Consider the following 208,614-nt stretch of genomic DNA (forward strand, 5'->3'; position numbering starts at 1 on the left):
AGCATCAGCAGAACAGAATGCCTTCCTCAGACACCTGAGCCCCAGCACCTGGGGGCTCCCCCTCCATGCTTCTAGGTTCTGGCAACTCCAACATCTTTCCTTTGTTACCACATACATGGTAGCTGCTTCCTTCAGTTATCAACACTGGATTACCTAAGTGTTCTCTGCTTACTATTTCAGCCCACCAACATCTGTGTGCCCAACTCCCTGTATTAAACTCCCTCTGTTGAAATACCTAGTATGGTTTCTGTTCCCTGACTAGATCTTGACTGATACAGCCTAAGTTAGACATATAGGAATCAGATGAATAAGAATGGGATCTAAAACTATAGGATATTCAAATACAGAAGGGCCTTGGAGATCACCTAGTTCAACTCTAACATATTATCAGTGGGGAAACTGAAATGCAAGAGAGGCTGACTCACTCAAGGTCACAGCTGATAGTGCCTGGCCCAGCACTAGAATCTGAGCTTCTTGACTCCCAGTCCAGCACTCTTTCTGATACATCTATTGTACAAAGTGCCACATGCTTGCTCCTGAATTCAGAGGCAACAAAAGATGATATTCTGAACAAATTCTCAGTTTCATACCATTGAGTTGTTCTGTCCAACACGTCTTTCTTATCAAGCTATTTGTCTGTCTTCAAAGAAAGAATGCTTAGGTAATAAGAAACGCAAAGTGCTATCCTTTGTCATCCTTACTGGAGGATTCAAGAGAGCTAGCCAAATAAAGCAAAAGTTGGCAAAGGGAGAATCTATTAGTTCTAGGAGCCTGTCCTTGAGAAGATGAATCTATCTAGCATTTACTCCTAATACCTTTTATCCTCCATTGGGAAAGTGATCTAGCCCTGAGAATGGAGAGGGAGGGAAACAGAGATCAGGAAAGAAAGCAGAAAGATACATTCTCCCTGTCATTTCAGAATATATTATTTGCCTTGAGTCATTTTATTCACTCATCTACTATGTGTTTAACACCATGCTAGGTACTGCGGCAAATTCTAAAGAAACAGAAGATGCTTTATACTCAATAACTCAACTTATCTGTAGACTGAAAAAAAAATGCACAACCTAAAAGCTAAGAATTATGTTTTTTTTTTTTTTTTTAAGAATTATGTTTTATTTGGCGGACAAAACTGAGGACTTAAGCCCCGGACACAGACTCTCAGATAACTCTGAAGAGACAAGGGGGAGAGCCAGGATATATAGGAGTTTTTGCAACAAAGACCAGGTGGTCAGAACATCAAAAGATTACAGTTAATTAAAGAAAACAGGATATCTCAAGTTATGGAATTTAGCGCGTTACTATGTAAGGGAAGATGCAAGAGTCTGGGCTCTTTGAAATCACTCCTTTGACATGCACCTCAGCTATCCAGGGCCAGTATCCCGTGCCTTCTCATCCTGAGTTTCCTCAAGGTGCAGCACAGGGGGTGGCTGCAGCAGTTGACTGCTAGATGACGGGCATCCTGTTTCCATCCTGAGTTCTCTCAGGGCTCACCACTGGAGAGGCTGTAATGTTGAGGGCTTGATGGCTGCAACGTCCTTTGTTTACTGATAAGGCAGGCCATATTTTTCATTCACAATCTATTTGTAGAGACATTATTATATATAAATATAATCAGAAGTACTAAAAGATGGCATGTAAGCACATTAGGAAATTGGGTGGCACCAACACAGGTACTTTAGAGGAGCAAGAAGGGAAAGAGCAAAGTGCACAGAGTGGAGCTTGAGCTCAGAGTGAAGGAGGTCTCGAATGTGCCTGGGTTAAAAGCCTCCTGAACCAGGAGAGCAAAGGCCTGAAGGAGCCTTTGGGAGACGAGAAGAGGAGGGTGAGTCTATAAAGAACTCGATCTTCCGAATGAAAAATCGATCTTTGATACACAAATCAACAGAGGGAATGTTATAGGGAGTGCTGTCATGAAAGCAGTTTTAGGAAGTGTAACCTTTCATTGGGTACTAATTTCTTGGCACTGCCATAAATTTGGTGGCAGTGAACAATAGAAATGCATTCTCTCACAGTGTGGAGAACAGAAGTCCTAAATCAAGGTGTCAGCAGGGCCACACTTCCTTGGAAGGCTCTAGGGGAGAATCTTTCCTTGTCTCATCTAGCTTCTGGAGGCTCCAGGCTTTCCTTCGTTTAAGGCTGAATAACTCCAATCTCTGCCTCCATCTTCACGTGGCTTTCCCCTCTGTACGTCTAATCTCCTTCTGCTTTTCTCTTATAAGGACACCTGACATTAGATTTTGGACCCAACAGGATTGTCCAAGATGATCTCATCTCAAGAACCTTAACTTAATTACATATGCAAAACACGTTTTTCCAAAGAAGGTCACATTCACAGGTTGGTGGTGGCGGGATAGGACATGGACATATCTTTTAGGGACCACTATTCAATCTACTACAACTAGTATTACCTGAAGCTTTTGGACACATTTTCACTTCCCCAGGCCAGAATTAAATAGTAGAAAAACAAACATCCAAGGATTCTTTCCCACTCTCCTCCACTGTTAGAGAAAATTCTCCCCCTGTAACAAGTATATGACAGTAGCTAACATTTATTGCCTTTTTTCCATGTGTAGGGCACACTGTAAGCATTTTGATATATTCTATGTGAGGATTAAATTAAATCTTCATAAAAACCCCATGAGGCGGGTACCATCTTATCCTCATTTTACAGATGAGGAAATAAGGAGAGAAATGCTAAGAAAATTTGCCCCAGGTCCCACAGCTGAGAAGCAAACTGAACCAGAATTTGAACCCAGTCAGCCTAAACTTTTTCTTGACAGATTTATTGAAATATAATTCATCTAACACACAATTCACCCATCTAAAATATAGAAGCCTATGCTTTTAGTATATTCAGAGTCATGCAACCATCATCACAATCAATTTTAGGATGTTTTCATCACTCCAACAAGAAACTTCACATGCCATTAGCTGTCACCTCCCAATCCCCCCATCCTCCAGCCCCAGGCAACCATTAATCTACTTTCTGTCTCGATAGATTTACCTATTCTGGACATTTCTTTTACATAAATAGAATCACACACTGTGGTCTTTTGTGACTGGCTTCTTTCACTTAACCCAATGTTTTCTAGGTTTATCCATGCTGTAGCATGTATCAGTACTTCACTCCTTTTTATAGCCAAATAATAATCCATTGTATTAGTATTTCACATTTTATATACCTATTCATCAGTTGATGGACATTTGGGTTATGTTCACTTTTTGCCTGCCTGCACTTTTAGCTTCCATGCTATAACTACTTCTGTAATCATAAATAATTCTCTCCCCAGAAGGACCCATCATCATGAACCAAGAAGATAAAACTACTCCAAAGAGAAGTCTTCTGGAAGATAGTCTCTCAGAGATTTTTATCTATTAGAATAAATGAAAATTAGTAGTGAAGGATAATTCTCTTGTTTTGCAATCCTTCTTCAATATGATTCCACAATCTCATCTGTACTAACTTGTACCCACCTGTACTAACTCATCCTTGCACTCAGCTGTAGTCATGAGTGCTACAAACATTTATTATGTCCTAACTATGTTTTAGGAATGATGAGACACAGAGGCCCTAACTGACTTCCTCAAGTCCCTCAGCTCATCAGGAGCAGAGCTGGCCAAGGAATTCTCATCCTTGTGACCATTGCCTCTTTCCTTTGCACCATGGGGTATCCATTACCTGCCTGATTCCTCAGTCCTGCAACCTTCATATCTACAAGGAAATGCTTGAATTGGCTCATTTCTTTAAACTTTTCAGTATAGACAATTTTAACATACATAAGAGTAGAGAGATGTAATGAGCCCACAATTCCTTTCTCTCCACTTCAAGGCAATCATCAACTCATGAGGGATCTTGTTTCATTCAAACCCCTCCCACTTCTCCAGTGGTGTGGTGGTGGATGCATAACAACCGTCTCTCCCCTGATTTGTAGTGTTTGGGGATTTTTCTGGCTGATTTCAATTCACCAGCCTAATGGTACTGAATGTGGGTGGGGAAGAGATGTTCAGGAGCACAAGGTGATATAGTATTCCCACCATACAGATACAATAAATGCGATAATTTCAAGAGCATAGCTAATAGTAACTGTAATAAAATATAACTAGGAAGTGGTAAGCTTTGAGGACTCACTAGCTCTATAACAATATATTTTATTTAGTTGTAGGTTTATAGAATTCAATTTTTAATAACGGCTGTTAACCAATTAGCTCACAAAATTCCTAAAAATTTAACAGCCAGCTCTTGCCGATGAGCTAGATCTAGCCCACCACTGCACTCTTCCCTTCCCAGATTACTTTTTTGTTTTTGGCCCGGTCGTGAGTCACGTGTAATCTTAGTTCCCCAACCAGGGATCAAACCCACGTCCCCTGCAATGGAAGCGTGGAGTCTTAACCACTGGACCTCAAGGGAAGCCCCAGATTTTTTTTTTTTAAATCCCAGACATTATATCATCTTATCCATAAACATTTCAACACGCATCTCTAAAAGATTAAAACTCTTAAAAAAAACAGAACCACAATATTATCACACATAGCAATTTTAATAATTCCTTAATAGTCCCTAGTAATTCTTATATTTAATTGATTGATATGGCTCAGAAGATTCATCTATAATTTTCCTCTCTCTCTCTCTCTCTCCCTCCCCCCACCTCCATGCAACTTATTTGATTATTTGTTGAAGAAATGGAAGAGTGGGTTGCCCTTTCAGTTTCCTTCACTGGAAAAAGATCTCACCTGGTAAGAGCACAGGACATCTATAAAGTACAAAACATCTGCTCTGCGAACTCTTTTCCTATGGGTCCTTTTGGCTTAGCTCCTCGGAATGGGCTTCTACTGTTTGTGACCGATAAAGTCCTGGCCATGAAAATCCTAGTCCTATAATATCAAGATGGGGAGTTTTTTCAATACTGAAATAAAATGAAAACGAAAAACATGTGTTTGGATGGTTAAAATAAAGATAGAAGCATTCCAGTCCCCACCACTTGATGGGGAATACCTACCCACCACTACCAATCCCACCACCACCAAGCCCGTCACCTTTGTCACATTCCAAGAACAGGCAGCGGAAGCAGGGTTGTGAAGCAAAAGAGGGGGCTGACTAGTTTGAGGAACAGTTGGCAGGTGATGACAGAAAGCTCAGTCTCTGAGATCTCGTTAGAAAACATCTACCTTGAAACTTCAGCTTTCTCCTTTCCCAAGGAGTTCTGTGTGGGCTGCTGGGGTTTTAGCTCCAGTTGTCACTGCAAATGCTGCTTGGCAGGAGCAAGAAGCCCAGGAAGCCCTGATGTGTTTCTGAAGATTTTCAAAAATGAACCAGCTCCTCTGCATTTTTCTTCCTTTTTTTCTTCCCAAATATAGTGCCAGGAATGAAAACCTTGCTCAACCTATTTCCCAGACTTGACAGTTATGACAGTTTTATTGCAGTGCCTTATTAAAGCGTAGCCATGGATTTACATAACTAAACCCAGGTCTGCTTTTCTCTCCCCTGCATCTACAGCTGTCACTCACTGCAGTGTGGCAAGGTAATTCCACCTCTCTGTGTAAGTGAGAACCTGGAGGCTCAGGTGGCATCATCCCCTGGTACCAATGAATATTCTCTAATGGAAACAGGCGATGAGTTTCAATGATGAGTGGAGATAAATGGCTTCCCACCTTTCCACAGGAAGCCACTGCCGTTTTCATTGCATCCTAGAGCTGGAAGGGACCTTGAAAATCCTCTGATATAGGGGTGACAAACTGGCAGCTTGGGCCAGATTTGGCCCACATACTTTTTAATTTGATCCTTGTAATTCGTTTGTTTGCTTTTAATTTGAATTAGTTATCAATACTTAAAATTGGGATATCCACATAAAAAGCCACACTGGGGGCTTTTCTTAAAAAAGAAAAATCACAAGCATTGGCCGCTTTGGGTCCCTATCTCCCGCCTGCCAATCATCCGCTAGAGCTGGTTAGCAGCTGCCCCCTGCGTGGGGGGGGAGCGTGGATCTGCGGATACTCACAATCCTCCCCACTCTCCTTTCTCCACTCAGCCTGCTGCACACATGCATGTGACCTTCTCAGACCCTGCAAAAATTTTAGTTTGTAACACCCTTCACATTACAGGTGAAAGAGAGAAATTCCATGTAAGTTAATAGTCAGTTAACCACCGATCTCAGGTTTCCTAATGCCATAGCAGTATGAAAAGCAATTTCTTTGCTGGAGGTGGCCAAAGACCTGAATTCTTTTTTCTTTTTAATTTATTTTATTGAAGTATAGTTGATTTACAATGTTGTGTTAGTTTCAGGTGTACAGCAAAGTGAATCAGTCATAGATATACATATATCCACTCTTTTTTTAGATTCTTTCCCCATATAGGCCATTACACAGTACTGAGTAGAGTTGCCTGTGCTATACAGTCGGTTCTCATTAGTTATCTATTTTATACAGAGTAGTGTATATATGTCAATCCCAATCCCCCACTTTTAAAAAGTTCCCTTTATACCACTTGGCTTTTACAAGACACCTACGTTAGTATCTGTTTTCACTAACCAAAAGAAAGCCAGATGATTTTAACTTTAATAATGTAAAAAGGTGAAAGCAAAAACAGTGTTCACTGTTTGTTTTGCAAACAAAGCAGTGCGCCCAACAGAGAGAGTGGTACCACTGAGCTCCTTCCCTGGGAACTACACTCAGCATCTCAGCATCAAGCCACCATAGCTTTGAACTGTGTCTGTGAGCATCTATGCTTTATCTGTGCATCCGTTAGCAAGCTGTGCCCTAAGGTCACTGCTTCTTCACATTACGCCATTTCTGATTATGAAAGGTTTCGTACGAATGCTCTACTTTCAGAGAGTGGAGGAAATCTGTATTAACTCTAGAAGGACAAAATGATAGAGTGGAAGGAACCTAGACTCTGATAGCCCTACAACCTTGGCTAAGGATATATCCTCTGGGTGATCTTGGATAAATTAGCCTTAGGCCTCAGTTTACTTATAATACCTACCTTACAAAATAATGGTGAAGATTAAATGAGATTGTGCATGAAAATGTTAGCAAAATGCCTAACTTAGAGTACCCAATAAGGTTATTTTAGGTTCTCAGTACATGGTAGGTAGGAACGGTTTCTCTTTGTCTAAGCCCAGGGACTGCTGAGCCAAGCTTTTTCTTAAAAAGCTCAGAGAAAGGACCCTGGACGCTCCCTGCAGGGCTTATCCTGTGAGTCTAATCAGGCCCAGGACTGCCAGATGTCCACTGAGAGCTGAGGGTAAAATTATGAGGAAGGTGGTAAGATGTGTGAAAGTGAGTCTTGAATGTACTTGCACTGTCCTGTTTGGAATTTATTCAGGGTCTTAAACTTTGAAAAGGCTTTGCACCCTGGATTTGCATCTCAGAAATTATAAAAAGTTTTATTTTGAAGTTGACAAACCCCCCTCGTCCATTCCAGGATCAACGACCTAGAAATCAGGGGTCTATACCCAAGAATCTATTGTTCTTGGCTTCCCGAGAGAAGTTAGACTTGAAGGGACTTTATTTCTTGACTGTCCAATCCTGTTAGTGGTGTCGGCCTGCTCCACCTCACACCCCATCACCTACCTGTTTCCCACATTCACTTTTACTACATAATAATCATTACAGGGACTTCCCTTGGTGGCGCAGTGGATAAGACTCCGTGTTCCCAATCCAGGCGGCCCAGGTTCGATCCCTGGGTCAGGGAACTCGGTCCCACATGCATGCCGCAACTAAGAGTTCACAGGCCACAACTAAGGAGCCCGCATGCTGCAACTAAGGAGCCCGCCTGCCGCAACTAAGGAGCCCACCTGCCACAACAAAGGAGCCCACGTGCCGCAGCTAAGACCCGGTGCAACCAAAATAAATATTTTTAAAATGAATAAATAATCATTACAAACATAGCTTCACTGCCCATTTTAAGCTACTTAAGAGCAGGGAGGACCACAGCTTGTCCTTCTATGACATCATACACCTTGATGCAGTAAATAGAAGGCCGTGAATGCCCAGCTAAAGAGTGTGAATATTATCCTAGAAAGAAGAGAAAAGCCATGGACAGTTTTGTAGTCGAAAGTAATAGCATGATAGAAGCAGTAAATTTTAGGAAATTTTCTCTGGCAGCACATACTTGAAACATTGGAAAGAGGGAAAATAAAAGAATAAAGAAATTGAAACTTAGAAGACCAGTTAAGAGGTAATTATAATTAATCAGGCCTGGGATAGAAAGGGTCCAAACTACAGTTATGGCAACAGACAGAAAGAGGAAAGGATATTCCTAAAACATATTCTGAAGACAGTGAACACCAGTGTTCTCTGGGATACGAACCATGGCTGAGTCATCTTTGTGTCCACATATACCCAGGGATAATGTGCGTCAGCATCCACCAGGGCAGCTGCATCAGCTGTGAGTATACTGAAGCACTGCTATACTTATGAGTAAAAAGTAGTCCCTTACTTGAAACCACCACCCATTCATCCCCATGCCTACCCCACCATCCCAGCACCACCCCCCCGGAACTTTCCAAAACTACACCCCTCCCCAATTAGCAACCAAATAGTTTATGCCTGACACAGGATAAGGCTTTGAGAACCTTGTTCCTATGTCAAAGCTGATATTCTTTCTGATTGGTCAGTCCTCTTGCCAATTGTTACATGTATGTAATATCATGCCTTCATATGCACGGTCAGCCTCTGGTACATAGTAAGTGATGAAGGAAAGAAGGGAGCAGGGAGGAAGGAGAGAAGAAAAGAAGAAAGATAACTGGTTGGATATGGGAAGAAACAAAGGAGTTTTATACAACTATAGTCATACAGACTGATGTGGCTATACAATTATAGCTTTCTTTCAAAAAGAGAGAAGCAGAAGGAAGAGTTAGTTTGGGAGCAAGATGACTATGTTCTCTTAAAAATAAACTGCATTTGAACAAAAGCTCAGCTGAGAGAAATAAAATTTACAAAGGACTGGTTGAAAGCTGTTCAGTCTATTCATTCCACTCTGTTTGAAAATCTACCCCTTGGAGAGTCCAGGCCAGCAGAGAGCTGTGAACTTCATGAACAGCCTTCAAGAAACTCCTTTAGACTCTTAGGGGCCAGTGGCTGTGCTCCTCCTGAGAAGCTGGCTTGCTTTTATCGTACGGACAATGAACTGTGTAACCAGCAGGGTTTCCTATTTAGTCTTGTAAAACCAAATCTGTGGTCTAAAAATAGCACGTGTGCCTCATGGGGGCTCCACTTTATGGCCCTATCCTTGTTTTTTTTTTATTTTGTCCTACCTTTCTCTCATCTGTTTTCCTGCCATATGACATCCACATAAGCAGATTTAAATCCTTTTTAGAACAAAGAGGGGACTAAGTTAACTCATACTGAGCTTGAAACTGAAGGTGGAATATTCCAGTGGAAATACCCAATTGATATAAATGTTTAAAATCAGCTGTTCTTTGGGCTCCAGTCCACGAGAGGCACTGTGAGAGTTGTACAGACATAGAAGACATGACTTCATGAGGCTTATAGTCTTTGGGAGCAGAAAGATAGGCAAACCTCAGAAGAGATGCACAACTCCTCCTCGACTGGATTTGATTAATTGCAGGGTGAATGGTATCAGTAGTGATTACTTAAAGGAGAGGGGAAAATCCACATTAGTCATTCCTAGTGTTCCATGCATTTAAAATGCCCCTTGGTGCTGCTACGGAATAGAAGGATGGGCCTTCTGAGCCTTGGAATTCAATGTCATTCAGTATGTTAGCACTCTGCGGTGGGACTCTCTCAAAACCTGCAGATGAACATCACCCTTATTTATTTGGGGTTTTTGTTTTGTTTTATACAATGCCTCACTGATTTGATTACCTGGCTATTCATTCTCAAATGGCATACAGTAGAATGGGAAGGCAAAGGAAATCCAAAGAGTGAGCCCAAAGAAAAGACAAGAATGGATTTATTTCCAGAATATACCAACTATTTGAAGCAGTCAAGTGTCATCAACACAAATTATCAGCAAGGTGATTAGAGATGGATGATATGGTGAAAAAAGATAAAGAAAACCTATATTTGTCTCTAAATAGCTATCACCTCTCTAGTCCTCATTGCTTTATTTGTGAAAAAGAAAAGAAAATCCTTGCCACATACTCACTGAAGTTAGACCTAATGAGTATCTTCCAGGTAGGGAGCGTCATGTCAGCAGTCAGGATTATGGAAGGATAAGACATGGTCTCAGCCCCATGGGGCTGTGTGTGTCCCATGAAAGAATTCTTTAAAAGCACTTGGAAAAAGTACCAAATGCAACACATGCCCAAAGATCTACTATTCGGACGGAAACAAACAGGTTCTTTAAGGTACCTTCAACAAGCTGAGGCAATTTCAGATCAGGAGAGGAAAATAATTTTGAAGCCCATGACTTTTCTAAAAGTTCAGAGCTAGAAATCTTCTTAGAAGCCATATGCAAATGTCTAGCTCCCCAAGAATAGATGGAGAGATACCATCCAACTAAAAGACCATTCAAGCTCACCAGAACAAGTTTGAATTCCAGGATTGCCCCTCTCTAAGCAAAAATGTGCCAAGGTCTCTAGTCTCATTCTACACTCATACATACTTTGCTTCCACACCCAGAGAGCCCTTCCCACTTGTACCTATGTCCTCAGCAAGCCCTAAAGGGATGCCAGGAAGTGGCCCAGTCAAAAACAGTCACCTACACAGTGTCCAGCCCTGTGCCTGGCACTGTGAACACAGAGCTGAAACAAACTCTTTATGGTCCAGGACCATGGACACCACTGAAGCCACAACCAGCAAACAAGCAGACTCAAAACAGGTGGTAGGCACTCTGAGAGGGTATGTAAGGGTGACAACTATTGTCCTAACAAGACATTTATTTATCCTCCCTTTCTCGGGGAAAGCCTCACAGTCATCCTTAACTCTTTTCATTCATAACCTGCATCCAATCCATGATTAAAATCTGCCACCTCTGCCTTCAAAATAGCCCCAAAATCCAACCATTTCTCACGACCTCCACTGAGACAACCCTAGTCCAAGCCACCATCATCTCTCCCCAGATTACCACAAAATTACAAACTGGTCACCCTCACTCTACCCTTGCCCCCCTCAGAGCTTTCTATACACAGCAGCCAAAAGAGCCTTTCAAATGAAAGTCTGATCATGTCGCTCCTCTACTGCAAACCCTCCAGGTTCTCCCATCATTGTAGGGACTCAGGAGCACTGAGGGGGACAGTGACCTAACAGTGGGGAGTGGCAGCCTTGGCCATGACAGTCCAGAAGCCAACCTGTCAGAGGATTCAGTTCTGTCGTTGTGACCTTTGTCACTTGGCCATGAGGGACTGCACCACCTTCAAAAGCCACATTGAAAAGGTCATATATGACAAACCCACAACCAACATCGTCTTCAATGGTGAAAAACTGAAACCATTTCCACTAAGATCACGAACAAGACAAGGTTGCCCACTCACCACTATTATTCAACATAGTTTTGGAAGTTTTAGCCACAACAATCAGAGAAGAAAAAGAAATAAAAGGAATCCAAATCGGAAAAGAAGAAGTTAAGCTCTCACTGTTTGCAGATGACATGATACTATACATAGAGAATCCTAAAGATGCTACCAGAAAACTACTAGAGCTAATCAATGAATCTGGTAAAGTAGCAGGATGCAAAATTAATGCACAGTAATCTCTTGCATTCCTATACACTAATGATGAAAAATCTGAAAGTGAAATTAAGAAAACACTCCCATTTACCACTGCAACAAAAAGAATAAAATACCTAAGAATAAACCTACCTAAGGAGACAAAAGACCTGTATGCAGAAAATTATAAGACACTGATGAAAGAAATTAAAGATGATACAAATACATGGAGAGATATACCATGTTCTTGGATTGGAAGACTCAACATTGCGAAAATGACTCTACTACCCAAAGCAATCTACAGATTCAATGCAATCCCTATCAAACTACCAATGGCATTTTTCACAGAACTAGAACAAAAAATTTCACAATTTGTAGAGAAACACAAAAGACCCCGAAGAGCTAAAGCAATCTTGAGAAAGAAAAACGGAGCTGGAGGAATCAGGCTCCCTGACTTCAGACTATACTACAAAGCTACAGTAATCAAGACAGTATGGTACTGGCACAAAAGCAGAAATATAGATCAATGGAACAGGATAGAAAGCCCAGAGATAAACCCATGCACCTATGGTCACCTTATCTTTGATAAAGGAGGCAAGAATATATACAATGGAGAAAAGGCAGCCTCTTCAATAAGTGGTGCTGGGAAAACTGGACAGCTACATGTAAAAGAATGAAATTAGAACACTCCCCAACACCATACATAAAAATAAACTCAAAATGCATTAAAGACCTAAATGTAAGGCCAGACATTATAAAACTCTTAGAGGAAAACATAGGCAGAACACTCTATGACATAAATCACAGAAAAATCCTTTTTGACCCACCTCCTAGAGAAATGGAAATAAAAACAAAAATAAACAAATGGGACCAAATGAAACTTCAAAGCTTTTGCACAGCAAAGGAAACCATAGACAAGACCAAAAGACAACCCTCAGAATGGGAGAAAATATTTGCAAATGAAGCAACTGACAAAGGATTAATCTCCAGAATTTACAAGCAGCTCATGTAGCTCAATATCAAAAAAAAAACAACCCAATCCAAAACTGAGCAGAAGACCTAAATAGACATTTCTCCAAAGAAGATACACAGATTGCCAACAGACACATGAAAGAATGCTCAACATCATTAATCATTAGAGAAATGCAAATCAAAACTACAATGAGATATCATCTCACACCAGTCAGAATGGCCATCATCAAAAAATCTACAAACAATAAATGCTGGAGAGGGTGTGGAGAAAAGGGAACCCTCTTGCACTGTTGGTGGGAATGTCAATTGATACAGCCACTATGGAGAACAGTATGGAGGTTCCTTAAAAAACTAAAAATAGAACTACCCTACGACCCAGCAATCCCACTACTGGGCGTATACCCTGAGAAAACCATAATTCAAAAAGAGTCACGTACCACAATGTTCATTGCAGCTCTATTTACAATAGCCAGGACATGGAAGCAACCTAAGTATCCATCGACAGATGAATGGATAAAGAAGATGTGAGACATACATGCAATGGAATATTACTCAGCCATAAAAAGAAACGAAATTGAGTTATTTGTAGTGAGGTGGATGGACCTACAGTCTGTCCTACAGAGTGAAGTAAGTCAGAAAGAGAAAAACAAATACCGTATTCTAACACATATATATGGAATCTAAAAAAAAAGGTCATGAAGAACCTCGGGGCAAGACGGGAATAAAGATGTAGACTTACTAGAGAATGGACTTGAGGACACAGGGAGGGGGAAGGGTAAGCTGGGACAAAGTGAGAGAGTGGCATGGACATATATACACTACCAAATGTAAAATAGATAGCTAGCGGGAAGCAGCGCATTGCACAGGGAGATCAGCTCAGTGCTTTGTGACCACCTAGAGGGGTAGGATAGGGAGGGTGGGAGGGAGGGAGACGCAAGTGGGAAGAGATATGGGGATATATGTATATGTATAACTGATTCACTTTGTTATAAAGCAGAAAGTAACACACCATTGTAAAGCAATTATACTCCAACAAAGATGTTAAAAAAAAAAAAAAGCCACATTGAGCACACAGAGCCCTGAGGTCCTAAAGGGAGAGCTGATCATTTCCTATAAAAAATACAAAAGATGGCAGCTCCAGCTGAGCAGATGCTCAACTGTGTCACTGACAGCAAAACTGTCCTCGGCAAGGTCCAAGAAGCCTCCCCTTTGACTGCAGCCCACACTGTAGGATGGTTATTATTCACCTACCCCAATGCGTCAATGAATCAACATCCCCATTAGATGCTCCCCCTGCCTTCAGAGCTCAAAAAGAAAAAATAAATGGAGAGACACAAAAAGATAGTTTATCATTATAAAAATAAGCAAAAATAAAAAAAATCTGATCTTCCAAATCCTCTTGGTGCCTCCCTCTGATTCACCAGGACAGACAGATTCAAGCCACCTTTGGTCAAAAAGAACCTGTGGAGACTAGAGAAAAAGATGTGGAATTTTAGGTCAAATTGAAACTGTTAAATTCCTTTTAAGAGTCCAATATAAAAACTCATTGTTTTTAAAGGCCATATCTGGAAATCCAGCAGTTAGTTAAGAAGTAGAACTAGTTGTAAACTTAATATTACTAGGCGCTGGGGATAGAAAGATGAATAAGACATGGCCCTTGCTTTCACAGAGATGACAGGTGAGATAATAAGAAAATCATCACTCTAGAGTATGACAAGTACTAATAATGGAAAAACATACAAGATGCTATGAGAACAGAGAGAGTAATTAACTGGGGCAGAGATAAAGGGCAAAGAGGGAAGCAGGCAAATCATAGCAGACGTCTAGAGCAGTTGTCTTTTTGAGTTGATAAACTAATTAGTGCTGCTACAGTGCAAATGGCCTATACGTGAATGCTTATGGCAGTATTACTCATACCCCAAAAACTGGAAACAACCCAAATGTCCATCAACTGATGAATGGATAAATAAAATGTGATACGTCCATACAATGGAATATTATTCAGCCGTAAGGAAGAATGAAGTGCTGATACATGTTATGGCAGGAATGAACCTTGAAAATGTTATACTAATGAAACAAAGCTAGATACAAAATACTACATATTGCATGACACCATTTATATGAAATCTTCCAAACGGGCAAATCTACAGAGAATGTAGATTAATGGTTGCCTAGGGCTAAAGTTTGGGGGGAAAGGAGCATGTTTTGGTTTTGGGGGGTTTTTTTGAGAGTAATGAAAATGCTCTAAAATCAATTGTGGTGGTGGATGCATAACTCTGTGAATATATTAAAAACCACTGAATTGTACCCTTTAAGAGGGTGAATTATAATGTATGTAAATTACATTTCAATAAAAAAATTTTACGTGCAAATGGCCTTTTATGCCTGACTTATTAGATGTTATATGCCCTGGTACAGGGACTTTCAAAGCCTTACCTCAAAGGTCTCAGAAATGTGGGTACTTTCAATGAGCTGGAGGAGAAAAGGAGACATTTAGGTCACCAGGGCCTCCTGCTTTGCCCATGCCAGGAGTCTGCCAGCACAGCCCTGGGCCTGATCAGGCTATCTTTCTCCTCATCCTTCTGTTCCTATGACAGTTTTTATTAGCATTATTTTGAGGCCCTCAGAGACATCCCTCTGTGAGAAGTGCATTAGTCATGTGGAACAGCCGGCTGGAAATATTAAAATGCTCATTACTGCATGGAAAAATGATCTCAGACTAATTCTTAACTGAACATTTGATTCAGTACGAGTCTGATATAATCTCTCCTCTTTTTGACAATGATTCCAATATGCTGCCATCTGCAGAATACCTCTTTCTCTCTAAAAACAAGTTCTTGCCTGGATAATATAGTCAATGAAAAACCAGGAGAGCCGTATGTCACAATAAATGCATACTGCATTCCATGCTCTCTCCCCACTATTATTTTTCATGTCAGTCACTAGCTGTGAGTGTTTGTTGCTCCAGATGATTTCCTCTGAAGATATGCTGGATTCAAATTCAATCAGAAAGGGAAAGGAAAAACACAGCAAACAGCTAGATTCCGAACATGGCCCAGGAGGTCTTTAACCACGGTTCCCCTCTCCTGCTACTTGAAAGGAATGGGTTAAAATTGTAGAAGCCTGGACAATTCTGTGGGCTAAGCAGGGCCCCCAGGAGTCAAAGCTTTAGACAGAATCCTCCAAGTTCAAACAATAGACACTCCAGTTACTTTTCTTATCTAACCCACACTCTTTCCCAGAATATCTTTCCTGCAGTCTTTCTTAAGCGGACAGGGACCCACGTGAGGCCACCTTTTAACATGCCTGATTGGAACAGAGGAAATGCCTGGGCCGATGAAATTTTCTCTCCTGATAATGTGAAATTGGGACAAAGAGATGATGTATAGTGAGTTGACTTTGGATGTGGGAGTTTAAAGGCCACATTTGGTAGGAGGGAGGGGGAAGAGCTGGGCCAATCGTTTCCTAACTTGTCCAAGAAGCAGCAAAGAAACCCATCTGCAGGGGAGAGAAGCCAAGAGAAGAAAGAGGCTGAGAAAACAGAGAAGCAGTGATCTCCCTAACTCTGGGTTTCTCAGCACTACTGACACTGGGGCCAGATAATACTTTGCTGGGGGCGGGGACGTCCTATGCATTGTAGGAGGCTTAGCAGCATCGCTGGCTTCTGCCCACTAGATTTCTGTAATACATACTCTTCACCCCAGTTGTGACAAAACTATGTCCACACATTGCCCAGTGTCCTGTGGGGAGTAAAACTGCCTGGGTTGAGAACTACTGCCCTAACTAGACAGACATTGATTTACACTTCAACCACCACCAATCAGGGCAAAGCACAGAGTCAGGCTTCACTCCTTTCTTTCATACCCTGCGTCCAATCCATGATTAAAATCTGCCACCTCTGCCTTCAAAATATCCCCAGAATCCAACCATTTCTCATGACCTCCACTGCAACAACTCTAGTCCAAACCACTATCATCTCTACCTGAATTACCCCAGAAGTCTCCTAACTGGTCACCCTCACTCCACCCTTGCCCCCCCTTCAGAGCTTTTTCTATGCAGCAGCCAAAGACAGCCTTTTAAATGAAAGTCTGAAATGAACTTATTTACATAACAGAAGCAGAGTGACAGATGTAGAAAACAAACTTATGGTTACCAGAGGGTAAGGGTGGGGAGAGAAAAATTGGGAGACTGGGACTGATATATACACACTACTATATACTTATAAAATAGATAACTAATAAGGACCTACTGTATAGCACAGGGAACTCTACTCAACACTCTGTAATGGCCTATATGGGGAAAGAATCTAAAAACAGTGGATATATGTATATGTATAACTGATTCACTTTGCTGTGCACCTGAAACTAACACAACATTGTAAATCAACTCCAATAAAAATTTTGAAATGAATAAACAACTAAATAAAATTCTGATCACATCACTCTTCCACTCCAAACCCTCCAAGGTCTCCCGTCATTGTAAGGATCAGTCAGAGCCCTTCCAATGGCCTATAGGACCCTTCAAGATCTTTCCCCCAGTTCTCCCTGTGACTTCAGCTCTTACTGTCATCCCTCACTCTTCCTCTCCAGTCTCATGAACCTCCTTGCTGTTCCTCAAGCACAGTCCTGCCTCCAGGCTTTTGCACTTGCTGTTCCCTCTGCCAGGAATGCCCTTCCCCCAGACATGTGCCTGGCTCACTTCCTCGTGTCATTCAGATCTCTGCTCAAATGTCACCGTATCAGAAAGTCTTTCTGTGATTGCCCTAGTTAAACAGGCAATCCGTTCTCTATCTGCCTTAGCTTACTTTACCCTTAGGCTTTCAAGGTTTCTTAGGTTAAAATGAAATCTTGCCAGTAATCCCTAATATATCTTCTAACTTTCAAAGAAATACCTTTGGAACCCAGACAGAAATGAAAACTTAAGGAAACTCTGAAAACTAGGGCTATATACCAACCTGTTACCAGACACTGGACATTTTTCCCACTAATAACAAAGACAATAAAACTAGATACTACTGTATCTCCCAGAAACATAGTCTGTGTAGTTGAAAATAAGTAGATGGTCTTACCATCTTTCCCCACATTCTGCTCCCTGATTTAACCAAGAATTTACTGTGTAAATATCAAACATTAAAAACTGTCCAGGGGGCTTCCCTGGTGGCGCAGTGGTTGAGAATCTGCCTGCCAATGCAGGGGACATGGGTTTGAGCCCTGGTCTGGGAAGATCCCACATGCCGCGGAGCAGCTAGGCCTGTGAGCCACAATTATTGAGCCTGCGCGTCTGGAGCCTGTGCTCCGCAACAAGAGAGGCCGCGACAGTGAGAGGCCCGTGCACCGCGATGAAGAGTGGCCCCCGCTAGCCACAACTAGAGAAAGCCCTCGCACAGAAACGAAGACTCAACACAGCCATAAATAAATAAAATTTAAAAAAAAAACTGTCCAGGGACTTCCCTGGTGGTCCAGTGGTTAAGAATCTGCTTTCCAATGCAGGGGAGGGGTTCCATCCCTGGTCAGGGAACTAAGATCCCACATGCCACGGGGCAGCTAAGCCCACATGCCACAACTACAGAGCCCACACGCTCTGGAGCCCACACGCCACAACTAGAGAGAAGCCCATGTGCCACAACTAGAGAGAAGCCCGCACACCACAACTAAGACCTGATGCAGCCAAAAAAACAAATAAATAAATTAAATAAATAATTTTTTTTTATTAATTTATTTTTATTTTTGGCTGTGTTGGGTCTTCGTTTCTGTGCGAGGGCTTTCTCTTGTTGCGGCAAGAGGGGGCCCCTCTTCATCGCGGTGCGCGGGCCTCTCACTACCGCGGCCTCTCATTGCGGAGCACAGGCTCCAGACGCGCAGGCTCAGTAGTTGTGGCTCACGGGCCTAGCTGCTCCGCGGCATGTGGGATCTTCCCAGACCAGGGCTCGAACCCGTGTCCCCTGCATTGGCAGGCAGATTCTCAACCACTGCACCACCAAGGAAGCTCCTGTAATATTCTCTGAATTGTCACTCGTGGCTGCCAAAATGCATCAACTGACTGGTATCTCTAAAGACTTGAAAATCCATAAAGATTCATTCAGGCTATATGCTTGTTTCCTCCCTGATACCACAGATCCTGAGCCCCCTCAGTTTTCCCCTGAATGAGGCAAACCTAAGAAACATACCTCATGAGGTATTCCTGCCACCAAGGGAAAAGCTGACAGGGTTTTAAAGGCCTCTGGGAGGAGGAAGAAGGAAATGGGAAAGCAAAGCCTTCTACAACCACCGACATTTGTACCACGGCCCTCCCTCTCCTCATTTGGATATTTATTGCCTGGCACTATGCCCGTCCTTCTGCCACAGTGATCACTGCTAAGGCTCACAATGAAAGGAAAACGTTAAGATAAAGCTCATCTCCTGCTGTGCAAAACTGGATTTATCACTACCATGACCACAGTGACCCAAATGATCTCCCCTTCAGTTCCAGCCCTGAAGAGGCCCCAGTGGACCCTGAGCCCAGAAAAATAATTCTTTACAAGGTGCTCTCCCTACTTACCGGGTGGTGCTACTACATTTTAATTGGGACTGACAACACCATCCAAAAAGTACAGAAACTCCTGAGAAAACTTACATTTTCTTTCTCTGCCGCATAAAAATGTAAATCTTACCATGTCTTTGAAATGTAAACACGCCAGGAGGTAACTAAAACTCGCTTGAGACTAAAGGAAAAAAAAAAAAGTGGAAAGAGTCCTTTTTAAATGCAAACTGCTGAAAGGACTCTCTTGCCCAAACTCTAAACAACAGCCTCCTTAAGACTGCTTGTCAAGAACAAATACAAATCTTAAAAGTCTTCCTCATAAACAGTAAAAACTTTAGCCATCTAGGCAGGAAAACTTAACTCATTCCAACTGTTATTTATAAACTAGTGAATTTTACATTGTAATAACTGATTCAAAACTAAAATTTTTAACAATATATGAAGGAAAAAAATCTCACTGGCAAATAAATAATAAAAGCAATGGATCAACCACTTAAAAGCTAGTATGAAGGTTAAACAACAAAAGTCATAAAATCAATTATAACTACAATAAAGAGTTAAAGGATACACATACAGGTATAAAATATGACAACATAAAACATAGGGGAAGGAGTAAAAAATGTAGAGATTTTAGAATGTGTTTGGATTAAATGACTATCAGTTTAAAAACAAATAGATATATATACAGGTTAATATATATGAACCTCATGGTAACCAAAAACCAAAAACCAAAAACCTACAATAGGTATACAAAAAACAAAGAAAAAGGAACTCTTTAGTGTTTCATAACACTAAAGAAAATCATCAAACTACAAGGAAAGAGACTAAACGAAGACGAAAAGATCGGAGAAGACCTACAAAACAACCAGAAAACAAGAAACAAAATGGCAATAAATACATACCTATCAATAATCATTTTAAATATACATGGACTAAATGTTCCAAATAAAAGACACAGATTGGCTGAAGGGATTTTTTAAAAAGACTGATCTATATGGTGCCTACAATAGACTCACTTCAGAGTAAAAGACATACAGAGACTGAAAGAGAGACGATGGAAAAAGATATTCCATGCAAATGGAAATGAAAAGGAAGCTGTAGTCATATCAGACAAAATAGATTTTAAAACAAAATCTTTAACAAAAGACAAAGAAGGGCATTAAAAATGATAAAGGGATAAATCCAAAAAGAGGATGTAACATTTGTAAACCCATAAGCACCTAACACAGGAGCACCTAAATACATAAGCAAATATTAATAGACATAAAGGGAGAAACTGACAGCAATACAATAATAGTAGGAGACGTTAACACCCCAACTTACATCAATGGACAGGTCATCAGACAGATAATCAATAAAGAAGCAGTGGCTGTAAACGAAAAGAAAGAAAGAAAAAGAGGAAATCTTGTGTGGTCAACTTGGCTAAAAACTGAATTGTCATTATAAGAGTGTTTTTAATTGAGCTTTAATACCAATAGTCTACTTATGTAAAACTAAAAATTTTCTTCATCTGCTAAAGGGACAAAGTATAATTGGATTACTGGTCTGCTCTTGATAAATGATTATGAAAAGTTTTTTCCCCCTTTCTTTCTCTTGGGTAATCTATTTGGAAAGCATAGATTTTTGTGTCTGACAAAAATAACTTACTGTGCTTTGTGTTATCTTTATCATCAGGTCTTTATTTACTTAAGTAAGCCTAGCCTTCTCAATATTAAGAGCTAAGGTTTGCCCAGAACTATGTGACTTTCTGTAGTTGCCTTTAAAATCTTTGTCACTATGGTTAAATGGATAACTAAATATTGTTTCAGAGTGACCTACGATCCTATTTGACCAGGTATTTTAAAACCTCTTTGAGGGGCTTCCCTGGTGGCGCAGTGGCTGAGAATCTGCCTGCTAATGCAGGGGACATGGGTTCGAGCCCTGGTCTGGGAAGATCCCACATGCCGCGGAGCAACTAGGCCCGTGAGCCACAACTGCTGAGCCTGAGCGTCTGGAGCCTGTGCTCCGCAACAAGAGAGGCCACGATAGTGAGAGGCCCGCACACCACGATGAAGAGTGGCCCCCGCCTGCCACAACTGGAGAAAGCCCTCGCACAGAAACGAAGACCCAACACAGCCAAAAATAAATAAATTAATTAAAAGAAAAAAACAGAAAACCTCTTTAATATTTTTGACAAACTTCCCAATATCAAAATCTAAATAAAGTCTTTTTTTTTTTTTTAACCTCAAACTAACTTTGAAATTTTCCAGGGCACCCCTGGAAAACTTCAAAAGATTTATTCTCTCTCCTTATAAGAAAGGGAGATATCATACTAATTAGGCTTATTTGATATGCTAAATCACATGGGAAGCACTGTCAGATAAGAAGTAATACAAAGCCTTCTTAATGTTGTGTTTTATAGATATATGTTATAAATGTTTCAGAGATTATGTGAAATTCCTGGAAATCAGTATGTCCTGGTATAATGTTATCGGTCATAATTCCAGTTATTATCTTAAAATGTCATCAAAATAACCAAATTTCCTTGCCAATTCCAGTATAATTAATCAGATATCTAACAATAGTCACTTTTAAGTCTTTTGTCATTTACAGACAGTTGTGCTTTTACAAACGTGTTCCTGCAAAACTGCTTCACCTTCAAGAAGATTCTCAGCAAAGACTCTAGGATACAGGTTTCTGATGACTTTAAGATTATAAACCGGAAAGGGGTAAAAATTTCCAAAACTAACAGGGGAAAAAGCTAGATTCAAGCAGAACAAGTATTAATTACATGGGACTGAATGAACTGAAGAGGACGACTGTGATTTTCTATGACTCTTTATTGCTGATTCTTTAATCTTTCATTTTCCAGATTATAAGGAAACCTTCTTCTTAAGCCATGACTTAAGAAACTTTCTTCTTAAACTATGACTTAGAGCAACTTGGTAAATTATGCCTTTGTAAGCAGAACCATTTGAACCATTTATCTTTTTCTCCCTACCTAATCCCTCTAGAATTCAAAAACTCTGAGTACTCTTATTTTCATGGCCATATAGTTATTTGCCTAAGTTCAATAAGAATCTGTTTTCCTTGTAACAAGACACAATTGAAAACATTGGTTGCATTGCCAAGGTTTTGCTTGAAATGTCATATTTGAGAAGAGACATACATAGACTCAGATATGACCAGACAGCTTTAAGGAACTAAGACTGACCTTATGGAGCCAATAAAGTTTCTTGGAAAAAAAGCATAGCACCTCAATTACAGGGATCCCAGCTGCCTTACCAGGTGAAGAAGGAAGGTTACTTCCTGGCATGTGCAGGCATCTCAGGATATTTAGCAGACCTTGAGAAGGAATTCACCTAAATCTATAGGTATTGCAGGCGAGACTGATGGCATATAGTTGGCTTGGCTTGGTTTCCTGACCTCGAGAGGCATTTAAAAGTTTAATCTGAGACTCCTTATGAAAAGTTCCAGAAAAGCCAATTTAAAAGAGCCTATATGGTCAATCACTATTCTTGCTGCACTCATGTAAATAACCAGGCCAAGTTTAATGAGATAAGACTTACTTTACAAACAAATTAGTCTCGTTTTTTATTATCCCTGACAGAGATTAGGGTGACTGTAGAGAGAAAATTTTCATTTCATTAGAAACCATAATATACCTTTGTGGATATCAAATTCCAGTGCTGTTAATTTTCTCTGAGTTTCTAACAGCAAACCAGACCAGATCCTCCTTAATTATTCTACTTTCCTCCAATATTTGACTTCAAGTCTCCAAACTAACATTTCTAATTTTTCTCCCAACCTTCTGACTTGGAATCACTGAGAACTAAAATAGCTCTTTTACTGAAGCCATGCAAGCGAAAAGTTGGAAACTTGATAATAAACTTCAGAGAAATCAGTATAACAGCACATGTATGGACAATCTTTGTGCCTATTGCTGTGTGGGCCACTCAGAAAGATCACCAGAGACATTCAAACTACAAACCAGGAAAATCTATCAAACTGTCACTGCCTGACCTTGCTTCATGTGAAAATGCTTCAAGCCAGACATCTAAAAATCTTCTCAACTGGCCGCCTTCAGAACTCAGAAACTGGGATTATGGTCTGCTCCAATCATTAACCACTGTTTTTCCTTTGTTTCCATAGAAACGCCTCTTATTAAATACTGGCATACTTACACCACATAGGCCTAACTTTGGGAGCCCACCTGCATCACTGCCTCCTGAAATGAGACACAACCTTTAACTGAACTGACCTATTCTCGGGACTAAGAAACTGGTTCGATGAGATATGAAGCAATCCACCAACACAGGACAGGTTCAAACCTACTTAAAATAGTTGACTCAAGATGTTAAAATATTCCACAATGTTACCCTAACAGATTCCTAGGTACCCAGACTTCATTGACTTAAGTTTCATGGCTGGACACTTTCAAGTTTGGGACAATGGCTATAGACGGAATTTCAAACTATTGCCTGTATAATTATTATAGAATTTGCTACCATACTCCTACTTAGATGTGTACTCTCAGGGTTACAACATGCCCTCTCCCTAACTTTTAGCATATCAGCTACCCAGGCATTTAGCCTCCTCATCATTGACTCTGATGCCTCAGCACCACAGGGTAGACTGTAGTGTAAGTCCTGACAGTTGAATTTTCTTTCTTTCTGTAATTTAAGCACCTGACAAGTTTTGATGGCCAAGCCACCCATTTCAAAGACGGCTACCTGAAATAAACACAGTGCCAGCCACAGGACTAGATAAAGAGCCAGGCTGCCCCCTGCACTGAGCTTTCTTAGAGATCTTGGCTGATTTCAATAACGGACCATTTGGACTACTTGGCTTTTTTTTCTCTTCCCATAAATTCCCACTCCTTATATTTTAAATTCACAAATAAAGAGTGAGCCTGAGAAACCCTAGGTCCCCACCCTTAACGCCAATAAAATCAGAACCCAGGCCCGTGCACTCTCTCTCTCTGCCCATGACCTCACTGTGTGGCCCCAGGTGCGCTGTGTCATTTCCAGGTCTTGTAAGTAATAAACCTTTATTTTTTTCAAAGCTCCCTGATGGTTATTGCTGAAGGGCATCTTGCAATCATAATAAGAACCACAAGCGCTGATCCAAACACAACACTGGATATCGATAGGCTGAGACCAGCATAGAACAAGGCTCATACTTAAAAGGATTCTTATGTCTAAGAAGTTTGCCTTCACATTCGAAATCTAGAAAAACAACAACCCAGGTGTGATGATCTCCCATTTCCGAACTCTCATCCTTAATGCCAAATAAAACACTTCTTTTCGCAAGATAGAGATCCCAGCTAGTCATGCTGTGTTTTGCTCTGATTAACCTTTGAAATAAGCTTTTTTCTTTTTTTTTTTTTTTTTTTTTGGTTGGTTGTTGGAAGCCAACCCCTTCCTTAAAGGTCAGTGAGCATCAAACCTAATCTGATTTCTAATTACTTTTGTAAACATTTCAGAATGAATAAATGCCAGTGTAATTAACCACCTAGCATATTATCTGCTCACTCCCTTTACTAATAGGGCAGATAGCCAGCAAAGCAGCTCTCCAGGCTCCTCTAACACTTGTATTTGAGATGTGGGAATTATTTAATTGGATTCTATTTAAATTAGAGTTTCCCAAGCTTGATTGTCTAGCCACTACCAGGCATAAGAATCACCTGCGTATCATAATTAAAATACAGATTCTGAAACCCTGGTCCTAGCAGTCTAATTTCTTTTTCTGGAGCAAAGCCTAGAATCTGCATTGTTTTCTTTTTTTAACTTTTCCAAGTTATTCTGATGTAAAACTCAGTTAGGAAACCACTGATTTTGATCATTTTCCCCTTGGCGAGTTCATCACAGTCAGCCATCTCTCCTCTCTGAGTCCCTGATACCCCTTACCAGCAGGCTTTTTTCAACATTTCTTCCCGCATCAAACTGATGCATATCGTCATCCCTCAGTATACACAGGGACTGGTTCCAAGACCCCCCCTCCCCAGATATAAAATTCACAGATGCTTAAGTCCCTTATATAAAATGGCGTATTATTTGCATACAACCTACACACATCCTCCCATATACTTTAAATCATCTCTAGATTACTTATAATATCTAATACAATGTAAATGCTATGTAAATAGTTGCCAATGCATGGCAAATTGAAGTTTTGCTTTTTGGAACTTTGTGGAATTTTTTTTCCCCAAAGATTTTCAATCTGGAATGGGTCAAGTATGAAGATGTGGAAACCAAGGATATGGACAGAGGGCTAGATGATTCTTTTTTTTTAAGTCCCTTCCAGCTTTGACTTCCTCAAAGTTTATGATTCACTGACAGAAACAGCAGTGTGGAAATTCAAGCACTGAGTAAATTTGTCCTCAGCCTGGCTGGCGGTCCCATCTAGCTGTGCCGATGCTGTTCCGTGTTCCGTGTTCCACTGGCGAACAATCACCAGGCCAGCACCGCCACTCCTGCGACTGAAGGCTTCTGTAGACCTGGGGCCAATGTGCAAGGCTGGAGGCAGAAGCTGAAGCAAGGACCTAGGAGTGCTTCCAGGACCCACACTAGGGGCTAAGGACTACATGGCAGGCCAAGCAGCTTAAAGACACTGCACTATCTCTCTGGGAGTAAGCAAGTAGGTGCGAAGAGAGAAGGGAACCCACAATGAGGTGACTCTGCCTCTGATGTTTCTCAGGTTGTTCCCAAAGCCTGGGCCAGTCCTCAAAGTCCTGCTCTGACGCCCCTTCCTCTCCTCCTTCCTTAGGCTTCCAACTCATAACTCCCTTCATTTGCTGGAGTTTCCCACTCTAAGCAATGGCATCCCCCAGGAGGCATTTAGAAATGGGGAGGGAGGGGCAGGCATTTTTGGTTGTTGCAGCGGAAGCACACTCGAACTTGGGTGGAGGAAGGGGGAGGGAGCGGAAATGCCAAAAATCACACAGTGGGCAAGACAGTTATGCAGGACAAAAAACCGTCCCACCCAAAATGCCATTAGCACATACACTGTGAAATGAGAATCACTTACAGTCTGAACCACACAATTTGGCCCTTAATTATGGCTCTTTGTCAGGAGAATTTATTGCAGCATTGTTCTGGTAGGAAAAGCCTGGAAACAACCTAAAAGACCATTGATAAGGGGCCATTAAATAAAATGTGGTACGTTCATACAAAGGAATTCCATTAGAGAGAATGAGGGAGATCAATATGTACTGATACAGCACAGTATCTGAGATCTATTATGAATTTTAAAAAGCAAAGTACAGAACAGCATTATAGTAGGTCTCACTTGTTATTTTGATAAAAGAGAAGGTGCTATATGTACCTATATGTTTGCACATAGAAAAAAAATCTCTCCGGAAAATACAAAAAAACTGATCGGAGGGAAAGAGAACAGGGTGAGAAAGGCAGGAGTGGAAGGGGGACTGACTTTTTAACCATACATCCTTTAGCACTTTAAAATTTTCACTATGTGACTATGTTATTTTTTTCAATGAATACCATCTAGTTTGGTACCATTATGCACATACGTCTGCTTTGCCCTCTGCAACTACATGTTAAATTCCTTAAAGACAGAGGGACTTTCCTGATGGTCCAGTGGTTAAGATTCCACGCTTCCAATGGAATTGGGAAATAAGATCCCACATGCCCGGCATTGTGGCAAAAAAAAAAAAAAAAGAGTAAAAAATAAATAAATAAATTCCTTGAAGACAGAGATATTCCCCAGAGCACCTAGCACAGAGCAGATGCTCAATATATTCCTCTTGGTTTATAGACTAATGGGTTTCTGAAAGAACTCAAGGAAGGAAATAATTCCTTTGAAAACAAAAATAGCTGCCCAGACAGAACCCACTGGGAGCCTTTTCCAACCTGGGCTTTCATGCCTGACCTTGGTGCAAATGGTTTTCAAAGACGGCGAATAGAGTAAGGCTGGGGGTTTTACCACAGTGGGTCACCTCTTCCACACAAGCTACTCCACAACTTAGAAACTCGAAGTCTCTGGATTGACAACTGAAATGACCCACCTACGCTGTGCCAAGCAAGATGCTCAGCATTTGAGTACATTAACTCATTTGCCTCTTAACAATTCCACAAGACAAATGCTCTCACCCTTGATTTTAGCTCAGGAAACTGAGACACAAGGGTTGTGACTTGCCCAAGACCACACAGAATTTGAAATTGGGTCTTGTAATGTTCAGTGCTCTCCTACGCAAAGCTGTCAAATAGAAACAATCTGGCCTTTCTCCAGAATGACAGGCTGGCAGAGTTACATGTAGCTGGGTCAGGACTTCCACTTACAAGCTCAGGGCCTGGAGCAAAATAGGTGGCCCCCTGGCCTCATTTCCTTACCTGCAGAGAAAAAAGACAATACTTACCTGGAAAGATGACTGGGGACAGAATGAAATGATATACTATATATAAGGCATAAAGGTTGGCGTCAGACTCATAGTAGCTCAAGAAATGTTATTTTCTTTTATCTCTTCTTCCTTCCATGCTACTAGAATTGCCCTTCCAAAATCTAATTTAATAGAATGATATGTTCTATTCTAATGTATTTATTTTGAAAGTTTCCAATACTATTTCTTGCACTGCAAAATTCAAGATATCAATGGAACCTCTCCATTCTTTAAAAGGTTATTACAATTCAAACAGGTTCTGGTCAGCTCTCATAAGGATTTTGACAGGGACATTCATTTATTACAGTGGTTGGCCTAACAAGACATGTCTGACTTCCCCCTCCAGGGTAGAGAGTAAACAGACAATTAACTGCTTTTGATCATGATACTGATAGTGATGACAACAGTAATGAAACAAAAGTTTCTTCCTAAACCTTAATCATTTTAATTTGTCTAAGTGGGAAGTACAATTTTGGCATGAAAATGTTCGTGTTATTACCCGTGTCATTACCTCTGTTTACTAAGTTTAAATGAACAGACTGTTTCTAGTTGTACTAAAGCTCCAGACATTACTAGAACAAATGCTTGTCTCTTTTTATCACATTTGCAGCAGATGAATTTAATCACAAAATCCTAAAATGGGAAAGGTTCTAGTAAGGCCATGTAGTTCAGCCATTCTTTTGCTTTCAAGCAAAACTAAACAGAAATTGCCTCAGCCCCACAGATTTGTAAAAAAACAACAACAAAATTGAGTACTTTGCCTATAGTAGGTCCTTTAGAAGTAGAAAAATAAAAATCTACTCCCTCAATCATGCAGTCCAGAAGCTCTCAATTCGGGCTTCACAAATGCCCAGGACCATGTCCCACCTCACAGATACCCTGATTTAATTGGTTGCACGTAGGACCCTCCCCGAGAATCTGTATATTTTTAGCCTCTTCAAGTGATTGGAAAAGGCAGCCAGAGTTGAGAACCGCTGATCTATCCCTAATATTTTTAATATCTTTATTGAGATATAATCCACACACCATACAATTCACCCGTTTAAAGAGTACACTTCGGGCTTCCCTGGTGGCTCAGTGGTTGACATAGATTCGAGCCCTGCTCCAGGAAGATCCCACATGCCGCGGAGCAACTAAGCCCGTGCGCCACAACTACTGAGCCTGCGCTCTAGAGCCCACGAGCCACAACTACTGAGCCTGTATGCCGCAACTACTGAAGCCCGCACGCCTGGAGCCTGTGCTCCGCAACAAGAGAAGCCACCGCAATGAGAAGCCCGTGCACCGCAACAAAGAGTAGCCCCTGCTCGCTGCAACTAGAGAAAGCCCACACACAGGAACAAAGACCCAACACAGACAAAAATAAAAACAAATAATTAAAAAATAATAATAATAATAAAGTGGACACTTCAATGGTTTTTAGTATATTCATAGAGTTGTAAAACCATCTACACAATGTAATTGTAGAAGATGTGCATCACCCCCAAGAGACCCCACATCCAGCAGCAGTCATTCCCCATCCCCATGCCCAGCCACAGGCAGCCATTATCCCACTTTATGTCTCTATGAATTTGACTATCCTGGGTACCTCATATAAGTGGAACCATACAGTATTTGTCCTTTTGTGTCTGGCTTCTCTCACTTAGCATAATGTTTTCAAGCTTCATTCATGTTATAGCATGTGTCAGTACTTCATTCCTTTTTATGCCAGAATAATATCCCATTTTATGGCTATACCAGATTTGGTTGATCCATTCATTAGTTGATGGCCATTTGGATTATTTCTACTCCTTAGCTATTATGAGTATCCCTAATATTTAAAAGCACTTATAAAAGACCTGCTTTTAAAGTAATATAAAGCATGTATGCAACGGTTTGAAAGCATTTCTTGGGAAAAGGACACCAAGCCTTCTCATCTGGGGTTTCCTTTAACCACACCACTCTGCTATGGCGGAGAGAAGCACCAAACACTTGTTGGACTTGCTGGAACTTAAATTTCTAATTATTTTGCTCAGCCTTACTTTCCTGACACTTATATCAATGATCCAAACACGTTCCCTTTTTAAACCAGGGTATGGCTTCACCTAGTCAGCTGACCATTTATTCTGACTCCGAGCAGAATTTCTCCATTCAACACCCTAGCACACGGCATCTTCACAGTTTTAGGACTTCCAAGTCGTTCACTTCAGCAGCGGTACCACCACCTCCAATGACTCTCCCATCGCCTCGTGAATTCAGATCCACGTGGTCTCCCCCAGCAAACTGCACACGAAGACTCCTCCATAAAAATGAAAGGAACTATCACACTTGAGGGCTTAGTTTCAAGCCCTGTGCTCAGCACTTTACATAGATTTTACTCACTGTAATACTCATGACCCCCTTGTAAAATAGGCATTATTTTCCCTGCTTTACAGATGAGAAAACTGAAATTCGGAGAGCTTAAGCAATGTATCCAAGCACACACAGTAGGTAAGTGACAGACACAAGATTTCCACCCAAATCAGTCTCCACCTTTTTATGATACTTCCTCTTCTGTTTATATAATCATGGAATTAATAAATAATTTGCCACAGTTGTGCTAGGAGCTATACTAGGTCTGTAGAAAAAAAAGAATTAGGCAAAACAAGACCACCCTTGCCTTCATAGGATTTGCCATCTAGCAGAGGATAGAGATGCTAAATACATTATCACACAGTTATATAATTACACACTGTGAAAAGTACCAGGAGAGAAGGTTGCTCTGTGAGGAGAGGGAGACTGTCAGGGGAATAACCTCCCTGAGGAAGGAACAGTTGAATTCTGGGAAAAGCTTTGTCCTCCATGACAGAACTCTGGGGCAGCGGGGGAGGCGTATTCTCTGAGGAAGAGGCTTCCCGGGCTGAGGCGTGCCTCAGCAAGAATGCTGGGCAGGTGGGCACCCACTTCACCACCCTGCCTTCTCTGCCTCTTGTTTGCCCTTACTTGCCTGCCTACGGGGTGTCTCCTGCCTTTGTCCTTATTTCACTTCATGCCACGCGCTTGACTGTTTCTTCAGCTTACCAGAGCAAGCCGGGACCGTCTCCTTAATGATCCACAGCGGCAGAAAACATTCCCGCTGAAACCAACGCCCATGCCGAAGGGAGAATGTGGGCCAAATGCTTAAGTAACATGCTACACTCTATTTGGTAGGTTTGGTTCCAAAAGACTTAGAGAATATTATTTCTGGCGGGGGTGGGGGAATGTGAAAAACGAGCCTGCTATTAGGCAGACACCAAATTACTGCAATATTAGAGCGGCTCTGAATTGAAGGTGAAGAACTGGGTGGCTTCCACTCAACGAGCCTTGGTTTTGCTGCCACCTGCAGGTCTGTTGCAAGAGGTGCACCGCGACTCACTTAAGCCTCATTACAGACCCCGAGGCAAGAGGGAAGTATGGTGAGAGCAAGTTTCAACTCATACAAGTACCTATAAATAGGATAGTGTCAGTCCTGGGCTGAGCGGACTGTTCCATCTGGGCGGTGATTGCGCAGCTGGAACTTGGGTCTGCTGCTTTTGAGAAGCCAGATTCCCTGTTTTAGAGATAGGGAAGATGCACTGACTGAATGACAAAAGAGAACTTCTGGAGTGGGTGTTTTTAATCATCTTGGAGACCTATTGCCCTCTTCTGAATTGAACACATCCACCCTACCCTGGGGTCAAATCCACACCTACCTTGACCTGACCTTGGCTCTCTAACCCATCCCCAGCACTCAATTCCAACCACACTGTGAACTGTACAACTGCCACACCCACTTCTCTCTTGCCCTCCAGTCTGTGCACAGGATGTTCCCAAGGCCTGAAATGACTTACAATACCTGCCCATCCTCTTCTCCTGACTCACTCTTAGCTGATATGGATTTCAGCTTAAAGGTTATGTGCTCTGGAAAGCCTCCAACCCTTCCTGCCCATTCTATGTAACAGAAGAGAAACTCAGAAATAGACCCATATAAACATGGCCAGTTGATTTTTAACAAAAAGGCAAAGGCAATTTAATGAAGAGAGGATAGTCTTTTCAGCAAATGGTGCTGAAACAACTGGACATCCATATGGCCAAAAAAAAAAGAGCTTCAATACATACCTTGAACTATAGACAAAAATTAACTCAAAATGGATAATAGACCTAAATATAAAACCTAAAACTATAAAACTTATAGAAGAAAATATAGGGAAAAAATCTTTATGATCTTAAGTTAGACAAAGAGTTCTTAGATATGACAATTAATAAAAGTGCAATCAATAAAAGAAAAAAATGATAAATTGGAGTTTATCAAAATTTTAAATATTTACTCTGAGAAAGAAAAGATAAGCCATAGACTGGGAGAAAATAACTGTGAATTATGACAGACAAATGGTACGCAGAATATGTAAAGAACCGTCAAAATTCAACAGTAAACAAGCAACCTCATTTTTTAAATGGACAAGATTTCAACAGACATCTCACCAAGCAGATACATAGATGGCAAACAAGCCGATGAAAAGGTGTTCATATAATTAGTCATTAGGGAAATGCAAATTAAAACCACAATGTGATACCACTACACAACTATTAGAACAGCTCGACTTTTTTTAAAAAAAGCCAACAATGCCACGTGCTGACAAGGATGCAGAGCAACTGGCACTCTCACACATTGCTGGTAGGAATGCAAACTGGTACAGTCATTATAAAACTTTTCTCTTAGTTTTATTTTATCTTCAGTTTCTTATGAAGCTAAATATATACTTACCATACAACCCAGCAATCCTACTTTTAACTAATTAGCCAAATGAAAACCTACGTTCACACAAAAAACAATATCCAAGTGTTTACAGCAGCTTTATGCATAACAGCCAAAAATAGAATGTCCCTCAACATGGGAGTGGATAAACAAACTGTGTTATACCCGTTCACTGGAATACTACTCAGCAGTAAAAGGGAACGAACAATCAATACGTGAAACAACATGGATGAATCTCAAATGCATTATGCTGAGTGAAAGAAGCCAGGTTGAAAAGGCTACATTCTGTATGATTTCCACTCCGGAAAAGACAAACTATAGGGTCAGAGAACACTTCAGTGGTTTCCAGGGGCTGGGGGTGAGATGGCGCTTGACTGTTGTCCCCAGCCCCTGGAAACCACTGATCTGTTGAGGGAGTCATGGTGGTTACATGACTCTATGACTCTATGAATTTTCTAAAACTCATTAAACGATATGCCAAAAGGAATGGATTTTATTGTATGTGAATTTAAAAATAAATTTTAAAGTAGAAAAAAAAAAAATCAATTACACTCAAGGCAGCAGCCACTGGCCACATGGCACCTTAGCAGGATTTGCAAAAAGCCATCCCCTGTGGTTGCAAAACTCCCTGTTTTATTCACATTTCCAGGTACCCCTTGAGGAGAGAGTAGAGGCTGGATTTTAGCCCCACTTGCCTCCATTTTCTCCCCAAAGTTAGCACTGCACAAACTGCTCAGCCTTTCCCCGTCACCTAGGCTTGGATTATAATCGGCTATTTATTTATCTGTTTCCCCCCTACTGTGAGTTTCTCAAAGAGCTTTTCTAATCCATCACCTTAGCCCCGGCAAGCTGCTCAAAAACTGGCACAACAAATATTTGTTGAATGGATAAATTCCCCCCCTCCTAGTACCCATCTCTGAACAGCCGATTCATGGAGCTCTTTCCTTCCTGTGAAGTTCTAAAGGAATGATCTGTGCCTCTCATTTGTCACAGCTAACAACAGAAGCAATGACTACTGACACAGCGATGGACAGGCAGGTTTCTTCCCAGCTAGACTGTAAGCTCTTTTATGGAGGAAAAATATACACAAACCTGTATCTCCCACAGAGCCTTCAGTAGTGCCATACACGTAAAAAGAGCTTAATAAATTCGATTCAAAGAAACACAATTTTTTCTTAAAAAATATAAGGAGAGGAAAAATCAGGCTACGATGCAGATAAAGGCATTTAGATAAAAAAAAAACATTTAGACAATCAACTCATTTTTATGACTGACAAGGTTTTAATTTTCTTTCTTTGCTAATGTGGGTATGTGTTTTTAGTAAAGAATACAAAGAATTAGGGCTTCCCTGGTGGCGCAGTGGTTGAGAATCTGCCTGCCAATGCAGGGCACATGGGTTCGAGCCCTGGTCTGGGAAGATCCCACATGCCGCGGAGCAACTGGGCCCGTGAGCCACAACTACTGAGCCTGCGCGTCTGGAGCCTGTGCTCCGCAACAAGAGAGGCCGCGATAGTGAGAGGCCCGCGCACCGCGATGAGGAGTGGCCCCCACTCGCCGCAGCTAGAGAAAGCCCTCGCACAGAAACGAAGACCCAACACAGCCAAAAATAAATAAATAAATAAATAAATAAGAATACAAAGAATTAATGTTAAGTACAAAAAAGCAGTGCAGATAAAAGTGGATGGAAGAAAAAAAAAGTGGATGTTCAAAATGTTTTCTTCTATATTTCCATAAATAAGTCTTCTGTATTTCTATATATTCTTATATCTCTAGAGAAAAACATGGAATATGAAAGGAGGCTGTTGTGTGGAGGTACGCCTCAGCTTCCAATGTGTTCCTAAGGCTATTCATCTCATAAATGGGGATAAACTATAACACCAAGCTTCTGTCTTTCAGTGGGAGGAACACTGCAAAGCATTTCAGGATCCTCAGGGAAAAGGGAAGACGGCTATTGACAGCCTTTTTAGGATGGATGTTGATAATACATGTAGAGCACTCTGAGCATTCGGGAGGGGGGGAGGCAAATGTGGCTGCAGTGTCAGTCACCCCATCGGTCACCGGGATTGAGCTATCCCATGCACTACAACCCCATGCTGCTATCAAGGTACCACAGGCTTGAAAGTTGCTATTAAGTACATTCAGTTGAATAAGGTGCCAATAGAGTTAACAACAGCCATGTGGCCAAGCAAAGGACTAGAAGCAGGTGGCCGACCTCGCGATTTCATTCGAGAAGGGCAGGGCCTGCCTCCCAAACAAATCTCTCTTCCACAGTCACAGTCAGTGAGCAGAAATGCCATCATTCCTTTAGGCCTGGCAGTTTTAGGGTTTTCAAAAGCTCCCTTTACATTTCACTTACCTCCTTGCACCTTGAATCTTGTCTGCTCTGGAGAGACACAGAGGAGCCTGTGACCTCGGAGTTCCAGCTGAGATCACACACCCATCCCCACGCGTCTGCTTCTGCCTTCAGGTGCCGCCATTCTGATGCTCAACGCTCTGGTGGTCCCACCTAATCAACTGACTAAGGAGGAGTCTGCCGAAGAGAGTGGTTAAGAGCAACGCCCCGAATGGAGTAATACAGACCAGGCCCCTGCCACTTACTTTCTGTGTGACCATGGGGAAGTTACTTAACCTCTCTGAGTCTCAGTTTCTTTTTTTTTTCTGCCCCTGCCCACCACTGCCTGCCTGAGTCTCAGTTTCTTCATCTGCAGAAGAGAAATAATACTACTTATCTCACAATGTTGTGTGAGAACTACAAGAGATAGTGCACATAAATGGCTCACTACACAGCCAAACACATAGTAAGCACATAACAAATGAATGACAATGTTTCAAAATTCTTAATCATTCTAAAGGCAAACTGGGGAAAGGACAGAGAACATGACCTCAATTCTGCTATCTGTGTTCTCCAAAGGAAAACCTGAGCATTCACCCTGGTGACTTCCCTGTAAGAAGTTCGCAGTAGAGACATCTGCACCAAGCCTGACCCCAAGCTCTCCTGGTTCATGTGTCACGTATGACCTTTCTCTGACACTCAGCTGGAAACCAAAGCTGCCCCCACCCAAAGACACAATAGGCCAGCGACTGCCAATTCCGTTTCTAGAGCAGATCTGTATGTGCTTACTGCTTTGAAGAGGCCATTGGGCTGACTGCTTTCCAAGGAAGTCACTGACTATCAAACGAAAAAGTCTGAATGCATTTGGTGGTGTCATACACCCACCGTTAAACCCCGTCCCAAGTCACAGGTGGAGCTGGCCCCTGGCAGCAGTGGGAAGGAGAGTCGTCTTGTCCTAGGCTCCCGCACACACCCTGACTCCCTTCAGAACTCTCTGACCCTCTCCAGGGTGCCCTCATGCTCCCTTCAGACAGCCTGAGCCCCATATCCTGAGCAACGCTCCCCAGAGACACTGATCCCTGACCCATCTTAGGGCTCCTTCCCCGGAGGTTTGAGGGTGCTTTTAGACATTGTCCTTGAGGCAATATACTGATTAAGAATTTAAGCTCTGCACCTCATTGCAGGACTATTTTCAATAGCCAGGACATGGAAGCAACCTAAATGTCCACTGACGGATGAATGGATAAAGAAGATGTGGTACATATATACAGTGGAATATTACTCAGCCATAAAAAAGCGTGAAATAATGCCATTTGCAGCGACATGGATGGACCTAGAGATTGTCATACTGAGTGAAGTCAGACAGAGAAAGACAAATATATGATATCACTTATATGTGGAATCTTAAAAATGGTACAGATGAACTTATTTTACCAAACAGAAATAGAGTCACAAATGTAGAAAACAAACTTATGGTTACCCAGGGGGAAAGAGGGGAGGGATAAATTGGGAGATTGGGATTGACATATACACACTGCTATATATAAAATCGATAACTAATAAGGACCTACTGTATAACACAAAGAACTCTACTCAGTACTCTGTAATGGTCTATATGGGAAATGAACCTAAAAAAGAGTAGATATATGTATATGTATAACTGAATCCCTTCGCTGTACAGCAGAAACTAAGGCAACATCATAAATCAACTATACTCCAATAAAAATTAATTGAAAAATAAAAAGAATTCAAGCTCTGGAATCAAATCCCAGCCATAACACTAATCCTTGACAGACTCTGGCCAAGTAGTTCACCTATTTAAATAACAGAATAACAGAACCTACCTGGGGGGGTTGAATGAGATTTTTAAAACACTTGGCCATTGGTGGCATATGGCAGATAAGTGCAGAAACCAAAAACAGAAAGGTTGGCTCATGTTAGTGGTGGCTACCTTGTGGTGGAATGAATGCCATGATCCTGTTAAGAAGGGTAAGAACTCGTAGACGCTGGGCACAAGGGGAGAGACAGTTCCCAAGGAGCAAGGAAGATGCTCTGGGAGCTCTTTATAGCCCACTCTCCCTACCAACAAATCCCGGGGCCAAGCTACTCATAGATGCAGCAGCTCCTTCCTCGCTTAGATTTCAATATTCCAAATACTGGACTCTTGCCAGTGTTGCAAAGCCTGTTTAAGAACTAAGGGGCAAGGAAGAGCTTTCTCAGCAGCTTCCAGTCAATTCTGAAGATATGTCTCTCATTTTTCTCTACCAGAAAGCAATTTCCTAGGGACCTAAAGGCAGGAGGGGGAGGTTGCAGAGATGGAGATTTATCGCCATCTAGAGGACACAGTGCCACAGTGCAAGACAAGCGTGACCCAGGAGATGTTCTGAAAGGAGTTTTTCCCTCTAGGACACCGCAGCCTCCCATGGGGCATGATGCCAGGGATTGACAGCCTGTGAGCCATCCAAGAGCCATCCACTGTTTTGAAATGCTTGATTTTTTTCAAGTTTTTTTCGTCTTAGTTTCTTGGAGATTTTTCTCTATTAGAGATTCTCACAGATCCTTTTCTAGGGGTGGTACAACCACAGACTCTCGGGTGCTGAAAGACGGTACTAGCCGCCAGGGCTATACACTCACCCTCACAGATGCTATACTATGGGGTGGTTATGATTTGGTGGGCGGCAGGGTTTGATTGGTGAGCCATTTGAAAGTGATAAAGTACACTCTGTACTTCTTCCCCTTCGAGCCACACCTTCATCCACTGTGATCTGACATCCACCCCCATTGTTTCCCTGAAACGGATCCTACCAACTTTACCACCCCTTGTCCTTTTTCAACTTTCCCTTAATGGATCTATCCACCTGCTTGAGACTTTCTCTCCTACCTTTCTATAAAATAAAACAAAATAAAATAAAAAAAAGTAAGATAAAATAAAATAAAGCTTTTGGGAGGTCTGACGTCTTCTGCCAGCGTTCAGTGGGCGTTCTATAGGAGCAGTTCCACGTGTAGATGTATTTCTGATGTATCTGTGGGGAGGAAGGTGACCTCCACGTCTTACTCTTCCGCCATCTTCTCCCTCTCCTACCTTTCTGACTGCTCCTTCTTACCTTCATTCGCAGGCTCATCTTTCTCTGTCTACGTCTTAAGTGTTAACGCCTCCTCCAACTTCTGTCCTTGGTCTTTTTTTGTCCCACTTTTGAACAGAGGTCCTCCAACTTTATTGGGCATAGTATTAGCAGGGGAATTTTCAAAATACACACAGCCAGACCCCTAGGGATTCTCCTTTGGGGATATCTGTGTTTTTTTAAGTTGCTCATGTGACTCTGATGTGCACCAAAAGTTAAGAACCACTGCACTATTCCCAAGAAATTTTACTCATTGTCATTGGTCACTGACCCTACAACCACACACATTCTGACAACACCACATCTTCCCATAACCAGTGTCCCATTGGTTCTTACCCATTCCTGAGAATGCATATTTGCAGCCTCCAGCAAAGGTGTTACCGAGTACTTCTGGAGTTCCCCAGGGGTGACTCACATGTGCTCACAGACACATCCAGCCCACAGTCCTGCAGGTGTCAACCTCAATTTCCACCTTCACCTTCACCTCCTGACCCCCACCTTGGCTGGGTGTTGCTATATCCATTAGGCACCACAGTCTCTTGCTTCAGTCAAGGCTAGTGGGAGGCAGCAAAGCTGACAATGTTCTATTGAACAGTGGGCATAGCAGGCCATCTTAGGGGAGGTTCCCCCAGAAGCAGAGCCTGAGGCAAGGATTTGGGTGCAGGTGATTTATTTGGGAGGTGCTCTAGGAATATAGAGTGAAAGAATGAGAGAGTGAGACAGAAGAGGAAGAAAAGAAAGTTCGAGGATGAGCTATTCAGGTCACCAACGTGAGCAGCAGGGACTGGTTCAACCAGGGCCCCTGAGAAGCACAGAGGATGTCTCCAATGCCATCCACTTGAAGGACAGATGGCTGCTCCTAAGGCCCAATGAGTGAGGGGACCATTGACTCTCCTGCATTTCTAGGCTGCAATTGCATGCAGGCTAAGAGGACTTCTACAGAATCAGAGACGGCCCCAAGGCAGACATCAGAAAAATGACAAAGTGAGTCTGGGTTCCCCAGAAGGGTCCACCACAGTTACAACTGAAACCAGGGGTAGGCAGGAGGGAGATGACATGGGCACCAAAGGCCTCTGCCACACTCTCCTGCTCCCTTTTTATGTTACACTCTGTAGGAAGAGCCCCAAGGCAGTGACACTTACGCCCCAATGTGGTTTTCAGAGAATCAGGCCTTTCAGTTTTTCTTTATAGCCTCCAATACACACCAATCGCTAGTTAGAGGTTGAATTCTGACATGGATCCATGAAAAGGGCATCACCCCACCCCCTCCTCGTGAGTCAAAGCCATGTGCACCTGAGCCACAGGGCCTTGCGGACACATCTGCTGCATTGGAGAGTCTAGAGAGGATTCCTGAAGGCAAGATAAGAGGCAAAGCCTTACTCTCCTCTACAGAGATCCTTCAGCTCCAACAATTTTCCCCATGTGTCCACTTATGTCTGAGCACCTGTGTGCTAATGGCTTTGTATGTATCTCCAAGCCAGATCTGCCCTAAGCACTATAAATCTAACTGCCTACCAGATGCCTCTCCCAAGCAACTCAAACTCAACACAAATAAATCTCAACTCATCATCTGCCTTCCATCCCCACCACAAATCCTCCTTCCATTTCTGAATTTCCATCTCCATGAATGACACCTCTACTGCCTGGTAGCCAACAAGAGAAATCTGAGAATCAGTCCAGATTTAACCTCTACTTTTGCCATCTATGTCCAATTAATAACAAATCCCTTTCCATTAACAGTGAAATTTGCCTGAAGAGAATTTGCCTAAAACGTGTTAACTTGAAACCTGTTTGCCTAATGATCAACTTCCTAATGATATTTTTTTGCCTAAAATTCTGAATTAGAGATTATAAATTCAGATTTTTATAACCAATTTGTCCAAAGATACTTTGAACCTAATTTTTTATTTTACATTAATTATACCTTAGTTTTGCAGCATAGCTTTTACCAGTATGATTATTTTGGACATTTCTGAACGCCCTTTTCCTATTTTACATACTTTTCTACATTTCAAATATTTTTTGAAACAGGCTATTTCTAGCAATAAATACTTGTAAAATCTGCAGCATTTCAAAAAGAATTTATCAAATTCATTCATTTGTATTTTTTTCTTGCCTCTTTCTATCTTTGGTTTGTTTTTCATGATGTAGTTTATGTATTAACCAAGTAGCATATCTGATATCCAATGGCATCTGGATTTTGCTAATGGCAGCAAAAATCAAGAACTATGAAAAGATGTTTGGAAAGATATGTCCACACAAAGACTTATACACAAATCTTCATTGCAGCATTATTCATAATACTCTCTGGCCCCAAAGTGGAAATAACCCAAATGCCCATCAATTAATAAGTGGAGGGGCTTCCCTAGTGGTGCAGTGGTTAAGAATCCACGTGCCAATGCAGGGGACACGGGTTTGAGCCCTGGTCCAGGAAGATCCCACATGCCGCGGAGCAGCTAAGCCCGTGCCCCACAACTACTGAGCCTGCGCTCCAGGGCCCGCGCACCACAACTACTGAAGCCTGTGCGCCTAGAGCCCATGCTCCGCAACAAGAGAAGTCACCGCAATAAGAAGCCCGTGCACCGCAACGAAGAGTGTATCCCCCTCTCGCTGCAACTAGAGAGATCCCGCACGCAGCAATGAAGACTCAACCCAGCCAAAAATAAACAAGTAAAATAAATAAAATTTTCCTAAAATTAATAAGTGGAATACAACTTACCAATAAAAGGGAATGAAATACTAATACAGGCAACTAAATAGATGAATTTCAAAAACATGATGAGCAAAAGACGTCAGAACAAAAGACTATGTACTATATGATTCTATATATATGAAATTCTAGGAAACCGTCATGACAGAAAGCAGACCGACGGTTGCCTGGGGCCAGGGGTTGAAGGAGGAATTGACTGCAAGAGGTCACTACTGAGAAGCTGAGATGCCGAGGGGTTAAGTTACTTGTCCATTTCCACCAGAAAGTAAGCTGGATTCCAACTCAGGTTCTGTTTTCACAAATCATGCTGCATCTCTGATCACAAGTTTCATAACATCTGTTTCATTCTGGTTCATATCTTCCTAAGACAGATCAACTTTCTTGCATCTAGAACAGTGTCTCTCAACCTTTGTTTTACTACTATTGTTCCCAAAAGGAGACTTTTTAGATTTTTTTTCCTAATGGCCTCCCCCATGATATTATGTATCTGTTTATATACTGCAGCCCTTTGGAAGGCCACAGAACACCATAATAGCTAAAGTTTTTGCCTCCCCAAACCGATATTCACCCCCTTGGAGGCAACAGCACCTTTATTGAGAAGGTATAGTCTAGAAGATAATCCTTTGATGCAGAATTATCAAACATCCTGGTCTCATCATTTGCATACTTACAAATGATCCATGTTTACATGATAGCATCATGTGGTCAAATGCATCTATTTGGTGTTGATTTCTTTGGTCTAAATCAGAGAGGCAGAGTTTCAGAACCATCCTCTCCCCATGGGTGCACATGTAACCGCCACACACTGACTATGCCCTTCAGATTAGAATGAATTATTTTACACCATAAAACTCTCTAAGTGGAGATGCTTTTGATTTAGAAAAGTCCAGTGGTTAGTGTCATTTGTTTCCTCCCAGGACTTCCCATCCTCCCTTTTCCAGCAAATATAGCAACGCTACCAGCCTTTGGGGAACTCTCTTCTCTCACTCCATGTGGCTCAGGTGAGGCTGCCAATCACGGTGCAACACCTACTCCTGCTTTCAGGGTGTCTGAGGCATGTGGCCTAAACTGACCAATCACAAGTCTTTCAATTATGGTCACAGTGATTGGCCCCAGAGGTGGGCACATGACAACAGCTAGGCCAATCAAAATAAATGTGATCACTGTGAGAAAAGAAATTCTCTATTTTATACGAAGAATTCTAAGGCTGTACTCCCCAAAAGAGTCTTAGCTAAAATAAGGCCCTGTGCAAAATTTTGAAGTATGTCTCACAGATGATTTCTACCTAGCCCACCTCCAGCCTTCTCTCTAGTCATACATACAGTGATCTACAGCTGTAAGCCTGTGACTACCACAGACAGACAGACAGACACATAAACACACACACACACCTCATTATAAAGGGGGTAGAAATACCAAATAAAAGAATTTACCCCAAAGTATAAGTGACATGATGAATTATCTACTTCCAAAAAAGAGAACCAGTTAAGGAGGTAATACTTAACCTAAAAGAATGAATCTTTCTAATGGTGGAATTTCAGAACCTGTATCATTTAGGTAAAGAAACTATATGGAGGAAGAGAATCCTCAGTGCCTCCTAAATCACACCACATAAATAAATAATGATTTATTAAGTTTATAAAGTCAGCACTGCGTTAAGCTCCTGGAATACAGACACTGTCTAAATATACAACCAATAATTAATCTGAATTTCAAGGGAGGATTTCTCGCTCCAAATTCTTTATACAGTTTACTCCCCTCCATCATGTACACATCAAGAGCCACAGCTAATCATTTTACATGTTCTATTTAGAGAAACTTTACTAACTCTTTTCATTCTCTTTAGATCAGGAATTGCTGGTGAAGAACAGAGTATGTTGGAGGAGACTTTAGATGTTCTCTCTAAATTGATGTTTAAAATCATTTATTTCTCCAAAGAAGATACACAGATTGCCAACAAACACATGAAAGGATGCTCAACATCACTAATCATTAGAGAAATGCCAATCAAAATTACAATGAGGTACCACCTCACACCAGTCAGAATGGCCATCATCAAAAAAATCTACAAATAATAAATGCTGGAGAGGGTGTGGAGAAAAGGGAACCCTCTTGCACTGTTGGTGGGAATGTAAATTGATACAGCCACTATGGAGAACAGTATGGAGGTTCCTTAAAAAGCTAAAAATAGAACTACCATACGACCCAGCAACCCCACTACTGGGCATATACCCTGAGAAAACCATAATTCAAAAAGAGTCATGTAGCACATGTTCATTGCAGCTCTATTTACAATAGCCAGGACGTGGAAGCAACCTAAGTGTGCATCAACAGATGAAGGGATAAAGAAGATGTGGCACACATATACAATGGAATATTACTCAGCCATAAAAAGAAATGAAATTGAGTTATTTGTAGTGAGGTGGCTGGACCTAGAGTCTGTCATACAGAGTGAAGTAAGTCAGAAAGAGAAAAACAAATACCCTATGCTAACACATATATATGGAATCTAAAAAAAAAAAGAAATGGTCATGAAGAACCTAGGGGCAAGACAGGAATAAAGATGCAGATCTACTAGAGAACGGACTTGAGGACATGGGGAGGGGGAAGGGTAGGCTGGGACGAAGTGAGAGACTGGCATGGACTTATATATACTACCAAATGTAAAATAGCTAGCTAGTGGGAAGCAGCCACATAGCACAGGGAGATCAGCTCGGTGCTTTGTGACCACCTAGAGGGGTGGGATAGGGAGGGTGGGAGGGAGATGCAAGAGGGAGGAGATATGGGGATATATGTATATGCATAGCTGATTCACTTTGTTATAAAGCAGAAACTAACACACCATTGTAAAGCAATTATACTCCAATAAAGATGTTAAAAAAATCATTTATTGTGTCTCCCTTAAATGATAAAATTCCAGCTGCCCCACAAATGGAATCTAATTTCCTATGAATAGATACATGTGGCCAGACTCTAAAAGAAATTAGAGTGGGCTGTATTGGTCAGAGAGCCTTGTTATGCTTAACACTTGCCACTCACAAATGTATACACACACACACATACCCTGCTGTTGCCATAATGGACCAAGACTACACACTCCCCCAGCTGACTGACAGCAGAACAGTTCTGGGAACCCATTGCATTGATTGGCTGAGGAAACCTTAGTGACTACTCACATGTATGGCAGAGGTGGTAACAGCCAATCAGTAAAGGGCAGTGCTTAAAGGGCCAATCACATGCTACCATAGCTTCATGGCAACTTATAAGGATTCAGCTCCACAAGCACTGATGTAGCTATTCTGCCAGCAACTAAGGGTCTGTTTTGGTACCTGATCTTGACTGAATGGAGCTATCTGTATCTCCAGAGATAGGCAACCTGAGTTCATAACAGGTGTGTAGCTGATTCAGCTAAGCACAATCAAATAGACAAATCTCCTTGGCAACAGAGCACCTGGCTTTTTATTACCACCTGAAATATACATGCATGAGACACCCACCCTTCCAATAAGTGCCCATGTCAGTTGAAGTCCAATCAGTTTCTATCTTTCAGCCTTAGAAATTTAGCTAAGATTACAAACTGACACGGGGGTCTAACGTGAATGAGACTAGAATCCTAAAAAAAATGTGATATAGTCTGTCCTATTTCTAGCTAATCAACCAACAAATATTTATTCAAAGCCTACATCACACAAAGAAATATAAGCTGCAGTCTCTTCCCTTAAGAGAATTTCCATCTAGCTGTGGAAATAAGATGGATATACAATTAATGTGGCTGTTTTCTGTTGAGCATCAAATTAGTGGGCCAGCTTCAGATAAGATGAGGGGATTGGGGATTTAAGGTGGTGGAGGAGGAGGTGGAAATGGAGTTCATCTCTCTCCACGAATGCATCAGGAATACATCTATAGATGCAACAATTCTCACAGAACACCAGCTGAAAACTAGCAGAAGACCTTGGACACCAGAAAAGACTATAAAGATCTCTGCATAACTGGGTAGGACAGAAAAAAAGAAGGGAGAAGGAGGAGGAGGAGAAGAAGCAGGATGGGACCTGCACCCCAGGTTGGGGGAGCTGAAGCAGAGGAGAGATTCCCGAATACGGGGAAACCCCGTCTCCACAGGAAAATCGATTGGGACAGGAGGGAAGCATTTGAGGCTGTCGGAAGAGGGTGAAGTGGCCGATCTGTGGCAGACGGGACAGAATGAGAAATGCACAGATGGTCCGGTCCGTATCTCGGCCCTATGTGCCCTGGACTGGGACATGTGTTCACAGGTGTGCAAGGAGGCTGGGAGCTGGTGCATGGGGACTGTAGAACGGGCCCAGAGTGAGAACTGCTGTTGGCTGTGGGGAGACAGACTGAGGGGACAGGAGGGAGGAAATCTGCAGCAGGGAATGCGTATGGAGGAAGACGGGACTGCCGTGGAAGCACGCACTATTGCTGAGTCACACGCAGGGGGAGGAGCCGCTATTGCAGCCTCTCTCTCCCCACACGCTGGCGCCTGCCAACAACAATATAAGAAGCCCACTCAGGGCTGACCCTTGCACGCCTGCTGCCGGGTGCCAGAAAAACCCCCGCCAGGGATGGCCCTCAAGTGCCTTATGCTGGGCACCAGAAAAGGCCCTCACTAGGGCCATACCTCTTGTGGCCGTGGCCGCGGCCGCAGGCTTCCCTGTGCTTTGGGTACCACCAGGGCTCCCGTGATCCAAGCAGTCATACCACCTCTGTGCCCGGTCCTCACAGGGGCAGACCCAAGAGCTCCAAGGCAGCCTCAGGACCAGACTCCTGTGGGTGGACCACACGCAGAGGTGGGGATAAAACTAAAGCTGAACCCCAGGGATGGGGCAAGTAAGGAAGGAGATCGAAAATCTTTCCATCAGCTGTACAAGCTGCAGATTAAATCCCCACAATCAGCTAGGTATACCCTGCATCTGTGAAATATCTGAGTAGACAATGAGTGTTCCCACAAATGAAAACGGTCTAGCTCTAGCAGCTGTGGACTTTGGGGGCAAGCACATGCAGGAATTGGGCCCTATCAGAGTCTCAGTGGTCCCCAAAGGGCCCACGGTAGGTCCAGAGACCAGCCCAGAGGCAGAGGAGAGCCTCTTGGGGAGGCAGAGGTGGGCTGTGGCTCACGGTGTGTGCAAGGACAGTTACATCGGAGACCCCAGGGAAACATAATTATTACTAATAATTTTATTTAAATTTTTTTTTTGGTTTCCTTTTCTTTCTCTTTTTTGTTTGTTGCTTTTTTGTGGGTTTTTTTGTTTTTTTGGGTTTTTTTAGTATTTTGGGATCTCTGTGTTTTATAACGTACTTTTATTTTTTATTTTTTTTATACATTTCTATTTTTACTTTGCTTTTATGTTGTTCTGTGCTCTTTTCCCTTATTTTTAGTTTTCCTCTTTTTCTTTAATATATTTTTCTTTTTTTCTTTTTTTTTAATATTTCCATTTCTAATTTGCTTTCTGTTGTCCTGTGTTTTTTCCTTTTATTTTATTTTATTATTTTTTAAAAATCATTTTTATAGGTTTGTTCTGTTTCCTTGCTTTATTCTTCAGGTGGCACGCTGCTTTGGTTTTGTTTTTAGGTTATGTGTTTTTGTTAGTTTTAATCCTAATTGTTTGATTTCATTCTTGAGTTCTTTTATTTGTCTGGTGGTTCTCTTGCTTTTTATTTTATTTGGTTCTGTTTTTGTTTCTTTTATGTGTGTGTGTGTGTGTGTGTGTGTGTGTGTGTTTCCTTGTTTCTATTTTTGTTTGTTTGATTTTGTTTTTACCATTTCCCTGGAGTTTGGTTTATCTTTTTTTTTTCTTTAATATATTTTCTTTTTTTTTTATATTTCTCTTTCTACATTGCTTTTCTATTGTTCTGTCCTTTCCCCTTTCTCGCTCTTTTTTTTAATATCATTTTTATCAGTTTGTTTTGTTTCTTTGCTTCATTCTTCAATTGGTACTCTGCTTTGGTTTTGTTTTTTGGTTTTGGGTTTTTGTCAGCTTTCTTCTTCACTGTTTAATTTTGTTCTTGGGTTCTTTTGTTTGTCTGGTTGTTCTCTGGCTATTTGATTTATTTGGTTCTGTTTTTGTTTCTTTTGTGTGTGTGCATGTCTCCTTCTTTCTGTTTGTTTGATTTTACTTTTTACTATTTGTCTGGGGTTTTGTCAGTCTTTTTTTTTTTTAACTCCTCTTTACTGCTGGGACGAACTACTTGCAGGGTCTTGGTGCCTCACCAGAAGTCGGGCCTGAGGCTCTGGAGTGGGAGCACTAAGTCCAGGATGCTGCACAATTAGAGAATTCCCAGCCCCAGGGAAGATTAATCACTGAGAGCTCTCATGGAGGCCTCTATCTGAATCCAAGACCCGGCTCCACCCAAGTGCCAGCAGCTCCCAGCACTGGACGCCTCACACCAAACAACAAACAAGACAGGAACACAAACGCACCCATCAGCACAAACACTACCTAAAGTCCTACTAAGCTCACAGACACCCCAAAACACACCACCTGACACGGCCCTGCTGATCAGAGGGAAAAGACTCAGCTCCACCCACCAGCACGCAGGCACCAGTCCCTCCCATCAGGAAGCCTACACAGGACACTGGACCAACCCCACCACTGGGGGCCAAGAACAGAAGCAAGAGGAACTACGAACCTTCAGCCTAGAGAAAGGAGACCTCAAACACTGTAAATTAGACAAAATGAGAAGACAGAGAAATATCTTACAGGCAAAAGAGCAATATAAAAACCGATAAGACCAAATAAATGAAGAGAAAAGAGGCAAACTACCTGAAAAAGAATTCAGAGTAATGATAGTAAAGATGATCCAAAATCTTGGAAATAGAATGGAGAAAATACAAGAAACGTTTAACGAGGACCTAGAAGAACTAAAGAGCAAACAAACAATGATGAACAACAGAATAAATGAAATTAAAAATTCTCTAGAAGGAATCAATAGAATAACCGAGGCAGAAGAACGGATAAGTGAGCCGGAAGATAGAATGATGAAAATAACTGCCACAGAGCAGAATAAAGAGAAAAGAATGAAAAGAATGGAGGACAGCATCAGAGACCTCTGGGACAACATTAAGCACACCAACATTCGAATTACAGGTGTCCCAGAAGAAGAAGAAAAAAAAGAAAGGGTCTGAGAAAATATTTGAAGAGATTATAGTTGAAAACTTTCCCAACATGGGAAAGGAAATAGTCAATCAAGTCCAGGAAGTGCAGAGAGTCCCATACAGGATAAATCCAAGGAGAAACACGCCGAGACAAATATTAATCAAACTAACAAAAATTAAACACAAAGAAAAAATATTAAAAGCAGCAAAGGAAAAGCAACAAATAACATACAAGGGGATCCCCATAATGTTAACAGCTGATCTTTCAGCAGAAACTCTACAGGCCAGAAGGGAGTGGCAGGATATATTTAAAGTGATGAAAGGGAAAAACCTACAACCAAAATTACTCTACCCGACAAGGATCTCATTCAGATTCAACGGAGAATTCAAATGCTTTACAGACAAGCAAAAGTTAAGAGAATTCAGCACCACCAAACCAGCTCTACAACAAATGCTAAAGGAACTTCTCTAGGCAGGAAACACAAGAGCAGGAAAAGACTTACAAAAACAAACCCAAGGGGGCTTCCCTGGTGGCACAGTCGTTAAGAATCCACCTGCCAAGGCAGGGGACAGAGGTTCGAGCCCTGGTCCAGGAAGATCCCACATGCCGCGGAGTAACTAAGCCCGTGATCCAGAACTACTGGGCCTGCGCTCTAGAGCCTGTGAGCCACAACTACTGAGACCGTGTGCCACAACTACTGAAGCCTGCTTGCCTAGAGCCCGTGCTCCTCAACAAGAGAAGCCACCACAATGAGAAGCCTGCGCACCACAATGAAGAGTAGCACCCCACTCACCGCAACTAGAGAAAGCCCACGCGCAGCAACGAAGACCCAACACAGCTAAAAATAAAATAAATAAAAAAATTTTTAAAAACCCAAACAATTAAGAAAACAGTAATAGGAACATACATATCAATAATTACCTTAAATGTAAAGGGATTAAATGCCCCAACCAAAAGACACAGACTGGCTGAATGGATACAAAAACAAGACCCATATATATGCTGTCTACAAAAGACTGACTTCAGACCTAGGGACACAAACAGAATGAAAGTGAGGGGATGGAAAAAGATATTCCATGCAAATGGAAATCAAAAGAAAGGTGGAGTAGCAAAACTCATATTAGACCAAATATACTTTAAAATAAAGACTTACAAGAGACAAGGAAGGACACTACATAATGATCAAGGCATCAATCCAAGAAGAAGATATAACAATTGTAAATATCTATGCACCCAACATAGGAGCACCTCAATACATAAGGCAAATGCTAACAGCCATAAAAGGGGAAATCAACAGTAACACAATAATAGTATGTGACTTTAACACCCCACTTACACCAGTGGACAGATCAGCCAAACAGAAAATAAATAAGGAAACACAAGCTTTAAATGACACATTAGACCAGATGGACTTAATTGATATTTATAGGACATTCCACCCAAAAACAACAGAATACACTTTCTTCTCAACTGCACACAGAACATTCTCCAGGATAGATCACATCTTCAGTCACAAATCAAGCCTCAGTAAATTTAAGAAAATTGAAATCGTATCAAGCATCTTTTCTAACCACAATGCTATGAGCCTAGATATCAATTACAGGAAAAAACCTTTAAAAAATACAAACACATGGAGGCTAAACAATATGCTACTAAACAACCAAGAAATCACTGAAGAAATCAAAGAGGAAATCAAAAAATAGCTAGAAACAAATGACAATGAAAACACGATGACCCAAAACCTATGGTATGCACCAAAGGCAGTTCTAAGAGGGAAGTTTATAGCAATACAATTCTACCTCAAGAAACAAGAAACATCTCAAATAAACAACTTCACCTTACACCTAAAGCAATTAGAGAAAGAAGAACAAAAAAAAAAAACCCAAAGTTAGCAGAAGGAAAGAAATCATAAAGATCAGATCAGAAATAAATGAAAAATAAATGAAGGAAACAACACCAAAGATCAATAAAACTAAAAGCTGGTTCTTTGAGAAGATGAACAAAATTGATAAACCATTAGCTAGCTTCATTAGGAAAAAAAGGGAGAAGACTCAAATCAACAGAATTAGAAATGAAAAAGGAGAAGTAACAACTGACACAGCAGGAAAACAAAGGATCATGAAAGATTACTACAAGCAACTATATGCCAATAAAATGGACAACCTGGAAGAAATGGACAAATTCTTAGAAAAGTACAACCTTCCAAGACTGAACCAGGAAGAAATAGAAAACATGAACAGACCAATCACAAGCACTGAAATTGACACTGTGATTAAAAATCTTCCAAAAACCAAAAGCCCAGGAGCAGGTGGCTTCACAGGCGAATTCTATCAAACATTTGGAGAAGAGCTAACACCTATCCTTCTCAAACTCTTCCAAAATATAGCAGAGGGAGAAACACTCCCAAACTCATTCTATGAGGCCACCATCACCCTGGTACCAAAAACCAGACAAAGATGTCACAAAAAAAGAAAATTACAGGCCAATATCACTGATGAACATAGATGCAAAAATCCTCAACAAAATACTAGCAAACAGAATCCAACAGCACATTAAAAGGATCATACACCATGGTCAAGTGGGGTTTATCCCAGGAATGCAAGGATTCTTCAATATATGCAAATCAATCAATGTGATACACCATATTCACAAACTGAAGGATAAAAATCATATGATCATCTCAGTAGATGCAGAAAAAGCTTCTGACAAAATTCAACACCCATTTATGATAAAAAAAACTCTCCAGAAAGTTAGCATAGAGGAAACCTAACTCAACATAATAAAAGCCATATATGATAAACCCACAGCCAACATCATTCTTAATGGTGAAAAACTGAAAACATTTCCTCTAAGATCAGGAATGAGACAAGGGTGCCCACTCTCACCACTATTATTCAACATAGTTTTGGAAGTTTTAGTCAGGGCAACAAGAGAAGAAAAAGAAATAAAAGGTATCAAAATTGGAAAAGAAGAAGTAAAAATGTCACTGTTTACAGATAACATGATAATATACATAGAAGATCCTAAAGATGCCACCAGAAAACTACTAGAGCTAATCAATGAATTTGGTAAAGTGGCAGGATACAAAATTAATGCACAGAAATCTCTTGCATTCCTATACAGTAAAAACGAAAAATCAGAAGGAGAAATCAAGGAAACACTCCCATTTACCACTGCAACAGAAAGAATAAAATACCTAGGAACAGACCTACCTAAGGAGGCAAAAGACCTGTATGCAGAAAACTATCAGACACTGATGAAAGAAATCAAAGACAATACAAACAAATGGAAAGATATACCATGTTCTTGGATTGGAAGAATCAACATTGTGAAAATGACTATACTACCCAAAGCAATCTACAGATTCAGTGCAATCCCTATCAAACTACCAATGGCATTTTTCACAGAACTAGAACAAAAAATTTTACTATTTGTATGGAAACACAAAGACCCTGAATATCCAAAGCAATCTTGAGAATGAAAAACGGAGCTGGAGGAATCAGGCTCCCTGACTCCAGACTATACTACAAAGCTACAGTAATCAAGACAGTATGGTGCTGGCACAAAAACAAAAATATATATCAGTGGAACAGGATAGAAAGCCCAGAGATAAACCCACACACATACGGTCACCTTATCTTTGACAAAGGAGGCAAGAATATACAATGGAGAAAAGACAATCTCTTCAATAAGTGGAGCTGGGCTTCCCTGGTGGCGCAGTGGTTCAGAATCTGCCTGCTAATGCAGGGGACACGGGTGTGAGCCCTGGTCTGGGAAGATCCCACATATCGCGGAGCAACTAGGCCCGCGAGCCACAACTACTGAGCCTGCGCATCTGGAGCCTGTGCTCCACAACAAGAGAGGCCACGATAGTGAGAGGCCCGCACACCACGATGAAGAGCGGCCCCCACTTGCCGCAACTAGAGAAAGCCCTCGCACAGAAACGAAGACCCAACACAGCCAAAAATAAATTAATTAATTAATAAAAAAAATAAGTGGAGCTGGGAAAACTGGACAAATACATGTAAAAGAGTGAAATTAGAACACTTCCTAACACCATACACAAAAATAAACTCAAAATGGAGTAAAGAGCTAAATGTAAGGCCAGACACTATTAAACTCTTAGAGGAAAACATAGGCAGAACACTCTATGACATAAATCACAGCAAGATCTTTTTTGACCCACCTCCTAGAGTAATGGAAATAAAATCAAAAATAAACAAATCAGACCTAATGAAACTTCGAAGCTTTTGCATAGCAAAGGAAACCATAAACAAGACAAAAAGACAACACTCAGAATGGGAAAAAATATTTGCAAATGAAGCAACTGACAAAGGATTAATCTCCAAAATATAGAAGCAGTTCATGCAGCTCAATATCAAAAAAACAAACAACCCAATCCAAAAATGGGCGGAAGACCTAAATAGACATTTCTCCAAAGAAGATATACAGATTGCCAACAAACACATGAAAGGATGCTCAACATCACTAATCATTAGAGAAATGCAAATCAAATCCACCATGAGGTATCACCTCAGACTGGTCAGAATGGCCATCATCAAAAAATCTACAAACAATAAATGCTGGAGAGGGTGTGGAGAAAAGGGAACCCTCTTGCACTGTTGATGGGAATGTAAATTGATACAGCCACTATGGAGAACAGTATGGAGGTTTCTTAAAAAACTAAAAATAGAACTACCATACTACCCAGCAATCCCACTACTGGGCATATACCCTGAGAAAACCATAATTCAAAAAGAGTCCTGGAGGGGGAGAGAAGATGGTGGAAGAGTAAGACGCGGAGATCACCTTCCTTCCCACAAATACAGTAGAAATACATCTACACGTGGAACTGCTCCTACAGAACACCCACTGAACGCTGGCAGAAAACGTCCGACCTCTAAACAGGCAAGAAACTCCCCCCGTACTTGGGTAGGGCAAAAGAAAAAAGAAATAACAGAGACAAAAGAATAGGGACGGCACCTGCACCAGTGGGAGGGAGCTGTGAAGGAGGAAAGATTTCCACGCACTAGGAAGCCCCTTCGCGGGCAGAGACTGCGGGTGGCAGAGGGGGGAAGCTTCGGAGCCACGGAAGAGAGCGCAGCCACAGGCGTGCGGAGGGCAAAGCGGAGAGCTTCCTGCACAGAGGCTCGGCAACGAGCAGCACTCACCAGCCCGAGAGGCTTGTCTGCTCCCCCGCCGGGGCGGGCGGGGCTGGGAACTGAGGCTTGGGCTTCGGTCAGATCGCAGGGAGAGGACTGGGGTTGGCGGCGTAAACACAGCCTGAAGGGGTTAGTGCACCACAGCTAGCCGGGAGGGAGTCCGGGGAAAAAGTCTGCAGCTGCCGAAGAGGCAAGAGACTTTTTCTTCCCTCTTTGTTTCCTGGTGCGCGAGGAGAGGGGATTCAGAGCGCCGCCTAAACGAACTCCAGAGACGGGCGCGAGCCGCGGCTAACAGCGCGGATCCCACAGCAACAGGGGCGCAGAGGGGAAAACGGAGAGACTCCCGCGCAGAGGCTCGGCGTCGAGCAGCGCTCACCAGCCCGAGAGGCTTGTCTGCTCCCCCGCCGGGGCGGGCGGGGCTGGGAGCTGAGGCTCGGGCTTCGGTCGGATCGCAGGGAGAGGACTGGGGCTGGCGGCGTGAACACAGCCTGAAGGGGTTAGCGCACCACAGCTGGCTGGGAGGGAGTCCGGGAAAAAGTCTGCAGCTGCCGAAGAGGCAAGAGACTTTTTCTTGCCTCTTTGTTTCACGGCGCGCAAGGAGAGGGGATTCAGAGCGCCGCCTAAACAAGCTCCACAGACGGTCGCGAGCCGCAGCGATCAGCGCGGGCCCCAGAGACGGGCGTGAGACGCTGGGGCTGCTGCTGCCGCCTCCAAAAAGCCTGTGTGTGAGCACAGGTCACTCTCCACACCGCCCCTCCCGGGAGCCTGTGCAGCCCGCCACCGCCAGGCTCCCGTGATCCGGGGACAAGTTCCCCGGGAGAACGCACGGCGCACCTCAGGCTGCTGCAACGTCACGCCGGCCTCGGCCGCCGAAGGCTCGCCCCGCCTCCTCCGTACCCCTCCCTCCCCGCGGCCTGGGTGAGCCAGAGCCCCCGAAGCAGCTGCTCCTTTAACCCCGTCCTGTCTGGGTGGGGAACAGACGCCCTCAGGTGACCTACACGCAGAGGCGGGTCCAAATCCAAAGCTGATCCCCAGGAGCTGTGCGAACAGGGAAGAGAAGGGGAAATCTCTCCCAGCAGCCTCAGAAGCAGCAGATTAAAACTCCACAAACAACTTGATGTGCCTGCATCTGTTGAATACCTGAAGAGACAACGAATCATCCCCAATTCAGGAGGTGGACTTTCGGAGCAGGATATATTAATTTTTCCCCGTTTCCTTTTTTTTGTGAGTGTATATGTATATGCTTCTGGTTGAGATTTTGTCTGTATAGCTCTGCTTTATAATAGCTTTATTTTACTTCACTATATTATAGCCTCTTTCTTTCTTTCTTTCTATTTTTTCTCCCTTTTACTCTGAGCCGTGTGGACGAAAGGCTCTTGGTCCTCCAGCCAGGCATCAGGGCCGTGCCTCTGAGGTGGGAGAGCCAACTTCAGGACACTGGTCCACAAGAGACCTCCCAGCTCCACGTAATACCAAACGGCAAAAATCTCTCAGAGATCTCCATCTCAACGTCAAGACCCAGCTTCACTCAACGACCAGCAAGCTACAGTGCTGGACACCCTATGCCAAACAACTAGCAAGACAGGAACACAGCCCCATCCATTAGCAGAAAGGCTGCCTAAAATCATAATAAGGCCACAGACACCCCAAAATACACCACCAGACGTGGACGTGCCCACCAGAGAGACAAGATCCAGCCTCATCCACCAGAACTCAGGCACTAGTTCCCTCCACCAGGAAGCCTACACAAGCCACTGAACCAACCTTAGCCACTGGGGACAGATACCAAAAACAATGGGAACTACGAACCTGCAGCCTGCGAAAAGGAGACCCCAAACACAGTAAGATAAGCAAAATGAGACGACAGAAAAACACACAGCAGATGAAGGAGCAGGGTCAAAACACACCAGACTTAACAAATGAAGAGGAAATAGGTAGTCTACCTGAAAAAGAATTCAGAATAATGATAGTAAGGATGATCCAAAATCTTGGAAATAGAATAGACAAAATGCAAGAAACATTTAACAAGGACGTAGAAGAACTAAAGAGGAACCAAGCAATGATGAAAAACACAATAAATGAAATTAAAAATACTCTAGATGGGATCAATAGCAGAATAACTGAGGCAGAAGAAAGGATAAGTGACCTGGAAGATAAAATGGTGGAAATAACTACTGCAGAGCAGGATAAAGAAAAAAGAATGAAAAGAACTCAGGAGAGTCTCAGAGACCTCTGGGACAACATTAAACGCACCAATATTCGAATTATAGGGGTCTCAGAAGAAGAAGAGAAAAAGAAAGGGACTGAGAAAATATTTGAAGAGATTATAGTTGAAAACTTCCCTAATATGGGAAAGGAAATAGTTAATCAAGTCCTGGAAGCACAGAGAGTCCCATACAGGATAAACCCAAGGAGAAACATGCCAAGACACATATTAATCAAACTGTCAAAAATTAAATATAAGGAAAACATATTAAAGGCAGCAAGGGAAAAACAGCAAATAACACACAAGGGAATCCCCATAAGGTTAACATCTGATCTTTCAGCAGAAACTCTGCAAGCCAGAAGGGAGTGGCAGGATATACTTAAACTGATGAAGGAGAAAAACCTACAACCAAGATTACTCTACCCAGCAAGGATCTCATTCAGATGTGATGGAGAAATTAAAACCTTTACAGACAAGCAAAAGCTGAGAGAGTTCAGCACCACCAAACCAGCTTTACAACAAATGCTAAAGGAACTTCTCTAGGCAAGAAACACAAGAGAAGGAAAACACCTTCAATAACAAACCCAAAACATTTAAGAAAATGGGAATAGGAACATACATATCGATAATTACCTTGAATGTAAATGGATTAAATGCTCCCACCAGAAGACACAGGCTGGCTGAATGGATACAGAAACAAGACCCATATATATGCTGTCTACAAGAGACCCACTTCAGACCTAGAGACACATATAGACTGAAAGTGAGGAGATGGAAAAAGATATTCCATGCAAATGGAAATCAAAAGAAAGCTGGAGTAGCAATTCTCATATCAGACAAAATAGACTTTAAAATAAAGACTATTACAAGAGACAAAGAAGGACACTATATAATGATCAAGGGATCGATCCAAGAGGAAGGTATAACAATTGTAAATATTTATGCACCCAACATAGGAGCACCTCAATACATAAGGCAAATACTAACAGCCATAAAAGGGGAAATCGACAGCAACACGATCATAGTAGGGGACTTTAACACCCCACTTTCACCAATGGACAGATCATCCAAAATGAAAATAAATAAGGAAACACAAGCTTTAAATGATACATTAAACAAGATGGACTTAATTGATATTTATAGGACATTCCACCCAAAAACAACAGAATACACATTTTTCTCAAGTGCTCATGGAACATTCTCCAGGATAGATCATATCTTGGGTCACAATCAAGCCTTGGTAAATTTAAGAAAATTGAAATCGTATCAAGTATCTTTTCCGACCACAACGCTATGAGACTAGATATCAATTACAGGAAAAGATCTGTAAAAAATACAAACACATGGAGGCTACACAATACACTGCTTAATAACGAAGTGATCACTGAAGAAATCAAAGGGGAATTCAAAAAATACCTAGAAACAAATGACAATGGAGATACGACGACCCAAAACCTATGGGACGCAGCAAAAGCAGTGCTAAGAGGGAAGTTTATAGCAATACAAGCCTACCTCAAGAAACAGGAAACATCTCGAATAAACAACCTAACCTTGCACCTAAAGCAATTAGAGAAAGAAGAACAAAAAAACCCCAAAGCCAGCAGAAGGAAAGAAATTATAAAGATCAGGTCAGAAATAAATGAAAAAGAAATGAAGGAAACAATAGCAAAAATCAATGAAACTAAAAGCTGGTTCTTTGAGAAGATAAACAAAATTGATAAACCATTAGCCAGACTCATCAAGAGAAAAAGGGAGAAGACTCAAATCAATAGAATTAGAAATGAAAAAGGAGAAGTAACCACTGACACTGCAGAAATACAAAAGATCATGAGAGATTACTACAAGCAACTCTATGCCAATAAAATGGACAACCTGGAAGAAATGGACAGATTCTTAGAAATGCACAAACTGCCAAGACTGAAGCAGGAAGAAATAGAAAATATGAACAGACCAATCACAAGCACTGAAATTGAAACTGTGATTAAAAACCTTCCAACAAACAAAAGCCCAGGACCAGATGGCTTCACAGGTGAATTCTATCAAACATTTAGAGAAGAGCTAACACCTATCCTTCTCAAACTCTTCCAAAATATTGCAGAGGGAGGAACACTCCCAAACTCATTCTATGAGGCCACCATCACCCTGATACCAAAACCAGACAAAGATGTCACAAAGAAAGAAAACTACAGGCCAATATCACTGATGAACATAGATGCAAAAATCCTCAACAAAATACTAGCAAACAGAATCCAACAGCACATTAAAAGGATCATACACCATGATCAAGTGGGGTTTATCCCAGGAATGCAAGGATTCTTCAATATACGCAAATCAATCAACGTGATACACCATATTAACAAACTGAAGGAGAAAAACCATATGATCATCTCAATAGATGCAGAGAAAGCTTTCGACAAAATTCAACACCCATTTATGATAAAAGCCCTGCAGAAAGTAGGCATAGAGGGAACTTTCCTCAACATAATAAAGGCCATATATGACAAACCCACAGCCAACATTGTCCTCAATGGTGAAAAACTGAAACCATTTCCACTAAGATCAGGAACAAGACAAGGTTGCCCACTCTCACCACTATTATTCAACATAGTTTTGGAAGTGTTAGCCACAGCAATCAGAGAAGACAAAGAAATAAAAGGAATCCAAATCGGAAAACAAGAAGTAAAGCTGTCACTGTTTGCAGATGATATGATACTATACATAGAGAATCCTAAAGATGCTACCAGAAAACTCCTAGAGCTAATCAATGAATTTGGTAAAGTAGCAGGATACAAAATTAATGCACAGAAATCTCTTGCATTTCTATACACTAATGACGAAAAATCTGAAAGTGAAATTAAGAAAACACTCCCGTTTACCATTGCAACAAAAAGAATAAAATATCTAGGAATAAACCTACCTAAGGAGACAAAAGACCTGTATGCAGAAAATTATAAGACACTGATGAAAGAAATTAAAGATGATACAAATAGATGGAGAGATATACCATGTTCCTGGATTGGAAGAATCAACATTGTGAAAATGACTCTACTACCCAAAGCAATCTACAGATTCAATGCAATCCCTATCAAACTACCACTGGCATTTTTCACAGAACTAGAACAAAAAATTTCACAATTTGTTTGGAAACACAAAAGACCCCGAATAGCCAAAGCAATCTTGAGAACGAAAAATGGAGCTGGGGGAATCAGGCTCCCTGACTTCAGACTATATTACAAAACTACAGTAATCAAGACAGTTTGGTACTGGCACAAAAGCAGAAATATAGATCAATGGAACAGGATAGAAAGCCCAGAGATAAACCCACACACATATGGTCACCTTATCTTTGATAAAGGAGGCAAGAATATACAGTGGAGAAAAGACAGCCTCTTCAATAAGTGGTGCTGGGAAAATTGGACAGATACATGTAAAAGTATGAAATTAGAACACTCCCTGACACCATGCACAAAAATAAACTCAAAATGGATTAAAGACCTAAATGTAAGGCCAGACACTATCAAACTCTTAGAGGAAAACATAGGCAGAACACTCTATGACATACATCACAGCAAGATTCTTTTTGACCCAGCTCCCAGAGAAATGGAAATAAAAACACAAATAAACAAATGGGACCTAATGAAACTTAAAAGCTTTTGCACAGCAAAGGAAACCATAAACAAGACCAAAAGACAACCCTCAGAATGGGAGAAAATATTTGCAAATGAAGCAACTGACAAAGGATTAATCTCCAAGATTTACAAGCAGCTCATGCAGCTCAATAACAAAAAAACGAACAACCCAATCCAAAAATGGGCAGAAGACCTAAATAGACATTTCTCCAAAGAAGATATACAGACGGCCAACAGACACATGAAAGAATGCTCAACATCATTAATCATTAGAGAAATGCAAATCAAAACTACAATGAGATATCATCTCACACTGATCAGAATGGCCATCATCAAGAAATCTAGAAACAATAAATGCTGGAGAGGGTGTGGAGGAAAGGGAACACTCTTGCACTGTTGGTGGGAATGTAAATTGATACAGCCACTATGGAGAACAGTATGGAGGTTCCTTAAAAAACTACAAATAGAACTACTATACGACCCAGCAATCCCACTACTGGGCATATACCCTGAGAAAACCATAGTTCAAAAAGAGTCATGTACCAAAATGTTCATTGCAGCTCTATTTACAATAGCCAGGACATGGAAGCAACCTAAATGTCCATCGACAGATGAATGGATAAAGAAGATGTGGCACATATATACAATGGAATATTACTCAGCCATAAAAAGAAATGAAATGGAGGTATTTGTAATGAGGTGGATGGAGTTAGAGTCTGTCATACAGAGTGAAGTAAGTCAGAAAGAGAAAAACAAATACAGTATGCTAACACATATATATGGAATCTAAGGGAAAAAAAAAAAAGCCATGAAGAACCTAGTGGCAAGACAGGAATAAAGACACAGACCTACTAGAGAATGGACTTGAGGATATGGGGAGGGAGTGGGGTGAGATGTGACAGGGTAAGAGAGTGTCATGGACATATATACACTACCAAATGTAAAATAGATAGCTAGTGGGAAGCAGCCACATAGCACAGGGAGATCAGCTCGGTGCTTTGTGACCACCTAGAGGGGTGGGATGGGGAGGGTGGGAGGGAGGGAGATGCAAGAGGGAAGAGATATGGGAACATATTGTATGTGTATAACTGATTCACTTTGTTATAAAGCAGAAGCTAACACGCCATTGTAAGGCAATTATACTTCAATAAAGATGTTTAAAAAAAAATTAAAAAATTAAAAAAAATTAAAAAAAAAAAAAAAAGAGTCCTGTACTACAATGTTCATTGCAGCACTATTTACAATTGCCAGGACATGGAAGCAACTTAAATGTCCATCGACAGATGAATAGATAAAGAAGATGTGGCACATATATACAATGGAATATTACTCAGCCATGAAAAGGAACGAAATTGAGTATTTTGTAATGAGGTGGATGGACCTAGAGTCTGTCATACAGAATGAAGTAAGTCAGAAAGAGAAAAACAAATACCGGATGCTAATGCACATATATGGAATCTAAAAAAACAGTACTGATGAACCTAGTGGCAGGGCAGGAATAAAGACACAGATGTAGAGAATGGACTTGAGGACACAGTGGGGAACGGGAAGCTGGGACGAAGTGAGAGAGAAGCATTGACATATAACCACTACCAAATGTAAAATGGATGGCCAGTGGGAAGCAGCCGCATAGCACAGGGAGAGGAGCTCGATGCTTTGTGACGACCGAGAGGGGAGGGATAGGGAGGATGGGAGGGAGGCTCAAGAGGAAGGGGATATGGGGATATAAGTATACTTATAGCTGATTCACTTTGTTGTACAACAGAAACTAACACAACATTGTAAAGCAATTATACTCCAATAAAGATATATAAAAAAAAAACGAGGGTAACGATAATGGCTGCTACTTACGGAGTATATTTATGCCAAAAAGAGCACTAATTATTTCACATACATTATTCCACTTAATCTGCATCGCACCACTAACAGGCTGGTACTACTATCTCCTGCTTATACGATAAATGAGGAATTCATCTCCATTCCCCAAAAACAGTTTTTTCCTTGGAATTCTGGGAATCCTCTGAAGGCTTCTCGTGTGCTCTCTTAACTAGTCCTATTAACTATTCCATGGGCTTTTATATTTTCCTCCTTTTCTATTCCAGCTCTAGGGCACTATCTCTTGCACTGCAAATAGGCATTGTGTGATAATCTATTGCTGTACAACAAACCACCCCTAATTTTCATGGCTTAAAACATCAAGAATATATTACTTCCATCGAGCCCATGAGTTGACCAAGTGGGTTTTTGTTTGTTTGTTTGTTTTGCTTCATTGGTGTCATCTGGGATGTTGGGAAATCCTGGTCCAAAATGACTTCACTCATGGCTGAGAAGTGGTGCTAGTTGTCAGCTGGGAGCCTCAGCCCTCCTTTTCATGTGGCTCCTTGGGCTTTCTCACAGCATGGGGACTGAATTCCCAGAAGGAGTGTTCCAAAGCAGCAAAATTTGATGTTGCAGATCTCCTAAAGCCCAGCCTCTGAAGTTACAAAGCATCATTACTGTCATGTTACATTGGTCAAGGCAAGTCATAAGACTGATGCCGACCAAAGTAGATTCAAGGGAAAGGGGAATAAATTTCACCTCTTAATGGGATTGGTGGCAGAAAGTTTGAGGTTATCTTTAATGCCCTGTAGCCACCAAAACCACCACTACCAAAGCTTGCAAAAGGCACCACTACTGCTGCAGAGGTCCAATATCATTTGGTCCAAAGCACACAATGCCTTATGTTGACAGTGCTAATGTCTGCACTGAAACTGCTGCTGATACCAGTACTGGAAAATTACTATAAAGCTACAGGCACCATTCCCCATTACTGTCAATATTACCAAAATTAGTAGTGCCCAACATCTTGTTTCCTCATTATCCAAACAAGATTGTAATGAAACTGCTTTGGGAATTTTATACATAGCCCCCAACGATAGCCACCTCAGGCCTCAGGTTTGTCCAAGGGCCATGGACCAGAATCGGGGGTGCTGAGTAGCACAGCGTCAGGCCTAAGGGACTAACATAGTACTATATTCAGAATCAGCTCTCTCCTCTGCTTCTGGGTACTGCCCTTGAACAAATCTGGCCACCTCATTTCTGAGTACTTTTGGGATGAGTTCTAACACAGATTCTCATGCGGTTGATTCCCAAGGGGTCCCCACCTCATTTTCCAGGAATGACTGAGGTGTAACATGAGCCATATATATATATATATATATATATATATATACCCAAGTTCAGACTCCTGCTTCATACAGAGGTAGAGGGAGGTTAGTGACTTGAAATTATACTAAAATGTAAATGACAATTCAAAATCCTTCCCTAGAGCAATGAACACCAGGGGTTTCTCATTGTCATTCACAAATGGGACCAGAAAGGAAAGACCAGCAGGAGGGCTGCCTGAGAAGGGTGAGCTCATGCTACACACCAGGCCTTGATGTTGCCAAATATTTGGAAAACTTTACCTAATGTGATCCTCCCAACAAATCTACAAGGTAGGTGATAATGCTCCCATTTTACAGATGAGCTCATTTAGATTTAAAAAGTTACGTCAGCTCCTGAAGTTGCCCGTGTACTGGGTGCTGAGCCAGGATTCCCTCCAGGCCTACCTTACTCCCAAGCATAGCCCCTTTCCTGCAGTGCTATACTGTCTCCCTGGGATGCCTTAAACATTTGTATCCCCGTCACCTGGCTCCACGACCTTCACCTCGTCCTTCCTGGCTCAATGTTTGCGATGATAGAAGAAGAATTTCCCCATTACGCTAAAGCAGCCTTGATGACAGTTTAACACGGGCTCGTCCTCCACAGGCACAGTCAGGGCCAGTAGGAACCGCCCTAGCTTTTAAAAGCCTTTCTTCATTGAAAGAAATTGAATTTAGCAGTTGGAAACCTTAGGAAAGCTAAAAAGACATCATGCTAACTGACAAAATTCCGGCTCCCTATGGTGATAAACATGCACAGTATTCTTAGCTGGGAAGTCACTGTCAATTTACCTCTCCATTTGTCAGCCAAAATAATGAACCCACAGAGTAAAACGGCTTTCTCAAAAAGTCAGACTTCCCACTTGCTCACAGAAATGATCAAAGCCGAGCGAAGAACAGCACTGATGTCTGACTGCAGTAGTAGAACTTGGTTCACGGCTTACCCTGAACTCATGCTTCACATTGCCCCAGTGTCTAACTGGTCTAAGACTCCCTCACCTTTCTAACAGGCACAGAGAGTAAAGAATTTTCTCGGGAAACATTACGTGCCCTCTCAACGACTATTATTTGGCAAAAAAAATATTTTTAATCATTTCCTAGTCTTTGAAATAGGAAGTATTTCAGTGAGAACTACGAGATATATGTGACAGAAACAGTGAATCATATTTTACAGGCTAAACAAGATCGAGAGAGAAACTGAGTGACTTACATAATATCACAGAGAGAGTCTGAAATTTCAACTCAAAGGTGTCAATATCCAGCTTTGTGATTACTTCCTTGAAAATTATGCTTCTCACAAACCAGCAGCCTACCAGGATCCTAAATTCAGTCTTGCCAGGACGTCTGAATAGACTGAACCATTCATATCCATTCAGAAGTTTAAATGCAAGTGTTTTGCTGGCAGAATATTAACCCTAACATGATTCACCTACTCTCTATCAAATGTAGTACCAATTTCTGTCTTGTTTCCAGTTTTAATCCACCACAACTGTCACCTAAAGCATTTTTTTAAAGCACAGTTACTTCAAATACAAGTTGAAGAGTTTCACTAACAAATATAAGCCTTTATCTAATATTTTAGCTAAGCTTGCAGACATACACCAGAAAAACCATTTAATTCTAAGTAAAGACAGAATCTAATTTTAATTCCATTAAGATAAGGACACACACACAAAAAAAGATAAGGACAAATGAGTTGGCTATTTTGCCCTGTCAATGAGCTATTTTGCTTGAAAATTCTCCAGGAGTAAGCTGTGCCACTAGAAGGCCACAGTAGATGGATGAACGTCCTGAGCGCTTTTGTAGGTGATCCAGACTCTACCAAAATTTCACCTTCCCAGAAAACTGCATGTGAAAGAAACCACGTGACATATAATTTTTTTCTCTTTCCCAGCAGCACATCAAATACAGAGAGACAAGTGTCTCTACATTTGTTCAGGCACTACAGAGGTGTCACTCACAATGACCCGGCCTCCCTCCCGTCCAGCTGCCAATCAGGCGCTGTGTGGTTGGTCTCCAAGCAGCTCTCATGGTGAAAGGTCTCACTCCCTTGTTTCCACTTAACATACTAGATCAATGTCCTGCCCAAATTCAGTGCTTGAAACAGGTCTAATAGGGAGCAATAGGAATGTCGCCAGTGAAAGAAAAGACTAATATAAACAATCCCACATGGTGAGTTGGTTACAAATCCAAATCTCCAATTTTCCGTGTAGGAGGAAGATAAGAAAGAGAGAAAAAAAATAACCTGAAAATGTAGGAAGACATGATGAATACTCTCCTGACTTCTGATTTAGCAACTCTATTTTCTCTCTAGAGTTCTCTCAACAGAGCAATCAAAATGTGATAAAAATTTTATTTTTTATGCATGAGCACTCACTGTGTGCCAGCTGTTATACAAACATTTTATAAACACAATTTCTTGTAATCTTCACAGCTCAGAAAAGTAGATTTTAGGATTATGCCCGGTTTTACTGATGAGAAAAACAGAAGTTCAGGGAAGTTAACTGACTTATCCAAAGTCACACAGGACAGGATTTCTTTTATATAAAAGAAATATATATATATATACACACACATATATATTATCATCCAGGATAATAGTTCCTAACCCTGGCCACACTTAGAATAACTGGGTAGCCTTTAGCCTAAAATACCAGTGCCTGGGTCCCCCTTCTAAAAATTCTGACTTAAGTGGTCAGGGTGGGGTGCAAGAAATGTTGTTTTATTCTGTTTTAGGTTTCTTTAGGTGATTCTAATATGCAGCCAGGGTTAACAACAACTGAACTATGTCTAATAGAATATGTTAGTGGTTCTCAAACTGTAGCATGCATAAATCACAAGAATCATCCAGAGTTTCTGATTCTGTAGGTATGGTGGGACCTGAGAATCTGCACTTCTAACAAGTCTTCGGGTGACAGCGGGGGCGGCTGCTGGGCTGACACATTGAAAACCGCTGCTCTATGGACAGACTAAATACGGCTGAGACTGGCTAGATGTTCACCAAACCTGTCTTCTCTTCCTGATACATAGTTAAGCTACATTTCCCAGCCTACTTTGCATCTAGATGGGGCCACATGGCTAATTCTCACCAACAGCATATGCGTGGAGGTGATGTATCACTTTGGGTCTGAGGCACTTGAGAGCAAGTGAGCCTTTTCCATGCTGTCTCTCTCTTTCCTTACCTACTAGCTAGATGCAAAGGATCCAGTTTCTGAGACCCTATAAGATAGTAGAAACGCTGAGTCTCTAAATGACTGCATGGAACACGTGAACACCATTCCCAAGGACCCACGTAGACTATCATGTGAGTAACCAATAAACCTTTATTGTTTCTTATAAGCCACTGAGGATAATAAGAGTGGTTTTTTCAGCAGTTAGCCCTGTCCAGATGAAAACACTGCACTAATACAACCATGACCTTGTAGGCAAGCCATGAGACCTCTCTGAGCCTCAGTTTCATCATCTATAAACGGGAAATGGACTAAAAGGAGCTCAAAGATCTCTTTCATGTCTAATAGTTTATGGTTCTATGAAAACAGTAATAATTCCAAAGTTAAGTGGAAATAATACTAAGTACAAAGAGAAGTAAGAATCTGTTTCACTCAGCATTGTCTAGGGTACTGCTGGGATACAGAAGAGCACAGGTGTGTTCCCTACACACCTAAAGGTCAAGCTAGAGAAACAAAATTAAAGCACATGATGCCACAGTAAGCAAAACAAGACAATAATAAGCCTACCTTCTGCCTGAAGTCAAAATATGATAAAAAGCAGAGATTCTAATAAATTCTAGATGTGCCCAATGACAACTCAATCCCTCTGGAGACAGAATAAGCAATGGAAACAAGCTACTGGACTTCAATCTGACCAACAAATATAGACTAGACAATGAGAGCTATTCCAGACTCACTTCTGAACAGCAAGAAGTGGTTCATGGTATGGAGGGGGGTGTAATTTTGAGAGAAAGTAATCAAGATCAAAATAAAGGAGGAAAATAGTAAGTGTAGTACATGTATCCTTAATCACTGGGAAAAGTTTCCATTAGCTACCCACAATAAGATTTTCCAGACTTTTAAATGAATGTAAATGTTAATCACAGCTTCCAATGCAAACCAAAAAACTACAACAGATACACACACAAAAAAGCAACCCAAACACGACACTAAAGATGGTCATGAAACCATAAGAGAAGGGAACAAAAGAGGAAAGGAAGAAAAAAGACCTACAAAAACAAACCCAAAACAATTAAGAAAATGGTAATAGGAACATACATATCGATAATCACATTAATCACAGCTTCCTTTGTATCTAGACGGCTCCTACATATTTTTAAGGGATAGGTACATAGATAGATAGAATATGGTAGGTGATATGATATGATACACACACACAAAAGAAACCTGTCACTGTGCTCGTGTAAGTATTCAAAGGTATCTATTACTAGAATAAATGCGATTTTAACAAATTTTCTTACCAAATCCTTCTCCTTGCCATTTTAGCATCTAATTGTCATTAAAACCAAAATGAATGGCTGAATATACAAATAAACTTCTTATGGAAATACCTGACAGAGCAAAACTGAAATTGACTTTTCAGATGGAAAATTATAGCTAACATTTTTTTCTCTCAGAGCTGGTACCAAAACAGTGTAGATCCTATGATAGAGTTAACCAGAATTGCAAAGAACAGCGATCACAGATAATTTACTAAAATGCCTCACAGCTTAGGCTGACAGCTCAGTATAAGAAAAGCAATTGATTTTAGGCTAACATACATGCATAAACAGATAAAAAATGTTAAAATATATTTGTATAGAGAGAAAAACAATTAGATATTCTCGGCAAACAGGTGTTGACTAGCTACCACTGTGCCAGGGCAGCAAGGCCAGTAAGACTGAGTCCTGGCCATCAGGTTGTTCAGAATCTCCCAGGACAGACAGAGTTCATATAATGAACTACCATCTGGGCCATCATCACTGCTTGTCGGGGTGACTACAGTCTGTACACGCCTCCCATCCTGCGCCCCTCCAGTTCATTCTCACCCTGCAACAAGAATAATTTTTCTAGGGACATCCGCTCCCCCTCGGTGGGGAGACTGCTTAGTCCCAGGCCTCGCAGATTTGTTTTTCTCTGTCTGGACTCAAGGCCTCTGTGGCAACCATGCTCCACCAGATCATCGGTCAGGCCAAGAAGCATCCTAGCTTGATCCCCCTCTTCGTGTTTACTGGAGCAGCACCGTATGTCTTGCGCCTGGCATTGTTCAATCCAGATGTCAGCTGGGACAGAAAGAATAACCCAGAACTCTGGAACAAACTAGGTCCCAGTGATCAATGCAAGTGAATGTAGATGACAGCAAACTGAAGAAGAGGGTCCAGACTTCTAAATGAAATGTTTCACTATAAAGCTGCTTAGAATGAAGGTCTTCCAGAAGCCATCTGCACAATTTTCCATGTGACCAGGAAATATTGCCCCTCCAAAGGCACGAAATCATGTTGGTGTATTGTGTTGGGGATTACACTGATTAATAATCTGAAACTTGAAAAACAAAAAAAGAAGAATTTTTCTTTCTTCAGCTGTGCCACACGGCATGTGGGATCTTAGTTCCCTAACCAGGGATCAAAACCACATCCCCTGAAGTGGAAGCATGGAGTCTTAACCACTGGACTCCCAGGGAAGTCCCACGAATAACTGTTCTAAAACGTGTCACTCATCTGTTTAAAATCTGTCCATAGGTTTCCACTGACCTGAGAGCAACATCCAAAGGCTTTACCTAGCAGATAAAACCCTTCATCCACGGGTTTCCCTGGTGGCGCAGTGGTTGAGAATCTGCCTGCTAATGCAGGGGACACGGGTTTGAGCCCTGGTCTGGGAGGATCCCACATGCCGCAGAGCAACTAGGCCCGTGAGCCACAACCACTGAGCCTGCGCGTCTGGAGCCTGTGCTCCGCAACAAGAGAGGCTGCGATAGTGAGAGGCCCATGCACCGCGATGAAGACTGGCCCCCGCTTGCCGCAACTAGAGGAAGCCCTCGCACAGAAATGAAGACCCAACACAGCCAAAAATAAATATATAAATAAATAAAGGCAGCTCTTTGTGGTCAGCGCGCCTACATTTAAAAAACAAAAAACAAAAAACCCTTCACCCTCTTCTTCTGGCCCTCTTAACCCTCTCCACCTTCATTTCCACTCTTCAGCATAAAATCTGTTGATCTCAGGGAAGCAGACCTGAGATGGGAGTAGACGTGCAAGAGACTTTTTGGGGAAAATGCCTGTGAAGGGTAAAGGTGGGGAAGCAGGAGTAGGCAGGGAGAGACTTCAGACTTTGATGCAGGTCTGGCACCTATGAAAGGATAGGAAAGAGGATGAGTTGGGAAGAGTCTCAGACTGCAGACAAATCTAAAAGTTTGAGCCATGCTGATGGGGAGTCCTCAAGGCAAAGCTGGCCAGCAGAGGAGTCCCACATCACACAGGGCTGAGCCTGCACCAGCAGTCCCACTGGGCTCTGTGACTGAGGGGAGGGAAGGGAAGCAAGGAAAGAGGAGAAGGAGGGAGAGGGAGAGAGACCGTGTTTTGTTCACCATGGTGTACCAAATGACTATCACATTAGTGGCATATAGCTCAATCTTAGTAAATGTTTACTGAATGAATGATGGACTAAGTTTGATGGGGGCACAGAGGAAGGAGCCATTAATCATGTCTGGGAGGGAAATGGAAGTATTTACCAACATGCTTAAAATATTAAGACTGAGTTGTGTCTGGTGGAAGGCTCTAACTCACAGAGTGTAACTTCCAATCTGGTCTTCTCTGACTTCTCTCAACAAGGGCAGATACCAAGCTAGAATGAACATAGAAGGGGGACAGGTCTACTTCCTTCTCAGAAGAAGTGGAAATTTTTAAAGCTTTATATTCTGGGAAGCAAATCACAATTTTAGAGGTGATGTATTTGAATCTCCAAGAACTCAGAGAAGATAAGGGGAAGAAGCAATGGGGAAAACTGCCAAAGAGAATGTGAGGTATATCTAGGAGATCTTTTCATAAGCATTCAGTAAATGAATGATTCTGGCCAGGGGAGTTATTATTGCTTCCCATTCCCCCTACTGAGAGATCCTTCTTCATCAAAATAACCATCAGCAATGAAATTATGATAGCCAGTATCTAATCCTTTCAAAGCTAGATTTATGGATTGTATCATGATCATTAGGGACATTATTTATCTGAGCAAAACAGGAAACAAATACACTTCCCAGGGACCTGTAACTCCAATACGGTACCATCTGTAGTATTATAGTTAAGAAGTCATTACAAACGCCAAGTTACTTCCTGATGCATCAATGTATACATCACAGCAGGAATTCCCTCTGATTCCAGCCTTGCCTAGACCCTTAAAATCAATTGCTATAATCCTCAATCCCACTCCACATCTGCTTTATTGTGAGGAAAAGAAATGCATTCACAGCAACTCTTGAGTGAAAGAGTTCTAGAAATAAATACAGAGATGAGGAAGGTCCTGTAACTCCATCCCTCTGCTATCATCACTAATTACCCCTCTTCCATTCCAAGCCTCCCCAGGTTATGCTTGCCTGCCTGCTTGCCTAGAAGTCAGATATGTCAAAGGAGATGGGCCCAGAAGCCCAAGTCAAAGCAGCCTTAGGCGTAAGTGAAACTGATAGTCATATGCACTATGAGGGACCCAGAGAAGAGCCTCCAGCCTCCGAAAATTCTCTCTCACTGACATTTGTACTAAGGCTGAAATTTCTATACTGAAATTTTTCTTCTAAAGGAAGAAGGCATTATCAGAAACCAAGATCTTGCATAGCAACAGAACTCATCTGTATCCACTTTCCCTTACCTCCAAACAAACTTCCCTAACATTATATACTCCCCTCCTGAAATACGATGGTCGGTCACTTGCCTTCAGATAAGAAACAGAGTTCACCTGGATCATGAAGTTGGGGGAAGGTGGTCATTTCTAGACCAATCTCTCTTGGACAGCAGAACTTCCTGCCTAGGAGGTAGGTGTTATTATCTCCTTTACACAGGTGAAAAACCAGTGTAGAAATGCCCCCAATTGTTAAATACCTCACTCAAACACACCTCTGAGGGGCTGCATTTCATAGCCAGCTAGTAAATGAAGGTACTCTACCTGGGAAGCTCACACTCCCTTTTCTCACGCTCTCAGCTCCTTCCCACCCTTCAGAACTTAGCTTAACTGCTACCGTCTCAGAGCAGCCTTCCCTGGCCACTCAGTCTAAAGTTGGTCATCTCTATTTTCTCTCACAGTACCCTATTATTTTCCTTCATCACATTTATTATAGTTTGTAAGTATATACTTACTCCTCTGTTTACTTATATTCGGTCTGGTTTTTGCAGTAGACTGTAAACTCCACAAGTGCAGAGATCATCCCTCTCCTCAGCAGAACAGCCTTGTACATAATTGATGCTCAATAAGCATTGCCTAAATGAATAATGGGTAGAGTTGCATCTCTAATCCAAATTGCCTAATTATTACCACTATGCGTGCTGCCTCCCCGTAAATGTGAGAATAAACTCCATTTGAAGCCTGAAGCCTCTCATTCAGTAAGACTTCTTCCATTGGAGCTGAGGTGATTGCACAACATTCTCTCGCAGCCCTCAAGGAGAGGCTGCTCATCCCCACCATGCTCCTCAATCCCTGGGGTCAGCCTGGGCAATCTCCCTGGGGACTTTCTCCAAGTTGTTCTGATTTGACCTTCAAAACTCCACCACCACCCTTGAAGCTCAAACCATCTGATTCTAGCACCGGATTAGGTTTCAGCATCTATATTTATTCACATTATCCTAAAAGTATACACGAGTTTTCTAGAGCAGAGGTACTATTACTTACAGCAATAACCACATCAGTTCTCCTCTGGCTCAATTCTTTCCTTTGCAGCTATGCGATGAGAACCAGAGGTCAGCCTACCTATACCAGGATCTATACTATAGGGAAGGGACCCAAAACATGAAGCTGCGAGCTTATCTAGGATGAGGGCAGCTGTCCCCTTTCCCCTGTGAGAGAGAAAAAACTTTTCTCCCCAATGCAAACAAATGAACCTTGGGAAGAGAAGGGAATGACTCCTGAGTTCTGGTCCTTTGGAATATAAATAAATGTCTCCAGGAAGAAGCCAAGCATCTACAAATTAACAATCTCTTCAACGTCTCCATGATACTAGGTTTCATTCCTCTTCTGAAATGTAAGCATTTACCTTGGGAGGTAAACTTCTCAGGATGGTCTCTTACTTACTGTCTAACCACCCTTTAAATACAAGACTTGTCCTGTGACCCCGATCCCAGGTTTCTTTGCTCAGAAAGCCTTAACCATACGGAAACATAAAAATATTTTCTCTACAGCCCCACACCACCCTCTGGTCCTGCTCGAGCTGCCATCTCCTGATTTCCTATTCATTCTTCCATTTTCATGAGCAACTTTAGGTATTAGCTCTTGAATCTCCTCTAAATTCTGCCATCATCCTGGAGAATTCTAACACCCTTGTGGACAAATGTTGGGGAAGTGGGGAAGCCTGATACTCAGACAAAACTGAGGTAACCAGCATGAAAAGCATATCAGTCAGGGTCAAATCTGGAAAACAGTAACCACTCTACGTACTCCAAGTATGGAGGGTTTAACACAGGAATTAGAGGTAGCTAGAAGAGCTGGGGAAGTGAAACTCAGGAAATTCACTGCTAAAAAACCTGTGCTTACATGGAAGCAACCTAAGTGTCCATCAACAGATGAATGGATAAAGAAGATGTGGCACATATATACAATGGAATATTACTCAGCCATAAAAAGAAATGAAATGGAGGTATTTGTAATGAGGTGGATGGAGTTAGAGTCTGTCATACAGAGTGAAGTAAGTCAGAAAGAGAAAAACAAATACCGTACGCTAACACATATATATGGAATCTAAAAAAAAAAAAATGGTTCTGAAGAACCTAGGGGCAGGGCAGGAATGAAGAAGCAGACATAGAGAAAGGACTTGAGGACACCGGGAGGGGGAAGGGTAAGCTGGGAGGAAGTGAGCGAGTGGCATGGACATATAAACACTACCAAATGTAAAATAGATAGCTAGTGGGAAGCAGCTGCATAGCACAGGGAGATCAGCTCGGTGCTTTGTGACCACCTAGAGGGGTGGGATAGGGAGGGTGGGAGGGAGACACAAGAGGAAGGGGATATGGGGATATATGTATACGTATAGATGATTCACTGTGTTATACAGCAGAAACTAACACACCATTGTAAAGCAATTATACTCCAATAAAGATGTTTAAAAAAAAAACCTGTGCTTATAGCATAGACTTGAATGTCTTATAAGAAGCTCCCTAAGAAGTTGCTTCAAATGCCATGTCTTTATCTCCCCTCAGCACCTCCTAAGAGAGTAATGGCCTCTCCTCCCCAACCTTCCCATCTCCCCTCATTGGTGGACCCTAACCCAGCTTCAGGGTCAGAAGAGGGAAGAGGACTCAGGGAAACTCAGGTTTCTGCCCTAAAAGAGAGATCATACAAGGGGTTTGAAGCTGATTCCAAGTTGACAACAGATAATCCAGCACAAGGCTAGAGTCATGGTCTTCTCTGTTTCTTCTCCTATTTGAAAGCATTTATGATAGAGAATCCCTCCGACAGCTTTTGCTTTTATTCTTCTCAAGAGATGGCCTCTGGGAGCCATTTGCTGGAGAGAATTGCTTTCATTATATATTTGGTCATCCCAACCAGGAAGTCCTCAACTTTCTTTTCAGCAAAGATAAACTGCTCCAATAAAAATTTAAAAAATAAAAAGATAAACACAGAGAGATGATGATACCCCTAAACCATCTCTTAAATACTAAATTAAAATGTTGAATATAAATCTACAAATGGAATGTAGCAGCTTCCTGAATACATCCAGAAGTGGTTCCACTGCTACATTTTCAAGGAGCCCATTCTGGACCATTTTCATTAGGGAAGAATTTCCTCTTAAATCATGAAATTCAAACCATGAATATCAAATATCCTTTAGTGTTTCAGGTTTTCATGACTGAAAACTTCAGTGCTTTTTCTGCTACATTAAGTAAAAATGGAAAAGTAAAATAGTTGAATGAGTGGTGGCATGAAATTTCATTTAACTCAGCATGAACCCGCAGAAACCAAGAAACATGAAAAGTTCATCAGTTTAGAAAGGGATTGAGGGGCTTCCCTGGTGGCACAGTGGTTAAGAATCCACCTGCCAATGCAGGGGACACGGGTTCAAGCCCTGGTCCGGGAAGATCCCACATGCCGCAGAGCGACTCAGCCCGTGCGCCACAACTACTGAGCCTGTGCTCTAGAGCCCACAAGCCACAACTACTGAGCCCACGTGCCACAACTACTGAAGCCTGCACGCCTAGAGCCCGTGCTCCGCAACAAGAGAAGCCACGACAATGAGAAGCCTGCGCACCGCAACGAAGAGTAGACCCCGCTCACCGCAACTAGAGAAAGCCCGTGCACAGCAACAAAGACCCAACACAGCCAAAAATAAATAAATAAATTTTTTTAAATATAAAAAATAAAAAGGGATTGAGGGGGCTTCCCTGGTGGTGCAGTGGTTAAGAATCCGCCTGCCAACGCAGGGGGCACGGGTTTGAGCCCTGGTCCGGGAAGATCCCACATGCCACAGAGCAACTAAGCCCATGCACCACAACTACTGAGCCTGTGCTCTAGAGCCCACGAGCCACAACTACTGAGCCCTCGCCCCACAACTACTGAAGCCCTCATGCCAAGAGCCCGTGCTCCGCAACAAGAGAAACCACTGCAATGAGAAGCCTGCGCACCACAACCAAGAGAAGCTCCCACTCGCCACAACTAGAGAAAGCCCACGTGCAGCAACGAAGACCCAACACAGCGAAAAATAAAAATAAATAAAATAAATTTATTTTAAAAAGTAGAAAAGGGATTGAACTCATTAATGAAAAACTAAAAAATGCTATCCAGCTTGAAATTAACCTCCTAGACCCTGAAAGATGGAAGCACACCTATATGGTCTGCTCTAAAAACTTTGTGTTAAGGTACATTTTTAAAAATCAAAGTATACCATAGAAGCATGGATGGTACCTTACTGTTGTACAGCATTTATTGAACAATTGCTGAGTAAAAAGCTAGGTAAGAATTAAGAATGTGCCCTGAAGGCAGGGGATGGAGAGTAGAAGTATAGCTGTTCCAAGGAACATAAAAATAGACCAATAATCAACTACCAGATGACCTGATGTAACTGGAAACTGAAAACTGAAGGTAAAGAGATAATCTGATCTGCAAAGAGCCCTCTGCACATGTATAGTTTCTCATGTATGTGTGTATGTGTGTGTGTGTATACATATATCTATATCTATATCTATATAGTTGGCCACAAAAAGGAAATTCAGAAAGATTTACCCCCCGTATGAATCTTACCTTCTCACTGTCCCTTCAAACAGGCTATGACCACTCCTGCCTCAGAACAATAAGTGGAACTTTTCCTGCTCCTCTACCTCCCTCTGGTCCTCCTCAGAGCACTCCTTTTCTGGATGAGAACACTTAACTGGCAGAAGCATACAGTACCACATACTAGGTCCCATGCTAGATGTGGGGGGGACAAGTCAAATACAATACAGTCTTATTTCACAGAGCAGGAGAAAATAGAGAACCCAAATTACTGCCTATCCAGAATCCTGCCCTTCTGGGAACAGTAACCTCCCACCAAGGCACATGGAAAGTACCTTCAAAAGAGGGGGAAAAAAAAAATCAGGCTATCTGCTGACACTGAGGAACTTGGGTTTGAAATAATCACTCAGGAAAATTATCAATGACATTTTACATATCTTAAAACAGTAATAACAGTAATACTACTCATTATAAAGTTAATTTTATTGATTGACTGTCACAATCGTTTTTCAATATCAGGATCTCCCTTCAAGAGGCTTGTAAATTTATTTTCCTTGTAGAAAACATGCTTGTCAAGAATAATTTTTTAATTACTTTATGTTTTTATATACAAAGAGGGGGGAGGATTCTTTGAAAAATACAGAACCCAGTTAACAGTGGTTACTCTAGAGGATGAAATTTAAAAAAAAAAAAGATATTCTCACTTTTCATTTTGTACAGTTTAGTTTTGCTTGAATTTCTTCTTATAACAATTATTTGGTTATTTTTTAAATACTTGTTTATTTATTTATTTATTTGGCTGCATCGGGTCTTAGTTGCAGCATGTGAGATCTAGTTCCCGGATGAGGAAATGAACCCAGACCCGCTGCCCTGGGAGCACGGTCCCGACCACTGGGCCACCAGGGAAGTCCCTGGGTTTTTGTTTTTTTTTTTTAATAATTTGAAAGAAAAACAGAGATTTCTAACCTGGAAGAAAAACATTAACACTTTTTCAGTGTCTGGTCCCCTAGTCAAGTTTAAATGTCTTTATGATTTTATGACTCAGAGTGGAAGCTTTCTCCTTCCCATGTCTTTCTTTTTCTTTTGGCCACACCATGCTTCTTGTAGGATTTTAGTTTCCCGACCAGGGATGGAACTGGGCCCTCAGCAATGAGAGCACGCGGTCCCAACCACTGGACCGCCAGGGAATCCCCCTCTTTCCCACATCTTAAGATGGCCTAAGAGATAGAGAATCTCTCGTCCATTAGAAATTATATTCATCTTTGACAGAGACTCAACCGTTCTCTCACGTTTTTTAAAAAAAAAAGAAGAAGAAGAAGAAGAAGAAGAAGGCATTCCCTGGCTGATATGGCGGCTACATGATGTCATCAGTGTCTTGGCCTCCTATTTTTTCCTCCACCATCCTCAGCACATGTATTCTAACCTCAAGGTCCTACCACATTTACAAGGTGGCAAAAGGAGCTTGCAGACTGAGTTAGCCCCCTTTTGAAGGTACTTTCCATGAAGCCCCCACTCAGCAACTTCCCCTATACCCATTGGCCAGAATTAGTCACATGTCCACCCCTAACTGCAGAGGATGCTGAGTAATGCAGTTTTCAGCTGGTGCACTGCCACCCTGATCAAAGAGAAGGTTCTGTTTATTAAGGATGAAGAGGAGACTAGCATTGAGTAGGCCACTAACAGTCTCCATAGTTACCTGAACCTTGAGATGAAAACATTTTGAGTAAATTTTTTTATAAATTATTTATCTTACCCTATAACTGACTTGGCATTTCTCAGATTTCCCATCCATGCTCCGGGTTGTACAGCTTTAGTGCCCCCATGATCCTTCCAGGCTGTAAACATACCAGAAGGTCGCAGTACCCCAAGCCCTAGCTCCAACAGTTTCTCTCACCTCGCCAGCTCCCTCCTCCCACTCACAAGCAGGAGAGCTGCCCTCGGGCTCAGGTGCACCTTGGCTCAGCTTCCTGGCGCTTACCCTGCTCCTGCTTTGCCATCTGGTTTCCCTCCTGCTTTTCCCAACTCCCAGGTATGTCTTCTTAAAATTATCTCCATTGAGTGATTGCAAATTCATACGAATGCTGACTGCAGCTTATATAAAATGTGAACTGAAAGTCTTACAGTTTTAGGACAAATTTATGGAAATAAATCCACATATGCAAATGTTTCATAAGAGGAATATTACTGTAAATGCAAGACAAGGATTCAAACAGATGGAGACAAAATATAGAAAGGAATAGAAAGGCAGAGAAAGAAAAAGAAACAGAGTCTGTCTCTTCCTTTAAGTATTGCTGAAAATTCCTTATCTGCCACGTACAATCTAGATAGATTTGGGGAGAAAAAGTAGAAGCAAGATGCTCTTGAGGATATTTTTCTTCCTGTTAGAATGTTGGTTTCTTAAGAAGAGCAACTATGCCACCCGTATATTTCATCAAGGACCTTGAATTCTGATAAAAATTTGCTAAGTCCTAAGTGATGGTACTTAAATAATATATTATGTTGAAACACTGACATGGGAACTGGACAACATACTCAGTAGCATAAACAAAGCTAACCCTTTCCTCTAGGCTAGTTACAGAATAGAGAAGAGAAATTTACAGGAGAAAAAAAACCGGAACTGAATAGAGTCAGAAATAGACCCTCATAAATATAGTCAACTCATCTTTGATAAAGGAGCAAAGATAATACAATGGAGCAAAGATAGTCTTTTCAACAAATGGTGCTGGACGTCCACATACCAAAAAAAAAAAAAAAAAAGTACCTAGATACAGATCTTACACCCTTCACAAAAATTAACTCAAAATGGATCACAGATCTACATGTAAAATGCAAACTATGAAACACCTAGAAGATAACACAGGGGAAAGGCCAGAAAAACTTGGGTATGGCAATGACATTTTAGATACAACACCAAAGGCATGGTCCATGAAAGAAATAATTGATAAGCTGGACTTCATTAAAATTAAAAATTCTGCTTTGTGAAAGACACTGTCAAGAGAATGAAAAGACAAGCCACAGACTGGGAGAAAATATTTGCAAAAGATAAGTCTGATAAAGGACTGTTATCCAAAATATACAAAGACTCTTAAAAAACAATAATAAGAAAACAACCCAATTAAAAAAATGGGCCAAAGACTTTAATAGACACCTCACCAAAGAAGATATACAGATGGTAAATAAGCACATGTACAGATTCTCTACACCTTATGTCATCAGGGAAATGCAAATTAGAACAACAATGAGAAACCACTACACACCTATTAAAATGGCCAAAAGTCACAACACTGACATTAGCAAATGCTAATGAGGATGCGGAGCAGTAGGAATTCTCATTCACTGCTAGTGAGAATGCAAAATGGTACAGCCATTTTGTAAGACAGTTTGGCAGTTTCTTACAAAACTAAACGTACTTTTACCATAAAATCCAGCCATTGCACTCCTTGGTATTTACCCAAAAAAGGTGAAAACTTATGTTCACACAAAAACCTGCACACAGATGTTTATAAGAGCTTTGTTCATAATTGCTAAAACTTGGAAGCAAACAAGTTGTCTTCAGTAGGGTAATGGATAAATAAACTATGGTATATTCAGACAAGGGAATATTATTCAACACTAAAAAGAAATGAGTTATTGAGCCATGAAAAGACATGGAAAAGCCTAAATGCATAATATTAAGTGAAAAGGGTCAATCTGAAAAGGCCACATACTGATTCCACTTATATGTCAATCTAGAAAAGGCAAAACTATAGAGACAGCAGTTGCTACAGGGTGGCAGGGGGTGGGGTAGAATAGCTGGATCACAGAGGATTTTTAGAGCAGTGAAAATACTCTGAATGGTCCCATAATGATGGATACATGTCATAACACATTTGTCCAAACCCACAGAACACACAACACCATGAGTGAACCATAATGTAAATTATGGACTTCAGGTGATGCTGATGTACCAGCATAGGATCATCCGTTGTAACAAATGTACCACTCTGGTGGTGGATGTTGATGACAGGGGAGGTCATGCATGTGTAGAGGCAGGAGAGGTATAAAAAAAATCTCTGTACCTTCCCCCCAGTTTTGCTGTGAACCTAAAACTGCTCCTTAAAAAGTGTCGTAATAAGAAAAGAAAAAAGGGGAACTGAACAAGTACTGTAGCATGCTCACAATCACCATGTGTACCCTTTGATGGATGGAAAAACTGAGTTTCAAAGAGACTAAATAATTTTCCAAGACCACACACATCTACTTGACCTTCAGACTTTTTCGTATGACCAGCTACACTGTTGAAAAGCTTAAAATAAGGACTAAAATGGCCTCCCTTGATTTAGGCATTTGCTCTGTCCCAGGAAAATTTTGCATTTAGTGAAAATCGGAATCACAAACCCTATCTTTGGCATTATCTTACATTAAAAATTAAAGCTGTGGGACTTCCCTGGTGGTGCAGTGGTTAAGAATCAGCCTGCCAATGCAGGGGACACGGGTTCGAGCCCTGGTCTGGGAGGATCCCACGTGCCGCAGAGCAACTAAGCCGGTGCTCCAAAAAACTACTGAGCCTGCGCTCTAGAGTCTGCAAGCCACAACTACGGAGCCCGAGTGCCACAACTACTGAAGTCCGTGCACCTAGAGCCAGTGCTCCACAACAAAGAGAAGCCACCGCAATGAGAAGCCTGCGCACCACAACGAAGAGTAGCCCCCGGTCTCCACAACTAGAGAGAGCCTGCATGCAGCAATGAAGACCCAATGCAGCCAAAAATAAATAAATAAATTTTATTTAAAAAAAAAATTAAAGCTGGATTTGATACTAAAACATGATTTTGAGAAGCACTGCTTTTTTAAAACACTGAAATGTGAATTGACCTTGAGACAAAAATTTTACTTCTCCTCTTTTATAAGCAGATTTTTCAAATGACTTAAAAGAAGGCTAAAAAGTGTTATGGTGAGCTAACACCACTTCAAATACATTCCAATGAACATTACTTGGAAGAGGATTAAGATGAATGTCTTTAAATGCTCCATACAGAGATAAAGGCAGTTAAAGGTATGATTTCTCACAGACTTCTTTTTTATTTATTTATTTATTTATTTTTGGCTGTGTTGGGTCTTCGTTTCTGTGCGAGGGCTTTCTCTAGTTGCGGCAAGCGGGGGCCACTCTTCATCGCGGTGCGCGGGCCTTTCACTGTCGCGGCCTCTCTTGTTGCGGAGCACAGGCTCCAGACGCGCAGGCTCAGTAGTTGTGGCTCACGGGCCCAGTTGCTCCGCGGCATGTGGGATCTTCCCAGACCAGGGCTCGAACCCGTGTCCCCTGCATTGGCAGGTAAATTCTCAACCACTGCGCTACCAGGGAAGCCCCCCTCACAGACTTCTTGATGAGACACCTCCTAGGAGTCATGCAGGGAAATTAACAGCCAAGCAAACCACAACTGGCCCAAGTCATATCAAAACTGAAGTTCACTGACAATATGGTTGTTTCTCCCTAAGTACTCCTGTCCAGACTCCTCTTTGATCCCCTGGGCCTCTGGGGCCCCTGAGGTTTCTACCCTCATCTTTTTTTTTTTTTTTTTAAATTTTTATTTATTTATTTATTTTTAATTTATGGCTATGTTGGGTCTTCGTTTCTGTGCGAGGGCTTTCACTAGTTGTGGCAAGTGGGGGTCACTCTTCATCGCTGTGCGCGGGCCTGTCACTATCGCGGCCTCTCTTGTTGCGGAGCACAGGCTCCAGACGCGCAGGCTCAGTAATTATGGCTCACGGGCCCAGCCGCTCCGCGGCATGTGGGATCTTCCCAGACCAGGGCTCGAACCCGTGTTCCCTGCATTAGCAGGCAGATTCTCAACCACTGCGCCACCAGGGAAGCCCTACCCTCATCTTTTAATCAGTTCTGTAACCTTTGCATTGGGATCCTTCCCTTGCAGGTTTCACCAATTCTCTTTGTTTGAGGCTGGAGTCTCACAGGGCAGTGAATCATGGAACTGCTCTTAACACAGCAGTGGTATTTCTACAGATTATCTATTTCACAGCTTTTGACTTTACCATCTTCCTGGTATCACAGAGGCCTCTAAGATGACTTACTGTATTAGATAGCAATTCAGCTGTAACAAAGATCCAATTAGGAGTGCACATGTTTGTTTGTTTGTTTTTTTAAAGTCCAGAGTAAGAAAGCCTAAGGCTACAAAGTTAGCAGAATGAAGGAAATAAAAAAGATCAAAGCAGAAATAAATGGAGGCCAGAAAAACAATACAAAAGATCAATGAAACTAAGAGTTATTTTTTGAAAAGATTAACAAAACTGGCAAAACTTCAGAAAGACACACGAAGAAAAAAGAGAGGGACTTGTGGTCCAGTGGTTAAGACTCCACGCTTCTACTGCAGGGAGCACAGGTTTGATCCCTAGTCAGGGGAACTAAGATCCACGTGCCGTGCAGTGCAGCCAAAAAAAAAAAAAGAGAGAGAGAGAAAGAATCAAGTAAAATAAGAAAGGAAAGAGGAAACATTACAACTGATATCACAGAAATACAAAAGACGAGGATCGTAAGAAACCGCTATGAGCAATTATATAGCAAAAAAATTGAATAACCTAGAAGAAATGGATAGATTCCTAGAAACATACAACCTACCAAGATGAATTATAAAGAAATAGAAAATCTGACAAGTAAAACTGAATCAGTAATCAAAAATCTCCCAACAAAGAAAAGCGCAGAATCAGATGATTTCCCTGGTGAATTCTACCAAACATTAAAGGATTAATACCAATCCTTCTCAACTCTTTGAAAAGATTGAAGTGGAGGAAACACTCCCAAACACATTTTATAAAGCCAGCATTCCCTTGATACCAAAGCCAGATAAGGATACTATAAGAAAAGAGAACAGAATGGTGGTTACCAGGGCCTGGAGTGCGGGGAAAATGGAGATGTTGATCAAAGGGTACAAAGTTCCAGGTATAAGATGAGTAAGTTCTGAGGATCTATGTACAGTATGGGGATTATAGTTAACAATAGTGTATTGTATGTTTGAAAGTTATTAAGAGAGTAGATCTTAAATGTTCTCACCACAAAAAGGAAATGGTAATTATGTGAGGTGATAGAGGTATTAACTAACACTACTGTGGTAATCATTTTGCAATATATGTGTATCAAGTCAATACATTGCATACCTTAAACTTGCACAATGTTATATGTCAATTATATCTCAAAAAAGCTGGGAAAAAAAAAACACCAATTTTCCATAACAACAACAAAAAGCCCAGGGCTGGTATGGCCGTTCCCTAATGGGTAGTGGGCATTATAGACAATAATAATAAAAGTAATATAATACATAACAATTATTTAGCACATGATATATGTGGCAGGGACTGTTCTAAATACTTTACTTATAAATTTTATCTTAGCTAATTCTCTTATCACCCCTCTGAGGTAGTTGTTGCTGTTGTTATTATTATTATTATTCCCGCATTACAGATGTGGAAACTGAGGCATAGAAAGGTTTAAGAACTTACAAGCAAACAGGTAAACTCATACCAAGGATTCAAACCCAGACCAAGCTCTTAGCCTGCATATACTGCTTCTACAGTGAATTGTTCCCCTTAAGTTACTTATAAAAGGCTCCTCTTCTCTTTCTACAATCACTCACTGTCAATACTCTTTTTTATGTTCAAACAGTCCCCCAGTATTGCCAAGAGTAATCCCTTCAAGCTGACTTGAATATCTTTTCACACACACCCCCATTAGTCTTTGAGTATTTCCCTTCTTTCTTGCCCAACAAGATGTCTCAGTTCATCTTGTGTTTTCCCTGCCCCCAGACTTCTCCCAGATTCTTCAGGGAGCTCTGAAGAATCAATATTTTTAAGTATCTATCAAAAAAATGTATTTAAAAATATCTCCAAAGCAACCCATACCAACTAATACATTTAACAAGGTAGAGTAAAATAATTTGCCAGTTCATTAATGAGGGTCATGGTTGAATTTTTATTATCAAGAAAAAATGTTTAAAGTAATAGATTTCATCTTCATTAAAGTAATAATTCCTTAAGGAGTCAAAGACATGCTGGATGAGTACAGCCAGGACTTCAGGATTTGATCCTCACAGTGGAGAGCCAGGCTCAGTTCAAAACTTCATAGGCGGGACTTTCCTGGTGGTGCAGTGGTTAAGAATCCGTCTGCCACTGCAGGGGACAGGGGTTTGATCCCTGGTCCAGGAAGATCCTACATGCCGCAGAGCAACTAAGCCCGTGTGCCACAACTACTGAGCCCACGCGCCACAACTACTGAAGCTCTCACGCCTACAGCCCATGCTCCGCAACAAGAGAGGCCACCACAATGAGAAGCCCGCGCACCGCAATGAAGAGTAGCCCCTGCTTGCCGCAACTAGAGAAAGCCTGCACACAGCAATGAAGACCCAACGCAGCCACAAAAAAAAAAAAACTTCATAGTCAATCAAGGCACCAAGTCTTACTTAAACTGACAGAGTCCTTCCCAGAAGACACATAAATGAAATTTAATTTATTAAAATTGTTGATTGTTCTATGCTGTCATCACTGTTAAATCAGATCAAATTAATCACATCAGCATTCCTAAATCCTAAAAGAACTTGGCTCTAATCCTACTCTATGCCCAACATATGGGTACCATAAAAACAAAGCAGGTCATATGAAACAGAAATTTCCCCTTTTGCCCCAAAGGAAATAAAGTTCCATAAATCCTAAGAAATTTCTCGGAAGACAAAAATCTACCATGCTCCTCTAAAAACTATTTCACCTGACACCTGAGAAGCAAGTCTTATTTTTGCATTTACTTAGTTACAAACATATGAATAAACTAAATGACTCTAGAGCATATTCAGGAAGTAAATGAACCTTGGTATCATACCAAATGCAGGTCTGAATCCCAGCTCTAAACCTTATAAACTCTGTGACCCTAGGTGTGCTATTAAATTCCTCTGTGCCTCAAGTCTCCTCATCTTTTAAGTAGATTATTGTGGGAGTCAAAAAAGACAATTCATTCAATTACATGGGACAAATCCTGGAGAGTAAGTGCTAAATAAGGGCTAGCTATTGCTATTACAGGCTTTCTTCTCTTATCTCTAATGACTGCATTTCCCAGTGCCACCCATATTAGTCAGATTAGGACAAGTGATTCTTCAGTGACAAATTAATCCAAAATCTCACTGGCTTAAACACGTAAAAGTTATTTTACACTCAAGCAAAGACCACTGTAGGTCCTGGCAACTCTCTGGGGCAGCTGTCCCCATGTGGTGACTCAACAATTCAAGTGCTAACTTTAGGTTCTCTGCCATCCAGCTGCCAGGCACCCACCCATACCCCAACCCTCTGTCCCCAGACTAGCCTCTCTGCCTCATACTGGTACTAAATGGGAGAGCCTGTGCTTAAGGAAGAAATCAGGCCTCACAGGAGACATTCAAGCAAAGTTTAGCTGCTCTTCCAGAACAGAAAGGAAACTAATGCATCAGAAAAAGTGACTGATAAACATACCAAAAGAATATGGCTACACAAATACCAGAATCTGATCAGATAAAACAGTTCAATGAACTTCTTGGAACCTACTATAAACTTAAAGAAACATGCTTTTTGGACTGTGTTAAAGACTTCACAGGAAGAGAAGTAATACCTGTTGAGATAACCTGCTCAGAACATTGCTTATAGAAATATTTTTAAATGATGCAAAGAATATCCATTAAATTTCAGGAATATCATATTCAGCAGAATGAAGCCCCGGCAGCAAAAGCACAACTCTTAACTAACCACAATAGAAAAGTCCTGGTGGATGGACTTTCAGTAAAGGACTGCCAACAGCTATTGCACTGGAAATGAGGATTCATCTGATAGAATCCCTTGCAAGCAGTAGCCACCAGGTTAAACTGTTTGTCATGACTGTTTGGCAAATGGAAACTAGTGAGAAACAAAGTTGCAATTTACCAGGAATAATCAAAACAGAAGATCTTACTGTTTAGTTAAAATAATAAGGTGTAACATTTGTTGTGGTTTTAAGATTGAGCAGCTTGGCCACTTGATTAGAAAAATAAACCATTATTTCTTCAACTGTGACAATTAATTTTAAAGCAAAATATGTGTTCAATTGTGTATAAGAAAAAAGTTTTATTACTAAAAGTGAAATAAATGGAAATATCACTGACTAGTTGTCTATACCATCTAGTACCATGTATTCTGACCAGTCTGTGGACACCTTGAAACGTTTTTCAATAGGAATTATCCTCTAGATATTCCTGTTCATTTACATCTGCCTCACACTGATGGTAAATACATAAAACAGTTACTTGCTTTAAAAGAAAAGTAATTCAGGCTGCTTTCACACTGTGGTTATCTCACCATGTAGCTTCCTTCATGATTGCTAAGACAGGAGAACAGAATGAAAGGATTGTGCTTGCTTTTCTACTGCCACATGTCACTCCCATTCATATTTACTTGGCCCAGAGCTGTCACATGGCTCCGCTTAGGTGCAAGCAGACTGCAAATTGTAGCCTTGTACTCCCAGGAAAGAAAGGAGAACTGGATATTGGTTTGCACTACTAACTTTTATTTTTTCTCTAAGTATTGAAGTTACTAATACAAACTATAGTAAATAGATGGGATATCTTGAGTCCTGACTTCATGCTTAATCAATATCTTGTATAGGTTAGTCTCATACAGAAAATAAAGACAAAAATTTTTAATTGCAATGGTAATAAAATTGACACTTTTCAAGCTTACTTCCTTAAAAAAAAAAAAAAAAACTTCCCACAGACTATTGTTTTCATGAGAAAGGAGCTCATTACTCTTTTGCTTTTTTTTAAGTGGGATTGTTTTTTTGTTTTGTTTTGTTTTGGCTGCATTGGGTCTTCGTTGCTGCATGCTGGTGTTCTCTAGTTGCGGCGAGAGAGGGCTACTCTTCATTGCAGTATGTGGGTTACTCATTGCGGTGGCTTCTCTTGTTGCGGAGCACGGGCTCTAGGTGCACAGGCCTCAGTAGTTGTGGCGTGAAGGCTCAGTAGTTGTGGTGTGTGGGCTTAGTTACTCCATGGCATGTGGAATCTTCCCGGATCGGGGATCGAACCCGTGTCCTCTGCACTGGCAGTTGGATTCTCAACCACTGCACCACCAGGGAAGTCCAGAAAGGAGCTCATTACTCTTTTATGGCAATACTGACTGGCATTTCAAAAAAAAAACCCTAGGTCTTAATTATACTGTGATTAAAATTCTTATATACTTTTAATTTGCAGATTAACCCTAACATATTTCCACCCTCAGAGAGAAATATTTATCCCAATGCAATAAGAAGTGTAAAGAAATAAATAATGAATGCTAATTTTAGAATCACAGAACTTAAAGGGACTTCAAGAGATGTGACTTTATTATGAAACATTTACTGAGCCCTTTCTACATGTCAGCAATACATACATATCACCCTGGAATGGGTGATAGTTCAGGAAACACGAAAATGTGTAAGTCACAGTGTCCCTGCCCAAGAAGCTTACAATGTATAGGGGAAACAGATATTAAAATATTCTGTGAGATCACAGCAGGAATAAGTGCTTCTGACTTGAGGAAGGTAAGTCAGAGAAAGTTAAATGGAAGAAGTCTCAAATATGGGCTTTGAAAAGAGAAGAAGTGATGGGGGCAAAGGATGGGTATTCTAGTGTAATGAAACATTAATAAACAAAGGAAAGCAGACCCATTCTGAGAACCACAAGAAGGCTGTCTAGGTCCTCTCAGCAAAGAGTCAATGTGTTCCTCTAATGAGTGCAAGTAAAAAGTAAGCTAGTATATCTCAACCAAGAGAAATTATGTTCTAGTGTTACAATTAGGAGTGAGCAGCTTTAGACCCTACCCTGAAAAAATTTAAGATGTAAAAGTACATGACATGATCAAATAAATAATGAAAATGACTTTGGTGAGTGTTGTAGCTGATACCACAGTTGGGCCTCAGTCATGGAGAGTGTTGAATGCCAGAGAAAGGACTTTATTCTACGAGCAGGGAAAGGTCGTTACAAGTTCTTAAGAATGACATGAAGTGACTAGATTTCTGTTACATAGGGAAATTAAGGTTGCAGAAAGAATAATAGAGAGGAAAAGTTTAAATGCAGGTCATTTTCAGAATTCCCTGGCGGTCCAGTGGTTAGGACTCTGTGCTTCCACTGCAGGGGGCACAGGTTCGATCCCTGGTGAAGGAACTAAAATCCCGCATGCCACACAGCACAGCCAAAAAAAATAAAATAAAATAAAAATAAAAGCAGGTCATTTTGGTAGTTGGTTATAGATGGGGAATCATGAAGATCTGCCATAGAGGCAAGGCAATGACAGTAATAGTGGTTGGTGAAAGAAAAGATGAATTTGATGTTAAATTCTTGCAAACTGATCAGTTGTAAATGTAAGGATATGAGAGAAGGATTTAAGAACTACATTCTATCATTTTAGGGAGCACAGCAAGAGGAACTGTGTAAGAGAGAAGCTGATCAATCTATTAGGGACATGTGGAATTCTGAACACTGGCAGGGTTGAGTCCTAGAGCTACGATATACTAACTGATCTTGAACAAGTTACTTAACCTCTAAGTGCCTCTGAGGGTTGAACAAGCTAATGAAAGAGCTTAGTACAATGCCTGAATCATAGCAAGAGATCAACAGTGTTAGCTATTTTTAACTATTACTATTATCATGATCATTATCATTATCACCCATGTGTAGATGCCAAAAAAAAAAAAAGACTGTTGGGAATCACTGCTCATGAGAAAGATGAGGATGTGAAATGGGGATTTATACTAACATAGAGATTAGGATTGAGTATAACAAGAGAGGAGAAGATGGCCAAAGATGGGTGTATCTTGAGGAGAGGACTGAGATCAGAGCTTTCATTTAAGGGATGGGAAGAACAGGAGAAATGTACGGGGTTCTCTGGGGGACAGGAGCCATTCATCCCTCGGCCCATGATCACTACATGACTGTACCAGACATGTCCAGGCACAAGGAGGCAACATCACTGGAGGCAGATCTTCTCTACAACATTAAATGTCCCCAAAGCTTAAGCCCAGTGTTGTTTATCTTACATTACAAGTGTTCAAGACTCAGGATTGTTCTTCATGAATCACAATATCACAGGAAACCTCTCAATTACCTCATCTAATTCTTTATTTCAGGTAAAGAAATTGAGGCCCCATGTGACTTGAGCAGGTCAGATTGGACAAAGTTTAGACTTAGGTTGCCAAACATAATGCCACAAAGCCCATGGGGAGTATGTCATTGAATCTAATGGCTTAGGAATATGGTAATGCCTTTAAAGGATTCTCTCTTTCCATCTTCTCAAGAGGCACTTGCATTACTCAGGGTTTCTCAACCTCAGCCCCATTATTAACCTTTGGGGCTGAACAACTCTCTGTTGAGAGGGGCCGTCATCCTACTGTAGAATGTTTAGAGCATCCTTTCTACCCGCTAGATGCCAGCACACACCCCTCAACCCGGCTGTGACAACCAAAAACACCTACAGACACCACCACATGTCCTTTGGAGGATAAAACTGCCCCAGGTTGAGAATCACTGTTCTAGCTGATATATGTTAATTTTCTCCATTAAGAAGTGATAAACTCACTCAAATGCCCAGATTTTACAATACATGCTCAGATTAATACAATTGGAACTTGTTTGCTTTGGGCTAGTGATCTTGGAAAGAATTTATCTGTCTCCTTCAAAAAATGGGGAATTAGAGTTTGGGTATCTGAAATCATAATAGTCGCTGTATCAAATACCCATTTCAGTGAATGACCCAAATAAGGCCTCAGTAAATTACTCCAAATCATCATCAAAAAAAAAAAAAAATCATGATTAAAGATGAAATACTGTTTTAGGAAATAAAGAAATAAAGTAAAAATTCATCTGTTAGCACTCTACCAAATAAATGTTTAAATACCTAATTTTCTAATCCCACTATACTGTTTTTTCCCAACTATGTTTTACAAAATCCTAGTTCCAAGAGATATTAATAGGCTTTCTGTGGGAAAAGCATTTTATATTCAAGCAAGTTTAGGAAATGCTGGATTAGACAAAGGTAAACACTTTCCCACACAACTCATCAGAGCATTTACTTTGTTTATGAGCAATATAAATCTCCATAAAACACATACAAGTCGAGTTGTTTCTCCATCTTATTTAGCTACACAATGTTTTCATTTGTTTGTTTACAGTTTCTCAAGGAATTATTATTTCTCAGGACCCACTGGCAAACACGGCACTAGCCCTACTGCCTCACTAGCTTCTCTGGGCTCACTGACTGAGCTTTGGAGCTGCAAGGACCACATGACATAGAATTTGAAGGTGATGTAATACCAACCAAGCCTGCAGATAAGCTACTGACAATTTGGAGCCATTGTACTGTATAATTTCTTTACCTCATGCATACACTAAATTTAATTTCTAATCCAGAAATTGCTGTTATACCTGAAAGTATAACCAACCAAAAAGTTGTTTTTTTTTTTTTAATGGTAAACCATGGGAATTGATCTTGCCATATTAAGCAAGAAAAAGGGGTTTATTGGAAATATTCTGGGGGTAGTTAGCATTGTGAAGGAAGCACTGAACAGCACAGCCACCAGAAGGACAGGAATCAGAGACAGCCCAGGCACCTGAGGAAGGGACAGTTGCCTTGGCTCCAGCCATCAGATGGCCCAGTTCCAACCCACTTTCTATCTGATATCTCCCCTAATGATCCAAACTTCCAGAAGACGCTGATTGGCTTAGCTTGGGTCATGTGCCTACTACCTAGCCCCACCCCCTAATGTCATGGGTGAGGTCTCATGATCTACAGCCCCTCCAGAATGACAGAGTGGAGGAGGGGCAATCCCCCAAAACATGGATGCTGGACAGAAAATAAGAGACGTACTTTACATTCACTGGGCAGAAAAAGTAGATGTATACTTTATTTTGTTCCACTATTCCTATCTCGTCTAGTCAGTTCTTTACATTTCTTACACACAGCACTGCAGCATTCCAAATGGCCAGCCCTTCTTCCTCAATCACCTTCAGCAGACATGACAGCCTGTCTTACAGAGAATTCAAAAAAGTCCTTTTGGGTTTAGTCCTTCTACCACAAAACCTGGCACAATTAATGACTCCCAAGGAAGAATCATTTAGTCTAATTATCAGCTAAGCTCATTCACTTGTAACAGCCGCCTAAAACACAAGGACAGAAAATTTAAGGCACCATAAGAAGGAGGAAGGAGAGTTTAAAGACAAATATAACAAATCAATTCTTCCTGACCCTCAAATGACCCAAGTAAAGGCATTTAGCATCTGCCCTTTTCCCATCCTCAGGTCTACAGGCCCTAAGTAATTCTAAAATTCTTTTGATAATCATCAATTTCTGTGAAAACAGAGGGGAGTCTATTTTATGATAATGTTTTTTGATCTCAGACTAAGACTGTGTTCCTGCCTCTGGGGAAATTCCTTCTACCGGAAAAAATTTTTCTTTGGGCCACAGTTTTTTGAAGTATTTGTCATCAGTACACTTTATCTTGCTAATAAGCAGAAGTGCAACACGGAAGTTAGACTGTTAGACAATTTTTATTTTTATTTTTGAGCCTGTTTAAAAAAAATCTTTTCTTGGGCAAGTTCTCATTTGGGTTTAATTATTTGCATCTTGTCTTTGCTGTAGCAAAAGTCTTAATCAATTTTACTAGACAGAAGAAAAGAAGAAAGGCATGATTTCCAACCAAGATTTAAAACTACATTCATATTTATGAATTATGGCTTTTTAGTCACCTGTAGTCTAAGGTGAAAGTTTTACATAATCTTTATTTATTTCTACATTTTATTATGTAGAAAACAGAAATTCAAGTAAGAAATCACATTGCTTGGGAAAGGACAACACACTCACAACACCTCTGACACCAGCTGTGTGGGTTTTCCACACATCAAGCAATTCCATGACACCAGCTGGGTGTCCTACAATTCAATTCAATTCTGACATTAATCAGAGTTAGCACAGACCCCACAGGTTAAGGGCCCAGTCTCACAAGACTGTCCCCCACATCAGATGCCAATCACAAGTACTAAGTCCCCAGGCTACTCACAGCTTCTGTCTGGCTTGGCTTCCAATAAGAGCTTCCCATGACCCTCCTCCTTGGATGTGATCATTTGCTGCAACAGCTCACAAAACTCAAGTTAACACTTATGTTTACCAGTTTATTATGCAATAAGGGATGTTATAAAGAACAGAGATGAACAGTACATGGGGGAGGACTGAAAGGGTCCTGAGCACAGGAGCTTCTTCCTTTGTGGAGCTGGGTTTGCACCACATTCCCAATTGGTGGATGTGCTCCCCAATATGAAAGCTCCCTGAACCCCGTACTATTGGGATTTTTATAGAGGCTTCATCACAGTAGGCATGATCAATTATGAACTCCATTTACAGTCCCTCTTCCCTCTCCTGTGAATGGGAGGTGGGGCTGAAATTTCCAAGCTTCTAATCATGGCTTGGTCTTTTCTGGTGACCAGTACCCATCCTGGAGCCCAAGAATGACCTCATTAGAACAAAAGATACTGCTATCACCTAGGAAATTTCAAGGCATTTAGGAGCTCTGTGACGGTAACTGAGGTCAAAGACTAAATGTTAGAATAAAAGATTCTCCTAGCACCTCTATCTGCAAGGGTTTTAGGAGGTCTGTGTCAGAAACTTGGAAATATATATATTTCTTATTATTGTACACATGTCCAATTATAAACCATTTTAAAAGACGCTGGCTGTGTTCTGTTATTTTGGTTTTCCCCTACTTCTTCCGCCTGAAAAGAAGGGGCTGCACTTTTCAAAAAAGGGGGTTCTGTGGAGAGAATGTTCACCTTCTCTGCATCTAGTCCTTGGAGAGGAGAGAGGTGCTATCTGCCAATCTACCCACCACCATTTACTCAAATGGTTAGGACAGGGAGAAGAGAATATAAAATAGAAATAAAAACTCTACCCACCCCCAAGCATCACTGACAATGCCTCAGGCACACATGAATCTACTGAGTAAGTATCTGAGGACAAGACTTGTAGGAGGCATTTATCTTTGAAATAGATTTGAAGAGATTTGTTTTTTAATCTACTTTAAAATTTGTACTGAGTAAATCTTAAGTGGCAAAATTTCAGAGTAGGAAGAGAGGTCACTTACATTCAAGGAGAGAGAATTGGTTAATTAGAACTAAAAAATTCCAGCTTTACTGGGTATGCATTTTAATTTGGTCTTCTGTCTAGGGCACTGTTATTCTGAGCAATTATGGAATGAACCCGTATATAGGAAGCCATCATCTATGGAGGGTTTCCTGTAGGTTGAGTGTCCATTAAGAAAAATTTTCCTTTTCACCCTCTGGCTGTCCTAACAGCATAACAAGTTAAAGAGAAAGTTCTCTGATATTTAGCAAACATCATGTGATTTTGGCAATGGAGAAATCCACAGTCGTTGGGTAGAATAGTTGGCTCTGCCAGTAGGTAGACTGCAAGCCAAGTTAGCAATAGAAAGCCTCAGAAACGGGAGTTTATGGGAGGATTCTAGGAACAGGCTTACTAATTAGGGCCTATAACAAGATGCAGAGTAAAGGCAGATTATTCATGGTAGGTCTTATGTTGGTTCAACTGCTTGGGCCCAAAAGCCCACAGTAAAACATCAGTAGACTGGAGAAGTGGCAATTGGGTATGTGGCACAACAGATTTCTTTTTATGTGTAACATAATTTCTTTAACCCTTTATTTGCAACTCCTCTCCATTTTTTGTTTGATTTTGTGTGTGTGTGGTTTCGTTTTGCTAGCATGCATTATGCTGGGATGTCTGTCCAAAATAAGAATTTTAATTGACAAGTAGGCTACTCATTTTCCCCATAGGTTTACGTTTTATAAACCCATGCCCAATAACGTATCCCAACTCACCCCACCATATTATAGTACCTGCTTAACCCTTGCAGATCTTGATAAAGATCTTTTGCTAGCCGAATTGTCTAAGTCTCACTTTAAGTAATACTCAGGCAATATTTACTCTAATTCATCAAGTATAGTTCCCTTTCCCTGGAGATACACTCAAACTTCAGCCTCATTTCAAAGAAAAACAAAACAAAACAAAAAACCTTGCCCCTCTCTCCCCACAGGATTATAGATCCATCTATTAGCAAGAGAGTTCTTTAAAATTCTATGCAAGCTTTCTCCCAATAAACAACAAGTCTGGGTCTCTTAAAATAGTATTGTACGTGAGGGAAGATGGGAATTATGCCAAATGCTACTTTTGAAAACACTGTCTTTTGCAAACTGAGAAAACAGTTAAGAAAAGAAATGAGCCTTTTTGAAGTGTTGCAATATTTATTCATCTTTTGTCAAGAGAGAAGGCTTTCAGAAGTAATGGCTTGGAGCCTCCAGCAGTCCTAGATTCAAAACCTAGCTTTGAATTTACTGTCTAGATGACTTTGGAAAAGTTATTTTAACTGGCTGAGGCTGTTTCTTTATAAAATGGAGTAATAGTAATTACTTTTCAAAGTTGTTGGAAAGGAAGAGATAATATATATGTCATGTCTCTGGCATACAGACAACACTCCATAAATGGTTGCATTCTTAGTAAAATGGTGGCTAAATCTTGTGATCTTCATAGATAGAGATCCCCAACTCCTTCTAAGGAAAGGAGTCTAGGCTAACATTTTTCCATTGCAAAAAACAGATAATAGGTCTTCTCTATGAAGAGTTAGGCTGCCAGGAAGGTCAGAATTAAAATTTGGACCACTTTTCCCTGAATATACAGAGGGCTGGCTTCAATAATATCACCCTGCTAGACACCTGAACAACTGCAATAAAGGCAATAAAAGACTGGGCTGAGGGCTTCCCTGGTGGCGCAGTGGTTGAGAATCTGCCTGCCAATGCAGGGGACACGGGTTCGAACCCTGGTCTGGGAAGATCCCACATGCCGCGGAGCAACTGGGCCCGTGAGCCACAACTACTGAGCCTGCGCGTCTGGAGCCTGTGCTCCGCAACAAGAGGCCGCTATAGTGAGAGGCCCGCGCACCACGATGAAGAGCGGCCCCCACTTGCCGCAACTAGAGAAAGCCCTCGCACAGAAACGAAGACCCAACACAGCCATAAATAAAAAAAAAAAAAAAAAAAAAAGACTGGGCTGAGGAGAGCACATCATGTAGGTACTGGGGCTGGAGAAAGAACAAAGTCTGAGAAGATAAACGAGAAAGACTAAGATGAATCAAGAGAACAACCATTCCCAAAGGACAGAGAAGTAATACAAGGAAAAGGCTTCTTTTTTTTTTTTAATGCTTACGGGTATCCACAGAGAAATTAGAAAGGACACACACACACACACACACACACACACACACACACACACACACACACACACACACAGGTTTCTGCAAAAAAGGAACAACCAGAGAAAAACAACAACAAATCCAAAGAAGGAATGGAAGTTATTCAATTCTGTTAAGAATGTACGTGATCTGAAAGACAGTCAGGGCTATTTCCCCGAATATAAAGCAAAAATACAAAATAAAAACTCTTAGAGTGATGATGAGCAATTTGGGTAACAAGAGTTACAGAAGGAGAAAACATGAGACCATAGAGGCTGGACTGAAGGAAGGCTATAGACTTAGGATCAAAAGGGCCCACCAAGAGCCACACAGGGTTAATAGAAAAAAACCCACACCCAGACACTCCAAAGATTCAATTACTAAAGACTGAAAAATCATTGTACAGGCTTCCATAGAGGGTTACCTTCAAAAGAACAAGAATTCCATTGATATCAGACCTCTTATCAGCATCGCTGGATGCTAGAAGACAATAAGAAATGTTTTTGAAGTTCTAAGAAAATTTTTTGAAACTAGAATTCTATACTAAGCCAAACTATCAATCAAATGTGAGAGCATAATAAAGACACTTTCAAACATAAAAGAACTCAGAAAGTTTACTTCCTTCCCATTCAAAAAATATCCATGTGAGGACACACTATAACAAATCATTAAAGGAATCTAAAAGTGAGAAGAAACACTAACTCAAAAGAGCTAACTCAAGGGAACTGCTGAAGAAATACTGTGCACCAGGACAGGATATAAATTGTTCCAGATTAGAACAGGAGGTCAGTTCTGTGAAGACTGTCATTAAGCTGAAGAAGAATTCTGTTACGCAAATGTATGATCAGGAATCAGAAATTTCTCAGAGATAAAATGAAAGCATTACATCTCTTTTATAAAAAAGAAAAAGAAAGGCAATTCAAGATACCAGGAAAAATAAAATATTATAAAAGAAAGCCATTATGCAAACGTGATGCAAATTAAAATGTGATATATTTTAAGCAATCAATTGGCTTTGAGAAAAAAGAAAGAAAAAAATAAATCCATTTGCCCCTAGTACGTTTGCTTTTTGAGTGCCTTTACTACTGGTTCAACTGCTTGGTTTTGCAGAAGGCATTTACTCCAAATACTTACATACTTGTAAGTGCTATTTCGTGGCTTTAAAATTTCATAGTCAATCTATGGTCAAGGAATGAAAAGCGAGTATGCCTACAGAACAGAATATAAATACTATTAACCTCCATAAGATTAAAAGGAATGAAATACCTGACAGAAGTCAAAAGTGAGGAAAAGCGTTACTAAATTTCTCAGCTTATATCATCTTACACCGTGGAGTCAAGAGATAACGTTTATAAATGAATGATCAAAACCAGGTGTTTAAGTACATCTTAAACATCTAAGGCAACCAGGAGAGGAATTAAAAATAATTATATAACTAACACATTTGGGAAGTAGAAGAGTCATGAAAGTGGGAGTTGTGTAAGTGAGAAATTAAAGTAGACTATTTATAGTTATTTAACACAGTTGTTAAACACTAGGAAGAAAAAAATCAAACAGTTAATAGTGATCAGCTATGAGGATTGAGCCTGGGAGTAGGACATTAGGAAGCGTTTTACTCTTCATTTAAATTATTCTGCAGTGTTTGATATTTTCTTTGCACTTCTTTAATAAAATAGATATCTATTTAAAAGAAGAAAATGAAAAGACTGTGTGGTTGCCATGCTCCAGGATGGTCCCCCATAACCCCCACTTTCCAGTATTCATACCCTTGTATGGTCTCCCTCCCAGGGAGACCAAGGTTGTTGTGACCAAGCGTATATGACAGAAATGATGGTAGGTCACTTTCAAGCTTAGTAAAAGACTATGGCTTCTGTCTTGGATGTTCTCTCTTTCTCGGCAGATCTTTTTCTCAGATCTCTCACTCTGTGGGAAGTCACAATGAACAGCTCTACGGAGAGGCCCCCAGAGTAAGGAACTGAAGTCTCTGAGAACAGCAGCGTGAGTGAGATGGAAGCAGACCCCTCAACCCTAGTCAACTTTTCATATACAGCAGCGCCAGCCAACAACTTGACTGCAGCCTCATAAGTGACCCTGAACCAGCTGAGTCACACCCGAATTCCTGACTTTCAGAAACTGTGTGAGATCATAAATGTTTGTTGTTTTAAGCTTCCAAGTTTTCCAGTAATTTTTTATGCAGCAGTACACAACTAATACGGAGTGCTACCCCTGAAGAAATAAAAGCAACTGAAGACTCATCACTGCATGTATCAGAAACTAAAAATTTAGTTTAGGAGCTAAGAAACCTGGATTCTAACCTCAGGAAAACTATGGCTAGCAATATCATTGATATGCTAACTGAGCTTTCTGTGACCAGAGTCCCATCTGCTGCTTCAAACTCAGAATAACCCAAACTGACCTCATCAGGTTGCCCTTCATCCATGGTTTCCTATTCCTCTTCACAGGCCCACCATCCTTTCATGCATCCAAGCCTAACATGTCTTACCTGGATTATCCCAAAAGCAGAGCCAGAGACAATGGCTTACATTCAACTAATTTGTTTGGTAGTGGGATCGCAGGGGTCAGAAGTGAGGGACAGGAGAGTGAAACAGGAAAGGAAGGAGGACCTCTACAAAGATGTGATACCGAGTTGGCCAACACTACCAGCTACTAGGTGTTCAATCACCTTATCAAACGGGCTCCCTACCAGGAAAAGAGAAAAGAAGCACATGTCAAGGGTCAGTCAAGGGTTGCCCAAAGGGGCATTTTAACTCCCCAATACTCCCCTGTTACGAATACTGAGTGCCAAGCAGGTCCTCAAGGGCACAGACCCCCAGGGTAGGAAGCAAGAAGTGCAGTTCTAGCCTGAGAATACTGTCAGGTTGAAAGCGCATGAAGCTGCTCAAAACCTAAGAGGAGCTCACTGCCGCTGCTCTGGCTGGAATAAGGTGAAGGCAATAACATTTGAATCGCTGTACAAAATGTGTCCAATACAACCCACATTCAAATATTGCCAAAATCTTTTCTATTTTACAAACATATATCTCTCCCATGTCTTCCCTTTTTCTCCATGTTCACAGCCACTGACTTAATCCAGGCTCTCACTGCCTCTTGCAAAAGCCACCCAACTAGGGTTTTCTAAGAATAGACACTCCCAGCGGAGTAACTACCAATGTTACTTCTCTTTCATCAGACAATGCCAGTCATGGGCCAAGCAGAGCTCTTGGGTCAGAAAGTAACAACTGCTCTGCCTCCCAGCTCACCCCTGTAAAACAACCCAGAGATGGGCTGGACTGGTCATCCAGAGGCCTCGACAAAAAGAATGATTCTCTGCTGGACCAGCCCATCAGGCACTGCACAGAATTCCTGCCTGGAATCAGGAGATGTTTTCTACCTCCTCTGTGGCAATGGGGGTGAAGCTGTGACATTCTCTGGAGTCACAAAAGGAAGCCACAGAGAATTCAGGTAAACTGGAGAATATCTTTCAATATTATTCACTCTGCCTTTCAAAAGCATTTCAACATTTCCAAAAAATACTCCAATCCATAACCTCATGTTGGCTCTTCTGCATGTTGTACCTTGCCTGGAGAAATTCATGCCCTTACATACTTTATGAATTAAAATATTAGGCAACCATGATGTAACTTTTTTAAAAGTTGAACGTGGATTACAAAAAAAATTTCCTTGGCCGATTTCTTGACTTGATTCCTGTTTATATCACAAACATGTCCATTGAATCTGAGGAAACTAGATTCCAGTTTCAAAGGTAGTTGTTCTGTGTATACTACAAGCCTAGTGTATCATAATTACTTGTAATTATTTGTAAACTCAAATCTTTTAATTTTAATTAGCTTCATCATAAACGAAACAGTCGATTGTTACCTGTTGTCTTATAACACTGATGGAGAACCCTTGGAATGGATAACTAGTTCCTCCAACAACAAATAAATTTGGACTACAAGCTGTCATTAATAATTATGTCACCCCCTTCCTGGAAGAAGCCTGAGATTAAGATCATAACACAGAGCCAGAATAAAGATGACTTCAAAATACTAAAATAGGGCTGCCCTAGTGGCGCAGTGGTTAAGAATCCACCTGCCAATGCAGGGGACACGGGTTCAAGCCCTGGTCCGGGAAGATCCCAGATGCCGCAGAGCAACTAAGCCCGTGTGCCACAACTACTGAGCCTGTGCTCTAGAGCCCATGAGCTACAACTACTGAGCCCACGTGCCACAACTACTGAAGCCCGTGCACCTAGAGCCCGTGCTCCACAACAAGAGAAGCCACTGCAATGAGAAGCCGGCTCACAGCAATGAAAAGTAGCCCCCGCTCACCGCAACTAGAGAAAGCCCACGCACGGCAATGAAGACCCAATGCAGCCATAAATAAATAAATAAATAAAATAATCTCCTCCTGGTGGGAGAGGATTCAGTATTAAAAAATACTAAAATAATAGTAACGTGGTATGTTACGTCTGTCTTAATGCAACTCCTTCCCTAAGGGGTATGTGTCTATGTGTGTGCATGTGTAAATGCAAACATCTAGTCATATATATGCATACACACCCACACATGCACACACATATGATGTATAAATGTATATACAAACACACACATTTTACATATTTTATTTACTCCAGCTATTATCTTTACAGAAACCAAACTCCAACAGAATACAGAAGTTTACTTGCACATTTAATAAAGAGTTACTCAGGGACAGCCTGAACCACCAGAGGCGTTTTTCCCATAACCTTGTGAAGAACAGAATTTTTCCTTTCTGAGAATGAGCTTCCTTGGCAACACAGACTTCCTTTCTGGGAAAATTTTGGCCACTAAAAGTCCACAGAGGGAAAGCTTACATTATAAAGTTAAGCGGAAAATGCAGGGTACAAAACCAGATCAACAGCACAAGCCCAACTATATAAACAAATTGAAAAAAAAAAAAAAAACTGGAAAGAAATGTACCAAAATGATAACAGTGCTTGTTTCTGGGTGAGTTTTTCTTCTTTCTGCATTGACAGTTTCCAAATCCTTACATAAAAATCTTGTACCAATTTTATAGTTGTAAAAACTCAACTTAAAAAAAAAAATCCATGGAAATCTTAATTATAGAGAAACTCACGAAAAAGCCACGTTAACCGGGCAGCAAATGCCAAGGTTACTGAAAGGAACTATTTTTTACCTCAGGATGGAAAATGGAAAATTTTTTGCAATACTTTGGTTTGGGAAACTTCAGCTGTAGAATCTGAAACCCTATTTGAAAGATAAACAGAAAGAACAAGTGGGCTTTGAGTAACTGCAAAAGGTACTTGTCAGCAATGATGATGTTATTTCACATTGGTGAAAGTCTTTGGAGTTTATAAAGAGCTTTCATAGCGTAAGGTACTGTAATGAGCCTTGGTTTGGGACCCAGAAAACCCCAGTGTGAATCTGGTCTCCGTCTGTGGGAGGCTATAATGGACTTAAAGGCATTTTGTAAACTGGAAAATGCTCTAAAAATGTCATTGTAAGGGAGACTACAATATAGGCAGAGAAGATGCTCTGATTTTATTTTACAAATGCATGCGTGAAACAGAGGCATACAGAAAGTACTGTGATTGCTAGCGTTAACTGTAGTTTAAAAGAAAAACAAAAAAACTTCAAACAACTTAAGTATCCATCATCAAGAGAATGAGTAAGTTCTGAAAATGACATGAACTAGAGCTACACAGACCAACAAGTATGAACCTCACAATCATAATTTTGAAGCAAAAAATGAAGTTATGGAATGAAATACACAGAGTGTGTTATCATATTTTAAAACATCCAAACAATGTTTCCCTCTGTACCGCCTCTTCCGCCACCCCCTAAGGAAGGGTTTGGGACATAGTAGGGACCTTACAAAGACTTACTGCGTGAAGATTGTTAAGCCTTTGCTTACAAGGATTTAACCTTTTATTAAGCCTTTGCTTTGGATGGTGTGACTGTTAATGTCTCAGCAATGACAACAAAAAAATCTACTCCAGATGTTTCAAATAAAGAAAGATTAATGAAAGGACTTGTAATAGAGGTGAAGGCAGCGTTTAGGAAACAGGGTTGACGAATTACCAGAGACTAGCAATGGTGAAGGAACTGTTACCTCCCGTGAGACCTAGGAGAGCTAAACCAGCTATGGAGAAGGGGCCCAGCAGGAGTTGTCACTGTGGAGGGAGCCAGCTGCTGCCAGCAATGCAATGTAAAAACAAGGAAGAAACAGAGAAAGAATACCCCCAACCTTCTTCCTGACCAGCTGGTGCCTTCTGTTGGCCAAACCCACATGGAAGGCAGCCAGCAGGTGAACAAGGAAGAGGCAATCTGAAGGTCAGCCTCCTGGGCATGAGGGCAGAGAGTGGATGCGGGATCAAGTTGGGCAAATGGAAAGCAACCCACCCAGTGAGAGATCCAATCGTTTAACATTGGCTTAGAGCCTGAAGACCTGCCAGCCCTCGTCCACACCATCGATAACACCCTTCTCCTCCTGGGAAGAGGAAAGGGAGTCCTCTCACTAATAACTCAGAGAATTTCCATCAAACCACTTATTTCCTATGTCTATTGTGAATTAGTCATGCTGCAACCTATCTTATAATGAGACTATAAGTACTATAATGCTTTAGACTTTTTAAAAAATCTCTTATTTTTTTCCGTATTTTTTTTTGACATTTCAATAAAAATTTATTGAAATTTCAGTATTTTAAAGAGAGGGGGCAAAAATACAGAAAACCAAAGAACTCAACAATTATAACACAAAATATGCCTTCATGAATTTTTGTCTTTAAACCAGCTCTCAGCACCTGACTTTTGAACTGTGAATATATATCTCTATAGGCACCAATTCAAAACACCATCAACACCGAAGACAGTAAGTAGTCAATTCCACTTCGTTTTGAAGAAATCAGAGACTAGCAAATACAAATACAAAAGAAAAATCATACAGTCAAACCACAGCCTCCGCACTCCCCACCCCACCCGCAAGCTTTTCCGTATTTTAATTTCACCAATTCTAGTGAAAGTAGCTCCTTCAGATTGGTTTGCAAAGGTGAATATCTGTTAAAACATGAGTCTTTTGCCGTGACATTGAAGTTCTACCAAATGCTCAGATGTTTTCAGCTCATTTCTACAAACATTGTTTGAGCAGTCTACTACCTGCAAGGCATCACAGAGAATTCCAAGATGAATTATAGATGTTCTCTGTCCCTCCCCCCAGGGAGAGTACTGCAGCATCTCAGGATGTACATTATACACGTTCTCACAAAGATTAATTCTTTATGATAAATGTTCTCATAAAGATTACTTCTGGCAGGACTTGGAGATGCCCTCAAGGAAGTAGAACTTATTAGAATCTGGAAAGATAAGCAGAACTTTAACCAGTGGAGTTTGTGGGGAGTGAGGGTTTGGAGGGATACTTTAAGTGAAAGAGAAATGATTTTAGGCAAGCTACTTTCTCAGATCAAAGACATGTATAGCTACTGACTTTACTAAAGACTCTGATAGATAAATAATAATAATGGCAAGTAGTAACCTCTGACAAATTTGAAATATAATATCTGGGTTAAATTAGTAAATAAACATCTCCCTCATCAGAACTGCAGCTATACCTCAGATTCAGAGCCTTCCATCTAAAGTTTCACAATGCCAGAGGCCTCCATTCAAGAAACAGTTTTGAACTGGTTTGAAACTTCAAAAAACTCTTCAGAAAAGCCTTTTGTGACTTGCGCAAAAGGAGGAAACTGAATTTCATTTCAATTTCAACTCTAGCTCAGCACTGCTCCAGAGGGCAAAACTGGAAAAATGGAGAGTGAGAACTGAATTTTCCTTGATGGTTGTCAATCCTGTTGTAAGAATTTATGGGAGAGTGAAATTCATTAAAGCCAAAGGGGTCTATTATGAGAATGGAGTCTCTTTTGACTTCGTTTTAAGGTTACATTTTAAAGACAATGCCAAATGGATGCCAAATGCAATAGCGGTGAACATGTAATTTTCATAAATGTCACTTGAATCCTCAATATTATGATTCCAGGACTTACCACCAGAAACCTGGCATGATTCAGGCACAGCCCCCACCTGAATGGTAATAATTATTTTAATAATTCACAGAGCACTTACTATGAGCCACTGTTCTAAGTGCTTTACATATAATAACCCATTTAATCACCCATTTAACAGATGAGGAAACTGAGACACAGAGAAGTAACTTGCCTTAAGTCACACAGCTACTAGGGATGCCAGATAAAATACAGGATACCCAGCTGAATTTGAATCTCAGGCAACAACAAATAATGTTTACTATAATTATAATCCATGCAATATTTGGGGCATACTTATACTAAAAAGTATTCATTGCTTATCTGAAATTCAAATTTAACCGGATGTCCTGTATTTTTACAGGGTATCCTGTATTTTGCTAAATCCAGCAACTCCTACTAGTAATGGAGGAACTCAAAGAATAGTTAAATAATAGTGCATCAAGGAGTTTCCAAGCCCAAGAACTACCAGTAGATTTGTGGCATTGACTCCTTCTTGCCTATAATAATGACACTAAATTTATTGAGCGCTTTCTTAATGCTCTATTATAATCACTTAACATAGATGATCCCATTTAATCCTCACAAGGATTCCACTATTATTAGGCCCATTTTACCAGTGAGAAGCTCACAGAGACTAAACAACATGCCTAGCTTCATGAAATGAGTAAGCAATGGAGCCTGACTCAAACTGGGGTGTGTAAAGTGCAGAGCCCAAGATGTAAGGACAATTGCATGGCACCTCCCAATGCAAACTCATCTGCTCTGTGCTATGTTGTTGGAATCATGGTATGTCCAACCATCTGTCTCTCAGAGTTTTCAAAAGATAACTAAATGTTTACCCTTAGCCCTCTTTGATTCTAAACCAGAAGCTGCTACTAAAAGGACTCCTTGAAACCAGGGAAATCATGCTCATTCTCCATACTCCCTATAGGGCCTGGCATTGCTCTCAGAATACAATAGGAATACAATGCATGTTTGTAAAGCACAACTAAATATTACCTCTCTCAGCACGCATAATGCATCGGAGTGTCTGGGTTTTATTTTTAGTCAGTGACTGTCAAGGTCCAAATGACATTCTCTGTGAGGATCTTAGGGGAAGAGAATTAGAAATAGCACCAAAAATGGTCTGGAATATCTTTCCAATAGTCCTCATTTGGTTTCCACATTGCTGAGTTTATTGAACTTGAGTAGCAGTCTAGGTTGCAGCCTACAGATGTTATGCAACTTCAACTCTGAAATCAATTAGATTACTGGAGCTCCCTCCCAATTACTAAATATACCTTTGTTATGGACTGCATGTTTGTTTCCCCATCCCAAAATTTATATGTTGAAGCCTTAACCCCCAACGTGATGGTATCTGGAGGTGGGACCTTTGGGAGGTAGTTAGATTTAGATAAGGTCATGAGGGTGGGGCCCCAATGATAGGATTAGTATCCTTATATGAACAGGAAAAGACCAAAGCTTTCTCTCTCTACCACATGAGGATACAGGGAGAAGGGGGGTCACCTGCAAGCCAGGAAGAGGGCCCTCATCAAGAACCAAATCTGCCAGCACCTTGATCTCAGACTTAGCCTCCAGAGTGTGAGAAACAAATATGTGTTGTTTAAAACCAGCCTGTCAATCGTATTTCGTTATAGCAGCTCAAGCTAACCAAAACAGCCTTCCACAGGAAGATCATTAGCATTTATTAGGTGTTTAACTCAAAGAAGAATATATAACCTTTTCTACTCTGTTTTTAAGTTTGACACTTGGAAAAGCTTTGGCTATTATCCTGCTGCCACTGTTTGGCTCTTCAAAGAGGAGCTGGAGAAGCAGACATTCAGGAAAAAGAGAAAATCAGAGGAACTGATGTAGAAGTGAGAGTAGGGATTGTCAAAGAGGAGAGAGAAGGGAAAGGGAACCAAACCCTAACCCTAACCCACACTGGACTACGAATTCACCTGATAGAGCAATGTCTGCTGGAGGCCAGGCGGTGCCCAGTATCAGGCATTCTTCTGATTCCAACCCCAGACACAAGCCTTCAGGAATAAGATGCAAAGAATAGACGCCCCTCATCATAGTAGAGCTTGGGCATAGACCTCAGAGCCAAACTTCCTGGGTTCAAGTCCTGGCACTGATGTTACTTTGCATAGCAGTAGGCAAGGCACTTAAACCTTCCCATACATCAGTTTCCTAATGAGTAAATAGAGCTAATAATAGCACTCATTTTAGGGAGTTACTGAAAGTATTACATGAGATAATTTAGGTAAAACACTTAACAACAGTGCCTGGCATATAGTGAACCCTCCATAAGTTTTAGCATTTATTTTAGCACTTTATTACTATGATTATTATCCATATTCTAGGGTCTGCCCTCTACTCAGGACTCTCACTGACTCCATAACAGCCCCTATGTTTACTCCTCCAATGCACCCACTTTTTTCTTCCTCACACATAAGTATTTAGCAAATAATATTACATACCTGTCAGAAAAGATAGATTGTATTAGTTTCCTATTGTGCTGTTACAAAGTACCACAAGCTTTTCCGCTTAAAACAAGTTGAATTTATTATCATATAGTTACGGAAGTCAGAATTCCTAAAATCAAGATGTAAGCTGGGCTGTATTCTTTCTGGAGATTCTATGGGAGAATCTGTTTCCTTGCCTTTTCCAGCTTCTAGAGACCACTCACATTCCTGTGCATCGGAAGGAAGGTGGGCCCTTCCTTCATCTTCAAAGCCAGCAGCATAACATCTCCCTCCCCCTCTCCCACTTCCTCTCCCTCTCCTTCTCTTTGATCTCTGCTTCCATTATCACATCTCTCCTAACACTGATACTCCTGCCTCCCTCTTACAAGGACTGCTGTAATTACACAGGGCCCATGCAGATAACCGAGGAGAATCTCCCCATCTCAAGATCCTTAACTTTATTACATCTGCAAAGTCCTCTGTGCCACGTAACGTAACATATTCCCACGTAACGTAACATATTCTAGAGACTAGGATGAAGACATCTTTGGGGGACAGTATTCTATCTATCACAGATATCTAATAGGAGCCTCTTACTTTCCCTTTTCTTCACATCAACATATCACTTTTTGCTTTTTCACCTCCCTAGCACCAGAGTAAAAATTTCCTCTCTTCTTCTGGAAGCTAGCCCCTCTACTTATTCACTAGATTCAATATCATCTTTCTTTCTCTGGGACTCCCAATTACTTCATTTTTTAAGCTGTCCCTCTATAAGGATCCCATCTCTCCTCCCTTTGAACATGCATTTCTTTCCACCTTAAACATACGTATTTGATGCTGCTTCCCTTTTGCCACTCTTGGGTTTCCTTGCCACTCTTCCTTTTGCTATCTAACTCTTCAGTTATAGTAAACACCCCTTTTCCTAAGAACTGCCTCCCCACTCACAGGCTGGGCCCCAGCATCCTCCTTTTTATTTCAAGACCCTTTGGCCCTGGCCACAGCTTATTCGATTATGGATGGACACAACTACGTCTGAACTGCTGACTTGACCTGAGGACATTCAAATCCAGGAGCTATAGGGTGGGTAGCTTTGGTTATGCACACACCAGAGTACTTAAAGAAATTCTGTGGAGAACGAAGAATGAAGCAGACCGCTGGCTGTCCCGTTCCTGCCCTAGACTCTCATAGAGCCTGGCTGTACAACCTACCCCAGGTTCCATGCAATATCCCTCCACGCTCTCAATACATTTCCTTTTCATCAGCAATAGCTATTAAGACTGTGGTTTAAATTGGTTTCCTGCCCACCCTTTTCTCACAGGCTGGCTTCCGCCCTACTAAAGCACCCTCACCCGCCCCCCAGTAGATGTATCCCTATCCCACCCGAGGTCCTGTCTGTTTTCTCCGTCTGCTATTCTTCATGCTCCACAAGTACAAATAGAATCTGACCACCAAGTCTTCTTAACACTCTGTCCTCTGTTGGTTTCCATGACACTGTGCTTCCTAAATTCAGCCTCTTCCCACATCTTCTCCCAGCCCCTTCTCTCTCCTCGGTGTCCAGTCCTTGATCGATCTGTGGCTCAGTCCATGGGCTTCTACTCTTCTTTGTATATAGTCTTTCTAGTAGTTCTTTCTCTTAGTGGCCTTACCCAGTACCAGGCCTATGGTTTCTAACTGTATTCTTCAGCTCTTACCTGTCTATGAGCCCGCTCAAATTCAACACGTACAAAGCAAAACTATCTCTGCATCTAAATTGTCCTCAGTTACCTGCCCTTTTTTCTTTTTTTTCAATTTTCTATACACAAGAGACCTCAGAACTTTTTTCTGACTCTACTCTTTATCCCTTAAGTGGAATCTGTACTATAATCTTGCAGGTTTTCTCTTCCAGATAGCTCTCAGATTTGTTCTATCCTGCCCGTCCCCAATGCCATTACCTTTGCCCTAGCACAAATTACTTCAACAGACTCTTAACTGGTCTCTTGTTTTCCACATTCTCTTAATCATGTCCATTCTGTACATCACTGCAAAATCTCTCCCGCCTCCCTTGCGTTGGGCATGTGATTCCCCTATTCAGAACCAACAGTGGATTCACCATCACTAGTATCCACAAATATTTACTGAATTCTTACTATGGATGCTTGCGTGTACAGATGCAAAACATCTTCCAGGAGCCTATGATACAATTATGGAAATTACAGAGGACATAAGTTTTAAAAGATGTAAAACCAAGGTAATATAATGTATCAAATTAATGGTGCAAATAACCGTGCCAAATAACCTCCATTCTATGGAGGATGTAATTACAAGGTTGTGGAAGTTAGAAGAAGTGGAGACATGACAGAGAGGCAGGAAGAAAAACATTCTATAGAGAAACTAGCATGAGCAAAGATCAGAAACTCTCAGCGCATTTTCAGGAAACAGGAGGAGGAAGCCAGGCTGGTGAAGATAGAGGGGAGGATATGCCATGTAGAAAAATTAGAATAGTCAACGAGGCAGGAAGTTACCTAATTGGTTGGAGAAGAGTGACCAATAGCCCCATTAGTCAAGAACATGGGACTAAGACATTTTGTCTAGTGCGAAGACGTTCTGTAGCGTGAAGAGTGCCAGAAGACAGCACTGGAAATTTTGATGGAGAATCCGGAGTTCACTGGGAGCCACTGAAGGCTTTAAAACAACCAAAGAAGGCCATCAAAGAGGTGTTTCAGGGTTCTGAGGACAAGGACCAGATTCAGCGTGCTAACACAGTGCTGAGCACGTCAGAGGTACTTAATATTCAGTGGTGCCTGTCAACGAGAAAAGTGATCCTTAGGGGTAGGGGGAGAGCTAACCTGGGGGTAAGGAGGGTCATGATAGAAATAGAAGGCTAAATAGGAAATGCCACTGGCAAAAAAAACAAAAAGAGCTATGTCGGACCACATTGCTTCTTTACACTAATGACCATTCTTCAAGCAGGGTAACAATGAGAGCACAAGCCTGTGGGCAGGAATAAGCATACTTATCATCATCATGTTCATCATTTTAAAATAACAACAGGAACCATAACTTACATGTACTGAATGCTTACTGTGTGCCAGACACTGTGCTAAGTGTTTTTCTCCAGGTTGAAATGCTAGCTATTACAATACTGAAATGCTATCACATCCATTACCAAGCAGCTATTACGCTGAGCATCCTTAGGAAGCCCCCACTGCCCTGATCATCTGAGCTCTCCCCACTCCTAGAACTTCCTGTGTCCCCTCCCTCCGGGAACTAAAAACATAAAAGGAGGCTGCTAGGACCCCTCTTCAGCGTTGTGACCTGTGCCTCTTCTGATTGGTCAATGCCCCCATTGAATATTTTGAAAATCAGTGCTGTATTCCACTCATTAGCCAACTTTATTCTTACGTTAGTCTTATATTCTGCAAGAGCAGACTAAGGCTCAAAGAGGCCGGAGACTCGACAAGGTCATAGCTCATAAGTGACTGAGCACAGATTCTATCTGACTCCAGTTTGAACTCTTGATCCCCCTCGTAGGGCAGGTTTTATGCTGGAGGTTGTAAGACCTCAGGCTGAAAAGACGGGCCACACTAAGTACATCAACAGAGGAAATATGATTTCCAGAAACATCCTGTTCTAAGCAGTCATAGAAATCACGAAACTCTGCTAACAACATCAGGCTCCTTAGTCCACAATCCATACTAAATATTGTTAAGCCTGCTGGGTGAGCCCGCACTGCTAAGTTTATGCAGAGGGTAACATTTCCTTCAGTGGTGACATTTAGAGAGGACTGTTACATCTTCATCTTGCAGAAAAACCCAAATTCTTTTCTTCCATTCTTAAATTTAACTGATCTCATCCCAGATGCTATGGTTATTTGCCTCTAGCTTCCAAAACACAAGTAAATGGCAATACCATCTGTTAACAGCCGGCTATGTGAAAAGGTCACCAGCCTCTCCCATTGTCTCTTTACTCCAAGTTAAGAGTTATCAAAACAGAGAGATGTTTATTTAGTATGAACTCTTGAGTTTCTTTTGGTGGTAAAAGGAGGGTCAGAAAACAGGACTCAACTTAGGTTGCCATAATATATGACTATGAAGTCAGAAAAAGGACAGCAAAAGCCTAAGGAAAACAAGAAATACTTACAATAGGAAAAAAGCAGAAATTAAGCAATTCGAAAACCAGACTAAGTAAGTCTTTCTGTAAGAAGTCCATCAGCTTCTATAGGAAAAAATATACAGATCAATAAATATGTAGACAAATACTGTTTTTCATTGTTTCAATAGGTCAATATAGAAAATGCTCAATAGGTTGTATGAGCATTTCAAAGGGCTCCAAAAGGCACTTGAGGAAATGCAACATTCATTCTTGCATTTTTTTAGACAGGTAATAATATATATGCATAGTGAAATACCCAGAAGGGTATACAGAAAGATATTCATCAAAATGTTAACAGCATTTATCTCTGGGAGACAGAATTTGGGGCCATTTTTCTGTCTTCTTTACACTTCTCCATACTTCTTGAATTGTTTACAATGAGCATTTATCATTTTTATAGTCAGAATAAAACTTCTAAAGCCATGTTCATTTTTCTAACTGTCCCAAACATGATTCAATGTGAAACACAATACACACAAAAAACTACATCAAATGCAAAACCAATCATAGTCGTATTTGCTTTGTGACAAAATAAGAATCACACATTTTGTATCACAATGGAGAATAAAAAGAGAGATCTCATGAAATTACCTACTACTCTCCTGTCAGATTACTCCCCAACACGTGGAGGGCAGTGGGATCCCAATGAGTGAGTGAGCCCAGTGGCCTGAGAAAGCCCACCAGAGGCTGACCTCACCTCAGAGACTGGGCTGATAGAGCTCACAGGGCGCCCTCACCTAAATGTCACTGTGCCAGCACCTAAAACAAGACCTAATGACCACAATTCATTTTGTATAAAACAAGTCCAATAGAACTGAAGACTAGTGGATGAAGTTAAGTTAGTCTAAACTACCTTTAAATTAATAAGCAGACTTGGGAAAAACACTCCCTCTCAAATTTTTAAATGCCTCTTTCTAGTCATTAATGGAAAGTGCATGAGGGCGCCATCTATACATTTGTAGGCATAAACCCCTTCTTTATGTGGGGTCACAGGGATGGGCATGAGACCCAGACCTGGCAAGTTATATCACCCAGTACAGGGATTGGTCCAAGAGATGGGCACATAACCAACAGGACCAGTCAGTATCCCACCATTAAACCAGAGACTGGGAGACTCTGGGATCACGGGCTTTAAGGACCATGTAAGCCAGCAGCCAGTGGGGCTCATCTTACCACCACTTGGAGACGTACCTGAGAATGAATCCAAGGGAAAGCAAGCAGTCTAGAAACACAGAGAGACAATGCTGAGGAGTGCTTATGACATGCCAAGCCCTATTCCAATCACTTTATGTGCATTAACTCATGAACAATTTTAGCAATCCTATCCCCATATTACCTATGAAAAAGGAGGCACAGAGAATGGAGTAATTTGCCTGAGGCCACACAGCTGGTAAATAGCCCAGCCAGGATTTAGACGCAGGTGCTAGCCACAATGCTGCAGTTGCCTCTCCAGCCCAGGCTGACACTCAGCCAAATCCACACTCATATTTCCTACTTGTCAGTTTTACGGTATGTGACCCCTGGTCTGCACAGTGGTGCAGCTGGGTTATTGATCTGAGAAGGGCCTGTTTGTCCTCTGCCAGGTTTTAAGCAGCCTTCTACAGGGGCAGGTAAGAGGTGCTCCCCGGCTGAGGCAGAACCCAGAGTATCCATGGCTGACAACTGCAGCTGTGGAGACAGAGGCACCGCTATCCTTGCACATCTGACCTCACAGTTACAACACAGTCACCAGCCTACATGACGCTCAAACACAGTAAGCCTCACACAGACAACGAAAGAAAAAATAAACTGGACTTCGTCAAGATTAGAAACTCTTGTACATCAAAAGACACTATCAAGAGTGAAAAAAACAACCCACAGAATGAGAGAGAATATTTGCAAATAATTACATCTGATAAGGGATTAATATCAAGAATGCCTAAAAAACTCCTGTAACTCAACAACAAAAATATAAGTAACCTGATCCAAAACAATGGGTAAAGGTTTAGAGTGGACATTCCTCCAAAGAAGACATAAAATGGCCAAACACATGAAAAGATGCTCAACATCACTAATCTTAGGGAAATGACAATTAAAACCACAATGAGATACCACTCCATGCCCATTAGGATGGCTATTACCAAAAAAGTGGAAAATAACAAGTATAGGTGAGGATGTGGAGAAGTTGGAACCCCTGTATATTGCTGTTGGGAATGTAAAATGGTGCAGTAGTGGAAAACAGTTTGGCAATTCCTCAAAAAGTTAAGATAGCATTATCGTATGATCCGGCAATTTCACTTCTAGGTATATACACAAAAGAATCAAAAGCTGGGACACAAAGACACTTGTAGTCAATGTTCCTAGCAGGTGGAAATAAGCCAAATGTCCATCAACAAATGAATGGATAAACAAAATGTGGTGGGTATACACACACACACACACATACATATACAACTGAATACTAATCAATCTTAAAAAAAGAATAAAATTCTGAAACAGGCTACAACGTGCATGCACCTTAAAAACGTGCTAAACAGAAACAGAATCACAGACCGAGAAAACAAACTTACGGTTACCAGAGGGCAAATGGGGGCAGGGGGGAGGGATAAAGTAGGAGCATGGGATTAACAGATACACACTACTATATATAAAATAGACAAACAACAAGGATTCACCGTATAGCACAGGGAACTAAATTTTATATCTTGTAATAACCTATAATGGAAAAGAATCTGAAGCTGTTCACCTGAAACTAACACAATATTGTAAATCAACAATAAATAAAAATAAACAAATATTAATTAATTAATAAATACCTTGTGCTAAGTGAAATAAGCCAGCCACAGAAGGACAAATATTGTATGACTCCACTGAGATGAGGTACCTAGACTAGTCAAATTCACAAAGACAGAAAGTAGAATAGAGGTTACCAAGGACTGAGGGGAGGGGAGAATGGGAAATTGTTATTTAATGGGCACAGAGTTTCTGTTTGGAATGATGGAAGAGTTCAGAAAAGGATTAGTGGTTATGGCTACACAACATTGTACAAATTGTGAATTACTTAACGCCACTGAATTGTACACTTCGAAATGATTTAAATGGTAAATTTTATGTTGTCTATATTTTACCACAATTAAAAGATGTATTAACCTATACAGAAAATCTCTGCCCATTCAAAATCAAATAGCAAAGTCTGAAAAGGGTCAGGGGACTAGATAGAAGAGAATCTATTCATTTAGCCAAAAGGACAGAAGAAAAAAAAATATTTAGGCAACAAATGGTCAGCAAAAATTGGTAAATCTTCAGGACACATGAACAAAGCTTTAAAATGAATAAAAGCAAAGAGCTTAAAAAAGAAACTTTCAGAAAGAATTAAATACAATAATGTTTACCCATTAGATATATGCTGACAAAGACATGTGCCAGGATAATAAAATAAATGTTCAAATTTTCAGCTACCAAAACAGTGGAGAAATGAAGTTAAAATGCCCTGGTTTCACAAGGATCTGAATGCAGAATAGAGCCTGAACATTTTAATTACAGCCAAAGCCTATCCAGGGAAACTGCAATGTCCTTGGGAGCTTTCAATCCTTTCCAAAGGGCTAACACAAAAATTTTAAAATATAAGTCTGCCATAAAACTATCCATTAGAGACCAGCATATTTTAATAAAATAAGCTGCGAACTCCATAACTGCAAAGCAAGGTCATGGGATTGTAAATTACTCTGCAATCCTCTGTCTCTTCGACTGAAGCATTTTGGATTCTCCCAAACCTTTAACTTGGCCCACATTGGGTAAATGGGGGCTGGGGAGTCATAACACTACAGGAATATTGGTTTATTTAAGAGGAGACTAGATTCAACCCCAGGATGTGCCATTAAGTTACTGGGTGACATTGGGCAAGTCACTCAATGTCCTTAAGCACCAATTTCCTTTGTGTGAAACAAAGAGACTGGACAAAATAACCTCTGAATTCTCTTTAACACACTATGAGTCATATTTTTTAGGATAATTTTTTATTCAATTTATTTAAACTAAAAAAAAAAAAGAAAAAGCAATATGAGTCATCTTCTGTTCCATCTTTTCTCTTGGTGACATCTTTTTGCTTCTCTTTTCTAAATACGTCAGTATCCAAATTGAAAGCTGCAGTGTTTCATAAACTTCTCATAAAAATGTTATTCATTCAATCCCTCTAAACTTACTCTCCTTATCTCCCAGTTGTCTGCACCCAAAGATGATTAGAGAAACCTCTCTTCATTGTATTTATTTGTACACATCACTTCAGTCTGCAAGGATTTGCACCTATCTAATTTCATTTGCTTCTAAAAAATTTCAAAATTCTCTTGTATGAATACTGTGCATAATCTTATTTTAAGACTAAACCCTTTTCGCCAAAAAAAATGCACGCTTAAAAGTGTTTACTTGTTTTATTTTTTCCATTAAAACAGGAAAGTGACATATGGATAAAGAAGGATGCTAAATGAATGCAGATTTGATACGGATGATTTCCAGCCAACTGCTGCCCTTTCTCTCCTGGCTTGATGGCTAATCACCAAAATACATTTCAGAGCTGTTCTCTTTCCTCATATATTTCATTTGAGAATGAATTCATTTCTGTTTCAAATGGTCCCATTTGGGAAAACCTAGATCCCATCAGCAACAGCTTGAGAATAGAATCGAGGAGTAGAAAGGCAAGAAAGAAGTTTTAAAAATTAAAATAATCTTTCTTCAGTCTGTGTACAGAAAGGAAACTCTGGCTCTCAGTGTGCAGTCAGTCTATACAGGGAAGATTCTATTCTTCTTTTGTATTAAGTAATCAAACAGTTTAATAACATTTATTAGTCTTTAGTCAGGACTAAACTGGTCCACAGTTGACCTCCTTCCCCTGGTGCAACCACAAACGGTGGCTGAGTTGTTAATACAGTCCTGGTCTAACACGCACCTAATAGACCTGCCATGCCTGGAATTTTCTCAATATAGCTAGAAATTGTGTTTTGCAGAATTTTAAAAACAGAAAGACCCCAGGTTTTAATTATATAGGCAACTATATTTATGCCAGCATCTGTATTTTATATGAAATTTCTTAAATTATTATTGCAATAACATTTTAAATAATGAAGACTACAAAGCTAGATCTATGGAAATGCTATATGAACCAATCCAGGCTCGAACCAAAGTGGAACTCAAGTGCCAAAATAAATCCCACTAATTTGATTCATTCATTTATTCATCAAACACAGATTGAGCAACATCTTTTTGCAACTATTCTAGGCATTGTGGGGGGCCTACAAAGCTTACATCATCACATCCCATGGCAAAATGTAAAAAGTGCTTCTGGGAGGCATAAAGACAGTTCCCTGCTCCCCCTGAGAAGCCCCTTACAAAGATTCTGATGACCTGGGAAACAGAGGTGAGGTCGTAGCTTCCTCCAGACTCTTACAAGCCTGTGCCAGAGCAGGCATTATGACACCTTTGACCCAAAGATGGACGTCAACATGGACATACGGCTGGAGGGGAAAGCTGAGCTTACCTCAGGACAGACAGACAGGACCTCTGGATGTAGAGCCAGTCCCTCAGCTGTTCGGCCCTGACCTCCCCTGGAATCCCAGAAGTTGAGAGAAATGAGACACCTCAGAGAAGCCATTATGAGAATAGAGAAGAATAGAAAGGCAAAAAAGAAGCCCTACCAATAAAATTAATCTTTCCTCAGCCTAAATCAAGACAGGATGATCTGGCTCTCAAGAGCTCATTCCATCCAAGAAGCAGAGAGAAGATGAAACACAAACTAACTCTGAACTAAAAGAAAGAGGAGTAATGCTCTCTGAGGGGTGGGAGAAGCGGATGGAGTAACAAAACGAGCCCACATTCCAGAAAATCCTGGTTTGAACTGTGGGAAGAAATAACACATCGGAGGGATAAACAGAAGAGCCCAAGCTGCCGATGAGTGACCAAGAGATTAAACAGCCTGAGGAACTGATGACAAGTAGATTTCCAATTACAGCAGTGATATAATTGAGCACACAGGATCCCTCATCCCCAAAGACTAGAAAAGACTCAACTCAGTCTGAAGGCAAGTTTTTACTTTAGAACTCACAAGTTGCTCTTGTAAAAAATTCTGCCCCAGGGTTTCTTCTCCAGCCAGATCAGATGTGTGCCTCACAGACAGCCAGGAGGTGAAAGGAGTGCCAGCAAGTACTGATGAGTGGCTTGAAAATCCAGCTTTTAGAATCTCTAAGTGTAGAAGTCTCACACTCAAGAGAGGAAGATTAAAAGAAGTCGGGAGTGAAAGGACTCACCAGTTGTCTGTTTGGGTTGGGAATAGAAAGACACTGAAGAGCTGGAAGAGCGGAGAGAAGCCAGAAGCAGAAGTCCCAATGTTGAGCAGAATTATCATTGGCAATGGAAGGCAAGGCTGTGAAATACCGTGAGTCATAGCCTTAAAGTTAGATGAGCCAAATCCACCCCACGCCCCAAAATCTGCATTGCTCAGCTAGACCCAGCAAACAGACCCATGATCATCTTGTCTAGAAAAGCATATGATGGCAGTCCCTGTGGGACATAATCCCTTTACTGGTACTAGCTCTGACCCAATTCCATCCTCCCCTGGGTTTCCAGTAAAATCTTCTGAAACTGTAATTTTCAAAAAGTGAAAAACATGACTCTCATCCAAATATCAAATGAACATGCGTCAAAGATGTTATCCAATTTGTTAATTAATGAGGGAAACATTAAGATGGTAAAGCTCCTTCAAAGAGCATTTTCAGGATCTAGATTTCCATAAGCATGTGGAACAACATTAGAACAACATCACAACGTTAAATACAAAACTGGCTAATGACCTAGAGAGCAATAAACCATAACCTTTGGGGTTATCTTTTATATTGAACAGAAATTATTTGCCAAATCTACATGCTAACATGTGACTTCACTGAGTCTGGAAACTTTAATGAAAAATAATGGTTGGGATGAACAAAGCATATTCTCCTGCCTAAATACCCCTTGGGTGGAGCTGCTAAACTATGCCCCTAGATGATGTTAAAAGGACATATTACCTATCTTTCTGTCTTACTTCCAAGTTTTAAATAAGTTTTCTTCACTCCTTGGTGCTTTATTTTATAATAGAAGGTGGGCAAATCTCATTAACCACAGAAGCTAGAGAACCTCCCCTCCTCAAATTTTTTAAAATTGGACTGTCCATAGAAAATGTTGACCTTGGCCTTGACTAACTGGCAAGAGGAATGGTGTATGAGGAAAGAGAAGAAATTCCTGATTTGAAAGGTCACTCAGATGGCAATGGGAAACAACTAACCCCTGCTAATCTTAGCCATCTGCCAGCCTACCATACCTTACTGACTATGTCACTCTTAAGTCTGGAATTCAGAAGGGGAAGTTGTTCACCTTTCTCTGTGCTGATGAACCACATGAGTACAGTTCCCTCAAGATGGAACCACTGCAGTTAGAAATCCAAAGGCATTCTCTGCAGAAGCAGCACTTCTCAGGTGGATGAGGTACAGACTACCCTTTGAGTGTGGTACAAAAAGCAGCTTCAAGGATCCCTCAAAGAGACCAAGTGTTTGAATCAGCTGGTGTGGATCTCCAGGAGATGTCTGTCCAAGAAGATGCTGTTGGTGCACCCAACTCCACATAGGACCAGGAGTAATTAACTATCTCACCTAGAACCTGTCCCAGAGAAAAGAACCCAGTATCTTTCGGTGAATGTTGACCAAAACCAAAACACTTCCCTCCTTGACTCTTGGCTTTCATACCCCGTTTTGCGTATGATTTTTTTAAAGTATTTTCTGTTAGGACAAACAAAGGGCCAGTAAAAGACATTTTCACACAAAGACAGAGTTGTACCCTAGGAACAAGATTGAGACAAGTGTGAAAGTAAGTGGCCAGGTATACAGAACAGATTGGTGGTTCAAATGAATTTTGCCAAAGGATTTGCCTGGCATCTATTAGCTCTTGTACTGGGTTGGAGTGGTGGTAATATGAAAGGTACCCTGTTACTTCCTAAAAGTAAGAATCAAAACCACAATGAGGGACTTCCCTGGCCAGCCAGTGGTTAAGACTCCACGCGGGTTCAATCCCTTGTCAGGGAACTGAGATCCCGCATGCCGCATGGCGAGGCCAAAAAAAAAAGAAAAGAAAAGGAACCAAAACCACAATGAGATACCACTTCATATCCACTAGGATGGCTGTAATCAAAAAACAGAAAGTAACAAGCGTGATGAGGATGTGGAGAAATTGGAACCCTCATACACTGCTGGCGGGCATATAAAATGGTGCAGTGGCTGAGGAAAAAAAGGCAGTTTCTCAAAAAGTTAAACGTAGAATTACCATAGCAATTCCACTCCTAGGTATATGCCCCAAAAAGTTGAAAACAGGTACTCAAACAAATACTTGTACACATATGTTCACAGCAGTACCATTCACAATAGCTAAACAACAGAAACAAACCAAATATCTATCAACCAATAAATGGATAGACATATTGTGATATACACATACAATGGAATGCAACAGTATTCAGCCATAAAAAGGAATGAATATTGATACATGCTACAATGTTGATGAACTTCAAAAACATTGTGCCAAGTGAAAGAAACCAGTCACAAAAGGTCACATGTATGATTCCATTTATATGAAATATCCAGAAAAGGTAAATCCATAGAGATGGAGAGCAGAATCATAGTTGCCAGGGACTAAGGGGAGAAAGGAATGGGGAGTAACTACTTCATGGATATGGGATATTTCATTTGGGGGCGAGGAAAATGTTTTGGAACGAGATAAAAGTGTTGTTTGTACAATACTGTGAATGTGCTTAACGACACATAATTGTACACTTGAAAATGATTAATTTTATGTTATTTGAATTTCACCTCAGTTTAAAAAAAGAGAGGAAATATCAACAATTATAAAAATAGCGTAGATTTCAAACAGAAAAGAGCAAGTTTATACAATGGCCTTCAAAATGTAAAAATACCCAGAGTAGGGCTTCCCTGGTAGTGCAGTGGTTAAGAATCCGCCTGCCAATGCAGGGGACACAGGTTTGATCCCTGGTCCAGGAAGATCCCACATGCCGCGAAGCAACTAAGTCCGTGTGCCACAGCTACTGAGCCTGCGCTCTAGAGCCCGCGAGCCACAACTATTGAGCCCACATGCCACAACTACTGAAGCCCGTGTGCCTGGAGCCTGTGCTCCACAACAAGATAATCCACCACAATGAGAAGCCTGTGCACCGCAATGAAGACCCAACAAAGCCAAAAATAAATAAAATAAAATAAATTAAAAATAAAAAAAAGAAAATACCCAGAGTAAACTAGAGTTTGGACAGAAGAGGGAGCAAGAAACACACAGACATACAGAATTTACATGCAAGAAAAGTTCTGAAAATACAATGATTTTTTTTTTTTCCAGGATCATGTCACTACTCTCCTCCTTGGGTGAATTGTTATATTTTCTAAAAATAGAAGAGAATTTAAAAATAAATAAACTCTTCAATACCGAGAAAGAAATAGTGAACACTCATAGAATTTACAGCTTGAAGGGTTGACCTGAGAGATCATTCAGTCCAGCTGTCCTTATTTTACAAACGGGAAAGCAAGAGAGACTCAGAGAGACTGCCTAAATGCCTTTCCCAAGGTCGCACAGCAGAGCTGGCGATAGCAGCAGCCCAGGGTTGGTTGGAGACCATGCTTTCCAAGATAGAAGCTCCAATTATGTTCTCTGTGGTTTTATTTTTTTCTCTTGAATCACATATCTAAAATGCTTCCAGGCCTACAGCAAATCAGTGTCAGCCACCCCCTCCTCAGCTTTCCAGTATTCACATCCAAGGAAAATCAGGTTAAAATTAACATCGCTAGAGCAGCCTTACATGGAAAAGGCCCAAACATGCAGCCTAGCGTGTGTAAGATGCCAGCAGAGTACGCCAGCACACTCTGGCCTTATTCCTAGGGAGGGGATGGGGGATTAAGAGACTGTGTGTGTGCGCAGCCTACCTGTCAACTAGGGTCAACACATCCTTTGAGAGGCAGTCCAAAGGGCTTGAACTCCTCTCTCAGATCCTGTCATCCAGATCATTCCTTCCAGCCCCTGCCTTCTGCACTACAGGGCTGATTAAGCAATTTTCCCAAACAATGACCATTCTCTCCCAAGCCCAGCTGTCTAAATAACGTTGTTGTTTTTTTTTCCCAACTGCATATACGTCCTGGGACTTCTTTTGAACTTGCTGGTGCATTCCCTTCCTCCCCTCCCTACACCAGTTACCAGAATGGGTCACTTCTTTATGGGGCCTCCACAAAAAGCAGAGTCTGCAGTAAACAGATATTTTGACTCAAGGTTATAATGCAGATAAGGAACAGTCACAGCCAAAACAAAACTTGAAAGTTTCCTACCCCAAGAGGGCTACCACAAACTGGATACCAGCACCTCAAACACTGCTATTTAATTTGGCTAAAAGGGGCCATTTGTCTTCATTAACTTTTCAAACTTTTAGCTCCTGAAATAGTTTTCTTATTAAATGTAGATTTATGTCAGTGCCACGAGGAGCACCTAATCCAGCATAATGTCGTGCCAGAAACGCCTCTCTCCCCTAATATTTTTTTTTAATTATATTTATTTATTTATGGCTGTGTTGGGTCTTCGTTTCTGTGCGAGGGCTTTCTTTAGTTGTGGCAAGCGGGGACCACTCTTCATCGCGGTGCGCAGGCCTCTCACTATCGCGGCCTCTCTTGTTGCAGAGCACAGGCTCCATACGCGCAGGCTCAGTAATTGTGGCTCACGGGCCCAGCTGCTCCACGGCATGTGGGATCTTCCCGGACCAGGGCTCGAACCCATGTCTCCTGCATTAGCAGGCAGACTCTCAACCACTGCGCCACCAGGGAAGCCTTCCCCTAATTATTTAATTTCGAATAAAAGTGGGATTTTATTTGGGGATTAAGAGTGGGCTCTGGAATTAGAATATTCAGATTCAGATTTTGGCATCACTTATATCTATGTGGTCTTAGGCACCATACATAACCTCCTATGACCTCAGTTTGCTCATCTATAAAATGACATAACAATGAGCACCTACCTCTTAAAGCCACTTTGAGAAAATAAAAAGTTTGCAGCACATATATGAGTGTCTGGCACATTCTAAGAGCTCAGCAACTGTTATCTACTGTTATCCTTCCCTAGACGGGGCATGGTAATTACTCTTCAGTCATGGAGAAGAACCCGCCTGCAGCCAGGAGTACTCTCTCTACTGCTAATATTTTTGGGCAACTGATCTTCGGGAACAGTTCATACGCTAACCTGTCTGTCCCGAATTTCCACAGGCTCCAAAAAGATTCATGAGTTGGAGAGCCTGATCTACAGCCCTATGCAGATCTTATTCCCTTTCTAACATCCCAGAAAACCTCTGCTTGAATATCTCCAGCAAAAGGAAACTGCCCCTTGGCTGTCCATGTGACTTGTGGATGGCCTACTGTTTCTAATTTTGTCCTGTGGGTCCACCCAGCAGAAGGTACTTAGCCCTTCAAACATGTAACTACATTATCAAGTTTCTAGGCTGAATATCCCCATGTTCCTAAAGTGTTATCCCAGGGCCTGATTGATATAGTCCCTTCCACAGGAACTCCTGCTTGTTAATATGCTTCAGAGCCACCCAATTCCTGGAAGGGAGGCTGCCCAGCTCTAAGGTGAGGCCAGGTTGGGGACAGGATTGTAAAGAAAGCCAGGGGACCAGATCTTCTTCATCATTCTACCCACTAACGCCCACCCCCATCACTCTACGCTTCTGAGAATCTTCAGAGATATGGCATCAGCTTTTTTCAAACATTTCCTGAGTTGGATGAGACGTCAGTGATGTTGCAGTGGGGTACCCTAACTAAGCAATTTATCCTTTCCACGTAACTTTAGGAAGGGAGGAGAAAGGAAATAGAGAGCGTTCGGTGAATATTGTGTGTCAAGCTCCATGCTGAATTTTTTTTAATTGTATTTATTTTATTTATTTATTTATTTTTGGCTGCATTGGGTCTTCGTTGCTGCACATGGGCTTTCTCTAGTTGCAGTGAGCAGGGGCTACTCTTCGTTGTGGTGCACAGGTTTCTCTTGCGGTGGCTTCTCTTGTTGCAGAGCACGGGCTCTAGGTGCGTGGGCTTCAGTAGTTGTAGCACACGGGCTCAGTAGTTGTGGCTTGCTGGCTCTAGAGCGCAGGCTCAGTAGTTGTGGTGCACGGGCTTCACTGCTCCGCGGCATGTGGGATTTTCCCAGACCAGGGCTCAAACCCGCGTCCCCTGCATTGGCAGGTGGATTCTTAACCACTGCACCACCAGGGAAGCCCCATGCTGAATATTTTTCATATGTTACTTCATTTAAATAAACAACAAACATAAGGGGCATTCTAATTACATTCCCCATTTTAAAGATGAGGAAACCGAGACTCAGGAAAGTCTAAAGCTTGCCCTCAACCACAGAGTGCTTAAGCAAGGATATGAACTCAGGCCACCCAATATAAAGTCCCTTGTGCTTTCCTCTCTACCAGACCTGTCTTCCAGGGTTCACCTCAACTTGCTCAAGGACTCAGCTACTACACAAACTATTCACTTAACACTGAGCCTGCAATTGCTGGCCTTGACTGGGCTCCACCAAGCTACCATAGTACTGAAGTATCCCTCTCGACCAGGGCTCAGCAAAGCACAGCCTGTGGGCGAAACCTCACCATTGCCTCTTTTTGTAAATAAAGATTTATTGGAACATAGCCACGCCCATTTATTTTCATACTGTCTATGGCTGTTTTCACACTGCAATGGCAGAGTTGAATAGTTGAACAGAGATTGTATGGTCTGCAAAATCTAAAATATTAATGAGGTAGCCCTTTACAGACAAAGTTTGTCAACCCTGCCCCAGACCCACATTATATTGGCAAATATCTCATTAACCCATGGACAGTCGTAAAACCACAAGTGAGAGGAACAATGGAATCATAACCCTTTGTTATTTCTCTCATGGATCTTTCTTACATATATGTTTATATGTTGGTACTTTTTCCACATTAACCATAATCTACTTTTCTAGGATAGGCTACACCACCTCAGAACTATTGTAACACCTGTTTCAATCTCTGTTTTCATGTGGTAATTTCTCATTTGCCATAAGGGGTGGTGTGTGGACAGTGGTTTCTATTTTTCCAGCATCCAGGCAGTTACCTCTCCCACCGTGTGCAGCTTTGGTAGGACTTTCAGTCAAGGTGCCCTGTCCTCCTCTAACCAAAGACAGGCTTGAGACCCAAATGGCCCATTAGGACTCCTTTCCCACAATTTCACATCTGGAATATCATGACTCACGGACAGAAATTTAGCGAGAGTTGATTTGCACCTGCATTAGTGCCCTTCCAAGACTCTTCATTCCTGCTGCTCTGCAAATTGTCCTTTCCAAGCCTGGTTCTTCAGATGTAAATTCCTTTTTAAATTAAGTTGGCCAGATCAGTGTGTCACTTGTAACCAGACCCAGCTAATACAATAGGTCCATAAAAACCTGCAGGGTACGAGAATTTGTCTCTAAGGAATCTGATTCCTTCTGAACAAAATAGGACTAGGGGAGAAAGGTCTTGATTGAACCTATAAAACCTTAGAAGATATTTTTAATTCAATTATTGAATGCAGAAACATATAAAGGAATATGAACACCATTTCACAGATATTAAATTAGCCCCAATAGTTAACGTACAGTGATTTCCTATTGCTGATGTAATTTTAGTTCTTTAGGACTAGCAGCTGATTTCTTTGTGACAACATAGTACACCGTTAGTATTAAGCATCAGAGACTACCTCTCCATGGCTTCCACTTGGGGACATTTGCTCAGCTGTGATGGCAAAGGCACAGGTGAGGATTTTTAATGCCTTTAACATGTAACTGACAAGATAACAAAGCAGAGCTCACTACATCTGATTCTTGACATTCACACCAGAGGGTGTCTGGGGATGCTAGGAACCAGGATGACCCAGGAATTCAATGCAAACCAACACAAAGCAGGGGCACCCACAGCCTCTGGTCTCAACACCAAAAGGTCTGCCAGGCAGTGAGAAAACAGTAGGTCCCCAAAGGACAGAAGAAATGAAAATTTCCTCTGCAAAGGCAATTCCTGCATCACTTGAACTGTAGGGAAGAACTCTCAAGATCATTTAGCCCACCGACTCTCGGAGGAAGGAATCCCCTTCAGAAAAACCCCTGAAAAACAGGTGTCACTAGAGCCGTCCAGGTGAATACCATCAATGATGATGAACTCATTACCTTTAAGGCAGCTTGATTCATTTTTAGAAAGCACAAATTGTTAGAAACTTCTAACAACTCTGAATTGAATAAAACCACATACACAAAAAATGCTACCCCCTCTTCCTTGTGGCCATCCTTCACACCTACCTTGATCTTACTTTTCATGGCCCACTAAATCGTCTCAACTCCTAACCTAACACCACAGAAGCTCCAAATCATTTTTAATGTGGCATGCATTGAGTTTTTACTTTCCTACCTGTAGAGGTCAATCAGGTCCTGTCAGGAAAGGTATGGCATGCTCAAATTTAGTAACTTGAGGACAGTTTAACAAAGGGACCATTTACAAAAGTGTGAGCACAGGGTAGGGAAACTAAAAGGGATTGTACAATACCCCAGGGTATTACCACTCCAGGCTTGAACGAACAAGGAAAGCAGTTAGCAGAGCTGGATACAGGGCAAGCCAAGTAAAGAGGATTGCCTGGCAGGAGCTGTAACCTTCAGCTTCAGATGGCAGCCTCACAGGACAGGGGTTGGTGGAATAAATACCCCTCCCTCACTCTTCTCCTTGACTCCAATCTCCTGCCAGAGGTTTTCATTGGCTAAACGTAATTGGAAACTTGAGGGAAAGGGAGCGCATCAAAGCACTTTATACAAGTTAGATTCCTGGGGCACAGAGCAGAGCGGTGAGCAGGCCTGAGGGGCAAATGGAAAATATCTAGCACATAAGACATCCCATGTCTTGTCTGCCCAACATGCATTCACTTTTATTCTGGTAACAATACCTCAATTTTCTTCTAGGGAACTGCTTCCCACCCACTCTCCTGTCACATGATTTAAGCCCAGCTGATCGCACCTCTAACAGCAGGAGAGGTCATGTGACTCAGGACTCAGGCCTGTCCAATCAGCATCACAACCCTCTTATCATAGTGATTGACTCAGATAAACATTAACTCAATTAAGGACAATGTCAAGCAAACACTGTTCTTCTGCAGGAGAGGAATGTTCTCCTTTCCCCCAGATTGGTGGATATTAGCCCGGAGCTACTGGAAGCCACAGTGCCCCCCAAAAGAAGAGCCTGGATAAAGAGAAAGTTAACTCAGAGGAAGGCAGAGCCAAGAGAGAGAAAGACGCAGCCCTGATAACATTGTTTGAGTTCCTGAATCCAATTGTGCCTGAAATCTACCCTGACTATCCCAGCCTGAAATTTAAATGATATTGAAAAGAAAAGTTCCTATAGTATAAAGAGCACTATTGGGACATAAGTTCAAAGTCTGGCTCCATCACCTTCTAGCTAGGCAACATTGGGAAAACACTTAACTTTATGATCTTCAAGTTCCTTGACTTTAAAACAGGAAATTATAATGCCCTGCCACTCTCCTAGGCTTACTGTGAGTACTAAACAAGATCACAGATTTAAAGGTCCCTTGTAAACTGCACGGCACTGTACAAATGTCACAGATTCTTCTGCAGGTCACCCCCACCTTCAGATGTACCACACTCGGGACATTGGTAACGCAGTGTTCCACAGTCAGGGGCACACAACATTCTAAAATTACTTCCAAGGCTGAGTAATGACATATTGGAAAGCAGCTGTCAAGAGCGGTGGCAATCTCGACATTGCCAAATAGAAAAAAAAAAAAAAAAAGAAAGAAAGAAATGAACAGAATCGGCTTTATTTTAAAGAGACAGACTGGAATCAGCAACTAAGAAACAAAATAATGAGAAAAATTCCACTGAGTTAAAAACTATGTCTGAAACAATGTCAGGGCAGAGGAAGATGAGAAACAGGCAAACTGAAGAAAAATGGTCCATGCTCTGGGGTGCTGTGATTCAAGCTGCAATAGTCACAGCTGGGTAGCAACAGAGTCAAAATCAAAAACCATGGAACAGACAAGATGGAGTGCTTCCCTGAGGACAGAGAACTGTTGAAAGGAAAAGCCCATACGTTACAACTATAAAATACTGGGAAAGAATAAAGCCAGAGGCCAGCAAGTGGGGCAGTAAACCCAAGCTCAGAAAAACAGAAAGATATCAAAGGTCTCACAGCTGAAGCCAACCTAACGGTGAGCTGAGAGCACTTCACCAAGTGGCTAAACCCCATGTGGAAATTTCAAAACTGAACTGGGAAAAATCCAAAGCACAGCTAGGAAAATGTGTTACCGCAGAGGCAAAAGAGAAAAACACATGTGCAAAATGCTTCAATGTGCCCCTCAGTGCTCACCTCACAAACACAAATACCAGGCTTGGATAAAGCACTTGGCTTTTTGCTGGTCCAGCAACTCGATTCTACTGTAGACTAAAAGCAAAGAGCAGAGGAAAAATTAACTTGAATTTATAATCCATATGCCATGTGCGCCACAGTTTACCAATGGACTAGAAACTGCAAGTAGGGTTAAGTCCAAAGGAAAGTGAAATCTTCCTTGTCCAACTGAAGAAACACAAAGTGCTCAAAAGAAATGTATATTTCAAAAATGATTTTCAGCATCTGAGCAAAGGACTGTGCTAAGTGCTACATAGGACAGGAGATGAAAGCAACATAGTCCTTCCCCCCGCCCCACCCCACCCCACCCCCAAACAGCTAGTAATCCAATTGAGAAGGAAAATCCCACTAGACAAGACAGAATGTAGAATGGAACACAGCGGGTGGGACACACCAGACTTAGGCGGCTATAGAGCAGGTTTCTGCTCAGTGAAAATCATGAAAAAATAGACTCACATGACAATTTTCTTCCCTTGTTTAAGTGGGCGGAGGAAGTGAATAAATCAGCTTGAAAGCATTTGTTGATACTTTCCCCTCCCTCCCAACTACCCCTCCCCCAAACACAGCATCATCCAGTCCTGCCCCTTCCACATCCAGACTGTACCTCGAGTTCTTCTTCCCTCAATCCCTGTTGCTACTACCCTTGTTCAGGCCACCGTATTCTCTTGCCCGGACCACCCAGATTATCTGCTTATTCCCATTCGCTTTCCCTTATTATCAGTCTTCTACCCAGCATCCAGAGTAAGGTTTTTAAATGTAAACTAGAGCAAAACCCTTCCACGGCTGCCAAGACTACAATGAAATATCAACTCCTTCAAGACCCTGTACCTTCCAGCCTCTGACCACTCCTTCAGGCTCATTTCCTCACTCACTCCAGCTTCACTGACTGCTCAGTTCTCTGAATGCCCCACACTCTTTGCCACCAAAATACTTTAGCATATGCTGTTCGCTGTCTGTGATGCTGTTCCCTCCCACTCTTCTCCTCTTCTTTGCCTGGAAGTCTCAACTGAAAATTCACTCCCTCAGACAAGTCTTTCTGAGCTCCCACCATAAACTAGGTCTCAGAGCAGCCTGTACTTTTCTTTATCATAGTTGGTAATTATATATTTATTCTGTGTCTGACTCCTCACAATACTAAAAAGCAAGGAAATTTTCTTCTTGCTTCCCACTATACACCCAGGTCCTAGAATAGTTCGTGGCACCCAGCAGGGGATCAGAAAGTATTTGCTGAATGAAGATATACGCTCAGCACTAACATGGTGTACAAAAGTAGAAATTATGTCCTCTTTATTCAAAGTGCTTCCAATCTAATATACACAAAACAAATGGAAGCAGGAAAAAATAGAAGAAAATCACACGTACATCAGATTATATGGAAAGTGCCATAGAGGTGCATAGGAAGTCCATGTATCTTATAAAACAGAAAACACCAAATAAAGAAAAGGTATTCTTTTAGGTCATTTCTATCTTCAGGGGAATCCCCATGGAGTCATTGGTAACCACAATTTTCTGCAAAGGTAGAACCAAAAATAAAGAAAAACAAAACGCAAAATAAAACCCACCGACCTGTCCATAAATAGAGACCAAAGGATCTCGGCTTACTAACCCAGGATTGCAACAAACGGATGGCCAACTGTGCCAGCAGCACTGAAGCTGTGCTGGCCGCCAGTGCAGGTCCCACATTTGCACCACCTGAGCAGTAGAGAAATTAGAAGAAGAAATTAACGCCAAAATTGGTTCCACTTGGAGACATAGCACTGGAAAGCATCACACCCACACTTACAACAAGGAACAAGCTAGACAAACGGCAAATTAACAATTTTTCATGAACTAATCAGAAAGCTGAGGTCACAGAGCCAATAACCAACCCAGAATCTGAGGAAAAACAGGCATCCACAGGAAGAAACAGGACCCAGGCCTTTGCTTGGCTGGGACAAACCCCTCTGGACACCATATAAGCCATTAGGAAGAATTTAGCTAGAAATGTTTAACAAATGGCTGAAGGCCAATCGTAGGTTTGCTAAGGGCTGCAGTAATAGGAAAAGCTGGGTGAAGGGTATGTGGGAGCTTCCTGTACTATCTTTGCAACTCTTCTGTTAAGTCTAAAATTATTTAAAACAAAAACTGATGGGGGACTCATGAACACTACTGAGCATGGACAGAGGCAAACGGAAAAAATATCTCATGGGAGGTCTCCCATCCCAGGCATGCATGGTACTCTCAAAAGAATATCCACAAAGATGGCCTCACTCACCAAAAATATGAAAAAAAAAAAACCCAGGAATTCTAATGACTCAGCCCACAGACCCAACAACTAGAAGTTCTTCACCCCTGAAAAACTACAGATATATTTATTTTGCATTCCTAGAAATTATAATAGAGGTTCACATCACATTAATTGAAATAAATTCAGAAGGGAGGTATAGGATGCATGGAGCAATGGGACGCAAAAAACCAGAACACCCGTTGGTAAATTTAAGTAAGAACTGACTATAAAAATAATGAGGATGGGGGAAGGGGTATATGAGAACTCTCAATGCTTTCCACTCAATTTTGCCATGAACCTAAAACGGCTCTAAAAAATAGTCTACTTTTAAAAAAATACATAAATGATAACTTTTTTGTACTGAAAAACAAAATGGAATTAAAATACTAGATAAAAATAGCACAGAAGATGGAAAAGCCTCTCACAGCAGACCATGGGAGGAATATTTAAACGAAGTTAAAGCTTTCTAAAAATACTAATATTGTTCAGGAGGAAGACAGAAATATTGATTTACTATAGACTTTGTTAAAAAATATATGATTAAGTACTTCCGTTTAAAACTCAGGTTCAAGATGGCAACACACACACTGAATCTACAGATACAAATAGAACAACTTCCTCTGAAAAAACCTAAAAACTGAGCAACTTCTACACATGGGGCCAAGGAGAAGGCCCACAGCCAGCACGTGGGACACAGTCTCGGCATAAACGCCACCCCTACTCCTCCCCCCGCCCCCCCCCAGTCAGGAGGGAACTCAACACCCAGAGCGCCTCCGAGGAGCAGAGGATCTGAACCCCACACCAGGCACCCCAACTTCCAAGACCTGCACCCGAGAGGCGAGCCCCCAAAACATCTAGCTTTGAAAACCAAGGGGCTCTTATGCCCAAGACCCACAAGGCTGTAGCGACCTGAGAAACAGCTTTTCCGGGCCTGGCGCTGGGACTCACCTGCTCCAGGGCCCCGTGCGGAGCAGCCGCTGGGCGCCCAGACTTTGTGGTGGGGAGGCTCGTCTGCTTGTCCTGCAGCTTCGGCCTGAGGTCAGGCCTCCGAGTTGACACACATCTGGGGCCTTGCGGGGGTGCTGTCTGCCTGGGAGACTGGCGGGCGCTGTCTCCGGACCCGTCCTCCGCCTACCCCAGAAGGACTCCCATCTTAGCGCAGCCGGACTCCATCTTAGCGCCTCCCCCAAGGGAGCTCCTCCGCGCCTCCGCTGCCCAGGGCGGTCTTTGCAGCGGCGGCCAAAAGATACCCCTTGATCACCTGGCTCTGGGAGCAATTGCCCATTGGCCAGAAAAGAAGCCAAAGCTTAGAAAGGTACGAAGCCTGCCAGGTCTCAGAGTTCGTAATGGTGGACAGTGGTGGAAACTCGGGACGCCAGAGCTCAGGCTTCCCTAGGTGAACACTAGCTTTCTGCATTTGTCAGCTTGAGTGAAAGGCCCTGCCTGCTTTTTGCTTTGCAAACTTTCCTTCGTCTCTCAAGTTGCACCCCTTGAAGGAGTGTTACCTGGCCCCTCAGTCTGGGCTTCCACAGGACACAAGGCACACCTGAATCTTAGCCCTTTACCACACTGGATGTGTTACTTTACCTGATTCCCAATTAGACTGAAAGATCCCTGAGGGCAGAGGCTAATTCTTTTTTTTAAAATTTTTTCTGTGTCTGTTTTTAATTGATGTATAGTTGATTTATAAGTTTCAGGTGTACAACATAGTAATTCACAATTTTTAAAGGTTGTAATCCATTTATAGTTACTGCAAAATATTGGCTATATTCCCTGTGCTGTATAATATATTCTGTAGCTTATTTATTTTATAAAGAGTAGTTTGTACCTCTCAATCCTCTACCCTATCTTGTGCCTCCCCCCAACCCTCCCCCAACTGGTAACCACTAGTTTGTTCTCTGTGAGTCTGTTTTTTTAGACTCCACACATAAGTGATATCATACAGTATTTATCTTTCTCTGTCCAACTTATTCCACTAAGCGAGATACCCTCCAAGTCCATCGATGTTGTTGCAAATGGCAGAATTTCATTCTTTTTTATGGCTGAGTAATATTCCATTGTGTATATATACCACATCTTCTTTATCCATTCATCAGTTGATGGACACTTAGGTTGCTACCACCATATCTTGGCTATCGTAAACAATGCTGCTACGAATGTTGGGATGCATATGTCATTTTGAATTAATGTTTTTGTTTTCTTCAGATATATAACCAGGAGTGGAATTGCTAGGTCATATGGCAGTTCTATTTTTAGATTTTTGAGAAACTGCCATACTGTTTTCCACAGTGGCTGCACCAATTTACATTCCCACCAAAATTGTAGAAGAATTCCTGTTTCTCCACATTCTCACTAATATTTGTTATTTGTGGTCTTTTTGATGATAGCTATTCTGACAAGTGTGAGGTGATACCTCATTGTGATTTTGATTTGCATTTCTCTGATGATTAGTGATTTTGAGCATCTTTTCATGTGCCTGTTAGCCATCTGTATGTCTTCTTTAGAAAAATGTCTATTCAGTTCTTCTGCCCATTTTTTAATCAGGTTTTTTTTTTTTTTTTTGATATTGAGTTGTATGAGCTCTTAGTATATTTTGGATATTAACCCCTTAACGGTCATATCATTTGCAAATATTTACCTCCATGCAGTAGGTCGTCTTTTTGTTATGTTGATGGTTTCCTTTGCTGTGCAAAAGCTTTTAAGTTTAAGTAGGTCCCATTTGTTTATTTTTGCTTTTGTTTCCTTTGCCTTAGTCGACAGATCCAAAAAAATATTGCTACAATTTATGCAGAGGCTAATTCTTAATAGACTTTTTATTCCCGGGTCCTGGCACAGCTTGTTTGTGAATGAAAAAGAATTAGACACTCCTTATGAATCAACAGAAGATAACTATTTCTTAATAAGGCTCCGCACCCAATTTCAGTGTGGGTTTTTTCCCCACACCAAGCAGTTCTCCAACACCAGCTGGGTGTCCTACAATTTAAATCAGTCCTAACACTATCTACCTGGAGATAACATCAGATCCCACAAGTTAAGTGCTCAGTCCTACAAGAGTGCCCCCCCCCCAACTTCAGACACAAGTTCAGTTTGTCACTAGTGCTTCTGACAAACCAGCTATAAATTGGATGTTCCAATAACCCCCTCTCTGGGTTCAATTAATTTGCTGGAGCGGCTCACAGAATTCAGAGAAACGTTTTACTGACCAGATTACTGATTTATTATAAAAGGGTGTAACTCGGGAACAGCCAGATGGAAGAGATACATAGATAGGGCAAGGTATATGGAAAGGGCCTGGAGCTTCCATGCTCTCGCCAAGCACATCACTCTCCCCAGGTCTCCCCATGTTCACCAACCCAAAAGCACTCCGAACTCCACTCTTTTGGGTTTTTATGGAGGCTTCATCACATCGGCATGATTGATTAAATCATTGACAACAGATGATTCAACTCAGTCTCCAGACCCTTTCTCCTCCCAGGAGGTTGAAGGGCAGGACTGAAAGTTCCCACCCTCCATTCACACAGTTGCCTCCACTGGCAACCAGCCCCCAAACGTAGGAACTTTTCAAAAGCCGCCTCATTAACATAACAAAAGACACCTTTATTGCTCTCTTCACAGAAAATTACAAGGATTTTAGGAGCTCTGTGCCAGGAATGGGACAATGACCAAATATATATTTCTTATTATAAATCACATTATCACTTAATAGTTACCATTACCACAAACAACATAAATTAAATGTTCTTAAATCTTCATGGTCAAATTTTTAAAGCTGTTCTGAATTGCAGATCATTTGTAAATGAATTTCTTTTCAATTAAGAGGGTATTGACATTTCCTGAGCACTCTGCAAATTCTAAGAATGTGTGCAGTCACCATGGTTTTTTACCTGACTACAGTATGGCTTAATATTGTTTTCAAAAATTTATCTGTATGTGTCCTAGTTGCATTCATTGTGCTAACAGAAATACCCTCCATGAATTCTCTGTTTCCAAAGTTAATTTGGCAAACATCTGCTACAAGAAAATGGTCCAGATGGTTTTTGACATGTAGTGACAATAAATAAGTGGTCCTTTTCACATATTGCATGGTGTTTGCTGCAGTTTTCTATTAAAGGGATGTGGTTTTTAAAAGGGAAAAAAGACCACTTAATTTCATGGCCACCCAAGGCACATGGAAACATATGTGGCTCATGTGTCTAAATGCCAGACCACTCTTTATAGATTCAAATGGGGTCACATTGCCAGTAATATCTCATATGTTACTGACCCATGTCTCTTTCTGATAATTTAACATCACTTACCACATGCTTTACATGTATTAATCTTAATCTTTTCAACAACCCTATATAGTAAGTATTATCTCTATTTCCAGACATAGAAATAGTCCAGAATTATTAGTTAGGTGGTAGAGCACCTGACACCAGAGTCCATGTTCCTGCTGTCCACACACTCTCCACACCAGTGGTTTCTCCACTACCAGGTTTCATGCCCAGTGGACAAGGCCTTCTCTGTGCAAACTTGCACGAGGGCACCTTGTTATGCCTCTGAAGCCCATTGTCTGTCCCCTCCCATCAGACAGAGTGGCACATTTGTGCCCACCCTGCAAGCTCTCAGGCACAGAAGAACCATCCAGAAGTGCAGAGGATGCCTCTCTCACCCAATCCAGTGTCCCTCTTTTATATCCAAACAGCAGTTTACCATAGTATCTCTCAGAGCATCTTCTGAATCACTTTCATCTCTGCCTCAGATCCCTCTCGCCCTATGCCGGACCAGAGGACTAAATCTAAGACAGACACTGCAATTCCCCTTCCCAAGGAGCAAAGGTTTTTATCCAAAACCCAATAGCACCCTGATCACTGCACACTGAGCTGGGTTAAGAGGCAGGCGAGCACTGAGTTATCATAGGAAATGTAACCAGACAGAAAATGCTGTATTCATCGAAACTCCTTCCATGAAGAATGTGACATGTGGTTGAGAGGAATACGTTAAAAAGTCACTTGGAGATGGTAAGATCCCACAAGGGTGTGTAAAGGTGGTAGTTAAATGCCTGGTAAGGAGGGGCGGGGCGGGGGGGGGGCGGGTTTGTCTGGTTAGCCTCTGAGTTTGACTTGTTGGGGGAAGTGAACAAGTTTGGGACTAGAGGGGAAGTGTTCTTGACAAGGTCTAAGAGCTGAGGGGGATGGGTCTGCCTCTCCCACAAGGAGCGCTTAACCTTTCCCCAGCTGAACAGGAATTTGAAGAGGCACCATACTGAGAGCCTGAGAATGCCATACAAGCCTGCCCTATAGTTTCCAGCAGTAGGTATGGCCTGGGCTGCTGCTAAGATTCCTACCTTCCATATAACTATTTCTAGAAATTTTTAACTTTCTTAAATTTAACTAATTTTTTACTTTCAATATTTATAGCACCTGCTTTAAATAGAGCCCTAGGCTATTGTTGTGAGAACACAAGAAGAACATTAGCGTCTGGGAAGCTTTAAATGAAGGAACAAAACTATTACATACAAAACACTTAAACAACATAAGTGCTTAACTTAAGTAACATTAAATAACTTAAATAACACTAGTGAGCACTTAGTATATCTGACGCTGTGCTGAGTGCTTTATATGCACTACTTCATTTAATGCACACACGCGCGTGCGCGCACACACACAATACCTTGAGGTAGGTACTAGTATTATCTCCATCTTACAGGTGAGAAACCTAAGACTAAGAGATATTAAATAATTTGCCCAAGGTCCTCCAGCTAACAAAGGGCAGAGCCACTAGAAGTCAGTATGTGAAGGAGATCCACCAAAAGGTGTGGGCAGAACTCAATGGAAGGGATAAGAATAGAAGAGCTGTTGAAGAGGGTGAGAGAGTGAAAGAAAGCCAGGAAGACAAGACATGCAGTGGAAACAACTTGAGTAAGGGTGCAGATGTCAGAATAAAACTCCAGAATCCAAACTACGACCCGCAAGACAAATCCAGCCCACCATCTGTTTTTGTGCAGCTTAGTTTTGCAAATTAAGAATGGCTTTTGCCTTTTTAAGTGGTGAGAGGAGAGGGAGGATCAAAACAAGAATAATATTTGTGGCCCAAGAAATCATATGAAATTCAAATTTTAGTGTCCAAAAATTTTAGTGTCCAAAAGTTTTATGATACACAGCCACACCCATTCATTTATATATTGTCCATTGCCACTTCAAGCTACAATGGTAGTGTTGAGTAGTTGCAACAGAGAATGTGTCCCCAAAAAGCCGAAGACATTTATTTTATCACCCTTTGCAGAAAAAATTGGCTGACCCCAGGCTACAGCAGAGAGAGGTCCTTCTCAAATACCAGATAATGATGTTTTGCCAGTTTACAGGAGAACATAAAAAATAAGTATAGGGGCTTCCCTGGTGGCACAGTGATTAAGAATCTGCCTGCCAGGGGCTTCCCTGGTGGCGCAGTGGTTGAGAATCTGCCTGCCAATGCAGGGGACACGGGTTCGAGCCCTGGTCTGGGAAGATCCCACATGCCGCGGAGCAACTAGGCCCATGAGCCACAACTACTGAGCCTGCGCGACTGGAGCCTGTGCTCCGCAACAAGAGAGGCCGCGATAGTGAGAGGCCCGCGCACCGCGATGAAGAGTGGCCCCCGCTTGCCGCAGCTAGAGAGAGCCCTCGCACAGAGATGAAGACCCAACACAGCCAAAAATAAATATAAAAAATAAATAATAAATAAATTTAAAAAAAAAAGAATCTGCCTGCCAATGCAGGGGACACGGGTTCGAGCCCTGGTCTAGGAGGATCCTGCGTGCCGCGGAGCAACTGGGCCCGTGAGCCACAACTACTGAGCCTGCGCGTCTGGAGCCTGTGCTCCGCAACAAGAGAGGTCGCGATAGTGAGAGGCCCGCGCACCGCGATGAAGAGTGGCCCCCGCTTGCCGCAACTGGAGAAAGCCCTCGCACAGAAACGAAGACCCAATACAGCCAAAAACAAATATAAATAAATAAATAATTTTTTTTTTTTTTAAAGTATAATTAAGTGGATTTTTCGTAAAGTTAAACTTACTCAATTTAAAGAAGAGCCCTTTATCCTGAGGTGACATCCTTCCTACTTTTTGTTGGAGTGAAGTGACGTCCTTTCTGCTATTCAGTGATAATGAATGATGGTTTGGTTCTGTTTAATCTCCTTATCTACCCTGGTTAATGGGGATAGAAGAAGCAATGTCTTCTCTCCTCTCTCTTGCTCTTCCTTAGCTGCTTCTTTTGGCATCTATCTACTCCACCCACCCGCTCTCATTTTTCCCAGCTCCAACACTGTAGCTCTTCTGCAAAGTTAGTGACCTCAAAAAGAATTCACACTCCACAGAAATAGCAAAGGAGAGATATTACAGGTTACCTGCCATCTGTGTTTCAAGGTAGATGTCTAGTTCCATGTGACTGAGTCCCAAGCAGCTCCACTGCTTTACAAGCCAGTTTTTCTTCTCGGCAAAAGCAGCAGCTCCGCTATCTTATCATCAGAGCATAGAGCTCAGTACCTTTTCCGTGTCATAAGCACTCCATAAATGTCTGTGCCGAGTTTTTAGGAGTTGATTCTAAATGTACACATTATAGGCTACTTGAGTGACCTTGATGGGAATTTCTATCAAAGCAGACAAAGATTTCCTCCCAAAATCAAGCCAGAAATACATTCCTGCGCAAAATGATCACTCTTAAGTACATCTAATTTTTAAAAAATAAGTTGTAGCTTTTAAAAAACCTTTTTATTGGAGTATAATATACAAAGAAGTACACAGGTCACAAGAGTACAACTCAACAAATTTTCACAAATTGAACACACCCTTGGAACCAACATCCAGGACATTTCCAGCCCCTAGAATCCCTTTCTGCTCCATTCCAGTCACTGCCCCCAAAGGGCTGAAAAACCATCCTGACTGCTAACAGCATAGATCAGTTTTGCCTGTTTTTGTAATCTATGTATAGAGAGTCATACAGTATATACTCTCTTGGGGCGGGCTTCTTTCACTCCAGTGATGGGGGAGTTGTGGGTGGAGGTGAGGAAAGAAATGTTCTACCCCAACAGGAAGGAGTATTTTATCATTTACAATGTTTGAATGACAGCACATGGTGATAATAAAAAAGAAAAACTGATTTTTAGTCAGTTTTATTATTGTTTTTACATTCTCTACACACAATGCACATCGTTATTGCCTACACCTGGGGTGAACTGCTTCCACCACCAAGTTGTGCCAGTACACTACCACTTACAAACATGGTAAGTAATGTGTCACTTACCATTATATTTAGCAGATTCGTCTATGTGGTTGCACTAGATGTAGATCATTCATTTTCATTGCTGTGTAAGATATCATTGAGGGACTATACCGCAAATTCATTTATTCATCTATTTTTGATGGGCATTAGGTAATTTCTAGTTTGGGGCGACTATGAACAGTGCTGCTCTGAACATTTCTGTCTGTGTCTTTTGATGAACGTATGGAGGTACAATATTTCTGTTGCATAAATACTGAGGAGACTTTCTGGGGTCATAGGGTAGGCATGTGTTTACCTTTGATATGCTGCCAAAGAGTTTGCCAAATAGTTGTACCAACTTACACTCTCACCACCAATGTGTGGGCACCCCTGCTGTCCCGCATCCCTGTCAACACTTGGTATTTCCGTCTTTTCATTTTGGCCATTCTGGAAACTGTGTTGCATATACCCAAAATTATGAAATATTGGGAAATACCTGGAATATTGATTTCTTCAGAAGGGATCCTCAAGGGGAAGGAAAATATCAAATTCATTCAGGCATGAGAAAGCCTAAAAGATCAGCTCTAGATTATGTTAACGGAATATGACTATCAGAAATAGGGAGACCTATGTAAATAAGTGATGTTAATTTAACAAATATTTATTGAAGGTGTGCTGTTAGGGATTGAATTGAGTGCCCCCTCACCCCACCGAAATTTATGTATTGAAGCCCAAACCTACAATGTGATTATTTAGAGATAGGGCCTTTAAAAAGGCAATTAGGGTTAAATTAGGTCAGAATCCAGTAGGATTGGTGTCATTATAAGAAGACACACTAGAGCTTTCTCTCTCTACGCACACACAGAGGAAAGGCCATGTGAGGACACAGCAAGAAGGCAGCCAACCTCAAGCCAGAAAAAGAGGCTTCACCAAAAACCAACCTTGCTGGCACCTTGATCTTGAACTTCTAGCCTCCAAAACTATAAGAAAATAAATTTCTTTTGATTAAGCCACCCAGTCTGTGGTATCCTGTTATGGCCGCCCGAGCAAACACATACTCTACATCAAGCACTATGCTAGGGACTGGGATGTCATGGTGAACAACATTAAGCTCCTAAATTCGAGAAGCTTGGGCTAGCCATGATGCCACTGGGACATGTGAGAGTATGAACTTTTGCAAAAGTGTGTCATGGACTTCTAGTGTGGACAGAACAGTAGATGGAGGACCCCCTCCTATAATTTGCATTTGCTTCCATCAGTGCCGTCTCTCCTTTTATTTCCTACCTATAGTTTTTGAAGCCCAGAGGCTTAATTCTAAGACACATTGATCTATTCTACCCCAGGGAGTCACTGTGTTTCATTGTTGCTATGATGTGTATTTTTTCATATTTTATTATCACTGAATTGAGACATGGTTATTGTTGTGGAGTCTTACCAATTGATGTCAGTCTGGATTGAAGTCAAGTTTTTCTAGAGAGGATTTGAGTTTGCTTTTGCCAGTCATGTGGGTCCATACCAAACTGATACCACTTTAAATTCTCTCCTTGAAGTTTTTTTTTTTTTAACATCTTTATTGGAGTATAATTGGTTTACAGTGTTGTGTTAGTTTCTGCTGTATAACAAAGTGAATCAGCTATATGTATACATACATCCCCATATCCCCTCCCTCTTGCGTCTCCCTCCCACCCTCCCTATCCCACCCCTCTAGGTGGTCACAAAGCACCAAGCTGATCTCCCTGTGCTATGCAGCTGCTTCCCACTAGCTATCTACTGTACATTTGGTAGTGTATATATGTCCATGCCACTCTCTCACTTCCTCCCAGCTTACCCTTCCCCCCTCCCCACGTCCTCAAGTCCATTCTCTACATCTGCGTCTTTATTCCTGTCCTGCCCCTAGGTTCATTAGAACCATTTTTTTTTTAGATTCCATATATATGCGTTAGCATACGGTATTTGTTTTTCTCTTACTGACTTACTTCACTCTGTATGACAGACTCTAGGTCCATCCACCTCACTACAAATAACTCAATTTTGTTTCTTTTTATGGCTGAGTAATATTCCATTGTATATATGTGCCACATCTTCTTTATCCATTCATCTGTCGATGGACACTTAGGTTGCTTCCATGTCCTGGCTATTGTAAATAGTGCTGCAAAGAACGTTGTGGTACAGGACTCTTTTTGAGTTATGGGTCTTCGTTGCTGCACGCGGGCTTTCTCTAGTTGCGGCGAGCGGCAGCCACTCTTCGTTGCGGTGAGCAGGCTTCTCATTGCGGTGGCTTCTCTTTGTTGCGGAGCAGGGGCTCTAGGCTCACAGGCTTCAGTAGTTGTGGCACGCGGGCTCAGTAGTTGTGGCTCGTGGGCTCTAGAGTGCAGGCTCAGTAGTTGTGGCACATGGGCTTAGTTGCTCCGCGGCATGTGGGATCTTCCCAGACCAGGGCTCGAACCCGTGTCCCCTGAATTAGCAGGTGGATCCTTAACCACTGCGCCACCAGGGAAGTCCTCCTTGAAGTTTTCTGACCCATATTGGTAAAGCCAATTTAGACCACAAACCAAAATGAGAACCTGTCTGCAGTTCCAATTTTCAGGGGAAATTTAGTTTTCCTCCTTCCACCCAGGGCCAGGTTTAAATATCTAAGGTTTCTGCGTAATCTCTGCTTAGAAGGTTTCTTTTCCATGAGGATGCAGCCTTTTGGACTTTCTGACTTTTTCTGTTGAAGGAGGTGACCCCTCCCCTTAGAGACTCTCCATCTTGGGTTTTTTTCTCTTTCTTTAGAGTACATAAAACAGTACCTTTGGGCTTCCCTGGTGGTGCAGTGGTTGAGAATCTGCCTGCCAATGCAGGGAACAGGGGTTCGAGCTCTGGTCTGGGAAGATCCCACGTGCCGCGGAGCGGCTGGGCCCGTGAGCCACAATTGCTGAGCCTGCACGTCTGGAGCTTGTGCTCCGCGGCAAGAGAGGCCGCGATAGTGAGAGGCCCGCGCACCGCGATGAAAAGTGGCCCACACTTGCCGCAACTAGAGAAAGCCCTCGCACGGAAACGAAGACCCAAAACAGCCATTAAAAAAAAAAAAAAAAAAAATTAATTAATGAAAAAAAACAAAAAACAGTACCTTTCACAACAGAGGGGATTCAATAGAAATAAAACTCTGTCCTCTGATTCCTCCAGTGTTTTATTACATTGTGTGGTACCTATCTGTTAACATACCTCTCCTATCACTAGTCTCTCAGCCTGTGAGGATGAAAATGAAACTGGAGAAACATCTGACTCAGCTCTGTACATGCAGATCCTAGCAATGTTCCTAGAACAAACTGGCAACTTAAAATGTGCATTGAAGAAATGAACAAGTAAGATCTTGAACAAGTAAATGCATAACCCATAGGTCAATCCTTTCCATCAATCTTTAGTGCAACTGAGACAATAGTGGTGAGATAGTCTTAAATCTATAGGTATTAGAATTGGCATTTAAAAACGTGTTTTATAAAAATACTTTGTTGATACATTAAATATTCACAACATACTGCTAAGGAAAACATAGGTCAAAACAGTAGGTATTGTATATATCACTTTTAAATGATTTCTATATATAATAATATACCAAAATATTAATAGCTAATTGTAAATCATAGATTTCTAGATAACTTTTTCTTATTTCTGCTTTCCCAGACTTTCTAAAATTTCCTCAATGGCTATATAATAACACACATATGCACATGATACATATTGGGTTTTTTCTTAAATAAGTCTGAAGGGCTTCCTTTGTGGCGCAGTAGTTAAGAATCCACATGCCAATGCAGGGGACACAGGTTCAAGCCCTGGTCTGGGAAGATCCCACATGCTGCAGAGCAACTAAGCCCGTGCACCACAACTACTGAGCCTGAGCTCTAGAACCCATGAGGCACAACTACTGAGCCCGCATGCCACAACTACTAAAGCCCGCATGCCTAGGGCCTGTGCTCCGCAACAAGAGAAGCCACCACAATGAGAAGCCCTCACACCGCAACAAAGAGTAGCCCTGCTTACCTCAACTGGAGAAAGCCTGCACGCAGCAACGAAGACACAAAGCAGCCAAAAATAAATAAATAAATTTGTTTAAAAAATAAATTTATTTTAAAAATAAATAAATAAAAATAAGTCTGAAAAAATGAGATAGGAATTTTGTGTTGTTTCCATCCTCTGAAAGGAAAATTGTTACTTTCCTTAATGAAATAGAACTTGGATGCCCCAATATTGGCAATGGAGAGAGACTCTTAAAATGGGAAGAGACAGCTAGATTGTGTTCCCAGCCAGTCAGTGTCAAATAAGAAGCAGCAAAAATGTGTCAGAATCTTCACACTGGTAAGTGTAATTTGAAAGTTTGTGTCATATTATAGTGTAATATTATATTGGGTGGGAGAACACATGATTTGTTTTCATAAATAATAAAAACTACAGAAAAACACTGACCACATCTTCTTATCTGATGGAACTTGAATTTTGACAGGTTAAGAAAGTCGATACGAGTTTCCCAAGATTCACCTTCCCCTTGGAGATCTCTCAGTAATTACTGCAGGTACTACCATCATGTCCTGAGCCACTCCTTAAACACTGGAGCCCAAATATGGACACATATCACTTTCATGGGCATCAACAAGCTTGGACCACGAAAACAAAACTTAACTAATGACAAAAGGATAACAAAATGGAATTACTCATGGAGCTTAATTAAAGCTTTATAATCAGCTTACATTAGGTAAGCATTGCTGGGACTTTCCTGCTGGCGCAGTGGTTAAGAATCTGCCTGCCAATGCAGGGGACACGGGTTTGAGCCCTGGCCTGGGAAGATCCCACGTGCCGCAGACCAACTAAGCCTGTGCGCCACAACTACTGAAGCCCAAGCACCTAGAGCCCGTGCTCCACAACAAGAGAAGCCACCACAGTGAGAGGCCTGCACACCGCAACGAAGAGTAGCCCCTGCTCGCCGCAACTAGAGAAAGCCCACGTGCAGCAACAAAGACCCAACACAGCCAAAAATAAATAAATAAAATTTTAAAAACAAAGCAAAACAAAATAAGCATTGCTTTCTATAAATCACAGATACCATCTCATCCTGAGAGTAGGCGAGATGTTTTATTCAGAAGTATACACATGCCTCAAAATGTGCCCACAAACCAAAATTCCAGAGCCATGAAAAATATGCAAAGAAAGGTAGCCAAATATTCTATAATCCAAATGTAGATGGGATCCAAAACAAATTAATATCTGAAAGAATCTGACAAAATTTGAAAATAAGTATATTTAGTAATTCACTGAGGAATAAATTTCATCTTATGAGCAAGAATTTGTGAAGCAAAAACAAAAAAAAAAAAAGGAAAAGCAAAATGAAAGAAAAGTTACATAAGAATCCATTTAAAATCTTAGATGAAAAAAAAAAAATCTTAGAAGCAAAAATAGAGTCATTGAAATTAAAAATGCAGTAATCAGGAAAACTAGTCCAGACACACTAAACAAAAAAAATTAGTAAATTGGAAGATACAGTGAAAAACTTATCCAAAACACAGCACAGAGAGACAAAGATATTAAAGTTATGAATTTTATGTAGTTAAGAGAAATGAGAGGTAAACTGAAGGACTTTGACATATGTAAGATAGGAGCTTCACTAGGAAAAATTGGCGGTTATTTAAGAGAAGCAATATTTAACCAGGTAATAGGTGAAATTTTTCCAAAACTGAAGAAAGATATCAGTCATCAAAATAAAACTTTAATCCAAATACCAAGCAGGATAAACAAAGATAAACCTATACCAAGACGTATTACAATTTAGCTAGAAACATCAAGGATAAAGAGAAAAATATTAAAAGCCTCTAAAATTTTCCATAAGGGAATGACAACTAGCCTAATTTTTTATCAGCAATAGATATTGCTCTAGAAATCTATATCTGGGTAAAATATCATACAAGAGTAAGGGCAAGGGCTTCCCTGGTGGCGCAGTGGTTAAGAATCCGCCTGCCAGTGCAGGGGACACGGGTTTGAGCCCTGGTCCGGGAGGATCCCACATGCCGCGGAGCAACTAAGCCCGTGGGCCACAACTACTGAAGCCTGCACTCTAGAGCTTGTGCTCCACAACAAAGAGAAGCCACTGCCAAGTGAAGCCCGCGCATGGCAACAAAGAGTAGCCCCCGCTCACCGCAACTAAAAGAAAGCCCGCGCACAGCAACGAGGGCCCAACACAGCCAAAAATAAAATAAGTAAATAAATTAATTTATATTTTAAAAAAGAAAGAGTAAGGGTAAAATAAAAACTTTCAGAAAAATGCTAAGAGTTTAATAGCCACAGGATCTCATGAAAACAATAATTAAAGAGTAAATTTTAGTAAGAATAAAACTGAAGAGGAATGAAAGTAGAGAATTAAGAAAAAGCAATAAGCAGAAAAATTATAAAATGACACTTATGAACATGACAATAATATCTCATTTCTGTGTTAAAAAAAGGAACAAATAACACACTTGCAACAATAACAAGATGGGGTGGTGTTGATTAATATGTGGCTAGGGCTTCCTTGGTGGTGCAGTGGTTGAGAATCTGCCTGCCAATGCAGGGGACACGGGTTCGAGCCCTGGTCTGGGAAGATCCCACATGCCGCAGAGCAACTAGGCCCGTGAGCCACAATTGCTGAGCCTGCGTGTCTGGAGCCTGTGCTCCGCAACAAGAGAGGCCGCGATAGTGAGAGGCCCGTGCACCGCGATGAAAAGTGGCCCACACTTGCCGCAACTAGAGAAAGCCCTCGCACAGAAACGAAGACCCAACACAGCCATAAATAAATAAATAAATGAATAAATAAATAAATAAATAAATAAATAAAATTAAAAAAAAAAAGTTGAAGGATACAAGATCAATATTCAAAAATTAATTGTACTCTATACACTAGCAGTGAAAAATCTGAAACAAAATTTAAAAATAATTCCATTTGCAATAGCATGAAAAGAACAAAATACATAGGAATAAATTAAAATATATATATATATGTGGCTAAAATGTGTTAAGATCCATGTTATATTCAGGAAGGGGACAGAAATAGTGAATAACTTTATACCTGGTTAGAGAAGGAGACAATTAAATATATAAGCTTTTAAATTAATTATTAGTACTAAAATTAGAAAAAAGTCCATAGTTTATAAAACAACAAAGAGGGGAAAAAAGGAATATAAAAAGCTTTATTAATTCAATGTAATAATAATAGTAGAAAACACATATAGTTCTTACTATGTGTCAGACATTGTAACTGAGTAAAGGAGGGGGGAAAAAAGCAATAAAAGGGATACTATACAGAAAACACAAAATAATATGTTAGAAATGATTCTAAATTTATCCATAATCAAATTATAATAATAATTGTAATTACAAGTAATATATTATCCTATTTTTACAAATAGAAAAAAAATACTGTTATATGCTACTTATAAGAGACACATTTAAAACAAAACCAGGGACTTCCCAAGTGGTCCAGTGGTAAAGAATCCACCTTCAGGGGAGGAGGGTTCCATCCCTGGTTGGGGAACTACAATTCCACATGCCACAGGGCAACTAAGCTCACGCGCCTCAACTAGAGAGCCCATGTGCCACAAACTACAGAGCCCGCGCGCTCTGGAGCCTGCGCGCCACAACTAGAGAGAGAAGACCTTCACACCACAACTAGAGAGAAGCCCGAGCCCCGCAACTAGAGAGAAGTCCACGTGCCGCAACAAAGATACCTCAGGCCACAACTAAGACCCGACGCAGCCAAAAATAAAGTAAAATAAAAACAAAATCCCACTAAAAAGTTGAAAATGAAAGCCTGGAAAATATATGATGTGCAAATACTAATCAAAAGAAAGCTAGTATAGGGGCTTCCCTGGTGGCGCAATGGTTAAGAATCCGCCTGCCAGTGCAGGGGACACGGGTTCGAGCCCTGGTCCAGGAAGATCCCACATGCCGCGGAGCAACTAAGCCCATGCACCACAACTACTGAGCCTGTGCTCTAGAGCCTGTGAGACACAACTACTGAAGCCCGCGTGCCTGGAGCCCGTGCTCCATAACAAGAGAAGCCACCACAATGAGGAAGCCTGCGCACCGCAACAAAGAGCAGCCCCCACTTGACGCAACTAGAGAAAGCCCACGTGCAGCAACGAAGACCCAACGCAGCCAAAAATAAATAAATAAAATAAATACATTAAAAAAAAAAAAAAAAAGCTAGTATAGGGACTTCTGTGGTGGTCCAGTGGTTAAGACTCCATGCTCCCAATACAAGGGGCCCGGGTTCTATACCCAATCAGGGAATTAGATCCCCACAAGCCACAACTAAAAGGTCCCCGCACGTGGCAACAAAAATCCTGCATGCCGCAACTAAGACCCAGCACAGCCAAATAAATAAATAAATAATTTTTTTAAAAAGCAAACAAACAAACAAAAAAACAACTAATACTAAACTTTCTTTGGGTTATTTGTATGGAAATATGTTAATATAAATGTTTCAGACATTACATGAAATTTCTAAAAATCTTATATGTTCTGGTATAATGTTATAAGTCATAATTCTAGTTATTACTTTAAAATGTATATCTCAGAAATAACTAAATTTCCTTGTCAATTGCATTATTATGAACTTTCATCAAATCTTTAACCGTGGTCATTTTTAAGTCTTTTGTCATTTACAGACAGTTCTGGGTGTACTCCGATGCTTTTGCAAAAATGTTCCTGTAAAAGTGTTTCATCTTCAAGGAATCCATGGAAAAGACTCTGACAAGTACAGGTTTCTGGTAACTGACTGTACTGCTGAACTGAATGAATAAGCATTTTCAGAACTCTAATGGAAAACTGATGAATTCATAAAAGTGCTAACAAAAGATCAATATGAAAAAAAAAATTAATTACATGGGACTGAGTGAACTGATGAGGATGAGTATAATTTTTGTGACTTTCTGTTTGAATAATAATAAAAAAAAATTCCACAAGGACTCAGAGGCAAAAGATACACAAATCAATTTTCACTGCAAAGTAAAGGAGCTGTTACATTGGAGGATTACAGGACTGAACGTCAATATTATGACACAGTATGACTGTGTTTCGTGTTTGGTAATTGCAATCATTGTTGCTTTTGTTGTAGTCATCCATTTACAATGCTTGGTGTCAGTTTATTTATCTCTCGTAAAAATAAAATACAGTGTGTGTGTGTGAAAAAAAAAAGGTTACTAGGCTTTTAGTCATTTTTAAATTGACTCATTTTACAAAAAGATGTCTGCCTCTCAGTTACACCATCAGGGTTATAGGGACAGCTTTTTTTGGTCTTTTTCTTTTAACTGTATAGTTCATCAATTATCTGAAGTGTGTTAAATAGTGCCTGGAACACTGAAGGTGCTCAATAAATGATAAATGAATGTATGAATAAATGAATATACTTACAATATGTCTTACTGATTGGTGAAGCAAACAACAAAATGTGTTTATGATTCTAGATTGTATGCAGGCTGGATTGTACTGTGCACAGGAAAAGGAAGAGTCTCTTTACACTCACTTTAATAGCAAGCATTAATCACCAATACAATCTACACATAATAAAGTTTTGTAGTAGTTGGCAATACATTAAAATATTTATTATAATACAAAAAAAAAGAAAACTTGTATAGCAAAATTAATATCAAATGGATTTTAAGAAATATATTAATAGGAATTATGAAGGAAACACACAGACTTAGAGGGAAAATCCTTTAAGAAAGCACAATAATCATAAATGTATATATAGCCTTTAAATATATAAAAGGAGAAATTTACAGTTTCACAGTTGATTTGGGATTTTACCTCAAGCAGACAAATAAACGAGAAAAGATATAGACTATTTTAGCAACAAATACATATATATACTGAGACTGAGTGTTCAATCTCATGGTATTTTATCCCCTAACAGCCCTGGAGATTACACCATTAATGTAGCTCAACCCTTACAAAAAAGTGATGAGCTTGGAAATGCATATACAACCCTAATGTCTGAACTCTATGTTTATAATTTCCAGTTATGCCATAGATCCTGGGGGTTTCGAGTTAACATAAGGGCTTCCTCACATGGTATAGGGGTTTTCCAGCTTAAGGGCTTTCTGAGTGGCCTTGTGATGACCTATCCCAAACGACATAAAAGAAGACTAGAAAAAAGAACATAGGAAAAATGCTCAGTCACACTAACAATCATGAAAGTGCATATATAATTTATAAGATAACTAGCAAAAATTACTTAATCCATAAATACCAAATGTTGCTTAGGATTTGGATTTGCTGATGGTAGCAGAAAATAACATGAGTGAGAAATCGGGCAGCATCTAGTAAAGATCTAAATGATGCATATCCTTCAAGCTGGCAATACCTATATAGTTCTTTTAGGTATATATACTATAATATGTAAGGAGGCAAGTATAAGGATGATGATTGCAGCAATAGCAAAAGAAAAGAAAATCACTTAAATGTCCAATAGAGGAAATTTTAAAATAAAGTATATTATATTCAAACATGAAATATTATAAAGTGGCTAAAAGGAAAATTAGAATTTCAGGTATCAACATGAATAAATCTCAAAAAACACATTGAACAATGTTAAGTTGCAGAACGATGTGTATGCTAAAATACCACTTCTACAAAGCTTGAAAAAATACTCTATATTCTTTATGGATACATACATATATGGTAATAGTATTGCTATGATCTGAAAGTCTATGTCCCTCTAAAATTCATATGTTGAAATCTTAATGCTCAATGCAATGATATTAGGAGGTGGGGCCTTTGGGGGGTGATTAGGTCATGAGGGTGGAGCCCTCATGAATTAGCTTAATGCCTTTATAAGGGGACAAGAGAGCTCCTTTGTCCCCTTCCACTATAGGAGGGTAACAAGTCTGCAACCCTGAAGAGGGCCCTCACTTGACCATGCTGGCACTTTGATCTCAGTCTACCAGCCTCCAGAACTGTGGGTAACAAATTTCTGTTGTTAAAAAGTCACCCAGTCTGTGGTATTTTGTTATAGCAACCTGAGTGGGCCAAGAGAAGCATTAAACACTCACGGCATTGAAAAACACAAAATTCAGGACGATGATTACCCTCTAGGTGGGCAAGGAGGGGACTGGATTTGAGGACAAGTACACAGGGAACTTCAACTAAATCCATAAATTTCTACATTTTTTAACCTGAGTGAAATTTAATAGGATGTTAAAAGGGGTTTTCTTAATATCTTTGAAATTCAGCTAAGGCCCTAAAGCCAAAGAAACTTACTAGACACATTCTGCAGAATTTTATAACAAATGACCTTCAAATATCTTAATCCCCATCTGTCATCTCCAGTCATTTTAAAAGGCTATACATTCACTGATGCTTTGAACAGGGCACTTTGAAGGGGATCTTTAGGAGGAGAAAGGCTTTGGCTCCCCTACACCCCACTGTGGTGAGGTGCTCCCCCCGCCCCACTGCCAAGCCAAGTGAGGGGCCCCAAGCAAATCAGTTACAGAGACTAGAAGTACCTACAAGAGAGGAGACTGGTGTCTATTTCCCGGCTAGATGTTTACAGAGCCCTGACATTGCAGGTCCTGGTGCTGCTTCAAGACCAGCGAGAGCAAGAGTTCTCAGGAGAGCCGATGAGCACCAGCAGACATTTGTTGGCATCTGTGCCTGGGCTCTTATGCCCATCTGGAGAATTGCAAAGGCAGGACACTGGCTGGGGCAACACACGGTTACAGGGTGGGGAGAGAGGGCTGATTAGATGGGCAAACTTTTTGCCGGAAAAGGATGCATGTTTTCCCATTGACCAAAAGGCCCTGCAAGGAGTAGCTAGGCATGAGTCATCTTGTAGAAACTCTGCGGCCCAAGAGTGCAGCTTCCTGAGGCAAGGGGTCCCCAGCAGGAAGAGGCTTTAGCCCCAGAGATGTGGGGCAGAGGCTGAGAGTGAATTTCAAGAAGCCAACTGAAGAATATCTGGAACAGTATGAAGCCCCATTCATGGGTTCTCCAAGCAAACTACACCCACACCTGAATGCTTAGATTAATGGAGGCGATGAGGTCCAGCCAGCAGTAGGCAAGAGAGGGCTATACACAACACCAGCTAAGTACAAAGATTGTTTTGCTCCTCTTTAATCTGTATGCTGGGCCCCATGCTAGAGCAATCAGAAAGCAGGAGAGAGGCGAGAACCAGTCAGAAAAATCACTCAAAGGAAAGCCATGATCTCCTACCTCACAGAGGCAGCAGTAAGAAGAGTTAAAAAATATTCCATTTGAGCTGCACATGATATCGGACTAAGCTTTTGCATGTCCAAAAACGGGACTCCTCTTACAGCTAAATGTTAGCGGAGAGCTATGGGATCTATCAGAAATGTCAGTCACGGCAAGAAAGGGAGATTTAGCAGGGTGTCATTGAAAGCCATTGTGAGAGAAAAAGTTTGTTTCTCATTTCTGTCTCCTAGAGTTTAGCCCTGGGCTGAACTCATTCCACGAGGCAGTTATACAAACAGGGCAAAATGTTACTGTTTATTAAAGCTTGATGATGGTTTGGTCCGTAGCAGCCTTCAAGATGGCCCCAGTCATCAACGGTGACTGCCTCCCACTATTCACACCCTTTCGTAGTCCCCTGCCACAGGGTACCAAGGCTGGTTTGTGTGACCAATAACATCTGGTAGAAGTTAAAGTTACTTCTGAGATTAGGTTCTAAAAAAAGACCGTGGCTTCCCTCCCTCTTCCTCCCTCCCACCCTCCCTCCCATCTCCCCCTCCCCCAGCCCTTGCTCTGGGAGAAGCAAGTCCTATGAAGAGTTCTACTTGTAGAAGAACTGAGCCTCTGGCCAAGAGCCAGCCAGAAACTGAAACCTGCCAACAACATGAGTGAGCTGGGAAGCAGATTTTCCAGCCCCAGCTGGGCTTGAGATTTCTGCAACCCCAGACTGCAGTTTGTCTACACTTCCTAAGAGACCCTGAACCACCCAGGTAAGCCACTCCCTGACTCCTGATCCGCATAAACTCTGTGAGATAACAGATGTTTGCTGTTTAAGCTACTACATTTTGAGGCAACTTGTTATACAGCAATAGATAATTAATACAGTGGGTTCATAAATTTTTATTCCTTATGTTCTTCTGAATGTCTAAAACATTTCTTAACAATTTAAATATATACCATGGAGATTTTCCCCATGTTTAGCATCTTGAAGCTAAAGTAAAGGAATCTTTTAGGGCTGAGCACATTCAAAGTATTTAGACACTGTCTCTAACTTGGATGAAAATTCTTATGGCTCCCCAAGAGCATTCTCAGAAAAGAAACCATGCTTTGGAAGTGAGAAATGTCATGAAATGAGTTACTCTGAAATCAGATTATTAAAATAGTCTACAGAATCAATGGTCGATGGTAAAGGAATCAAACAGTGCCACCTGGGAGTGCAGGTTAATATTTACATACATATAGAAGGAAGGTACCAAAGGAAGAGGGACAAAAAAAGCAACATTACTGCAATGTTCCTTACTGACACTAGATGGCAATAAAGTTTTATCGTGCAATTATATTTCAGTTACACTGTTTAACCAGGGTAAAAATACTTTTAATGTAACTCAAAAAGAAAAGGAAATTATTTCTTAATTATTACTCAGTTAATACTATTTTTGAATTATTATTTCCAAATGGGAATTAAAAGAATTACTTGTATTGATTTCTGACCTAAATCCATTTTTGAAAGCAGTTTAAACATATTTATTATTCACTTTATAAAAATAATAGCTTAATAATATTAATAATGGTACTATTAGCATTCATTCAGCTCTTCCTCAGCATACCTGAAATTTGGGATAATTTAGGCAGAATTTAGGCAGAACTGAATCATAGTTTACTTTTGAAAGATTGGTGCTTATAAATCAAACTAGGAAAGTTCTCCAATAATTAACACAATAACACATTTCTCATTCTTTTCCTTCAAATTATTACCTATTTTAAGAGACTGTGTAGCATAACAATTAAAAGCACAGACCCTGGAACCAGATTGTGTAGATTTAAATTCTAGCTCTACTTTGGATTGTATATCTCAGTATCTACCTCATAAATGAGTAACAAATGAATTAGTATACGTAAGGCACTAGGAATAATACTTGGCACTTAGAAATGCTATTTAAATATTAACTATTTTTATTATTCCACATAAGCTCCCTGTATCTGAGGTACAAAGTGCTATGGAAAGATAGAGTAAAAACTGAAGCATGAAATCTAGGTCAATTTCCCAATGTTACACAATTGACAGAATCAAAGTCCACAGATAAACTAGACCAACATTTGGAATTGCACTTTACTATTGACATAGAAGGTATGCTTCCAAAGAAAAGGAATAAACTAGGACTTAAAACATAAACCTTCTAAATCCTGAGCCAATGAACTTCCCACTGCACCATGACAAATAATTCTTATTTATGGACTGAAGAAATGACAGATGAAATTTTGAAATATTAACAGACACTTTCATCCACCTACATTATTATAGTTATAACCATCCTCCACCTCATGAGATGTTCTGCTTTAATTGCCTCAGAGAATGACACAGGAGAATCCAGAAAACAGAATATTTTAAAAACTTAGGCCAGGCATTAAGGCAAAAAGATTTAGAAGCGGACTTCCCTGGTGGCTCAGTGGTTAAGAATCCACCTGCCAATGCAGGGGACACGGGTTCAAGCCCTGGTCCAGGAAGATCCCACATGCCGCGGAGCAACTAAGCCCGTGTGCCACAACTACTGAGCCTGCACTCTAGAGCCCACGTGCCACAACTACTGAAGCCTGCATGCCACAACTACTGAAGCCCACACACCTAGAGCCCATGCTCCGCAACAAGAGAAGCCACTGCAATGAGAAGCCCGCGCACCGCAATGAAGAGTAGCCCCCACTCGCCACAACTAGAGAAAGCCCGCGTGCAGCAACAAAAAAAAGACCCAATGCAGCCAAAAATAAAAAATTAAAAGATTTAGAAGGAAACCTGACATATTAGGACAAAGCTTCCTGTGCTGTCAATACTCAAAAAGATTTGTCTGATGAGGAAGAATAGGGAGATTTGAAAGAAAAGCCAAGACAGTAGTGTGCCCCTGAGAAGGGACCCTGAGTCTGATCCTACTCCCATCCTAATCTGAGCCCTCTGTTTGAGGTCACAGGGAGGAATAATAAAATGCCTAGCTTTGTTTAAGGATTCTAGAGCAGAAGATTCTGCCCCCTCTCCATATGAAATCTGAGGGCTGTAGGACTCTAAATTCCTGTGTCTAGCATGTATAGGAGTAATGGAAAATCTGTATGCTATGTCTTGGCAGATGGTCCCATAAGAGTCCCACATAGTTCCCAAAGCTGCAGAGTGGTGTGGTGGCAGTAGAATGATGGCAGAAATATAAGACAAGCACAGAAGCAGAGTTTCTCATAGTGCAGCTGGTAAGGAAGCATTAGAATGTTAGCAACACAGAGAGAGCTACAAGAGCCAGTCATTGAGAAGCAGTAGACTGAAAGAGGCTTGGCCATCAGAAACAAGGGAGGACACAGCAGGAACTACCTTGGAAAATGGGTGTATATTCTGGAAAGTGGGTGTATTAAGATATTGGTTCAGCTGTTTTCACAGAGACTAAAATAACAGAGCCTTAAACAAGACGGAACACTCATTTTTGTCACATAGAAGTTCAAGGTAGTAGTAGTCTAGGGGGCTAGAGCTGGTCTGTGCTACCAGGTCATCAAAGAACCCAGGCTCCTTCTATCTTGTTGCTCTGCAACCCACCAGAATATTGCCCTTCTGCCATCACAGAAACAAAGCTGGCTCGCTATCACCATATCTTCATTCCATCCTGGGAGAAAGAGTAAAAGGGATGTGGAAAGCTGAGGGCCAGCAGATGCCATTTAAGGGCATGACTATACCTAGCTTTAGGAGAGCCTGGGAAATGCAGTCACTGCATGGGTAGCCATACCCAGATAAAAATAAGGTGGTTCTTTGACTAAAGAAACAGAAAATGGGTATCTGTGAATAAGTGGTGATCTCTGTCATGCTTAGTAGCTCTTGAAAGTTGGTGTGGGGTTCGGGGGGGGGCGGATATATTCAGAGGGCAAGATTATACACTTTCCAATGCCTTGATGCTACATGATCCCCTTGAATCTTAGATGCAGCCCTGGGCAGGTAAGGGAGGCCTGAAATTTAACAAAATTAAGTTTCTCCCACTCACTGAAATGGAGACATAAAATAGAAATTAAATTCAGCTATTGAAAAAAATGAAGAAAGTTACATTTTTATACACTTTAGTTTGTGGACTGACACAACAGCTACTCTTAATTCATATTACTTGAATATGCTTGGAAAACATAAAGCTACAGTTCTTTATAAAACCTTGACAAATTTTGATTTTGCAGTTATTGTGATATAGTAACAATTACAATGAAAACACTGTTATATGTTTTTAAATCTTCACTATTCAAAATAACTCTACCAAATTTATTTATTCATTTTATCTCCAAATTCCTACGCAGTTTATTCCTAAACTCCTTTCCACAGCTGGCTAAAACAGGTGTGGGCACATAATCAAAAGCAGTCATTTGTAGACTGGCCAGTGCATTTCAGATGGCTTTAAACAAAGGCTCTGCCCACAGAGACAATGATGATAAACAAGCCAGTCAGTTTGTCCCTTTTGGGCATCCAACCCAGAAATAGATTGGAGAGAGTATGATAGAGCTATTTAGAGAAGCAAAGAAGTCACAGAATCAGGCTATGAGCCAGCAGCAAAGGTCTTAAGGCACCATCAGTTAAATAGATGTGTGATGTGAAATAGAAATCACCATCAGTACTTGGGCTGCAGACTCACAAAACAACTGATGTGCTCCCCTACATCTTCTACCCTTTCTTGTAGTTAGGTTGGAGCCGTGTGTCTAGTTCTGGACAGTGAAAGGTGAGCAGAAGTGTCAGGAATCACTTCTAGGTCAAGAACGAATGGTAGGACCCAGGAGGGGTCCCTCCAGCTTTTCCATCCCTTGTACAATGACTTTGGAAGCCACATGTTAATATGGCAGCACCACAGGATGATGGGCCTGGGGCCTCTGAGTGGAAGGAAATCCCTGCTGACTACATCACTTTGTGTGTACAAGAAAGACATTTCTGTTGTGTAAAGCCCCTGAGACTTGAGAGTTGGTCTATTGTGGCAGCTAGTGGTTAGTTATCCAGACTAGCACAGCAACTAAATGTTACAGTGCTTCCCATACTATAATTATTGTAGTCACAATAATTACACAGTTGCAACTTGTTGTTAAAAAGAACCAGTAAGTCTGGAACAGTTGTTTACAGCTGGTGTTTGTCCTGACCATGGCAGAGTCCATTCTGATCATACCCATGCCATCTCATTTGGTAAATATTTCACATATTGCCCTCCTTATAGAGAAATCCTATTTACTTGTGTCCTTCTATTTATACTAAAAGTGAAAGCTTAAAAGTGTAAAATGTATTTGTAAATTATGTCAGGAGTTATAAATTAATGGATCAAATCCAAAAGACCTATTATATACATTAGACAAAAAGATAAAAAAGCTTAAATACAAGGGAAGAAAATGAGACAAACTCTAAAAGAAATGAGAAAAAATGAAGTCTTTAAGTTATTATAGGTTACTAAGACCAAGGGAAAAAAACTGAAAAGAGAATTATTATCTATCCATGAAAAAGGAAATATCTTTATATTTAGGTACCACTTCAGTTATTTTACTTGGTAAAGTTATGGCATTTCAAGAAAAGAAATAATTTTATCTTGTTTCCCAATAAATTACCTGTCTGAATGATACTTGCATATCAGTTGAATAAATTTAGAACAATTGAATGTATTTCATATACATTCCTGAAATTAAAATTTGCATTTCTTATACAGTTAAAATAGCAAAAGATGTAATCTAGCCACTTAAGTGAATGTTCTAAAGGATTAAATCCCATTTTCATTGATTCTCTCTCTCTCTCTGAAGATAAAAAGACTATGCATAATAGTTTATTTAGTATTAAGAGAACTAAACTTCTCTCGTTTACTTGTCTTTTCAGACTTATTGCAATTATTATAGTTTTATAGAACACATATGTATCCAAATGACAGAAAAATTGACTAAAATGCATATTGCCTTATATTATACAAATCTTAACATATTCAATTATATATTAAAATAGGTTCATTTAATATGCTAATAATAACATAAATGTCTGCCATGATTACAGAATGCAAAATACAATTCTGAAGTTTAAATATATACTCCATCATAGCATGATTTCCCCAAAGCCTAATAACATGAAATCAATTTTTTTTTTAATATGGAGGTAGATAGTAGAAATTATTTTTAACCACTAAAAAAACAGAATAATTAGCTCCCAGGCCAAGAATTGCTTGGGAACCTGAATATGGATAAAGTTGTCTTCCTGAAACTTACCCTCCAGTGGAACTTTACTATATTGAAAAGTATGATTGAACAACCTATTAAGGTTCTACCATTCAGATCTATAGTACTTTTCTGCAGCTTACAACTCACTTTTAAACACACAGCCTCTCTGAACAGTTCTGTGAGATAGAGAGCACAGAAATTCTTATCTTAAGGTCCATGAACCTGGCAAACTGACCCTCTTCAAGTTGAATTTACTCCACAGTCCTATTTGTCTATTTTGTGAGACTCACAAGATTTTTTTGAATTAGTTGCCAATATTTAAAAGTTTAGAACTTTCACATTAAATTAAAGAACTGGCTGCCCCAGTGGCTCACATTCCCAAGCGGCAATAATTGGTTTGAGGTGAGTCCCTTTTTTGAGGACTCTTTCTCTCCAATTCATGACAATCCCCACCACTCTCTATTACTCCCCAAACCTGAGAATACAGTGTCAGTTGCCATTTATCAAGTTCTTCTGGGTCTCCTTCTCTTATAACATGGCCTTTCTGGTGCCTGGGCCTGAGGGAAAAGGAGCCTGGTCACCTCAGTCACCCAAGAACCAGTGAGGATGCATTACTTATAGTTAAGGCTTGGGACCTTTGCTGGAAATCCATGCAGCGGAATTTGGAAATAACTTAGAAGGTTAAATATGAAAAAGATCTTTCCAGATCATGTCCAACTCTTCATTGTACAGAAGAGGAAACTGATGTCCCAGAAGACTAAGTGGCTTCTATCGTGTCATACAGTGAGCTTGCAGAAAAGCCCAGCCCAGAGCCCAGATCTCTTAACTCCAGGCTCCTTCCACTGGGAAAGAAAAGGAGAGGAGAGGGGAGGAGAGGGGAGGAGAAGGGAGGGGAGGGGAGGGGAGGGGAGGAAAAGAAGCAGGAAAAAGAAACAACTACTGTACAGAGGAAGGAGAGTAGGGACAAGATCTCCTTTCCCCCTCCCCCAGGCTGTGGCAATCAGCCAACTGCAGCTTGCTGCATATTTAATTTAAACCTTAGTCTGCCCTGGCAAGGACAAAGTACAATCTGTTTTATGTAAAAAGTCTTCCCTGAGGAAAGCCTCGGCCTCCAGCTGCGAAACTGATTGATGTTCTTCAAGCCCCCAGAAACCTCTGCTGGGATGCAAGGTTGTGGTTTCCAAAAGAAGAGTTTGTAAAAGGGAAGCACCGAAAACAAAATTTTTTTCGCTTTGTTGTGTTTCTCGCAATCTGGGAGAATTAGACTGAAACAGGGTGGGGAACATAAAAATAAAGACTCTGTTTTAAAAGCAGATTTCAGAGTTCCACAAGGGAGGGAAGGAGCTAGGGATGGCAGTGGGCTGGGGGGGCGGAGAAAGCAGCTTATTTGCATAGCAAGCACTCTGCTTTTACCTAGACTGCCCATTCTAATCACTAAAGATACCAAAATGTTGTAGAGACACTTTAGACACACTTGGCAGAAGACTGAAAGCGTGGATGTTTTTCTGTGGAGTGTTTGTGAAACGTTCTAATAGAGATTAAAATCCATCTTATTTTGAAAATGTGGTATTCCCGATTCTCTCTTTAGGAGACCCTGATCTGAAGTGACACTTCTTGTGAAACCAAGGCCAGTTATGAAATACAGTTTTTGAGTTGCCTTCTGAGTGTTGCTGGATTGGTCAGCATCAGGTGAATCTCCTGCCGGGTTTTTGCTCCATCCCTTGTGATGTCTACACTCACTTGGGGCCCAATGCACAGGCAGCAACACTGAAGTGTACCCCTGAGTCCCAGAGCGGGCAAAACCACTATAGGATTTCTTAGGCTGACCAAGGTTAACCCCGGAGGCCTGCCCTTCCCTCTGGGCCCTAGGACTGCCCGGGGCCGACTATGTGTCAGGCTGGGAGGAGGGCATGGATTGGGGTACACAGGCCTGCCTTCACCTTCTGGCTCAGGGGGCGGAACTTCAGCTTAGAGCCAGAACAAAGCCACAGCCAGGTCAGGGCTAAGGAGCTTGGGCCAGTCTTGGGATGGAGCCAGGACCCAGAAACCATTGCCATGAGCCACCAGCTGGCTCTGGTCCCAGGAACATGTGCAGCTGCCGTGCAGGCCAGATTGGGCCTGTAGACTGTCGCTGTGCCAACAGCTCCATTAGGCCTCCCAGTCTCTGCTCCCGGCAGGCTCACACCCAATGGCCTGTGTACTTTGGCATCAGCCTACCTTTAGGTGTGTCCTGAGGTGACTGAATAAACATTTAGAGAAGCCACATCACCTGCTAGTTCTTATCGCTCTGGACATTACATTGTTGTTCTAAAAATCTATAGAGGTCAAGGTGTATAGGTACAAACCTCTGAAGTTTGTTGGCCTGATGAAAATGAAAGTGCCAACGATTTTCCTTAACTCTGTGTGGTCTAATTTAAGTGCCTGTCATTAGTACTCTAACTAGAGCAACCCAGGCTCCATGACTGTGGAAATAGAAATCCCGCCCCCTATGTCCAAATGTTGGGGGCAAATCAATGAATGGCCACATTCACAGCTTCCTGATACCTTGGGCGTAAAGCTTCGGTAATAAAGTTAACATCAGTACAATCATATCAAGAAAAGGTCAAAAAAAGGAAATCTTTATTTTAAAAAATATTATACTGTTCCTTTTCTATACTAGATCATCTTCTGTATCAATGGCTATTCTCCAAGTCAACGGGTCCCACTGACCATCTGGGAACTTTTTCTGAAAGATTAAGCTTCATCTCTTCCTAATTTTGCTCCCTCCCAAACTTGTTTAGCCCTGTCCAGCTTGGTTACAAATTCCAGCATTTTAACCAGCTGCACCTGGTCCATCTTTAGATTCTCTTATCACCAGGGAAAAGCCTGTACAGCTTCTCAGTAAATTTTGGCCTTAAGGCAGCTTCCTAATGAGAATAAAGGGCAGCATCCCATAATCGGGCCAGCAGGATCAGTCCCATGGAGAGCAGCCCAATAGGGCTTAAGCTATAAAGACAAATAAGACAAGCTCTCAATGCTCAGGAAACTCATAATCTAAGGGCGGCCACTGCTATGTTGCTTAACAAGGTGATAAGCTACAGTGTGAACTGAGTGCTATGGGAACACAAAGGCAGCGATGATTAATTATACCGAGTATGGGGATTAAAGATCTGGGAATGTTTCCCAGAGAGAGTAGCAATTGAGCTGAAACTTAAAGGATGAACAAGCTTTGATGAGGAGGAAATTTAGTGGGCAGAGTGCACTGCAAGATGCATTCCAGGAAAAGGCATGATGCAGAAGTCTTCCCAGCACTGAGAAGTGGTGATATAGGAAATGTTTGGAGCGAAGAAGGTCGTCTGGTACAGTTGGAGTTGATGATATAACGTAGGGGTGACACAAAGACTGAAGAGTTAGGTTAGGCCAGATGGTGATTGTCTTGAAAAACAAACTCCTTGGACTTTACCCTGAAGGGACTAGTGAAGCATGTGAAGGATTTTGAATGACTGGCTAGGTCAGGAGTTAAGGTTAGTGTGTGTGACGAGCAAAATGGTCTAGAAATGACTCTGGGAGGTCACTCTAGGTAGCCTGGCCACACCAACTAGAGCAAGGGCCTCCCCCTTCTCCCCATGGTATGGGCTGCCCCAAACGCATTGGACTGGCGGCTTCTTCCCCACCCCCAGTCAGGGAAGCCACAGGCCCCCCTGCAGGCCTCTGATCTCCAGAGCTGCAAAACTGGCTTTCCTGGACAGCTGAAAATATCTAACACCTAACTCAGATTGCTTGGTGCCCCAGAATCTGTTTGTATCCCCACAGTGAGATAAGTTGTTCTCTCACTTTCTCTGTCTGGAAAGCAACAAGGAAGTACGGTCCTTTGCCTGGAACATAAACCTTAGTAGATGGAGGAGAGGCTGAGATCGCAGACTTCTGCTCTTCCTGTGGACACTTGCTCAGTAAATTTCTTCAAGAAAGCCTGTTTCTATATCCATACCATAGGGTGTTACAAAATGCTTTCTGACCTTGGTGCTTTCTGACCATGGTGAGCCATAAAGGCACCCACATTGCACCAAAATGGGACCTCCTAGGAATGGAATAAGACATTTCCCCATTGTCAGTTAAGATTCTACAAGTTGTAACAGAAAATCCAACTGAAATGGGCTTTAAAATTGAAGGGGATTTTTGATTCACATAACTCTTGGGGGTGGATATAGAGAAGCTAATCCAGGGTCTCAATGTGTTATCAGTGGCCTATTTCTTTCTGTCTCTGCTCTGCCTTCTCTAGTGTCAGCCTCATTCTAAGGTTGACTCCCTAACAGTTGTAGGAAGGCTGCCAGTCACAATCAAGTCTCAAATATTCACATCCCATGGTGAGAGGGGCTTGCAGATCAGCATTCCAAGCCAGTGTCCTGAAATTCATCTTAATTAGATAAACTCATGTCACATATTTATGCTCACATCAATTCATGTATTCATTTAACAAATATTTGTTGAGTATCTACTACTTGCCAGCCACTCTTCTAGATTCCAGGACATGGAAATAACACTGAATGACTGATTGACTTAAGCCCGTTGGTACCCACCACTAGAGCTGAGTATGTTCTGTTTCCCCCGAAGCACATGGACAGTATAGGGGTGGAAGTGAATGCTTGGATAAAGACCTCTGTGCTGTTAGGAAAGGGGTAGGAGAGAATGGATATGACTTAGGCAGCCAAAAACCTCTCGCTACTGAAAGTGTGGTCCATGGACTGGTATTACTGGTGTCACCTGGGAGCTTACTGTAAATGCAGAATCTCAGGTAGTACCCCAGTTCTGCTGGATCAGAATCTGCACTTTAACAAGGCCCCCAGGTGATCATATGAACATAAAACTCTGAGAAGCACTCATCTACAGGACAGGTAAAAACATTGTTATGATTGGGGCTGTAGGGGAAAGAAGTTGGAGAACAAACGAAATGGTCTCTGTAGCAGACACGAGTTGGGATGACTGCCAGCTCATAACAATTCTCCCTGTGAGAATTATACAGCTAGCTCCTCTGTTAGAGATGATTCATCCAAGGGGAGATACACCTGCCAAGGTGGGCCAATTAGTGGATCATTCTTCTGGGCATTTCAAACATGAACGGTGAGAACAGGATATAGAAGGCTGTTGGAGCAGAGTTGCAGGTTGACAGAGCCCTAGCATGTCCAGAAGTAACTCATCTGGGGACCCCCAAAATGCTCTGAGGCTTGGTTATTTGGCAACTCCTTTGATTCATCCATTTCCTAAAATATCCTCTTTTTAGCTTAAGTTAGCTAAAAGGGGTTTCTCTTGCTTCTCATAGAAACAACTTTAACTTATATTGCTTTGACTTTATCAGTATAGTTATCTACCAAGGATGAGAGTTTTTGTTCTGCCTTGAGGGAAAGGCCAAAGTCAATTCATTTCACCATATAGCGTCTGAGATGCGTAAGTTGCTTTTCTCTTTAGCTTCCAAACTTGACTCCTAACACAAGCTATGAACACTGAATTTCATTCACAATTGACATAAGCATAAAAAGCCATTTTTACAGTATTTTTTTAAAATTCTACATATTCTGAAAATGCTCATGGGTTCCATAACAAATGTCCAATTTTTGGTTTACTTTCTGTATATAAATGAATGTATCTTTCCAGAAAGATCAATCCATTGTCCTCTTTCATCTGACCATCTATTGTTAACTTTTTTCAGTTGCAGCTGCCTTTTATAAATATATCTACCAAATGATTGAATTGTTGTTACACCAATTTTTCTTCCTTTACATGCAAAATGTTTTTAATCAAATGTCGGCTAATAGCTAGGCTGTTTGGAAATTAACAATCCTAATAGATGAGAACAACAATATAGACATTTAAAGCTTAATTACTCCTTCAGGCTCATTGTGAGAAAATCAAGGCTTTTTTAATTTGACTGATGCTGTATTCCTTGGAATATTTCATCTTATTCTACAATATTCTCTTTTTCTTCTTTTTTTTACAAAAAAAAAAGCTAACCCTAATACAACAAAACAACGAGGAGGTCAAATCTTACAAGGAACAAACATGACATCACATAGGGAAGTGAGTCACTGTGCATCAGACTGGGAACTGAGTCAGGACTAAACTGACTCACATCTTTCTGGGCCAAGAACCAATTCTAGTTATATCATGTTGGAAAATGACTCATATATTACCTTTATTAGCTCCCCTCAACATCAAATCAACTGCAAATTGGAGTTGATCTTAAGAAACTCAAGTGGCCCTGTTTGAGCCATTGCTCTCTGCTGGTACACAGAGGGGTTTTGTGTATGAAACTAACTTCTTGTTTGGCTGCAGGAACTCATAAGCCTAGCCTCATCAACAGGGTGCTGCACTTATCTGAGCTGACCACATCTAAACATAATCTTTGTAGTCTGTATACAGTAAGGACATTTTTTGGATAATCTATTGGTGGACTGAAAATCTGTTATCATTCATGTTTTTTTTTTAATATTGTAGAAAATAATCTGAAAAAGCAACTATTTTGTCAGTAGAAAGTCAAAGTCCAGCACTAGCTAACAGCACTCTTTTCTGCCTTGTAGTTACCTCTGCAACTAAACTGAATACAACAGAAAGTTGCATTGATAAAGTATTCCAGTTAAAATTGGAAAGGAAGATAGGGAAAATTAGAGCTCCTAAATCACGAGACAATTCCCCAAGCATCTTAAATAAGTACCTTATGAACACCTGGAAGTCTACAATGAATTCTTTTTTGACGTATGCATTGTTTTTAGCAGAATCCTCTAACTGGCTAATATAGCCACAAACATACAGAAATTTCACATACACATTCGGAAGTTCTGACAACACTGCTGCCACTCTTCCATTTGACAATTGGCTAGGACAGAACATCAGCTGCCCCCTTTAGAGAGGACACAAAGTTCTCTCCAATAATCACCACTTCTCCACAGTCCCCACTATTCCCTTTTGTCTTAAACAGGTTCATTTTTCATTACTTGCTTAATCCCTGGTAGGCATTTGAGTTTGGAACCCCTGATAACTAGATTTCTAACTTTTTTTCTTACTTCTAAATATAATACAAAGAAATAGAACATTTTAAAAGAGTGTAAACATTAAGAACTTATTCACATTGCAGATTGGTCAACCTTAGTTTTGATTTTTCAATCAGATCTTTCTTTATTAAACATGTATTGAGCATCTTATTTCGGCAAGACAATGTGCTAGATGCTACACATAAAAGTATAAGATGCTGGCCTTGTCCTCAAATTGCTTGTGATGTAATTGGACAGGTCATAGAAGCATGTTCTTTATTTAAACTTCTATCTTTAAAAGCCTTAAAATGAGACTCAGAGACTATATAACTTAGCCAAAACCGCAGACACTAGAGCTTATCTTTCTGCATCTAGGGACCTTCACCTTTTCAATCAAAAACATTGCAATACCTAATATTTGAGTAGCACTATATTATGAGATGTAAAATTCTATAGGGCAAAGTCTTTATCCTCAAGAAATCTAGGGACTTCCATGGTGGTCCAGTGGTTAGGACTCTGTGCTCTCACTGCCAGGGCCCGGGTCTGATCCCTGGTTGGGGAACTAAGATCCCGCAAGCCATGTGGCACAGCCCAAAAAAAAAAAAAGGTAAAAAAAAAAGAAAGAAATCTACATTCTATTAGGATTGTAAAGACATTAACCAAATAATTCAAATATTTGGCAACATGTGGTGACACATGGAGGAAAAACCCACCATAGCAGTCAGAGATCACTTCCTGTGCAGATGTTCGCAGAAGGCCTGATCCCACCTCTGAAACTTGAGCAACTCTCCTGCAGACATTATCCTTGACTTAATAATTCTAACCCTAACCCAAGGCTGTGAGCCAGCTGAAGACAAGTTGAGGTTTTCCCCAGAAAACCTGCTTAATTCTGATTAGTGACCACAGGGAAAGTTTAAGCAAGGAAGTAGTGGCAGGGGTGGGAGGGAACAGAAAGGTAAATAGAAAGTCCCAAAGAGAAGGGAGCTTAAGCAGGTACTCTAAGAACCAGGCTCTAGATAACTTCCAGATTCCGTAGTCCCTGCCCCCTTGGATTCATAAACCTACACGAAGATTTTTGCCACTATTGGGGTACGAGAGAGCTCAGCTAGGGTCAGATGGTGACCTTCAGGAGGGCATCCTGAGCTTATTCACTATATGATCCTTTCTCCTCTCCCTTCCCTTTATGTTACCCAGCCCCTATCCTACTCTGATCTGTATTGCAGGCAAAGAGGGGTTGTTCTCCACAGTTTGCTTTCACTGAGCTCCCGTGTCACTGGCTGCCCTTAGTGACTGGCCAGTGGGAGGCACTGGCATGAGACCATGGAGGAGACGGGGAATGGGGGAAACCTGAGGCCGCACCTCCCTCCACCTTGGACAGCTTCTCAGGTGACTGATGGGTCTCCTCTCTGGCTTTAGCTCCTGTGGGACAGGGCTGTCATGCTTCCAGCCACTGCTAGGCGACCCTGGCTCCCAGGGCTTTACCTGTAACTCTGCCTCCTTCACTTCTGTCTCTGTTGATAAACCTGTTTTGCTCCCAGCTTCTCCTGTGTAAACAATTTCTGTATTGAATTTCTTCTCTTATAAATACTTAAAGTGGTTTCTGATTTCCTTGCCAGATCCTGACTGATACATATATATGTAAAGGATTGATACAGTAAGGTGGTAACTTGCCAAGTAGTGCAGTTACAATATTCAAGAGTAGAACACAATTCCTAAGACTTCCCTGCCCCCTCCCCAATAGGCAGGAATTGCATAAGTGACTGTTCAAAGAGAAGATCTATCTCACTGAGCTTCAGGAAAAACTGGGCCACCAGCTGAGTAGGAGCAATTGTAACATGAATCCATCGCCCTTACAGTGTATTATGAGCACCAAGCACTCCACAGTTCTCCTATCACTGGTTCATCATCCATGAGAAACCAAGGGTATGTAATGGGCATGCAGTTCAGCCCACAAACTTGGGTGTGCCAAGAGCTCTTGCAATTCTTGAGTTTATTTAAATTAACAGAAGATTTAAAGAGGTAGTGAGAGAAGATAAAAGCAGAAATGCTTCTTTTTTTAAAAAAAAAGAGGAAGACATAGATGAAAGTCAGAAAGAGAAGGGGTGAAAGGAGCTAGCCTGTGGGGTCTTGTGGTCTGAACATCAATGCACTCAATCCCCTTCATAGAACAAGGGACATAAAGGGAATGAACAAGTGGCCAAATGAGGAAGCTGGAAAGGTGATTGTTCCTCCTTAATTAGGTCCCCTCCTGGCTTCACAGTGTAGTCAAAATGCCCACATTTTGGAAAAACAGATATTCTCAGACAAATAAAAATCCAAAACTGCATTTCACAGTAAAGAATGATTTGCAGATTGACGACGTCCTTTTTATAAATCAAAATATAAAAAGTTTCTCTCCTTTAACATACAAAGTAAAGGATGGTTTACGTACTAAATTTCTTCTATCTCTTAGATATAATTATAATATCTCTTAGATTATAATTTATGAAAAATTATACAAATTATGCATACACACTCTTTTGCATGTATTAAATGTATCTATATATATAAAAATTATATAAATTATACAACTATACAATTTCTAAGTCAGCAAACCAAATCTTCTGTCTCATCTTCCAGAGCCTGTTGTTTTTTAGAACACACACATAAACCCTCCAAACACTGCAAGATATTTTGAAATAAATTCAATTTATTAATAGAAATCAGGCTGAGATTCTTTATATTCCATATTCACCTGCATTGTTCCATTAAAAATGTAATAAAAATGCAGGCACATGCTGCACATACTAAATTAGAAAAAACAGCTGTGCTTTTTACATTGTCCTGCCCTAGAAAAAAGGCACCCAAGACAATCTGAGCAGCTGGCATCCCCTACATGGTGTGCTCATCACCACAAGTAAATAAAGTCGGCAAATTACTGGCAGAGCACAGGGGGCCACGATAAGTCTAGGAAATAACCCTTTCATCAAACTCTCTGCACATTGCCTATTGCCTGGGCAAAAAGCAAATAATGAGGATCAACGGAGAATTAATATTTTAGTCAAAGAGGAATGGAGATGAATGCATAGTATAAATTATTAACCAGCACTTGTACTCTATCCCCTTGGCACAGTGTGAATGAGGCTTCTGAAGAAACAGGATACACATCTTGTACTTCCCTAGCGATACTTTCTTCAACCAATGAATAATATTCGTAAAGGTGCACATTTCAGAGACATTCAGGAGGGAAATTTATACTTGAATTTCTCTACCTTTCTGTAACAGAATGTAAGCAAAACATAAATATTTCTGTTTATATAAACATATATATGTGTGTTACGTTATTTGTCTAAAAATATTACTCTGCTGTAGCAGGGAAACAAGCCTCGGCTTGGGAAGCAAGACCCATCAGTTCTAGCTCTCTCTTGGCTATGATCAGCAGTGACACCTTAACCTCTCTGGGCCTCAGTTTTCACAACTGTACAATAAGGGGTTGGATCACAGATGACCTTAAAGGACCTTTTTAGCTTTACTCTTCTGATAAGGGCTTTGTAATAAGCAAATAGTAGTAAGAACTAGGAGATAGTTGCAACCAGAGCTCCAGCACAAAAATTTTAAATAAATATAAAAATTGTTCACTTCTTTAATCCAATAAAACATATACTGGCACAGGAGAAAATATATATGTATATATAAAATGATACGCACATGTGTGTCGTTGTTCCTTAATGAAAAAAAAACAATATGGAATAGTTAACCAATAATTGTACACTTAAGTGAAGGAGTTCTGTACTTGCTTATCAGTAGCTTATCATGAAAGTTACACAAGAAATTATTACATAATTAGCCTTCAAATTTTGAGAAATAATAATACTTGAAATATTGAGCAATCGTAGACTTGAAGTTTCCTGGATATGTAATTCTACTAAACAAAAGACAAGGCAGCATTCACTATATGCTATAGGACACCCTAAAATGAATGACTTGGAACCTGTTTGCCAAGAGCCCACCACAGGAGACAGGAGAACATATATCACTTTCAATAATACAAATCAGGCCTGGATTAGGTTACTTATAGGAAGATGTTCATAAGCTAAAGAGAACACAGAACCAGGGGAGAGGGAAACCATGGGGAGAGAGATCGTTCTGATCATTTAGGATTTTTTTCAACAATTAAGAAGCCTCCCAATCACTGCTGTGACACAGGTGAAGTAGATGTCAGAGCTTAGAGAAATTTGGAGACCATCTATTCCTATCCTCCCATTTTACAGACATAGAAGTTAAGGGCAGAAAGGGTATATCCCTTGCCCCATATTAAGTATTCGGCAGAGTTAGACTAGACGTGAAGTCTTTTAACTTACAGTCTGGTCTGCCTTCCCTCACTGCTTCCCTTTTCTCTGTGTGGGTCCAAAACAAATTCTTCCCTGACTGACTTATGGCAAATGGTCCTCCTGGGATGAATAGAATATACTGTTGTTACCTCTCCATCCCTGACAAGTTCCTCCCAAGTCAAAGTTTTTCCCAAGCTAACTAATGCTTTGGTTGGTCAGAATTGTTTTTAAGCCATCATTCTAAATATCATCTCCCAGTTGAGAGATCTGGGAACCAAGCTATTCATACCCACTGACTTCACTGTGTTACTCCCAGAGTGGAAGAGCCAGCCAGCATGGCCTGTGTGATGTAGGTCAGTGACTCACTGACAAAGCATCACACAAGGGAACAGGATCTCTCTGAAGATCCTGTTTGACGTTAGGTGGGCTATAAATCTCTCTGATTCTTAGTTTTCTTATCTGTGACATAGGGGCAAATATTCATTTAAATTTCCGAGACTGTGAAGATAAAAAATAATTGTTAATATTTTTTAAAAATTTGTTTTCATAGATCCATATTTGATTGTTCAAGCAGGAATCAGATCTTAAAATTTTATTTTAGTTTATTTCCCCATTTCAAAAGAGAAAAAAGGGACCAGAAGGATTTTGATTTGTTCTACATCACTCAGCTAGATGGTTCTAGAGTTTAGGGTAAAAACTCAGCCTTTTGATATGCAATTCAGTGCTTTGGGCTCTATGCCATATAGCTCACCCTATTCAAAGTGCTTTGTAAATATGAAGATATAGAACATGTGAAATAATATACTCATATTGAGGCTTGGTAGGACACAAGATGGCAATCTCCTACACTGTCAAAACAGACTTTCTCCCCCTCCCCCAAGTTATTTGTTTATCTTATAAATTATGTGGTAGGCCTTACCATATAATTTCATATACGAAGACGGATTGGGAGTCATCTCCTACAACCTAACAATTTTGAGATGATCAAGCTGAGTCATGATGAGAGAGGCAGCGAGCAGAGGAGGGGCTGACTGTACGAAAATAGTGCTTTACGACGCTGGAGCTTCACAGACCACAGGGAAAGCTCTAATCCTTCCTCTCTCATTCCACCTTCAACAAGGGCAGTTAGTAGACCTCTCTCTTGCCCACTTCCACATATATCAGTCAAACTTCAGGTTACTTTTTGGTGATTTAATTCAGGCTCCTAATCATGTGACAATACCTAGATGAAAATGACAGGGTTGGAGAAATAGATCCAAACCTTCAAGGTTCGAACTCTCCACTGGGACTGGTCATCATTTGGAACTTACCTACAGGATGCTCCTCCCGAAATCACTCAGCTATAATATTCTCCCGAAGAATAAATGCTACTCTACTAGTCCCCACTATGCTCTGCAGAAAAATGGTTTAAAACTGTGTAACTGGAATGGATTCTGGAGAAAACATCACCCAGAGCCCCGCTACTGGAGGAAGGTGGGAAGAGGGCAGCACAGTGGCCAGCTGTCCATGGAGTATCTAGAAATACTAGGCTTTTATGGGATAGAAGCGCCTTGGAGGAATTAAACTATTTCCCCATGTTAGGTTGGGGTCAGAGGCCAGAGCTGCCTTTTAGACCACTCTTCTCTGGACAAAACAACAGCAACATTTCAAAATAAGAAAAGAAGGATTCTTCTGAAAGACAGGAGTCATTTCACAGACTTGAAATCAGACCGCGCTGAAGCTTCGTCTAAAAAAATAATGGTTTTTCCTGACATTTTAAACAGCACAATTTAATGGCTCAATGTTTCATTTGACATTTAAGAAGTCATCCATCTCCAAGAAGCTTATTGGCAAATCTTCTCAGTTCCCAGAATTAGCAAATGTAGTGTGCATGTGAACGCATTCTACAATAGCCCAAAAGACTCTTGAAGAAGGAAGCCCAGGACACTGAGAACTAGCTATTACCTACACTGGGCTGGATCTGCCCCTAACCTCAGGGCCTGCCAGCCCAGCCCACCTTCTGTAAATCACTGATTTCTGTTAGTCAGCCTCCTCATGACAAGAAAGAAGAAAAATCATAGTCTTAGCTTAGTAAACTATTGTAGTTAAGAAGATGGCTGAACTAGACAAAGAGAAAGAATTAAACTATTCAGTGCACACAACAGAGAAGCAGGTATTCAGGAGTGAGACTGCTTTGGTTGGAGTTGTGGCTACTCTACAGGTTACAAGCTGTGTGACCTTGGACACATGACTTAACCTCTCTGTGACTTGGTGTTCTCATTTCTAAAACTAGGATAGTAATTAACTATCTCACTGGGTTGTTAAGATGATTAAATGGGTTAATGTTTGTAATGTTCTTGGAACAACTTGGAAGAGCAAAAGCTGTGTAATTGTTAGAAAATAATAAATGACATGTAGGTAACTACTTTTTTCAGATCACTTTTGTACTGATTCTCACTGTATGTGACCCAAGCGTAAGCGAATCAAAGCATCACATTCCTGCTGGCCTCTGTGATTGCTACATGGCATATCGTCCGCATAGGGTATGAGGACCAATAGGTTATGAGTCTACTTCTGGGATTCCTGGTTCTTTCGTACTGAGCTTGAATCTGAGAGGATATACAGTCTGGAACTGCTGCCACCATCGTTCAAATTTGAAGCAAGAATCTATCTGAGAATAACAGTGAAGCAGATCCATGATAGAGAAAATGGGTTCCGTTGACATTATTTGACCTGCTAGATCATGGGATGCCTGAAATCAAACCTCCCCCATACTTCTTATTTACATGAGCCAATAATTTCCCCCATTTTCTTACATTAGTTTAGGCTTGGGTTTTTTTGTTGTTTTTTTAATCACTTGCAACAGAGATTAAACCAAATTGATACAACTTACAATATATCTCAGGGTCCAAAGTAGGTATCATGGAAAAAAAAAAAATTATAGCCTCACCAGCATTTAAAATGTCAAGTTCTGGCTTTGTGATTTTTACCAGGTCACTTAACTTTTCCTGGTATGTTTTCTCATCTGAAAATCCAGAAATTAAACCAAATAATCTTTAACCTTCCAACTCTAAAATTTTATGACCATGCCTTAAATTAAGGTCTTCTTGGCTACCTTCAAGACTGCTTTTAAGTTCAGTTTTTCCATTCACTACAAAGCCAAGAAGAATAATTCCCCAAAAATGGTTTATTTATTTTTTGGCTATTGGGCATTTTTTTTTTTCTATTGGGCATTTTTAAGGCAGAGAGTGGAAGGGAATGGAACAGAGTCAATCTAGTGATGACTTACATGATTTTTCAACAGCTTTGCCTCATTTCATACATCATAATTGGAATTATGTACCTACTTTCATGTAGGAAAGACACAGGTTAGATTAAAAACACTTTTAAGGAAACTTGTTAGTTCAGAAGCTAGCAGAAAGTTATGGAAGTTCTCTGTAGTTAGCAATAGATAGGGAAGCACAGAGGAAATTGTCTAGCCATCATCTGCCACTATATCCATTCCTCATCTCCCTTGCAGAACAGATTCTATGCTATCCCTGAATGATTGCTACTTCATATAAGCATTGGTATAAATGGGGAGGAAAAAGTAAAGAAATGCAAAATATATTTACAGAATAAAAGATAGTATGATAAATCCTGTTAACTAGAGAACACTTGGCAACTACTCAGAACATAATCAATTGGAAGAGGAGGGGAAAGGACCATTTCTGAGCAAGTTAGATAGATGTTTCTTCATCCAAGAACTAAAGATCACATGCATGATTCGTAAGAAAGATCTTCAAACTATTCAACTTAATTTTAGACGTAATTCTAATGAGTTGATATCCTCATTTCTCAGCCCACCACAAAGTAGAGACAGTCACTTAGTAAGGGAGTAAGGTAGTAGAAATGGACTCACCTAGCAGCCAACAAAAGAGAGGAGGCAGAAAACCATAAAACGCCAACATAAAAAGGAAACCACGGCAGTCTAAGGCGATTTACATACACCTCAATAACACTCACTGGAGTGTATTTATTTTTACTTAACAAACACAGAAGTACTGCTTACTATGTGACAGGCACTGTTCTAAGTCTCCTACCAATATTACCTCATGTAATCATTATAATAAACCTATAAAGTACTAAGAGGTTAAATAACTTGCCCAAGGCCACACAATTCATTACTGGCAGAACCAGGATTCAACCCAGGCAATTTCGCTCCCAGGCCCATTCACTTAACCACCACACCACACTGCCACACCTGCCACCACCTTACAGCAAGCTTCATTACTATTCAGTATTCAAGATGACCGCCATCAATAAATGTAGAATAGATAACCAACATATTCTGCGAAATAAAGCCAAAAAGTGAAAAATTCAGTGTAAAATATTTTATTCCAGAGTAATATACCAATATGACTAATCGTACAATTATAATAATAATATTTGGCCTTTAAAAGTAAAAACTTGCGGGCTTCCCTGGTGGTGCAGTGGTTGGGAATCTGCCTGCCGATGCAGGGGACACGGGTTCGAGCCCTGGTCTGGGAAGATCCCACATGCCGCGGAGCAACTGGGCCCGTGAGCCACAACTACCGAGCCTGCGCGTCTGGAGCCCGTGCTCCGCAACAAGAGAGGCCGCGATAGTGAGAGGCCCGCGCACCGCGATGAAGAGTGGCCCCCGCTCGCCGCAACTAGAGAAAGCCCTCGCACAGAAACGAAGACCCAACACAGCCAAAAATAAATAAATAAATTTTTAAAAATAATAAAAATAAAAACTTGAGGTATCTGGGAAGTCCATTAACCTGAAACTCCTCATTCCCTGTTAATGACAGACAAGTAAAATAACAATGTTATAGTTCAAATTCTTTACATTTAAGCAACAAACATTATCTTTAACCTCTATAATGAAATTTGCTTACCCTACAAAGCCTCTAAACACAAAGGCAAAAACCTACAGCCAAAAGAAAGAAATTAAGTTGCAGTCACAGAAAAAGCTGCTGGGTATTTAAAATTCAGTTCCGGGGGCTTCCCTGGTGGCGCAGTGGTTGAGAATCTGCCTGCCAATGCAGGGGACACGGGTTTGAGCCCTGGTCTGGGAAGATCCCACATGCCGCGGAGCAACTGGGCCCGTGAGCCACAACTACTGAGCCTGCGCGTCTGGAGCCCGTGCTCCGCAACAAGAGAGGCCGCGATAGTGAGAGGCCCGCGCACCGCAATGAAGAGTGGTCCCCGCTCGCCGCAACTAGAGAAAGCCCCCCAACGCAGAAATGAAGACCCAACACAGCCATAAATAAATAAATAAATAACTTTAAAAAAAATTGCAGTTAAAAAAAAATTTCAGTCCCTACCTGGTAATGGGAATTACGATCATCAGAAGTTTTTTCCTAGATAAATATTAAACCTATCACATACAGTAATTAATTTCAATACTTAGATTTAGGCTGTGAGAATGGAGATACGATACAGAATAAGAAAAAAGTTTTGGTCCTAGTCATCTCTTTCTTTATGGAACAAATAACTTCTTGGAATTCTCTGGAACATTTTTGTTCACCTCGTCATATTTACCACCTCTTTTACCCTTGTATTAAATTTCACTCCTAAGCCACTAATTGTAGGGTTGGCTTTATTCAATGTTTTAGGAGTAGCACTGTGTGTGTGTGTGAGAGAGAGAGAGAGAGACAGAGACAGAGACAGAGACAGAGACAGACAGACAGAGATAGAGAGAGGGAGTCTACAATGTGTGTGGTCAAAGCAAGAACTATTTACTTCTTTAAAAGAAGTATCAATAATGTGCATGCCAAGACGGCAGCCAAAGGAAGTGGAAGCCCAGTACTGTCTATAGAAGCAAGCCAGAGAAAGTAGAGCCAAAAATAATCTGGCTGAAAGAAGGAAAGACAACAGAAACAATGAAGCTGACGAGTGTCCAACGCTGAGAACATTTAACCTTTCATAATCATCACATGTGGATTTCCTGTAAATTCTTCAAGACTCAAATTCGACCTACATTCACACACACGGAAATTGAGGACCTGATTATAATATAAAAGTTCTGATTGTTTCCTTAAATTCACCTCTCCTTACTTTAGCAGTCATTTTTAATTTACCTGAGAAGGTTTATACTTTCTCTATTTATTATGTTAAATTTGTATTTCCTACTATTCTCAGTCAATATGTTTGGTGTTGACTTTCATAAGCCCATAGTTTTTCTTGAGCAAGTGACTACTGCAGAACTTTGAAATTTTAACCTCAAGTGCACAGGATTGAGTTAATTACATCTTTTATTTCATGGCACCTTAGAAGGGTCCATGCAAGACCCTTCTTTCCACCACACCTTTTCTTCCGTGATCTCCATGCCCAATACCTGCCCCAGCTGTGACACCTGATGTATTTAATATATGTATTTGAATATCCACTTATCTTTGTTAAAAGCTTACTGATATTCTGTGTTAAAAATACATGTTTTTAATTTACATAAATGGTATTATTCTACAGAACTGATCATTCCTATATTTTTTCACTATATACTGTATATTCAGTTCTATCTGCATTGCAGTATATACATCTAGTTTGGTGCTTATAATAGTAACATCCCATGGTAATCATGCAACACAAATTACTTATTCATTCTCCTGTTATGGTTCCCTAGGTTACTTCCAACCCCTCCCACTACTATGAATAATGCTGGAATAAACGTTCTCATACATCAGTCCTCAGTTTAAAAAAAAAAACACAGACTGTTTCAGAGTTCCAACACTTTCATTTCATAGCCAAGGACACTACACTGAAAGAGGCTAAGAATGTTGTAGCCTGCATCCAAAGAAGAGAATTCAAGTTACAGAAAAGTACTTGGTTGCAAGGGCAGGATCAAGACGAGTTCAACTCTCTGACAGCATGCTCTGGTACACTTAACATACAGCAATCCCCCAAATCCTAGGAGGATGCATTCCAAGACCCCCAGTGAATGCCTGAAACTGCAGATGGTATGGAACCCTAGATATACCATGCTTTTTTCCTATACATACATACCTACGACAAAGTTTAATTTAAAAATTAAGCACAGTAAGATATTAACAATAATGAATAATAAAATAGAACAATTATAACACACTATAATAAAAGTTCCGTGAATATGGCCTCTCTCATAAAATATCTTATTGTACTGTACTCACCCTTCTTGTGATCATGTGAGGTGATAAAGTGTCTCTGTGATGAGATGAAGTGAATGACGTAGGCATTGTGACGTAGCATTAAGCTACTACTGACCTTCTGATGCAACATCAGGAGGATCATCTGCTTCTGGTGATCCTGGATCATCGAGTCATGATGATGTCGACAGCTGGATGTCAGGAGCAAACAATGAAGATCCCAGGCTGGACAAAGCAAGATAACAAATTTCATCATGCTACTCAAAACAGCACACAGGGGACTTCCCTGGTGGTGCAGTGGTTAAGAATCCACCTGCCAATGCAGGAGACACGGGTTCGAGCCCTGGTCCGGGAAGATCCCACATGCCGAGGAGCAACAAAGCCAGAGCGCCACAACTACTGAAGCCCGCGCAACTAGAGTCCGCGCTCCGCAACAAGAGAAGCCAGCGCAATGAGAAGCCCGCGCACCGCAGCAAAGGGTAGCCCCCCCGCTGTCCACAACTAGATAAAGCCTGCGTGCAGCAACAAAGACCCAATAATAAATAAATGAATAATAATAATAATAAAACAGCACATAACTTAAAACTTATGCATTGTTTATTTTTGGAATTTTTCCATTTAATATTTTCTGACTATGGTTGATAGGGCTGATCAAAACCATGGAAAGCAAAGCTGCAAATAGAGGAGGACTACTATATTTACCAATTGTATAAGATACACTCTTTAAAAATTAAATATCTTTCATCACACAGGTATTGAAAATGGGTGTTGATGTGGCTGTTGTTAAACACAATGCTATATCCTAGAAATCATTAAGTTGTGAATATGTTACTATATTCTACTAACTGATAAAAAGAATAAAAGCACAAGCTAAGAAGAAATATATAGGCATCGGTACACAGTGGTACATCGCAGGCTACAGTCATGTAATTTATTTCGAACTATAATTTTGAGAAATAACCCAAACTCTACCTCTGACCAGCTGTGTGGTTTGTTATTGTCATTAAGAAAACTTCCAAAGGGATGTGAGTCTGGTATCTTTGGGGGAAATGTTCTGTGCTTCTGAGCTCCACCACCTGGGAATGGTCTCATTTGTCATTTTGCATCTTATACACTAGTCCCCCTACAGAACATGTGAACAGTCATTTTTGGAATCATTGGTGGGAGGCTGGGGTGATAGAATGCAAATAGCTACATCTCCCTATAAGCCTCTGTTTCCTCATCTAAAAACAAGGGAGAGTCTGGTATGTAACAGACAATGAATAAAAGGTATCATTTTTCTTTATCCTATTTTTAGCGAAATTCCATGCATTCCACTACACACGATAACAAATGTGCTTTCAGTCTTTTGTTATGACATAAAAGTGAAATATAGAAGCCTTTATTTTCTGGGTTATACTGCTTCTTACCTTGCTGATCACTCTTAAAATTCATGTAGTAATGTGCATGATATGTGCAGAAGAGGCTTTACCATGAAGGTGGAAAAAGCCACGAATGATGGAAGTTGTGGAGTGTCTAAGTGGGGAAGGGAAGGCAGACTCTGCTTGGAAACATTACTACATGTGTTTCTGGTAAATTGCCTGAAGAGATCTTAGGAGAAAGGGACTGGAATCTCTAAATCTTCACTAACTTATTGTGATATTTTTTTCTATTCTGAATACTTAATTTTATATTTATAACTAATTTTATACTTTTAAAACTTTTTATTTTATATTGGTGTATAGTTGATTAACAATGTTGTGATAGTTTCAGTTGTATAGCAGAGTGATTCAGTTATACATATACATGTATATATTCTTTTTCAAATTCATTTCCCATTTAGCTTGTTACATATTGAGCAGAGTTCCTTGTGCTATACAGTAGGTCCTTGTTGATTATCCATTTTAAATATAGCAGTGTGTACATGTCAATTCCAAACTCCCTAACTATCCCTGTCCCCCACCCTTTCCCCCGTATACTTAATTTTATATTTATAATTCTGTGTCCTTTTCTAAAAGTGTTCATTCACAAATGAATTACTTTAGACACCACAAAACCTGGATTTGCCCTTGAACGTATATATAACACTGTAATTTAAGAATATGAGAAAAGCAGGCAGACAAATCTCAATTCAGTAAAAGAGTTTTCTGGAGCAGAAGGGATCCCCTGAGTTGAATCTTTGGGCAAGTTACTGTTCTTCTGTCTGGACTTGGCTTTCTTGTCTTACAACATGCAGATTTAACGGGCTCCAAAAACCCCTTCCAACCTAGAAAATCCTGACTTCATGCCTGTCTTACTATACTTTCAATAATATTTTCCAATAAATAATATTTTAAAGGAAGTCCAAAGTGAATCCTCATTTTTAAGATTGTAAGTCTTCAGTACTGTGAATAATCACATCCACCCTCCCACTAGGTATTTATTTTGTAAATGTAAATGAATGAATGAAGTTCTTAAAATAAAGCACACTAGTTACAGCATGTCACTATAGAACTAATTTGCTTTATAAGGGCAGGAACATTTCTTCTGTTGGCTTTAGTTCAAACTGACCAAGATAAAACTACATGCTGATCTTCATTTATATCACTACTCAAAATAACCCATTCTGAAAGAGGAAGAGGCATTTTTACAGTCTCAGTGAGACCAACTAAAATCTCCATGTAAACCAAGTTGTTTTAGAAAGTATGAACAAAATAGATCTGACATTTATGAGAAATCAATGACAGTTGTTTCTCTTCTGAGCTTAGTTAGCTGACAAGCTCTGAAAGACTTTAAAGGGGAAAAAATGATAACCTAGCTTAGTCCTCAAATGCAAGGACACAAAAAATAAGGGGTTGGAAACATTCCCTTCCAGTGGTAAATTCCAAAACACACTGCTGTTTATGGGGCACGGGGGGCAGGTTGTTGGAAATATGGCAAAACAGGTATGATGAAGTCAGGATTTTCTAAATTGGAAGGGACCTTATGGAGCCACTCAAATTTACATGTTTTAAGATAAAAAACTTGAGGCCCTGACAGAGTGTGACCTGCCCAAAGCCGCATACCCAGATAAGGCAAAACTGAGGCCAGACCCTGTGACCACAAAGCTTATACAGTTTCACCCCCACTAACCTGAGACTGCAGAATCCCTTGAGTGCTTTAATACTTCAGTGCCCAACTAGGAGCTCATGGTACAACGCATGAAGCAATGTTTGCTCTACCCAGTGTTAAACTTTACGATAAAGTTACAATAATTAAGAGAGTGGGTATTGGTGCAAAGCTAGACAGAGACCTGTGGGACACATTGGGGTGCCTAGGAATTAGACCCACACATATATGGAATCTTGAAGCATGAAAGTGGTGAATTTGTAGATTAGAGGGTAACAATGGCCAATTAATAGTGCTTGAACAAATGGATATCCATATGAAAAAAAACTGGATCACTGTTTCTTCTTAAAAAATATTTTTTTATTTAGAAATGAGCAATTTTTATAAATTGAAGTATAGTCGACTTACAAACTACTTCAAACTATGCACGCACACACAGACACATACACAAAACAATTCCAGGTCCATGAAATGTAAACAAAAATAAAACTTTAAAATGTTTAGAAAAAAAATAAGAGAATGGGTTTGTGATATTGGGATAGGGAAGGATTTCTTAAACAAATCACGAAATCACAAACAATAAAGGAAAAGATTTATTAGTTCAACCACATTTTAAAATGTATCAAAATACATAATATTTATATACATATTTGTGAAAATTTATTGGACTATTCTTTAAGATTTGTGCACTCTGTGTCTATTATACTTTAGTTTTTTTTTACATTTACCAAAAATAGGACACTATAATAAAAGTGAAGAGGCAGGCCACACTCTGGGTAAAGATATTTACAACATCTATAGTCAACAAAAGATTATTATTCAGAATATATAAATCTAGGGGAAAAGATGAATACTCAAATAGAAAAATGTGAAAAAGGTATGAACAGTCAAGTCATAGAATAGGAATCCTGAATGGACAGTAAACATGAAAAGATGTTCAATCTCACTGGTTACAAACAAATGAAAATGAAGATCATAATGAGAAAACATTTTGCTTACATTTAATTAACAAACTTTAATAAGTCTACTAGGACCAAGTATTGGTGAAAATGTAGAGCACCAGAAACTTTTATATATTGCTGGTGGGAGTAAAAATTGGTGAAAATTACTTAGGAAATTTTTGAAATATCCATTAAATTATACACAAACACCATAATCCAGCAATCCCTCTCTAAGTAAATACCAAAGAGAAACTCTTTTATACATTCACAGGGAAATACATTCACATGTACCAAAGACATTCACAGAAGCATTGTTTGTAACAACAAAAATGTAAACAACTGAAAAGTCCAAACAACAAAAGACCAGATAAATAAGTTATAGTACACTGAAGCAATAGAATACTATATGGCTGTGAAAATAAATGAACAAGAGCTAAATGTATCAACATGAATAAATTTCACAAAAATAATGTTAAATGGAGAAGGGGGAGTTGCAGAAGGATGGTTATAGTATGATTTCCTCCTCTTATCTTCACTGAGATGTTACCAAAGCCTTTGGGGGGAGATCACATCTTGAATCCTGAGAAACACTGGGCTCACCACAATTGGGACATTTGGCAGGGCATAGTATGGGCCAGGTACTGGACCTCAGGCAGGAATATGGTCGGTATTTGCTGCTTCTAATCTCACTTTGGCTAAACTCCAGCTCACAGGAACAGGTCCAAGCAGAACCTATATATGGGGTAAACGAGTATCCTCAACTGACCCAAGAAGGAAGAGAAGAGATGGAATTTCATCTGTATGTGACCCAAGAAAGCCAAGTACAGATAAGCACAGGGCCACGCTCACCCAGCCGTTTTCAGGTCAAAAAGACAATGACAGATATGCCTCTGAGTCATGCTGATCCAGTCTGGACTTTAAGCTTGATGTACAGTTGTCATCCTGGAAACTCCCTTCACCACCAACCTGGGGAGTCCCTTCACTGGTCCCCTGAGTTGCATATCCTGTTTCTTGTATCCTGTATCTTCCTCTTGCTTCATTCACTTACTTGTTTTGGTGCTACATATCATCCCACAACTTCCTAAGAAATTATTTTTGGGAGATAAACATTTTGAGTCTGAAAATATCTTGCCCTGGTACTTGATTAATACATAGTTTGGCTGGGTATAAAATTCGAGTTTAGAAATCATTTCTTTCAGAATTTTGAAGGCATTTCTCCACCGTCTCCTAGTTTCCAGTGGTGTTGCTTAGTGTAAATCTCTTTCAATTCATTGTGCTGAGGCTTCATTATGCCTTTTTAATTTGGAAAACTCTTATGTTTCCGTTCTGAGAAATGTGCTTGAATCACCTTGTTGATAATTTCCTCCCCTCCATTTCCTCTCTTACTTCTACTTCTTTTATTCAGATTTTGGAACTCGACTCCTGGTTATTTTTCTCACGTATTCATTCTCTTTCTTTTTTTTGTTTTTTTGTTTTTGGTCTACTTTCTGGGATAACTCTTAACTTTATCTTACACTTCTGAAGTTTTTATTTCTATGATCATGTTTTAAATTCCCATGAGCATTTTTGTTTTCTCTTAATGTTGCCTTTTTATATATTTCTATTCTTATTTCATAGACACAATATGTTCTCCTAACTCTCACAGGATAATGCTAGTTTTCTTGAAATTATCTTTACTCCGCATAGCTGTCATTTCTTCCAAGATGCTTCTTTTCCCATGTGTTTTAGTTTCTAGTTTTTATGTTAGACACTTTTTTTGGCTGTCTGGTAATCCTTGGTTGTCTGCTCATGTTTAAAGGTGAGAGGTAAAAGCGGATTGGAAGTTCTGAGCGTTTGGGTGTAGCTTCCTTATAAGTAGGGAGGGAGCTTCCATGTAGGGTGATATGGTTGGACCTTCTGTGGGGAAACTTCTGATGCAGTATCTTTAGGTTTTTCCTCCTTCACTCATCAGATTTCTCAGAGATGATGGTTTCATTCTTTTGCCTGCAGGGGAAGGCTTGGCTGCTAGTATTTGGGTAGCTGAGTGGGAGAAGAGAGCTAGTGGAGTTCAGCAATCAAAACATACATTTTTTTTAATATCTTTATTGGAGTATAATTACTCTACAATGTTGTGTTAGTTTCTGCCGTACAACAAAGTGAATCAGCTATATGTATACATATATCCCCATATCCCCTCCCTCTTGAGCCTCCCTCCCACCCTCCCTATCCCACCCCTCTAGGTCATCACAAATATTGAGCTGATCTCCCTGTGCTATGCAGCAGCTTCCCACTAGCCATCCATTTTACCTTTGGGAGTGTATATATGTCAGTGCTACTCTCTCACTTTGTCCCAGCTTCCCCTTCCCCCTCTGTGTCCTCAAGTCCATTCTCTACATCTACATCTTTATTCCTGCCCTGCCACTAGGTTCATCAGTACTGTTTTTTTAGATTCCATATATGTGCATTAGCATCCGGTATTTGTTTTTCTCTTTCTGACTTACTTCACTCTGTATGACAGAGTCTAGGTCCATCCACCTCATTACAAATAACTCAATTTTGTTTCTTTTTATGGCTGAGTAATATTCCATTGGAAACATACATTTATTTAATCAATCCTCTTCTTTCAGGTATGGTATCTGTACTGTTAACCAACTATATCTGGTTTTCTCCAGTTCAGAAACTGTTATCATCTCCAGAGAACAAGAATTCACACTGCTGTTGTGGCGGTAATGGGAAACCTCAGGATCTGAATGCTTCCTAACAATCCTCTTTAGCTTTTAATCAGTCCTCTTTAGTTTAGCCCCTGCTTCCCCTCACCCTACCCTACCCCCACTCCACACCACTTCACACATCCCTAATGCCACCAGTTTTGAGGTTTTTCAGAATTATGTGGTGTAAATCCAATTCGTTCTCATCTTTTCCAGTATCAGTTTAGGATTTGGCTTTTCCAGGTTTTTTTTTTTTTTTTTTTTTTTTTAAAGGTTTGGTGTGTTTTCCACTCCAAGGTGTATTGCATAAATTAATTTAACTTACAAGTGAGTTTCACAAACCATCCAAAGTCCCTATGTCCACACAAATCAGTAGTTTATTCATCACTCTCAACCTGTAAATCTCATAACGATAGAACCTGATGCTTTGTGAAAATAGTTCCTACACAAAATGTGGGTCATGGTGGTTTTACAAATTTGGCAGTTCAAGGTTTCAGGACATACTCCTTACCCTTGTTAAAAATCTTTGGGGGGTTCCCTGGTGGCGCAGTGGTTGAGAATCTGCCTGCCAATGCAGGGGACACGGGTTCGCGCCCTGGTCTGGGAAGATCCCACATGCCGCGGAGCAACCAGACCCGCGAGCCACAACCGCCGAGCCTGCGCGCCTGGAGCCTGCGCTCCGCAACAAGAGAGGCCACGACAGCAAGAGGCCCGCACACCGCGACGAAGAGTGGCCCCCGCTTGCCGCAACCAGAGAAAGCCCTAGCACAGAAACGAAGACCCAACATAGCAATCAAGCAATCAATCAATCAATCAACAAAAACTTAAAAAAAAAAAAATCTTTGGTAAGCAACTCCTTTTCCTTGTTAGATATTAATTTCAAGTTCCAACCTCTAGATGGCCAATACAGAAGCAACAGGCTGACATGCCCTGGGAATAGAAAGCATCAAGGATGCAAGTGGAGATGAGAGGTGTGCTTGTGGCCACCTCCTCTAATAAGGCACCCTTCTGATCCCTGTACTATGACCACTTAACTTCTACCCATGACTCAGATTCCTATCCTGCTCAGGCTCAGAGGTAGGAGAAAGCCAAAAACTTGGCAACTAAGCATACCTGGGCCAGTGAGATCCACCCAGCTGGCCCCAATACACCAATTTGTGTACCCAGTTCTCTCTCATCTATTGATATTTCTGTGCTTGAGTTGGTTTCTGCATAAGAACCTGATATTTCAAAGATTGGGGGTCCTTTACTGACACTCTCCCTGCTGATAATAGGGAAAATCATATACTTACTGTGGTTGGGTCCCTCACGCATTTCCAAGTGTTGAGTTCCCATTGGCTGCCACTTTCTAGAGCCCCCCTGACTCTCCTAAATCCATGGTCCTCTGAAATTCTAATGCACAGAATTCTCTGCTTACTACTGCCTGTTCTTTGGGTTCCCTAAACAGTCTTCTGTACGAGCTGTCCTGATGGACCTTTACTGCTTTATATTGGCCAGTCCCAGTAGGTCTGGCCATCTACACCATAGGTCTGGCTTTTCCAGGTTTACTAAGTCAATTCCCAGTCATGCGTCTGCTTTTCAGCTTCTAAAAAAAAAAAAAAAAAAATGCCACTGCAGGGGATTCCCCTTGGCATGTGAAACAAAATACTAACCAAACCTGGACCTAAAAAGAAGAGCTCAACTAGGAATTGTCTGTTATGTTTGATTTGTAGGTAGGTTCTCACTGTTCACTTGGGAGAGACAATCATATTCTCCTTGTCACTGTAGGTTTATGCCCTTAATTAGAAATTCCTTTATGAGTAGTTCAGGAGGGATTGAAATTTTATGTGTATATTCAAGCCACCATTTTTACCTGGCAGTTTATATCATAATATAATGACTGTTTAATTCCTTATGTCTTTTATTTATCTCAAGTATCACATAATTAATTAATGAAAAGTTTGAGAAACTACATTAAAGGCATGAAGTTTAGAGAATAGGCATCATTCTGCCTCTCTGTACATAGATATCTTTAAAATTTCATCTAAGTTAAGAGAAGGCAGAATTATAGAGCTTGAAACCATAAAATCCAGCCCTTTTCCCCTTATTTTTAAGAAGGGCAAACTATCCAGGGAGTTGATGTGATTTGTTCCTAAATGTTAGTAACAGACCTAGAATTATCTGTAAAATCTCCTGATGATGGGTCAAAGTTCTTTTGCTAAGTATCCAGAGAACTCAGTCTAGTGGGAGAAGAGAGCTAGTGGGGTTCAACAATCAAAACATACATTTTTTTTATATCTTTATTGGAGTATAATTACTTTACAATGTTATGTTAGTTTCTGCCGTAGTTTTGTTTTGTTTTTTTTTATAGTAGACTAAACTATTTCCCCCAATATTCAGTTTTTCTGTTTACTGTTTTTCCTGCTGGTAACAGTCAAATCATTCCAATTTCTTACAGCTTCCACCAATTACATCATAATCAAGAGGATCTAAATTTACACACATTGCTTAAAGCAATCAATCAACCAGATATTTTTATGTAAAAAAAAAAAAAAATCTGTTCTTAAGCAAGGGACAAAATGGGAAAATCTTAATCAGTTTCTCATGGTTGGTTAATCCAGACTAACTCAGGCCTTCTCTTTCACGCAGTCACTTAACTAATAACATACATCTATCAGATACAGTTTGCCGAGAAAGACCTGAGTATTTCACCTGGTTTGGGGTATTGGTGTTAAGTCACATGCTTTCATTGTTCCTACAGATGTCTTCAATTTTATACTCAGACTTCCATTCTCATGGGTGATGTTTTACAACATCTCCTCCGCTTTTCCACATCGCTTTGGGAACACACCATCTTAGGGACTCAGGAAGCATACACCCAAAAATGGATTCAGTTGTGAAAGTTCATTCCATTTAAGCAATGTTGCTTCCCTGTCTTTTCTCCTTTGCAAACTAATGTGCACAATAGCTTATAAGGTAACGGCACATTCATTTTAACACTTCAAGAATTGAGGACTCATCCGGGTTTTTCAAATCAAAGAAAATAATCAGTTTTCATGTCCCAGAGTTTTAAAATTCTGCCAGTTAACTCTACGAGAATGCCTCATACACATTCTAAAAAACTGAGCTAACTGGGAAAGTATTTCTGAAAAAATGAATCTTCCAGATTATTTTCTCTTATTATCCTTTTTTTCCACAGAAAGTTTTAAAAATCCACTTACTCACTTTCACTTCAAGAATTTAAGCAGAATTTGTACATGCTTAAGTAAAAAGGAAATAGAACAAGCATTTTAAAACTTAGCAGCAGCAACACCGTCCGCAAACACACACCATTCTCTATTGATTGTGTTAATGGATCTTAAATACTAGGTAGTTTGAAGTTAAATATAACGCGAGAATCTGAAACCGGAAGGCAAAATGATTCACAGATCCTTGATTTGTGATTTTAAATATGAGCATGAGAGAATATTTGGTGGGGTTTTATTTTTACCTGTGCCCGGTCCAGAATGGTCCTACGGCAGTGAAGACAGGAGGGTAAATGGTTGGAGAGCAGCTGCCTGCCATTAAATTTATATGCTTCTCAAAATCATTAGGAACAGCTGAGAGTGCTGCAAAACTCAGCCTTGTGATTTCTCTTAGTTCAAAGTCTCTCAGGTTCAGCCCAATCTCCATCTTTCTCCTGGGAATGGAGAACAATATTCCTTTCATGAGAGCTTTATGTACATTTTGAAGAAAAACAAAAACCAGGGGACAAACAGATGTGTACCTATACAGACTTGCTCCTGCCTGTGTTTTTACTCTTCTGGACCTCCATATTCCTGTAAGGGGTTAAACCAGAAATAATAGCTAATCATTATGATGCATTTTCTATATCCTAGGCTCTTTATATGTGCTGTCTCATTTAATCCTTGCAAACACTACAACGTGGAGACCATTGTTATCCCTATTTTATCCATGAAAAAAAATCGATGCTTTGAGAAATTAAGTAACTCTTCCCAAGGTCACTCAGTCAGCAGATGGTGAGCTAGAGTCAAATCCTGACAGTTTAACTCCTGAGTCATCATACTTATCCCATGCTTGACAGAGAAACAATCACCTCATAACAATTGCTAGAACAGCTTTCCCCAGTATCAGTGGCCTACTTTTCATTAAACTCTAAAAGTGTTCACTATTTTACTGCTGGGCACCATGTCGAGACTAATTTGGATCCTCTATGAAAAAATTATCCTGTGAAAAGTAACTTTAGTGTATAAATCATAAAGATATGAGTATTTTTCTTTATTTTGAGTAATTTTCTTTTTAAATCAACTTGATTGAGGCATAATTTTTATGCAACAATATGTACCATGTTCTGTGTATTGGCTGGTGATTTTTGACAAATGTATGTACCCGTGTATACTCACCCCAGACAAGCTGTACAATATTTCCATCATCTCAAGAAATTCCCTGTACTCTTTTGCAGTCAATCCCCCTGTAACCCCCAGTCAGCCTCAGGAAACCACTGATCTGCTTTTTACCCTATAGATTAGTTTTGACAGAAGTTGTTATTTCAGATAAATGGAATCACACAGTATGTACTCTTTTGTATCTATTAGTTTGGCATGTTTTTGAGATCCATCCTTTTTTTTTTTTTGTATGTACTTATCAGTAGTTAATTCCTTTTTATTGATGAATAGTATTCCATTGAATGAAGATATACAAAATTTTTCCATCCATTTACCTGCTGATAAACATCTGGATGTTTATATTTGGGCCATCATGAATAAAGTTGGTAGGGACATTCATGTGTAAGACTTGGACTGGGATTTCCTGGATCATATGATAAATGTATGAGTGTTCCAGTTGCTCCACATCCTTACCAACACTTGGTATTATATCTTTATAATTTTAGCCATTCCACTGGGTGAGTAGTGATATCTTGTCTAAATTTACATTTTCCTGATGACTAATAATAATAATAGCACTGAGCATCTTTTCTTGTTCTTATTGGCCAAACACATACCTGTTCTTTTTGTTTGTTTTTTCTCCTTCTTTTTAAAGTATTCTGCAAAGGTAGCAAACACCAGTAATATTTTCTTTACAAATTAAAGAAAACCGAAGGAATGTTACCCCTATACTTTGTATCTCTCTCTGAGGTTGCAAATGATTTTTCCAGTTGTGATCTGCTTTATGAGACACAGGGCTTTGCTTCTAGGTATGGGCAGCTTCCTGTCTCTGAAGCCCTGGTGCTCCAGCAATCCTCAAAATGTTTGAATTGAAATGAACTGTATTGAAGTAACTGTGCTCAAACTTTAGATGCAGCAGAAGAAACTGCATTAGTTGTGGGAAGAATGGGGTTCTATTTTACCAAGGTTTGTTCACAATTATCCATTCTGATAAAAGCATCATCTTCTATGCATTACATTGTCCCCCATTTCATCATTAACTATTGAATATCCTTACACACAATGACAACACAGACTAATAGACTACATTTGCTTCAAAATAAACTCAGTTACAATCGATCAGCTTATGTTTTGTTTTGTTTTGTTTTATAATTTTTTTTATTTTTATTTATTTATTTATTTATTTTTGGCTGTGTTGGGTCTTCGTTTCTGTGCGAGGGCTTTCTCTAGTTGCAGCAAGCGGGGGCCACTCTTCATCGCAGTGTGCTGGCCTCTCACTGTCGCGGCCTCTCTTGTTGCAGAGCACAGGCTCCAGACACACAGGCTCAGTAGTTGTGGCTCACGGGCCTAGTTGCTCCGCGGCATGTGGGATCTTCCCAGACCAGGGCTCGAACCCGTGTCCCCTGCATTAGCAGGCAGATTCTCAACCACTGCGCCACCAGGGAAGCCCCTTTGTTTTGTTTTTTAAGGTAACACTGGTTTATCACATTATATAAGTTTCATATGTACAACATTATAATTAGACTTCTGTATACACTATGGCATGCTCATCACCAAAAGTTTAGTTTCCATCCATCACCATATAGTTGACCCCCTTTACCCACTTTGCCCTCCCTCCACCCCCCTTCCCCTCTGGTAACCACTAATCTCTTCTCTGTATCTATGTGTTTGTTTCACTTTCCTTTGTTTGTTTCTTAAAATATTTCACATATGAGTGACATCATACAGTATTTGTCTTTCTCCATTTGACTTATTTCACTTAGCATAATACCCTCAAGGTCCATCCACGTTGTCACTGTATACCATATCTTTAGCCATTCAGCCATCAATGGACAGTTAGGTTGTTTTCATATCTTGGCTATTGTGAATAATGCTGTGAGGAACACAGGGGCGCATGTATCTTTTTGAACTCAGTGTTTTCATATTCTTTGGATAAGCTCCTGTTAGGTAAAAATATTCTACTTGTAACTTTTCATGCCAGCTTCTATTGGACTCATTTCTCATTTCACAAATTGTTTGACCTTCTGTGAATAATGCAGGATGGCCTAAAGTGGGAATATTTGTCTGTGGCTTACTAGTTTTCCTTAGCCTTCTCAACTCCCAGATGCTCGGTGAGTTCAGGCTGCTTCTAGCCTCTTGACTGTAGACCTCATTTTTATCCAACCCCCTTAACCACAAAGCTCACCCAGAAGATAAAATTTCATGTGATAGATTAATTCAAAAATCTTATGGTCTATTATTTTTATCTGTCATCCTTACTGGATAACATTTGTTTTTTGTTTGTTTGTTTTATTTTGTTTTTAATGGTAGTAATAGATCTCTTATCTCAAAGGAGTAGATTGAAATTCAACAGGCCCTGTGGTAGAACAAGACAATGGATAGGAAAGTTATTGATCTGAGACACCTTTTTTCCATGTTTCAAATAAAACGTGGTTGCCCCATGATATGCCAGGTCCAAACTTTCCACATAACCCCTTGTTTTTAAAAAACAATAATCAACCCCAGGGAAGATACATACTGTGGTTTACTCCATGTGAAATTTTAGTAACCTAAAAAGAAGTGTGAAGGACAAACCTCCAGAAGTACTTTATACATCTGCCAAGGTGGGCCAGTCATGATGCCATAACCTAACAAGGCATAGGATTTCATGTCATCTACAATTTTCTAAAAATAAAACCAAAATTCATATGAAATGGTTAGAGAAAACCTATATAAACTTTTGCCAAGAAGGAAACATAATCTATAACCAATGTTATAACCAATGCTTCTTTTAACTATCGATTTTTTTTAAATTAATTAATTAATTAATTTATTTATTTTTGGACGTGTTGGGTCTTCACTTCTGTGCGAGGGCTTTCTCTAGTTGTGGCAAGTGGGGGCCACTCTTCATCGCGGTGTGCGGGCCTCTCACCATCGTGGCCTCTCCTGTTGTGGAGCGCAGGCTCCAGACGTGCAGGCTCAGTAGTTGTGGCTCACGGGCCCAGCTGCTCCACGGCATGTGGGATCCTCCCAGACCAGGGCTCGAACCCGTGCACCCTGCATTAGCAGGCAGATTCTCAACCACTGCGCCACCAGGGAAGCCCCTAACTATCGATTTTTATGTTATAAAAGCATGTTCTTACAGTAAGAGCAACAACATCCATTACAAAGGATACTAGGATGAGAACCAAGAAAACCCACAGCCTTTGTCTCACTTCTGTCACTCACTAACTTTGCAACTCTGGACAAATTATTCACTCTCCATGTACAAAACTGGAATTGTAATAAGTGTTTCTCCCTCCTAAGAAAAACAAGAAGATAAATGTCTGCAAGAGTGCCTTAAGTTGCAACATAAACATGAGGCATTAATATTTTAGGAAAGAAAGCCTAGAAATAAATACCATAGTGTCCTAACATTTTTATTATTTTAATTGGTCCAAATGTTATGGTCTCTGTGGAACTTTTACTTGGCTCTGTGCAAGAGATAGGCAAAAAAGAAAAAAAGCCATGTGAAAACAGAGAAATAAGAAGAGGAAACAAATGAGACAACTTTGATTAACGTATTATGCTAAAAATTACTGTGAGAAATGAAAGGGCGATTCCAAATCAGTTAGCTTCAAGACATGAAATCCCCTTCCTGAGCTATTTCAAGCCAAAGTCCTATGAGAGAGGATGAAGCTAAACAAAGAACACATGTCATTAGAAAAATGAAGTAACAGAAAGCTCGAGTAGCTAAATGATCTCCATGATTACAAATAAAAAAGGCATATTAGCTAGTAAGAGGAACCCATTGTCAAGAAAGAGTATATAAATCTCCCCAAGGGTCAGGATGTTCTCCCCTTATTCTTTTTCAGCGTTAAAGGCTAAGCATCAGTAGTTCCTGGTCCTTGATCTGAATCTGAAACCCCGTGGGGCCTGGGCCTGCAGATATTTAGTCTGAAGCTTAGCCACAGACTCTCAACAGCAGCCTCACCTTCTATCACTGAGGAAGCCCACCTCCAAAGGCACCAACATCAATCTTCAGGTTTCATACCTAGTTGGTGAAAACACACTTAGCATATTTTAGGGTTATCAACAGTAGCTATTGTTTATTGTCATATTTAAAAATATTAGAAGATTCAGTACCTTTAGTCTGAAAGAGGTAAATTCTAAAAATGATACAAAAGTTAATGAGTGGTATGGATAAAAAATGACTTTGTTCTTAACTTGATAGGATAAGAGAGGCTCTGTTGAAACTGGAGCAAGGTGCACTTAGGACAAACAGAAGGAAGTTCTACTTTGAACAATGGGATTCGTAGGCAGAAGATATACCGCATATCACACAAATAGAATTTTCTGACTGTTAGTCTAAATTATCAGTTTCTTGAGGGCTCGGTCTTAATCACTGTTGTTTCCCTAGCAACGTGGCACAGTGCCAGGCACGTGGAAGGTGCTTAATAAATCTTAAATAGCCCTTACTAAGCCCACTTCTCTCTTGAAGAGTCTGTAGTCTGGGACCCAGATACTAAGATTTCTTCTTGCATTGGAAGATTGTGCAATTACTTTCAAGTTCCAAGGGTAGCTGGAGGAAAGGAGAGGAACAAATAAGCAGCACCTACTTTAGTCACTTCTGCTGTATTTCTTTTCTATTTCCATAACAATAATACTTCATCTTTCACTCTTTACGATATAGAGAATCTAGTAAATAGCAGTCCTTAGAGGAGGCAATGTACAATTTTGAGTGGGCATCTCAGACATTATTTTCTTAATTTCTGAAGACAGTGAAAGTTGGTCTTTAGCTTATGTTATTTAACCAACAATGCTAACTATAAACACCACTCTTACCCAAAATAATTACCTAAAATAATTTTCATATTAGAGATATTATTCATGATTCCAACCCAAGGGTACAACATAGCAAAGACTTAAATAATTTGGGGAAAACTTGAGACAGTTTAAAATAACAAAAAAACCAGACCTACATGTTCAGAAAATAGCTCAAATATATATTATGTATACACACACAGAAATATATATATATTTATGTACACATATATAAACAAATAACAAATTCATAATTTAAATTGTGATGAGAATGCCATAGACAGGTAAATAAAACCAACTCTAGTAGTAGCAATAGCTAATAGAACCTAAGCCAGTGGTCCTCAAAGAGTGGTCACTGGACCAGCAGCGGCACCATTACCTGAGACCCTGTTACGAATGCAGATTCTCAGACCCCACCCCAGACCTACTGATTCAGAAATTTGTGGGCTGGAGCCCAACAATCTGTGCTTTAACAAGCCCTCCAATTATCAAACCAACACACTGTACACCTTAAATTTACACAATGTTATGTTTCAGTTATATCTCAATTAAACAAAAAAAAAAAAGGGAGTCCTCCAAGTGATTCTGATGCACTACAGTTTGGGAACAACTGCCCAAATCTATACATATTACTATGTTTATTTAACCAATGAGGGAACGTGGGCTCCTACATAACCCAGCTAATGGAGCCTGGGACAACAGCCTTGTGACTCTGAATGCTGTGTGCAGTGTTAGAAGAAAAAAATCAGTTTAAGAACCCGAAAATCTCTGATTCCTAAAATGGATGCTTTTTTAGCTGAGGTAGAAAAAAATTGGTTAAAACTTCTTAGGCTTCAGGGACTTCATCTGTGACACAGGGGTAATACTAATAATGTACTAACCTCAAAAAGGTTTTGGTGAGAAATAAATTAGATAGTGTATGTAACCCTAATTTTAGGCAGTAAATAGTCATGACATTTGCTCATCATTATTTTCTATAGCCTTTTGATCTATGAGGAAATGTATTCTCTGTTGCTATTCCACATTTCTAGCTACAGGATATACATGAACTTTTAAACATGATCTACTTCTAATTTTGGTTTCAGCTATGATATGTTTTTCCTCCAAGTTATAAAATTACATGAGCTACCACTCTACTCAAGACAGAAATTACTATGACCCACATTTTTGTATAGAGAAAAGAGATGGTACTGTGGAAATTTTCTAGAAAAGAATCAAGTGATTTCAATTTTACAAAAAAAAAAAAACTTCTCTAAGATTAGATTGATGAATATCTTATGCTTTTTAGGTCACAGAAGTAGCTTTCACTTGTAAATTACTGTTCTACCTTTATTTTATAAAACTGGCATTTTTGATGTATTACTTATTGCATTCCAAGGGTCCTTTATATAATAATCTCATAAACTATGTGTGTGTTCACTTTTTAAAAATAATTTTAGTTTTGTCATATGGTATTATAATGCCATTGTAAGTAACTCTGAAATTACACACATATATATTGATTAAAAAAAGGAAACAATTTAAAAACCTATATTCCTACCAATCAGCAATAGGGGCTTTTAACATTTTTGTTTTCATCTTTCCAGCATTTTTTATATGCACACAACACACTCATACATATTTTAACAAACAGGAGCATTTGATTTGAACACTTATAAGTATATTGTGAAAATATTTCCAGGTAATCACTTCTACTTCATCAGTTCAAATGACTCCATTGTATTCCATTGGATGGAAGGATTGGATGGATGAATAAGGTGTTAACCAATCACATATCATTAGACATTCAGATTTTTCTGGTTATTTCATTTTTATAAACAATGATTCAGTAAACACTGCACACTGATGTAATTATCCTCTCAGAATATATTCTTAGAAGCAGAGTTCCTGGATTAAAGAGAAGCACATTTTTAAGGCTTTTGATCCATATCCCAAATGGCGCTTATAGAAAGATTATACTAACTTTTACCCTCACCAGTAGCATATGAGTTCCAGTTTTCCAACATCCTCCCCTTTGAAAAAAAATTTTTATTCTAATATATCAAAAGTATGTCAAAATATGTCAGAATAGTGCTTCCCTGGTAGTGCAGTGGTTAAGAGTCCGCCTGCCAATGCAGGGGACACGGGTTCGAGCCCTGGCCCGGGAAGATCCCACATGCCATGGAGGAACTAGGCCCGTGCGCCACAACTACTGAGCCTGCGCTCTGGAGTCCGCGAGCCACAACTACTGACCTCGTGCCACAGTTACTGAAGCCTGCGCGCCTAGAGCCCATGCTCCACAAGAGAAGCCACCGCAATGAGAAGCCCGCACACCGCAAAGGAGAGCAGCCCCCGCTCGCCGCAACTAGCAGAAAGCCCACACGCAGCAACAAAGACCCAATGCAGCCAAAAATAAAATAAAATAAAAAGTCAAAATAATGTTTCATTGTTATTTTAATTTGCACTTATTTGATTATTAGTGAAATGGATCAACTTTTCATATGAGTAGCAAACATTGTGCAGCCCTCCCATATCTCTCTGTATCCACTTCTACAGCCTCTGGTTGCTTACTCCACTGCTAAGAGTGTTTCTTTGGTTACCTAGCAGTGGAAAGCTGGGCCGGGCAAGTGGGAAGTGTCAGAGAATTAATACTCCCAGGAGCAGCCTCAACCAAGTTGAGGGATAAATACTTCAGTTGCACCCCTTAGGTGGGATAACTCTGGAGAATGTTCCACACTCTCTCCCAGAGTTCCACAGCAGGACTGAGCCCCAGTTGCCCAAAGAGGAAATGGCTTGATAACTCATCCTTTGTTGGCTTCCTTCCCTCCCCTGTCTCACTTCTCCACTTCCTATCAGTGTTTTCTAGGATCATCTCTTGAATTAACTACTTGAATCCTTATCTCGGGGTCTTCTTCTGGGCTGGGAACCCAACCTAGACAATATGAGCCTTTTCTCCTCTGATTTCGTCAATGATCTGATCATTCATGCATTTTCCCCATTTTGATATTGGAGTCAGAATTATCTACTTTAAATATTAAGAAGGAAGGGATATTTACAAAAGGAAACCCTGAGAGATCACAAACCAGGAGCTTAATAAATAATTACAGTTAACCACCAAATTGTCTTAATAAACATGTTAAGATTTAAAGTATTGCAAGTTATTAATAATAACTATTATATTCAAAGTAATTATCCTCTCTTTATATGGAGCTAAAGATTTTCTTAGTGATATAAGTGAACTGAAATGTAGGTAAAAGGAAAAAACTAGCAAACTATGGTAAGGAGAATATTTTAGCCAAGGTGTACTAAGTGTGTTGATCGAGTGCTATAAGAAAAACTACATTCAACAATGTAAATATGCTCAAAATATATTGGCATCACTTTTAGGGAGAGACTAGGATTCAGTGAGAAGTCTGCTGAGAAGTTTTAGAATGTAGAAACATTTTGGGTCAAATGACATTTTGTAGTATCTAAAATCAATATGTTGTTAATTAAAATACCAATCTCCCAAGAAGACTCTGACAGTAAACAATGTTAAACTAAACTGGATCAGAGCCCAGAAAGTCAGCCAGACTAGGAGTGCATACAAGTAGGCCAAAAAAAAAAAAAAAAACACACAAAACCCACAAAAACCCAAACCAAATAAAAAGCAAACTAATCATTTGGAATGGGGAGGAAAGGGCTGGGAGGGGGTACAGAAAACAAAAGAAAATGGCCAGTTCTTCATCCTGCTCTGGGGACAGGAATCAGACAAAATCACTCCAGCAGAATCTATGAAGAGGCCATCCTTCCAGCTGCACAATTTAAGCATTTGCAAAGGTAAAACAAGGACAGTCTAGACAACCTAACTTACCTTGTATGGACAATGAAAGTTTTTAAAGAGGACACATAGAATACAAATCCACAACAGTCAAATTTAAATGCCTCTTCAGAACTGTGACTGCCCCAGTATTTCATGCTACCCCCAGCAGAGTTAAATTTTAAAAATGTGTGACTCAGTCATTTTAATGTGTTTTATCGGGACAGATTGTAACGTTTTTCTGAATTTACAAGATACATTAAGGCTATGCATCTACATAATAGCAAAGACCCAGAAGAAATATAGAAAATTCTGTTCAGATTGAAGTCAGTGCAAACGATGGCAGTGCAAATGAGCTCAAATCTGAATGCTTGAAATATATCAAAAGATAAATGCCGGGGAATTCCCTGGCGGTCCAGGAGTTAGGACTCAGCACTTTCACTGCTGTGGGCCCAGGTTTGATCCCTGGTCAGGGAACTGAGATTCTGCCAGCTGCACAGCACTGCCAGAAAAAAAAAGATACATGCCCAACAACCCATCAGCTCTGTACCAGTCAGATTCAAAGAGCTGAGGAGATTCCCCTGAACATTTCTATCTTAAACTAAAGATTTATTTACTTAAATATGTTTATTAGGTGCTCATCCAACCATTATCACAAAATAAAGACAACTTATTACATTGCCAGCCTCAATATGTACTTAATTCTCTAAGGCAGTCAGCAGCCATCAACTAAGTAAGGATAGCGGTGGCCTTGGGCAAACTCTGTTCCAGCACAACACAACTTCGGATTAGTCAGAACAGACTTGTTTTTTCTATGATTACAAACCACCCCCAAATCTCAGTGGATGGACCCAACACAAGTTTATTTCAACACACTCTCCATGTGAATCAAAGACTCTATTTCACATAGTCACTGAAGGACTTGAGGAGGTGAAGACTCCACCAGCTTATAGCTGCACCATCTGGAACACGTGGCCAGAAAGAAGCGGTGGAAGGAGAGGGAGACACTGGAGAATCCCATGTATGTTACTTCTGCTCATATTTCATTAGCCAGAGTTAATCCCATGGCTCCGTCCAACCACAAGGAACTTGAGAAATGCTATGTCAGTTGTGCCTGGAAGGGAAAGAGAACTGGATATTGGAGTAATTTCTACCCCATCCCTCAACGGTCTGGAACTTAGGGTGATTTCCTTGTGCAATATAAGGATAGAAACAGACATTGAAAGGCAAAGCTAAGGACTTGTAACAAAAAGCATGAGTCATGGCTCAGAGGTCTTAAGCCAAGGTCAAGGGTCAGTGAGGAAGGAGATTCAGAGCTCTAAGCAAAGGAGGGAGCAAACATCAAAATCCTGAGAATGTATTCAAGTGGCAAAAGCCAACCTGTCATAAATCTATTTTAGTTGATTTTGTTTTGACACAAAGTAACATTTTTCTCAGGGCATCTTAAACATGTCACTTGATATCTGACATCACCCCATCTACATTTCTCAAAGTATGGTCGTTGAATCATCAGGAACAGATAAATCTGAGGGGCTTCACAGAAATACAGATTCCTAGGACCTACCCAAAACCTTATACATTAAAATTCCTGAAGATTTTAGGTCCAGCAATCTGCTTTTAAACAAGTATCCACTAGGTAATTCGAATGCATTCTAAACTTTGGGAGTCGCTGTTTTAGACTTCTGCAAGGATCCAGAGAAGGCCTGAGATCTGGGTTGGGTTTGAGCCCTGGGAGAAATCCTCCACTTGTCGTAGTTTCTCTAGTTACTCCACTAGGGTGGAGTCTGCCCTAGTACCAGACAGCTTTTGGTAAGGTCAAGACTGTGCCTTTAGGCTACACGGAAACTTTCCTGGGTGAGGAAGATTCAGGAGCATGGAAAATAAGTTGATTCTGAGTTGCTGCTGAATTTGGTTTGAGAAAGACTGGTTCAACGCAGAGCAGTTTCAAGGAGAAAAGAATTTGTAGGTAGGTTTGCCAACGGATTGACAATGGTGAGGATGGTGAAGAACCCAGAGATTCTGTTGTTGAGGTTTTGGAATGGTCAGGTGGAACAGATGAGGGCCTTGGGATTTCCAAGCACATGCTACACGTGTTGCTCCTTAAACAGGCTGTGCTGGGCAGGCAGGGGAGAGGAGGTGAATCCTGAACCTTCTTTGCTGAGAATGGGGGAGTGGGTGCAAAATGCTGTCATAGTTATTAGAAACTGTGAGATAATAGAAAAAAAAAAAATATATATATAGGTATATATTGGTCTCTGCTCCAGGTTACTGACACAGGAACCTAAAACCGTTGTAATTTCCTAAGTCATAAAAGCACTAGGAGTATCTTTTGTTCAAATATTTGGTCTGTGACCCTGGTTCCTGACACAAAGTTCCTATATCCCTTGAAATTTCCTGGTTGACAACCTTGTCTTTTGTTCTAAGAAGGCGACTCTTGGTAGGCTCCTGGATAGGGACCAGTCACCCGACAGACCAAGCCATGATTAGAAGCTTTGAATTTTTGACCCAACCCCTGTTCACAGGGGAGAGGGGCTGGAAATGGAGTTAATGATCTATCATGCTTACACAATGAAGCCTCCATAAAAATCCCCGAAGTACAGGGTTTGGACAGCTTATAGGTTGGCGAACACGTGGAGGTGCTGGGAGAGTGGTATGCCTGGAGAGAGTATGGAATCTCAAGACCCTTCCCATAATGCATTTCTTACTTCTGGGTGTCATCTGTATCCTTTATCAAACCCTTTTATAATAAACTGGTAAACAAACTGTTTTCCTGAATTCTATGAGCCACTGCAGCAGATCTGTTGAATCCAAGGAGGAGGTCGTGGGAATCTCCTACTTACAGCCAATTGGTCAGAAGCACAGGTGACAACCAAAACAAATTGGCATCTGCAGTGTGGAGGCGGGGTGGAGGGGTGGAAGGTGAGGGCAGTTAAGGACTGAGCCCTCAACCAGTAGGATCTGACACTGTCAACGGGTAGATGGTGTTAGAATTGAGTTAAATCGTGGGACACGCAGCTGATTTGGTGTTTTGTAGAATTGTTTGGTTTGGCGAAAAAAACCCCACACAACTGGTGTCAGAAGTGGTGTGAATATGGTTAGTAGCGTGAGAGTAAAGGAGAAGCACACAAGGACTGGGTTTTGCCTAACACAGAAACTTTCCCTAAAATAAAGAGAAAAATACACACTGGGTAATTATAAAATAGAGCTACTTACCCGCGTTATGGGAGGGATGAGTGCAAGCAAAATGAACACACCAGAAAGCTTTGAAACTTCCACAACCTAAAATTAATGGTAAATCATGGGTTAAAATTCCCTGCTCTGAAATATTGAGAGGAAATTCTAGTATCCAAACAAAATGGAACTATGGATCTTGGAATGAAAAATAAGGATATGAAAATAAAAGGTGATGTATAATATGTATGGAGGGAGTATCTCCAAAATGCTATGCGTCTTATAAAAAATTTGTTTTACTGTCTCAGAAGAAATCGTTTTGCTTAAATGGAGGTATTTATTACCTGCAGAATGGACAAGCTCTCTGCCAGCTCTTCAAACCTATGATCAGGGAGTGAGCTGTCTTTGGAAGTATAACATCATGCCCTACATGGTACGGGGCTTAGGGTCTAGGAGTGGGTAAGAAGTTTAGACCATGATTTAACAAGCAGTAACAAGGACTTTGCTGGTGGTCCAGTGGTTAAGACTCCACCTTTCCACTGCAGGGTGCACGGGTTCAATCCCTGGTCGGGGAATTAGGATCCTGCATGCCCCGCAGTGTGGCCAAAAAAAAGAAGAAGAAGAAGCAGAGACGAGATACTGAGTACAGTGGCTTTTGGTAAATAAAATGAAAGAATGGTGTACCAAATGCCAACAAACGATGACATTCCTCAAGGTAATCAATATCAGAAGCTATTAATATGCACCCCTCCCAAGTCTCAGTTGCTTAACAATAAAAATTTATTTTTTTTCCAGTTTGATTGAGGTATAATTGACAAAATTGTAAGATATTTAAAGTGTACATCATGGTGATTTGATATGCATACACATTGTGAAAGGATTCCCACAATCTGGTTAAAGTTTTTCTTTCTTTCTTTCTTACATCCCTGCCCAATACAGATTGGGCAGCTCTCCTTAGGCTCTCCTCCAGACAGAGACTCAGGAACGTAGGGTACATCTATATCACAGCGCTGCTGTTTCTTAGTGCCTCCATGGACTCCTCCGCTTGATCATCACTCAACCATTAAGTAAAGAGAGAGAGCAAGGAGGGTCAACCAGGATGTTTTAAAGATAAATCTGGAAGTACTGTATATTACTTCCCTTCACATTCTATTGGCCAGAACCTAGTCAAGTAACACCAACCGAACTGCAAGCAAAACTGAGACGTGACTCTTCTTATTTATCCAGGAAGAAGAAAGGAGGTCGGTGAGCACCTAGCCAATTTCTGCCACTCAATGACTACTAATCCATAATCTGCCTCTATCTTAATTAAAATCATACAACTTCCTAAACTTTTTAAAGCATGTTTTACAGGGTAGCTCCTAAGATATTTTATTGAAAACTGCAGAGGGACTTCCCCAGTGGTCCGGTGGGTAAGACTCCACGCTCAGAATGCAGGGGGCCTGGGTTCGGTCCCTGGTTGGGGAGTTAGATCCCACATGCTGCAATTAAAAGCTGGCTCAGCCTAAATAAATAAATATTTTAAAAAATAAAAAAAAATAAAACTGCGGTAAATATTTGAATGTCCTTATTGGAATAGCTAAGATTCTCAATAAAATTTTAGAAATGCAGGGTTCTCTGGTAGTGTGTGAATTAAAAAATAAGTATTCAAAGTTCAGGTTGGCTAAGTTTAGCCATTTGTCCCTGGAGTTTGGAGGATAGCTAAGCCCTCATTCTTATGATATGACTTGGTGTGAGTCCATTTTTGAAAAAGGTATATGATTGAGAAAAATATGAAGAATATTTGGGCTTTAAATTACAAATCTTATTTATGAACTTCTAACACTACATTTATAATCCCAGATCCATTCTAATACTGTATCTCCCTGCACATTTATAGCAGACCCAGTAGAAAATTCGTTAACAGTTGGTTTTTAACATTTCTGAAGTATCCCCTCCACATACATATATATCATCATTGTGCTTTTTCTTCACATTCTTATTTTTCAACCCAAGATTCATCTGCATTTTGTTTAGCTATCGGCATTTCCTCTAAATATTCTAGAGCAAGAAATTTTGACCCATGATTCACCATTAATTTTTGTGAGTTGTGAACATTTCAAAACTTTCTGGTAAATCCATTTTGCTTTCAACTCTCTCCCTCCCTCTTTCTCCTCCCTCCTGTAGACTATGTAATAACTATTTTATAATTACCTGGCATGTACTTTTCTCTTTATTTAAAAAGATTTGCAATAGTTATGACAGCATTTTAAAGATTATACTAAGGGAGGCTATCTAAATATGAAACAGATGAATAAGTATATCTTGGGCAAAATAACTTACAGATATGAGAAAGAAAATTAGAGGATGTATATGTTTGTGGTTGAGAAAGCATGTCTGTCCAAATGTATGGGAGAGGATTGGTATGGAGAAAGGATGGCTGTACAGAAGGGTATTGTCTAGTTTTTACATAAGCAACTGAGAATTCTGGGGTGACCCTCAACCTCTTTGGCTGACAAGTTATCCCTGACTGGATGCCTGGAGTTGGAAACAATTGATGCCAGGTGGGTACAAGAGAAAGTTGATTTCATTTACTTTATCACCTCATTTATTTGGGGCATGAGGCAAGAGAGACAAAAAAACATATGTATCAGCCTCAAATGATCATTGTTTTTCATTTGTTTGCAAAGCTGTCTGTGGATACTGGCATTGAAAACATCAAAATCTAAGTAAGACCAGGCTTTACACAAAAAAAATTAATGTAAACCATAGATTAGAACCATCACAAAATGCATTCATATTGCCATATTTCAAATAACAAGCAGAAAGAACAACTACAAAAAGAAAAAAGAATGGTTATGGAGGACCCCAACCGTAAGGTCTTATATATATATTTTTTATATAAAACAGGTTCTTACTAGTTATCTGTTTTATACATATCAGTGTATATATGTCAATCCCAATCTCCCAATTCATACCACCACCACCACCCCCTCACCCCGCTTTCCCCACTTGGTGCCCATACGTTTGCTCTCTACATCTGTGTCTCTATTTCTGCCTTGCAAACCAGTTCATCTGTACCATTTTTCTAGATTCCACATATATGCGTTAATATACGATATTTGTTTTTCTCTTTCTGACTTACTTCACTCTGTATGACAGACTCTAGGTCCATCCACGTCTCTACAAATGACTCAATTTCGTTCCTTTTTATGGCTGAGTAATATTCCATTGTATATATGTACTACAACTTCTTTATCCATTCGTCTGTCGATGGGCATTTAGGTTGCTACCATGACCTGCCTATTGTAAATAGCGCTGCAATGAACATTGGGGTGCATGTGTCTTTTTGAATTATGTTTTTCTCTGGGTATATGCCCAGTAGTGGGATTGCTGGGTCATATGGTAATTCTATTTTTAGTTTTTTAAGGAACCTCCGTACTGTTCTCCATAGTGGCTGTATCAATTTAGATTCCCACCAAGAGTTCAAGAGGATTCCCTTTTCTCCACACCCTCTCCAGCATTTGTTGTTTGTAGATTTTTCTGATGATGCCCATTCTAACTGGTGTGAGGTGATACCTCATTGTAGTTCGATTTGCATTTCTCTAATAATTACTGATGTTGAGCATCTTTTCATGTGCCTCTTGGCCATCTGTATGTCTACTTTGGCGAAATGTCTATTTAGGTGTTCTGCCCATTTTTTGATTGGGTTGTTTGTTTTTGTAATATTGAGCTGTGTGAGCTGTTTATATATTTTGGAGATTTATCCTTTGTCCATTGATTTGTTTACAAATATTTTCTCCTATTCTGAGGGTTGTCTTTTCACCTTGTTTATAATTTCCTTTGCTGTGCAAAAGCTTTTAGGTTTCATTAGATCCCATTTGTTTATTTTTGTTTTTATTTCCATTACTTTAGGAGGTGGGTCCAAAAAGATCTTGCTGTGATTTATGTCAAAGAGTGTTCTTCCTATGTTTTCCTCTAAGAGTTTTACAGTGCCTAGTCTTACATTTAGGTCTTTAATCCATTTGGAGTTTATTTCTGTGTATGGTGTTAGGGAGTGTTCTAATTTCATTCTTTTACATGTAGCTGGCAAGTTTTCCCAGCACTTATTGAAGAGACTGTATTTTCTCCATTGTATATCCTTGCCTCCTTTGTCATAGATTAGTTGATCATAAGTGTGTGGGTTTATGTCTGGGCTTTCTATCCTGTTCCATTGATCTATATTTCTGTTTTTTGTGCCAGTACCATATTGTCTTGATTACTGTAGCTTTGTAGTATAGTCTGAAGTCAGGGAGTCTGATTCCTCCAGCTCCATTTTTTTCCCTCAAGACTGCTTTGGCTATTCGGAGTCTTTTGTGTCTCCATACAAATTTTAAGATTTTTGTTCTAGTTCTGTAAAATATGCCATTAATTTGATATGGAGTGCATTGAATCTGTAGATTGCTTTGGGTAGTATAGTCATTTTCACAATATTGATTTTCCAATCTAAGAACATGGTATATCTATCCATCTGTTTGTGTCATCTTCGATTTCTTTCATCAGTGTCTTATAGTTTTCTGAGTACAGGTCTTTTACCTCCTTAGGTAGGTCTATTCCTAGGTATTTTATTTTATTTTTTTGCAGTGGTGAATGGGATTGTTTTGTTAATTTCTCTTTCTGATCTTTCGTTGTTAGTGTATAGGACTGCAAGAGATTTCTGTGCATTAATTTTGTATCCTGCTACTTTACCACATTCATTGATTAGCTCTAGTAGTTTTCTGGTGGCATCTTTAGGATTATCTATGTATAGTATCATGTCATCTGCAAACAGTGACAGTTTTACTTGTTTTCCAAATTGTATTCCTTTTATTTCTTTTTCTTCTCTGATTGCCGTTGCCAGGACTTACAGAATTATGTTGAATAAGAGTGGTGAGAGTGGACATCCTTGTCTTGTTCCTGATCTTAGAGGAAATGCTTTCAGTTTTTCACCATTAAGAATGATGTTTGCTGTGGGTTTGTCATATATGGCCTTTATTATGTTGAGGTAGGTTCCCTCTATGTCCACTTTCTGGAGAGTTTTTATCATAAATGGGTGTTGAATTTTGTCAAAAGCTTTTTCTGCGTCGATTGAGATGATCATATGGTTTTTATTTTTCAATTTGTTAATATGGTGTATCACACTGGTTGATTTGCATATATTGAAGAATCCTTGCATCCCTGGGATAAACCCACTTGATCATGGTGTATGATCCTTTTAATGTGTTGTTCAATTCTGTTTGCTAGTATTTTGTTGAGGGTTTTTACATCTATATTCATCAGTGATACTGGTCTGTAATTTTCTTTTTTTGTACTATCTTTTTCTGGTTTTGGTATCAGGGTTATTGTGGCCTCGTAGAATGAGTTTGGGAGTGTTCCTTCCTCTGCAATTTTTTGGAAGAGTTTAAGAAGGGTGGTTGTTAGCTGTTCTCTATATGTTTGATAGAATTCACCTGTGAAGCCATTTGGTCCTGGACTTTTGTTTGTTGGAAGATTTTTAATCACAGTTTCAATTTCATTACTTGTGATTGGTCTGTTCATATTTTCTATTTCTTCCTGGTTCAGTCTTGGAAGGTTATACCTTTCTAAGAATTTGTCCATTTCTTCCAACTTGTCCATTTTATTGGCATAGAGTTGCTTGTAGTAGTCTCTTAGGATGCCTTGTATTTCTGCGGTGTCCGTTGCAACTTCTCCTTTTTCATTTCTAATTTTATTGATTTGAGTCCTCTCCCTCTTCTTCTTGATGAGTCTGGCTAAAGGTTTATCAATTTTCTTTATCTTCTCAAAGAACAAGCTTTTAGTTTTATTGATCTTTGCTATTGTTTTCTTTGTTTCTATTTCATTTATTTCTTCTCTGATCTTTATGATTTCTTTCCTTCTACTAACACTGAGTTTTGTTTGTTCTTCTTTCTCTAGTTCCTTCAGGTGTAAAATTAAATTGTTTATTTGAGATTTTTCTTGTTTCTTGAGGTAGGATTGTATTGCTATAAACTTCCCTCTTAGAACTGCTTTTGCTGTATCCCATAGGTTTTTGGTCGTCGTGTTTTCCTTGTCATTTGTTTCTAGGCATTTTTTGATTTCCTCTTTGATTTCTTCAGTGATCTCTTGGTTATTAAATAGTGTATTGTTTAGCCTCCATGTGTTTGTATTTTTTACAGATTTTTTTCCTGTAATTGATATCTAGTCTTATAGCATTGTGGTCAGAAAAGATACTTGACACGATTTCAATTTTCTTAAATTTACCAAGGCTTGATTTGTGACCCAAGATATGACCTATCCTGGAGACTGTTCCATGAGCACATGAGAAGAAAGTGTATTCTGCTGTTTTTGGATGGAATGTCCTATAAATATCAATTAAGTCCATCTTGTTTAATGTATCATTTAAAGCTTGTGTTTCCTTATTTATTTTCATTTTGGATGATCTGTCTGTTGGTAAAAGTGGGGTGTTAAAGTCCCCTACTATGATTGTGTTACTGTCGATTTCCCCCTTTTATGGCTGTTAGCATTTGCCTTATGTACTGAGGTGCTCCTATGTTGGGTGTATAAATATTTACAATTGTTATATCTTCTTCTTGGATTGAACCCTTGATCATTATGTATTGTCCTTCCTTGTCTCTTGTACCATTCTTTATTTTAAAGTCTATTTTATCTGATATGAGTATTGCTACTCCAGCTTTCTTTTGATTTCCATTTGCATGGAATATCTTTTTCTATCCCCTCACTTTCAGTCTGTATGTGTCCTTAGGTCTGAAGTGGTTCTCTTGTAGGCAGCATATATATGGGTCTTGATTTTGTATCCATTCAGCCAGCCTGTGTCTTTTGCTTGGAGCATTTAATCTATTCACATTTAAGGTAATTATGAATATGTATATTCCTATTACCATTTTCTTAATTGTTTTGGGTTTGTTTTTGTAGGTCCTTTTCTTCTCTTGTGTTTCCCACTTAGAGAAGTTCCTTTAGCATTTGTTGTAGAGCTGGTTTGGTGGTGCTTAATTCTCTTAACTTTTGCTTGTCTGTAAAGCTTTTGATTTCTCCATCGAATCTGAATGAGATCCTTGCCGGGTAGAGTAATCTTGGTTGTAGTTTCTTCCCTTTCATCACTTTAAATATATCGTGTCACTCCCTTCTGGCTTGTAGAGTTTCTGCTGAAAAATCAGCTGTTAACCTTATGGGAGTTCCCTTGTATGTTATTTTTCGTTTTTCCCTTGTGTTGTTGATAATTTTTCTTTGTCTTTAATTTTTGTCAATTTGATTACTATGTGTCTCAGCATGTCTCTCCTTGGGTTTACCCTGCTTGGGATTCTCTGCACTTCCTGGACTTGGGTGGCTATTTCCTTTCCCATGTTAGGGAATTTTTCGACTATAATCTCTTCAAATATTTTCTCGGGTCCTTTCTCTCTCTCTTCTCCTTCTGGGACCCCTATAATGCGAATATTGTTGCGTTTAATGTTGTCCCAGAGGTCTCTTAGGCTGTCTTCATTTCTTTTCATTCTTTTTTCTTTATTCTGTTCTGTGGCAGTGATTTCCACCATTCTGTCTTCCAGGTCACTTATCTGTTCTTCTGCCTCAGTTATTCTGCTATTGATTCCTTCTAGTGTATTTTTTATTTCAGTTATTGTATTGTTCATCTCTCTTTGTTTGTTCTTTAATTCTTCTAGGTCTTTGTTAAACATTTCTTGCATCTTCTTGATCTTTGTCTCCATTCTTTTTCTGAGGTCCTGGATCATCTTCACTATCACTATTCTGAATTTTTTTCTGGAAGGTTGCCTATCTCCACTTCATTTAGTTGTTTTTCTGGGGTTTTATCTTGTTCCTTCATCTGATACATAGTCCTCTACCTTTTCATTTTGTCTATCTTTCTGTGAATGTGGTTTTTGTTCCACAGGCTGCAGGATTGTAGTTGCTTCTGCTGTCTGACCTCTGGTGGATGAGCCTATCTAAGAGGCTTGTGCAAGCTTCCTGATGGGAGGGACTGGTGGTGGGTAGAGCTGACTGTTGCTCTGGTAGGCAGAGCTCAGTAAAACTTTAATCCACTTGTCTGTTGATGGGTGGGGCTGAGTTCCCTCCCTGTTGGTTGTTTGGCCTGAGGCGACCCAACACTCAATCCTACAGGCTCTTTGGTGGGGTTAATGGTGGACTCTGGGAGGGCTCACACCAAGGAGTACTTTCCAGAACTTCTGCTGCCAGTGTCCTTGTCCCCGTGGTGAGCCACAGCCACCCCCTGCCTCTGCAGGAGACCCTCCAACACTAGCAGGTAGGTCTGGTTCAATCTCCTATGGGGTCACTGCTCCTTCCCTCTGGGTCCTCATGTGCACACTACTTTGTGTGTGCCCTCCAAGAGTGGAGTCTCTGTTTCCCCCAGTCCTATGGAAGTCCTGCAATCAAATAACGCTAGCCTTCAAAGTCTGATCCTCTGGGAATTCCTCCTCCCGTTGCTGGACCCCCAGGTTGGGAAGTCTGATGTGGGGCTCAGAACCTTCACTCCAGTGGGTGGACTTCTGTGGTATAATTGTTCTCCAATTTGTGAGTCACCCACCCAGTGGTTATGGGATTTGATTTTATTGTGATTGCGCCCCTCCTACTGTCTCACTGCAGCTTCTCCTTTGTCTTTGGCCGTGGGGTATCTTTGTTGGTGAGTTCCAGTGTCTTCCTGTCGATGATTGTTCAGCAGTTAGTTGTGATTCCGGTGCTCTCACAAGAGGGAGGGAGCGCACAGCCTTCTACTCCGCCATCTTGAACCAATCTCTGTCGGCTGCATGTTTTTCCTCCTCAAAGTCTATTCCTGTAGGGGGCTGTGTGCAAAGGACTTCCACCTAATGCGTCGAATTAGAGTTCCCAAGGCAGAACCACTGCGCAGACACCTCAGCTCAGCGCACCAGACACTTTGATTCAAGATGGTGGTGGCAGTCCATAACGTCTTGTAGTAAAGTGAAAAACAGTCCTACCGTCTTGAGTTAATAATATTGTTAATTATGAAGCTTTGGTCAATAACAATCTTTCATATAAAGCATCTTTTTTTCCCTCTGTAATGGTTTTTCATTTTACATTTTCATCTGACCTATTGTATTAATAGTTATTTAAAAGCAGATTTTTCTCCTAAAATCGGCTCACTTTATGCATCATCTTTATGCAGTAATGGAGCCCTCCTAGGCTGGAAGTGCTGCCGACAAGTCATAATGTGGACCTTGACCTCTGGCCACTTTTGGAGGGTGACCAAATCAAGACAGAAAAATCTAATATTGCCAAAGACCACATAGGAATTTCTTGGCAAAGTCAGATGAGAAAACAGAGATCATGAACTCCAAGGGCTGACATTTTTAACCATTGTCCTTATTCCTTATTTTGGGAACCCCTTTTGAATTAAAAAATGTAGAAAATTCTGGAATTTTGCTTCATTTTTCCATGACCAATGTAATGGAATTGTGGAAAGAGCTCTGTACTAGAGTCTTAAGACTCTTTACAAAAAAAAAAAGAAAAAAAAAACCTTTATATAATGGAACATTTCAGTGACTCCTTTGACCCATCACTCAGTTTCAAGAATCTTAAACTCATAACCTATCTTATTTCAGCTACATCCCACTGAATTCCTTCCTTCCATATAATTTTGAAGCAAATCCCAGACATCATACCATTTCATCCATAAATACTTCAGTATGTATCTCTAAAAGATGTCTTTAAAAAAATGATAACCACAATACCATTATCATGCCTAAAACATTTGATAATAATTATTTAATACTATCAAATATACAGTGTTCAACATGACTTCCCCATAAATATAATAATTTTTAATAGTTTGAATCAAGATCTAAATAGATTTCACTCATATGATCCCCTACATGTTTCTTAGGTCTTTTAAATTTTTTTCTAGGCTTTCCTTCTATCTCTCTTTTTTTTTTCGCTTTGGTTTATAATTCATTTGTTGAAGAAATCAGGTGATTTTTACTGTAGACACAGATTGGATTTTGCTGATTGTAACCCTATGGTATTGTTTAACATGTTCTTCAATTCTCTGTTTATAAATTGGTAGTTGAATCTAACACGTTCTCCCATGACTAATGGAAACTTAGCAGAGGCCACCTGCTAAGTTTTTAAGATAGTTCCAAGCTTTTGATCTGGTACAACTGAAAGAGTGGTAGGAAATCGATGAAATTCATTAAGGGGATAAGAGGATAAGGAGTCATGTGATGGAATAGAAACTGTAGGGATGGAATGAAGAATTTCGTTTTTGTATGTTGAGTTTGTGATGTCTTTGGGATAGCCAGATAGAAATGTTTGGCAGACACCTGGAAATATGGTCTAAAGCTCAGAAAAACCTTGCCTGTCTAGACAGGTAATTTAAGATTCACCAGCATATAACACTGAAGTCCTGCAGGTGGGATGAGGTCCCTGAAAGAGGGTAGAATAAGAAGAGAAAGGGCACTAAGATGACTCTGTCACCATATTTAAAGGGTCTGCAAAGGAAGAGGAATCTACAAGGGATACTGAGAAGGAACAGAGAAGTATGAAATAGCATGGAAGCCAAAGGAGGAGAGAGCTTCTGAATATACAGAGACGTCCAGGAAAATAACAACTGAAAAGTAGCCACTGGGATTTTCAACTAGGTAGTCACTAGGGATCTCATCAAAGGCGTTTCATTGGGTTGGTGAGGGTAGGAGCTATCTTTCAGTGGTTGCAGAGTGAATGAGAGGTGGGAAAATAGAGACAAACAAAATTACTCTTTTCAAAAAGTTTGGTAGGGTCTGGCAGCATGAAAACTCATTATTATAAATTGTGTCTCATATGTAACATAAAATCAACCAACCAATAAATATTAACTGTGAGCTTATTATGTGTATGCCAAAGTACTACTAGTGTAAAAAAGATATTCATGACATAGTTCATGCTATAAAGGCTACAATTGCCAAGGAGAAAGTATGCAAATTTATAAATGCATGTTTAAAAAGAAAGCTCTTCAGAAACCCTAAGAAATCAGATTAAATAAGGCATTTAAAAAACATGCTGGGCTTTATTGTCTCTTTAAAATTGCGCAAAGAATCCACTTGCATGATTCTAAAAAACAAGAAAAATATATGTTGTTAAAAAAAGAAATATAAAATAAATCTGATGCATGAAACGAAAACAATTCTGTGAGTTAATATAGATTTCTTTTGAATAAGAATACAGCACAAGATTCTTGTATCTATTCATTAAAAGTTCAGGTTCAGTTCCTCTGAATAAAGAAAAGATAATCACATTATCTCACCTGCCACAGGCAGGCTAATGCATGTATATGGATTCAGTACAGTGTCTGTGAAGTAGTATAATAAGCAAATTCCTTATTAGCAGTTCAACAAAGTCAGCAGTGGCTGTCATCATTACGACTTTCAATGAGGAGGCCACCTCCTCCGTCCTTTTTCCCCTTCCACTGACTTTCAGTGAAGACTTTTCACATTTAACAAAAGTACCCTCATAGTTCTAGAAGTGATTTTTCACCATCCTGCTTTTGATCAGCTTTCTAATCAGAGTTTACTTCAGATTCAAGTGGAGAATAAAACTGACCATGAAAAAGACCATTGGCTTACATGAGGGCTCCCTCTCACTGGCATCCTGAACTGTGGAAAAAGCCTTCTTTTGCTGCCTCTCATGGGAGCACTTTGAAATCTAGGAACCATGTCTCGATACAGGTAAATAAGAATGAAATGATGGGAAGCACAGAACCAAAAACAAACAAACAAAAAAAGTATCAACATAAGAGGAGTCAGAATTGGATGACATCACCTCCTTCTGTAAGGAGGGAATGTTTCAATTTACATTTAATTCTATTATCTACAGTAAGGTTACAAATAAGAGGTCAAGGATGACAAAGAAGCAGAAAGACTTATGCAACACTGGTTACACCTGTCTTTTCCTTTACTTCCTAAGACTCAGTCCTGGCCTTGAATTGCATAGGGTGGATATAATGGATACTGTCCCATGCTTGAGTGCTGTGGCTCCCACTGAAAGAGTTCCCTATGTGTTCTGGCACACTTGGGGGAGGGTTAGGGAAGCCTTTTCCTTGTTTCCCATTAAGGAAAAGAGACCTCACTGGATGGTTCTAAGATTGGCCTCTACCAGTGGCCCAGGGCCAGTGGCTCTGCACACAGAGAGTGGGTCAACTTGGGCAGCAAGGTGGGCCCTAAATAAGCCTTTCAAATATATTCGTGCAAAGAACTGCAGATTCATATGTGCATTATATAATAACCTTCTTTCCTCCAGTGCCTGAGACCAGATGGCTATGTAAATAAATAAATTACAACCAAGTCTGTTCCAATGTTATGACTGTAGAATTTGAGATAATTTCTTTAATCAGCCATCCAAAGAGTTGAGTCTTCTTTGTGTCCTGACCTAGAAGTAGTTATCTTTCATCATGACTTTCAGAGTCCTTTGGTGATAAGAGATTTTCAGTATCAGTGAATATAAATTTAAGTTTTATTACTGAATTTTCTGGAGAGAAGTTAATGAAAATCTCTGAGTCCCATTTATTTCACTGTGGAAATAAATGCTGACATTTAAGAATTGTTGCAGAATTTGGGAGAAAAATGTAAAGTTATATCATTGTTTTAGTTTTAAAATAGAGATTTCAAAATAAGCCAGCTTATTAGAATTCAAAAGGGAACTTCAAAACTCAAATCCCCAACTCACAACTTTTTTTCGAGACAGCCAGATGCTCACCTTCCTTTCACATTAAAAAATATCAAGTACTTAGATAGGAAACTGTTCTACTTCTATAATTATTAAGGATTCAAAGATGAATATAGCCATGAAACAAACTATAATGGCTCTCTTAAGATTGCTGATGAAAAAAAATTCTGTGAGCCCAAATGATACTATTAGAATAAGGAAATATTATTTTTGAATTAACAATTGATGGTCTATTAAACCTCTGTATTATTGAATTAGTTGGTTCTTGAGAAAGCAGTTGAGCAATGATCAGAAACTGTAGTGCAATAAACAATGATCTATTCTAGATCAGCAGTTGTAAACTCCAGCTATACATTAAAATCATGGAGATGGGAGCATTTAAAAAATATTGACACCCAGGCCCCACCCCAGAGGTTCTGATATATTTGGTCTATTGGGGTTCCTAATATCATATATTTTCAAAACTACTCCCACCCCTCATTCCCTATTCAGGTATTTCTAATGTGCAATCAGGTTAAAAACTCCTGATCTAGATTACTTGTCTAGCTGTTTATGATACTGAACTATTGTTTATAATTGATATAAGCAATAAAGAGTGACAGGTACATTTGTAAAATATTTCCTTTATGATAATTTATTCTAAATCACCATTCTCTGAACTTATTGGTTTAGAAAATTACAATTACTTAGCAAACATAAAATTGCATCTACATAGTGTTTACAACAAGTAAGAAATATAGGTATACGTATGGATGAGATATAGATGAGCCACAAGATGACCTTTTTATTTTTCACTGAAGTTGTTTATAAGTGCCTTGGAATGAAATCATAGAATTTTCTATCCAAGTACCGCATTAAGGATCAAAGTTAGGTGCCTTCTCAAGGTTCATCTCATTTATGATAGGTGCTGGTTAGAACACATGTCCTTAGATTCTCATCCTAATGTTCTTTCAGATATTTCCTTGATTTTATTTTTTAGAAAGTAAACATTACTTTTGGGGAATAATAAAAGAAACCACAATCAATTATCAGAAATTTAAATAAACATTAGAGGCAGTTTAGGTAAACCACACCCTAAGCCTTACTTTAACATTTACCACCTGAGAGACCTAAACATTTCTGAACCTCAACTTCCTCATCAGGAAAGTAAGGACATGATAATATAATAGCATGAGGTAGAAAACAGATAAAGGCAAGTTCCTCTCCTGCTCACATAGCATTAGTTGTTTTCCAACCCTAAGACTTAAGGAAAGGAGGGTGAAACCAAACTTCTCTGTTAAATGTATTAATAAACAATAAAGTCAGGGACTTCCCTGGTGGCACAATGGTTGAGAATCTGTCCGCCAACGTGGGGGACATGGGTTCAATCCCTGGTCCAGGAAGATCCCACGTGCCGCAGAGCAACTGAGCCCATGAGCCACAACTACTGAAGCCGCG

At 40.5% G+C, this 208,614-nt stretch overlaps 4 long non-coding RNA genes and 2 pseudogenes across 7 annotated transcripts; 3 read left to right on the top strand and 3 right to left on the bottom strand.

Annotated features, from left to right (window-relative positions):
• Positions 1–46,080: 46,080 nt before the first annotated feature.
• Positions 46,081–170,632, bottom strand: LOC309643171. Its single transcript, XR_014253605.1, has 2 exons — positions 169,054–170,632; positions 46,081–52,248 (listed from the first exon to the last, which is right to left on the bottom strand). It is a non-coding gene; the product is annotated as an uncharacterized lncRNA (long non-coding RNA).
• On the top strand, positions 64,219–68,547 carry LOC309642872 (cytochrome c oxidase subunit NDUFA4 pseudogene; annotated as a pseudogene). The gene has a single exon. The product of its transcript is annotated as a cytochrome c oxidase subunit NDUFA4 pseudogene (transcript).
• On the top strand, positions 82,990–89,924 carry LOC309642489 (mitochondrial import inner membrane translocase subunit Tim9 pseudogene; annotated as a pseudogene). The gene has a single exon. The product of its transcript is annotated as a mitochondrial import inner membrane translocase subunit Tim9 pseudogene (transcript).
• Positions 119,907–139,024, bottom strand: LOC309643157. The gene is made up of 2 exons (XR_014253588.1): positions 138,055–139,024; positions 119,907–137,734 (listed from the first exon to the last, which is right to left on the bottom strand). It is a non-coding gene; the product is annotated as an uncharacterized lncRNA (long non-coding RNA).
• Positions 147,660–184,257, top strand: LOC309643155. Of its 2 annotated transcripts, XR_014253585.1 has the most exons (3): positions 147,660–147,904; positions 171,233–178,668; positions 179,968–184,257. It is a non-coding gene; the product is annotated as an uncharacterized lncRNA (long non-coding RNA). The 2 variants fall into 2 exon arrangements; XR_014253586.1 differs by lacking the exon at positions 147,660–147,904 and having other exon boundaries at positions 171,041–178,668.
• A 20,377-nt stretch (positions 184,258–204,634) lies between these two features.
• Positions 204,635–207,539, bottom strand: LOC309642092. The gene is made up of 2 exons (XR_014252968.1): positions 206,079–207,539; positions 204,635–205,566 (listed from the first exon to the last, which is right to left on the bottom strand). It is a non-coding gene; the product is annotated as an uncharacterized lncRNA (long non-coding RNA).
• Between the last annotated feature and the right edge of the window lie 1,075 nt (positions 207,540–208,614).

Source organism: Balaenoptera physalus, assembly GCF_965194825.1.
Source record: "Balaenoptera physalus genome assembly, chromosome: 14".
Taxonomy (NCBI): domain Eukaryota; kingdom Metazoa; phylum Chordata; class Mammalia; order Artiodactyla; family Balaenopteridae; genus Balaenoptera; species Balaenoptera physalus.